Source organism: Prionailurus viverrinus, chromosome B3 (assembly GCF_022837055.1).
Source record: "Prionailurus viverrinus isolate Anna chromosome B3, UM_Priviv_1.0, whole genome shotgun sequence".
Lineage (NCBI taxonomy): Eukaryota > Metazoa > Chordata > Mammalia > Carnivora > Felidae > Prionailurus > Prionailurus viverrinus.
In genome coordinates this window covers 125,067,123-125,310,915 of record NC_062566.1, presented here as the reverse complement: position 1 = coordinate 125,310,915, position 243,793 = coordinate 125,067,123, and the positions used below count along the sequence as shown (strand labels likewise).

Here is a 243,793-nt window from a genome sequence, read left to right as displayed (position 1 = left end):
CCCCAAATTTGGGATCCCTTTCAGTGGCTGTCCATCCTAGTGGCCTGTGCTCCAAACTCTGCCATTTCTCCTTTTTCCAACCATACTTCATTGTCTTTTGTCCCATCCTCTACTGGTAATTGCTATATTTGGGTAAGACACATATGCCCAGCCCCCATCATAATGGCTAGTATACATTCTACATCTTGAAAACCTAGGTAACCTGTACCCATTTGGCGAGGATGCCTGGAATCAGAGGAATGAAGAAACTGGTGGGAATTTCAAACAAAGTGAAGGATGACAGAGCAAAGAGTAAGAGCCACAGGGAATTTAAGCTTTAAAAAAATTTTAATCAAGTTTATGGATTTATTTTGAGAGAGAGAGAGAGTATGCACACTTGCACGTGCGTGAGATGGGCAGGGGCAGAGAGAGAGAGGGAGAGAGAGAATCCCAAGCAGGCTCCATGCAGTTGGCACAGAGCCCGACATGGGGCTTGATCCCACAAACCTTGAGGTCACGACCTGAGCCAAAATGAAGAGTCTGACTGAGCCACCCAGGTTCCCCTAAGTTTTTTGTTTGTTTGTTTTGTTTTCTTTTTTGGCACAGTTACATAGGTACGTATGGTTAACTCTGTTGTTGCTAATGTGGGGAGACTACATCATGAAAAATTTGCAAAAGTGCATGCCCATCAGCTCTCCTACAGACACCCACAGAAGCTCAAAAGGCAATGCCCACATTTTAAAACTTAATTTAAATCAAGCAATACATGAGCATGCCTGGTTGAAATGTGGATGGGTGGATCCACACTCAAAGCTGTGTCACTCCTGGTCGCATGAGATAGTACCTCTCTCTATCTCAGGATCTCATGAAAGAACAGACCGTGGGGTGTCTGTATTCATTACAGGAGCACAAGACAGCATTTTGTTCTATGAGGGGTGATAGAAAAGGAAAGAGGAAATGACAGAAAGAAGTTGGATGGAATTAACATAGCTGAGCGCTCACTAGGTACAAGGTACTGTGCTGGTAACTTTAAATGAATTCTCACGCCAACACAATGATAGGGGTTTTTTTTATTATAGCACTTTAGATATAAGATACCAAATATTAAAGTGGTTAATTATTTGGCTAGGGACACAGCTGGTAAGTCAATGAGCCAGTATTTGAACTCTAAAACCATTGCAATTTCCACCATCATATATGCTGTGGATTCTCAAATAACTTTTAATAAGAGCAGTTCAAATTTCTAGTACTTGAATGGTTAATATTTTTCCCCTAAATGTTTATTTATTTTTGAGAGAGAGACAGAGTGCAAACAGGAGAGGGGCAGACACACACACACACACACACACACACAGAGTCTGAAGTAGGCTTCAGGCTCCAAGCCATCAGCACAGAGCCTGACGCGGGGCTCAAACCCACGAACCGCGAGATCATGACCTGAGCCGAAGTTGGACGCTCAACTGACTGAGCCACCCAGGCGCCCCTGGATGGTTAATATTTTAAACTACTTGTTAATTCTTTTGATAACTTCTTGGTCTCGATGTTTCTTTTTTATTACATTTTCTAAACTAAACCTGATTATCTTGTACCCATGCCACAAATGATTTGTATATGTAAGTGTGCTGATTCATGTACCTACAAAACACATTGTGTGTTTTTCCCTAAAAATGCATTTCACACCCCAATTTATTTGCCCATACTTTAATCACTGCTCTGTAAAACATTTGTGTGTGTGTGTGTGTGTGTGTGTTTCATTTTGGTTTTGATGGGGGCTTTTTGTCCATAAACATGGTAATTTTATGTAAACATTTTCTATCTTTCTTCCCTATGCTGGTTTGTTTGTTGTTTACTTTTCCAGTTGCACTGGCTTGCACTGGCTTTCAGGTTACACTACAATAGACTCACTTTGTACTAATTCTTTCATTAACGAAAGCTTTGTTAAAATAAATTATTTCAAAAACATATCTCTAAGTTTTGAATTTCCTTCACTATGCAAAATTGATTAACAATTACGTACTTTTCCCTCAGATGACTTCATCTTTGATTTACTTGTAAGTTCTTAAACTGCCAGGCAGAATTTTAATGTTTGGAAAAAAATACTATTAAGTAATTTTGTCATATTTGCTTTGATAAATTCCTTTAAAATGCGATTTTGGTCCTTTACAGAGGTAGCATAAGGCTTAACTAACTTTCGAAAATAATTATTGTACTAACTTGGTTGAATTTTACTAAATTCTTTTCATAGAAGTAACAAACTTTTAAAAATTCCATAACAAGGACATAATGAATAAGTGAGCTTGTAAAAAAAGTGAACAGATAATGATACCTCGATCTAAGTCCCAAGGATCACTTTCTAAGTACATAGCTACAAGCTATTTATTTAAAGTATCCATCATTAGATGGTATAAATTATTGGAAAGTCTGCATTATATAAACATCCTTAATAAAGCAATGTTTCATTATTAAATTCAGATGTATGATGTGATCAATTAAAGCTATTGCTTACTGGCTGGATTCTTAGGCAACCACTTTAAGGTAAATATTTTCAAATTAACATCCTTTGCTACCTGGTAAGCCATGGCTTTATAAATGTATTGAAGGCCCTGGAAAGAAGTATTTTCTAATTGTTCTAAAAACTCTTTCTTTATTTTTTAAGACCACAATTGTATATTTTTTCAGGGTTCAAAGATAAGAAGTGGCACAGTCAGTGTTAAAATCTGTTCTATTTCATCAAAAATAAAGTACATTTATCATTCAGCATTTTCCTGGGTATTATCATAATTTCTTTTCTGTTGAATATTTAAAGTTTAATAGCTATTACATAAAAGGCTTACAAAGATAGAAGATGCACTCAGTATTTTAAGAAACAATCTTGTTTTATACAAGTTTTATTGTAGGGAAATCTATCTTTAATAATTTTTTATCGAAATAAAGTATTTTATAAATATGTCTACTTAGTAACAGTTTGAATTTCTCTCTTTTGAGGGAAAGATAATTGAGTTAATAAGAATGAGCTTTGTTTCTACTTGCTTCTCTTTCTATTCATTTGTCATTTTTCAGCCATGATGAGCTTGAATGAATCTGTTACTGCACCGAACACTTGATATAAATTATCTCATTGACTCTTCACAAGTACTGTTACCCTATTTCACATATGAGGAAAATGAGGTTTAGGAACATTAATAACACACAGGTATCAAGTGGGAGCTCTTTGTGATTCCAAGGCTCTTTTCATACTTGTGCATGATGCTTTCCAAACATATTGAGTTTACTGTTGCTGTAACTAATGGGGGACATGCTAGTCTTTGTAATAAAGTCAACAAAATGGAATTTTTGCATGCTCCCTGTTTTCTCTCCCATACATATCTTCCTGAAATTCATGAAAACACATGGCATAAATCAGCCCAATTCACTATAGCTAAGCTTCATGGAAAATTGACAAGAATGAAACAGAATTGAGAGTCCAAAAGAACTTAAGAAATCAACCAAAGTCTTATGCTCTCAACAAGAAGAAATAGGCCAGAGAGATGAATGGTCTGACCCATGATCCAAAGGAGATCCACGGTGTGTAATCCTACTTTGTGGATATTAATTCCCCATATTTTCAGAAAGCGCCTGACATTGATTGAACACTTTAGTGTGTTCCAGGCACCTTGCTGTATTGTGGCTGCTGAGGTAATTATTGTAATTACCTCAAGGACCGATGAGGAAATAGAAGCATAAATACGCTCAAGGCCCATGGAATGGAGCAAGGAAAACTCTGGACAGATTCGAACTCAGAATCAGAGAGGTTCATCATGTTCAGTAAGCCCCATACAATAGGCTGTATAGAAACTGGTGCTTTCTGTCAGAGGTGATTGGCCTCCATTACAAAGCAAATGGTTCCCTCTTATTCAAGATCCACTAGCGGAGCACACTGTATTCCAACTAGTAAGAGTCAATATGTAAAAAGTTAACAACAGAAAAAGCCGGGAGGCAAGCTATCAAAACAGACACCAGCCCAAAGAGAAGAGAAATTGGCTATAGACCAGGGGAATGCCAATATTGACTTCTTTCTCCCTGCCGAATAGCTGCCCCTAAACCAATTAAACTCTGCAGTCAAGGACTAGAAGAGAAAGCATTTTTCCCTTAGCATCTGAATGGCTAACCTTCTGCCTTTATTAAACAAGGAAAGGCAGGATAAAAGGAAAATAACGCTAATATAGAGCCCAAATGAGTGACCTGTTTTGAGCCTGTTTTCACTACCATCAATTACCATGCACCAAAGGAAAAAAGAACATGACCTATTCAAAGAGGACGTATGCCTCTTAATTACAACGAGATTACAAAATGAAGAATGGTATTGATTGCAAAAAGTAACTGGGTGACAGATGGTAGACTGTCACATCTACACTGCAGAACCATTAACATGATCTTCCATTTGGTTGTTACCAGCCCCGCTATCTGCCAGCCAAGTGCCGGTATAGATCCTATGGTTGGTTATAGTAAAACGAAATAAAACCATGTCATTTAACATTATAGATTTTTGAGCAGAAAGTTATTATCTTGCTTTTTTTTTAGTTTTAACTTCCCAATGTCTTCTGAACACTCATTCTCAGAGCACATTTGATACTTCTGTGCTAATTTTTAGCAATAATCACATGTATGTGTATTCTGAAGATCAGAGAGGAAATATGTTAGCTACACTACAAAGAAGTCTATTCTTTTTCCGTTCAACAGTGATACTCAATGGTCCCACCCATCATGAGACAGAGGACCTGGTATTGTTCTGTGCTACCTTATGGCGCCTCACTTTCCCTAACTTTTCCAGTAAAAAAAAAAAAAGAAAAAATGGAAAACTCCCTGTTGGACTGTATTGATAATGGTTGTACACAAGTATGTGAAATTTGGGATGCTAATTACCTTTGAATACATGACTCTTGTATAATGCTGATCTTAATACTCATGAACTTGGGTGTCTTCATATAAAGTGGGCAATATGTCACTCTGTGCTTGTGAAAGAGGTCTGTCTGAAAATATATCGTGTCCAATGCCATTTATTCAATGCTTGCCGAGTCTGACAAACTGTTAACTGCTCTACATACCTGCACTTCTGGCAACCCCCATATGTGTTAGACTTCACTGTCTCCATTTCAGGTAAAGGAAACTGATGACCATAAAGTATAAGTTATTAACAAAGCCAACTGGCAGAGACAGGTTTCCAAAATAAGTCAGCCTGTTTCAAGTTTGAGGTTTTAATAACTACCACCTCCACTGCATCATTCTTTATGGGAATATCATTTCTAGAAGAGAACTATTTATTTGTAGAGAAAATAATTAAGATAATACAATGTGGACCTCTAAATGATACATGCCATATTTTAGGTATAAGATATGACACAGTGAATATCGACTGTCCCTTTTGATATTGCCGATGCAAACAAAAAACTAATCTACTTTTTTATACGTGAAAAGTTCATCATGCCTAGCAAAGTGTCAAAATGTTTTACTTTGACTTTATGTCTATCCATACTTTGTGTACTTCTCATGATGATGGCACCTGGTAAGACAATGCTTTAAGGTATGTCTTCATATGCCTTTTTGCAAGTTGGCTCAGAGTTTTGGGGTTTTCTGTAAAATATAAAAAGGATGTTCTTCAAATCATTTGAATAGTTCTCTCAGCCTTCCTTGTAGGTATAAACATATCCTGATTTCATAATAAAGTTTTCAAATCAGATAAATGTGTGATCAACAAATAATCATGAAAACAAAATTTCTCTAAAAATAGTCATGGGTAAACAAGAGATTTTTTTTAGGAAATGTATGTTTTGTTTCTTGTAAAATTCATATCGTAGCTTCTGAGCAAGTCTAATTCTGCATATCCAGAATTCCACCGATCATTCGGAGGCTTTTAAGAAAGTCATCCAGCCGTAGGAGGTTGACAGGGTAGCTGTTATTTGAGCTGCTGCTGTTTGGGGACACCTGACATCACTTCATTGTCCCATGTGCTCTGTTCACATTTTACCCAAAAGCATGTACGAGACACCTGCCCAGGGCTGGACACTGTACTTACTCATCACTGGATGAGATACAAAAATTGCCAGAGTCTGTCCTCTGTCTCCGGGGGGTTAAAATATAGGCATGAAACATACCCATGAAAACCCACAAAATATAGATGCCATAAAGAAAAGTATTTTAAAGTTATATTAACTGCACAAAGGAGTCAGATAGTTGACAGATGTGATTTGAGAAGCTTCCCAAAGGTGGGGGCCACTTGAGTCATATCTTAAAGAAGGAACAGTTCACCAAGCAAAGGAGAAAGTGAATGTCATAGGATAAAAAACGTCGAGCAAAACTACAGCAGTATGGAGGAGTTGACATTTCTTAGAGATAGACTGTTGGTTGATTTCAAGTATCTATCTAGTCCAGAGAACATAATGAATAAGGAGGACACACTAGTAAGGAATGCCAGAGAGTAATGTATATATGACACATTATGTCATAGAAAGAGCTTGAATTCTCTCTTAAAATCATGGTAATGCCTTGTCACAATCAGGCATTATTTACAGACTATTATACCTTGTCCCACGGTGTGTAGGAAAGATGCAAGTGGACTAGAGAATACAGGAAGGGTCTTAACCATGTCAGAGTTAGGAAATGGAGAGGAGAAAAAACATTTGAGAAAGCATGTAAGTGCTGTAAGTGGAACTGCTGTATGATTACTCAAATGTAAGAGTGCGAGTGCTCAAAGGAGGCAAAGAGACAGGAAAAACCTGGCCCATGTGTTGAGTACCATAACTTTCAGGAAAGATTTCTGATGATGCCAAGTTTGCTGTCCCGGAAAGCAATCTTATTCAGCACCAGAACTTACCAGCCTTCATCAAATAGTTGCTAAATGAAAACAAAACTAAACTAACAAAGACCCATCCTACCCAAACCAGGGAGTTTAGCAGAATCTGAACCAGCATAATTTGATATTTGGTTAGGAATAGATTGACCCAATATGGAAGTTGATTATGTCACAGAAATGACAAGAATCTCCTTAAGGATGTAATGAATTTTTCATTTAGTTTAGACTTCACACCAAGAAAATGGGCAAACGGGTTCATCAATTGGTGTGTGTGTGTGTGTGTGTGTGTGTGTGTGTGTGCTAAAAAGACCTCTGTTTTTAGAGTGTACCATTACAGATGCTTTATCCTTAACTTTCCATATAACTAATAAAAACAAAGCTCCTACAATATCCTCTAAAGCTCACATTTTCTATTTGTGCTATCAAAAAAAAATTGTAAATCCAGGAGCCAGTTTGCTAAGGCCCTAATAGATTCTGACATATGAGCATCTTCAGCAGGATCTACAAAATACTTCGAGCAACCTCTCGAGTAAGAAACAAACTCATTACTAAAAATAACCTCACTCAAGTCCTTTTAATAGTTCTTTCAGCTCACCCCGTGGGTGTAGGCATATCTTGATTCCATCTGAAGCTTTCAAGTCAGATAAATGTGTAGCCACCCAATAATAACAAACACAGAATTTCTCTAAAAAAAAACAGGAATGGGATTTGAAAGACAAATATTTTTAGGTTTTTAGAATGTTTCCTTGATTTGCCACAAACAATAATTAATATATGTGTCCTCAGAGTGATGTTGTGATATGTCGATCATCACAAATTTTAACCGTTGACAAAGAAGTTGTCCTGAAGGCTAGTCCATCTCAAAGCTAGTCAATTTAAGAGGCGAGAAAGTACTTAAGAGTCTAAGAATCATGTTTGGGGTTAAAGCCCGACTCTGCCATTCACAGGTTTTATGATCAGGGACGAATCGCTATACTTCTTGGGAAGTTTTACATGCTGAAAAGCTAAGATGAAACACCTTACATAGTTGAAGACAAAATGTGACCACATGTATCAAAGCATTCTAAATGTGGCATTACATTGGTGCTCAAGAATTGTCAGGTGCCATTATTTATTGTTTTAGATTAATTTATATTCTGGTGCCCAGCGGAAATTTAAAGTTGCATGTCTAGTTACCAAACACAATTCCTAAATGTTCAATTACTTAGTATATGTTTGAAAATTTGATTCAAATTCAATTCTAATTTCATCAACGCACCATCACTTTGCGTCATCTATTAAACACCAAAATCATCTAATATATACAACAAATGCATCATCAAATGTATCAAGAAGTACGTCTATTTCTTTTGTCACCTTAGATACTCTCTTGAGGTTGAGAGAATGTAAAATTATTACATGGTCTCTGAGACTCCGGGATGTGTTCGAAAACAAGCTTCTTGCACAATCTGTGAGCTCCTTAGTGGTAGAGTCATATTTTTCTCTGAATCCCCAAAGAACCTAACATAGAATTCTGTAGAAGGTACATGAAAAATAAATACTTTGGGTGAACAGACAGATTTCTTTAGGAACACAGGGAAGTAGAAGGTGTGCTTGACTTGCCTAAGACTGTATTTTATTCTTCTATAAAACTTCTGAAGTCAGCCAAATGCTGACTTGTAATAAACTTTTTTTTTTAACGAATTTTATTCCTTGACTAAGGGTCTGGTCTTCACAGAATAAGGTCTGCAATTCTTGGTAAAAGTAACTGAAAGTTGCATGGACATTGCTTGACACAAAATCTCCCAAGTGTAATAGAAATCACCAGTGACCACTGTCTTGCATACTTAATTTTCCAACATAGATTCTAAAATAATTAATACTAGTTAACTGAAGTGTCATGATTTTGTTTCCTGATTTAATCTCTGTCAAATACATTATTAAAGAGTTAGAGGAAAGGGGTCTGGCAAAATCGTGAGAATAATCCGAGTTGAACTGGAGCATGTGAATAGATACATTTTCATGAGTGCTCATTAGAAGTATGGGTGCATGAGCTATAAACAAATCTGAAGTAGAAATGTACCATGGGAATTCTTAAGAAAAATTGACATTTTAAAACCAATAGTGTATGTTATGAAATGGGGGGGGGGGCTATTCTGATTGGATAACTACATTCGTATTTATCTCTATCCTAAGCAATACAGATTTCACAAATACAAAACAATATTCTTGATGTATGGTGTATACTGAAAAGATATGCAGACAAACACACAAGTTAGTCGGGAAGTAGAAAAGAACATGAAGATTTCATATAAACCCCTCACACACACAAAAAAGGTTAAATGGCTTTAAAAACAGAAGTTGTCTTCAAGGTAGGAGAAAAGGAAAAATCCTATCACCTCCTTTATTCCTGCCACCCTCATGCATCATCAGGAAGCCTTCCACATTAACAATTTCTCTTTCACATTAACAATGCAAGTGTTGGCTATAACCCAATGAACTTACTCAGATAAACAAAATGTGGTTTTCTTTTAAAATAAGCCTTTACTGAATATATCAACAAGGTACTGTATAGTGTAGAGTGAAGTTTGTAGTTAACAACGTGTGCGGCATGGTAGGTCTCAGAGGACGTGCGATGCAGAATCTTCCAGACCCTTGAAGTCCCTTGTTATGAGAACACACTAAACATAAACCAGAAGGAAATCAACATGTGGTTCAAACAAACCATTGGGATTAACTTTTGGTGAATATATACTGGTCTTAGAGGGACAGACAGTGGTGACTCCTTCACCTTGCCTCAAAAAGCTATAAATCTTATATCCCATGGACATCTTCATAAATGCCTCAGTGTGCATGTTTGTGTGTGTGTGTGCACGTATGTGTGTGTTGCATACTAGTTTAAAAATGCCTGTTACGATGGCCTTGCTTTGTGCTCTTCTGGTGGATGATGTGCCTCTAGAAAAAGAAAAATGAAAACTATAGCAAACGAATCTGATCGGTTTGTTGTAACAACAGTATCATACATGGACAAAACTTTCTCCCCACATTCTGTGACAAGCATCCCCCAGTGGTCAATTGTCTTATGGCCCTGATGTAGAAATCAGAGAAGGATGTAAGCCATGGCTTTCTTCATTAGTATTTTGACTTTTTAAAAAAGAGCATCAGGTCAGTTTTGACAAGAGTAAGAATTAGGAGAGCTGTTTGTTTGTTTGTTTTGTATTTGTATTGCCCTTTGCAGCACAAAGAAATTGCTTTGCACTCCCATGAAGCTGGGAAGGTAAATCATGGGCAAAACTGTTCTTGTTCTAACGTAAAACTCAATGTCTCCTTGTTGTAGGGTAGAGAAAAATGCTGTAAACAAAGAAATTGATGAAAACTAACCAGTTCACTGTCAAAAAGTGATCTGCCTCAGCCGTTCCCTGTAACTTTTGCTTGCATTGGGTGTTCTGCTCACCGCATGCAGAGCTGGTTCTCCACGTGGGGAAGTAAGTTATGATCTTGGGAAGCGACTAAGACCATCATGATCGGCACTGGTAGGAAACGGAGCCTTAAAATTAGCGACTTCATTAATATTTTTTGCCAGACTGGTCACAATACAGCAACACTGTTTGTTTTTTAAGCCTTGGGGAACATATCTTATATATTATCTTATATATTTCCAACAGACATCCAGGTAATTAGAAATCGCATTATTTCTCAGGGGATAGAATGCTTTCCACTTCTCATACAAGGAGACCGGGCAGGGAAACACACTTTTTGTCTCTGCCTGTGGCCATCCGTTGTGATGAACTGCTAATGTATTTGACAGTTTTGAGGGGAGCACAGAGCCTCTCCTGTTCAAACACATCTCCCCACAACAAGCAGGTATTAATGACAACCCTGGAAATGAATAACGATCAATAACATCTGTGTGATCACGGCTACACCTCTCACTCTTAGAATTTCCTCTGCACGGTGACAGTTGCCTAGCTCTGAAAGTGGCCGTGTGTTATCTGAAATCAGCTTGTTTGGTCAAACAGCATCCAATTCTATAAGCCAGGGTGTATGTCTTGTTGGTTCATGGTCCCGGCCTGCATCTTCAACTGTGACTCTTCCTAATCTCAAAGTACATAACAATGGCAGCAAGACAGGCTCCATTAGAGGGTAGATGTTTCAGCAAAACACACTTCCCGCTATTGAAGATGCCAATCAAAGCCTAAGCCAACACTGACAGTTGGTTATTCAGCAGTTTTCCTAAGACACGTAAGACATTACAAATTCCGTGATGGGCTTCCTATTCTGGCGTGAGAGCCCCAGGTATGCTATGACAAACGAGACACTGATCTTATTTTTAGCAGCCTCCATCATACTGTGCGCAAGATCAAAGCAAAGACTGTAACTAGGTTCTATCTCTTCAGGAACGTCTTTTAGCAGAGGCCCCTTCACATGACTAGGACTTCATTGTACCACTCAAGCCCCAAATAATTCTGTGAATCCCACAAGACATCATAGAAACCTTTCCAACATCGGTCCTGGCTCGAAACTAAAATGTTTCAGCAGCCAAATATGATGCTGGGGGTTAGATACACAATATAAATAAACGAGCATGATTATTTTGTGGATAAAAGAGAAAAAAAAAACCCTCAAAAGTCAAAGTACCATAATGTGAACACATAGTTTTATCTACACAGCCAAGGAGAAGACAACAGTGGAAGGGAATTATCCAGTTAAATACACACAACCCCATGTCATTGTCCTGAATGGTAAATGGCTTACTGTTAACACTGATCACCTTCACAGACTGTCTTGTCCCTTTGCTGTGTGGAATTAGCTTTCAACAAGCAACAGCCAGATTTTGCTAGCTAATAAACTCATATGGAAACCTAAGTCACTTTAGAATTAATTCAAATTAATTAACAGCTTATTTCAGTTCAACTGACTGCCGTTTCGATTCTTGCCTCTACAACATTATAACTTCAGTTATATGTTCTGCTTATTCTGAGGGACAAGGGAGATTAAAACATATAAGTTGGGGGGGTACGTTATTAAAGAAAATAAAGCTCTTACTATAAAGAAAAACTTGCATAGCGTTTTATACCTAAACTCTTACAAAGAAGACACATCACAGTTCTATTTTGTTAAAAGTGAGAGACAGAGAAAGAGTGAGAGAGAAAGCCAAAATGAGTGTGACATCAATTTCACAGGTCCCTAAAAAATGGCCAGTGGTAAAGGGAATCCACAACACAGGGCAGAATTTGATTTTAAAAGGAATTTTCCAATGGTGTGTTTTTTTAGTTAATGTAGGTGATCGATAGCCCTTCTACATCTACGGGATGAAAAGGAGTGAGTTATACATACTTTGTGAAAATGGGCATTGCTTTGAAAATATCTAGAATTAAGCACAGACATCCCTCTCTTCTCTATGCCCTCTGCTCTTTGCCCACTCTGCCAAGATTAGGGGAAGGAGCCTGTGCTCTCTGACTTGTTCCATGTGATCCTACTAATGTAAGGTAGATCATCCCTCCACAATTCCGAAAGAAGAGGGACATCCAAGACTGAGAGGGAATAAATGAAATTTCAAAAATGGAATAGGATGAACATCGGTCCAAGGTGGAAACTCAGTATTGCTTTAAAAAAATACATTATTTCAGCCAGCTTTGATATGTCCTTATAGAATTATCAGCAGAGAAAATTAGTATACATTTTAAAGTGTATAAGTATATATGGATATTTTGTGGACCCGAGACTGGGATCTCATTTTCTCTTTCAAAGTTTAAGCAGAGTGGGGGGAAAAAAATCTAGCATAAACGGCTAGTTACGAAAATATAGGTGAGGTGACTGGAAGACAAATTTGCAAGGGGATAAAGGTATTAATTCAAGCTATTTCAACATGATACTAACAAAGTCGTTTGAATGAAGTGTAGGAGAATCACTGATCACTTGCTTTTGTCTAAATGGTACCAATAGTTGTTAAATAACAAGTTTAGTATATTCCAAACACTGATCTCTTGTTGGTCTAAATATCATGTTGACATAGCTGTGGTGAATCTACCCAAATAATTCTCATTATCAAAAATAATTCCATTCAATATAATTCTTCCCGTTATTTTATTAGCCTCTTCTAAAAAAGTATTCTAGAATATATCTCTGTTGAATGTGATTCAACCTGACATATAATTTGAATAGTAACACTTTTAAAGGGAGTTTTCTTGCTGGAACATCCTATCTGTCCCTGAAGATGGCCGGAATCAGACTCAAGTCTCTAACTCTGTTATCACATAGGATCAGGGAGGCGTGAGGGGTGATTTTTAAGCTCCCAGTCAGAAAGCCAACCCCCGGGTTTGAAGTTCTTTTCAAAGCCCACATCATTTTCTGGATTCTGCCGGGTTCGGTTAACTTATCTTACAGGAACGGGCTTCCTCGTGATGCTTTCTAGATTTCCTGCTTTGGGTCAAATCAGGGTAACTACCTCCTTTCTTCTACTTTGAAATTTTTAACTTTCTTTCCACACCAGGAAGTATAGAAATAGCATAAAAATATCTATCTGGGCCATTCCTTGTTTTCCCCATGTTGTGTAGCCTACCCTGATGAGTCCGTTTCCATGTGCCTTTTCATCTGACCACCAACGATAAGAAAGGAATTTATTCTGACAGCTTCAACAGTAAAATGGTGAATGTGCATCATGAGGAAGAATCACTCCTTAGCCTTGGCATTGGGTTCTCATGGTACAACCCTGTACAGTACTTCAGCAACTATTTTTTTTTTTAAGATTTAAAAAGCAAAGAGTTACAAAACTGTTTGTCATTAACTTGAAATAGAAAAGATAGCACTTTTTTCTTTAAATCCCATTATATAGTACACCGTATAAATTACAGAGTATGCAAATGCACAAATGCATCTGGGCAACATTTATCAAATGTAATTCGTGTGTCTTTCGGTGCACACACGTGTGTGTGTTCTCCAGAGTCTTATTGTCCGCCTTTATAACGCTGGACCTCTGGCTGTCACGTGTGGCAGTGCTCCAGGTCTGGCACACTGCTGTTACAGTATCGCATGTTGTTGGGGATATGGCAGTCCGTGTAATTAATGCCCCCGTTTGGGGTATAAAGGGGCTGCAGTCTGAAATCTCCTTTAAGGAGCTGATCGTTATTTAAGGAGACGATCTGAAAGCTGGTTTCTGTCATCTCCAGGATGGAATTGTCTTTCTTGGTGCCCGCCTCGCAGTAGTCGTCTTTCCGCCGCCCTCGGTTGTATTTCCACTTCTGGGAGGTGTAGCGCCCCTTTTTGTGCATGTGCCAGCAAAAGACGCTGAGCAAGACCACGAGCACAAATATCACCGCGCCCCCGATCAGGCCCGCCAGCAGAAAAGGGGAGCCCATGCTGCGGGAAGTCGTCTGCTCGTGGCTGGAAGCCGTGTTGCTGCCATTGTTCAAATATGAGGCATGGGTGGTGGCCTCGGAACAAATGGTATCTTCCACAGCTCGGTAGTTAAAAGCATCCAGTGGCACTAAACAAATCCGATAGGTGGATCTGGGCTCTAAATTAACCAGGCTCAAGTGCTGTTTCTCACCGCTGACTATGCGTTCCTGAACAATGCCCCCTACTAAACTGTGGCCCATTTTCACCCACGTGAGTTTGTATGCCATCACGGTAAAGAGAGAGAGCCAGCTGACTTGGATGGACGTGTCATTCACAAAATGGATAGAGAGTTGGATCCGTTCAGAAATAGGTGGGGTCACTCTTTCTCTGCCATCCCAGTCAGGGATCGTGGGAAGTTTGGCTGTGGTGGGAGTCAGAGGCATGTAGCTTCTGCTAGGGGTTGGGACAGAGAGCGTGGAAGGCTGGGTCGTTGGCGAGGCTGTACTTGGAGCTGGGGTAAAGACGGGCAGTCCAGGGGTCGTGGTGGGGCATGACAAAAGATTCATATTCAGCTCCCTGACAGCCATCCCCCGGACTTGCTCGGGCCCTTGGCACATGAAACCTCGCACGTTGAGAGATGAAGGGATGTATTTGAGCCATTCTGTGACCCATTTAATACTGCAGTCACAAAACCAGGGGTTATTCCGAGCAGTGAGCTGCTTCAGGTTGGAGAGATTATCAAAGACCCCTTGAGTCAACACGCGCAGTTGATTGTTGGATATGTCCAGGCGTTCCAGCTTGCGAAGATTTGAGAAGGCTGTCAAAGGGATGTGGTTGATCTGGTTGTCCTGCAGGTAGAGCCTGATCAGATGTGTACCTGGGAGATCAGGAGGGGGGTGGGAGAGTGAATTCCGAACAATGGAAAATTCCTTGAGCTTGGTGAGATGACTGAAGGTACCCTCGGCAATGCCCTTGTTAGTCAGGAGGTTCCCATCCACGATCAGACGCTCTAAGCTCGTGAGGTTCTGAAAGGCCATGTCTGATATGACAGCGATACGATTTTCATCCACTCTCAGCTCTTGCAAATCCACAGGAAGCCCAACGGGCACGCTGCTCAGGTGATTCTTGGATAGGAACAACAGTTTGAGGCTCACAGCCTCCCGGAAGGCCCCATCTTCCACCCCCACCGTGGATATAGAGTTGTCATCCAGGTGAAGCTCTTCGAGCTTCAAGAGCTGGGCGAGAGCAGCCCGCGAAATGGTCTGAATGTTGTTTTCCTGCAAATGGAGGACTCTGACGTTCTTGGGAAGGTTCATGGGGAATTCATCCAGTTGGTTGCCATAAAGGTAGACCGTGTGCACCGACCGTACATTGTGCAGTTCTGCGGGAAATCCAGCATTATTAATTTGGTTGTTGTGGAGGTAGAGTACGGTTACGCCCTCCGGGATCCCAAGAGGCACTGAGGTCAAGCTTCGCTCATTACAGTAGACAAAGTTCCTGTCGCAGCGGCACACGCTAGGGCACGCCAAGGTTTTTGACATTTGTGAGTAGAGCCCCAGGGAAATGAGAAGCCAAGACTTCAGGAAAAAAGCCCCACGGCTGGGCCACTGTGTGGTCTGTAGGCCCATTTCTGAAGTACGGAAACAAAATACAAGGTGGTGGGAAAGTAACAAGAAACAAAACCAAAATGACGGGAAAGGGCTCTGTTAAAGTCCAGAACTCCAACTAGAGGAAAAGTCCCAAGGGCCTGTAAGAAAAGAATTCTCCTGTGATCTCTGCTCTTATCAGCCTGTGTTGCCGTCTTTGTTACTGTCCTCCATGTGCAAAAACAAAAAAACAAAAAAACAAAAAAACACAAAAAATCAATAGGGAGAATTTTCCACACAGGCAATGAGTGAAGCCGAGTTATCTGCAGTCAACAGAGGCCCAACTGGGCAGGCAGAACTCCCTTCTGATGTTGTAGATCAGGTCAGTGTTGATCAGACTATGAACTTCTTGGTTAAGCTCAATCTGCACTCTGTTAGAGGAAAGTAGAGAGAAAAAAGTCAGTTTAGGATAGTGATGGATGAAGTTCTGGTTACTAGAAGCCTTTTAAGAACACTATGGCCAGAACCAAATAGCCAGGGCCACAGAGTTGGCGTTAAATGATGTTTTAAGCAACAATAATTTAGTTGAAAAGGTATCCAACAAAGGAACACGATTCAATTACCTTATCTTCAACAACCCAATCAGTACCGTCTCTTAAATATCTGTTTGAATATCCAAATAGAAAGGGCACAAAAGGCACACTGCTGAATCCACTGAATCAATAATGATGGTTACCTACAAATTCAACTGGTCACATCTTCTTTCAAGATGAAACAAATGACTGAGTACCTAACACCACTTGAGAGAAGAAACGTGAAGCCTTTTCTAAATGCAAAATAGGCACTGCTGAGGTCATTTAAAAAGATGTGTCCTTTTGATCTAATGCCGTAAGGAAGAGGAATAAACACAATGCACAGAAGCACGCGTGAAGGCAGAGAGATTTTTTTTCTTCCCCATTTTTCGTCTCTCCTCACCTTTGTCTTCCATCAAAACAGCTTACCCTCAAGGTACTAAGGAGAAGGACCAAACTCCAGTTCATGATTCATGTGTATTTATTCCCTCTTTCGGGACCTCCAGGTACAGATTTGAGAGTTGTCACACTCATGATTGGGAATAAGGTATTTTTCAACACCACCCCCTTCCTCCCATCTGTGTTTATTTCTACCTTTTTTTTTTTTTTTTTTTTTTTTGTAGGTTCCACGTCCAGAGTGGAGAGCAGTACCGGGCTTGAACTCATGACTCTGAGATGAAGACCTGAGCTGACATCAGGAGTTAGATGCTTAATCAATTTAGCCACCCGGGCACCCCTTTTTTCCTGCTTTAAAGAAAGACCTTTAGCACACTTTGAAACGATAGAAGACCCAGTTGGGGAAGTCAAGGCAATACACAGATAGTAATCATGCCTCCCTGCTCTACCATGTGTTCCATCTGTTTTTAGATCAGAGAGGTAAAGCAGATAATTGAAAGGTGCCAGATTTTATTTCCTTACAAAATAAGCCAACATGACAGGACATGGCAAGCTATGAGTTTCTTCATTCTCACCAAAAGACAGAAATTGAAACAACTCATATCTGGAAGCACAGAGGAACTCTTTGAAATTGTTCCCTTAGCTATCTTTAGAAACATAATTAAAAAAGAAAAAAAAAAACACCGCAAATGCTGTTTAACTGTCAAGGATATTGTAAATTTGTTCTACAACTTAAAAAAAAATTGTGAACCACCTAAAAAAATGCCACTGATGACCTGAAACAGTAAAATTCATGTTTTGTTGTTCAAAAACCTTAAAAAGGGAAGGGGAGATACAGGGAGTTTTCTCCACGCCAAAACAGATTGAGATATGATACTTTATTAAAAATCAAACATTATTGACTTTGTTAAAACGTACAAATAAATATATGTTTTGCCACTAGACAGGAGCCATCCCTCCAACCCAGCAAAAATCTCCCTATATAACTTAAAGAATAATTTATAATACAGCCAAGGATAGTATAGGGAAAATTAGTTTAATGCCATCAGCCTGACATCATCCTTAAGCTCAGATTTCAAATTTTTTTTTTAATTTTTTTTTCAACGTTTATTTATTTTTGGGACAGAGAGAGAGCATGAACGGGGGAGGGGCAGAGAGAGAGGGAGACACAGAATCGGAAACAGGCTCCAGGCTCTGAGCCACCAGCCCAGAGCCTGACGCGGGCTCGAACTCACGGACCCCGAGATCGTGACCTGGCTGAAGTCGCACACTTAACCAACTGCGCCACCCAGGCGCCCCACAGATTTCAAATTTTTAAGCCATCTCAATGCCTCCTAATAGCTAGCTATTCAAGTGTGATCTTGGTCCAGGAGCATGAGCTTGAGCTGGGAAATTGTTTGAAAGGCAGAATCTGCACGTTAGCAAGAACCTGGGTGTGCACGTTAAAATTTGAGAGGCATTGCCCTAAACACAGTAACATTTAATCATTTGAATATTTTAATTTATTAAATATAAAATAAATGGAAGAAGATGCCCAATGACTCTTCAAGAAGAGTGAAAGCATAAGGCATACTCATCACTTTTGTCCCCCGGAGACAGTCTCAAATGACATCTTATGTATAAATGACATCTTGGAGGTGGAGTAGTGCAATGGTTATACCATATGTGTTACTTGGCCCCAACAGACCCTTGAAAATGCATGTCTGCATGACAGGCACTAATGCCCTGTAGGAGCTTGCAAAGTTACTTGTGATCAGGGGAGCCCACTTTTACAAAACAAGATTTATTTAAGAAGAAATATTTGTTTGGTGTTATTAGCATCTGATCTTCACAGGAGGCAAGAAAGTGAGACCAAAGGATAGAACCTAACACATCTTTTAGCATTCCACAAGTATCTTCAACATGTGATAGTAGCACACAATAATTTCCTAAGATAGAAAACCAGCTACCCCAGGGTTCTAAGTTCCTAAATAAAGAGAATAGATGTTTCTTAACTGAGTTTACAGTTTAAGTTTTAAGGCCCTGGAAACAATTAGCCAATACTTGAGGATGACAGAATTTATTTGGAAAGTTCCTCAGCTAACAGCCTCAAAGTTAATAATCACTGGGAGCTTAGCAAAGTACTCAGTACAGACCGGGACACTATCATGCTTTCAAATTGTAGATTTTCCACTTGCCTGAACTGTGTCTTCCGTAAGAACAGTAAAAGCCCCATCAGCCAATCCTTTGCCCCAGGCTTTGCTCTCTGGCCTCTGAACTCTCCTTAGGAGTGGTTCTTTTATAATTACGTAAGAAGAGGATGTGGTCCTGAAGAAATCTCCTAATAGGATTACATGGGGCAAACTGTCACTGCTTATCCACCTTAAGAGGAGAAAAGTCCCATCGAGATCACCATGTGTTGATCAGCTATGACAAGTTCAATTCTAAATGAAAACAAACTCTCAGGGTTTTCTTTGAGCTTCTTCGGAATCCCACAAAATTACATCAAATAGATTTGTTGTAATCCTTGGATCAACGACAGCCTATATTATGTCAGCCAGTATACTGTATCTTTGTTCAAATTAGTGCAAGTGTAAAATTACAAACATGTAGGCAATGATGACATTTTTTTTTCATTAAATAGGCTAAAATTTCCTCCATATTTTCAGTGTGAATTCCTACCGAATACTGAGGGCAGAAATCCTTTTAGACCTTAAGCTGGAGACTCCATCCATAGAGAAGGCAGTACAGTATAATGGTCAAAAGCATAGCCCCTGACTTTTCATCCCACCTCTGATACAGAGTAGCTGCAGGATCTTAAACTCTATGCCTTCCTTTCCTCGCCTGAAAAATGACAGTAATAATAGTTCTTATCTCATAGTATTCTTGAGAGAATTAAATAGGATAGTATTTGTGAAAAGCTTTTATGTTGCCTGATGCCCACAAGAACATAATAAATATAAACTATTATTCTCTGTGTAATTATTAATATTTAGGTTGTCCAAAGAGGTGAACTCCAACGTGTAGAGCAAAATAAAATCGCTTTGAACCTTTCAAGTTCGATGCATTTTTGTATACTACAGGATTTCTCAACCTCAGCACTACTGATATTTTGGGCCAGATGATTCTGTGGTGGAGCTTCCGTGAACATCCAAAAATGTCTCCAGGCCTTGTCAAATATATGTCTCCTGGGGTGACTAAATCACCCCCAATTGAGAATCACTGACCTACACCATCTTACAAGTACCTTAGAAGGTTAGCATTATTATTCTAATTTTATAGAAGAAGTCAAACATAGGTTTCTAATAAACAGAACCTAAAAATTCTTCTTGCCATGGACACCAAAAAAAAAAAAAAAACATGAAAATGCAGCATGGTTTTCATTCATTTATTCAACCAATATTTATTGGCCTGGGCATTAGAATGAAGATACACTCTTAGGCGGAAGTGATGTGGGTTTTGACTTCATGAGCTTGATTAAGTCAGGGGAGAGAAATGAACAAGCAGGGAATTACAGTACTGTATAAGGAGTTCTAAACTTAGGGTACTGTGTAAGGAGCTCTCACCTAGTCCTTGGGGTATCAGGAAAAACGTTGCAGGACAAAGACTGTCTATGTAATGATCTGAAGGATTAAAAGTTACAAGAAAGGGAAGAGATTCAAAAAGTGCTGCACAAGGAACCAAGCAGGTTGTAAGGTAGATCAAGAGGTAAAACTCAGCCCAGCTAAGAGAAGGAACAAAACTTGGATGGCAACGCACCTTCCCCAACTCTGCCTACTTCTCCCTGAGATAGTCCAGTTTCCGGAAGGTAAGAAACAAGCCCATGTTTCCAGGTCTTTAGCCTATTCCATCTATAAGTCTCTAAATATTAGGAATAAAAGGTTTTGCTTTTACAAGAGGCGTTTCAAATACTGGGGGCAATGTTTTCCCCCTTTCCTATTTATTTGAATAACGCACTGAGTATGCTTCCTTTCCAGGAAACTAGCGATTATGAAGAACGGTTTAGTGGAAGGTGCTAAGGAAAAAGAAGAATTTTCACTGAAAGTAGCAAACACAGTTTCAAAAGACTGAGTGTAAATCAACACGCAACAAATGCTCTTTGGAGACATCAAGACCCTGGCCCTGCCAGTCTGGTAAAGCTGACAGTAAGAGCAGCAGTTATTCTAGGCTACTTTACCTTAATTCAACTCTTTTCATAGGAACTGAGACTCAAAGCACATAAATCATGTTAAAGCTTTCAGCAAAGTGTTTCTCTCCCAGTGCTGCCTAGGAAGATTTTTTTTAATTAATTCCAGGAGCCTGTATTCCAGGAGCGCTTAATAAACTCAGACTATAAAAATCATAGTACAGAAAATAAGAGTTGTCAATAGGCACTGCCGATTGCATAATATAGTGACACCAGGACAAACCTAATAAAATCTTAATGGTCTCAGCATTGGCTGGATTGTGACAAGACAGTGCAGTAAAGGAACTGGTGTGAATGAGAAAGCTGACCTGAAGAGAGATTCTCTGCAAAATTTCCCGGGGTACCGGGGACTTAGCACTTCTGGAATTAGGCAATTCGTGCTTGAAATCAGACACACAGGTGCAGAATCGATAGGCCTAACTATACTACAAATGTCTCTGTTACAATCTGGAAACACTAAAGCCATTTATAGATCTTGTGCACATTTCCACATTCCTGAAGATAGGTTATAAATACTGCTCTCACAACAGTCAGGAGAATGCTATAGTTAGCTGGGCAAGATGTGGGGATTAGCAGAGGAATTTGGGGGAAAATAAAACAATAGCCACCCCTAACTTGAAACAATTTTTCCATCTCCTTCACTGATCCTCAACCAAGCTCCTTGAAGATTCTCAATAGACAAATATTTTTCTTTGCTAAAACAAAGAGAAAGAAAGAAAGGAAGAGGGAGAGACAGAGGAGAAGAGAGAAGGAAGGAAAGAAAGGAAACACTTTAGGTAAACAGTAGACAATTTCCTGGCTCCAGTCAGTCTAGGATTGAAAACATTAAAATTGGAGACCCCCCTCCAAAAAAAAAGAGCTATTCTCCCAGCAAGCATAAAATTCTCTAATGCATCTGAAGAGTTGTCCCCATGTGGTTTCCAATGCAGTTGGTTCAAATAATAAGTTGAGAACACACAACCAATGTTAAAAACCCAAATACATAAACTTTGAGGGCAAATTCATTACTGCCATTCTCTGTTCCTCATCCACTGGGGAGCTTCCGCTGACCATTCCTTGGGTCCATTAAAATCTGCATGTCTGGATGCAAGACTGGCCTCCATGTTTTTTTGTCTGCTTGTTTGTTTGGTTTTTGTTTTAATGGTTATTTTTGAGAGAGAGAGAGAGAGAGAGAGACAGAGACAGAGACAGAGACAGAGTGTGAGTGGGGAAGGGGCAGAGAGAGGGAGACACAGAATCCAAAGCAACTCCAGGCTCCGAGCTGTCAACACAAAGCCTGACGTGGGTCCCAACTCATGAGCCATGAGATCATGACCTGAGCTGAAGTCAGACGCTCAACTGACTGAGCCACCCAGGTGCCCCTAGCCTTCATGGTTTTTAAACTCAGTGGTGAACAGACACTAATAGAGAAGAATTTTATTGAGACAGTACCAATAAAGATAGAAGTAGGGTCCATAAAGGATGGAGCCCTCTAAAACCCACATCTATATATTTTTCAATCCATTTCCAAAAGAGGTGTTCATTCATTCATACATCCACTCATTTGGTCAAACAAATATATACTGAGTACCTCATGTTTCAGGCCTAGAAAATAGCTGGTTTCATGTTTTTATCTCTGACATGGATTTTCCCCATCATTTGCTCCAGATTTTCCCATCAAAAACACTACGGGAAGATGATGAAAAAAGAGGGTTTCCCGGTACCACCCTGCAGATGTGGGGTTTAATAGGCCTTCAAAGAAGGATGTTCATTGTCTTTTGTCAATATTCCCCAGGTGGATCTGATGATCATTTACTTTTGAGTTCAACCACCCAGATACCACTACTGGGAATTGTTTTCAAGGCATGGAGACAACTGATTTTTCTCTTTTTTGGATCAAATTGGCTTGTAAGAGGTGGAACTGTAGGTGTGGTGGCATGACAAGAACAAAGGGTTTGGGATAAGTCAGAATTTGGCTTTGACCTCAGCTCAGCCACACTTCAAAAGCATGATGATGGAGACCTGACTTGAACTCTCTCAATCTCACTCTGTACATCTCAAGAGAGGATATTAAGCCATGCTCACAATGTTGTCGGGAAGACTAGAGATAATGAATATAAAGCAACTAAGAGTCCCAAGTAGGCACTCAACGAACTGTGTTGGGCTCTGGGGATATGTGACCTGGATAGCTTTCTTCCTTGCCAGCTGTGCTAACTCAGGCACAACATTTCACCTCCCTTGGCCCCAGTTAACTCACTTGTCAAATGGAGAAAATGGCAGTTTTACTCTCTCATACTTTTTGTAGAGCTGTAAATCATTTCAAGTGTTATCTAATATCTAATATAAACACACACTCATTATGCTTTGGCTATTCCCATTTTTAGCTTTAAAAAACAGCAATAGAGGTGCCGGGGTGGCTCATTCAGTTAAGTGTCAGACTCTTGGTTTTGGCTTGGGTCATGACCTCACAGTTCATGGGTTTAAGTCCCACGTTGGGCTCCATGCTGATGGTGCAGAACCTGCCTGGGATTCTTTCTCCCCCTACTCTCTGCCCCTCTCCTGCACCCTCTCTCTCAAAAATAAATAAACTTAAGAAAATAAAATAACATGAAAACAGCAACCATAACACACAGCCTCCTGAACTGGGAATTTCTGTCCCTAATTGAGTAAAGAGTTGGTTCTTTGGAATCCATGACATTTCACTTTCCTTTTTCATTCATTGATCATAGTTCTTTCCTTTGGAGATACACACATACATCTTCCCATGTATCAATACTGCAAATATGCGGAGACATTTACTGGGTCTCTCAGATCTTTCCTATGTCAATGTTTCATTTCTTTCATTTGCTTCACAATCTTAGCAATGCTGATGCCTCCATTTCTTGGTATGTGCTGCCCATAAAGGAAGACAAGACTCATTGTGGTCTGATCAGCACCAAGTACAGCCCAGCAAACACGTGGGGAGCGCCTCACTCCCTGCCAGGCAGAGAACTAGTTACTAGAAATATATCTATGACAGAGCCCGTGTTTGAGTATCAGTTTATGTCAGATCAAATAACTCTTTGCATGAAGCTCTTTACAATTCCAAAAGCATTTTAATATGTTTCATTTCATGTAATCCCACAACAACCCTTAGGAGATATGTATATGAACCTCAAATGAAGTCTACAGAGATGAAGTCATTTGGTTGAAGCCATATTGATGGTATGAACAGAGGATGGTATTATAAAATTTCCATAAGAAAATACTAGATACTGGTATGATTTGATGACTGGTGTTAGTTACGATGGTATTAAAGCCAACGTGCAAAAACTAAAGCCTCTCCCACTGCTTAAAAATACAAAGCTATCAGTAGCCTGGCATCTGAAGTGAGTGAAACCTCTAAGCTGGACTGGTGCATAAATACAGAGTAATTATGCCAGGGAACGCAGTGTCTGTTCTCCCCATGTGACTCCAGGACTCCAGGAGTAGGAAACCAAGCTGCAGCTCAGCTGATGAGCAGCATCAAGTTGCCAAGGACTGGAGGTGTCTAAAGGACTTGATGACTACTGATAGGATGGTAGCAAAACAGACAGCAAAGCTTCCGTGCCTACTTTATCTCAAAGAATCTCAAGTTGGCTGTCACCACATTCTACAGCTTGAGCTCAAAAGGTCTTCATGTGGGGCCACAGTGGGAAAAGCTGTTGAAGGAATAAAGCTAGTCCCTAACTACCCAACACATGGCCACCTTATGTATACTAATCACTCGGGATGATACGTGTCAAGAATTCCTTCAATTCTAAGGGAAAAAATCTGTAGAAAGTGAGATCAGTAATCTAACATAGAGTAATTTTACGAAAGATCTTGCTAGATCAGCATTTTTTGTTTTTTGTTTTTTGTTTTTCCTGCAACAGATTGTTCCTAAGCAATCCCATTGGAACACCTGACTCCAGAAATTCTGAAAGTTTTCTGGGGCACCTGGGTGGCTCAGTTGGTTAAGCATCCAACTTGGACTCATGAGTTCGAGCCCTGTGTTGGGCTCTGCGCTGACAGCTCAGAGCCTGAAGCCTGTTTCAGATTCCGTCGCTGTCTCTCTCTGCCCCTCCCCTGCTCATGCACTATCTCTCTATTTCTCTCTCTCAGATATAAATAAACACTTAAAATATATTAAAAAAATAAAGTTTGAAATATTTCTTGTATCTTCTGCCCTATGATCCAAACATGCAGGGCTCACTCTGAATACTTATGTCCCTTTCCAAGCTGTCTTCCAGCCAGTCATATCCCCAAAGGCACTCTGCCAGCATTCATCTGGAGTGGGGGGAGGGGGAGGAAATGAGAAGTCATCTTCTTTTCTTCCCTCCTCCCCTCCCCCCCCCTTTTTTTTTTGAGAGGCAAGCTATGTTGGGATAGAACAAGAGATTTGAGCTTGTTTTTATACAGTCCTTGGTAATTCAACAGAAGAAATAAGCAAATAACTATAATCACTTTATGTAGTCTTAGGCTTTGGTGCATTTCCAACTTGAGTTTAAATTCAGCTAACTATTCAAATACCCACTGAGTGTTAACCACTGCTAGTAGTGTGAAATACAGAGCGGTGAGAAATAAGTCATAATTATCCTGAATTTACAAATGAGGAAACAAGGTTGGAGAAATCTGTGGCTTACTCAAGTTCAAATAGTAGCAAATCCTAGCCATAGAATCCCAGCTCAGTTTCTGTGATAAAGAAAGAAAGAAAGAAAGAAAGAAAGAGAAGAACAGAAAAAAATTTGTGCTCTTCCCACTATATTCTCCTCCTTATTGGCTTAGGGTGTACAATCTGCACTTCAAAAATCTTTCTGCCAACACCCAGAGTTCTCTTTCCCTCTGTTCTTTCATTGCACCAATCAAGCAAACAAAGCCACCCAATCACAAGCCCAATCTCCCCTGTGCCTGCCCGAGTTTCAGGTTCTCGCCAGAGAAAGTCACCTAATAGCACAGATGAGGTCTACCTTAAATAAGAAATCACCAGCCTACAGTGAGACTGCACCAAATCGAGGAACACTGTTAAACTTTTCTGGAAAACTTGTCTCTCATTCTTCTCAAAGAAGTCTTCAGTCTTCACCTCTCCTTTAGATTCCCTAACTTCTCTCCCTTTCAGTAGACAACCTGACTTTCATCTGAAGATGAGCAGAAGACATCAGACAGGATCTCCCATGTCTTTCTGTTGCCAAACATCTGAGCTGATCTGTGTCTGCACCCACTTTCTTTTCCTTAGTGGTTGACGACTCTGTCTCTCCTGTGGAGCCCTTGCCCTGCAGGCTTCTCTAGAATGTAACTCTATGTGCTCCTTCCCTGTGTATGCAACCTCTCTGTCTCAGACTGGATCTGCTGTCAATCATATTTCTGATATTTTCCACCAAAAACATCCCTTTGACTCCAAATCCTCCCTCCAGCTGTTGCCCTATTTCTCTCCTGACTTTGATCCAAACCTCTAGAAAGAATAGCCCATAATTGATATCTCTGTTTTCTCACCTCCTACCCATCTTCACATTCCACACTGTTTCCTGCTCCTACCTTCACACAAGCGTGTCTCACTGATGTCAACAATCAGCCCTGGGGTTGTAAATCGAAAAGACTAGTCTAAAACCTTCTGTCTTCTTAGCTCCTGACCTGTACAAGCAAACACCCACCCGATTTACCTATTAAGTGTTTTAAGAGCATTTCTAACTTAGCATTTGCAATTTCAGACTTTTTAAGAAACTTACATTCCCTGACTCATAATAAAGCAATACTTTGGTACTGTTACTACTCCCACAGAGGGAACAGGGCTCCAAGTTATGGAGCTTCTCCAAGACCCATCAGCAGATAGAAGACAAGGACAGAGTTTGAACTCAGTCATGAGTTGCAAAGCCTTGCTAGAAGCAACCCATGCCTTGCCTCCCTGTAAGCTTCACACAGGCAGAGTTCAGACATCTTTTGTTTACTCTTGTTTCCCCAGGACCTACAACAGCACATGGCAGATATTCAAGAAGGGTCTATAGAATAAATGATGAATCAAAGAACGACCTTCAGATGATCACTTTGTTTGAAGAGGCAGGCTGTAAAACCTCGTTGACATCTTCAGGCTGAGGTCTCATAAGAAATCGCCAAGATAGTATTTCAGAAACGGCTTCAAAGTTTTTAAGTAATACTAACCTACCCAGAGAGATTGAGGGACAGAGAGACAGATGAATAGTCTTCAAATACGAAGAAACTAGACGACCTTAATAAAAGGCATAAATCATGCAACTAGAAAGTAACTGTAATTATCATAGCACTATACTTGTTTTGTAACATAATATCAAATTCTGTGCTCTTATCAACTGAAATGGGGTCAGTCTGGCCCATTATTACAAACTTGGTTTGATGAAAGGCATGATGATTACCTTAGATACCTAATACTTCAAGTTCTATGATTCTGACCCGAATTCAGGGAAGTCCTTATGGTCTACTGCAAAAAAAAATAAATAAATAAAATAAAATAAAATAAAAAAATACATGTTTGTGCTCAAATAATGCCAACAGCTTATAAATGTTTACACAAATTTCAGTGTGACAGTTCAACTGTGCTTTAATTGCTTACCCCTTTACCATTCCTCATAGTTACAATCCATACAAAATAGGCCGGGAACTTTGAGAGCTATAAAAAAGCTCATGAAAAAAATAAACTGAATCCAAAAATGTAAACATGACCCATTTTCCCACCGAAATATTGCACCACATATGTAATATGCATAATGAAACAGAAAACCTTGTCTCCTTCACAAGGAGAATACAGATTTCCGTCAGTGATATTGATTAGGCACATGAAATGAAATTACATAGTGTGTATTTGCAGGTGAGTTATCTGGTTTTGAGTTTAAAAAATGAAAAATTCATTGCACAAGCCTATTTCGGTATCATAGGGATGGCTCTGAATGTAAATGGTGCAAAACTTCCTCACTGAATAAATAGTTTTTACGTTGCACCTTCTCATCTTCAGAACACCTGTCACGCTGAAGTGTCAGGCTATGTTCAGGGGGGTATTTCTCGATTTGAGCGATGAGAGGGGAAAAGCAACAAAAGAAGAATGATTATTTCCTTTCCTTGACCGTCTCCTTTTCTCAAGGGCATCCTCCCCGACCCCTGCAGCATGATCAGATATGGGATAAAATCAAGTGATTTCCAAGACTTAAAATTAAACCCCAGATGAGAACCATTGGTACTGTGTCCAGTGTGAGTTTCACACTGCAGAAAAGGAATAATTCAAAGGAAAATATTAAAAATGCACAGCAGATTTTAAAAGCTATCTTTAAAAAATCGACACTGGCAGCTTTTCTCATTTGAATGAATCTTAAGATATGTTTTCCAAACAAAGGGGAATTAAAACATATGAGCAGATCTTTTACAGGTTTATTATACACAGTCAGAGCACTGCTTTCATTTGTGAGCACTGCAGACTTCAAACTTTATCCAAAGTGCAGAAAAGTTTGTCTTTTCTTAATCACATGCTGTCAATCATTTTCAATCACTTAATTCTGTTTAAAAACAGTGCCTTCCCCACCGCAAACACACACACACACACACACACACACACACACAGACACCAGGAGAACATGATGATTTCTTCCTTTCCTTTCCTTTCCTTTCCTTTCCTTTCCTTTCCTTTCCTTTCCTTTTCCTTCCTTCCTCCCTTCCTTCCTTCCTTCCTTCCTTCCTTCCTTCCTTCCTTTAGGAAAAGCAAACTACAGTCTGACTCAGTGCTTGCCCACCAAGCCCATGTACACAAAGCTGCCACCAGAGGGAAGCAACACAGCTAAACGATGGTCCCAGTAACTCTAACCCACACATCACGTGAGAAGACAGTTTGGGCTGTTTTTTCATCTTTGTCTCAGTTACTTGATAGTTGTACAAGAAAGAGTTCCAATCTTCACTTCTAAGTAAAATTACAAACTCAAGTATTAGAGAGTAACAGGATGTTTGGGATGATAAAGCAAATTTAAAACATTGAGACTGATGAGTCTCAACACATCATATGTATGGAATTAGATCAGATTACTCATTGCTTCCTTAGTTACACTCTCATTCTTGACTAAAATATGCCCCCTCAGACCCTTGGGAATACTATGATTGTTCTAACAAGGCTTATCTTCTAAAGTATTACATCTTAAATGGCAGGTCTGCTCTCTGAGACAAAACATTCAAGAAATAGGTCAAAGAAAAACACACTTTGAGTGGGCAGCCACTTAACATGATGTGGTTTCCTCAAAAACCTTTCCTCACCAGGTCCCTAATGCTTAAAATCTTGTAACTATAAACCAATTCCTTTGGATTAGAATCTACTCTCTCTAGAAATCCAAACATTCTTGGCAAACATTCTAAATCAAGTAAAGGATATCTGACCTTTTCCTAGAGCTAGTGTTTGTCACTCATTCATTCATCAAACGATTGTTGAGCGGTTACGTACTATGTGCCTGGCACAGTGTGGGATCTTTGTGATACAAAGATGAAAAATACAGTCAAGAAGAAGAAAAGAAAAAAATACTATAAACATGAGACTATAAATGCTAAGATAGTGAGCAATGTCATGAAGGAAAGAAAGAAGGGTGACAGAGAATATCAGTGTGGGTGATAGGTGTAGGTTTAGATATGGAGGTCATGGATGACATTTTGCAGAATGGGATTCCCAAAGAATGAGGAGTTGTAATGAATGGGGCATCTGGGAAAATGGAGGACAGTCCATGAGAAGAGAGAGGCTAACAACACTCTGGGCATAGTAAGGGCAGGAGCAAAGATCAATGGAGGAAGAGCCTGACCTCTTCCCAGAACTACAAGACCAATGTGGCTGGCATTTGGTGAGGAGTGGAGTGAACAGAGGGCCACTGATGATCCTGGTCACACAAAGTCTCATGGCTTTAGCAAGCCTTTTGGATTTTATTCTCAGGGCAATGGGAAGCCTACAATTAAAGAGACTAAAACAGAGAGGGTACAGTGAGAGAAGGTAAGGATCAAAAGAGACAACCTGAATCTCTACAGCAAAAAGCTGAAAGAAGTTTGGGGGGAAGGGATAAAGTAGAACAGAAAATGCGATGGAGAAGAGGGGCTCGGTGAGGCAAAGTAAGCTCCGTACTTCTTCTGTCAGAATTTTCTCTTTAAATGCCCTGCTTCAGGACAAATCCACCACCCCCCCTTCACCATTTTTCAGTTGTCTCAAATTCTCTTTGGAAATAGATGAAGTATAAATAATAAATAAATAAAAGAAATACAGCTTTGACTAAACAAGAACTTAAAAGACAAAGTGAGGTACCCATGCTGGGGAAAGACAGCCACATAATTAATTAGAAGGGTCTCTCCCCTTCTCTCCTCAGCACTGAAGCCAGCCACCCTGCTTAGCATAATGTCCCCTTCACTGGGAAAGGCACAGACTACCTGCTGTTCCCTAGCAAGTAAATTGGTCCCTACTATAAATTATTCTGTGTGGTGAGGAAAAACACTGGCTTTTTATTTATTTATTTATTTGGTTTTCTGAAGCTAGGAGCACAGCCAGGCAAATAACCCTAGATAATTTGAAAAAGTGGCTTTTAGTGACCCTAGTGACAAAAAAGTTGCCAGTGCTGTCCAGGGTGAGGCGGGGCTGCATCATTCCATGGAGGCTGTTCTGTCTCACCTGAAGGGGGTGCTGGGGTTGCTGCTTTGCTCCCCTCAGGCAAGGGTGGACCCCACTCAGGGTGAGGGTGCAGGAACCCAGGCATTGTCAGCTTCCACTGGAAATCTGCTCACACTTTCTAGACCCAAATCTCTTTACAAAGAATGAGTCCGTCTTTCGTGGGACTTGTGAGGCCAGAAGCTGGAGATTTATGATCAGGACTTAATGGAGGGATTGATTCTCAGGTGCAACAACCCCCCTCCATTAGCCTCCTTTGGATGTGGCTAAGCCCTGACCTTAATGTTTCCTCAGACTGTTTTGTCCCCTCTCTTGCTCCCTCTTCAGGGAAGTCAGAGCATGGCAATAATTTCAAAACCAAGGCGAGTTCCTCAAAGAACTGAGACTGACCACTGACCACAGCATCACCCTCAAGACGTGCACCCTGCACCCTCCCACTAGGGGCACGGTGTGCACAGGGCTACAGGCCATGACCATCCAGAGCCTATATAGCCCTTTCTAGGCTATGCTCTGAGTACCCAGGTTGCAGAAACCTTCTCCCAGAACCTTGATGGGCTTCTCAGCTGCATCTGTCTTCCCAGGGTTATGGCACCTCCAGGCCGATTTGTCTTGGTGGGGGAAATGCAGAGCTGGTGTGTGTGCCCAAGGCCCCTTGGGGCTCAGGATACAGCCCCTGAGGGAAGAGAAAAGGGTTGCTACCAGTTTTCTCTGCACCTCCATTTTCCATGCAGAATGTGGTGGAGTGTGAGAATTCTAAAGTCAAACCTGGCTGGCCTTCCAGGCCACTCTAAAAGACAGACCAGTCACCTAGGAGAACTGTATACACTTTTTAAACAATTTGTTAATAATATTTATAACTTTCAAGGGATTAAAACTGAGGTGGGCCTCCCTCTCCAACTCTTGCACAGGGCCCCACAAATGTCTAGGGCAGTGCTGCTGGTGACAGTGGCCCTTCAGGTGACAAGAGGAAATGTCACCATGGAGAGAGCAACTATGCACAGCTACTGAAAAAACAGAAACACCGCCGTGGAATTTTATCTCTTTCAGGGTGGAAGAGATAAAAATATAAACATTTTAAGAAACTTACTAATAACTCACAAGAACAGACAGAATTGCTAATTCAAACATGGCCAAAAATAAAATAAAAATTCATTCATTAACTCATTCATTCATTCATCCATCCGTTCATTCATTAATTCACTGCTGAATGTCCACATACGACAGGTAGTGGATTATCATGAACTCAGTTGTGTCCCACAAAACTCATGTGTTAAAGTCATAGCCCCATGAACCACAGAATGTGACCACCTCTGGAAACAGAGACTCCAAAGATATACCTACGTTAAAATTAGGTCATTAGCGTGGCCCTAATCCCTTATGACTGGTGTCCTTATAAGAAGAGGCGATCAGGACACAGATACACACAGAAGAACCATGTGAGAACACAGAGAGAAAATGACCACCTACAAGCTGAAGAGAGGGGCTTTAGAATCCTGCTGACATCTTGATTTCAGACCTCCAGCCTCCAGGATTGTGAGAAAAGAAATTTCTATGGTTTCAGCCACCCAGTGTGTGGAACTTTGTTATGGCAGCTCCAGTAGACTAACAGAGAGATACCTTACAACAGTAGTTCACCACACAGCAGAAAAGAAAGATATGCCAGAGTCTATTGTAAACTGAGGTGATTAAGAAACAGCTCACTAGGGGTGCCTGGGTGGCTCAGTCAGTTAAGCGTCCAACTTCTGCTCAGGTCATGATCTCGCGGTCCGTGAGTTTGAGCCTTGAGTCGGCCTCTGTTATGAAAGCTTGGAGCCTGGAGCCTGCTTTGGATTCTTTGTTTCCCTCTCTGTCTCTCCGCACCCCGCCCCCACACTCTGTCTCTCTCTGTCTTTCAAAAATAAATAAATGTTTAAAAAAGAAAAGAAAGAAAGAAGAAAGAAAGAAAGAAAGAAAGAGCTCACTTACGTCTCACTTTCAGAGCAGGACTGCAAAGCGATTTGAGTTTGCGTACCACTGGAAAGTCTTCCTTCTGGACCTCCACTCTGGACCTCCTTCTGAACCTAATCTCAGCTTCTAGGCCTTAAGCATTTCTCACTGTTGGAGCTGAAAACCTTTTCTCAAGTGCCATGGTCATAGCCCCAGCAGTTTCAAGAATCCATCCACCCCCCTACTTTTCAGGCAAATGAATAACAACTTCATACTTTTGATGATAATACATTAATAAAAAAAATGAAAGCTACTAAGAGGTCATTAAGAAAAGTATATTGTCTAACTATAATTGCTCTCTCAGACTCTAAAAATCATTGATGTGCTTCAATTCCTTACAGGGTTGTCTGTATCAACAGTTCCCAAATCTAAGTGTCTGTCTCAGGGAGGGGAACATCCAGCGGGGAAGTGAGCATGACTCTCAGGTCAACTTGCTCAGCCATGTCCTGAGCCATGCCCACTCTAACAGAGCGCCCCACTGCCTTGGGTAGAGGGGGAGTACAATCACCTGAAACACAATAGGTCATGCGTTCTTGACAAGGGGGACAGCATCCCCAAGGCAAGTACACACTGGTTCTCAGAAAAAAGGAGAAGAAATCCTTAGATATTATGATAGTTTATGGGCTTTCCAGTGGCCACACTACACGAACAGACATACTGAATGTCTGCAGTATTAAAATGTCAGGGGGGAAGGGGGTCTTCAGGAAAAGAAAAAATCTAGGCAACTTTTCAGGGGAGGGCAATAAAAAAAAAAGTTTGAGAAATACTTCCATAGATTGGAAGTAAGAATACCAAGCATGGAAATAAGAATAATAATAGCTAGCATGTGCTGAGAGCCTTGTAAAACTGTGAAGTGCATACTGTGAGATCCGTCAACTCATTTAATTCTCGCGGCAACCCTATGTGATAACTATTATTATTATATTGCCATTCTAGCGATGTAGGTATTGAGACGTTAAACGTTTAATTTTCCGAGTGTTACGCATCTTAGATATATAGTAGCTGGGATACGTGTAGCAGAAAGTTCCTTACCAATATGAGATTTTATCAACATACCCGAAGATGATTTGTACCCTCACTGACTGCGACAGTGGCACAGGGGATGTTAGTGGCGGCTCAGTGTTCGTCTAGCATCTATACACACACTCTTGACTCTCGAGCTCTATGCCTACCAAGAGTTCCCAACCATGTTATGCTACGGGTGCTTTTGTACTGTAGTTACACGAGAATAAAGATTCTATAAAGCAATAAAACAGAAGTACAAAAAGGGAGTTACTCATATGAAAACATGGTTGAATATGAAAACAGGCTTTTTTTTTTAATTCAATAGCAAGTCAGTTAAAGTTGCTGGCACATTAGGGAAGACAAATATGGAGAGAGCAGAATCTTAAAATTCTGTGATGATTTTGCACTCCGATTACTCTCCTCGTGCCTGAATGTTTTAAGTGCACTATAAGAAAGCAAACTGGAAATCAGAGTTGCTGCATTTGGGGAAGAAAACAGGAATCCAGTAAGTTCCATAAGCAGATGGAACCCTGGGCCCTACATGAAAAGACTGGCAAATTATTGTTCATTTAAATGTTTGTGTGTGTGTGTGTGTGTGTGTGTGTGTGTCTATAAGTTATTATTAAATATTTTAATGCTTTCTTAATTAAACTTAATTAAACTTCCCCTAGTGTACTTGATAGAGACAACTTGTATACTATGTCCATTTTCAAATGTGTCTCGCAGTTCTATCGGCCCTAATACCTAGAAACCCGTAACCTATTTTACTGAGGCAAAAACTTAAGCAAAACTGAGGAGCACCATCCAACGGAGACAGCTACCATTACCGAAAGAAATAATGCTCCCTATTTCCACCTATAGCTAAGAGAAAAGAAACCACTAGGCTCCCTAAATGACATTTCTTGACATAAAAAGAGAGAGAGAGAGAGAGAGAGAGAGAGATATGGGGGGGGAGAGAAAGGAAGGAAGGAAGGAAGGATGAAAGAAAAGAAGGAAGAAAGGGAAAGAAGGAGGGAGGGAGGGAGGTGAAAGGAAGAATGAAAGAAAGAAAGAAAGAAAGAAAGAGAGAGAGAGAGAAAGAAAGAAAGAGGAGGGAGGGAGGAAGGGAGATGAGAGAAAGAGGGAGTGAAAATTTAATCAAATAGATGGAAAGTCTTGGATGTTATTAAAGAAGATGAAAAAGCACACTTAGAGTCTTCCGCACCCAGGCACTTCTGACTCCCTGAATTATTTATCAGGTGCACTGCAGTTAGGCTCCAAAAGGGTTATGAATTCTTAGTGGTGTCTTTGTGACCTGTGATGATTCTGAACCCTCCGTGTCAAAGCGTCCCGTCTTCACTAATGGGCCCTGACAGCCAGATGAGGCTGGGAGGGCCACTGTGGTCTTCCCATTTTCTTTCCTAATCCCCGTGGGCCGCCCCTCTGCGCACACAGGCAGCAGGAAAGACTAATTTCTTTCCCATTTTCTAAGCCCTCTTTGAAGGTATTTCTCTAGCAGTGTGCTGAACTGCAGCAGTTTAGAACGATTTAGTTTATCTGCATCTTTTTATTTCCTCTGCCATTAGTCCACTTTAAAAAAACAATAAGAACAAAAAAGAAATGGTCCTCGGTTTTAAAGACAATCCGTAGGCTTATTTACCTTGCTGCTGATTTTTTTTTCCTTTGGTGGAGGTTTCCAACTCTCAATTTCTTCATCCACAGCAATTTGTACAAACAAATACTGCCCACAGCCATCATTAATCCTTGAAGTGTGACCTCATGTGAATAATAATGTTCAAAAGTGCAGGCTTGGTTGTGCAAGGTGAAAAGAAGTCAAAGATGTGACCCAAGTCCTTGAAAAGTTTAAAATTTAGCTGGGTAAATAAATATTCACATTACAGAAGATTACCAGGCCACAGAGGAACAGGGTGGAAAACGTGAAATAAAGTATAACTGAAGGAAGACTTGGGTAAGATTTTTGAGATCCTGATTTTACTCCCGAATGTTCTGCTAATACAGGCATGTCAGTTGGGCGCCTAGCTGGCTCCGTCGATCAAGCATCCAACTTAGGCTCAGGTCATGATGTCCCAGTTCATGAGTCCGGGCCCGCGTCAGGCTCTGTGCTGACAGCTCAGAGCCTGGAGCCTCCTTCTTTGGAATCTGTGTTTTCCTCTGTCTCTGCCCCTCCCCTGCTCTCTCTCTCACACACAAATAAATAAACATTAAAAAAAAATATGGGCATGCCAATTAACTTTTCTAGGCCTGGTGTCACACATATCTTTACAGAAGGAGCTGGAATCACTTCTATCAGAACTTCTTCCTTTCCAATGTTAAGGTAAGTGACAGTTTTTCATCCCATGTCATCCCCCCAAATTAACAATGATAAAACAAAAACTCCCCATTAATGTTTTTAAAATCCAGTAAAACTGGGTAGTATTAATTTAGGTAAGAGAACTGTTGAAATTCCTGAGTTCACAGAAATAATATTAAAGAAAGCAATGATGTGAGCGTGAACAAAAGCGGTGTATTTTAACACAGCCAACACGTCCCCATCAAAAGCAGTGGAGTCACTTTTTTCGTTACCCAGAAATCTGTACAATGTTCATCTCTGACCTTTTCTCCATTCTTAATCCAGGTCTCAATTACCTGCCAAGATCTGACAAAAAGAAAAGAGAAGAAAAAATAAAGAGAGAACCCCTTCATCTTCTATCAGAAGGTATTTATCTGCCCTTATCTTGTCCTCAAGCAGAAGTCACTCATCAATGAACAATAAGACAGGGTCATTCTTCATATGCTGGTTTTGAGCTTATCAGTTATTCAGTCAATGCGATTATTCTAGAAAGCATTAATGACAGAAGCCTTTTTTTTTCTGTTAATAATCGATGCCCAGAACCTCAACTTTCGTCTTCCCTACAGACACAAGCAAAGAGGTCTCTATCTCCTGTTCTCTGGGGTTTACCTCATTGGAATAGCTTCAGCAGCTACCAAGTGAGCGAGCTAAGTGAAGAGCTCTGTACTGAGTGCCTTCAGGGAATTCAGAAATAAATCAGCTCAAGTCCTTGCCTGCACGTTACTTAGGAGAAAAGAAGGCAAAGAAGATGGATAAATGAATAATTGAAGGCAGAAAGTCATAAATGCCATAAATAGAGGTATCAACAAAATTATATCCAGGCTGAAAAGAAAGAGGGGGGATATTTGGGAATATCTGAAGGACTTGGAAGGGAAGTGGCGTTTGAGACTAACTTCATTTCCAACTCCTCATCCAGTAGTAAAGAAGAAAATCACCTCAAGACCCCCCTGCCTGACTCCCCAAAATAAATCCAAGAAGAGAGATGACCACTCATCTGGGGTTATGGCATATTTTTCTCTACAATATATCTTCCAAATGGTTATTAGTTTCATTTTCAGCAGGAATGAAGGGTCCCCACGCAGAATTCTCACACATCAAAGGATATGCCATCCATTTATGACATTGTAGCAACTCGTTTCCTGATAAATAAGTTGCCAGATCCATTCCCCCACAGGGTGAATGAAGGCATTGGTGTTAAGGTAGGGTTCTTAAAGCAAAATTACACTCACTCTTCCCATTTCACTTTTCATAATAACTGGAGCTTTTTTTTTTTTTTTTACCAAATCAGTTTTCTGTACTGAATGTAGAGCCCCCTTAAGCTACGCTCACTTTGAAAACTCTAACTTGGCTTTGAACAGATCCTGATGAAGACAAAGAGAGCACAGAATGTAATCAATCCTGATTTCTCCAATTTGTTCTCTGAGCTACAGGGTGCTTTAATGAAATCGGAAGCGTCACGTTGCCTTCCAGTAGAGGAGCTGGGCCCAGAGAAGAGCCAAGAGCATAGCAGGAATGATTCTGCAGTGGTAACTCTAAATCTGAGCACAGGGACCACTGCAAGGTTGTTATAGCAAGACGGTTACTTTGAGAAACTGGAATAAATGTATCATCATTTGAAAAGACAGCTTTATAGGCTAGAGCAAAGAAAATAAAGTGGCTGTATATGTAATTTTGTGTAAACATGCATGTAAAATTTTACATGCATTTACAGAATATGTGTGTGTGTGTGTATATATATATATATATATATATGCAAATATATACCCACAAAATACACTTCTCTACTCTTTACTATGAATACGTATTTAATGGTAAATTTTAGATATGGTTAAGAAACTCATGAATCTATTTTGAAAAGAGCCTTTCCTCCATACAGACCAAGAAGCAGTATTATTTGTCAAAGTCTTCTACTTGACTTCTAGGAGCAACCACCTGTACAGGGTATTCAGAACCTTTCATGGTGGACTCCTGGACAAGTGCATTTCCGAGTATTGTACTCCAGGTATAGGACTCAGATACAGGGTAATCTTTCTGCTAGTACTGTTTCTTAGCCATCCACATCTTTGCAGCTTTACCAACAATAATGAAAACCATTAAAGAGATAATATTTGCATAGAATTTGCCATTTACAAAGCACTCTCCCATGCATGTCATCTGATCGTCCCACGTCTAATGAGGCAAGTCTTGTCACTGGGCCATTTTATAAATGGCAAAACTGAGGCTCAGGCAGTTCCAGGGATCTGTTCACCCTTATCGAAGTAGTGGGTAGCAGAGCTGGGGGTGAAACCCAATTGCTCTGATGCTAACGCTATGCTGTTTCCTTTGGGGTGGAAAGATCTTTAGGGCTTTTCTCCCCAGGCCACCCATCCACTGCAGCTTGCCATTAACCAGCTGCGAGGACAGCCTGCTGTCCTCTATTATCCAGGGGCCTGCAGTCTCTCTGGGGGAATTGGTGATGTTGGGCATAATTTTCGTCTTGGCAGCCTGGCTGTGCTCCAGGACCTCTTTATTAGGATCACGCTGTGTCATTTAAAGTTCAAAGGGGCTTGTAAGCAATGCTGACAAAATGGCTCGACAATGGCCTGTGGGTCCATGGTGAGTTCAACCTTCCCCTGATGGGTTTGGACTGCCAGTTTACTGCCTGCCCTGGGTACATTCTGCAGGTGGTCTCTTTCACATTTTGCGTCCTTTAAATCTCATCCTATGCTCCCTTCAGCGCACCAGTCTCTGTATCTGCATCTTCACTGCCTTCGGGAGCTGTAGCCCCTGCCTGGCCATGAGTGAACCTTCGTCTTTCTGAACTTAACCCTGTGCTCTCCATCCAACTTCCTCCGCTCCCTCCTGCCAACTAGAGGTCATGGCTTCCATTTGTTCATTTGATTTCATCATGTTCTTAATAAATAAAATGAGGGGACTATCCATCTTTCTGGCTTTATAAAAAGCTAAGTGACAATATTCCACAAACATATACTAAGTACCTGGAGTGGATGATACTATGCAGCTAGATGTTAAGATGAAGGTTTCACCTCCAACCAGATCTTCTCTGCTAACAAAGCTGATCAGGTCTTCACTATTCAAAACCTCTTTCCCAATACTCAATCCCAAAGCTCTCGCTTTGCCTTTCTCTTTGCATTTACATAAATCATGTCATCTCTATATCCTACCCTCTGGTTCCTTATGATCCAGCTTATATGACTTGAAACTTCTCTCTAAAAAGTCCACACTAGGGGGGGTGCCTGGGTGGCTCAGTTAGTTAAGCGTTGGACTCTTGGTTTCAGCTCAGGTCACCATCTCCCGGATCATGGGATGGAGCCTGACATCGGGCTCTGTGCTGACAGCGTGGGGCCTGCTTGGGATTCTGTCACTCCTCTCTCTCTGCTCCTCCCCGGCTCTCTGTCTCTCTCAAAATAAATACATAAACATTTTTCTTAAAGTCCACAGTACGATTTCCAAATATAAAATCTACTGCTCTCCTTCAGTTGTCCTTTACTTGACTTCTCCACGAGGCTTGCTACTCCTGATCATGTTTCCTTTCCCTAAACTCTCCATTTCTATCAGTTTCTCTGATATCCTGCTAGTTAGTCTTCCTCTTACTTTTCTGACCACATCCGTTTGATTCCCAGCCTCTAAATGTGGACCATCCTTGGGGCGCCTGGGTGGCTCAGGCCCTCGGTTGAGCCAGGTCTTTGGCTCAGATCATGATCTCGCGGTTCCTGGGTTCGAGCCCTGCATCGGGCTCTGTGCTGACAGCTCGAGCCTGTTTCCGATTCTGTGTCTCCCTCTCTCTCTGCCCCTCCCCCGCTCATGCTCTGTCTCTCTCTGTCAAAAATAAATAAACATTTAAAAAAAATTTAAATAGGTGGACCATCCTTATAATTCAATCCTCATGCACCTTCTCTTCAACACACAATTAAGTGCTCCTGCTTTAATAGTATAAAGCTGGATTCCAAATCTTCAACCCAGTTCCAACATTGATCCATCTGATCTGATTTCCAGACCTATGGACGTTAACAGCCATACATCCAGCCAGAATTTCAAACCGATCTCTCAAAGCTCTTCTTCTGACTTCTCCAATTTAACCGGTGACAGTGACATTCCCTCAGTGACTCCACAGTAGTGGCCACCACTCGTCCTCCTTCTTCCAAACTTACCACCCAAATGAGGCACTGGTGAGGCCAGATCTTCCTTTATAAGTGCTTCTTCATATGATGGCTGCTTCCCCCATAATGAGCTAAATAAAACTACACTTTGTCCCACATCTCCTTGTCCCCAGCATCTCCTTTCTAGCCGCTCTCAATTACTTACATGAGTTTCCTGGGGGTATCATTGTGTGACGCCACTCAAAAATCTGTATCTACTGCTTGTGACGATATTGTCACTTAAATTTTTTCATAGCCAGTTACAGCCTATCTTTTTATCTGGGTCTTGAATTGAAATCCCAGATTTGCTACTTTCTGGCTGTGTGACCTTGGGGAAATGACTTAATCTTGCCATGACCTGGTTTCCTCACTTGTAAAATACACAGGCAGGTGTTAACTCACCGATGAAATAAAGAAAGGATAGATGAATGAATGCGTTAACTGAGTGTCGAAGGCACAATTTAGGAAGGAGGAATTGATTTTGTTGTGAGTGGCATTGTTAGATGTGCTTGATAATTCTTCAACGTTAATTGGCTTCAATTTTGTTAGGCCAATGTGGTACAGAGGGAAACGTGTAAACTTCATAGCTAGAGAAACCAGTGTTCAAGTTCTGAATATTCTAACGACTAGCTATATGACATGGTGACAATCATTTAACTTCAGTGAATCATGGTTTTCTCCCAGTAAACAGGGATAGTGATACCTACCTTACAGAGTTACTTTAAAAATTAGGAATAGCAACGTGTTGTACCAGTGTAGCCAGCAACTTGAGGCTGTTTATTAGTACGATTCTTGAGCATGTTCTAGGGATGAAACAGCCAGAACATAGCCATCTCTGACATTGGAAGATATTTTTAGCTTATTGAGTCAAGAGTGTTTCATGCAGCCAAAATCTGGTCGCATTTGCCATCTGAATTTAAAACAAACAAAAAATCATTTCCCTTCTTTCATCTTAATTCATAACTGTATAAAATATGTTGTAGATGATTAAATTTGTTAGTCGACACTACTCTTTATTTCCATTTTTTTAATGTTTATTTATTTTTGAGAGTGATAGAGACAGAGTGCAAGCTGGGGATGGGCAGAAAGAGAGGAAGACACCGAATCTGAAACAGGCTCCAGGCTGTGAGCTGTCAGCATGGAGCCCCAACACGGGGCTCGAACTCACGAACCATGAGATCATGACCTCTGTTGAGGTCAGACACTTAACCTACTGAGCCACCTAGGCGCCCCTCAACATTAGTTTTCAAGAAAGCCTGTCTGAATAGCAGACAGAGGTATAGCCATAGACTGTAGCGACCTGGCTCTTTGTCTCAGTGTTGTTACTAACTACATATGTGGCCTTGAGGAAAGTTATTTCATTTCTCTTCTTGAGTATTAAAACCATAACAGGAAGAAGGTTTTTACAATGCCTCAGGTCTCTTTCAGCTTGAACATCCCATGAGTCCCAGGGATGGAGTGCCACCTGTTGGGTCCAACTGAAAATTAGCTTTGAGATTTAAAGAATTTCTCAGAGTATCTGAATGTTACCATCAGAAGCAGAGCCTTACAATAAATAGAATGAATATAGTGTGATGATGAGAGTGACAGAGAAGACGGGTTCCCGAATCTGCTTCTGGTACCTGGCTTCTGATAAGTATCGTTTATACACTGCCATCTAAAATCACTTGAAAATCTAAGGAAATTTAGAATTCCAACAGAATGATTTAACTAATTTAGGAAACATGTTTAGTTCAAAGATGAATAAATACAGCCAGACAGACTTGTGTCTCCAGACACCTTCTCTGCCATTAATGAGCAGAGCTCAGAGCTGAGAAGCAAACCATTTAACTCCTCTAATCCAAAAATTCCTTACAACGTGGGTGTCAAGATTAAATGAGGGGATCCATGCAAAGTCTTTACCGAGCAAGTGGCCTGAATGGACCAAGGACTCAATAAATGGGAATCATTATTTTCATCGTTGGATATAAATTGTTCTATACGAAGTAACGAGAGTAACAGTTTCAAGTGAAACCACTACAGTGAAATACTAGCAATACAAAGCTACTAATGTGAGTCTAAACCAGAGGAGATCAAAGGGTTATGTCCCAACTGCAGAAATTATATTTGTGGCTGTAAATAAGTCACTTCTGTTTGTGTCAAAAAAACACCACCAGAGTATATCATCTCTGAGATCCCGCTCGGCTGTAACATCCTATTCGTATATAATTTTAAGCCACACGTCTGCTGTAGATTCACCAATATCTTTAGCTTTCTGCAGAAGTAGAAATGAATGAACTATAAAGAAACATGCTGCCTCTGTGAGCAGACGGGACTTCTCAGAAGTTGCTTAAAGCCCCCCCCCCCCACCAAATCTTAAAAACCGACTGCATTTTATTGCCAGTATTAACATAGAGCAGGTTAAGGGGAAAAAAAAAATAACCTCACAGACTTTTGTTATTTAGCTGGGAATGGCTGACAGTAAAATCTAGTAGAACAAATAAAGAAAACTAACTTCGTAATGACACTGTGATGTTTTTCCTGACGAAGAAAAAAAATATCTCCAAGTGGCTCATCTAGTTTACTCACATATTTCTATCAGCTAGTAAGAGAATATGTACTGAGCACTTACATATATACAAAAGTAGTTCATGCCTAAATAGCTAATATTTCTCTTCATTTTTCTTTCACACCCTGACACATCTTCTCTCATTTTCCAGCTCCTTGAACTACATTTTTCCTTATTATATTTTAATTGACTTTTCATATTAAATTTTCTTGAAAGGGTGATTGGAGTTCAAAAGCACCAAAGGAGTCATACCTTTTGAGCAAAGCCTTATGTCATATTTAATTTGATCTAAACTTCGATAGCAAATTCTGATTTTCCTCTTTATTTTTCATATTAACACAATAAAATACAGGCGCGGCTGAAAATAATAGAGAGGGAAGAAATAATTTCTGTCATTCAAACACTCAGATTTCACCTTGACTTTCGCTATCATGAAACTCTATCATTTTTTAAATGTTTGCTTGCTTTCTTAGAATCAAATCGTTAAAGCCATATGCTATCTCCCAGCTCAGCATTCTCATTACCATTTAAAGTGTGCTTAAAATCAATTGAAAGTCAACACATCACATAACCAGCAAGGCACAGTTAGCGTGTTCTGATCTGTGCAGTCGCATGGTAACTGCAGGTCTATGAAACATCCAAATTCTCCCAGGTGCCATAGTGATAGGCAGGAAGAGTTTAAATAGTGAAAACGTTTTTTTTTTAAAAAATGGCTTTCAAAAGATGATGGGTTCAGTTTCTTCAGAAGGTCTAAATCTGTAATTCTGTTATCTAATTTGCACATTGGAAATTTCCAAAAACTAAATTCTCACGTTGAAGTCTTCTTTCCATATTGGGAAAAAAAAAAAAAAAAAAAAGAAAAGAAAAGAAAAGAAAAGAAAAAGAAAAAAAAAGAAAAAGAAGAAGTTACTTTAAAAAAATCCTGTCTTGCATTTGTGTCTAATCTCTTGTTTGGTCCACGATTCTATAAGGCGTAAGCATAACAAATAGCAAATGTGCTAGAGCATCTCAAAAAGAGAAAAAGAAGAACTACATGAAAAGGGCCTGTCCAACTGTTTTCATGTTTACAGAAATGCTTCATTCATTTTAACTCTCTTGTGAAGATGAGGGGGTGGGGGGTGATTCTTTAATGGATCCCACCTAAATCCGTGAGGCCAGGTTCTGTGTCATTCTCGAAGAGATAACACACGAAAACAAACAACTGCATGAGTTCAGAGGAGCCTGTTTCCTGGCCCCTGGGTGAGAAGCCATCTCTCTGACCCGTGCAGGGAGAGACAGTTTGTTTGTTGGACACTGGTATTTTAAAAGGTCCTTCCTGAATAGTCAGAAAAATGAACTGTAATTTCCTGAGAGATTCAGCCCTAAAGCCGGTCCAAAGATCAATGAACATGAGCCCAGCCCCAAGGGAAGAATTCTCAAAGGCCTCCCAACCCGCCCTTAGGAGATTTGTAGAAGTTGACTTTAAGTGACCCACCAAGTAAGGAACGTGCTCACCTCTTGCCAGTCAACTGAAGCCCTCTAAACCTTCTTCATGGCACCGAGAGAATATATATGTGAAGACAGGAAAATGCAGTGAACCAGAAATGGCCTAGTTTTCCCGCTGGGCCTGTTGCTTGGTATTAAGAAGTTATCCCCCTATAGAAATAGCTATGGGTTTCATTTCCAGGCCCTTCTGTATTAGGACTTCAAAGAAAATTCTGAATATTAATCCTATTGGTGCTCTTTGAACATGGTAGGCACTTATACCTTGGATAAAAGAAGGACATTAATTCCTAAGCTCTTTTCATATAGACTTCAAAGGGTTCTTTCTTCCGTATCTTTGAAATCCATGATTTCACATAGCCATGTGCATATACACAAATATAAAATAAATAAGCATACATACATATATTCAAAATGCGTGCCTACCAACTACTGAGCATGTTCTTAATGCCAAGCACCTTGTCAGGCATCTTTTTCTTACATCTTACCACTAATCCTCACAAATCTCTTGTAGGTCATTACTATTAACCCAATTTTGAGATTAAAAAAAAAGAACAACTAAATTTAAGAAAAATGAAATGATGTGCTCAAATTTGCAGAGATTATAACCATCAACTCTTGAACCTAGGATTATATGAGTTCCAAAACCCAGGGTCATTCTATCACACGCATCTCCTATTAATTAAAGTTAATATGGGTGTGTGTGGAACTATTAAGAAAACTTCAGTTCTTTCAGGATTATATGAAATGTAAATAGAAAAAAGACTTACAATTACAAGTACCAAAACTTAAAAGCCTCATGTACGTTCCTCAACTGGAAATGACGGGAGATTGGCACAACTCTGGAAACCAAACTTCTTTCCGTGCTCAGGGAGAACATTCCTGTTTATTGAGCACCTACAGCAGTAAGAGGAGTTTAGGGTGTGTGGCAAAGGACCGAGTGGGTGCATAAACAGGACATCTGAGCTGAGACCTTCAGGCAGGAGGGAACTGGGTACAAGGATACCAGGGGAAACAGTTCAGTGAAGCTCTGCTCAGGCACACATCACCATACTCAAAAGACACACGTGCATACGTTCCATGCAGAAACACAAATGCCCAGACTCCTGAAACTGTAGTAACCATGGCTTACTCCCTTCCCTGAAGCAAACTTCAGATATATGTAGGACCTGAGCAAGACCCTTGCACCCATCAGCAGTCACTCAGTCTTGACCGACATTTCTAATTTCCTCCTAGAGCGTCACTTTCTTTTACAGACTTGTAACTTTCCTTAGGGTCAAGTCTCTGCTTCTTGACATACACACGGTGTGTCTGTGGAATTTCTATTATGTCTTTCTGTCCCTATGGGTCAGATGTTGTTAAAACTGGCCTCTCCTTTCCTGGGTTTACTCTTATTCTAAATTAGAAACCAACTTCATCCCATTTTAAGGGCTCTAGAGTATTAAGAGACCTTTTCTAATCAAGATAATTGTTTAATGTTTATTTATTTATTTTGAGAGAGAGAGAAAGAGAGAGGGCAGAGAGAGGGAGAGAGAGAATCCCAAGCAGGCTCCATGCTAAGTGCACAGCCCGATGTGGGACTCCATCTCATGACAGTGAGATCATGACCTGAGCCCAAATCAAGAGTTGGCGCCCTTAATCAAGACAAATTTATATTTTAAAGTGTATTCTTATCTTCTGGAAATTCAGTGGAAGGAAGCCACGCTAATGGGTATCAGACAGTGGGGCTGATGTTTCAGGTAGGGCTTACAGCTCTGTGTGTCTCTTCCCACCAGTCCAAAGTTCACGTTTTCCGCCACAGGAAGAGGCTCATCTTGGTTATGTCAGGATAGAGTTTAGGCTGTTTCACATGGCTGCTAGATTATCTGGATCTATCAACTGCGATATGAATTTTCTTGACAAAGTAGATTGAGTTGCTTAGGTATAGAGCCAATTCATTAAAATATTCAGAAGACCACAATTTGAGTGGGCTTAAAACCTCATTACTGTTGAAAATACAAATTTTAGCTAATCGTTTTAGGTAAAGAATAAGTATGGCCAACTACTATCAGTTAAAACTTTAACCACTTGTTTGCTTCATATAATGTAAATAATATTTAAATATTATAAGCTTTGTATTAATGAATATTGTTTTTAGATAAATTTCAAACAAATTATTAAGAGATACTTGTGATCTGAGTATTCTAAATAAGCAGAGAAATGATGGGATCCCAAGGACATAAGGTGAATAGAAATTTTTAAAATATAATTTTTAGAAATCAGATACTGAGTACCTGTAATGCTAGAGCCAGGTCTATAATAATCTCAACTCAAGAGGGGGAGAAAAGGTAACTAAGAGACATGTAAATAATGCTAAATAGGGGTGCCCAGGTGGCTCAGTCAATTAAGAGTCTGACTTCAGCTCAGGTCATGATCTTGTGATTCATAAGCTCAAGCCCAGCATTGGGCTCAGTGCTGAAGGTGTGGGGCCTGCTTGGGATTCTCTCTCTCCCTCTCTGTCCTCCCTGACTTGCATGCATGCACATATGCAAGCTCTCTCTCTCTCTCAAAAAAAAAAAGTCATAATGCTAAATGACCAAAAGAAATAGTTAAAGTTTTGCAATGGTATAAAGAGTCCAAAATCTATAAAACATTATTAACTGGTTTCCAGATAGACTATAAATATTCAACAATATCCCTTCAATATTTCCAATCTCCAGAAAGTATAGGACATATTTAAAATTCTCCTGGAACCCACTGATTTTGGCTCAACATGTCTCAATCTTATCAAATCAATAGGGTTCCAATTCTATTTCTTAAAAAAATCATATGAAAGATTTGGTAAACCTTGTATTAACCTACTCGCCATGCAGCCAGGTGATGAGGTACAGAAACAGAGTCTGAATATAATAAGGAAGAGGCAGCTGTTAGCTTCATGGAATTACAAAAGCAACACAGAGTAGAACCCACAGGCATCAGAGAAAAACTTAGAAGTTTTAAGAAAAGTCTAAAAAAATCTTTAGTTAACCATTTGAAAGCTATGCCCGAAGAAATGAAAAGTTAATCTTGGTATTTTATGTAGACATCTAATCAAATCATCTTTTTCTCCTTTCTCCAGATGTTAACCTAAATTTTCCTAATGAATCATAGTGTCACCCAGTGGTGACTATATAACATACTGGGGAAAAAATGGTACCCGTATCAGATGTGAATTGAGATGTAGTACATACAGGAGATGAAGATATAGTTTGTGTATTTTCCTTCCACTGATTTGAAAATATTATGCAAAATATTAATGTGATTTTAAAATATTATGGATTGCCTACAAAGAAAGCCCTGAGCTCATGGAACCGGCAATGCAGCATATTCTCCATGTCTGGATTACCCACTGCCCTCGACATGGCATCCTACATGAACAGGCGCAGAAGTCATGTGGTCAGTTTGTGACTGAGAGTAATGCCAATACTTCTTTGCACTTCTTTGCCCATTTATTCTGAGTTGCTACACTTTTATCACCAAAGGAGAAAGTGTGTGCCAGTTTTCTTTCCTGTTAAAGGAGGAAGGGAGGGTGAAGGTCACTATTTGCTGTGTGTCCCACAATTTGTAACCCGACTGCTACCAGAGTGGGAGAAAAGTGGGGATGTGGCCATTGGGATGTAAAAGGCAGAACAAAGGAGGAGCTGCCTCCTTCCTTCTCTAGAGTCATTTCCTTTCTTTTCTATTTTCTCTTCCATCATCACAGAATATATTGATTAACATTAAGAAATAAGAAAGCCATCTTTTTCCTATCACGTGTTTTCTTAAAAAAAAATCTCATAAAAGATTATTGTTTTCTTCCTGTTGCATCTATTTTAATGACCCATCTCAAGCAGGGTGAAATCAACTACTTATGTAGACAAATATTTAATTTGACACTTAAAAAATCAATTTGTAATTTACTTTGTTATTTCAATTTAGTGGAGTGAGTCATTCATTTCTTGACTGCTCTATGTGTTTAAAACAATAAGATGAATGCATATTAAATTTATATAGCATTCTATGTAAGCATAATGCCTCTTTATTCCTCACATCCATAAGAGTCGGGGTTTAGCTCAAGAAATATTTATTAAGCAATAAAACTGCTATATATTTAGGAGACAAAACTGAATCTCATTTATAAGTTAAGCATTCATGTACACCTGTCACTCAGTAAATCAAAAGCAATTAAGAGGAACCATTTAGTTGTCTACTAACCTAGATATATAAAGATTTGTTTAATCCTCAGTTCTTGTCTAGGCTAATTGGCAAGAACAATTTGATGGTGATTTTGCAGGCCGAAGGGGATGCGGTTTCTGATCACCTAAGCATTCACCTAAATTACATTTCAAGTGCTGATGGGAACCTGCTCCATAACTTCCCCAAGCAACGTACAGGACTGTGGTCCTTCCCCTGCGTGTGCATCTTCAGATTTTCAGAGTTCAAATGCTTCCCACTGCAGACTTTCCACAGAAAATGAATTCCCATAGGACAATGCACTTCAAACACACTTAGACTGGAAGAAGGTCAGATATGTCCTCAGCTTCTGGGAAATGGACAGATGACACCAACATGAAGACACCACCAATGGGTGTTTTCATTCCATTCTCCCAAAATGATATTGGTCTGGGGCGCCTGGGTGGCTCAGTTGGTTGAGCATCTGACTTCAGCTCAGGTCATGATCTGGCGATTCATGAGTTTGAGCCCCATGTTGAGCTCTGTGTTGACAGCTCAGAGCCTGGAGCCTGATTCTGATTCTGTGTGTGTCTTTCTCTCTGCCCCTCCCCTACTTGCACTCCCTCTCTCTCTCTCTCTCTCTCTCTCTCTCTCTAAGAGAAATAAACATTGAAAATTTTTAAAAATTCAAAATGATGTTTGTCCAAATCCTCAGTGACTATAAAGTCTGAAAAGGTGACTACTCCTGAGAATACTGAAACCAGGCTGAGGATAGCTTGGGAGAGACTTGTGTTGCTACCTCCTTGCTTTCTTCTACTTTATATAGTGATGACTACGAAATAGATCATATCATCTTAAAAATCAATCCCCCTTAATGATGATTTACTTTTCAACAAATTGGATGTCTCAGGATTCTTTTCAAAGTGTTCAGCAGTTAACATCACACCACTCTCTAAAGTCACAGTAAGAGGCACCACGATACAAGGGTGGTTCTCATTTCATCAAAACCACAAAAAATTAGGAAACGCAAAAGGCCACTCAGCTATTCATAGGACACAGTGATTAGAAGTCAACCCCATGAACACAAGACTACTGCATCACCCAAGCACACACTGAGCAAGGCAAGACAGATGAGCAATTAAAAAAAAAATGCTTACTGTATGTTTCTTCATGCATGCTGCTTCGTGTGCGCTATTCCTTTCCCAATGTGCAGACATCTACGCCATTTTAACTGACTACACCCACAAAGAGAATAGGAGGGTGTTTATCACTGCACTTTTAGCCCATCATTGAGATGAACGAGCAGACATTATTGACCATTGACTATGGGCTAAAACTCTAAGTTCAGAAAAAAGAAAGAGCAGGGGAGAGAAAGAGGCAAGAAGAACTAAGAGCTGTAGCAATTTGCTATATGGACAGAGAAAAGCAATGCAGTGTGGGATCTTAGAGGAAGGGGATTAATCTAAGACATTCCCAAGCTAGGCCCCATAACCAGTGTTCTCAACAAGGGCCATTTTGCCCCCCTCCCCTGGTGGATATTTGGCAATGTTGTAGACATTTCTTTTTAAGTTTATTTATTAATTTTGAGAGAGAGAAAGAGAGAGAGAGAGAGAGAGAGAGAGAGAGAGAGAGAGCACATGACCAGGGGAGGGGCATGAGAGAGGAAAAGAGAGAAAAGCCAAGTAGGCTCCGTACTGTCTGTGTGGAGCCTGATGTGGGGCTTGAACTCACCAACCATGAGACCATGCTGAACTGACATCAAGAGTCAGATGCTTAACTGACTGAGCCACTCAGGTGCCCCTAAACATTTTTAATAGTCATGACTGGAAGTGCTACTGGCATTTAGTGGGTGGAGTCCATGGATGCCCAAAGGACCCCACAACAAAGAGCTATTCAATTCAAACTGTCGCACTGCCGTGAAGAAACTCTGAACCAGTGACATGACGCTGAACAAGTTATTGACCTTTTGGAAGCCCAGGTCTCCTTATCTGCATAATGCTGATAATAATACAACAGAACCTTCCTTGAAAGGTGGATAAGGATATTGTAAGACATAATCCAAGCAAAGCACTTCCTCCAGCTACTGGAATGCTGATTGCCTCATAAGTATTTCTTTAAATAATTTTTATTGGTAACAGTGACTCTGTTTTTCACTTAACACAAGAAGATGGGAAAGGAAAATATAAGAGGCCACGAGAATAATCGCTCATTTTAAGTTGTAATAGTATAAAAAATAAAATTCAGTACTCACAGAGTCAAGTTTGGTTCATTCCAGAATATTTCAATCTAACCACATCACCAAAAATAAAAAAGGAAGCTCAAATAAAAGCAGCATCCCAGAACACTTCCTCATCATTCACCAAGCAAGGGTTCCAGAACTCTTACTATAAGGCTGTTGAAGACAAGACAGCCTTGTGGGTAGTGTTTAATCAGGGAAATTTTAGACTAAAAGGAGAATATAAAAACTTATTATCATTTTAATATCATCTTTGGAATATGAGCTCTCATTCCAAGGATGAGTTTTTATTTCAAGTCGTGAAGTGTTGTAATTTTGTTCTTTCGAACTGTCAAGGGTGACCACATCTGAAGAGATAGTTTTCATTTGCCTGTTGAACCTGTGGTAGGGTCTGAGCAACAGCAAACTGTTCACTTAAAAAGGAAAAAAAAAATTCCACAATCAAGTCCTTCCATTTGTTGAAACAGTTAGAAATTGAAGAGCAAGTTCCAGTTAAAAGAGCCTGAGAATCGAATATGTTTTTCTGCTTTAGATGGTGAAGGGGGCCAGAAACCACAAGATTGCACATCAAATGAGCAAACAAAACAAATCAGGGAAGTCTTGGACAGCAGGAGTAGCTCTTCCACAAGAATTCTTTGGAAATGGTGTCTGTTGTCAGTATCAATTAGAGTGACCGAGATGAGCTCTGCTTTTTTTTTTTTTCCATTCCTTAGCCATCTACAAACTGGATTACCAAGCAGTTTTTAAAATCTACTTCTGCCCATATTCTGAAATGCTGGAAGAATATAATTTTTTTTTAAATATCATTTTGAAAACAGTGTAAAAGTGAGTTTTCCCACTTGATGGTAAAGCTGGAAATTATAACACCTTACCTAAGACATAACCAAAGGCCAAATATCAAGTCAGTTATTAGTAATATAAAATAGTGAGATTCCCTGATAGCTAAACTGGATAATACTGATTTATAAAGGGAAGGCAACTCCAAAAATTACAAAAAAAAATCTCTACTATTTTTAACATTTACAAGCTATGTGGGAATTACTTTGATTCACCTAAATTCCATGAGAACCAGCTTACCTTCCTGTGTTGACATTTTGGATGTGAACTTCTTCCTTCTGACTTTGAGAAATATCATGGCCCCATTATACAAATGACAAGATCATTCCTCAATTGATTCTGTGTCTACTATGCCCAGGAGAATTTGCCTGGCTGGCGTTTTAACTTCAATTGCTTAAAAAAATTAAACCAGGATCCCTTTTTATATTTCACTTTTTATGTTGAAAAAAAAACAAAACACCATATTTTCAACTCCTAAACTGTGGAAGAATTGACACCTCAGTAGAGGGGGAATTTATCAGGACTATGAAACACCAGTCTGAGTCATTGTTTCTTTTCTTTTCTTTTTTAATTTCATTTTATTGTGGTAAGAACAATGAATGAGATCTACTCTCCTAACAAAATGTTAAGTATACAATACTGTACTATAACTATAGGCGCAATGTTACACAGCAGATCTCTAGAACTTATTCACCTTGCAGTAAGGAAACTTTATGCCCATTAAACGAGCATGATTTCTTACACCAGCATTGTCAATGAAGTCAGTGAAACTGCTAGAAGCTCAAGTCACACAGCCCCCTGTGATTGAAGCCTGGCTCCACTGGCTGTGTGACTTGTGGGCAAGTTACTTAACCTCTCTGTGCCTCATTTACCTCTTCTATAAAAAGAATTACATAAGTCATATATTTTGTATGTTTGTGCATGTATATGTGTGTATATATGTGTGTATATATGTATTTTATATATGCATGTGTGCTTACATATATATATGGCAAATAGAACCAATGCCAAGGAGATAAATGATATAAGTATTTGCTATCATTATTGCTGACTAACAGCAAAGTTGAAGCAATGGCACTCTTGAAGAACATTAAAAAAGGAAAATGTGGAGTGCCTGGATGGCTCAGTTGGTTAAGCATCCAACTCTTGATTTCAGTTCTGGTCATGATCTCAAGGTCGTAAGATCGAGCCTCAGGTCCAGCTCCACGGAGCCTGCTTGAATAAAGATACAAGAGGGCTGAGATTCTTACAACTTGAGATTCTCTAACTTTCTCTCTCTCTCTTTCTCTCTGCCTAAGAGAAATAAAAATAGAAAAAATAAAGGAAAATGTATATACAATTCTATTTGTCAATTATTCCTCAATAAGCTAGGAGACAAAAAGAAAAGAAAATGCAACACCTCATCTTTGTTTCCCAGCTCTTCACCTAAACCCTGTCACAGAGTCCAAGGCCAGATGGCATTGTCCAATCTCTTATGATTTAGATATATATAATATGAAGAAAATAAAATTCACCCATCCTTAATCTCCACAAACTTTATTCTGAAGAATCTAGAACTCTAAATAACACATTAGGTAAAATAATACCTAATAAAATGCCCAACACATATACGTATACTCTCCTGTATAACACACACATACACACACACACACACACATACACACACACACACACACACACACACGGATTCTTTATACTGAGATTACTATTTTTGGTTACTTTACTCTTTAACTTCAGGTTTATTTATTTGCAAATAAGTTCTGCCTTATATTTGTGACCAGAAATAAGTTTCGTGGTTTTTAAAATAAGGATAAGTTTAGTACTTTTCTTATAACTGAACATTACCGAGCCCCCTTTGAGTGGGGAAGGCAGTATTAACCAACAATGTAAAATACTGTCCAGAAAAATGATAGTTTGGGATGAACCAAATCTGAAAAAGACTAGTTATGGGGAATAAAACATTTGAGCAAGCAATCTTGCTCTTTCAACCCAGAGGGGAGATACTCAACTCAAACCTGCAGACGGACGGCTTTGAAAGGCTTAGGGACTGGAGACACTTATTGAGTGCTGATGACAGATGACGCCACAAGCATTATATCTCCCTTAATCTCACCTCCACCTTGCAGGTAGCTGCAAGATTAGACCACCATCTTCCAAATAAAGAAACCAGGGTTCAAGGTCACACGGCCAGTCAGCAGCTGTGGTAGAAGGCCAACCACATTTCCTGGTTCTAAGTTAAATATTCTTTCACCATGCCACAGAAGCCCTCCCCTGTCTCTTGCCTTTCCTCAGCCCTCTTGTATTTTTATTCATTGCCTCTCCCAGGCACCCCCTGCCAACCCCCCCTTGCATGCTTTTTGGATGATGCCCCGTTTGCAATGAAAAGTAAGTGGGGGTACAAAAGCCTCATATAGCTCCCACACAGAAGGCCTGACGAAGGTAGGGCCAGCGATGCCCGAACACGCCAGTATTGTCACAGACACGCAGCTGCAGACATGCACACCGCCTCTGCAGGGCTCATAAAGCAGCTCTCAGTGCCACTCAGCACCCTGTGTCGGCAGGCACCTGCGGTCAGCCACCGCACAGGAAGTCATTCTCTGCGGAGGCCAGGCAGGCCTGCCATGTGAGTGGAGAAGTGGCCACAGGAGCCCAGAGGAGGACGTCTGTCCTCTGTGGCTCTGGAGGGCATATTGTCATGTCCTGAAAGACAGGAAGGGAAGAAAGAGCTGCAGAAGTGGCTAAGGAAGAACCTCCAAGCCTGACTGAGTCCAGTCACCCAAACTAGGCCCTCCGTGTCTACTCCCGCACACGAATACAGAACGAACGCACGATTCACAAGGCCTTTCGTGGCTTTAATTGGCCTCCACATTTTTCTCTTTAAACGCTTCAGCACTTTCTTTCTTTTTTTTTTTTTTCCATGTAACGTCTTCTGCTAACTATTTAAACAAGGATATAAGTGCAGTGCTCCCAGTCAATACTGTACAGCCTGGTACGTGCACATCCCATTCATAAAAGACATTTCCTAGTCCTGTGCAAATACTAATCAGCTCTTCCGTTTGGCGAGGCAAGTAGCTACGGAGCCCTAGTTCACTGTTGCTTAAATAGAGATTAAGACGAGAGCAGTTGAGTTGTGGAGCCTTCCCTAGACTGAAAGCTCCCAGGTTCCGGAGAATGGGGGAGCCCATATTCTCTGAGGGATAAATAAATAAATCCTATCACAGGGATAAAGACAGTCCAGTGCATCGCAGGAGCCAATCAATAACAAAACACCTCGGCCAATCACCGCCTATTCTTAAAACATCCTTCTAGCCATTGTCAGATTCTGATTAGCTTAAGAAAGGCCCCCTCCTCCTTTTTCTCCTTGATTTTCAGGAGGTTCCTGCATTCACTCTCTCCAGAGCACTGCAATCAGCGTGCAGTGCTCCCGCCTGGTAAAGGAAGTTAGATTTTCATCTTTGCACAAAGCCTGGAAGCAATACCCTTTAAGTGGACCGGCAGTCTGATCTTGACTTCATCCCGTAGGCGCTCTGGAGTGTGCTCGCAGCTTCTCCCTATGGCATCCACTGCCTTATTCTGGGTATATCTGGAGCTCCTCAATTGCAAGTTTTCCGCTCCCAAAATTCATTGCTTTAACCCACATTTGACTTCTGCTCATGGTAAAGAGTGCCCCTCAGTCACTCAATGGATTAATTCCTTGAAGCTACTATTTGGGAAATCTGCTCATTCCACTTGAGCCAACAGCAAGATTTTGAATGGGTCAAAAGTGTTTCCTTAATTTCTGATTTAACAAAACGGGTGCACTTTATATATATATATATATATATATATATATATATTTTTTTTTTTTCTCATTACCTCTACTACTTTAAGTATTATAGCACAGTACAAAAATCGTATAAATTAAAATTAATTTATCTTACAGAAACAAATTTTCCGGAAGTATTTATTTTTGGGAATGTTAGGAGAGGCAATCTCACTGTCAGGATTGGATCCCCCTACCTCCCTCCCATAATTTTCAGCATCTTACAGAGATTATTTCTCAATGAGTTTCTGCATACAAGTCTTAGAGCCCTAACCCTTCACAAGGACAATCTCACTCCTCACACAGGAATTTTCTCTAGGTTCTTTCCTCTCAGATGGCTTTCTAATTTTCGATAAGTGCAGGGGGCGGGGGTGGGCAGGAAGCTTAGCTTTAACCCACAACGTTGTTCGGTGAAACAATTAGCAATTTTTATTCTGAAAAAAATTATACAGAATATAGGAATACAGTAGAAATATACAACAAAAATTAACGTACGTCTAACATATATGGAACCCTATGAAATGATGTCCTTTTCCACAGTCACTACTTAACATCTCTCAACATTAGGTGCTTTCATCCTGAGTTGGTAATAAAAACGGCTAGACATACTGAGCACTTTCTTAGAGGACAAATCCATGCACGAGTATCTCCTGTAATCCACACAACGACTGCATATGATCGAACTATTATCCCCTTTGTACACATCATGGTAAGTAGCTATGTTGTATCTATTGGGTGCCTAACTATGTGCCAGACATCTTATTCCAGATGTCTTCATTTAATCCGTACAGTAGCCTTATGAAGTCGGTTCTCTAGTTACTCCGATTATACCAATGAAGAAACTGAGCCCACAGCGGGTAAGTAACTTACCGAAGAGGAACACCAATAAATGTCAAAACCGCGACCCAGACTGGCCTGATTCTACACTTCGTAGCCACTTGGCTCTACTGTCTCAAAAAAACAAAACAAAACAAAACAAAAAAACAAACAAACAAAAAAAAACCCTAAGTACAAATGAAAATCAATGAGTGGGGCTGAAAATGATCTCCCAGAGTAACTGGACAAATAATTTCTACTTCTTTCTTAGTTTCCCCAACTCAAGCTTTCTATCACTTTCATAGAGGCTCCTGAATTCAAACAAACCATGATTACCAACCCGCTCCCCCTCCCTCCACACACACATCATGTAATTGTAAGAATAGATTACATCAAACTAATGCTCATCTGGCTGCTGAACAGAATCATATCAAAACTCCATTCATTTTGCCTTACCACCAGCCTGCATATATAATAGGACCGGAGCATATCTTGCGCCTGGTATATCATACAGGGTATGGGGTGACAGCTGTTAGTAAGTAAATATCTTCCACTGTTAGAGGTACTGCTCACTATAAATATCCTCTCATTTAAACTTCCTAAGAACGTTCCAGAAAGACTTCTTATGTGCAGCTTTTAGAGACATGAAAACAGAGACTCAGAAAAAATTAATAGTCAAGTAAATATTTAAAATTAGCTCTTCCTCCAAAGCCTTTAATTTTTCCACTGACAAACTGCACTGATGATGCTCTCCATTTGCGAACCTCCAACAAAAGAACAGCCAGGGTAAAGTAGGAATACCACAAAAAGAGAACCGTGCCCCTCACTGTAGGGAAACGCATAAATTAATGCCAGATTGCATCCACGTTTGCAGGTACAGCTGTCATCCACAGCCCGGGCTTCATCCCTTCAAAGGCTATGACCCAAGCTGAAATGCGATGACAGAATCATTGTTGTCACACGTCCTAATTGTGGGTAGAATAATATTCAGAAATAACACTGCAAAATAACCCCAAATATTAGATCTCTTTTTCATTCCGGTGAAATATGGCAAAGCAACTTGGGGCACTATCTTCATAGCCCTGATAAATACACACACTTTTTTCCTGAATAAAAATAAATAACTTTATTATTAAAATCTATTTCTATAAATTTAAAAATAATTGATACCATATAGCAAACTTTATGACTATTGCACAGGGAGAATTTAACCTCTTATTCCAGAAGAAAATGGAAATCGTCCAGTGCTAACGTGCTGCACTCATCACTATAGACGTCCATGAGGACTGGGGCTTTGAACCAAAAGAAGGGAACAACCATCAATTTGTTCCGAGAAGTGGAGACGTGGTAGAATTTTCTAAACTGTTTAAATTAGGGCTGAATGGTACAGTCAAACTATTGTTTTCCTTTCTTTGACCACTAAATATAGAGGCCAGTCTTCTCTGGGGTAGGTGGCATCCTGTAATGAGCCACGTGAAGCCTCGGGCTTGTCATTCAGAGCACTGCTTGCTCTGTTCTAGAATCCTGGAATACTCCATGACTGCCACAGCAGCCTCCGGACTGTCTCCAAACAAATGGGAAGCTCATTTGCATAAACCTCATTTCCATTTTATTCATCCTCTGCCCAAATCTAGATCAGGATATTTAATATCATCGCGCCGTGGGAGGTCACAGGAATTTAAAGGGCATCGTGGCCAACGATTAGAAAGCATACATTCCAGAGTCGAGTGTCTATCTGAAATCCAAAGCTGAAACAAGAAGAAGCCTGATGCCAGACACAGAGTAAGAAAAAAGGACCAACTAAAACATCAACAGGGAAGAAACTAGAACCATCTCTGTGTTCTTCTCTCTCTACAGATGAGCTAGAAAGCCACCGCTGAGGAAGTAGCTATGAGGCACACCAACCACTTCACTTGCATTTCCATATTTAGTCTTTTTCTACTCCCTGATACCTAAGTAAAGACCCAGAGGAAAAGAAAGTGAAAAGGCAGGTGGTGTTTTCAATGTTAAACATCCTCTAAACAGCAGAAGATTGGAGCACAGTAGTCCCTGGCTTGTGACTCCATTCCCTTCCCCCAGGGGATCTCCCTTCCGCTGACCTGTTGTTTTCTGACATTGTTCTTCATACAACAGGAATGTGTCCTAGGATGTGTAAACCAAAACCTCAGCGATTTACTCAGCGTTTGCGTGTTTTCTTCTCCTTGACCACTAAAAAGACCGAGACAAACGGTTACCTTCAACTCAACTCTCCTGAGGTTTATGAGCCAGATTTTGAGGTCTGTGTGTCAAGGTTATTTTCCAAGAATGAGTCGGCTCGATGTCACGGTAAACGTATGCACACACACCACACGCGCACAAGGGCGCGTACGTGAACCCGAATTTCTTCAGCACGCGTGATCGCATTAGGAGGAGAAAACAAAATGACTTCTGGAAACTCTGCAGAAATCCTGCAACACCAACAGCACCTTCTCTGGCTCATTAATTCTGGCCTAAATTTGCTACTGTCAGGCAAATCAGGCACGCTGACCAGCAGACACCCACCTGCTATTAAGCTGAATGTGCCTGGCATCTTGACATTCTATTGACTCCATTCCAAGGCTTATGTAAAAAAGGCAGCTCAGAGTCCAAAAGGAATTTTAGCCACAAATACTTTGGGAGAAATCCAAACAACTAAAAACAGAAAGAAAGACAAGATGCACATCTGAGTGACACAATTGAGACAACCAAAGCAGACTACTGAGTGTTCAAGGACAAATCTACAAATGACCCAAGCACCCCCTTTTGAGAACTACTCATGTTAAGAAATTCCAATAGCCTAGGCATCGAATGACCACCCCCCCTCATCTGGATTATTGGCATATATCCTCCCAAGAGTATTCGTTATTATTCCAAAGGTGTTGCTTTTAAGGAGACCCTGTCAGTTCTTGCCCTCTAGATCTCTATACAGATTCAGTAAAAACTCGTTGCACTGTAAACATGGTCCTGATAATGACAAGGGATTCAGGTTCTTAAGTAGTTACGATAAACCAGAAACTATCCAAAGGGCTTTAAAAGACTGTGTCCTTTAATCTTCCAAACAGCCCTATGAGCCAAAAGTTTGATTTCTATTTTACAGATACGGAATATTGAGGTTCTGAGAGGTAAAGTAGTTTTCTCCAGGTAGCTGGAAAATGAGATACTAGGGAAGAGAGAGCATCAGAACGCAGTTATAAATTTCCTGAAACGTCCCAACCCTTAGCCACCCCCTACCCCCAATAATTCAAGCATAAATAAAATGAGTATACACCCAATTTCCTAATCCTGGCACTGATGGCTTTGGTGGCAGCTGCTTGTCACCATCAACTATGCATAAACAGGATGGCCCTGGGGGTGTTCTTTAAAACCAGACCAACTCTCTCTTACTTTCGTCCAGAGAAGGCAAACATTTCAAAATCAAAATCATATATACATTAGAAAAGAGAGAGGGAAGGAGAAACCTGTAAGCCCACCAGGCAGCATGAATTTCAGCTGGCTCCCACTCCTCCCCTCTGGCTTCTCACTCCCACCAACCACTGCACTTCAAAGAAGGCTCTGAGAGGAAGGGGGACATGAGACCCATTGGGGCCATCTGGAAGAAAGCTCTTCTGCTAAGGGGAGACTAGAATATGAGTGGAGACTCACTGCAGATGCCAGTCAACTCAAATAAAGAATTCAAAATGCTTTCCAAAAGCTGATTCCTATCAGAGCTGCTGGGAGGACCAGAAGATGGAAGGTTTTTCAACCGGAAGCGATGTGTTTCTGCTGCACAGATATTTCCCAGGTTTATAAGATGGTTCCAGGTTTTGAAGTGCCCGTGTGGGTTGAAGGAGCATAGACAGCCATCTAGATTTCAGTTAGACTCAGCTTACCCCTTTTACCACCTGACAGGGGTGTTTCACCCTCCAACAGAGCTATCTGTGACTTTGTATGAGTCTACAATTGGAAGGAATACTCTTCTTATAAAAGTGCTCCTACATTGAGCTACATAAAGCCAATACATGAAATAACCAAAAACCAAGGTTTGTTAGCATTCCCCACCCTCAACTTCTCTACTCTGCTGTGGCCTCTATTTTCTTGGCCAGCGTCAGCCCTACGTAGGAGGCCAATGCATCCTTCCCACCACTTGGCCTCTGATTTGCAAGGTGACTTCTTAGAGACAGCCACTTGGCCATGGATTCTTGGTTTATCATCCATCAGTTAGCATTGCTACTGCTGCCATTATTATTCAAAATGGTTATATAAAGATGTTCTCATCTGATAATGATGTTTGCAATATGCTTTTACACCACCTAGTCAACAAAGTGCCCCTGTGATTTTTGTGTTGGCACAAGTCAGCAAAAGGGCCGCCCTGGAATGTTTAGCAACTTTCTTAATGGTTATACGTAGAAATAGAGAAAAAAAGGGGGGGTCTATGTATTAAAAACAACAACAGACTGGATGTCCTTTTGTGCATGGTTGACAATAAAAAGAGCAGCACCCAGGCAATATTAAAAATATCTGGCTCTTTCCTCCTCAACTCAGAGCTTGACAAACTCTGTAAAGGCAGTGATTGTTGTTTGCTGAATAAAGTCCCAAGTCTGTCCTTGACCTTCTGGCTCAAGTCCTATCGACAGTAGAGGAAGCAGAACACACATATCGAAGGCAGGGCATGGTCCTCGGAGGCTAAGAAGATGACTAACAATGAGCATAGTGCCTAGAAAGCAGAATATCCAAGGGGGTCACGGATGCAGGGAATTAATAAAAATCCATGCACCTCCTTTTAATGATAGCAGCACTAGACTAGTTAGTTAGTAGAATTCTCCTCCTCATGATGCACTCAACTCTCCTTAATGTCAACAGGAGTTCTGTAACAGCACTGCAGGAGAAAATGGATTCATACGTCATTTAAAATGAATCATTTCCCTTCCTATCCTCCATTTTTATACATACTGACAAAATACAAAAATAAATTTTAAAAAATCGATTCAGCTTTGTAGTTTTCTAGTCCAACAGCAAACGCAAGCATCAGAATGATACGATTTGAAAGCCTTTGAATAATTATTTAAATGGGGTCACCCACAATGGAATCCCACGAGCCTCAGATTTGCCAACCCAAAATGAAAAATACAAGTGGCAATCCGTTACAAGGTGAGTCAATTTGGAGGCTCCCATCTTCTCTTCCTTGTTTATTGTGAGATTTGAATTTCCATTTTGTTTTTAACAAGGGTGGCAGAGTTCGCTGACCAATGGCCAGAGCTATAGTTAGAGAAGTAATCATATTTAAGATCATGGGCAGAACTGGCTTTTCACTTTTTCTAAACAGAAATACAAACCATGTGCTCATCATGACTTTCATGTCAAGGACTTGGGCTGGCCATCAGAATGTTTGCTCCCTTCTTAGCACAGTAGATGAATGCTCTTGGGGATCTGGAATGCCTCCAAGGTGTATCTATAATGCCCTTTCTCCAATGTAATGGAATATATCTACCATCAAGCAAGTAATTGGTTTTAATATGAAGAGCTGTAAATCTGAATGAGTTTGTTAACAAAAAAAGACAACGTATTGTCAAGTTACCCCCAAAAGGTACAAGCGGTTTGTACTGCCATTGCTATAAAAATTATATGCTCAAAAATCAGAAAACACAATCTTTGGCTTTCCTCAAAAGAATGCTAGAGGCAATATGTTGATTATTTTTCAAAGGAGGGAAAGAAGGTGTTGAAAGCTCTTCCCAACATGTAAAGTTCTGAGTTTGCAAGCACCAAACACAAAATAATGATAATGTTTTAGCACTTTATAAATTTAAGTTACTCTGTCTACTCTTTGGAGACAGTAAATACTTTTAGACAAAGTACAACGTCCCTGCCTCTATGCCCAAATAGAGGAAAACAGGCAAATACTTTAAAGCATCAGAAGATAACCATGGTGATGAAAATACGTAGCTCTTGTCCTGAAAGGAAAATAGGAAAACACATGTAATTAGAAAAAATAGCAGTGAATCTGAAGGAAACCCAAATAACTGCGGGCTTGGTCATGAGTTTCTGAGACTGCTTCTGATGACCTGAATTTCAAATACGACACAAATTGTGAGGAGAGAAAGATCATTTTATCTCCGTTGGTCACTGGTGAACTCAATAGTAGGTTATTAATCAGAGAGAGTGCAGACAATAAATAAGCAAGGTTGTGAATAATCTCTTAAAGAGTTAACGCAATAAGTATCCTAGAATATACCCTCCCAAATGGAGTTTTACAGGCAGGAGGGAATTAAGGTTTACTGAACTCCTTAAAAGCCATGTCTCTCCCAGACATTGTGCTAAGCACTTAACATATATTACTTGCTTTAATCTTCTGGATAGCCCAGCCAAGAAGGTAGTATTATCACTTCTTTACAGATCAACAATTTGACACTCAGAAGCCAAGGCACTGAATGGGGGATCTACGACTGGAAGGGGGCTGAGGTAGAACAAAGGCAGGCCCCCATTCTGTCTCCCCTCGTGCACACACTCACTGTCTGCACCTCCCAGAGGGGCTGGACATTGCTGCCTTTGGCCTCTTCATTAATGCTTTGCCCCACAGGGAGAAGGACAGTCGGAGGCATGGTTTTCAACACTTGCTGTAAGCAATGTTGGTTGGGGGACTTGGGAATCCAAACTGCTCCTCTCTCGTTACTACCGTTAGCTGCCCTTTGCATGAGAGTGCCACTGGGGAGGCCGATGTGCCTGTCCCAAAGCAGAGAACTATCTCATTTCTCTAGTTCCAACCTAACTTAAAAAAAAAAAAAGTGAGTCAATTTGGAGGCATTCATCTTCTCTTCCTTGAGCTGCAGGACCCCTTAATCCATTCTAAAACAATGTTTTGAGGGGGAGAGAGGGGTACTGATAGGTATTTTTTGAGTTTGAAGAAATATTTATGTAAGACCTAACCAAATTATCAACAGCCCCAGAAAATGAGAAATAGGGTTGCAGGTCACAAAGTCCCGTGTCCCACCCACCTACACTCCATTCAAAGGCATCCGGAAGTATCAGATATACACATTCAACATTTACCTGCAATATAACATCGGGCCCTTTTCACACACAAGGACTTGGGGGGGGGGGTGATTTGGGTTCAGGTTTCGAGATCTCAGTGACATGGGAAAAGCTCAGGAGCAACGCTTGGGAATAAACAACCTTCAGGGTGATAATCAGGTTGGGTCCGAGCAGCTGAACCATTTCCTTGGTAATCACAACCACCTAGTACAGACTCTGTGCGAGTATCTGTCATCTTCACAAGACAAGTGTGTCCATTAAGTGCATGGAAAACCACGCCCGATAATTTATTAAATAAAAACCAAAATGAAAATATTTGCTTACCCAATGACTACAGGCCTTTCCCACTGAGTCAGTCTATAATAAGGGTGGGCGGTACATAGAGATCAATTTCAACCCAAATGAATCCTAGTGGTGTTGGCAATGACCCAGTCTCCTCTCGAATGATGGCCGATGCCTTTGTTGCCTATCGTAAACAGCATGTCCTGGGTAAATTTTTTTCCAAAAGAGACTAAAGAGATGCAACTCAGTGACAGAGGAAAATATTCCATTTGGAAGAATAACTATTTGGGAAGACAACAAATTAGTCAACAGGGAACTCTTAGGTTCCTCATAAGCCTCACATCAAAATAGAGCTCCGTGATTTAGGGAGAAGGTGGTTGGTACCCACATGAGAAGCACTGGAACAAATTTCCACATGAAGTGATGGCTTAATAGGAGCCATGTGGCTAAATTCCCCTGCACTCTAAAAAAAACCCCTCCAATTTATTTAAGAAATAAAAGTGAATTCAACAATGGCAAAATGCAGCATAAAGGCAAAGAAAGGAATAAAAGATAAAAAAGGCATCTTCAAATTTCTTTCTAATATAATGGTCTCAAAAGGATCAAGATACAAGTTAACAGACAATACCAAAGTCTCCACATAGCCTTTTTGTGTCAGGATCCTTTCTGACTTCCTAGTATTAACACTGTGAAACACCCAAGTGTTAGGTTTCTGTCACATGAAAGGCTGCCAGGTAAAATAAAATAAGATACAAACAGAGCATAGGACACATGTATGCAATTATATATATGCATATATTTATACATATACATTCACTGTTTATCAAAACTTTGAATTTAATTGGGCAGGCTGTATTTTTATGTATCGAATCTATTAGGCTTATGATCAGTCATGAGCTAATTTTGAATGAACTATTTTTGAACCGGTGAATGGTGCAAATCATTACCATGCTTTGTGATTTCCTAAGAAGGCCTTCGAAAATGCTGACTCCTGAGACTCCCTTACAGATTATTTCCCCTATGGGACAAACAGCACTGTGTTTACCTGCTTGTGGGAGAGTCTGGATACACACATATTTGAGAAAGACTGTTTTAACCCAGACTAATAAAAGGAAATGAGGAAGACACAATAAGTTTGATTTCTCTGATGGCTCAAATCACTCCATTAAGCCATTAGAGGGGGGTCAGATGTCTGAAATCTTAAGTGTTAATGTGAGAATGTCCAAAGGAGATCATGTATACCCAAATACTAGTTAATGAAATATTATCATGGACCACTTCTTCACTACTCAGAGGAAGATGCTGAGGGAAAAATCACTCACTCAAAATTCGCAATCCAGAATCACGACCGAGAATAGCATCTCTGACACCTAATGCCAGAACTCACCCCATGCTGTCATTTCTAAACAATTCTTCCTTACATCCTGGCTTGAACAGCTGAAGGAGTTGGCACACCCAACAGAAGGAGCTGAGACATTTTTCTATCCTTAGCTAATGTGTAAACTCCTTAGCTACAAAGTAAGTGTCCAATCACAATATAGCGTAAAGAAATCCACATTTGAATCAGGAATTATCTCAACAGATGTAAGCTGTTTCTTCATTGTATCGGTAAATGTTAACATAGCATTAAAAGTGAGTAAAGAAAAATCTAATTGCACTTTACTGAATATAAAACTCAATTACTTTTTGCTTCCAAGGATATGGGGTGTGTGTGTGTGCGTGCATGCATGCGTGCATGCGTGTATATTGCATCTGTGGTAGAAATGATGGAGGAGAAAGTGTTTCCTTCTCTTGCTATCAGCAGACTTTCTTCTCTGTGATATTCTAACCATTTAATATAACTCCTCCATTTACAATTTAGCCCTCCATTTAAAATCGATGAGAATTTGCCTCCCATGGACTATATCTGACAATTCTAGGTTGCTAACTATGAACTTCAAATATCCAAAGGCACGGCTCAGCCATGAAAAGATTTTAACATAGAAAGTATGTCTAATCAGTTGTAAGAGTGGCCAAGAACTGGAGAGTTAAAACTGAAGCATGGTCTATAGTTAATAGAACTTCAGTAGAGTGGAAAGTAGCGATAAAGACTCTCTTGAGAGTTGCTTAGACCTCTTTTTAAATCCAAGTTCTACCTTGACTGTCCATGAGATCTGGGGCAGGTTATTCAAACACTCTGAGCCCCTTAGTCATTGGCAAAATGTAAATACCAGCATGTAATTACAAAAACTACCATGAGGATGAAATAAATCAGTATGTGTGAAGTACCTACCACATGGAAGGCCACACGGCTCACTAAATGGTAAGAATGAGAAGCAAGAGAGTGTGTTCCTCTGGACCCATTGGGTTGCCATGTATTTGCTAGTACAGTAAAAGCTTTGCAAGCATAATTCATTCTGGAAACACGCTTGTAATCCAAAGCACTTGTATATCAAAGCGAATTTCCCCAAAAGAAATAATGGAAACTCAGATGATTCGTTCCACAACCCAAAAATATTCATATAAAAATAATTACAATACTGCAGTATAGTACAAAATAATAAAGAAAATACAAAATATAAAGAAAAATCAACAAATTAATCTGCATTTATCTTTGAAAGCCTTCATGGCTGGTGTGAGGGTGACAAGAGAGGAGTGTTATTGTGTAGGACGACTTTCACTATCACTAGTGGAATCATTGCTATCTATTGGCTCAATGGAATCTTTTTCTGCATGGGGGTCATTTTATACACTGGCATGGATGTTGACTACAGTACAGTATTAATAAACTTGTCAAGTACTGTATTTAATGTAACTGGCAATAAGGCAGCAGAGGAGAGGGTCTATATCTGCAGGTAGCCTGACCTAGAATGAAGCTAAGCATTCCTAAGCTTACTCTTGAATGGAAAAGCAAAGGACTGTCCGTAGGTACTTTGAAGTGACATAAAGTACACTAGTGCCAGTTGGGGGCACCTTCCCATGTTCTGAAAAGTCACTGGTTTCTGCCAAACACTGTGGCCTGAGACCGAGCATCCAAGTATGGGAGACAATCAACCACAATCCCGCAGTGAGAGAGAGAGGAAAAACATTGGCTCAGTTGTGATCATGTGATGTTCGGCATCATGTACTACTCATATTGCAAGACATTGCTCATTTATCAAGTTAAAATTTATTAGAAATGTTTGCTCGCCTTGCAGAATATTCCCAGAACAAGTTACTCACAATCCAAGGTTTTACTGTTCTTAGTTTTGAACTAACTCTGTACCTAGCTAAGTGGAGGACAAATGAGCAGGAAAAGAATATCAAGGCCTACTTACTGTCTGCATAAAATTGTCTTATAATCAATTAGCCAATAAATGCTTGATAACCCCTGCCATGAATATTGGACCTGATTAATTAATGATAATACAAAAAATTCTAAGACATATTGCCCTGCTCTTGATGTCTTGGTTAAGGAGATAACTGTACCTGCTTGAGAAGTTAATGAAAATAACAGCAAAATAACTACAACAAAAGGACAACATAAAAGTAAAAATGGCAGTTGATGGATAGCTGATGAATTATGACAGAAGTTGTATAACTGATAACACCGATGAGCTCCAAGGAAAAGGGAACCACCATGAGTTGAAGAAACTCCAGGAATTCATCATGAAGATAAGCCACTTGAGATTCACTCTGAAGCAACGTGGGACTTAGATAAGCAGAGAAGAGAAAATCCTAGGTTTCTGATACAAGTAAAGCTGCAAAAATGAGAAAACACAGGGCCCAGTGATGACTTCTAGAAAGACAGTACATTACCCATGTCATTATAGCACTGAATGCTTGGCACAAAAGACGAACCATTGCTATTGCTATTTATTTTTGAAAGAGACACAGTGCAAGCAGGGGAGGGGCAGGGAGAGGGAGAGAGAGAATCCCAAGCAGACCCCACACTGTCAGTGCAAAGCTCCATGCTGGGCTCGAATTCAAGAACCATTAGATCATGACCTGAGCCAAAACCAAGGTCAGCCGCTTAATCGACTGAGCCACCCAGGCACCCTATGACCATGGTTATTTAGGCCCATGGTTCTCAAGATTTTATTGTTTGGCTCACTACCATACCACCGTCAGATAATAACAGAGATCATTTTCAAGATGCCACCCAAAAATGTCTGGGGTTGCTTAGACAAGATTGATTGTAGAGTATATATAATCTTAGTAAGTTGGCACTAATGCCTCCCTCCCCAACACACACACACACACACACACACACACACACACACACACATTTTCATTTCACTGACTATAAAACAAGGGTGTCTCTTGAGAAATGGTTTATACCATGGGAAACAGGGGCCATTAACAGCTTTGGCAAGCCCAATCAAGACACATTTGATAAAGAAAGAAGGTGCTAACTGTATTCTTCAGACGTGAAATGCAGAGTCAGAGAAGGAGAGTCCCACTATAGTTCTGTCTCAGTGGACTTGCCTCAGCCCACCTTGCTACTCCACTATCTTATTACTCATGTCCCATTCCACCATGGTAAGAAAGTTACGGAAGTACCAGACAAATAATGGTTATCTTTGATTCCCTTCTTTGGAATCAATCTTTAGACAGGCTTTGGACATGCCAGTGGAAGGGAAGAGCTCAGAGTTTAGACAAACTATTTTCCTTTGTTATACTCGCATTAACCAGCCCACCCATTGGATTATACTCTTAAACTGCCAGTTAGGCACCATTAAATGAAAATGTCACAATATGCACTCTCTGCTCACCTAATAATGTAATATTCTCCCTATCCCATAACATTCTTTATGTTTCTAGTTTGCTAACGTTTCTGAAACTGATACACAAGAGTGTGATAATTTCCATATAAAGAGATTTTAGAATATTAAAAAATATTACAGCAGATCCAAATATAAAAACGTTATGGCCAACCCTAAGCCAACACCATGGTAGACTCTTAAAATGATGTACTCTTTTGGAGAAAAACATTAGCAGATAGCGTCCCATACTGAAATAAAGTATATCCTTTTAAACCACTCAAGCTTGAGCAAAACAGATGAAGAAAACCTCTGGGTTCCAAATCCTTAGGAATGTCACCAGGCCCCATTACTGCCTCACAACCACACAAAGACAATACCACTGAGAAACCTAAACGAACGCTTTCTCTAGAGACAGGTCTTACACACTTGGGGAAACAATGCTTTAAAATCTAAACTCTTAATTCAATATAGAGTGTAGTGAAGAAAAAAAAGTAAAACGGGATATATTAAGTTACCAGAGTTGTTCTCAAAGAAATAACGAGAATTTAAGGGAAAACACAAACAGAAAGAATTCATTAAAACCATACACTCCACTCTTTGGTCCTTCATTAAGTGTACAAGTTAAGGCCCATCTATGCAGTGTTTTAAAAAATAATTGACCTCTAAATGTGAATTCATTTAGCTGCCTCCAATACTGTGGTCAGGTTGAGGTAAGAAAGTACAACTGTGAATCCTAATGCCTAAAACAAAAAAAAGGAGTTGAATTATTGTATGTTCAATGTTCATATCTACTGAGTTATTTAGAATATCCTCACATAGATTCTAATCTAGAGTTGAAACTTGAAACCCATGAAAACCAAGGTCTTTCACCTTTAATGGTCAATGCAAACTTGGCAAAAGAACATCTTTAAAGGAGCCAAGGTCTAATTTACGTGTCCAAGTGGCAACTTCCCCCTCTTGGGTGATGGCTGTCAATACCAGAAGCCAGAGAAGGGGGATGGTAGAGACAAAGAGTGCTATTTTGTGTAAAGGCAGCTTGTCAGTTTCTGTTCTTGGATGTTTTTCTTACGCTGAAATATGATAAGCCCATTCGGAGAAAGCCTGTTTAGAGAATACTGTGGCAGATGAAATGGACATACCAACATCTTATAAAAGCCGCTAAGATTCACTGTCACATTTAATGAGCATGATCCCAAAATTGAACCGACCAAAACTTTTAGGAGAAAACATCTTGGTAATGGCAGCATTTGTGATCATTTTTATTGCTAATGTAAAATCCCTCCAAAAGCACCGAAAGAGAATGCTTTAATACCATTACTTCAGGATTGGTATTCTGCCATTGGCTCATCAGTGTTTAGCAAGCTAAATGTATTTTTCAGTAGCTCTGATAAAAAAACAAAACAAGCCATGGTAACCAGAGGGCTTGGGGACAAAATAAGCCTCGTCTGAAATCCTTAAAATACATTTCTTACTGTGAGTGTCTGCAGACTTTTATTAGAACTCTAAAGGACTCACAGGGTCCTGGCTCCCAATGTTCCCTTGTCTCTAATGTTCATCCCTACGGGCCAAGTTGAATGCATCCCAGTGTGGTGTTTGGTGCAAGAAATGATCTCTTGCCCAAACCGTCCTTGCCCTGCCCTGGTTCCATGGTCCCAGCCCAGAGAACTCCACACTGGGTTCCACACTCCCACTTGGAGAAAGTATCCTGCTATCATGTTCTGGTCAGCCCAGGGAACCAGAGGAGCTCAAATTTCCCCTTTATTCCATCCCAGACTGGAAGAAGGAAACCTGTATCGACACTGGTAGCCTTAACAATACATGGTCAGCTGCCAAGAATCTGTGGCAATGACAGAGCTGCTTTGAGCAGACAGGGTTCTTTTCTTTCTAGAAATCCTAAGAAAGTGCTCAAAAGCAAAATGGTAATCACCAGTAGAGGCTAAAGTGCCCTCTTTTTGCCCCAAAGAGTCTTCGCTACTTTGCTACAGTGCCCCAAAAGTCCATCATCATGCAGTCCTTCTTTTTCAGGGAAGACGTGTAGTTGCCAGGAAATTACTGTTAAAATGTTAACTATTGGGGCGCCTGGGTGGCTCAGTCAATTAAGTGTCCGACTTCAGCTCGGGTCATGATCTCTCGCTTTCCATGTGTTCAAGCCCCGCATCAGGCTCTGTGCTGACAGCTCGTAGCCTGGAACCTGCTTCAGATTCTGTGTCTCCCTCTCTCTCTGGCCCTCCCTTTCTCACACTCTGTCTCTCTCTCTCTCAAAAATGAATAAATGCTAAAAAATATTTAAATGTTAACTATTTATCATGAAAGGGTTAACTGATCAGTTAGTATGATAGTTGGAATTTCTGAGATAAAAGATAGACTGACCTACAAATCTTTTTTTTTTTAATTTTTTTTTTAACATTTATTTATTTTTGAGACAGAGAGAGAGACAGAGCATGAACGGGGGAGGAGCAGAGAGAGAGGGAGACACAGAATCGGAAGCAGGCTCCAGGCTCTGAGCCATCAGCGCAGAGCCAGACGCGGGGCTCGAACTCACGGACCGCGAGATCGTGACCTGAGCTGAAGTCGGACGCTTAACCGACTGAGCCACCCAGGCGCCCCCAAATCTTTAAGAGAATGAGAGGCAGAGAGAAGTGGTTAATATATGCCAGGCATATACATACCATGTCCATTAACCTCCGAAGTCAGTAAAGCCTGCACCATTTTACAGATCAGGAAACTGAGTTTCAAAAGATTCGTAACTGACAAGAGAAAGGTAAAGATCGCAAGAAAAGGAGGAGACAGTAGGCAAGGTGGGGTTCCACAGTGAGGTGTCCTCATTATGGCGAGGTGCGGGAGGCAGGATTGGGACACCTGGTTCCCAGATGAGGTTCATGGAAATAAAGAAAAGACAAAAACCAAAACAAAACAAAAAAACGCAAAAAACAAACAAGAACAAAACAAAACAAAACAAAATCAACAGCTGGTTAACCGACTGTGATGCTCAATCACCATTTTTGTACCCCTCTGGTCCAGACATGCTCCAAGCTTCCCAAATATGAGCACATTTCTTAAGGAAAATCCCCCTTTACATTATATAACACAAAGTTAAATTCGTTTGGAGATATACCTAGCAATGACCATTATCTTGGTGTATTAGTGCCTCACACATGGTCATTAAGGTTTTCCAATCATCTTTTAATTTCAGTGTCCATTATTACAATAATTCTTTTGATTGCCCAAGCAGGGCAGAGACACTCCTACTGAGTGAGAAACTGAGTGACTGGCCTACGACAGAACTAGAACAAAGCCACGTGTCTTACCTCAAAGGTCCGTGTTCTTACCCTGGGACTTCCTTCCCCCAACTCATCATGGTTCTGCTTTTACTATCTCCTCTTCATTTGTCCCATTATGAAACAAGAAAGAGGCCAAATTCTCAAGAGATCAACCACAAGGAGAACAGGGGTAATTTCGAAATAAGTCGTAAGACTCCTCACTTAGTGGCTCTGTACAAGCCTTCTGTGACTCACCTGCTGGGAGAAGGGTAACCCATGCTCTTCATAGAAGTTAAGCAAGATAAACATTCCTCTGATCTCTACAGGAAAGTAAAATTCACTTATCAAGTTATTTACTCTGTTCTAGGCTCCATTTTAGGCCCTGTGCAGATATTAACTCATTCAATCCTTACAACCTCACAACAGGAGTACATATGTAATTATGTGCGTTGTACCCGAGAGACTGAGGCAGAGTGGTAAAGGAACTTGTCCAGTCTCCTACATAAGAAAATGGCAGAGTTGAGGTCTGAGTCCAGACTATCTGGCTCCAGAATTCACGCTCTTAATCCATACAATATAGCAATAGGGCAAGCACACACAATGTATAAAGACAGTCCCCATTTTCCTAGAAAGCACCATTTGGACTAATGGGAAAAGTCTGGAAGGAAGCTTAGAGGTTCTAAATACTTTTGGAGTTTCTATTATGTGCAGACACCAAGCTAGTATTGGGAATACTGTGTTCACAACAGTGCCCGGGTGCCTACAGAGTTCTGCGTGGACATGTCAATGTGGCAGCTGAACCGGATGGTTATAACCACTTCTGTAAAGCTCAAATCCACAGTCCTGCTCCCAATTTAGGGCTGTGTTAGCACACACACCTTTCCTGGCCCAGCTGCCTTGGGGGAAGAAAGAAAAAAGACTCCTGAGCACAGGTCTCATCACATTTTTCATTTAAATATGTTCCAATCGATGTATCCTTCCTCCAACTCTCAATGACACTGGTTGAATCACAAGAAATTCTGTGTAACCGGAGGAAACTATTTTCATTACTTTTTAGTCACAACACAAATATTATACTGTTTGAAAGTTTTCCACTTATTACCCTTCATCTGGCAGAAACAGACTGTTTTCTTCATCATGACTAATTCACAAATGACCAAACTGAAAAGTAGTTATGCTGGCTTCATTCCTTAGAAGCTGATACCAGGGAGGAATATGTTTCTTTTTATTCATGCCAAATATTTGATAGGACCCAACACTGAGATTATTTTTCAGCCACCAGATGACATTTTCTTTCCCTTCAACTAGGCCAGGAATATAAATCCTGTGTATTCTACCAAAAGTATTTGGATCAACTACTGAGTAATACCAAACACTGCATTTTCCAAAATGCTGTCACCTAAATAGAAGCCGAGATTCCCATCCTTCTTAAGCACGTGCACACACTCACACACACACACACATACTCTTTGAATGGTAAGAATGGCTCCTTTAGGATTAGCCTTGAAAATTTACCAAGTGTTATCTTGCAGGTTGAAAAAATCAAGATGATCCCCTGGATTCCTTGACAAAGCCATCTTATTCTTAGAGGGCAAAGTCTGATTCCAGTCTTGAATGCAATAATAATCTGTTACTTTGATCTCTCAATGAAAGTTTCCCTTGTAAATTTCTACAATTAGACCCAGCCATCATCCAGTGAATACCATCTGCCTTGACCCATGAACGCGTGGCTCACCATGGTACTTCAGTCCACAACACTGACCTTTCCCCCACGTTAACACATCTAGAAACTATTGTTGGCTCATGTGCTCTCTTTAAGGCCTTCAACCAGAAAGAATTAGGCAAGTGCCAATATGAAAGAGAATCTATCCAGTTAGACCATACCTTGTCCTCCAGTCCCCATTGTATGAATAATCAGGATAATTCATCAGAAAACTACTGGCATAGTAGCATTTGTAAATGTCTCTCCTTTTGTGGTTTTCCTACACTAGGTCACCTGTCAGCATGGCCTAGATTTGCCAGAGGGCCAAGACCCATTTTTCTTATTCTAATGGTTGGAGGTTGGGGACAATCTTATAAAAATTGGTGCATTTTGCGTATTCTCATCCTCTATTAAAAGCACTCCACAAGCAGTGACTTTTTCCCCCCTAAGATCTGGCCTGTTGCTTGGCATTTTGTAATAAATTCCATTACAGGTTCTAAACCTTCCCAAGGACCCATGAATTCAATAGGTACGCATACATCAGAGTGATGTCAAGCACATTTTCCCTCATGACTTGCAACAGTTCTTTCAATGCAGGAGTCTTTTTTATGCCATTTCCAAGTGTCTTTTAAGCATGACAACCTAAAATAGCAACTCTTTTTAAAAGCTAACAACCTGTATTTTGAAACCAAAAACCTGACCACAGGAACTCTCAAGCATATACCTCTTAATAAATCCCCATGGATTTGGTTCCTCAAATATTTGAACATTTAGAAAAATAAATAAACTTGGTCATTAGTCATGCAGGTACTGGAGAGCTGGTAATATTCCTACTAATAAGATTAAGAAACTAGTGGGGTTCCAGATGCTACAAAATACTCTGGATATCTTCATAAATGTCATCATTTTTACACCCAGCCCATTAAAACAACTACAGTATCTAGTTGCTTCATATCCACATCGTAACTTAAAATGAATGTGACAGATTTCTTATGAGAAAAGTAACAGCACACAAGAGATATCATGACAAAAGCTATTTTTATGACTCCATACATACCGAAGATATTAATATCACTCTTTCTATGCAAAAACAATATATGACACCCCAGACTGCATGTCATTTGGACAAGGAAGATTGTCATTATCCTTATCCTGCCTACCCCCCCAAAAAATAAAACCCAGAAACAAACCAAAAAGGAAATTCTTAATGTAAGATATTTCATTCACATTTTCCTAAGATCCTTTAAAGGAATAGAAATGACAGACACGTAAGACTCATTTAAAATAAAACTCTAAGCCTGCTTTGGATTCTGTGTCTCCCTCTCTCTCTCTGCCCCTCCCCCACTCACATTCTCTCTCTCTCTCTCTCTCTCTCTCTCTCTCTCTCTCTCTCTCAAAAATAAATAAACATAAACAAATAAAAAAAAACAATAAAATTCTAAAGTGACACCTGTCTGGCTCAGTCAGTAGATCGTGCAATTTTTTATCGGGATAGTGAGTTTGAGCCCCATGTTGGGGGTAGAGTTTTTAAAAACAAACAAACAAACAAACAAACAAACAAACAAAAAACTCTAGGATTTCTATGGCTTTGTACCTGGACTTTTGTATATAGTATCCTATCAATTCTGTTTCTACAATCGGTATAGTTCGTAACTCTACTACTCTTTTCTTGCTGTCATAGAAACAGGAGGGCAGACACAAGATAAAACCAGTGATTGCATGATGAATTTCCTATCTCTTTCTTACTATGAAATGACCAGTACAGATTCAACAGCTTTCCTTTTAATATTATATAAATTAGGTGGAACTCCATCAATTCAGGAGTTTGAAAATTCTCCTTAATATTGAGGAAGCAATACTTGAAAATCTTCAAGGCTTGATTGAATTATAAAATTAATTGTTTGCTTTTGGCAAGGCCAGGATTACATATGCGAAATAACTCACGGTTATACAGGAAATATGAGACAGTAAATTAGTGAACCAAAGGAAATAGGTTTAAATTGGGTATTACTATACAAACCTCTTATGACAAGACAGGCCACATGAAACATGGCTTAATGCATGAACTATCCAGTAGAATCAGAATAATAATCACCACTAGGACTCGCACATGAATAGTACTCTTCAACTTACAAATCACTTTTAGATACAGTCTCACATCTGATCACTACAAAAAAACAAGTCCTTTGAAATCAGCACTATTATAATCCTCACCATACAGATGAAGAAGCGGGTCTGCAGGATGATGCAGAGCTGAAGGGTTTAAGAGCCATTATATTAAATTACATATCTTTTGTTTCAATCATGATAGGTAGAGTCATATTTTTCTGTAATAATGTTACCTATGTCTACAAAAGACATAGAAAATGGTTTTCTACGGTCTACAAAATACATACAAAAGTGACAGAACCTTACTTCCAAATACTTTATTTCTGTATTATCTGTGAGTCCAATGGCACACTCAGAAAATCAGCTCTTTTTGCCAAAGACAAAATATCTTCACATAGATCCTCCATGAATGCATTCGGAGTGGTCTTGGTTGACCCAGTGGAGATGTGACGATTTAGGCTTTTCATTACCTAAATATGTTTATAGTTCAGGTTGTTAGTGATGGATATTGTTGGTTCCATTTTTGATTATCTTCTATTTTTCTAAGATAACCCATTTGTATTAAATGAGGGAAACCAGTGTTACTTTTAACATTTCCAAATTGCTACTCACTATAAGACTGTAAAAAATTCAATGAAGTTTCTAAACCTATCCATCCAACTCAAGTTATGCATAGTCATTGGCCAAATCTATTCAATGAGTGAGACATGGGGGAAAAAATGCCAGTTGGCTACAATATTCTCCATGTATGGGCAGAGAAGAGTAGGTGTAGCCATGTGTCACTTTGGTTTTCTGCCATGTAAATATTGAAAACAGATCCACTGAACAGCAGACCCTCCCGCCTATCCTTTACTTGCTTTGATAAAGATCCTCTTCTGGAAGAAGCCCTGACTTCTGGATGTCTATTCAAGTACCACGTGTTGCACTACTTTGTTTTGAGGGCTGTTTTATGCTAAGATTCTTACATGTGTCAACCCATCTCCTTTTCAACTCCAGTATCTTCACTGAGATTTAGAGTCAAGAGTCATCTAGTAAGTAAGTTACTTACAAATACCAGACACATCCATACTCTCCACCTAGGATGTTTGACATTTCATGTTGTTTTGCAAGAGAAGTCCTGTTTTTGTGTTTCTTTTCTAAAGTCATGTTAAGTACTGAGGTCTGGATATTACAGAAGATCTGAACCAAGTCAGTCACAAAAGGCGGGAGCTGGGGGGTGGGGGTCATTCAGTGTATTTGTTTAAATACCATACACTTTGGAGTCAGATGAAACTGGAGCCATCCCAGTGTCATCACTTCCTGGTTGTGTGGCCCTGGTGACAGAAGTAACTGCTGGGATGTTATTTGGGCATAACCATGACAATTCATCTTTATCAGACTTCTGTAATGATTGAATTCCGTAGGGCAGCACAGAGTCTACAAAACTGTAATTCGCAAAAAATGACGTGTCTCTTTCCTTTTAAGGAGTGCATGTGCTTTAGATGCTTCTGCGCGTCTGATTTTATGTAAGAAAATATAGATTTAAAGTATATTGATTTATGATGTATCTTTATATTGAACAGTGTTATAATAGTCTTGGAAAAGTAAAACAAGAGTCCCAGGCTCTAGGCTTTTCAATTGCCTCTAGGTCTCCGGGATTCAAGAGCTTTGTCTCCTCACTCAGGGTTCTGTTACAACCCATTGATTTTTCCTCACAGTATAAAATTTCCTTTGTTTAATTTCATTGGGTTGTTTCCCCTGGGTCATTCTGACCAATTATGTTCCTTGTTGTTTATACCGTTCAACCATCAATAGACTTCATTTTGAAGAATATGATGCAATCATGTGATGGCATTTTCTCCTGTTAGTGAACTGCTGTTGCCTGAAGAATGTTCTAAAGAACAGGAAAATAACCGATGCCCATTGAGCATCATCGTCTTCATGACATGAAACAAATTAGAGATCATGTATCTAGATTAAAAAAGAAAAGACTAGAGCAGTGGGTCAAGCTGGAACCAGCTATAGGTACCTGTGTTTCACGCCTGTCTACTCTCCCCCTCTCTCCGCTACATTATACCATCTCACGTGATCTTCAGAACAAGTCTATGAGTGGCTGTTATGAACCTCAGTTAACAGAGCTGGGGACTGCACTTCTAGAAAGTCAAACAACCTGCGTTAGGTCCTCAAACCCAAGGGGTGATAGAGACTGCACTCAAACTTGGTCTTCTCAGTACACGCTGCCAGACATCCTCCCTGCCAAATACAGGAATCATGAAAAAACTTAACTTTTTTTTTAATATAACATTCCAATTACTTTGGGTTTGAATTTGAGAAGTGTCTAAGTCTATGTGACACAAAATATTCTTTTGAAAGCCTGAGTGAGTCAGATGGGTTATTCAGAAGCCAACCAGGTGTATAGTGAACTTCCAGAAGAAAATGGCATCCTTCCTCCCATGAACACTCTTCCCCATTAGTTGTCCCAGGGCTGCCAAACATTCCATTTTAGAAACTGCTTGCATTTAGCCCAAGGCTTTACTCACAGTTTGAAAATGCAGCAACTTCTTACTAGACATGTCTCCGGAGGCAAAGGAAACAAAAGCAAAAATGTAAATACTTTCAAAAGAGTAACCTTTAGCACTGATGGCAGTTATATTCACTGTGGTCAGAATGAGTTTCCAGCTCATCTTGAGACTAGTTTTATCGGTAGGAGCTTGAGGACAGAAAAAAAAAAATATGGTGAGTAAAATGTCCCATAGAAGTCAGGATGGGGAGCTCTGGAAGTTTCTGGGCACTAAAAGAGGACAACAAGAAAATGCAAAGGCAATCATAATAATGACCAAACTGATTTCTTAATTTTACCAAAGGCCCGGACTGTCTAAAGAACTAATGATTCTCAGGGCTACATTATCCCACATCTTAAAATAAGGGAGATTTACTGTTCCCCTTGGAAAGGCTTCTGGTATGATTCTATTTTGTCTCACCCTTACATTTTCATTATAAACCAGTCATTCTGCGACTTGATCGGACATCAGCAATATCATCTGCTGTAATAATGGAGGGAGGATTTGCACGTGGGCAAGACTCATGCCTTAGGATGCCTTGATGTCTACCTGCCAGGGTTCTGGGAGCATTCTAGTAGAATCCCAGCACTCACGCTGCACAGTTCACAATCGAACAGATGGCACCATCAAGCAAGTGTCCCTGGTTGTCAGTGTCTTTGAAAATGAGGGCAAAGAAATGCAGACTATTTTAAGTTGGCTGGAAGAACGCATGTCCTTATTCCTTACTGTATGTTGGCGATGGCTGACAAATTTCTAGCAGATATAATCTCACAGAACATTCAGGGTAGCATTTTACAGCAACATAAACTGAGACTGTAAGATACCTTGATAAATAGCTCCTTCCCCTCGCCCCCCCCCCCCCCCCCGCCAGGCTGGGATCTCCCTTCTCCAGATACGTGCCCAGCTCTCTGTCACCATCAAGCAGCCAGGGGACAATGACAGACTGCTCCGCAGATAGTTTTGGAAGCTGCGAGGAGGTGTTTAAAAGTTGTGTTCGTATCATGGGGTGGTGGAACACAAACATGTTCTATAGCATGCAACGTCATTTTCAGAGGCAAAAAAGAGAGACAGAGAGAGAAAGAGAGAGAGAAGAAAATAGATACCCTGCTGCTGAAAGGTAATGGGAACATTTTTAGTGCTCCGCGCACTGACAGTGAGCCGTTAACAAGGTAAAATTAACAAATATTGGTGCAATTTGGAGCCTGCATTTTCTGTTTGGGGAATTATGATAATGTGACAAGGTTATCGTTATAATTAGGAGAGTAATTAAAGTAACGGAGTAATTGCTCTTCTGCATTTTTTTCTTAGTCAAAAAGATCTTAATTGTAGGGAAAAAAGAAAAGAATACTCTTCATTTTTTTTTTTTTTTTAAGAAAGGCAGACTGCCACATGCAGCGCCACATTTGGATGTGTCTGGAGTCTTGGAAGCTTGACTACCCTACGTTCTCCTACAAACGGACCTTGAGAGCTTGTTTGGAGGTTCTAGCAGGGGAGCGCAGCTACTCGTATACCCTTGACCGAAGAATGGTCCTCCTCTATCGGGGAAGGTCGTCCTCTTCGACCGAGCGCGCAGCTTTGGGAGGGACGCACAAGGAGTGGTGAGGGAGGAAGGGGACACCCGCCTAGCCAGCCAGATCAGCCGAATCATCCCTGGCGATCAATGGGTGACAGATGTCGCAGCCAGATCGCCCTCACATCGTCTTCATTTTTTTTCTTTTATTTCTCACAAGCATCGCAGAATCCAAAATCAAGCAGCCTAGTCACATTGGTACATATAGCATCTTTCAACTTTCTGCTTATGAGCAACACTTTCTTTTTTAGCGGTTACAAATTCCTTGTTGCATAGAATGGATGCTACATGGGAAGACTGTCTTTAGGAGGAGGCGGTCCTTTGCTGTATGACATCACTTCTAATTTTTATAGGTTAAGGGGTTTTTCTGCTCATTACTTCCTGATTCTGGACCCAGTTTCAATTAGTTATATGGTCACACTGTCGCTCCTGTACAAATGAGGAAAATCAAAACTGCTCCTCCCAGGTGGGTATACGCCTCCCAGGTAGTAAATAAGTAATAATTTATAAACAAACAAACAAACAAGCCAACAAACAAACAAACCTACCCACCCCTGAAGAGTCAGAGGTAGAACAGGCAAGGTCTGTCTGGCAGAAATACTTCGAAGTACGGAAATGAGCCTACAGCAGTAAGAGATTTGTTTGAGTTCCTGGCAGGAGAAGGGAAGCCGACCTGGCAGAACTGTGACAAAGTCAACATTTTTGCTCAAATCCTATGGGCTTCCTGAAACAGATAAAAAGTCTTGCCAGTTTCACATGAAGTCATAGTGACCAAGCAGGTGCACTGACTACCACTAACTACTTGTGCATCATCAGTGACTAATGATTAAGGAAAGCCACCGACTAAATGCTGTTGACGTGGGGGATCCTGGGTACTGGAACCCTGGAATCGAACCCAGAACCCACCATCCACCCTCAGGATGGGAAGGGCAGTGCAGACTCGGTTCCAGGGGTGAGTCCAGGAACGTCGCCGGAGGGAAACTGAACCATGTGACCTTTTGCAAGGGACACCATTTCTGAAAAGCCTCCCTTTCCTTACCTGAAAAAATAATGATCCTAGTCATCTATCTTGCTGAACTGCTACAAGTTAAAAATGAAATAAAATATAAACGAGCTTTATAAAGGGCCTTATGTATCCCATATACATGTATATATACACATATCGCCTATCACATACAGTCCTTACTACAAGCAACTGTGGTTTGGCTCCGTGACTCCCTTCCCTCTGGACAGAGAGAACAATGCATTCAGAGAACATCTAAACTATTTGGTAACAAAAGAATTCATACTCATTTTGATGTCCATTTAGCCCCAAATTGATCACCTACTGCTCCTGATAGACCTTTCACTGCTTATCTGCTTAGCTAATTCCTTCCTCAAAGACCAGCGCAAAGGTCACTTCCTTCTGGAGCCTTCTCAGGATCCCACAGGGGAAATGAGGCTTATTTTTACTTGGCTGTCAAGCCGCTGCATACACCCTGCTAACCACCACAATGATATTTCCTCACGTATCTTTCCACCCCCAGGCCACGAGGAATTTGAGAGACAGAGGCTCAGTCTTCTGCCCCTCGGCACCCCTAAGCTGAGCAAGTGTTCAAAGAGTATGTATCGACTAGGCTGAGTAACAAATTCTTCAGCATGAGTAACAATGACAGTTATAAATGTATGTATATACACATGCATACATGTGTAGAGATATAGATCTATGTATATGCTTATATGTTCCATATCTAGATCTAGGACTGTATTTTAAATACAGGTTTCTTTGATTAGGATACTAAACACTTCGGAAGCCACTAGCCACCCACACTGCCAAAACTGGAGAAGACCATGGAGCTAGCCAGCTCCTTTATTTCGGGAAACGTTATTTCCTGGAAGTTATTATCTGCTCTGGCAATAGCAATATCATAGCAATTACTCTAAAGACACATTGTGTCCTACACGCATGATACAAAAGCATTCCCAAAACAACATGTTGATCTCTGAAGGAATCACATAGGGGGAAGACCCCGGTTAATAAACATCTCGATGCTGATGTTACGGCTGCTGTTCGTCTGAGCAACTGTGTCTTCCCCTCTCCTCTGCGATGTGATTTTAAACTGAAAGCATTAGGTAGCGAGAAGCACTGTAATTAAAGCTTCAAACAGAAAATGATTGAAGAAACACTGAAAGAGACGTCTCCTTTGAAAGTGCATTTCAATTCTCCCCATGTCTCCAGAAGAAAAATGCTTCTGACAGTCTATATTTTACCACTGTTTCACTTAATAATGCATATCGACATTTATCCAGGAACATTGGCCATTGCTTTGCTTCTCATTAAAATCAGCTAAGCACCTCCCTGTGACTCTGATTCTCCCCCACAACCTATCCACTTTGTTTTCTCGGTTTGTTTTCATTTACTTGTTTTTTTTTTAAATTAATGTTGAAGCAAGGATAAATGTTGCAGGGTGGAAATGCAAATCCCCTGGTAAAGCAGACCAAAACTCTGGGGGCAAATGAGAGCCCTCTGCCTCTGGTTTTGTTTACCAAATGACAATTTCATAACCAGATGAAAACACATACGTGCGCAGGACGTAAGTATTCCAAGAGCAAACAGACCACACAGAGGGTTCCTTATTCTTATGACCTATGCTTAGAACATCATAAGAAACACTTTTTAGAGATGCCCGTTACCTGCTTTACATCCTAAAAAGGGTCGCAGATTAACTATCGGTGCAATCACCATTTTCTTTCTAATATGACATGATCCTTTACAAAAAGCAGTTGTGAGAAGTGTCTTTTTTTGTTTGCTTTTGTTTTTATAATCTCTGGGCCTGTGTGGGTACCTCACGTGGTCTGTCTCCTTTAGAAAAATCTGGGTATTCCATTCACAAACTTTAATATTCACACTATAAATGTAGGGAAAAAGCAGTTCAAGCAGATTTGTTCATCACTTCATTCAACACTTGGTTAGGAGCCGTGGAGGTTTTACAAAACGAATATGATATGCACTCTGGTCTCAAGGTATCTGCAAACTAATAATGTAGCTATCTAATTTTTAAAAAAAGCTTTAAAAGAGAACACTATAAATTAGTCATGACTTTAGCTTCCAGTTGAGTAACGGGGCCTATGTTTTTTTAGGTTTATCACTCAGAAAGCAAGGAACGTTCACAAAGTCGTTTACTAGTTGATGACAAACGGCACAGAAATTGTGCTAGAAAAGCACTCTTTATAGTTAATAGAAATAGCTAATACATGACGTGCACAGACTACCTGCCACGCTGGTTCTGAGCAGATTGCACCATCAACTCATTAAATCTTCTCAACAACTTTATAAGGTAGATATTATCTCTGTGCTGTAGATAAGAAAACTCAGGTGCAGAGACACGATAACTTGTCTAGAGCAACTGAGCACCAAGGAAGAGATGGGATCTGAACCCAAGGAGTCTGGCTCTAGGACCAGCTTACCCATTTTCTACAACTCTTTCCAGGTACAGCTGTACCCCTGCAGGGAAAAGCGTGTGCAGAATCACTGGGTTGAAACTAGGTTCCTTCCAAGGAATGTGTGGTTCTCAGGCCAAGCTCAGGCTACAATTCCATTTTCCAAGTTAAAACGTTTTCCCAAATGAATGTTATCACCTGTTTGTTTTTGTTGTTGTTGTTGTTTTGTTTTGTTTTGTTTTGTGTTTTATGAATAAAGTCCCACTGGGTGTTGGGAGGATAGAACTTGTCAAAAGGTAAGGTGAATATCTTAAATAAAGCTCCTACCAATGAGATGACGGTGCCCTGCACATACTCCCATGTGCTTAATTTTCAACAGCCCAGTGGGCATTCTCTCAAACTGGTAAATATTGCAGATAAAATTTATACAATTATCTCTATCAAGACATTTTAAATGTCCAGACTGCACAGCCTGGTACTCATGCTTTGATTTAATTTTAAGAGAATCATCTGGATATTCCAGTTAAAACCATCTTAAGATCTTAAAAGTATAAAATATCTACATTCATAAGACTGAATTTATCAACTTCACAGCAAATTTCTTACTTACATCCCTCCTACCCATATTGTATTACCATCTCACTGCTAGAAAATAGAAACATGTATACATTGTAATGCTCATTTTCTTCCTCTAATCATTAAAAGTTATAACAGTTATTTGTTTTCTAGTTTTCACTATTTGGTTTTATTCCCATTTTCTTTTCTCATTGCCAGATTCATTTTAAGATTTTTACATAGAGGCAAAATACTTCCATGGCCGATCTGTGCATAATCTTACAGGAATCTGGGCATATTCTGACACAGTGACTAGTTCCTCTCTGAAGGCACAGCAAGATTATGAGGGCTTCCAGCCTCCTTCAGCCCCTCTTATATCAGGATCTGAATCGACTGTAAAATTTGATGTGAAAAGCCTTCAGTACCTTACCACCTGTAAATTTCCTATTTCTACCTTTCAATAAAGACAGCTTTTGCATGAAGAATGATATCAAATTTCTAAGTTGCAAGTGTCTAAGGACCAAAATTACATTACCAGAATGATACCTCTCTCCATTAGGCAGGCATTATTAGATGATGTCATAGGTTTTTAATTCATATCAGTGCCTTCTGCGGGGTGTGATGTATACCCAGGGGGTGAGGGCGTGTGAGGCTGGCTCATGACAGAGTGCCATCTCTGACTCTCATTCAGCAAGCCGCCTTTAGGGGAAAAGAACCTTAGAATCACCTTATCAGCATCCTGTCGTGATACCGTTCTGTTCTAACCAGGCCAAATTTACTGAAATTCACAGCAGCAGCTCTCTGTTTTTACATTCAGAAAGAAATGGCTACAAAAACATAACCCCAACACTCCGTAACACTACACTCCTATTGACAACGCTAACTACTTTGGTCAAAGTCAATGAATTAAATTTTACAAACAATGGATCAAGAAGAAATATCCCAATATAAAGAGGGAGGGATTCTCAGCTCTATTAAGTGAGTTGAAGTCATTATCAGCTTTAATTGGAATGTCAGCTTTCAGTTAAGGGTGGGGGATGGAGCATCAAAATAAGCATTCAAGAGGCAAAGATGTGGTCTGATAGGACCTAGAGTTATATGTATGCCACTGGGCAGCTTCGAAAAAAAAAAAATGAACATGTTGTACATCCTGGACCGTATTTCTTTTTTTTTAATTGTTAAGTTTCTTTATTTTGAGAAAGAGAGAGAGAGAGAACACATGGGCGGGGGAGGGGCAGAGAGAGAGAGAGAGAGAGAGAGAGAGAGAGAGAATCCCAAGCGGCTGCATACTCACGACATGGGGCTTTAACCCACAAACCATGAGATCATGGCCTGAGCCTAAATCAAGAGTCGGACCTTTAACCGACTGAGCCACTCAGGTGCCTCCTGGACTGTATTTCTTTTCTTTTTTATACTTTTTTTTAAATGTTTATTTATTTTTGACAGAGAGAGAGAGACAGAGCATGAGTGGGGGAGGGGCAGAGAGAGAGGGAGACACAGAATCCCGGAACAGGCTCCAGGCTCCAGGCTCTGAGCTGTCAGCACAGAACCTGACACGGGGCTCGAACTCACAAGCTGCGAGATCATGACCTGAGCCGAAGTCAGACGCTCAACCGACTGAGCCACCCAGGCGCCCCACCTGGACTGTGTTTCTTAGCTCGACTAATATTTCAGGGAATGAAGCACATAATACTTCCATTCTGTAGAAAGAGTATTTACAGCCTGTGACCACTCACTGACAAATGCTTGTCTTCTGCAGTAATTTTTAAAAATTTTTTTTGTAAGATGACAGTTTACTAAATCCCTCAAGACCACTAAACTGGTACTTGGAACTTTCTGGTATTTGGGACTTTTATAAATAGTTGCTGATTGCTGGCCCAGTCATGCATCCTTTTTAAACTTACATATACGTAGTGTCTTGCAGAGCATAATGAAGTCCTTTAATAACTAAGTGCTTTGAAAAATAAAATAAAATGTGTTCCCCTTTCTTCTACCTGAGAATGGAAAGAGAAGTGAAGCTTGACTTTCTGCCCCAGATGAGATTTTCTTTCCAATTTAAACTTCAAACTCATGTTAAAAAGTATATGCCTTATCCTATAAGCTAATGAACATAAAGCTGAATCTATTGTTTGTACAGTAATTTGGATAACTGTGTCAAGCACACAGAGCTGAGTTTCACTGTACTCCAGAAGTCATTTGTTATGCTATTTCTTCAATAAGACAAAAAGGCTCTGTCATTTTCCAAAATCACAGTGCAGAAACACCACCACCAACAAAAGTATTTATGATCGCCTGTTGGAGGGAACTTGAAATCTTCCCCTTTTTCCCCCCTCTTTATCCTTCCTTCTCTCCTCCTCTGATTCCTTCTTTTCCTTCCACAAATATGTGTTGAATCGCTAACTTTTTTACCTGATCAGTGCTGGAACTGGGGATAAAATATGACGTAGACAGCTGTCGTTCCAAGGAGTTCAACAAAGAAAAAGAACCCATACATGATCCCAGTGGTATCACCGAGAGAAGGAGAAAGAAAAAGAGGGGGGGAGCATGTGGAATATTGAGGCAAGCATTTAAAAGTTGGCCACTACTAAATACTCTGCATTCTAAGAAAATTTGATCATCACATTCTGTCCTGATTGCATGTTTCTTGGCCAATAAACTTTTATACCGCATTATCCATTGCATCCTTTTCCTCTGTCTGAAGGCTGCGAAGGAGAGCAGGTGTGCATTTCATAACAATGACTAAGGCAGACACTCGTACGACCTTACTTGAAGCAAAAGAAAAGAGCCAACAGGTGGAAGGTGGCTGCTCTCTAAGTATTCTCAGCCTTATTTGCGGTGTGTGTTGAGCCTGAAAGTCTTTAATTTGCAAAACTCCCATAGTTAAAAATAAACGTGAGAGTCACATCTTGAACCTGGCATCAAAAAATGCCATTACCTCTGCAGTCTTCTGAAACTAGATCCGGGAGGTGAGGCTGGTAAATTTCCAGAGACTTAATGCATGGCAGAAACGTCAGATACAAGAGAGACCTGACTTGTTAGTTACAGCAGTTTAGGCCTCTTTCTGGAAGGATTACTGGAATAGCTCCCTCACACCAAAGGTTCCATAATCAGCCTTCCAAATCCTGCCTTAAGCCAAAAGGTCCCCGTGTCTTACCTGTCTGCACCAGGAAACTCCATGCTCTGACAATCATCAGCATTAGCATTGTCAAACATTTACTGAGCTCCTAGAGGGAGCTAGAGGGACTCTATCTCTCTTTGAAGAAGCCTGTGAGATGTTCTTCTGTGATCATCTGCCCTTGGTAGCTTTGAAGGGCATGACCTAAGCTGCTGGGTGCGTAATGAGGGGACACATTAACGTCTGCTGCTCTTTCAAAACATCAGAGAAACTTACCATATCATTTTTTTTAATAAGCCATGCTGGAAAACTTATTAATATTTATAGAGCACATAACTGCACCAGGTACTATGCTAAACACTCTCCACGTATGACCTCGTTTCATCCTAAGGCAACTCTTTAAGGAGGTTTTGATTTAAAGGCTCTTGCCACTGCACTGATGAGAAAAGTGAGGCTTATTTGGATTACGTACCTTGCCAAGGTGCCAAATCTGTGAAGTAGGGAAGGCAGCTACAAGCCCAAGCAGACAAAATCCAGAGCCAAGCTCCAAATCTCTAATGCTAGCTCCCCAGATCCCGATAATTACACAATTACTGGAACTTGCCAGTGGAGAACAGATGAAGAAACTGAGGTCCAAGAAGGTTGAGCAATCTGACAGACATCAAAGATTTTTTTAGGGGCAGAACTAAAACTCAGACCTTCTGCCCACCAACTGAACGATTTTCTGGGTATCTCACACTGCCCATCCAATTCAATCCACGGCATCAACTGTTGATAAGATGACTATAAGTACACAAAACACAGGGACATGCCCTTCAGCATTTCATTTTTTCTTTGGGATTCTCTGAGAAAGGGATAATTACATATGCCCTACCTACTGCAGGAGACCAGAAAGCAAAACCAAAATGGAAGCTTAATTTAAGGAATAAAAGAAACTTGAGTTACAAAAATGAAAAGATTATGAAGAATGAGTCCCGTATTCAAGTTTCTCACTTCATACCATAATTTCCCTCCAGCAACAATTAAATTAAATCTTCAGGTATACCAGTAAGGCCCACCGCGATCTTAACTAAAATGAATCTTTTAGACATTTCAGGGAAGAACCTCTCTACATATTCATCCATCCCATGCATCTATCCATCCATCTTAGGATACAGTGGTGATTAGCCCAACACATAAAACTAACAGCAATATACTAAGATCCCATTATGTATAATACTTTTCATCTCTTACATCATTTAATAATAACTCTAAAAAAATATTAATGTGTGCAGTTTACAGAAGAGACTTGGATAAAATGTATACTTTGCCCCAAAGGTCACAGTTAGTTAATAGTAGAGCTGGGATTCAAACTCAGGCCCACCTAATTCCAACAATGAATGACCACACTGTACCTGAGGTTCCCTCTATGTGGGGTCATTCTTGGATATGCCCGTGACCACAGGGAACTGCCCCTCCCATCCATTCCCATTAAACAAGACCAGTGGAGGTGACACCGGAACCACTGCTGCCGTCACTTGGGCTCTACAGAGTTAAATGATGGAACAACATGAAAAAAACAAACATTTCACATTTTTATCCACTCCCAATAACCATCCCTTGGGGAAGGGTAAGAGCTACTGCACACAGAAAAAGAAATTCTTGGAGGTTATCCCTACCAGTGACTTGCTGGGGTGTTTCTTAAGCTTCTCTCTCTCTCTGACCCCATTTCCTAACTTTTCCAAATAATCCTATTCTTTTTTTTTAATTTTCTGTTAGTTTTTTTAATGTTTTTTTTATTGATTAATTGATTGATTGATTGATTGATTTAGAGTGCAGCTGTGCATGTGAGTGGGGAGGGGCAGAAAGAGGGAGAGAGAGAGAGAATCCCAAGCAAGCTCCACACAGTCAGTGCAGAGCCCCACGGGGGGCTAGATCCCCCTACCATGAGATCATGACCTGAGCTGAAATCAAGAGTCGGACGCTTAACAGACTGAGCTGCCCAGGCGCCCCACCCCATCCTATTCTTTATATCACTTCAACTGCGGTCTGAGGGTCATATTCACACATTTCACAGATACCAACTCCCACTTCTCCATCTGCAACGTGCTTTTAATTTTTGTTTTCATTTTAAAGTTGTACTTAAATTTTAGCGAGTTAACCTACAGGTCAATATGAGTTTCAGGAGTAGAATTCAGTGATTCATCACTTATATCCATACAGCACCCAGTGCTCATCACAACAAGTACCCTCCTTCGTACCCAGCACCCATCCAGCCCATCCCCTACTCCCCCTCATTCCGTCAACCCTGTTTGTTCTCTATCATTAACAGTTTCTTATGGTTTGTGTCCATCTCTTCTGTTCCTTCCCTGCCCCCTCCCCCTATGTTCATCTGTTTTGTTCTTAAATTCTACATATGAGTGAAATCATATGGTATTTGTCTTTCTCTGGTTGACTTATTTCACTTAGCACAATACGTTCTAGCCCCATCCACGTCATTGCAAATGGCAAGATTTCATTCTTCTTGAATGCCGAGTAACATGCTCTTAATTTTGAAGAGAGAAGTTCTGGGAAAAGGGTGGAGTCAGATTCAAACTCAAACTACCAATTAAATGAAATTAGAGATTTCCTCTGGATCTCATTATTTACTAATCTCTCCACCACTTAAAGACAAAGAATTATCTGAATACTTGTTTTGTTTTTTTCAGGAATATATTTGCTATCCATTTTCATAGAAATTATGCGAATGACTGAGAAATACAGAAACACGGAACAGGAGGGGCAATGGCAATTCAGCTTCTTTCCATGCTTATCATGAAAAGACCAAACTTAAGCTAAAACCATCAAGATAATTATTCTTGTTGGGGCGCCTGGATGGCGCAGTCGGTTAAGCGTCCGACTTCAGCCAGGTCACGATCTCGCGGTCCGTGAGTTCGAGCCCCGCGTCAGGCTCTGGGCTGATGGCTCAGAGCCTGGAGCCTGTTTCCGATTCTGTGTCTCCCTCTCTCTCTGCCCCTCCCCCGTTCATGCTCTGTCTCTCTCTGTCCCAAAAATAAATAAACGTTGAAAAAAAAATTTAAAAAAGATAATTATTCTTGTTATTTTCATCACTAACAAAGGGAATGCTATAGATAGTTTTCCCATAAACCCCTTCCAGATTTACAGAGTATTTTACATAAGGAGATCAATATCTCCATACAAAGAAAAGCATAATCAAGGGTAAGTTCCAGTATCTGTTTGTTAAAAGTAAAAACAAACAAACAAACAAAAAAACAAAAACCAAAACAAAAACATTCATGATGTATAGTGTAGATCTTTCTTTATCTTCTAACACTGTGTTTCCAGACTATGGATAAGCCTTTGACCTGAAATCTAAGTAAAGGCTAACATGACCCTGATTTTTCCCCAAAAAGGAGTCAATAAATATAATTTTGCATAGCTGTGATGTGTTCATATGAAAAGCACCTTCATAATGGCAGTGTGACACTAATATTATGCAGAGAAAGAAAAAACTATTCATTATTCAGTTACAATTACATTGGTCATTCAGGCTAAATGAACTGTGTCTCTATCACATCGTATTTTCCACAGTGTGGTCTGCAATGAAATTATTTACTTAATTTGCCTTGTTTGCTTCTCTCTTTGTCATGGCTTCCATTTTGTTGTTTACCTGTTTCCTAATAGACATTCCCTAGGGTTCTCGAATGGTTCATGTTCATTCTTAGAAGCTCTTACTTGAGAATTTCACCTAGTGGTGAACATTCACAGCACTGTCCCCAAAGAATATATTATGACTGTTGCTATTTTCATGTTTGTAGTGACAAGCTGAAATTTAATAGAAAAATTCCTTTTTTGCCTGTTGATAAGCCAGACTCCTCTGCAGGCAGTTGTTTTTAAGAGCACTTTCTTTGGATAATTCCTTTCTAATAATCCAGGGTACCCACTGCTTTTGAGGCGATGAGACTGCTGGAAAGATTTTTCCCCATAAAAATAAGTGATTTTAAGAGTTTTTCAGCAGTGAGTATCCTAACTGAGACAGAGTAATGGCTATTTCTGGGGTATCGTATCCTCTTCTGGACCCTAGAAATAAATAGTGATATGGAGAAACTGAGTAGGAGGAACTGTGTCCCTACAGAGATCCTTTGGGGAAAAGTGACACAGGATTGAAGAATTGTCTTGTCCATGTAGGACAAAAAATTGCCATTTATAAGCCACAGAATTCATATTATTTCAAGTCAGAGGGCAAAGGGGAAGAGCGCTAATGCTGACTAGTACTTGATATGTATCAAGCATCACGAATCGATTTGCCATGGTGATCCTATGAGATGCATATTATTTTTCCTCTATTTAAACACTGAGAAAGTAGACCCAAAAGATGAAAGAAAGAAAGAAAGAAAGAAAGAAAGAAAGAAGAAAGAAAGAAAGAAAGAAAGAAAGAAAGAAAGAAGAAAGGAAGGAAGAAAGGAAGGAAGGAAGAACGGAAGGAAGGAAGGAAGGAAGGAAGGAAGGAAGGAAGAAAAAGAAAGAACGTACAAGCTCTAGTTACCCTAGTTGGCTGAGGCAGGACCAGGATTCAAATCTGAATCCAAATGTCATGGCCTTGCATTACCCCCAACCCTATGTCTTTATGCAGCTCCCTTGTAAAAAGAACACAATTATAGAGATAATAAAAAGCATGTGATTGCTGTATTTTTTCAAAACATCCAGATGCCGTCAAAGATTCCAGCAAGCTGAAGTCTATGGTTTTGCAATAACGCAAACATCTCTTTCAGTATAAACTACCACACCACTAATTTTGGCTATCAAGCCTCAGTTATAAGAATCCAATTCAACATAATCAAGTTCTAATGCCTCTGATTATGTCTATTTGCTCTTGCCTCAAGGCCTGGAAAGACTACAGGTTTCGCAAATATAAACAGAGGGTTCATGATGTTGTTGGAATGTTCTACCTTCCTGTTTTCAAAGCAAGAGTACACTGCTTTGACAAAAAATTCCACTAAGGGAACAAAGGGAGCTTATTCCATTATATAACTTTAAAACTCAAAAATGTAAGAATTATCTGTGCAAACTTTGTCACTATTAATTTTTTCCATATTTAAAATCTGATGGGAAGCAGTATAGAGGGAGACACGGACTTGTGCCGTGTGCAAATTTCACAGCGGTGGTTGGGGTCAGTTACCTGAGTTCAGTTTAGCTCCTCAAACATTTATTGGGCATGATCTTTGCACTAGATGAGCTCACAGATAGTGGAGACAAAGCACTTGGTAAAATGTACACCACAGTAAGACTACCATAAAGATAAAAGTAAGGCCATACTCTAAATTTAGTTCAGAAGAGAAGATAAACTTTCTTTGGGAAGATTAGGGAGAGCTACAGAAGGAACAGCCTTGAGTATCAAGCTAAGAAGTTTAGGCTTGACCTTGTAAATAATGAAAAGTAATGTCGTCAGCCCTGGAATGAGGAAGACTAAGGTAACTATGGTGGGAAGGTCAGGGTAGGAAAGACATACGGGGGCCACAAGGGAACCAAAGTGAAAGGGGAAGATGGACAGCATTTTTAAAAGATGCATAAAACTAGAGATAGAAGAGTTGAAAATGAAATAAAAGGAGTAATCAAATATGGCTCAAAATCATGGCTCTAGACAGCATAACTTGCTTAACAAAGAAACATGAATTAAGTTCTCTGTTGGGACTCAGTTGCAAACAACGAGCTCATGCTAACACATACCCACCCTGAAGTCCAGGAGAAAACCAATCAGGTCAGCACTCAGAGTGGAGAGGGAAGAGTGACACGGGGTCACAGGCTGATCTGTTCCAGAAGCATACAGTCCAGACAAACCAGGCAGTCACTACTGGCAGGGGCAACGCTAGTATGTTTAGGTTTCTTTCACGTGACCTGATCATCTCTCGGTGGCAAAGTGTAGATAGCAAATATTTTGGCTCCACCCAATTCAGCCAAATTCAGACTGTTGCAGAAAGAAACACCACAGAATTCCCCGAAGGGCCAAACAGAACTGGTGTTTTCATGTGGTATGGAGCTTGGCTGGCCATGGGGCCATTCACTAAACTGCTCCCGTGCCTGGGCAGATCCTGCTTTCATAACTCTATCAATGAGCTCATCTAGATTAACTCAGGTCACTGACAACACGGCCTTGCTAATAGTGTGATTCAAGAATACTGACTCAAGTATGCCACTCATCCAGAGCTGCCTCATGACGGATAGTAGGCATACGGTGACAGAAGAACCCAGAAACACCAGTAGACAGGGTCTAGCTGTCTAAAGGGGAACGAAGGAATTAAGGAGTGGAAATTAAAGAATTAAGGCAGCATGGATAATATTTACATGGACCTGGGAAGGACAGTAATTTGGAAGGTCTTCACTACGATCCCTGAATTCAGAAAACACAATTTTGCTATAGGCAGAGGTAAGTGCATCAGTACAAAATGCACAAAGGGAGAGATGGCCAAATATCATTCAACAGGGTGAAGACTTTCAAGTGCATCCTGCGCTTATTTTCAAATCATCAGTGTAGAGCAGCCTTTTCCAGCCCATCTCTGTCTCGTTTTTTCACCCAATATAGTCTACGGGCTGAGCAATTACATAGATCTAGAAAAGGAGAGAATCTGACCTATTTATAACACAGTCAATTCTCCACTATTTCCAGGCTCTCTCAGGGGCCACTGACTTTACGCTATCATCTGCCCTCTGGTCATTCTAGTGTCCATTATCACCTCCACAGGGAAAAGGAGGTGACTCTCAAATCAATTCATTTAACTATTTATTATTAGTGCTGGCAAAGAAAAGAATGGAAAGTGTTCTCTGTAAAACATGTACCCCACAATCAGGCATTTATCTATAGACTTTCATTAATACAGAAAATGGGATGAGAGTTGCCATACTTTATTTTCAAACTAGTGAGTCTTCTCTCTTCCCATTTTACAGAAATACCTTGAGAAACTCAACAACCATTTTCACTCAAAAAACAGGCAAAGAGCAAAGAATGATTTCTTAAATAGTTACCCATTAAAAAAAATCATATACAGAAAGTTACATCACAGATTCCCTACTGGACAATGAGCCATCACCTCTGAATTTGATTTTTAAGGCATGGAAAAAACCAAATTTAATGTTGATTTTGGAAATTACCCAGTGCTCACCTATCCTATAAAGATAATAGCTACGAAATAAGATAAACAACCTAAGGCAATTTTCTCTACTCTAGTTTCTCGTGGTGTCAAATTGGGTTATTAGCAGTATTACTCAACAGAATGTATTTATTGGGTTTCATGAAGATTTCAGTGTGATAATATACATGAACTTCATAAGCATACTCTAAATAAACCTCGTCTATGATCCATACTTTTATATATTGCTGTTGTTTATTATTATTATTATGGTGATGTCTAATCCCCTGATGACAATATGGCCTTGCTAATGCTAAGTGTGATTCAAGAATGAGAAGAGCATATTGTTTCTAAACAGTCCCATAAGTTAACATTATAAGATCTTCTAGGATGGTGTTCGAAGCCTCTAGTATTAAAGCATAGTGGCTTATCAAAAATCAACTCAGGTGTCATTCTGTGTATTTCCTATTGGCACTGAAAGCACTGCCAACATACAGACAGCCCTGAGGGAACCAAGGGTCAAGTTTAAGGTGGGAGCATATCAAACTATGCTCCACCATCTTCCACCTATTTAGGCATCAGAAATGTTGCTGAAACTTTGCACACACCGAGCCCACATGCATGAGAGTCACCTCTGTCCATCAGTTGATAATTCACCTTGAAAAGTAGCAAGGTATTGTTAGAATTATCTTTTGCCTAAGCAGAAGGACTGAGAGTCCAACGTCTGTCACCATTATGACCACATTAAATCTGGAAAGTTTAGAATTTATCGTAACCTTCAAATGTTCTTCATGTGCACGTCATGAACACTAAGGTAGATCCTGCTTTGTGGAGACAGAGTGATTAAGGAGTTATGATTTCAGGTCTTCTTTTCTCCTCTCTGGAGAGCCCTGGCTCCTCAGATATCTCCATCAGGAAATCATGTGCCTGAGATAAAATCAACAAAATAAAAGCAAAGGGCAAAAAAATGAGAGTACAAATGCACAAAATTTTCACAAGTTCTTTGCTTCGCTCTCTTTAATTAAGCCAAGAAAGATACACAAAGCTAATGGTATGAGTTAAGTTCTCATTCTATGGTTAACCACATCTGCGTGCACATCTACTTAACTGATGGTTTTACTCAGTGCCAAGAAAGATAGATCATCAAGTGGAATTATTTCTTCTTTAAACAGATCTTCCAGTGTGGCATCTGAATTGCCTCATGTGTGGTTTGGAGTGCTTGATGCTGATCAGGGTTGGGTTAACCAGCAGGCATTTGCCTGACAAACCTGCTTAGAGTGAGGTAGAAAGGTGGGCATTGTATTTTGTCCCCATTGGGCAACCAGTCTATGGGAATGAAAATGCACTTCTGAGGAAGCCATCCCTATCATTAGATTATGAATCTTCTTGTCTTCCAGGATTGGCCAGCACAATCATGCATTTATTCATTCAATTACATTTCTGCAGAACCTGGTGCTTTGGGCATGATTGTTAACACTAGGGAGATGGAATGAATGAGCCAAGGTTCTTGGAATCTAATGGGAAAGACTGACATTAGAACAGACACACTACAACACAACATGAACAGGGAAATAATAAAGGTACAAACAAAATGCTGTAGTAGCTCAGAGGAAGGAGTGAGTAATTTTGACTGGGAGGGAAGGTGACATTTGTGTGGGTCTTAAAGGAAATGAGTTTGCCAAATGGAGAGCGAGGAGGTAATATTCCACATAAAGGATAAACAGTTAAGGGAAAGGCTCAAGAGGCCATTCCTAATCATAAAGGTGGGTGCAGGAGATGGGCGCTTGAGAATGAGGCCTGAATGATGGTTTGAGACGCAGATTTCATGGATCTCACATGTTATAATAACAAGCTTAGATGGGCTTTATCCAGAGGGACAGGGAATCCAAGTGGTAGATGACCAAAGTAATGTCATTTGGTTTTTAGGAGGGTAATTGCAGGGATACCAAAAACAGCACAGTGTAATAGTTGAGGCAACATGGATGGAAGCTGGAGGCATCATATGGAGACTATGGCCACCAAGAGAGAAGCCAGTCCGGGCGTCTGGCCCTCTGAAGGTTCTTTCCTAGAATAGTTGGGTTAAATCAAGCAGTATTTTCTTTGTGACAAAATACACAGAAAAATTACTGATAGAAATTCACAAATGACTATAAACCAGATGATTCTAAAACTACTGAATCTTGGGTCAGGAAAAAAATCCTAAAAAAAATTATGTATGTCAGTAAACTCCAATTCCATGAGTCTTTGGGCATCCATATCCCCAGGCTTCTCACAGGCTTAACAAATCAGAATCTCCAGGCCTAAGGCCCAGGAACCTGGATTTTCAACCAACTTCTCCAGTTAATTAAGACGGATGAGTCAAGTTTGGCAAAGGGCATCTCTAGGCCAACCCATCATATTTCTTGTTGAGCAAGGATGGAGTCTTCTTTGCAAGAATATCCCAAATGCCAAAACAGCATGGTGGTTGGCACACGGTAAGGATTCAACCTTTGTCAAATCCCCAGTTACAAGCCCGTGACTAGAACGGATGTCTGCCTTGCATTCCTTCGGGACTCAGAGATTATTAGACTTGAGTTTTAAATTCCACTGCTGTCAGCACTATAGGACTGGTTCCTTACCTATTTGAGTCAAAGAAAAATTTTAAACTATTTTCCAAAGAATGTTAATCTCTCTTACATGTTCTAAAGTAGCAAAACAAGGTCTTATTGTTTTACGCCGGGTAGAACGTTTGGTTCAGAAGCTACTTACCAAGATGTGGACACCTTACAAAATATGCTCTAGTGCCTGCTTCTCTCTTCTCCAATTTGATTAATTATATGTATATATACCACATTATATATTATGTGATCTTCCCAGGAAAAGCTTCTGCACTTCAGGACTTGGAGGTCTGGGACATGCTTAACAGCTTGTTAACTATAATTTCCTACAGCAATAAATTTATAGATTTATACTGGGGGGAAACACCTAAATTTTAATGGTTGAGTAGAAAGCAAAACTTATACTATACATACATTCAATTACGGTGATAAATGAAAAATAACCCCAGCATTGTGTATTTTGACCAGTGACCTTGAGCACTATATTTGTTCAGAATATCTCCCATAGAAGCAGTTAGAAGCCCCTTTGCTTAATTTCACTGGAAATTACTTTCTGGAAGAAATAGTTCCACATTAAACTGATAATCCACTAGCATCATTCGGATTCAGGCATCTGTCATTATACCAGCAAGGTGCAATCATTCTATAAGTACAAACTAAGCATTATATAAACCTAACAATAATTTGCGTGTTAATCTTCTACGATAAAATATTCTCAGGACTCTGCCAAGAGTCATGTGTGAGATGAATTGTGTGAAGCAAGCATTTAAAATTCATCTGGATAAAAATCTCTGTACATTGGCAAAGACCTACTAACCGTAGCTCACTAAGCCCAGTGTCACAGTCTGGACGCAGGACTTTGTTGCAAGCTGCAGGCATTGGCCACCCCGGAAGGGTGCATGGAGGTGAAGGGGGCTGCATGGAGAAGCACTCTTCGAGTGCCAAAGCCTGTGCTTTGAATGAACAACAATAACAACAACAACATCCACAACCATAACAGCAAAACCACAAGTTCGACAAGCCCCCGTTGACACCACTTTCTGATTCCCCAGAACTCAGACGAAAGTGTCCTCGTTTCTGTTCCCCTCCCTTCTCCGACCCCTATGACACCAGCCGACTGTGAGATACACCACTAGCTATGAGCTCATTCTGCCACCGTGTGAAGTGCTTATTTCCTTTGCTGTCCTTTTCATGCTCTGTTACACGCATACTACTGAGATTTTATTTTGCAGAAGAAGCTGTATCTTGTTGGTGAATCGGTTCAAGGGGTCAAACGCCTTTTTTGGGATTCCAGAGAAATGGCAAAGATATTTGTAGAAGGGGAAAAGTAACATAGGGGAATCATCATCATTTTGGAGAGAAAAGGATCCGCAGTCAGCATCTATTAAGCCTCTACTGTGTGCCACACAGGGGGACATTTTATATAATTATCTCAACCCTCTCAGAAGAACAGCTCGGTGAGTAGAAAATGTTTTCTCCCATTTTATACTAGACATAAAGATTAAAAGACATTGAAGGGGCTCCTGGGTGGCTCAGTCGGTTAAGCATCTGACTTCAGCTCAGGTCATGATCTTGTGGCTCATGAGTTCAAGCCCCACGTTGGGGTCTGTGCTGACAGCCCAGAGCCTAGAGCCTGCTTCGGATTCTGTGTCTCCCTCTGTCTCTGCCGCTCTCCTGCTCACACTTTGTCTCTCTCTCTCTCTCAAAAACAAATAAACATTAAAAACAATTTAAAGATGTTGAAAAATCTGTCCATGGTTTTCATTAATACTGTGTATTCCTGGCACATTTCTTAGGGTTGACTAATCCTCGGCCATGGAGAAGTATAATGCAATTAGGTTTTGTGTCTCCCTCTCTCCTCCCCAGCCTAGGCAACCTCAAGGACAGGGATCCTCCTGCATCATTGTTGCCTCTCCAGTCCTACTCTATGGCTGGCATACAGTAAGTGCTAAAAGTCACCTCCTGGATGAATGGAAAAGCTTTATCATCTGGTGCATACCTTCTGTCTCTAAAAGAATCATATCTCCTTCATGAGTATCAAGCCATTCACACAAAAATATATCCCCTCATTGCATTTTGTGCTTCTCTTTATTTAGAGTTTCCTTAGGACCTATTTGGAAAAGAAAATGTCCAATTAAAAATAACTTGGGCTATCTCATTATTCCATCCTGTTGGGGACATATGGGCTAGATTAGCACCACCAAGCTTAAGAATGTAATAGTACACCCTCCCCGTGGTATCTAAGACTTAGATTTGTTTGTGCATTTCTAACTTCCCACACATATACCTCCAGATTCTTCTTGTTTTATTAGCAGAACTCTTCAGAGTAGTTGCAAACATTTTCCTTCTTCAAATGTTATTATTGTGTCACTCAGCACTGCCAGAACAGAAAGCACTCAGATTAATTTTGCCAAACTACAAAGGTAATTTGTCATGTAAAAATATAGTTATATGGCCAGGTACTTTACAACATACTGCTAAAATACTCATCAATTAAAAAAAAAAAAGAAAGAAAGAAAGAAAAAGAAAAAGGAAGGCAGTGTCAGAACTTTGGCAAACTGTAAGTCAGAAACTGAAAAGAACATTATTAAATACAGATTGTCATAAGTCCAAATGACTGATAAAAACATTCTTCTGATCAAGAATCACAACCTAACCATACATTTTATAAATACACTTCCCATATGCATGTGTTTTCTGCAAGCTTCAATTAAGCAACCATAAAATGATTACAAATTCACCTTTACAAGGTCCTACATGTATACAAATCAGGAAAGTAAAATAAACACGGTAACTCTTGAAACATTTAAAATTAAAATGTCTCAGATGTGACAGTTATAAAAACACAACTGAAAAACACTATGGAAAAATAAGTTGCAAAAAACTGCCCCACAAGGGTTTTGTGATACTAACAATGTCAAAATAAGGCCAACCTTTGGAGAGTAATTTGGTATCTTAATAAATCAAGTCTTTCCACTCATTGGTAATGAGCTCACTAGGTTTGCTCTACCAAAAAGGCAGGCTTTTCACCAGCCTGCCTCATGTTGCAAAACCAAAGTTTTAAACACCATCATATATATATATATATATATATATATATATATATATATACATATACACACACACACATATATATACATATATATATTTTAATTTTTAAATGTTTACTCATTTTTGAGAGACAGAGAAAGACAGAGCGTGAGCAGGGGAAGGGCAGAGAGAGAGAGACAGACAGACAGAATCTGAAGCAGGCTCCAGGCTCTAAGCTGTCAGCACAGAGCCTGACACGGGGCTCGAACTCAAGAACCACAAGACCATGACCTGAGCCCAAAGTCAGGTACTTAACCAACTAAGGCGCCCAGGTGCCCCAACACCATCATATATTCTACTAATGACTTGTGTTTTGCAAAAGGTAACTTGGATGACTGAAGCATAAATGCACCCAAGAAGAGAAACAGCCTTACTGCAGGGAATGTTAATGGTTTCTTCCCAAAAGATCCTCAGTGGAATCCATTTGTGATAAATTCAGTTTCTAACATTAAGCCAACCTGTCAAGGATGGGAAGCTTGGCCCTTACACAGATCTCACCATAATTACCCTTGATTCTTGAAAAGAATACTTGCATCAAAACAGAGAAAACTCACAAAAGAAGAAAATGCACCATTAAATGAAAGGAAAAAATGATGTGGACACTTTACTGACACTTTACTGCTTGGGTGATAGATATCTCATGGCATTCACAAAAAAACAAAGCTCCTGGAAGGCAGGACACTGTCTTAATATAAGACCTAGAACTATCCTGGCATATGACAGTCTTGCATAGGTAAATGTTATCAATTTGAATAATGCGCCTTTATGGAACTATAACACTGTATGATTATCATGGTATTTTCCCACACATTAATCTCATCTGACCCTGCACCAACCCTGTGGAACTCTGCAGAAAGGAAATTAAGTCTCCAGCAGATTAAGTAATTTGTCCAAAGTCATAATGTAGAAAGGAGTGTGCTGATATGAGAATACAGGTTTTCTTTATATAGACATATATTTTCTTTCCTCCACAACAATCTCCCTACCGCTCACTCCCCAACACAGTTAAGGTCCCAAATCACAAGGCCTACATCATAAAATTAAAGCCATCCATAACAGGAAAACTTGTATTTAATATAATGGTGGGGAGACAAGAAATGCTATTTTTTTACATCTAAATATTTATGTGATTGAAATAATTGTTAATATTTTTATAAAAAAATCCAACTCTAATCTTTTCGGTTAGGTTGGTAAAGGAAGAAACTTATAAACTGTATCTGGAGAATTCAACATCTATGGGATAAAATGTAACGTTCATCATTTTGTGCAAAGCCAAAGGATCTCAAGGGGAACCCTATGCAGACTTACGTAGCCTTCTACTTGTTTCTGGTTCTCATCATCCAGTGAGACACTAGACTAATAGGGCTCTCTCAGACCAACTCAAAGAGGCAGTTGTGAGCAATAAAATCCCGCATGTGATAATTGGAAAAGGTACAAGAAGAGGGGGAAAGGCTAGGTATGAATCAATTTCATCCCTCGGAGCCTAGACAGAATTTTCTGGAACCTCTATGTCAAATGCTTCTCCAACCTACTTCTGTAACATTCACCTCCCTCTATCTATGAGGAGTATTAGAATTCCCTGCATTATTTCCTTCTTCAAAATACTTGAGTCCAAGTTCTGGAGCAAAGTGGGAAAGGAAACTATCACAAAGGCTATTTTGACACTGGATTTTCATGAAAGTGACGCCCCTAGGCAGCTGGGGATAAGAGTGACACCAGCACATGGACCTATTTCGGGACTGATATGAGTCTAATGTTTTCCATTCAGCTCATGACCTCTGTTGACTTCAGTGGGCACTATATTTGTGAACAGACTTTAGGAGCCACTGTGCTTGTACTCTTTGTTGAAGGGGGTTTCGATATTCCAAGGGCCTAATAGCTTCTATGAACTTTGAGACCTGATATTTTTTGGTGGGTTTAAATCCAAAAGCCCTCAGGTTCTTAAAAGGTTCAGATAGAAGATTCTTTTATCTGTGTCTTGAAAGCTCTAATAAAGAGAACTGAAATATAACACATGACCTGTGAACTGAAGGGGACAGAGGAACTTTTGCCAAGTTTCCTGCACATTCCCTTAAAAGCAACCAGGGAAGAAAGTGAGAAAAACTGCTCAGCTCTAATGAGCACCTAACGGGTAGGAGGACCAGAGATTTACTCTGTGAATGCTTAAAAAAAAATGGCTGAGGTCTTTAACCACTAAACTGCCGGAAAACGTGTGGCCTTATTAAGCATCAACAGAATAACTGACCAGTGTTTGAGAATCGTGAATGTGGCCTTTCGCCTTCCCAAAGTATACAAGGATATTTTCTTTGACTTTCCCTTATTACAGATCCATAAAAACGACACTGCTTTGTTCAGGAGACTCTAGACACATGGTGCTGCATGCTTCTGCAGAAACACATCCCACATTAAATTAAGTTAGAGGTGGTATTTGAAAAATAAATAAATAACGGAGTTCCAATTCACTGCAAATGGTACAGGAGGCCAGTAAGTGGGAAGCCCACAAGAGAAGGACTTCTTTTAGAAAGATGTTTTACAGGACTTTTTCTGCATCATTAACTCTTCTGGAATCCTGAATATACCATGATGAATTTCCCTAAAAAAAAGTAGCTACTGTTTAATTTTGAATCACTTCAAAGAGCCTCAGTAGAAGGAATCAAAGAAAACCAAAAAAGACCAGTAGATGTGAAATTCGCCAAGAAAGAAAGAAAAAAAAAACCATGAAGGTTCTAACAGATTTTGACCATGTACTGAAAATACCACTGATTATTTTGCTAATACAGTGTTTTACTGTTCCATGCTACTGAAATAAGTCTCTGTATTCATCGGAACACAGGATATTTTTATTACAATATTTGTGTCATAGCTCTTTAAAAAGAAACATATTTAAAACCTTGAAAAGAATCTCTGTCTTAAAAGGGTTCTTGATGTGTAGGTGAGTGTGTGTGTGTGTGTGTGTGTGTTTTACTATAAACAGATACTTAATTGGAGTTCACGTTGCTGAAAAGAGTAAAAAGACACTGGGAGTCATATTCCTATCCCCAACATGTAGTTCTAGAAAAAAAAATACGTAACTTTTAAAAAGCAAAGCATTTGGAAGGCAGGGAAAAGAAAGAAAGTTGGCTAGGGTATTATAATGGTTGAATAATAATAATAATAATAATAATAATGTCTTTAAAAATGTCTTTAACGTAAAACCTGCCCAAGGGAAAAGAAAGAAAACCTCCTAAAAATTCCATATCCCTGAATACCACTCCATCAAAAACCATCTGGAAAATGTCAGATAATGGTATCCACCCACCTAAGAAATTCAGTAAACTTTGTCTTCAATTACCATTTAGGATAATCAACTCAAATTGAAATTTCAATTTCAAAACCCTCAGAAGACAAAGCTGGGATTAGGAATCAGATTTTAAAAGTCTCCTTAAAAGACCATCTGTTTATAGACACCCTTCTCACATCCCACCTCGCCTGTCCTTGATCTGTCCCATAAGTTCACAGCAGAAGCACAGCTGAATTTAAAGACATACACACACTGCTACCACGAAGTCTAGTTATCACATATATGTTCTGAGCCTGTCTCAAGCTTCCCTTGTTATGTAAGCACTTAGGGGCAATAAAATTTCACTTACATCCAGCAGCATTGTGAGTCTCAAAACATTAGTCTACCTGACTGTACAATCTTTTCACTGGCAGTGGATAGCACTGGTATTTTATTTATATTGATCATACTGTCGATGCTATATGGAATAACCATTTAGTAGCCTATTAGCCTGTAACATTTTATTACTGTTGTTAAGTATCATTACCCATACTGAACTCCGTATTAGAAAAATCAGGCTCGGAAATCTAAATATTCCGAAAGAACTACAGAGCCTTTGGGTTTTTTCCCCCCTACATAATCTGCAGACTGATGAGAAGAAAGAAAAACAATGAGTATTCACTTCTCACAGATAGAGGTCACTAATGGACTGAATTTGAATCACCATGGCAGAAACCACAAAGTTATTAAAGTAATCTAGTGAAAAATGAACTTGAATTGAAATTAAAGTAAAAATACCAAAAGGTGATTATCCAGAAAGGTCTGACCTGAATAGAAATAAAACTGCATCACCTTGACCTTTTTTGAATCTTCTAAATAGTGAGCAAAACCGAGACCCCCTCCCCCCCCCCCCCACACCCTTTGCTATTTTTTAACTTCAGACATTGCTCATTGCAGAAGGGGGAATTCTTCCTTGTAGGCTACAAGACCAAAGAGTCAAACTAGATCAGATGTTCACACTGAGTCTCTACAGAATAAAGCTTCTGGACGTACATACTTGAGCCTTTCTTGAAACCACAGCTTCAAACTGGGAAGATATAAGGTTGCTTCAGGGAGATATGTCTAAATCCTAAATCAAACTCTCCAGCAGGCCAGAATATAAATGTAACAGGCATCAGAGGAGGTTCAAATTAGATCCAGCCGGTCAAAGTCAAACTCGGATAAGATCACATCATCTGAAACCTAGCATAGGGGGGAGAAAAACCATGACTGCCTAGGGAACCTCAAGGCAGCCCAGCATGGTGTCATTTGGGAATCTACTTTCTTCTGTTAAAGAAGAAATTCCCCCCGGAATTTCTAAAACTGCGATGAAACTACTGAAGTGTTCAGACATGGGCATTAAGACAAACAAACAAACAAACAAACAAAACCCAGCATTCTTTCCATGCTAGGTTTGTATTTGTAATAGGTTCTGCTACACAGCTAGCCCAATTCTTTTTACGATTTCTTGTACCTACTGGCAGAGACATTGAATAATGCTTGAAATTTCGTCTTCCAACCTCCTCCACTCACATACTGGCAATTCAACATGACAGTATGGTGTTGCACTGCCATAGATGATCATTAAAAAGTCTTAAATGGTTTAACCCTATCCTGTTTGGGGCTTTTGAGGAGGAGAGGAAGAAAAGTTATATTTGGAAGAACAATAGCATCATGGGGAACGGGCAACTTTTCATGGCATGTGTATTCCCCAAAGGTTTATTCTCTTCTAATATGGTGGCCTGTCGATCTTATGAATCTGCTGCATATTGCTTAGTGATAAAAAAGAAAAGAAGTCCAGTTCTCACACTTTAAATACTGACCTAAAATTTTACGTTTATACTGCAACAACTAAATACATCCCCAGACAAACGCCAACCTGCATTCTATTACCTCAAAATGGTTGGGGGATCCTTTCACTGGAGACTTAAGAAGGTCATATCACTTAAGTCCACAGACAATATGGGTTCCTATATGGAAGCTAGCCTACATACTAGCTTTTGGCTAGGAGAAGTTAGACATAATACATTTAGCAATCAGCCTGTGAGCAAGGGGACATGCCCCAAAGCTCCCTGAGATGCTGTGTGATTTAAGAGCCTCCCAGCTGAGTGGGAAGCAATAGCTCCCATTTAGATGGGGCTTTGCATAGCAAATGCAGCATGTGAAGAAACCTAATCAGCACCTTGCACTCCCGCGTGAGCATTTACACGGATTTGCGCCTTGCACTTGATTAGCTTACTGTAAGCTTTACAAGAGATTCCTTCCACTAAAATTAATCAAAAGGTCTTGGAGACTGATTTCCATTTACAAGAGGAGTCAAGATGAGCTTCCAGGTGAATAAATAATGATCCTAATAGTGATGGTGGCAGCAGCAAAGGAGGAGCTGCTTTGAAACTCAAAACTCAACAGGGGGGAAAGGGGAGGTTGGAGAGTTGGGGCTGTAATCTTTCTGTAGCTCTCTGAGGGAAAAGCAGGAGCTCTTTTCTTAGTTAGCTTAAGTAAGGCTGCTGTTCTGGGAAACGTGACCATATTCTCTCCGCTGCACACCCCCCACCCCCGCCCCAAGTGCACACACTCTAACACTCACCCCCACCATGGCGCATCAGGCCACCACGGAAAAACCGGCCTCTCCGCAACACCACTACCCCCCCCCAACACACACACACACACACACACACACACTACAAACACTGCAAACTCACGTCGTCAATGGTTAATGCTTTTCTTATCAGCCTGCAATAAAAATGTGACTTCTAAAGTTTTTATTTTATGACGCCAGAAGGTGAATGGAAGGAGGGAGGAAGGGAAAGATCCAAGGATGTCAAAGGGGGGAAAGGTAAAATTTTTCCCTTTCCTTGAATTTCTCTCCTCCTCCCTCCCGCGCTCTCTCTCTCTCTTTCCCCCTCTCTCTGTCTCTCTCTCTCTCTGTCTCTCTCTCTCTCTCTCTCTCTCTCTCTCACACACACACACACACACACACACACACACACACACGCCCAGATTTGCTTTCCTGCACCAGCTAAACGGAGTGGGCGAATGGGAGTGGGCTCCTATCATCTTTAAAAGACGCTAAATAAGGCTGAGAGAGCGAGAGGGTGAAGGTGAGGGTGGGAATTAGTGCAATCCATGCATCATTCCCCCGGATTGAAGAATACTAAAAGCCCCCCAATCCACATTCTCAATTTCCAACGAGCTACGAAAAGAGGCCCCAGCTGGGGCCGAGGGTTCTCCTCCATCCCCAGGGGGAGCTTCGCCTCCCCGCACAGCTGCCCACCGGGGGCAGAGAAGCGCCGCGGGCCCCTCTAACCTGACTGTAGATCTCCCCGCGCTTGGTGCCCATCCCCGGGATCTCCAACTTCGCTTCCCTCTTACTTTCAGTCAGATCTGTCTGGCCAGCGTCAGCAAAGGCGCTGGGAAGGAGCAGAAGCCCAGCGGCCGGGCACGGAAGCAGAGGGTTGGGGGTGCGCATTACCTGCGAAGGTTCTCGAGGTCTCCTTCCAGCCCCGGTGGTAATCTCGCTCAGCGCCGCGTCCTCCCCCAGATCCAAACTTTTGCTCAGTCCTCCGGGCGGCGGAGGCGGCGACGGTGGCGGCTGCCGAAGCCCAGCCCTGTCGCCCGCAGCGTCGGGGCTCGGGGGTGCGGAGGCCGGAGCCTCAGAGCGGCGCGCGCCTCCCCGCAGCCGGCCGGAGCCCGGGCGCCCCGCTCGCCTCGATCGCCTCGCTCGCTCTCGCCTTTCTCCCCTACGGAGCCGCGGCATCGTCTTCCCCCTTCCTCCGCCACCTCCGCCTCCAGGGTTCGGGCATGCCACTTTCTCTCGGCTCCAGCCGCCGCGGCCCCCGCCTCCGGTCCTCCTCCGCCTCCCCCTCTCCGCCTCGACCGCGCCACGAGTCCCGAAAGAAGAGGGCGAGCGGGGAAGGCAGCGGAAAGAGGCCCCGCAGCGCCGGAGCTCCGCGGAAGCGGAGGACCTCGGGGGGCGGCCCGAGAGCCGGGCGTGCGCGCCCTGGGCGCCCCGGAGCTGACCGCTCAGAGCCCCGGACCCGGGCGCAGCGCTGGCTGCGCGGGGGCGGGCGCGGGGCTCGCTCCAAGTGCGGCGCCGGCCCCGGTGTGGGTCCCGAGGCTGCTCCGACCTCACTGCTGCCACGCTCGGACGCGGCCGGGCTAATGTAGACGCCGCGGCCCCCACCCCCACCCCACCTGACACCCCCGGGAGATGTTTACAGTAATGAATTCGCGGGATCGCCTCCGCCGCTCCCGCGCTCCTCCTCTCCCTCCGTCCCCCTCGCTCTGGAGCGCTCCCCTCCTCGAGTCCTCTTTCTCTGCCCCCCTCCTTTACTCCCTCCCTTTCGGAGTCCCTCCCACATTTCTGGTTTAAAGAATGCTTGGGAGGCGCGGCTGCAACCCTAAGCTTTCCAAGAGGCAAAGTCGCACTCGGCTTTTAACCCTCTCCTCCCTGAAGAGAGTTGCAGGGCGTCTGGGCCAACACCATGGATGCCACCCGGACCGAGCACGCCTTCTCCTCTCTCCCTAGCCTGCACCCCCTCCCACCCCCCAACTCTCAGGGATAATGCCAACGTCTGAGCGCTGAAAGTCGATTCCCACCCCCCCACACCCTGCCCGCCTGCGATGTACTTGCAAGGCAGAGGATCTATTACTTAGACTCGGAGAAATGATCGAAACGTGAGATTAGAGGGTAAAAATATAACAAGTCTCACAACCAAGATGGCGTTATTTCAAATGAAGGCAACCCTGGTGATTTGCGCCCCCACCCCCATCCCATCCCCCGTTAATTCCAAGATCCCGGACCTTATCAAATAACTTTAATTGGAAAAATAATCCGAAGTTTAACATGATCATTTTGAACACCTATTTTCTCCCTTCACTCTGGCTGCTGGGAAAAAGGGGTGTTCACTTTCCCCGTAGATTACCACGGACAACTAAATTCAGCGTCAAAGGTTCAGAAAAAAGACTTGACAGCAAAAAGAGCCTGATTTGTATACAGGCGACGTTTCCACTTAGCAATCTCTCTGCAAAGGTTAAAGAGTAATGTAAGAAAACCAGGTGCACGTCTCTTTCTTGGAAAACATATTTTAAAAGGTTCTGGTTTTCTGCTCTCGTTTCATCGTCGCTCCTCCTGGCTCCAGTAAGTTGCTGTCATGTTTTAACAAGTCTGTAGAGAGGCTGAATGCGAACAGAAGAGGGAGAGCGAGCTCGCGCCAAGCGTGGGGTTGCGCGGAGAGGCGCCGTCGGTGGGGCCACGCGAGAAGCAAACAGCAAGCTTGAAACTAGCGCAGGACCAACTCCCTGGGGATCCAAGGGCTGTCGCGGACCGCGAGTGGGGCAGGGGCGGTGGCCGCGACGGGCTCGGGAGGATTTCCCCGCCCTCAGTTCAAAGCCTGAGTCACTTGGCACCACTTTCCCAATTGTTTCCATTTCCTTCTCATCCCTGTTGTGTCTACCGCCTTCACGTATCTGAGTGCCTTAGCCGTGTTAAGACGACTTAGAGAAACGCCCCATTTGCCTCCTAAGCACAAGCCACGCACGGATCCACCCAGACGCACGCCCGAGACGCACGCTGGCACACGCGCTCACACGCGCGCACACACACACGCACACACGACCTGGGTTTGTGCCCGCGGGTCGCTGCTCCTGTTGCATTATGCAAAGTGGTCAGGAAAATACTTTGATTCACATCTACATAACCGCTCCTCTCCCCAGACTCAGTGTGTGACTAACAAATATCCACGGGAGGAGGGGGCACGGCTGGGAGAGTTAACTGGACTAGGACAGAGTGCCATCTTGCTGGGAGGTTCCAGGACCAAGGCGCCAGCGAGGACAGCCGTGGTGGCCTCCACCTCCACCAGCAGCTGCCGCTGGCTGGAGCCCCATGTGATCCAGGAGTTTCCCGGGCATCTAGTAGGAGTCCAGTCGGCCCCAATCACCCTGCTCCCCGATTCTTAATGTCCCCGGTTAATGCCCCGACCTCAACTGGCAACCTTGATCTTGGGCCTGATTAGAAATGAGAAGTGACCGCGCCGGCGCTGAAGGCACGGAGCCGAGCCCGACACTGGTCAGCGCGGCGGAGGGATCTTCCCAGGCTGCGCAGGACCCGCGCGGGGACACGGTGGCAGCTGGCGAGGCTCTGCTCCCGCCCTCTTCGCCGCCGCCTGGCCCCCGCGCTTAGCGCCAGGGGGTGCGGGGTGGCGTGTTCCGCCGGCTCTCCGCGTCCCACGCTCGCGGCTCAGAGAACGCAACCCGGGTTCAGCCTGGTGTGCTCCCTGAGCCTTCACCGCCCCCACTGGCGCGCCAGGAAGACGCGCTGGCCGAGCTCAGAGCTGGGCCACCGAAGAGCAGCAGAGCTAGAGAAAGACTTGGTTTTGGAAGAAAGTAACCTTTTCCCCAAGTCGAAGGGAAATGCACCTCGAAGGGAAAGTCACCTCCTCCGCGTCCGTTTAGCCAGGAATCAGTCCCGGGTTTCGGGCAGGAGGCGGGCTACCGGCTTTGTATGCAGCCGCTCGATAACAGCGGTGACATTATCAGCAGATGGAGCGGGCGCGGGGGTGGCGGAGTAGGGGGTGTTACTCCTAGAAGTTAGCGTATTCATTCGGGGGAAGTGAGAAGCTGGATTCCAGCAAGCTTAATGGCTGGAGAACCCCCAATTGAGGATGGATCCTCCTAGCAAACTAGCAAATTTGCGTTTGACCCAGAGCTCAGTTACAAAACTCTTTGAAGGAGGTGAATTCTACCTGCAAATAGACCTCCCTAAAGTCGGGGGAGAGTTAAGCAGCCTGTGCTCTCTCTGGAGGGAAAAAAAAAAAAAAACACCCCAAACATCCCATCCCGATGACCACCCCTGCGTTGGTTCAAAAAATACACGTATCGCCCCCCCCCCACCCCCCCCCCCCCCAGCCGCTTAGCAGCAGCCCTGGAAGTTGCTGGAAACTCCACCTGGCACCTCTGTCCCTTTACCTGGCCTCCGTGTCTCCTCGCAGAGGGCTCATCCGAATCCGACAGGGTCGGGGAGGTGGAAAGGGAAGAAGCTGGCGCGGCAGCAGCGGGGCTCCCGGGGCATGGTATTGTTTTAGGGGTCACCGCCAAGGTCCCTCCTGCCCATCGTTGAGAACGGCCAACCTGATCCCTGCTCGGGGTGGACACCGCGGCGGGCGCGGTGCGGCCGCCTCGCAGCTGCTTCGCACCCGGAACCGAGGGCTCGAGACGCACCCCGGGCGGAAGCAGCGCAGCGCCTTGGCGCGGGGATTGCGGCTGCCGCCGATACCTCCAGGCGCTGGTTCTTCTGCGGCGACAATGGAAGATGCCCAACTCACAAGTGACAGCGACAGGTTTCGTCCGTACAACTAACTACAAGGTACCCAGCCTGAGACCGGAGGCTGCGTCCCCCCCTCCCCCTCCTCTCCCTCCTACTGGGGAGGGAACTAATTTAACCCTGTGTGCGCCCTGCACTCCCTGGAGAAGCTGGAATCGACTCGGAAACCGCAGGCGGCGGCTCGCGGGGCCAGAGCTTTGTTCACGTGCGTTTCCAGCGGGCACTCGCGTGGCAAGACGCCAGTGGCAGGCTTCCAGCGCCCGGCCCCGGCATGGGAAGGAGCCCTAGCGTTTCATCCGGACCAGACCCAGCCCTCGGAATCTATTTTTTGCCTCCAGTTACCAGATGTATTGAAGTTGCCAGCAAAGTTGGGTTTTATTCCTCTGTTTCTTCCTCCCTCCCTCCCGCGCCCCCGCCCCCCGCCGCATTATTTCCTTTCCTAGCGGTGCTTTGAAGATGTGGAACTCGCCGCTCATTCTAATTCTAGCTTATAACTGTTCTTGCGTGTGCGAGACGAATGGTGGAGGGTCCCCACCCACCCACGCGAAATCCAAATGAAAACGCAGGGAGAGCTGTCTCCCACCCACTCACCCAGTGTCAGCCACAGCAGACGACCACATATTCAAATAACACCAAGACACGGGAGGATGGGGTAGGGGGCGGGTTTGAGGGAGTTTAAGATGTGAATGGGCTGATGGAAGGGAGAGCGCGCGCCTTAGGACGGAATAAACAAGGGAAACACAGACAAGAAAGATGATGCAGAAAATATATCTGCGTACCAACATTGAAAACAGTAGGTCAGCTTTAAGTGCCTAGATTTGGATTGACAATATTTCCCGGGCTCCTGTGGAAGCAGAATGAATGAATGAATGAATGAATGAATGAATTCTTAAAAAATTAGGGGGAGAGAGAGAGAGAGAGAATACAGGAGGCTCAGCCTTGGCCACCCAGATGCGTTGCGTTTTGTAAGCATCTTTGTCTAAGTGTTCCGGACTCCCAAGAAGTTAACTGGAGTTGGAAGTAAGTCATCTCCTGGAGGGGGAATGGAAGTCTAGACAAGAGAAACTGACAGCCAGCCGCCTCCGCTGTCACCGTCACACCCAAATGAGCCAGAACGTCACCCACGGCGCAAACTCAGACAATTTTCAACAGATTCCCTTTTTCTGCATCTCCATTCTGGACGAAAGAAAGAAAGAAAGAAAGAAAGAAAGAAAGAAAGAAAGAAAAAGTTCTTTAAAAATCACTTAGAGGGTAACACGTGGGTCTTGCGAAAACGGAGTTATTTTTAAAAGAAAAAAAAAAGTGTCTCTCCACAGGATGGATGTTCTAAGTTTTCTCTGCACCCTCCCCAAGCCAATGGGAATCTGTAATAGCCATTCCAAACGCCTCCGGACAGAGGCCGACCCAGGGAGGAAATGGGAACAGTTTCCAGCCGGCTTGGTGCAGAATTTCGCTGTAAATCCTCTCAGTTTGCCAAGGGGGCAGCAAAGCCTAGGGAGAGCTTGTCAAGCGGCAGAATCCACAGGGAAGACCACATTTTAGCACAAATAACTCATCTACCTGCTTTCAAATACTCATCTTGGTGTGCATAAGTGTACAGGAGTATCCACATAAGGTTCTGTCTTTGAAACATTAACCTGAGATAACAGTATAATTATTTCACCTTTAAGAATACATTTTGGTTTAAAGGAAGAGGGAACTCTGCACAGGTTTTACCTTGTCATTTGTGCTACCAGAAAATGAGGAAGACTGAAAATGTGAGACAAGGTAGCTGCAGATGTACAGAATTTGTATTATAGATTATCGCTGTTTATAAGTTATAAGGAAATAGGGATGCCTGGGTGGTTCAGTCAGTTAAGCACCCGACTCAAGGGTTTGAGAGGTCAAGCCCTGCACCCAGCTCTGTGCTGACAGCTGGGAGCCTGTAGCCTCTTTAGGATTCTGTGTCCCCCCCCCCTCTCTGCCCCTCACCCACTAGCAGTGTCCCTCTCTCTCTCATAAATAAACCCTAAAAAATAAAAACTAAATAAATGATAAGGAAACAATATCATCTGGATGTGCTCCTTACTAAAGACTATTGATGTGACGATTGTAATCGGGGCGAGGAAAATTAAGTACAAAAAAAAATCACATCTAATGTCTGAACAGAATAAGTGCAAAGAGTTTCTTAACCACGTGACCCCTACATCAGCTTTAGAAATATGTGCTGCTGGAGCCAGAGGAAGGAAAAAAGTAGTCAAAGTGGTTCGGGGGCTCCAGAGTATAATAAGTTAGCAGCCTCGGAAAACCGGGATTTTGAGGTCACTTTATTTTTATTAAGAAACTATCACTAATATAAAAGGGCACAAGAGTAGAGAAAGAAAAAGCACATCTGTGAAAGTGAAAAAAAAATCAGCTCATTCCTTATTGTTTGGACTTTGATCCTCAGTGGGGTTTTTACCTCAATTGAAATTTGACTGCCATTTCAAATCTTTTAGGTCGCCCTCCATTTATTTGTACGCACCCCCATCTACACAGGCACATGTACTTTGGCCTGTGTTTCTAATACTTTGAGGAAGTAAAGCTAACACAGGATTTGGATTTATAACATCATGGTTTAAGCCCAAGGCACTGAAAATTTTGATATCGGGTAAGCTCGGCTCTGAGCCACTGTTTACTCGTTAATAAAATGGCCATAAAAATACCTGTTCTACCAGACTCGCTGTATGGTCACAGTATGAGTCGGTGCATGTGAAAATGCTTTAGAAAGTTCAGCTGTTATTCAGTTGTTGCCAACAATATTATCATTACATCACACAGTCCCAGCCTTCAAAACATTGGAAAGTTACATCAACCTGAACAGTTTCCTCTAATGTTATCATCTTACATTACCCTGGAATGGTTATCAAAACAAAGGAGGTAACAGATCCCATCTAGGATACCACATAGCCTTAGTCATCGTATCTCCTGTTCTGTGTGACAATTCCTCCATTTTTCCTTGTTTTTGATGACCCTGGGAGTTTTGAAGAATAATGGCAGGGTATTTTGTCTCTCAGTTCAGGTTTGTCTGATTTAACTCTAGTTCTGGGTTCAGGGAAAGAAAAATACCAGGGAGGTGGACTCTTGTTCTCATCTCATCGTAGCAGGTGGTGCATGATATCAGCATGACGTCACTCATGATAACATCATCACTCTCTAATGTATTGTGTGCAAGGTTTCTCCACTATACAAACTATTTGTCCTTTTCTGTACTCTGTGCTTTGGAAGTGAGTCACAAGTCCTGCTGACCTTCATGAATTTAGAATTTTTAAAAGCACAAAATAAGCATTTAGTGCAATTCACAAACACCCGAGATATTGAGTTCACCCAGGAATAATCTCTCAGGAAATTCCTCCTGTATTATCTACATCCTCGGGAAAGTGTTCAACTATCTCTTCTTGGCTATGTATTTTAAACCCATCTTCAACTATTCCAGGGTTTATAGTCCCCCAAACCCAGTCCCCAAATCCTGTTCTTTTCTGAAATGTCTCCTACCTTCTTGCTTCTCATTGCCACAGCCTGTTGGTGAATTCCAACTTTCCTACAAAATGATGGCATCCGTGACCTCTTATCCCTCCTTTCCATTCATGGTTTTCTGACAGTATGATGTTCATTTCATTGTCCCTCCAAGGGACAATAGCAAACAACAAGTTTGTCTATACATTAGTCTAAATGTCTAGTTTAATTAGTCTAATTACACAAAGAATTTAGTTGCTGTTACATTTCTATTATTCTGGTAAACACTTGAAACATGCTTGCTGACATCATGAATAAGCTTCTGTAGCAGGTAGAGCAAAAGCCGATCTTTTTTTGCTAAGATGAGAGCCACTGTAAAGAAATCCATGGTTAACACACTGTGGATAGGTAACTTTTCATTTCTCTCACAGGTATAAAACACACGGAAGCATTTTTTGTGGGTTTGGCTTGATTCATGTGAATCTGTGACACTAAAACGCATACTCTTCTGGTTATGAAACAGCACAATACAGTTCACGGTTCACCCATTTATCCAACAAACATTTGTAGAAAACCCAAAACATGTAGCAAAACTTTGATGAATAGATTTAGTCTCTATTCTGTCAAAACTTCAGTGCATTGGAGATACACTGACAAATAATTACACACTCATTAGGTAAATAAAACAACTCAGGTATATGCAAAGTACTTCAGTGCACTGAAACAGAGTCTCTGTAGAGGGAAGGCCTTTTGATAATGTACTGATTTTATATGAACTTTGCATCATTATTTTCACTTCCAGCCTTCTGCATACCGCAACCCCAGGTACCAGCTGGAGTCTCCTGTCTCCTGGACATCCCTTTGGGCCAAGAACTAAAAAATCAGTGTAGAAGTAATTGCTTGAGTATCCATTTCCCCTAAGCCTTGGTTTCTTTGCCTCTCCATGGAGGTTACAAGACGATTATGCATGAAAACAAACAGAAGGTACATACTGACAGGAAACAAAAGCACGTTAAACCATGGAGATTTCCTTGTACATAAACCTGCCATTTGTTAAGTGGTTGCTCCTCGAATCCGAAGGGAAGCTGGCAAAAACTCGAAGCAAACCTTCTCCAACAGCACTGGGGAAGAATAAGTGAGGGAAATGCCTTTTTAAAAAGGGTATACAGTTGGTATAAAGATGTAAGCCATTTCAAGAAGAGATGGAAAATCTACCCAGAGATTTATTCAAACCTGGACACTACAACTGTAGACAATGTTACCGAGCCTTCTGTATCTGACTACAGTTCTGATGAAGAAGAAAGCACCGTTTTATTTTTTTTTTAATTTTTTAATGTTTATTTATTATTGACAGAGACAGAACATGAGCAGGGGAGGGGCAGAGAGAGAGGGAGACACAGAATCCGAAGAAGGCTCTAGGCTCCAAGCTGTCATCACAGAGCCCGACACAGGGCTTGAATTCACAAACCTCGAGATCATGACCTGAGCTGAAGTCGGACGCTTCACCGACTGAGCTGCCCAGGCACCCCAGAAAGCACCATTTTAATCTGAGAAAACATACTTAAATCAATGAGTATAAAATATTCTGAATTAGAATATATATAATATATATAATAAATATATATAACTTCCCACTGTGTGCACAAGTATTCACACACACACACACACACACACAAGTATTCACACACACACACACACACACACACACACTTCCCACTGTCTACTGGTATATTAGAAAACTAAAATTACATTCTTTAGAAGGTCAGAGATAGTTTTGAAGCCTGACTCTTATTGTTATAAGAGCAAACACTACATCAGTTAAGCTATGTGTAGTGGCGGGAGGTCTGAACTTGGACTTGGATGATGGTACTTCAAGTATCTACTGCTTTATCAGGGAAACCACTTAACTGCCCAAAGTCTCAGTTTCTCTTTTCTCCAATAAGGAAAAGCAAAACTGTCTTCTAGGGTCAATTAATAAACAGTAAGTGAAGTGGGTTACCTAGAAGCTGAAAATAAGAAGCTCAAAATAAACTGTTATTGGGGCACCTGGGTGGCTCAGTCGGCTAAGCATGCAACTCTTGGTTCGGCTCAGGTCACGATCACATGGTTTGTGACTTGGAGCCCCACGCTGTGGATGCTGCTTGGGATTCTCTCTCGCTCTCTCTTCCCCTCCCCCACTCATGCTGGCTCTCTCTCTCTCTCTCTCAAAATAAACTTAAAGAAATAAGCTATTATAATATATGTAATTACTTTGTTTTACATAACATTATTTAATGGGAGAACTATTTTACTTTGTATAATCTTAAGATATGGGTTTCACTTGTATTGCCATTTCTGGCTTTTCTGGTAACCTGTTTTACACAAAGTTTCAGAGCTTCAAAGATACAGAGTTGCTTGATCCCTGTAAAGTTGCTCCAAACAATACTTTCAGGTACCAGTCCTTCAACCAACTTTTGAATGACTTAAACAATAAAGTCCCACAACATAGGGAACTCTTAGTTGTCTTCTCACTGTATCATTGAAAATTCCACAAAAATTGCTGTTGGCCAATTTCCTTTCGTGCTTCTCCCACTTAGCTGATAGAAATAACTACAGTTTTCCAAGTGACTCTTTATTTTTTTTTATTTTATTGTTATGTTATTTTCATGCTTGATTTGGTCATCTCATTTGCTTCCTTAGTTGGCATAATTTGGATTTCATGTTTCCCCTTGAAACATTTTTGAAAAATTAACTTCTTACTAAAACTTGATAATAAAAATATTAAACAGGAAGTTGCTCACAGAGAGTGTCTCTTTCTCTGTCACTCTGCCTTGCCTTTGAAAGTTTCCATTTGTACCATATTTTGTTGACACACCTGAAAGTCATATACTATGAATACGAACTTATTAGCATTTGAATTTTACTCTTTCATCAAGGGCAGGAATTAAATTATTCTTCCTAAACACTGAGGGGCCATTGTGGATCAAAGTCTGGTTTATAGGTCGGTAAAGGCCATGATGTTCTTTTCCCTGAAGAAGGCATTAAAAACTTGATTTTGAAAGGCTTTCCCATTTTACTTGGTGTTCTGAAGAGATATCTAAGGAGTTTCAAACATAATATGAAACTGTGGAAATATCTGAATCATTCTGTTCTTGGATTCTGTGTTTATTTTTATTTCTAGGAATTCTGCTGCATTTCCACATTTATATAGTATAGTTTCCTGTTCTTTTCACTTCAGTGCTTTGTAAATGGAATCATGTTCGATTATTAATGGCAGCAGATACAAGAATATGGGTTACAGATCAAAGTTAGTAGAGAAACAAGATGAACGTTATTTATCATTATCGTTTATTATATTTTTGTTTTATTTATTTTATTTTATTTTAGAGACAGAGGGAGAGAGAGAGAGAGAGAATGCACAGGTGGGGAGAGGAGCAGAAGGAGAGAGAGAGAAAGAGAGAATCTCAAGCAAGTTCCATGCGGGGCTCCATCCCACAACCCTGGGATCATGACCTGAGCCAAAATCAAGAGTCTGATGCTCAACCAACTAAGCCACCCAGGTGACCCAAGAAGGCATCCTTTAAAATACCTCCATTTGTAGAGCCTTTATCCCTTACAGCCTCCTCAAATGGATGACTGTGTCTGATATCTCCCTGCCCTCCACCCACATGTCAGAGGTCACAGAAGGAGTAAAGCAACAGGTAGGAGACAATAGATCTCCAGAAACCTGTCCATAGTTTAGCTACGTCTGCTGTACATTTAATTCTCTCATCAGCAGGTGATATTTTTTTTATCATTTTGGATAAAACCAGTGTTATTTAAATTTATTTCTAAACGTCTATAAATTAAAAGACAGTTTGCTTAAATTTAAATTTATTTCTAAACGTCTATAAATTAAAAGACAGTTTGCTTAAAAGACGCTGTGTATTTCTCCCATGTCTGTCCTAAGCAGGCAGACTTAAATATTATAGAAGCAAGGCTGTGAAAGCTAAGGAAGCCTCAACATCATTAGGGAAACAAAATCACAGTGAGATATCATTTAACTCCTAGTAGAATGGTTATACTAGAAAAAAAAACCCAGTGTTGGTAAGAAAGTAGAGAAATTGGAGTCCACATGCATTAATGATGAAATTGTAAAATAGTACAGCCAGTTTGGTGTGAATGCTTCTTAAAAAGTTAAACATCAACTTATCACATAACCCAGAAGTTCTAATCTTAGGTATACCTACCCAAGAAAATGAAAACATACATCCACACAAACACTTCTATATGAATGCTCTTAGCAGCATTATTCATCATAGCCCCGAACTGGAAACAATCTAAATGTCTACCAGCTGGTGAATGTATAGCAAAAATGTGGTATATCCATGTAACGGACTACTATTTGAACAAAGCAGGGATCCATGCTAAAGCATGGATGAACCTCAAAATAATTTTGATCTATAAAAGAAGCTATGCTCAAGAGACTACATATTGTGTGACTTAATTTATAGAAATTATAGAAGTAGCAAAGTTTTTGAAGATTGCAAATTAGTAACTGCCAGGGGAAGAGGGAACAGAGATTTACAGTAAATGTGCATAAAAGCTCATAATGCAGTGATTAAAATGTTTTAAAATTGATTCATGGTGATGTATGCATAGCTTGGTAAATTTACTAAAAGTAAGAATTGAATTGTACACTCTAAAGGAGTGAATTATATGATATGCAAAACGTCTAAATAAAATTATTTTTTAAAAGCTACAAGGATTGATGTCAACATCTATGAATATTTCATCTTGGTAATATTCTTCCTAGATCCCCTTACATCACCAATAAAAATGACTTGAAGTATCTTAGGAGTAATGAATAAGGAATATGCCCAGTAGCAGAAATAATAAACTAATATGTGAGTCTAAACATTCTTCTTATTACCTACTTTTTCAAAAAAACAGGTCACTTGCAGTGTGATTAAATCCACTCAGGAGATCTGTAAAATTTAGAAACAAAATAAACAAAATACAGGTTGACATGGCATTTCCACTCCATTCTTTGGAGGAAAAAAGTAACATTTAAAAAATGTCTATGAATCAATAAGGGAAAACAAATTCTTTGCTTTTGTATTAAGTTCTCTGCTCACCAGACTCCTCTGCCAAATGATTCTTCTATTTTTATAACACATAGTACATTTGTTTACTATGACTCAAGGAAGGATAATGTTTTATTAATAAAAATCTATTTTTGATAATAGAATTATCAATAATTTTAACATAGCCTTTGAACAGCTTAGTTCTTTAGATATTCATCAATCAGGAATCTTTTTTCTTTATGTCCAGTTAGGGCAATATAAATATCATTTTGTGAGGATGTCACATTTTTCTTTCTTTCTGGCTAAATAAGAAAGCATAAGACAGATGGGTGAAGAAGAAAGTCAGACACAGTATCAGTTACCAAAGGGAAAAAAAAATAATAATAAAGGCAACATCTTGTCCATCAAGGAGCTCAGATCAAGAGTTTTTTTTTTTTTTTTCTCAAATGATGACAGCCCGAGAGCTATGAGCAACCAGAAAATAAATAAAGCAAAACCACCAAAGGTGTTTCTCCATGGTTTCTACCACCATTCCTGGAGTGGATAAACATGTCATTTTACTAGGAGGATTACTTGAAAAAAAAAAAATTAGCTAAAGCAGACAAGAAAAAGGAAGAAAATAGAATAAGGGCATGTCATGTCTATTTACCATGGGATGAACGGCATCATGCTTCTCTGGGTACTGCTGATGAAAATGTCTGTGGAGAATAATCTACATCTGCCTTCAACAGTATCAAAGGATCCAGGCTACAGATTTATAATCCTCACATGAGGAGCTTCAGGACAAGTCACATAGTTGTGCTCGGTTGAAAGTCGGCCCTGGTTGGTATTCGGCACTCATTTTTTCTCGAACAGGAGTTTGCCCACTAGATGTGTGGTGAAATCGAGTTTATGCGCTCTTTAATAACCTTTCTACAGTCAGGAAGACCTTGTTTTTAAGGCCTCCGGAAATTGTTGCTAGAAGAAAGGAGGTCGGAAGCGGGGCTCTATCTACTGTGAGCCGTCCATCACTCATTCCCAGCAGTGTCCCAGATGGAAGAGGGATGAGCGTGAGAACATTTAATGAGGTGTGAACTCCAAATGGACAGGAAAACAAAATTTGGAAAGTTTTGAGAACAACGTCTTGAGCTGACACAATGAAAAATCTTGGATCATAGAGGGAAAATCACATTTTTTTTTTGCATTTTTTTTTTAAATTTTTTTTTTCAACGTTTATTTCTTTTTGGGACAGAGAGAGACAGAGCATGAACGGGGGAGGGGCAGAGAGAGAGGGAGACACAGAATCGGAAACAGGCTCCAGGCTCTGAGCCATCAGCCCAGAGCCCGACGCGGGGCTCGAACTCACGGACCTGCGAGATGGTGACCTGGCTGAAGTCGGACGCTTAACCGACTGCGCCACCCAGGCGCCCCTTTTTTGCATTTTTAACATGACTCTCAGGCTTTAGGGAAGAAGTAGAGACCAGGTTTGAAGATATTAAGAAAAATTGCTAATTAGCCAGGTTCTTTGCCAATTCCTTATAGGGTGTGTTTAAGTATAAGAGCACGTTGCTGTCTATTTGGAATAAAAGCAGGCCTAGCTGAAGATGTAGGGAAGCCACTCAATTTTCTTAGGCCCCAGATGTCTCATCTCAGAGGTGATAATAATTTCTGGCAAACTTGCTTTACATCTTTTTGTAAGCATAGGATAAAATGGTTAATGTAGAAATATCTAGGAGAAAAGCATTTCCCTAAGGAAAAGTGCCATTCTTATTAAAAAATGTGAATGTCTCCTATATTTAACCCCTTAGCTTACTTGAGGATGAAAACCAGGGTAACTCCTCTAGGCAATGATCGGGTTCTGTTTTACATTTCTTCTGTTATGAGGGTGATAAAGGGCTGATCTTCAGATATGACAAGTACAAAGTCCCGTGCTTGGGCGGGAGTTCGGAGAACCTCATTAATCACGTTCCATTGTGTTAGAGGTTCTGTAAACATTGCAAAAGCATAAAGTGCAGCCCTTCTATGAGTGACATCTTTCCAGCCTAACTCCAGGATGCCTTTGAGATTTTCTTAACTGACTGGATTTCATTTCAGTCATTAGTTAACCCTGCTTAGTGGGTGACTCTGGATCCCACCAGGCAGGAGTAAGGGGATATGTATTCAAACGGTACAAACATGGCTTGTCCCAGTCACATAACCATTAAGAACAGTAGGGGGGATTTCCTTTCTCAGGATAAGTCAAATCATTTATGTGAATCCCATAATATTCCACTTTTTTTTTTTTTTTTGCCTTTGGAAACTAATGCCATGAAGTTGTAGTTAGAAAAAGATTGTTGACAATCCTTCCTATGGATACTTTGGGTGAGATGAAAAGGCAAGTGTTATTGCTTACAGATTTATATGTCCCATTGGCAAAGTCTTTTTTATGTATGAATGGGCCACTCGAGACAGCTAAGAAGCCAGGCCACCTTTGGGATATGGATCAGAGTACATTTGGTATTCACTAGAACTTTTGATATTTTGGTAACACGTCGCTTCCAAAGTCTGTAAAACCCTCTCATTTGTAAATATTTTATTATTTATTTGTTAATATTTCATTAATGCTTTCTTTCATGGAAATGTTTTAAAGCATATCTATCAGTTGGGACGTAGTTCTTTTTAGCAACAATAGCACAGATCCCAGCAGAATTAATGCAAACATGACCATTTAAATAGCTGTAGGGTGAAATTTGCACAGAAACATATAGATGTATATTTTGATATTATTAATGTTACAATTTAGTTGAAGAGGTAATTTTAATTCCCAGTTTCAAAGGTGTTTTTGGGGGGGGCAGTTCTAGACACAGTAAATTGAGTAAAAACATTAATTTCTTGTCTGCTTTTTCCTTGCCTTTGCCCCCCTCCATTCATTTACACCTAGGGAAAGCCATGACTCTGATGGCTAGACATTGGTCTAATAAAGGCAAATGTTGGTGTTTACATAAAAGCAAGCTATCTTCCTTCTGCATAGATAGAATGGAAAACTTTATGAGTCTCACAGCAGGATGACATTTATACACAGAGGAAGAGAATATGGATGGGTCAGAGATAATCCAAAACCGCCTGTAGATAAACAACCCAAGCTATTGAACATACTTATGATGGATCATAATTAATATAATGTTTATGGGTAATAAAGCATTTCTTATACCTATAACCGTAATTTTCCTCAGATTCGTCATTGATCCTACTGTCTCTCCTTTTATCTTCTTAAGGTTTTCTCCCCTCACACTAATATTTTCCACATATTTCAAACTAGTAAGATTCAAACTAAGCAATTACCAAGAATAATAATAATCAAAATGCATATCTAAATAATTGCAGACAGTAAGTTCGAATCATTAATGACATGATAATATGGATATGATGATGATGTCAATATATTTATAATAATGGACAAAGCAGTGGAAAGTATAGCTATGGAAATGTTTCCTGGTCCCAGCATATCGTAGTCTAGTAAATATGTGTGGTTATTGCATCATGCTTTCTCATAGCTATACCATATAACCTTCTCAAATTTAGCTAATTTCCCAACAAATCCATATTCTTTCTACCACCTTGGGGTCTTGTCTACCTCTGTCTAAATTTGGTTGTTCTCTTTGTACTTTTACAAATTACACTTAGTACTTTTTTTCCCCTCACTATACAAATGGCATCTATGTTTTACTGTTTACATAATTAACTATTCATGAAACTCTATGATATATTACATATGTCAGACATTGTAATTGATGCTAGTAAATATGTCAGCAAGAAGTAGATTATTGTAGAGGATTCAGCCAAGTGAGTGAAACTACTGTGTGATTGTAGCAAGTGCTAGGTTAGGAGACACAGAAAATTGTATTCAGAAGCATAGAAGAGGCCGTTAACTTTTGGAATCAAAAGTCCTTTCTGGTAGGGTACAGAATATTACAGAAACCTTTAAAGATGTCCGCCTTGCCTGGAGTATCTATTGTCGAGGAGGGGGGAAAGAGAAGGGACATAGGCAGTAATAGGGCTTGAAAGTTGTAGTTAGAAAGTTGAGCTTTATACGGAAAGAAAGGAGTCTTTGAAGGTTTTTTAAATGGGGGCATGGTTAACATCTAATTTGTGCTTTCGCTACTTTACTCTGCCATAGACAATACGTAAACCCATGAGTGTGGGTGTGTTCCAATAAAACTCTACTGAGAAAACAAGGCAACTGTCAGGAATTGACCCCCAGGCCACAGTTTTCAAAACTATAAAGTTGCTGATGAGGTAAAATTGCAAAGGTTTAGTCACTGCCTAGAAGGAAGGGAGAGGGAAGTTTCTGGCTCAATCAATGTGAGAGAGATAACTACAGTGGATGACCCTAAGCCTGGTCAAAGGTGTACGTATTTATGTATCATGCAGAACATTGTAGAAGAAGGCAATGACGCAGTAAGAGGAGAGATTATAACCTGGAGGATATCTTTAAATGGCCGTACAAACTCAAGTTAGATTAAGCAGCGTAGAATCAAGGTGAGCTAGTCGTTCTATCTTTATTACAAATTATGACACAGCTTTATACCTGTAAAATGAATAATCACTTTTTAAAACATAGTAATCAGGAAGACAGCATTTGTTTGAACACTGCAGAGTTCTAAGAATAAAAGGTGCTAGATACAGGCAATGTATTACGATGCAGTAACGTGTAATATTTTGAAATGCTTAACAAAGAGTCACACATAAGCTGCCGAGAGAGAGGGTAAATATGGAAGCATTTAAAGAAAGGATGTGACTCACAGGAAGAGAGCCAATCTGAACATTCAGAGAAACATAGGGAGGAGACCAAGGAGAAATCCAGAGTGAAATGAAATAACTGTTTGGGGAGCAGATGGTGAAATATCTCATTCTTAAGAGATAAGACGAGTGAAGAATCTGCCTTTTCTCCTCAACAAGTTACATTCGTTATATTTTGTATCCCACTTCTTTCCTTGTGGGAGTGGTTTCATCCATAATTTATCTTCATTCAAGATGGGAATTTTACCAATTTCCCATATAATGTCACTTCTGTTATCTTCAAGATCTAGGGCTCTCATGCCTTTTTTTCTTACTGTCTCCAACCCCATCTTTGCTCCCATCCTTCATATTCTGCAGATGAACACGAAGTCAGGGAAGTTTCACCACGATGTGATGTGAAAATATTTTGGCAACTCCTAATTATTGGTTTCTGCAAGACATTTGGGAGATATTATATGCTATGAGTAAAGGAAATCCCTCCACCCCTCCTTTTTGGCATGCTTCTCTTGGGCTATCACAGTGAGACCCTCAATGGGAGAAGATGTAACTTTTAAATTCTTGGCAAATATAGCTTGGAACTTCAACCTTTCATTGGTTTTAGCATCTAAAATCCAGATATCCTGCCCATGCCCCTCCCTCGTGCCACTTCACCAACCCCCATTCTCGGAAAACATGGTGTCAGTGTCTTCAGCGTCTGGAAACTTTTGGCATGGAAACCACCATAACACTATGAAACATTTCCTTTTCATGTACATTGAGTCACGTCAACGTGCTTTAGATCTCAAGAACCCCTCCCCGAACTGTCTAAACGCCCCATTTTAAAAGAGGGCATTGATACAAATGTCAAAAACCAATGACAGCAAGGTTGATGCCATCCCAAGTTCTTAATCCCAACATGACAAGCCCTGAGTACGTCCATATGTATGTGGATAAGGTTTTGTTTAACTTGCTTAGAAAAAGAACTGGGGAGAATACAATTGCAAGCTGTTTATTTAGAATATATATATATATATATATATATATATGTATATATATATATGTGTATATATATTATATATATATATATATATATAATATTTAGTGTTTTACATTTCCAGAGGAAATAAAATCCATTGTGCAGAAAGTAAAGTAAAATGCATGGATTTTTTATGTTCCAAAAATCAGATCCTAAGGCTTACTATTTTTAAAACTTTCATCAACTTCAAAAGATCCCCCTGGTTATACTGTCACATGGAAATAAGTACACACGTCTAACGACAAATCCTTCAACAGTTCTCTTTAAATATATGGTTTATTTTAATGAAAGAGGGCCTAGGTTAAAAATAAAAATGAAAGAAAAGGTGCCAGCTTTCTACCAAGCATATTGTTAGCCTGAGGCAAAGTCTATCCAGAGTACCCCTCTAAGTGCCCCTGAAGGTGGTTCACCGTTGTCAAAGTGTAAGGAAAACTTCCATTCTATCACATGTCGAATATAGCTAAAAAAGAATCTCATATATGTTTTTTTGAAAGTTTCAGAAGATTCATATATGACAATGTTTTATTGTCTTAAGTTATATTAATATATCCATTACTCTGACTAAGTAATGAGGGTTAATATGGCTTAATCCTAATTTAATTTTCTCACAGCTAAGTGCCTACAGAGAGCAGGCAAATTACCATATCTCTTTATTAGGTTCATTAAAACCACTGAAAGGTGATATTTACAATTAGTTGTAAAAACTTATTACTTTGGCTGAAACAAATCCAGAGTAGGTGAGCAAGACTGTAACTCGTCAACATTTCATAGCCATAGTGCACGAAATACATTTTAGATAGTTCAAAACACAAAGCTCAAAAAAATATAACACGTCAAAGTCCTATGTCAGGAAGTATCTGCCCAAGTCATTGGGGGCATTTTCAGAGATTAACTGCTTAAGATATGCTTATTAATATGTTTCTAACCTATACATTGCGATTTCTAATGTAGCCCAATGACCCTACCCATGTCAACTTTGCTACGTGTACCAGTGTACTGAGGGAAACACATTCCTAGCAGCTGGTGGCCGCATTGCTGAGAAAAGTGGCAGAAAGCATAGTTTGCATGCGCCCCAGACTATGCATCTACTTGAACATACCTCTTATGCCCCCCAGAGATATTTACAAGGCCTCCAAAAAGAAGACTGAAGTTTTTCAGCCTCTTTTTGTTCAAGTCTCTCACAAGTCACATGCCTGTTGCCACTGCACATAATCTAGATACTCAGAGAGCCGTGCCTTTCGCTCGGCAAATAACTGGGAACTTCGTACGCATGTATCACACGTCCATGTTAGGTTCTGGGGATGCAAAGCTGAATAGGAAGCTCTCCTAGCTGTGATCCTTCAGAGTTTATTTGACAGAAACTGGAAGAGAGAGAACACTAAGTTGCTTTAGTTGTCAAGAATGGTATGTATGTGTCAGATAAAACCCATCAATTAATGTCCAACTAGAGTATTGGTTTGCTTTTGTTCTAGATCTAATATTTTTTAAAGAGGTATCTGGTAATTTCATTGGCTATCTGAAGCTTGTCAAAGTGACAAATTATTCTTGCCGTACTCCTCTGTTGATTCCAAGACAAAATATCATTTTAAAATATGTTTCCTTGCTCTGCACTTTGCTGCGAGTTTACAGGACAAAACCATTAAGTTAACAACTGGAGCTGCAAAGAAATCATTCCCCAGTAATTAAATAAATCTCAAACCTCTAAGGTTCAGCAAGGGTAATTGCCAGGGAGAGGAGTTTGCAGATTCTGTCTGACACAGAGACATCTTTCTCTTAGGTTTTCTCCACTTTCCGCTACCGCTGCCAGTGAACTCCCCAACAGCCATCGGGTCCCTCAGCTGTAAACTCTAACTTCTTCCCTTAACGTTTACGTGTGAACTGAAAAGCCCTCCATTTGATTTACCAGTTTAGTGGTAAAACTGAATTAATGTGGAAGTTCTCAAATTGTTTCCAGAATATTAATAAAGAACAAAATAGGAACTAAATCAGAAAATAAAATAAAACACGGGTCCCTGCACGGCTCAGTCAGTTGAGGGTCCGACTCTTGGTTTCCGCTCAAGTCGTGATCCCAGGGTCCTGAGACCGAGTCCCATGTCTGGCTCCACAAGAGCATGGAACCTGCTTGGGATTCTCTCTCTCTCACTCTCTCCCCTGCTCGTTCTCTCTCTCTCAAATAAAAATAAATAAATAAGAATCGAAAAGAAAACGAGAAGTATTTTCCCTCAGAAGGTAGAAGTGTTTTACTGAAGATAGCCTCCCTTAGCATCTGTGACCTTATCTATTCAACCAGTTAATTAGCTCTAGAAGCTATCACGGTTAGTTACGTCACTGGGGAGGGAGACCCAGAGGGAGAATATGGAGTTGCTATACCTTACTTAGACAGTGTTGTTTTTATCTGTTCTGTTTATTTACGTTTTAGAAGAGGTTCCCTTTGAAGAACATTGCATGAACTAAGAATATTTAAAGCCATCACATAAACCATGCTGAACTAGTTGCTTTCGGGTGCATGTGTGACAAACATATGACATGAGTACTGCTTATGTTCCTTGCTTCCGTGGAAGGCATCACTATACTCTTGCAATCCCTCACTGATTCCCAATGGAGCCTCAGAATCCTTCTCAACCCAGCAGTTCAGAAAGCTACAATGACTGGTCAGGAATTGGCACACTAGTTTAATCCAATGCACCATCATCTCTTTTTTAGCCCTTTCTTAGAATGTCTTCCTTCCAGCTCCAGGTCTGTCATGATCTGTGTGCAAGAATGGGCTCTTCCCTAACAGTCTTCCTTAGGATATCACTCTCTGCCCAATGTGTTAAACTGGAAGTCGAAAGTCATTTTCACTATCTCAATAGTTCTTATATTAACCCACTCTCACTAAATTTGTTTCTGAATATTACCTTACATTTCTTATCAAGTGTTCTTTGGAACACGATTCCTATTGTATATGCCATGAAAAATATTCCTGGGGCAAATATACTTGGAAAATGCTATCTACTATAGCCAACTTGTGAAGAGTTACAATGTGTAACAGCTAAGGAAAGAATCCAAGAAGTGCTGTATTAAACGGTCTGATTTCGTTTAACCAAGAATTTCCCAAACGAATTTGACCACAGAAAACTTTTATTTAATGACACTGTTTTACCAAGTCCAGGAACACATTTTGGGAAATGCTCTCATAACTTGACCAATTTCTTCTCCCTTCAACCCATCTTATTCTACCACCGGACTTATCTTTCTGTAATTATATGGGTGATCACATCATCCCCCCAAATTCTTAATGGCTTCACATTAGTTATAGAATAAGCCCAAACTTTGACTATCATACTCAAAACTCAAGGTGTCTTCTGCAATTCATCTTCATCAGCTGTAAGGCAAGGTAGGCAACCGTTCTTTGCACATTGTAGGTGCTTTGTGCATGAATCTGTCTCTCCTCAGCCCCAGGTCTTCCTGATTGCCATTCAACATGCCCACTCATTTTTACATCTTTCTGCTTTGGATCAGCCTGGAATGTCCATTTTCTTTACCTCTGTCAACCAAAATTCTTCAATGTGCAGCTTCAGGAACACTCTAAGTGTGAAGTATCTCCTTTTCTTTCTCCAGATCCCTAAAGAAACTAATCACAACCTTAGATATGTTCTCACTACACTCCGAATACCTTTCTCCACCTGTTGCACTCCCTGGACATAGATGGAAACACCTGCAAAGGACTGGTCCAGGGCTTCTCGGTCTTCTCACTCTTGGCATGTTGCACTGGATGACTCTTTGTTGTGTAGACATGTTCTGAGAATTGTGGTATATGTAGCACCATCCCTGGCCTCTACCCACCAGATGCTAGTACCATCCCTCTCCCTAGATGTTGCCAAGTGCCTCTGGGGGGGGGGGGGAGGAGGGTGCCAAATTGTTACAATCAAGAACCGCTGTCTTAGACCAAACTTTCACATCCCCCTAGCCTTGGTCCTGTGCCCACCAAACAGCCACTGAATTCAACATAATTGAATGTTCCTATTTGCCCCTTGAGGGTTTAACTGCAGTTGACGAGAAGAAAAGAGAAAAAAAAAAAGACAAGGAAAGAAGATATTCCCCAAATGCTCTCATTTGGGAATCTTGTGAGCATCGTTATTTTCTCATTTTGAATTTATCAAAAATCAAAGCTGAGAGGTTGCAGGACCCATTCTCCCCATTCAAAGAATACCTAGACTTTCGAAGTCTGCTTCTCATTTCTAGGATTTTGCTATTCCCAATTCGTCTTTTGTTTCGTGCTCTCTCCAGTGTTCAGTTTGGGCGAAGTGAATACACAATCGAGCCATTAGGACTCGTTAACTGGATTGCTTTGTCTTTCTCTTTCTGTGTCTCTTTCATTAATGATACATAGCGATTTGTCTCCAGAGACTTTTTTTGTCCTTTAGGAAAAACTCTCATATTTTATTTCTCACAAAGAGTTGTCTTGTGGCATGCAGCCTCATCGAAGTCATAATTACGTTTCATTTGTCGGCATTGAACTGTCTGTCATCTGCAAGCATTTGAGCCTGGCACACATCTTTCTGCATTTGTACCACATTTTTCCGAGTTACTTACCAAGCTGAGATGATTTGTTGGTGAGTCTAAGATACTTCTGGCACTCTCTGCCTTTAATTTTTCCTGGCTACATAACAAGGTTGTTTATCATCTTCTAGCTGTCTCCAGGCCAAAATAATAATGATGCTATTTGTAATTTTATTTATAAAAATTGCTAAAAGATATTGTTCGTCATTAACCTTGATGGGTGTCTGCATACTCTATCTGCAGCAGCAATTTTTATGCTTTTTTCACAAATACCCAACTCCCACTTGAGGTGGAAAGGATGAATTTAAAAAGCTCAAATCCACCCATATGTTAGGATCTTTATCTGAACCTTATCTGAACGATCTGAACTTTCTGAAACCCTCAAATTCTGAGCTGGAAATTAGAGAGTAACCTCTCTCACTAGGCTTCCTACATTCAAAAAACGGGCAAATTCAGAGGGAATTGGTACACGCACAGAACTTCTGTATATCAGCCCTGGTATTTGATTAAAATCGCAATAGACACTCTATCACTTGGCTGTGTTTAGCATGACATATCGTTTTGGACCCAGAAAGAATCTTAATTGAGGATCCATTTGAGAGTCGGCAATCTGCAAATGAAGAAACCCTGGTCAGGAGTCATTAAATAGTTTGCACTTTTAAAAGAAAGATAAAATCCAAGTTAAAAAGAAGAAAAAAAAAGGTGCAAAAATATTTTCTACCCTTCTAACTCAACTCTCCACTTTAAGGGTGAAATTTGACAATCCACGGCAGACACTATTCATTTTATCTGATTTTGCCTCAGCAGATGTACAGATGTAACTTTAACCTAAACACAAAACAATGGCAAAAGAACGGGCCAAGGGTCAGTTTCTCCCCTCCCCTGTCTTGTTTCTGCTTTTAACTCAATTTTATACTGTCCATTAATTCCATTTATAAAGATGATTAAATATATTTTCATAAGTCTCCTCAGTCCTCTTGGCTCTTACTCTCACCGGAAGAAGAAAGCATGGCTTGTAATCACTCCGTGGTTGTCCCTGTGTATTTTTTCTCTGTCTTAGAATTAAAATGTAATATTTGCCTCAAGATTTCCATTGGCTTTTTCTAGTCTAATTGCATTTCTTCCAAGAACACTAAATTTTTTAAAAAAATGTTCACCTTTCTAGATCAGTGTTTCTTGAAGGATGGCTGGGTAGACCATCTGTGCCAGAATCATTTAACATGCGTGACAAAAATGTAAAAATCTGAGAAGGCTCATCCCGAGTGTGATGAGTGAAAATCTCTGAACATAGATATCAGGTCTCTGCATTTTAACCGAGTTCCTTGAGGGAGCGCCCTGTAAAAGTCTGAGGTGACTGCCTCAGAAAGGGCCTTCTAGATACCAACTGTTGGACTAGATGGCTTGTGTGCGCTATTCTCACCCAAATGCACCACCATTTACTATTATGGACATCTTACTTATTTTTGTTGTTGTTGTCCCTCCCCCAACCGTAATGCATAAGGGCTAGACATTTTTTTTTAACTGATTTTGTTCAATGCTATAGTACAGACCCTAGAACAATAGACACAGACTCAATAAATATTTATTGAATGAAATGCAGAAACCATCTCAACTTAACAACACTGGGGGTGCCTGGGTGGCTCGGTCGGTTAAGCGTACAACCCGGTTTCGGCTGAGGTCATGATCTCACGGTTTTATGAGTTTGAGCCCCACATTCAGCTCTGTGCTGACAGCGCAGAGCCTGCTTGGGATTCTCTCACTTCTACCTTTCTCTCTGCCCCTCCCCTACTCGTGCTGTCTCTGTCTCTCTCTAAATGAATAGACAAACTTAAAAAAAAATCGTTAAATAACAACAAAAAAAGACAACTCTGTAAAGCAGGTGCTATTATTGTTGCTGACAGACAAGAACAAGGAGGCTTATAAAAGAGAAATAAATGACTCGCCCAAAGTCATGCAGCCTGTGCATAGCTGGGCAGAACGTTACGCCAAAGCTTCCATTCTTTCCATGAATCCTCAAAGTTTCTCAAGGATCCTCTTGTTCAATTTCCTTGTTCTTCAAATAAAAGAGTGCTTTCAGCCCAAATATTACATTTTTAGAATGAAGGAGAGAACCAGACAGCACATGGTTCCAATGTGTAGGATAGACAAAGTGTTTCCCTGCTTTCTGCTCCCTTCTTATGTTCCTTATTGTGTGAATCCAGGCAAATCTAGCTGGATCTAAAGCATATTTTGTCTTGTTTTATTTTATTTTAATTATTTTATTTTATTTTTTGGCTCTTGTTTTTCAGGGCCTGAAATTAGAGTTAATTATACTTATCATTTGTACCAAATTATCATCATGAATTCAAGCAAAATATCTGTCTTCCTTCACTCATCTTTAATTTTCCCCTTTTCATCCGTGACCTCTGCCCCCATTCCTTTCACCCTGTAGACATTTACCATAGTGTTTGATGTATGTCTTTAAATACATATCTATCCTTGTAAGAAAAATGAATATGATGCTGTTGTTGTTGTTCTTATGTTAAATTTTGTTGTTCATATGTTAAATTTACACAAAATGTATTATGCTATAAATATCATTCCTCATATTTTTACTAAGTTTTATGTTTTTGAGATCTTTGTATTGTTTCTAATATATAGTATCTCATAGCATGCATCCTTGACATTTTGTCATCCATTTTCCCAGTTCTTTCTCTCAATGCCATGAAAAATATTTATATATCTGAACCCTTACCCACCTCTAGGAACAAGGTGCCTGCAGATCATAGGGTATGTGCTCAATTTATTTCACTAAGTATTAACAGACTGCTTTCCATATGGACTGTTCTGGTTTACCTACTCACCAGTGTATCTCTAAACATCCTCCTCAATACTTACTAAGTTTTGTGATTTAAATGAATATAAAATAGCATCATTAAAGTCTGAATGTATCTGATTACTTACAAATGAGCTGAAACCCCTCTTCATAGAATTAGTGCTTGAACTTTCTCTTTTGCAAATTGCCTGTTTTAATATTTCTGACCACTTAAAATTTTGTATTTATGTCTTTTTTTAAAATGTGAAATTCTTTGTGTATAACAGATAGTCACACTGTGTTTATCTCAGATATTTCAAATATCTTTCTTCAGTCTCTGATCTGTTAACTTCGTTTATATTGTACTTCATTAGACTGAAATTCTTCTTAAGTTTTTTCTTATCTTTGCTAAATCGAGAGATATTTACAAAGATATTATTCAGCATTTTATTTTGTTAGCTTAGTGGCATTGCTTCAATCAGTTTTTAAATATTTATGGGGTATGCTTTTGCATTTGTGTAAGGTAGCGAACTGGTCTAATTATTCTCTGTAGAATGAGCCTGTTTTCCCAACACCGTATATTGAGCAATCCACCTTATCCTTTTTGTTTTGATGCATCATTTTTATCCCACATTTTTTTTTTTTGAGTAACATCAGTTTCTTTGTATACATAGGTCTGTTTACAAACTATATATTCTGCTTCATTAACATTTTTGTTCCTGCACATGTGCTATACTGCTTATTAAAGAATATATTTTAAAGAAAATTTTTTTTTCAACGTTTATTTATTTTTGGGACAGAGAGAGACAGAGCATGAACGGGGGAGGGGCAGAGAGAGAGGGAGACACAGAATCGGAAACAGGCTCCAGGCTCTGAGCCATCAGCCCAGAGCCCGACGCGGGGCTCGAACTCCCAGACCGCGAGATCGTGACCTGGCTGAAGTCGAACGCTTAACCGACTACACCACCCAGGCGCCCCTAAAGAATATATTTTAATATGTGGTGAAGTAATTCCACCTAAGCCAACCTCGGTTCTTTCATTACAAAACTGAAAAAAAAATATTTGCGGGCTTTTATTATTCTGTATCAATTAGAGAAGGAGTTTTATCAATTTTCTATAAACATCTGCTGAGTTTTTTTATTGTGATTGTTCTCAACTTGTAGGACAATTTGGGAAGAATTGACATAATCATGCTATATCGCCTTATCCGTATAAATGGTTTACCATTGTTCACTCAAAGTTTCTCCTATGATTTTGTAAATGCCTTCTTCTCTGTATAGTTAGTAGCTAAAAGTTTCGGTGTCATTAAGAGAGCGTTTATCTTCCAGTTGGTTACTACTAGGAATACCTTGTTCTTTTTTTTTTTTTTTAATTTTTTCTTTTCAACGTTTATTTATTTTTGAGACAGAGAATGAACGGGGGAGGGGCAGAGAGAGAGGGAGACACAGAATCGGAAACGGGCTCCAGGCTCTGAGCCATCAGCCCAGAGCCTGACGCGGGGCTCGAACTCACGGACCGCGAGATCGTGACCTGAGCTGAAGTCGGACGCTTAACCGACTGCGCCACCCAGGCGCCCCTAGGAATACCTTGTTCTTGAAGGCTGAGCAGGACTTGGAATGGTAGAGATAGGCGAAAAGCATTCCCGTCAGAGGGCAGGCTTTAGTGAAAAGCCACAGCCTGCAAAGATGAGAATACATATGAGAAACGGAAAGGAGTTGTTTGTCTGGAGCCACAAATATCTGGAGAGAGCTTTTGAAGAATAAGAATAAAGTAAGTGGTCCAAGGATATAAATGGCGCGATGGGATTCAGGTTTCAAAGGGAGTATAGCATGGTGGCTGAAAGCACGGATTCTGGAGTCCTACTGCCAGTACTCTGGCTCTGTCACTGATTCACTGGGTGACCTTGGGTCTCTCTGTGCTTTAGTTTCCTCACTAGTAAATGAGCATTAATGATAGTGCCGACCTCATTAGAACATAGCAAAGATTAAGACATGTAGTACCTGGCATGGAATAAGTTGAACTGTTTACATTTTGTTGTTATTGCTATTATCCGTATAAAATGGAAAACTATTAAAATTGCTTATGTGATTAGCCTGAGGTTAGAAAACAGGTGGGAGTGGTATAGCTGAGGGTAGAGGCTTCGGTCTCCGGATTTGAGACAAGGGGCACCTGGGTGGCTCAGTCAGTGAAGCGTCCTACTCTTAATCTCAGGTTGGTGAGATCAAACCCCACATCAGGCTCCACGCTGACAGTGTGGAACCTGCTTGGGATTCTTTTTCTCCTTTTCACTCTACCCCTCTGCCACTTGCTCTCTCTCTCTCTCTCTCTCTCTCTCAAAATAAATAAACACTTTTGAAAAATCCTTTAAAATCTGCGACAAGTTAAAACCAGAAATGAGACTGCTTTTAAAGTTTGTGGAAACAATTAACTACTTGCGTTTTTTTTAAATGGCTATTTTGTGCAATATTTTAAAGAGCCCACTAATATCAAAAGCATGAACACTGTAGTTCTTTCTATGAATGAGCTGGCATAGTATACCCAACACTGTTTACATACATTTTAAAACAGAAACGATGTTTATGTACTCAAGGACTGATTTACATAAAACCCCATAAAAATAATTCAGAACTTCCTTGTTCTGACAAGCAAATATGATGCAGATACACTTTTAAAAATCTATTCAAAGGTGCCACCGTGTATTGTATTTGGAAGAACAAAAATCTTGATCAAATATTTACTTTAAACTTTAGTAAAGATTTCAGTGTCATCTTTCGGAGCTGATGGCCTCTTGGAAACTGAGAAAACAGCAAAAAAGAAGGCTACAACATGAGGCTAACTCACCCTCAGCAGAATGACCATGTCACTGAAATAAACTCAAATTAGAGACCTTTGTAGAAGGTGATATATCAAGAAAACCCAGCTCACACTGGCTAGCTGTGGAACAGATGTTAGTTTCTTTTGCAAATGTAAAAAAATATATATAAATTATTTTAGCTTTTCTAATGAGTACTATAAACATGAATAATATTAGCTTATATGTCACTATCATAACACCCCATATCCACTTACATATGAATTATTTCACTTACATTTGAATTATTTCAAAATTGAGGAATGAATAATTTCTTTTGCTATTTTAATATATTGCTATTTAATATTATTTATTAAATTTATTTAACATTATTATCACTATTATTGTTACTGGGTTTTTTGTTTTTGTTTTTGTTTTTTGTTTGTTTTTTTTTGTTTGTTTGTTTTTTAGGGAGAGAGAGAGCAAATCTTAAGCAGCTCCACTCTTGGTGCAGAGCTCAAGGCGAGACTTGATCCTATGACACCGTGATCATGACCTGAGCCGAAATCATGAGTCTGATGCTCAAGGACTAAGCCACCCAGCTGCCCCTTCTTTTGATATTTAGGTCAGCATTACAGTTTGCTCCCCGCCCTCTTTCTTTCTCTCTCTCCTTTATACACACACACACACACACACACACACACACACACAGCTATTTCTTGTGTGTAGGGTCTGCATCCCTTGTAGCCTATAGAAGACAGGCCTCTTTGAAGACAGGAAGCATGCCTTACAGACCTTGGATCTTCCAAAAGACACTGCAGGAGATAGTCACATAATAAATCCTCAATAAAAGCATAGTGACTTGTGCCAGAGAGGGCTGAGATGATTTGTGCTCAGTGAGAAATGACTAACGAGTTTTGACTGAAGAGGCTTTAATTTAGTTCAAGATGCAGAAAGCTTGGCGACCCAAGGAGTAGTACTTCCTACTGGGGGGTCACAGAAAATGTGTGGGTCAGTGTAGGGGGTGGTTAGTGGAAGTTGATTTGCAGATCTACCAGACAAGATTTGGAGTTGTATAAATTAGGTGATACGACATCCCACTAGGTCTAACATTTCCCAAGAAACCACTCAATGTGAATTCCACCAACATATCTTTCTGTTTTGTCTTCAGACCACTAAAATTCCATTTACCCTCCCCCCACTGTCCCTCATGCACATACAATCTTAATCCTTTTTCTTCTTGTTTTTGGGGGTGTTCTCTCTAAAACATTGATAACATAAAGTGTTGAAAGGCTGAAAGATTTGCTTTGAATAGAACAGCACAAATACATACACAAAAGCTATTTCCCCTGAATTCCCTCTGGGCCTGATTCTAGGACCTCTATTCTTTGGGTAATAACTCTAATTTGGTTAATAACTAGGAAAGAAAGTAAGAAAGAAAGAAAGAAAGAAAGAAAGAAAGAAAGAAAGAAAGAAAAGAAAGAAGGGAAAGAAGAAAAGAAAGAAAGAAAGAAAAACAATTCAGATAAAGCAACTACCTATTTACAACTATCTTTTAAACTTATCTTTTAATGGATTTGAAACCTGAAGTCCAAGGACAACTTTTTTATTCCATTTTTTAAAAATTGTTTCTTTTGGTACTCTCAACAGGAAAATGTAAACCACACATACACAAAAATATGTCTCAGTTTGGCCTTTAGGGAAAACTTTTTCTCTTGGTCCAATACTTATGTAGATTTTAACTCAAGGTAACAACTAATATTTCCAGTTTTCCAAACACACCATACTCTTTCGAGTATACATAAAATGAAAACTATTGATCACATTTAAAAGTTTTTCAACTAGCAAATTTATACCCAAACCTTTAGAAGATTCTAATTACCAGAATTTTCAAAATGATTCATGTCAACTAACACCCAAACTGACAAAAAAATACAAAAAGCAATTTTAAAGAAATAAGGATAGTCTGTTGATAAAGGCCTTTGTTGCAAGTGGAGAAAATAGACCCTTAGTCTGCTTTGGCTCCAGTATTTAACAGTTGGCATCTAATTAATTAGTTATCAAGGGTGGAATCACACAGCGGAGCAATTCCCTTTTCTCCTGATTATGGATTGCATTTTGATGGTAAAATTGTTGGTTGTGTCCCTCTTTAGTGACAGATTTTGTGTGATTAATGCCTCTAGTGTCTATTTTTCTTTGTTTCCCTCACACAAAAGATGCTAGGAAATCAGCATTGCCAATGAAAATGTAGTCTCTATCCTCTTAAAAAAAATCACCTTCCACCTTCTCTTGTTATGGTTGATCTTTAGCTTAGTGTGTTTGAAAATGAAGAGCAAAATGAAAGACCACCAAGTTGCTATAGCTATTACTGTCAGTTCCATATAAATTATGGCTACCCAGGTCTGAACTTCAACAGACGTTTTTTACACAGATGAGGTCATTTGTAAAGAGTAGTTCCTTAAATGCACTTGTTTTAACAGAATGCCATTCAACAAAGCATTGTTTTCTGAAATTGACCTGACCTTAACATTTGGTCATTTAACTGTGGTTCTGTGCATTGTTGTTTGTTGACACACACCCTCAGGAAAGTACACCTGATTTAACAAGCATGTGCTCCAAGGCACGAGTAAGATATTTTTTATGTAGTTAATATACTTATACTTTTATATAAATATTTTATGTAATATATTTATAGAAAATATAATATCATATTTTAAATTTATTTAAATTCACATATTTAAATATGATATATGCATATTATAAAAATATATATAATATTCAGATAAATATTTTATGTAATATATTTATATAAAATATAATATCATATTTTATATTTATTTATATATTTAAAATTTAATTTTACATATTTAAATATTTATATATGGTATATGTACATTATAAAAATATATATAATATTTAGATAAATATTTTTATGTATAATATAAATATCTTAACTATACATAACAATATCTTAAATATTTTTATATATAGTTAGTATAAATATATTAACTATGTAAAAAAAAATCTTACTCGTGCCTCGGAGCACATGCTTGTTAAATCAGGTGTACTTTCCTGAGGGTGTCAACAAACAGCAACGCACAGAGCCATGGTTAAGTGACTAAATGTTGCACCCCGATGTTTATAGCAGCACTTCCAACAATAGCCAAATTATGGAAAAAACCTAAATGTCCATCAAGTGACGAATGGATAAGAGGATGTGATTTATATATACAATGGAATACTACTTGGCAATGAGAAATAATGAAATCTGGCTGTTTGTAGCAACGTGGATGGAACTGGAGAGTGTTATGCTAAGTGAAATAAGTCAGGCAGAGAAAGACAGATGCCATATGTTTTCATTCTTATGTGGATCCTGAGAAACTTCACAGAAGACCATGGGGGAGGGGAAGGGGAAAAAATAAAGTTACAGAGAGAGAAGGAGGCAAACCATAAGACACTGTTAAAAACAGAATAAACTGAGGGTTGATGGGGGGGTGGGAGGGAGGGGAAAGTGGGTGATGGGCATCGAGGAGGGCACCCGTTGGGATGAGCACTGGGTGTTGTATGGAAACCAATTTGATGATAAATTATATAAAAAAATAAAATATAAAAATAAATAAACATAGCCTCATTGTGCATTTAGCTGATGAGTTTGTTATACTCACTTGTTTGCAAGGCAAAGAGGCCTATTCAAGTTACCTTGAAAACAGTGATTTATGGACAGATTGGTATGTTTAGGAAACAAGACTTCTCCAGGGACCTTGTTTTATTATCACAGCTTCTGTGCTTTTCTCTTGCTTCCGTTTCATCTCCCTGTGAATTAATTTCCTGTGTACATTGTGCTCTACCCCTTCCTATCTTTGCTGTCTCTATGGATCTTCACTGTCATCTCTGAGTCATTCTCTGCCTTAACTCTATCAGGTGGCCCAAACTCTCAGCTTCCCAAAAACAAATCCTCAGGAGAGGACTCCTCCTGGCTCATCTCACTTGCTTAAATGAGGTTCCAGTGATGAGAGAGGTCAGTTGACATGACTGTGGATTTCACTGCCCTGGAGTTGTGGCTCATTCCTGGTTTTAATCAGGCCCGGAAGGAGCATTATCATAAGGATAAAATATTGCTTCTGTAGTCAACTCCTTAAAGTTGTGTGGGTAAGAGATGTTCCCTTAGACATCTCAGAAGAAGAGGGGTCCTATATGAATGATGCTATCTACTAACTATTTGTGTTTCCCACCACTGCGAATGCATATATGGAAGCCTAATCCCAATGTGATGATATTTGGAAGTGAAACTTTTGGTTGTGATTAGATCAACAGAACAGAGACCTCATGAGTGGTATTGGTGCCTTATGAGAACAGACACATGAACACTTGCTTCCTATCTCTGTCTCTCTGCTTTCTGTCATGTGAAGATACAATGAGAAATGGCCATCGGTAAACCAGAAAGGGGGCCTCACTGAGCAGTTACAGAACCAACAGCTTTGTTGGTAAACAGGATCTGGGATGTGAGTAAAGTACAATTATTTTGGCTTCAGCAGAATTGAGTTTTTATTGACTGAGACAGGAAAACTGCAGGAGGCATAGTTTAGTTGAGGAGCTGTGGTTTATTAGAAGGATAGTTTGGAATATGTTAAATTTGAGTTGCCTGTTAAACATTCAAGTGCAAATATCTTGCAGGAAGTTGGATATATATTTTAGGTCTGGAGGTCAGGAGAGAGGTACAGGTTAGGGTGGTGATATAAACTTGGTAGTCATCAGCCTATAGGTGGTCTCTAAAGCCAGGAGAACAGATAAGATGACCTAAGGACCGAGTTACTTAGTAAAGAGAATGGGTTCCTTGATGTGGATGACATCAACATGTAGAAGTAGAGAAATAAGTGAGAAATAGACACTGACAAAGAGTTGGTAGAAAGATAAAACCTTAAAAAAAAGAAAGGTAAAATATTGTTGATGCGGTATCCCAAGAGACACAATTTAAGAGAATGTTAAACTGTATAAAATACTCCTGGTAGATAAAGTAAGATGCCAACAAAGAAAACAAAAACGATCATTGGATTTAGTAATGTGGAGGTGACATCAGTCAGCTTGGGCCACCATAACAAAATGCCACAAACTGGGTGAATTAAACAGATTTTTTTCTTTTTTTCTCACAGTTCTGGATTCTGGAAGTCCTCCATCATGCTGCTGGCAAAGTTGGTTCTATTGAGTCCTCCTCCCTTGCCTTGGAGATGGTGACTTTTTTCTGTATCATCATACGGCCTTTCTTCTGTGCTCACATACTCCGGGTGTCCCTTCCCTTTCTTATAGGGACACCAGTCATGTTGGATTGGGGCTCTGCCCTTACGACCTCATTTAAACTAACTTACTTGTTTAAAGTTTTATCACCAAATACAATCACATTGGGGGTTAGGGCTTCAAAATATGCTTTATTTGGTTGTGTGTGTGTGTGGGCGGGGGTGGTTAGGGTTACTGTTCAGTTCCTAAGAGAGGTCATCGATGAATTGATAACTATAGTTTTGGTGCTATGGGGTTGTGTTAGATAGAACCTGACTTGAGTGGCTTCGAAAGCGAATGGAAGGAGAGAATTACAGGCAGTGGTTACAGACAACAACTACAAGGAATTTTGTCGTTAAGGGAGGGCAAGAAGTGGTGATGGACTTGAGGAGAGAAGGCAAAGGATATATTAATTAATTAATTAATTAGTTAATTAATAATTAAACAAATATATATTTTTAAATTTTTAATGTTTCTTTACCTTTGAGAGAGGGAAACACACACAGAGTTTGAGTGGGGATGGGGCATAGAGAAAGGGAGACGCAGAATACGAAGCAGGCTCTAGGCTGTAAGCTGTCAGCACAGAGCCCAATGCGGGGCTCGAACCCACAATACATGAGATCATGAACTGAGCCGAAGTCGGACACTTAACTGACTGAGCCACTCAGGTGACCCAATATATATTTTTCCTAGATGGAAAAATATACAGTTTGATGTTTGATTGTTTCAAGAGTGAGCTGCCTTTTGCATTGGGGAATTTTCTGCATTTACTTTGTATTGGCAGTGGAGTAACTGGCAGATCTGCTGGGGGCCACAGACCTGAGATGGGGCTTGGGAAACAGTTGGAGGAAAATTGATGGGTTTCATAATTCTTTGGAATGTTTCAAATTTTAGTTATTTATAAGACATTTTAAGATATAAAATTCTTTTATATGGTTTGTATAAGTATAATGTAGCATTTATTGATATAAGCATAATCTTTTGTTTTCTTTTTTTAACATTTATTTATTTATTTTGAGAGGGAGAGAGAACATGCCCATGTGTGTGCATGGGGGAGGGGCATAGAGAGAGGGAACGAGAAAGAGAATCTCAAGTAGGTTCCATGCCCAGTGCAGAGCCCGACTGATTTTGACCTAAGCCAAAATCAAGTGTTGGACGCTTTCCCAACTGAGCCACTCAGGTGCCCCTGGTCTTTTTGTTTTCTTACTGAAGATTCCAAAGCATGGACATTTTGAAATGCTTGTATACTTTGTTCCCTCTACAAACTTCAACTCAAATGTAAATAATTGTTATATGTTTCGGTGCTTAAATTGCATTCTTGTATGACTGGTAGTGAGTATATCAATACTCGATCAACTACATATCGTCAGAGAATTCTGAAATAAGAATACTATGTGTTCCCTTTTATATTCAGAGGAGAAGGGAAGCATCTGTTTACCTGGTGTTAGATACTCACTGTTCTCAATTAGTGTTTCCATCCAGGGGTAAAATGCTTTTGCAACATGGTTTATTAAAAAGGCCATGGAATTTGGAGTCAGCAAACCCAGATCTGTGTTTTACTGCCCTTATAACCTAGCCTACCTTATTTTATTTCCCCTCTTCAGGTTCTGTATGTGCACAATGGAGATAGTATTACGTGTTACTATACATACTATTTGAAACTATGCTTGTCTGACCCACACTTAGACCAACTTTTTCCCGAATTGAAACCACAGTTAACCATTTGTTAATAATATGGTCTGGGATTTCCTATGAATTACTGGTCATCTCAGGAATGTGAACCAAGGTCCTCAAGACAGATGTTGCCATTGAAAGGAAAAAGGGATAGCAAAATTTCAGGAACAGGAAGTACTGTTTGCTTTAGGAACAGGTATCTAATGGGGATCGGAGATTTTAGCTGTGACGTGCCAAGGAAGAGACATAGAAAGGCCAGTCCTAAAATTTATGGTATACCTACAAAGACAAAGTGAACTAGAGACTTCTGCTAATTCTACCACTGTAGGATAGCAAATCTGGATGTTTTTGTCCTTGGCTTTCCCATTTTATAAAACTACAGTAGCAGATTTAGAAGAAATTGAATGAAATCAATTTCATTCTTTGCTTTTATAGACAAAGGGATGCTTGGCCAGCAGTGGTGGGCGGGGAGGGCGAACCCTGGGAAAATGCTCTATAACAAAGAAAACTCCTGTATTGTGATTTATCCTTCCTTTAGTTTTTGGATATACAAAAAGGTCACTATAGAGAAAAAGCAGAACCTAAAGTTCTTTCAGAGAATAAAATTATTCAGGTTTTCTCTTATTCCATCATTATTTTTAGCTACTTGCTGTGCATCAAGTTTCTTAATTATTCAGGTAGTGCAAATATGTTCTATTCTCATATGCAGAATAAACTTCTCTCTACAAACAGTAGGCAAAGCTAATTAGCAACTTATCACTCTTATTTAGGCCGGAAGCCACTTCTATTGAACTCTCTACCCTGGGAATATAACCTAGCTCTAGGAGCGTTAATTAATCTGTTCTTTCAATAGCCATACACTTTTAAAAGGTAAGGTTAGTTTATTGTCACAGAGCCTAAGGCTTCTTGTTCCTTTTCTCAAAAGGATTGGAAGCATTGTATTGCATTTCTTTGTAGCGTTTTGTTAAAGAACAACTGTGACTTTGAAAGCTGAGAAATTTGAAATGTTTTAAACAACTGAGAAATCTAGAGATTTCTGGCTTATATGTGAATGACAGGGAAAGAAAATGCCATATGTCGATGAAAATTAGAATCTTACGAATCTTATAACTAGATAAGAATTCATCTACATTCTATTTATGGAACACAATTGCACACATGTTGTGCCAGCCATGTGGAGACACAGTAAATATAGTGAATACAATTAATATAGTCACATCCATTAGAGAAGTGGTCTTCAAACAAGTTTCCATGTACCTTGGAGACTTGCAGGCTTTCAGTGTAGACAAGACAGGCCAGAAAGTTCTACAGATATCCGTGTAAACAGTCTACTTCATCCACACACTTTCCTAAAATTAATCTGCCTGAGATAGAATTCCCCTCCCCACCCCCTGTAGCCCTTCTTCTTACAAAATTGTCTCTGAGGTTCTGCCTGGAAGGTTAAGTCCTCCCTGGCCAAACAACGAAAATAAGAAAATGAATCTAAGGACCACGTAACAAATTTCCTTGCAAGTCTGGTGGTTTTTAATTACTTGCTTAAAATAAATGGGAATCTCAGGGTGCCTGGGTGTCTCAGTCGGTTGAGAGTCTGACTCTTGATTTTGGCTCAGGTCACGATCTCAGGGTTCATCAGATCGAGCCCTGCATAGGGCTCTGCACTGACAGCATGGAGCCTGCTTGGGATTCTCTCTCTCTCTCTCTCTCTCTCTCTCTCTGCAACTTTCCCACAAACGTGTGTGCGTGCACGCTCTCTCTCTTTCTCTCAAAAGAAATAAACATTTAAGAAAATGCAAATCTGATTGAGTTGCAGACTGATGGATTGTAAATATTTTTAGATGGTGGTAGATTATGTAATTTTTGCTGTACAACTCAAAAGATGAGTCCATAAATTAGGTCTCCCAAATCTCTCTCATTTCCAACTACTTATTTATGGTAATAAAGTTGCTCAGCATCACGTCTAAAATCAAAGATAATAATGAAAAACAAGGGGGAAAGCTTGACGCTGAGCCCCGTGTTGTTCCATCAATAATCAGCATTTATTTATAACATGTGAGTTTAGGGAAATAATGGATAAAAATATCCCAGTCCATCTCATTATGGAACTTTTTATAATAAAGTTTTTCTTTTTATTTAAAAAAATGATGTTCACAAATATTTATTTATAAAAAAATGTATCAGGATAAATTTATGCTGAGCAATGCAGCAATAAATACAGTTGAAGAAAACAGAGCAACTCTGCATTTACACATTGGCACAAACAGGCAAGTACATGCAAATGCATCACCCAGACCTAAATGTCTGCAGCCGATTTTTGTACAAGCTCCTTTAGAAACACCACTCTGAGGACACCTGGGTGGCTCAGTAGGTTAAGTGTCCGACTTTGGCTCCGGTCGGTCATGATCTCACGACTGGTGGTTTCAAGCCCCGAGTCTGGCTCTGTGCTGACAGCTCAGAGCCTGGAGCCTGCTTGGGATTCTGTGTCTCACTCTCTGTCTGCCCCTCTCCCACTTGCACTCTGTCTCTGTCTCTCTCTCTTTCTCCCAAGAATAAGTACACATTAAAAAAATTTAAGAAACAAAAAGTTAGCAAACAATACCATAGAGACATGGATATGTAAATTTCTAAAATGCTGCATCTTAAATTTAGTTGGCAAAGACCACTTAGCTATAAGTATATAAGCATGAGTTTAGTCTTCCATGTAGAAACCAGATACTAAACTGTAAAAACAAAACAAACCAAAAAAAGCATCTTATTGTTTGAAAATCCCAGTGTAAGTAGTAGTAAGAATGCCTAGGTCTTTAATCAGAGAATTGGCTGGAGAAGAATACTTCCCTTTCACAGTATTTCTTTTTGTTTCATATCTGAGTTATTGTTTGTGCTGTAGGATTTAACTGTGACAGCACTAAAAGGCAAGTATTTAGGGAAGAGGCAGAAAAAGGAAAAGGGAATAAAAAGTTTAATAAAATAATGATAAATTAGTCACTTGATGATTAATAGTAATTGTAGTAATACCTCAATCCAGAAGAAAAAAATGTAATGTTTGTAGATTTACAATCATTGGAATTTTAAAATTTAAAACTTAAATACACTTCAATTCATCCACGTATTTTTGTTGTAGGTTAGTATTATTGGGCAGTGAATACAAGACGTGTATTTATAAAAGATACTACGTTAGGATCAAATTCTGCAGGACAAGAGAAATGGAACTATGAAGTTAAGGATGAAAAATTAAATGATTTAAAATGAATGATGGGGGTTTCCCATTTGCTATTATTTAGTGTCAGTGGATATACTTAAAACATATACTATCACACACACGACACACTTTACCACTATTTAAATTCACGATTAACAATTTTAGAGGCCATGAAAACATTGTGTGAGGTTTATATGGCTTTGCAAATTCTTTGATGGGGTTCAAGAGTGAAAGATTAGAAGAACAGGAAAGAGAACACGTCCCAATAAACAATCAACTTTCCATGTGTGCCGTGGGGTTGAGGAGGAAGGAGTTAGGCGCAGTGAATATGAGGATGTTTTGGCATGAACGCCAGTTTACAGGGTAAGAGACACTCTCCTGAAAGGGGTGATTAGCAGGATTTACCTGATAAGAGGGTGAGTATAGAGTGGGGAGGGGGAAGTGCTTCAGGGAGGCAACGATATGACTAGAAAGTCAAAGTAGAGGGACGTTAGGTTCTAGGTTCCAAAAATAACTGAGTGTAATCAAGATTGAGAATGATAGCTGCTAAGGAAGAAACAAGGATACGGGAGTAGAAATGGGAGGATTTTCTTCCATCAGTTTGAAAGCCAAAGCTTACTCATTTAGCACTAGTGCCCACGTTTCAGGAGTTATTAATGATTGGCTTGAATTATGATTTTCTATTTTTTGTTGAAAGCAAGGGTTACGAACATTTTCTGTAAAAGGCAGAAGAGTAAATATTTTCGACGTTGAAGTCTCTGCCGCAACTATTTCACTCTGCTGTTGTAGCATGAGGGCAGACACAGACAATATATAAATGAGTGAACATAGCACGGTTCCAATAAAACTTTATTTAGAGACATTGAATTTTGAATTTCATACAGTATTTGCATGAAACAAAATATTATTTTTGTGTGTGCTTGTTCTTATCCCAGCCATTTAGAGATGTAAAAAACAAACAAACAAACAAACAAAAAACCATTCTTAGGTCATAGATTTTGCGGGGCGGTGGGGGGGGGGGGGAGGGAGGCAGTGGACTGGATTTGGTCCATGGGCTTTGTTTGGCCACCCCTGACTTACAGTATTTCAAGGATTTTTGTCATCCTCTATCTCTGCTTTTGAGATCAAACCACCATGGAATCCATCTGTTTTCTTCCTTCTTGACACCAGAATTGCATAAACACCAAGATTCCTTGGCATATAAGTTTGTTTGGCATTTTAAGAGTTGAATCTTATTTATCTATTGATGTTTCTGTATGTGAAAGCCTTAGCTATACTGACGTCCTTCATTTGAGCAAAAACCTACTGGAAGGGTCTATTCTCCTTAAACATTTGCATTCTGAATTTAATAGCTATTAGTCCTATGTAGCAGCATCTAAAATTTTGAGTGAGGGTTAAAAAATGCATCGAACAATATCATATAGTGGAAAGACCACTGTCTTCAAAGTTGATGACCTAAATTTGATTCTTCTTTCTACTGTCTCACCCTTGGGCAAATCAGATCACACCACCGGGCCTCTGTTTCCTTCTGTGTAATAATAGATGTGATTATTTAGGCTTTTGTGTTTGTTGTTGGGTTTTGTGAGAGTTGAGATAATAAATGTAAAATGTACAGCATATGGCACATATGTTAATTATATTCCAATTATTAATATTAATAGCATTTGTATGAATATTTTTACTTTTTACTTGTAATCAACAGAGAGCTCTGGCTAGATAACAACAGATCTTCGATAAGTTCTCTATGCTGTATTATTATTGATTCACAGGTATTTTTGATTCACAGTTTAGAAGACCGAATAATCTAGCCATTTGAAACTTGTTGGTGACCTCCATCTTGATCACTGTATTCTGGGACGAGGAAAGCTGGTCTCCTGGGTAGCAGATCTTCTCCCCTTACTTGATCGAATCAAATAGCCAAGGAATTCCTGAACACAGTGCTAGCTGATTTCAAGTTCCGCCCGATTCTCTAGTCTCTGCACCCTTTCGTTCCTCACAACTGGGCCTTCTTCATCTGTCCTCTCCTGACTTCCAGGAGCAATTGGAAGCTGACGGACGCAGTCCCAAGCTACTTCCTGGTTTTTGGCCTAGAGTATCCCAAGCAATTCTTTTTCAGTATCTCCAGAGCCTTTTCCCAGAGGACCCCATCCACTTCATCATATTTACACTGCATGCCCACTGTGGGCCTCTTATTTCCCCTTCTAGGAACTTCTCTAAGTGCCCCCTTTCCCTCTTGGAACTGAGGTTTTGATACTTGGAGGCTTCCTGCCCAGAGTATTTGTATCTTGCTCATGAATCCCAGCCATGTGGTGAGAGTCCTACCGGTTACTAACAGAATTCCTATCTCTTTGTACAGCCTATGAAGCCTCCGCTCCTGGAAAGTAGTGACTTGCCCCAATTTCTTCGGGGCTGTGCTTCGACTGTGGGCACTGACACACTGCTCTGGGTATGTGTGGCGGACATGTTTGCCAGAGCTGATACTTGAGGTAATGTCACACTAACTTTGCTCATCTGCAAAATGAAACCGATAGCAGTACTTACCTCATGGGGCTGATGCAAGATTGAGAAGAATTAAAGCCCGGAAATACTTAGTGGAACGCCTGTACCATCACTGCTCGATAGTGCTCAATAAATAATAGCTGTTTGCATTGTCCTTAACGCTCTTGGATCAGTGTTTCCAAACTCGTCCTCTGAGTGATGTAATTAGTTTGCCTCAGTGGCATACTACCTGCTCCACTCTTTCTGAAAATATTCTTCATAGCCTTTTAAAACATTAAATAGATATAGCCTTCTCCCGAGCTGTTATTAGATCCAGGTTGCCTTGATATACCATCTTATTTCATTGGAGCTAAGATGTCACTAATTATAAAACACCGTTATTTTGGGAAACATATAAAAATAAAAGCCCTGCTGTTTAATCTTGGATCTTCCATTAATTTTAAGAGGCACTCGGTTATCAGAGATGTTAAAAAACCAATATATATCTTTGGAATCATGGACTTTCCTTGGAATCATGCCCTGGTAATTTTTTTTTTTTTCAGCACTACACACATTGTCTCTCGGAGTTCTTAATAACTCCTGCAAGTTAATAACCACTTGCACACTGATGACTCCCAGCTCCACATATCTGGGACCACCTCTGTCTTCAACTTCAGACAAGTTCTGTTTATCATCTGCTTAACATCTCTGTATGGATCCCACAAAGACACACCAGACTCAGTATGTGCAAAATGAACCCCTTCTCTTTTCCCTCACCTGTTTCTTTATCTCTGTTCCTCATCTGATGAAAAGCGGCACCAGCAAATAACTGCTCAAACCTGAAAACCGGGGCTCCTCTCTGACTCCGTCTCATCGGTCAGTTTCACTCCCCCTCTTCCCTTTCCGATATTTCTGCCAGAGCACCCTGCCTCCGATGTAACTACCCTCTCCCATCATGGGCTCCACACTGCTACCTTCCCTTCCCAAGTTGCAAATGTGCTCAGTTATTTTTACAGAGGTTCCGTGGCTCCCCATTACCTTCAGCATAAGGCAGGACACCCTCAGCGTGTCATTCAAGTCCTGTTATGGTCTTACTTAGGTCTCCCGTAGCCCAGCCTCCCTCTCCTGCTCCCCGCACATATACCCACCACACTCGTTTCTTACCCAATCCAACCTCCACTTCCTTCCTCCACTTGTTCCAGAACAAGCCATCCCCTCTCTTGCACTCCTTGGCAATAGTGTTTCTTCTCTCCTTCCTTCCTGCCCCTCCCTTTAGCTCTCATCACCTCCCTGCCACCTACTTCCTTTTTCCTACTCCTTCCTTCTTTCTACTTCCTCCTTCTTCCCCTTTATCTTTCTCTGCTGCTGGCACTTCTAAGGATCCTTGCCACGCCCAAGAGCGAGGTAGGTGTGGCTCCTTTTGCTTCCAGAATCTCTTTGGTTTCTTATAACTTCTACTGTATTTCTAGGTTATATCTGACTGCTACTTGACTATCTCCCAACAGAGCTGGTTGCAGGTGGATAGTTTAGTTTTATATGGCTATATAACAAATCACTCCAAGCTTAGCGGTTTAAAACAACCAAGCATTTATTATCATTTCTCATGGTTCTGTGGGTTGACTGGGCTCAGCTGGGACATTTGCACTTGGTGTCTCATTTGGGTGAGTTATATGACAGCTGTGTCTGGAGTCCTCTGAAGGCTGTACTGGGCTCATTCTCACCTCTGGTAGTTGATGCTGGCTATTTGGCCGTGAGCTCAGCTGGGTTTGCCTACCAGAGAACCTACGTGTATTCTGCCTATGCGGCTTGGGCTTCCCTTAGTATGACAGCAGGTTCCTAGAAGGCTCTAAGAGTGAGGTTTCAAGAGGCCAAGGCAAAAGCTTCTGGCTCTCCTAATGCCTGGACTCAGAAGTTCCAGGACTTCTGCTATACTCTATCAGTCAAGGCAATTACAGAGCCTACCCAAGTCCCGGGAGAAAGTATAGACTCCAACCATTGATGGGAGTGGCAAGACCACATTGCAACCAAACACATAGTATGGGAGGTGTTGCAGTGACCATCTTTGGAAACACCATCTACCACAGTGGGACATTAACTTGGAGCTCTGTCTTCTCTGAGTCAAGCACTGCGCCTGGAACTAAGTAAATGCTAACAGTCCCCTAAACAGAATAACATACTGGTGAAAGGCATGGCTTCTGGAACCGGATGTGCCTGGGTTGGTATCTTGGTCGTTCTGTTTTCTCTGTCCTGAGATCTTTGATGAGGTGCATTTCAGTGGTAAAATGAAGGTAGACTCTACCTCATAGTGCAGTTGTGAGGTATGGCCAGGTTAGTATAGAGACCTTAAGACAGTGCATGGCACATAGACTCCAAAACTAGTTGCTGTGACAAGGAGGAGGGAGAGGAATTGTTTTCCTTTCATCAACTCTTCTTCCATACCTTCCACAGGCCAGCGGTAAATCCTGGGCTGAACCCCCAAATTTCTACCATAATTAAGTCCCTATATGACACTAGATTTTTAGGAATCTGAAGCATACTGAATATTCCTCCTGTGACATAGACAATAGTTCCAGATATCTCAAGATTTGTTTGGTATTCTCATTAGCTATGTTCTTGTGTCAAAGTTTATTTAGCGTTCTCCAATAGTTTTGACTTATTAAAGGACTAAGACTGCCTTATGGAACCTGGATATGACTACTGTAGAGTCTAGTACAGTGCCAGAGATATGCCAGGCGTGGAGTAAATATTTGTCATTAGTATGTTATTAACATGCTGATTATTAAAGGACTTTTATAAAGAAAATTCTACTTACCACAGTTTCATGAAGAGATAGTTTGGGGGATTTTCAAAGAGAAAAAGAGGTCATGGGCTATCACCCCCGCATCACGTATCCAGCTCTATTTTCGTGATTTTCAAGAGTGTGATGTCTTGTTGCTGGTACACCTGCTTACAACTGGGATCTTGTACTGGCTCTTAACCAAGGGAGTCACTAAGTAGAAACACACAGCATTTGGCAAGAAGAAGGCATTGCCACCTGGAATGACATTCCACCTTAGCTGGAAATCTTTTAAATAATTAGTGTGTGAGTCTTTCTTTCTTTCTTTCTTCCTTTCTTTCTTTCTTTCTTCTTTCTTTCTCTTTAGAGAATAAGAGAGTGCTAGAGGGAGAGAAGCAGACGGAGAGGGAGAGTATCTTAAGCAGGCTCCACCACTAACACAGAGCCAGACGTGAGGCTGGATCTCAGGACTGTGGGATCATGACCTGAAACAATGTGAAGAGTTGGAGGCTTAACAGACTGAGCCACCCAGATGCCCCATGTGTGAGGCTTTTCTTAAACTCAGTTTCTTCAGAAGTTCTGAGCACCCTGAAATTATATGCCATATTTTATGTGCATGTGTAAAAACATATTTCTTCAGAGAAAACCTATGTTTTCCATGAGGTTCTCTGAGTGATCCCTAAGAAAGAAAAAGTTAAGAACCACTGGTTATGACAATTTTGGCAGAATTCACTGATCCTTGACACATCCTGGAAGTTGTTTACTTCTGACCAAAACTTTAATGGCGTATTTACTTAATACTTCCCTCACTTTTAGCAAAAATTGGAGGGTAGCATTTACAAAAATCCCATAAAATCCATTAGTGGTATTTCCCCATCCTAGTGGTCTGGACTGTGGTAAACAGGAATTTATTGCAGTGTAATATTGGTTTAAAATTTGGACCATGGGAATTTATGGGCAGAGTGTATGTCTCTCATTATACTCTTCTCTTCAAAAGAATTTGAGGACATAAAAAATATCAAGAAAGACAACTCCTTGGGGCGCCTGGGTGGCGCAGTCGGTTAAGCGTCCGACTTCAGCCAGGTCATGATCTCACGGTCCGTGAGTTTGAGCCCCGCGTCGGGCTCTGGGCTGATGGCTCAGAGCCTGGAGCCTGTTTCCGGTTCTGTGTCTCCCTCTCTCTCTGCCCCTCCCCCGTTCATGCTCTGTCTCTCTCTGTCACAAAAATAAATAAAAAACGTTGAAAAAAAAAAATTTAAAAAAAAAAAAATAAAAAAAAAAAAAAAAAAAAAGAAAGACAACTCCAGCCCATATCAATTAAAAAAAAAAACTTTCTCTTTTTTCAATACCAACACAAATACAGGCACATACTCCCTTGTTCCCAAAATATATATTCTCTCATAAAAATGCCACAGAATTATCCATTATATTTTAAAGGGTTCTCAGTCTGTGTGATTTATAGAAAGACAGAATTATTTAAAAATGATCATAGGTTCATAAGTTCTGCTAACTCACAGAAAATCTTATAACTACATACTAGAAAACCCTGTCTATATTATCTTCAGAGGCATAATTCCTGGGGATTTTAATCCTTAGTTAGCTTCTCTTGCTCACAAACCACATATGATTGCAAGTTGGTTCCTGAAAGTTTCCTTTTATTTAAGGCCTAATATTTATAATAATAGCATTGATAATTATATTAGTAGCTTTTTATTGAATGCCTATCATGCACCAGGTTAATGCTAAGCATTTCACGTGTATAACATCTAGTCCTTTATATATGCCATGATAGCCTTCAGAAATTGCTTCCCCAGATTTAGGTAAGAATGGCATTCCATTGCCTGCCTTTTAGGAGAAGTTGACTGCTATTTCAATAACATGCTGATGTACACACACACACACTTATACGGTGATGTCTCCTGTGAGTAGATGAAAACTCCAGTGATTTCCTCCATGGCCCTTATTTTCTTAACTTTTGTTATTTACTATCTTCTAGACACTGAGCTGGGCTCTAGATTATAAAAGTGAGCAAAATAGTCATTGTCCCTGCTCTCGAGTACCTTATACTCTAATTGGGGTAGAATGCAGTATGTAATTTGAGCATGAATTTATGTGAGGCTGGGTCAGATTTATTTGCACCCTGCTCTTCAATGGACAATACCAAAGGGGGTTATTTTTCTTTGAACTCCATGACTTTTGGGAGGTATGATGTTGTCATTTTTTTTTTCATTAAGTATGTCAGAAACACATTCAAATTAGTACAGGTGTGGTTATAGCTGTGGTCATGGTAGACTAGAGTCACTTTTGTTCAGTAAATAAAAAGGTTTGAAGACATCATTGTTCCTTGGCCATTTATAAATATTCTCACTCAACACAAAACATATCTGTGGGAGTGAGACCTAGCAAAGTAGGAAATAGCAAGAGAGATCGATGGTAAGAGGAGATCTGGGGTTCTGAGACTACCTCCTTCAAACTACTCTGGGTCCTTGCTAAAAATGTAGCTTTCGATGCCCAACCTAAAATCTACTCAATATAATCATTGGGTTTCATGATTGAAAATATGCATTTTACTTATATGGGTGGCTTCCTAGATTAGGGAAAATGTCAGATTCAGCATGGCGACATGGAAACCTCATCTTACTAAGCGTCAAGAGAGCTAAATTTTTGGCATCACATATGCGGCTACTATCAGGATGTCTTTGGGCCAGATCATTTTAAGTATTTGGCTTCAATTTCTTAGTACTCTTCCTCCAACTATTCCCATTAAGTTGTCTCAAAACATGACACTCTGATAAAGACGTATGAGCAATTATGCAGCATTATCCTCAAACACAGGGTCAGACGAGGACAGATCCTTCAGTCAATCAATTAGCATCCAGCAAACACATAATGTGGGAGATTTTAGACATTTATAAGACAAGGTCAGTGTCCTCAAGAGCTTACCGTCTGCTTTTTTAAAATAAAATTCATCTAAGCCAGGACAAATAAGATAAGGCTGAAGCGGTTAATACAGACACGCAATATATGAGATCAGAGTCAGTCCTGAGCTAGGATTGTCAGAGAAGATGTCATCAGAATAGACTTCAAACGACCCTTTGGGGCAAACAAATTAACAATGTTTGGAATTACTAATTTAATATTCCATGCAAAAGTCCAGAAAGCAGTCAGTCAGCTTTCAAAGGAGAAAAAAACTGTAGCGGAGAAAGAACATCCCTAAGTCAGTAGACCACAGTGTTAACTGAATACCAGCTGTAGACACTTTGAAAGACTATTACTCTAACTTGCCTGGTCATTATGTCTGTTAATGGCAAACTATACCTATGACTTTTTAACTGGAAGAATCTGTCCTTGGATGCCGGCTGTGAGAGAGTCAATATTTACTGGTAGGCAAGGAGCAGCAAAAAAAGAATTGAAAGGTGTATCTATAGGCTACTCAGGGCACAGATGGAGGGTGGAGAGGAAAGTACCTACCATTGTCTACTCAGAAAGGCTGGGAGTGACAAAATGTCGCCCCAAAGCACTCATTCCTTCTTCTGGATTATCCTGTGGAGCTTGGATTGCCACATGACTTGCTTGAATGAGTCCTTTTGAGGATATTGTTATAGTCTGAGAAGCCCACATGGGAACACACGTTCCAGCAAAAGAGGGATAAATCCTGATGTAAGCCATCCGTTGTCCAGGGAGCTAAGGGTTTTCAGCCACCAGGCAACCACTTCTACAAAAGAGACCAGAAGGCTAGAAGAAGGTAGAATTTTCACAGATTGATAGGAAAGCTATGAACTCCTAAGCAAAGTTAGATTTGGGGGCGTCTCTCTGAGGGGAGCCTCCTGTGAGATGCTTACTTCCTAGGATCTCTACCATCTGTTTTTGTAGATTCACCTCTTCCTCACTTCTGTGGCTTCTCATGAAGGAAGCTTTTCCCTAAACATTGCTGGCCTTTTGCCCCACTCACTCACTCTTCCCCCCAGAGAAGGGAAGGAGTGGTCAGAATGCTGAGTTTGGGGGCACCTGGGTGGCTCAGTTGGTTAAGCACCTGACTCTATTTCAACTCAGGTCATGATCTCGCGGTGCGTGGGTTCAAGCCCTGCATCGGACTCTATGCTGTCCATGCAGAGCCTGCTTCAGACTCTCTCTCTCCCTTCTTTCTGCCCCTCCCCTGCTTGTGCTTTCTCTGTCTCTCTTAAAATAATTAAATCAACTTAAAAAAAAAGGTTAAATTAGGAAGCCCAAAAACCCAGGGTTGCCCTTCTCCCTCTGCTCTCCTGGAGAACTAATCTGCTCACTCAAAGGGTGCATTCCAGTCTGGGCCTCACACTCCACATTTAACAGGAATGGACCCTGATGTGAGGAACCCCGGGGTTGTTCAGTGCTACCTGGGGCTGTGGGCATAAGGCCCATTCTAAGATTCACTGGTGGAAAGTGCACTGTAATCAATTACATAAGCCACAATTCTCCAATCCAATTTTTACCAGTACAGAATAGCTCTTTTTGTCTCCACTTGCTCGACTTCATTGTTTATCTCTCAATTGTTTCAGAATTGGGCAGGAAAAAATGTTATTTACTGAGCCACGGCCAACTTGGACTGTAGGAAAAGTATGTCTCACACACAGTTTTATATTATTTTACTCATTTTTATTGTAATTCACCGAGGTCACATGCATTGACAATAAACATGTCAAATTGTTTTGGGTGTGGCCTCACATTTACCTGCCTGCTGGAACCTATATGGAGAGCAGCTTCCTACAGAAGCTAGTGGTGATCTTCTGCCGAGCTGAGAGAGTCAAATAAAGAAGCTGTATTCTGTGAGTGATAGTTCAGGAAGGTTTTAGGATAATACTTCTCCACATGTTCCAGAAAAAGGTAAACTTGGGGGAGGGAGAAGTTAGGCATTTCGGTTTCAGTAATGTCTGAATGGTTTCAGAATGTCTACTTTGGAAGGTTTTGAATAAGTTTTGAGAAAACATCAACACTGCGTAGGTTTATACTGACATCTCCAGAAGTTCAGGAATAAACTTAGTTCTGGGTTTTCAGGAATGGCAAGCACCACAGGGCATTTCCAACTTTGCTTGTTGGGTTTCCCAGTTTCCAAGACAATTTGGAAGGGCATTGCTACCTCTAAGAGGACTTTGATAGAGATCTGGTTTGGATGCAGGGCTTTGAAGGCTGAGAGGGCTGGTCTACTGATCTGAGTGGTGCAGGCCACAGGCACTTCCAGAAGTGTTTAAGGAAAAAGAGGCCCAAAGACAAAATTCTGACCATTTTTGAGAGACTTAAGGTAGCTTCACTGTGATAAACTGGGTCGTGGGTTTGGAAATATTCCCCAATGATGTGAAATCTCAACTCAGCTACTCAGTGAGTATATGACCTTAAACAGCCCCTTTAGCTAACCTTTAACTAACTTGTTTAAATCTATAAAACGGGGATAATAGTATCTTTTATAGGGAGAAATCTGTGTGAAAGTGAACTGCATATATAAATGTTCAATGTATATTAGTTAAGTAAGACATGAACAAGGACAGAACCTCAGACCAGGAAGTCTTTAGTGACCACCCCGTCCCTCATTTCAAGGGAAAAAGGGATGATAAGAGTGAGGGGGTCTGAGCATTATAGAGAATCAGTGCTTGAAGGTACTTGAGAATATTTACTGCAGTGCTCTATTTTGAGAATCTTAGGTCTATAGATATTGAGCAGTATCTGGTACTCACACAAATCAGAAAGTGTGGAACTGAGCCAAGAAGCCACAATATCCATCCCAATTTAATGCCTTTCTATGATTTTGTGCTTAAACCTTTATTCTCTAGTTAAAGTAGCAGTAGAGGCACAGAAATGTGACAACCCTGATGAGTGAGGAAGAATCCCAGAATTCTCTTCCAAAATTTTGTTACTGCCAAAGCCAAAGTAAACACTTTGTAGAAACTAATTGTGATGGACTGATGAAAAATCCCCCTGGTTAGCACACTCCAATTTCCAGGTCAAACACATGAAAATCAAACTATTGAATTTACAAACAAGTTTATTCCCAAGAGGTGGATTATTCTATTCCACGGGATTATACTAGGGATAATTATGTAATAATGTAAAACCATTGGCCTCCACTTAATAACTAGAAAAACCAAAACCAAGTTCATGGGGCATAATTCAATGGAGGTCTTGCCATTTCTCAGACCACAGAAGCTGATATATTTTCAATATAATATTTTAGATGAGTAGCAGCGAGACTTGTATATAACCTTTGATGCAAAATTCCTACTACACTGACCATAAGGTGCATTATTTATATTACCTTCATGTCTCTGGGAACTGTCCATAACTGGAAGGCAGGGAAAAGATCCTCATTTATCTGTGGGCGCCAAAAGATTTATGAAGTTCCAAGAAGTAAAGACGCTGAATTCAGGGTGTTTTCCATCATTGGACATGGAAGGGATGATAAATGAGTGACAGCATCTACCTCCCACCAGATGCTGCACAGTGCTGACCTAATTGTCAGACTCCTCTCGTGGCATCTCTTGGGACATGAAGCCATCACGTTCTAAATTTCATCTATAAGCTTCTTCTGTCTTTTCCACAATCTTTCTAGAAAAGTCCACAAGCTAGCAGGAAGGGGAAAGAAGCCACACACCTAAGCAAAGTACTACAAACGTTTTGGCTGTTTGGCTGACTGCAAAGGAATATGCCACCTTTGGACCTGTCAGTGTCTCTCATTCAACCCCCTGCATTTGCTTATACTCATAATAACGAGACTTACATTTCTTCCAGGCTTTGTTCATTTCTACATGATTATGAATTGTGACAGGAATACCAGGCAATCAGATTTTAAACCTGTCAGCTCACAACATTTATTTCCAATCTCCAACCCTTTTACCAGCTCTTCCCACACTTCTGGGTGCCAGGTCGGTGATGCTATTGACTCATCTATCGACTGAGTATGAGTTTCCTGGAAGCACTTTTTAGTTCTTTGTTAAAGCATGGCTCTTTTCTCTTTTGGGTTTGTGAACCACTCTCTGACTGTGTCAGTATGTTTGTTTTTGTGAAGCTGGAAAAATAACAGGGCTAAGAGAGCCTCTTCAAGAAAGAACATCTGCCAAATCATCCTTGGAGAAAAGGAGATCTCAGGAGAAAATCGTCCTTGGATTCAGTGGTCATTGGGGGCATCTCAAATTTTCAAAGCTTCAGAAGGTCAAAATGTCACAGCATGATTCCATGCTTGTACATACACGGATAATGATTTCTGCCTCCCCAAACACATGTTGGGCACTATGATCTAAATGTACTTGCTACATTTTCATCCCGAATGCATGTGTAATAAAGCACATTTCCTTGTGAATTAAGCATTCTAAATGATAGTAAGTGCCACTAGTATGTATCGGGAGGTTTTTGATATTTTAATTTCAAAAAAGAACTAACATATAGCTAGCTTCACATTGTACGCATTACAGATACTAGGAGAGAACACAAGGAACGTTCACCATCACCAACATTTCCTGAACATGGGACATTTTTATACCAAAAAAGGTAGGAAATACATAGTGATAATTCTTTAAATCAAATATACTGGCTTTCTCAACATTGTTTTAATTTTTTCTCATTTTTGCCATGGACAGCTTAAAATGTAGCATGGGCCATAAGCACACTGTCAACCTATACTTAGGAAATGCTACACATTGTCTCCATTCACAACATAACTAAATTTCAGCCATCTAAATTGAAGCAGGAACAGCATTTAGAGAGTGGCCATTTTCATCTCTGCTGATCCAAGTGAGACAAAAAATGCAATGGCATTTGTGATCACTTTAATTAGCTAGTAAAAGACATACTTGACTCTAAAGGTGTCATTAAAAATTCCCCTTTGCAGTCTAATCTTTTCCAGAGCCTGCGCTTGCTTTTCTGAGTTATCTTTCTCCTCATATATATGGCTTTTTGAAAAATGAATTTGCTTGGATTAGAAACATAAGAGAACCACCTGCCCAGTTCCTACTCTTTCTACTTAAAAGCAGGTTGATTTTCTAGGGACCGGGGACCCTTGTGCTGCAAATTTGTGTTTCTCTCCTCTAGGGGAATATAAAGTTGGTGTCTAAACAACATGACCAGGCTAATGGGAAGTCTTGCAGCCAAAATTTAGCTGAGTGCTTTGAAAGTTCCCTTCTCCTTTGTTTCCTCAGTGGGTTACCACTTCCCCTGTACCAGCCAACGTTTTTAGGGACAGAGCACCTGATCTTTCAGGAATTATAAGTCCCAAAGGACTGCAGGTAATTTCTTTTGACTAGTAGAACCTCTTTATAGTCTCTTGACTGGGACCTGTTCTTTAAAAAGAAAAAAAAAGTCATCTCTTACAGTATTTCATTTGGCAGAAAATTGCTATTCCAGATTTGTTACAAATTACCCATGGAGATCAACACATTGAGAGCATTTTATTTGAAATGCTGACTTTCAAGTTTCTCTACCTAAGTTGGTGCTTGTAGGAGATGATGTTTGAGAAAGGGATGGATAGACCAACCCCATAAGATGTTTGAACATTAAAAAAAAATGTTTTTATTACTCTCATATCCAGTGCATTTAAAACATTACCTTTAGATCTCAACATTTTTGGTGAATTCTCTTCAAAGTGCATTAACTCACGTAAAATTTCATATTTTTCATTTAAAATAAAACAAAAGCTAAAATAAGAAGTGGTAAGGTACATTCTCATGTACTAACATTATCACTTTTGTATCACATTTGCTCTTTATTGCAAAGCAAACTGCCTTATCTGGTAAAATATTTCATGGTTATCCCCAGTATCTGTTTGTTTTTTGAGCAATATTTTAAGTGATCTTTGAGGATCTTGAGTTCAGACTCTTATATCCTCTCACCGGTTCTCAGATAATCAAAAAATAGTCACCTATCAAGTGCCTAAATAGAACTTTGTGTTCTCATCATAACTTAACATTATCATTGTAACCCAGGGTAAAGGTGGACAGTGGGTAAAATAAGGAATTTCAGTCCCCAGGTATCACACCACAAATTACAAAAACATCTTTTTGCTGTAAATGCTTTATCCATCCTTTTCATTCACTCCATTCATGATGTAGATAGTTACAGGTAAAATCCTACAAAACATTGTGTAGGCTGCTCAAGGCATCTTTATTCATGGGAATAAGCTCCAAGATTACAATACTTTCAGTGGGTATGGACTAGCACTTTTTGGGTTCCAAGCACTTGACTCAATTTTTGTACACATTAAATAACTCAATCCTCACAATTCCATTATTGTCTCCATTTCACAGATGAGGAAACTGAAGTTCAGAGACGTGACTATCATGTGATAGTCTCCACCCAGGTGATAGACTAGAAGCAACTTTATTTAAAAAAAAAAATAATGTTTATTTAATTTGGAGACAGAGACAGAGGGTGAGCAAGGGAGGGGCAGAGAGAGAAAGGGAGACACAGAATCTGAAACAGGCTCCAGGCTCTGAGCTGTCAGCACAGAGCCGGACATGGTGCTTGAACCCACAAACTGTGAGATCATGACCTGAGTTGAAGGCAGATGCTTAACCGACGGAGCCACCCAGGCGCCCCTAGAAGCAACTTTAATTTTTTTTTCAACATTTATTTATTTTTTTGGGAGAGAGAGAGACAGAGCATGAATGGGGGAGGGACACAGAGAGAGGGAGACACAGATATCGGAAACAGGCTCCAGGCTCTGAGCCATCAACCCAGAGCCTGACGCGGGGCTCGAACTCACGGACCGCGAGACCGTGACCTGGCTGAAGTCGGACGCTTAACCGACTGCGCCACCCAGGCGCCCCTAGAAGCAACTTTAAAATGCATACTTTTGACTTTTGTGCTCGAGTTGAGGGTGTGAAGAAGTTGCATGGATAAATATGAATCTACACATATAGCACTTGGTTCCGGGTATCTTCCTGAAAGCTGCTCAAAGTATGGGAAATGAGGAGGGGGGGTGGAGGGAAATACAGCGTTCTGGCCTCAGTGTCCTTAGCACTCTACACCACTGCCCAGATGACTCTGTCTGCAGTGTCCCCCAACCCCTCCCAGCTACCCAGCTCATTCTCCACACTTTCTTCTAGACTAGTCCCAGCCTCTCACATCCTCCAGGAGATGTCCCTGTCTCACAAACTCAACCATCTCCCTACTTTGCACCTTCCTTGTCTGTAGCATTGCCACAATCTGCACTTGGAATGTGGCTTCAGAAATGGGTTATTTAGATTATGTAATTTCTTGTTTCACAGTCAGCAAATAATGCTCCTTAAAAACAGAGTTGAGATGTTTCATTTTTATCCCCTTCTCCTCTCCTCCAACCATCCTCTCCAATGTTTAGCTCTGGGTTTAAGAGCAGTGATCCTGAAACATGGTTTTTTTTGTTTGTTTGTTTATTTTTGTTTTTGTTTTTTTGTCCATGTGATTATTTTAAGTGTCAGCCAAAGGGAATGATGTTGAGTTTTAGTAAAATGGATGTAAGTTATATCTTCTTGCTTGGAAGTGTAAGGAAATAAATGTTCTTAGAATGAATACCTTTTAGAAAAAGCAGACACCATTCTGGGCTATTTTGGAAAATTCTACCAATAAGCAGAATACTCTCCACCCAACAAAGAATGAAGGGGCACCACCTTTCTTCCATAAAGTTTTCTTATTCTGAAACTTTTTGAGAATAACTGTTACAAAGTTATTATATCAACACAAATGGAAAGTTTTAGAAACTTCTACACTTAGGCCTATCCCTTTGTGAATTAAAACAAAATACATTACTGTTTTTAATCTTGTGGTTTCATGTTAAAAATCCAGGCAAATTTCATCAAAAGGAGAATCAACATTCTCCTTTTATCTTTCCCCTGGCACACTACTAAAAAAAAAAAAAATTAAAAAAATTAAAAGAAGAAGGAAAAACTCTTTGCTATCACTTTCTGAGCCAACGGAAAAACACTGCAACAAGGAATATCAGCGTCATGAAATACTGAAAGAGGGATTTTACATTTTAGGATGAGTGTTAAATCTTAAGCTTTACTTCTAAATAAAGTTGAGCCAGGGCTCATGTGATTAATCTGCTGAGTTTCCTGAAGATATGTTCTAATATCTGGGGAGAAAAAAAGTATTTCCTGTACCAAAAGCATTTTTAATAGCTCTTCTAGTGAACAAAGGATGGTCACTCTTTTTTTCCCAGATCAATGTGCCAAAATTTCTGGGAAAGTTGTTTTTCATTGTTTCGGCATTCAGTCAACATTTGAAAAATTGAGACTTTTTTTTTATCAAAGTATTAATATCCAGGTCATGGGTAATAGAAATCTCACCAGCTTTGGTGCGCTGGGCTTATGAAATTGAAATAAGTGAGTCTGTTCATTATTAATAAAAATATATGGTTGTGTTTAAACTAAATATCAAAGTCTTGGTTGAGTCTTAGCGACCAAGTGACTCCATGATATAAGGCCCCCTCGCTGCCCTTTTATGATTTTCTGCAGAGCTCTTCATGCAATTTACAGCCTTGTAATCAGTAGGGGCCTATAGATCAAGGTGTAAGCAGGGTAAAATATGTTTTGTTAAACAAAAATTGTGAAACACTCCATTGTGGTTTATAAATTACTATTTCTCCTCTACTTTTCTGCTTTCAGATTTATAGCATTTATCTGACAGAGTTTTTTATATAGAAGAAAATCCAATTACTTACGTTTATTTAAAAGAGATCTCCGGTTTAAAAATATCATTGCTGAGATGTTAAATCCATAAACCCAATACTGAAGTTGTCCTTGAGCAATGTGGTGTCTATTGGTTATTAATACACTAAAAAGTAGTTTTTCTACAATGTATTTGTATAGAAATTGGCAAGGTAGTGGGTATCTTTTAGTTAAATGCATTGCAGAACTAAATAGTTAACTTCTTTTTATTGCAAAGAGAACAAGACACTACAAGCAACACACTTGCCAACCTATTATTCTAAAATAAATAAAACGATTTATCCAGATCAGATAGATAGAAAGAGAAAGAAAAAATGGAAGAAAGAAAGAAAGAAAGAAAGAAAGAAAGAAAGAAAGAAAGATTGACACCAGGTGTAGACAAATTCTTGGTCTACTCTTTCTCATATTTGTCAAACTCGATTTGGAATCATTGAAAATCTGGTAAATTACTTGCCCAATGCCCTACATTATTGGATCCAAATGTTTGGAGATGTGATTTATTTTAGGCTTTGCCTATATAAATTATAACAAAATTATGAAAGGAGTATTTCCTTGTTAATTCAGTGTTCTGGATCTCATCCTAACATGAGTTGCTCTATTGACATTAACCTGAATGGGCGTCACTGGTTGGAGAATTAGGCAGGGAACAAGAAAGGGGAAATTGGCAAAGACTTGCAACATGAATTAATATTTAAGAGATGATTGTGAAGAGGTTTAAATCTGTGAGAGAGTGAGAACCCTAAAACTCTATAAAGAATCAAGGTATTCTCAATTGCTTTCAAATCATTTCACATTATTAATTCATATGAATCCTACATACATTAAAGTAGTATCTGTTGAGTTTATCTTCTCTGCTAGGCTAAGTTCTTTACTCACATTACATCATTTAATCCTAGTATATTCCTGTGAAACAAATATTATTATCCCATTTTACAGATGAAGGAAACAGGTCTTGAGTTTCTATAAATTGGCTGCTGAATGAAGAATCCCAGAATGGCTTCTCCTCAGAACCTGAGTTAATTTTTATCCTGTAACATCCTTGGCCTCTGAGTTTCATCCCCACACGATCCTGTTGTTTGGCATCTTCCCCTAAATTTTCTTTCTTTTTTTTTTTCAACTCTTTTAATGTTTATTTATTTTTGAGAGAGAGAGAGAGAGAGAGAGAGAGAGAACATGAATGGGGAAGGGGTATAGAGAAAGAGAGACACAGTATCTGAAGCAGCTTTCAGGCTCTGAGTTGTCAGCACAGAGCCCAACGCGGGGCTTGAGCTCATGGACCGCGAGATCCTGACCTGAGCCCAAGTTGGACACCCAACCCACTGAGCTGCCCAGGCGCCCCTGAATTTTTTAATAAACAAAAGAGATCTCACTTTTGGTTCTGCTTGTAGAAATGTTCACCTTGTATCTTTATATCTTTCAATGGGACAATGCTTGTTAATGCTTAACATTAGTCTTTCTTTTAAGATGACAGGCTATCTCACTATGGGGTCAAGCTTTCCAAAATTTGAGTAAGCTCAGTTAAATTATTCTCTAAGTGGCTTGAAGGTAAATTCGACTAAAGTGGCATCTCCAGCAGTTTTACAAGAAAGGGCAGGAAGGGACTTGGGATCCATCAGGGATCTGCTCTTTTTCAATGGCAGTGCTGAGGACTTCACATCATTTAAACTTCAAGAGAAGCTGGTCATTTAAGAGAAAAGTGAGATTCAGAAAAAAGCAAAGCACAACAAAACAGGGGCGTCTGGGTGGCTCAGTCGGTTGAGCGTCCGACTTCCACTCAGGTCATGGTCTCGAGGTTGACAAGTTCAAGCCCCGCATTGGGCTCTATGTTGACGGCTGGGAGCCTGGAGCCTGCTTTGGATTCTGTGTCTCCCTCTCGCCCTGCCCCTCCCCCACTCATGCTCTGTCTCTCTCTCTCTCTCTCTCTCTCTCTGTGTCAAAAATAAATAAACATTAAAAAAAATTTTGTTTAAATCCTCGAAGCTGTCTAGATGAGGCTAACCCTAGATCATCTGGCAATGAGGGCCCCTTCTGTGTCATGTTCTCCTTCATTGAAAACTCACAGACAAGCATAACTTTAATGATTTATCTGTTATTCCCTCAGGCATTTTCAATATCTTGTCAATCCACTCAATATTTTAAGCATTGCAATCTTGCTTTCTTAATGGAGAGAGGAAAATATCAGAACTTTATTATGTGGGAAGGATAATAATGATTGATAGCATTAGTGTCCAGGAATTAGTTTTACAAAACAAATATGCTTTTCTTTTGGTTGAAAAGTTATTAAGGGTCTACAGACATGGCTGAACAAAGTGTTGGAAAGATAGAGCAATTTTATAATTAAGCTATGATGCTTTGATTCTATGTTAAATGGTTTAGTGAAAGCCGAAATGCAGTATAGACCCAAATGGATCTATTTTTCCCAATGCGATGGCCTCTAATATTTCATGTCTATTTAAGATTGAGATATTTAGAGAAAATGAAGAGAAATGCCAATATACTCCATGACGAGTATGTTTTTCTTTTTCTCTGTATTATTTTCTGCCTCTCTGTAAAGACAACATAATTTCGTTAATTAACACAAATGGTCATAAAAACCACCACTTGCCATTGTGTTATTCCCATTTAATGTTTCTATAATGTGGCATAATGTGAAATTCTCGCACAGAGATACTCAGCCCGGAGTGTCAGCAGCTAAATTACCAAGTGTTGGCAGAGTATCTGCTAAAACTTGATGAGTGTAAGTTCTGAGAATAAGACGTGTGAAGCATGCAATAAAAGAAAGATGACCTATCTAAGATAAAATATATTTGTTTCTCACTTCTGCAGTTAGTAATAGTACTTAGCCTGTCTTTTAGTAATTTCAATCAGTGCCCTAAGGCACAGAATAATTAGATATTTCCTTACATTATTACAAATGGCCCCGGAATATTTTTTGTTGTTGTTCATTCCGTGGCTTTTGATATTTTATCATTTTTTGTTAAAGAAAAACATACCTTAAAAGGGGGTAAAATGGAATGGATTGGTTCATATGAAGCCCATGGAAGTCATTTAAGGTATCTCAGATTTCTGAAATTAACTGTTCCCAGAGTTAGCATGAATCCTATTTACCTCAAATATCACTATCCTCTTTGCCAGGAACTCTGACAAGCTGAATAAATATATGAAGGGGGAATCTTGGAAGTGGGTAGACAGACTGGTGACTCATGACGGGGTCAGAGCCTTTGCTATTTGCTTAGAAACAGATCTCTTTCCCTGGCCGCCATGGGGAGGAAGTGATGATGGAGAACGGTTAGTTCCAGAGCAACGTGCTCTTGGCAGCTGGAAGGTCAGGGGTTAAACATGTGCTATCTCAGCTACGCTGGGTGCAATAACAACATCAGACATCAGGAGAATGATCTATCAGGGCAATTAGTCAGACAGGCCTTGTGGTAGCTCAGATAGGCCTGGCTCTGTTTGCATCTGTTTATCGCTTTGAGATAAGAATCCTTGTGAACCTTTTTGTTACCTTGAGAAAGTAGACACCTGGAAGGCAAACATAAGACAACGATGTCTCTGAAAATTGATTTTGAAAACTGACCACAGCCCACAGATGGGATTCAATAATCTTAATTCTGGCTTTTAAAAAAGAAGATGAAGAAGACGAATTTCTTTATTTTTTTTCCCCTCCTACTTCTTAGTCTATTCTCCCATGAGCAGAAATTACAGAATTGGGCTTCTTTTGATCAAATATGAAACTTGGCCCAGATGCCCTAGGAAGTGGGAAAGATAAGTGAAATTATTGTGGTTTTCATTTTTTTCCTGAGACTTTCCTATAAATGCCATGTTTTGCTGTGGTCCACAAACTGACCTAGATGTTCAAAACATTTGTTTTTGTTTTTCTTGGTTCATGTTGGCCTGATTCAATATTTCTTTCTCCTCTTCTGACTGCGGACTCCTGAAGGGTACTGATACAACCTTTCTTTTGTCCTGATGCTATCAGACCAGGTCACAGAGTCAAAAACTCATGAAAGGGATTTTCCATAGAACTATCTGTGACTAATTTTAATTGTAGTAAAAACTCAGAAGTTTTCAAGATGATAGTTAATGATATATTTTGAACAACAATTTGCTATGCCCTGCCTATGCATAATCACACCTTGGCTAATGTGTTTCTCTGTGCCCAGGTTCTTTCTACTCACACTGGCATAAAACTGCATTTGCCCTAAATCATATCCAAGAGAGGAGCATACTGGCCTTCAACATCAGTAAGAATGATGCATGCATTCTTGGGCCTCTTTCCCAACCCAATTTGAGCTTAATCATGATTGAATGATCCCATCTGGCATTAGCATTTTTGGTTATCTTTAAATCGAGTTTTATAACCTGTACCTACCTTTTTTTTTTTTCCAGGAGAGCAAAGCATTTTGGGGTAAGAAGGGATTCTTTCTTCCCACCGTCTCATATCCACTCCTAACCCAAAGCCAAGCTTAAGAGTTAGCTACCCAGATGTGTGTAAGAATCATTTTTATCCCTCTGACAGAAGCTATCTGTGTGACCTTGGGGAATTTAATTAACTTCTCTGAGTCTCATTTTTTTTTTTTTCCATCTGAAGTTGGGAATAAAAGCGGGAGCTATTTCACATGGCTCTTGTGCAGAGTCAATGAAAAGCAGGCAAAGGTGCCTCACCTGGTGCTTAGAACACAGGAAGCACTGTGTAAATGACCCAGCTACGGCCATCACATAGTACCTGATACTAGATACATTAAGCTACAGGTAGATGAACTGCCGCCTTATGCTGCTGATATTGTAAATTCAAGCTTACACTGTAACAAAAAAAAAAAAAATCATGTTTTCCGTAACAGTTAAGACTATTAGCCTGTATTTATTAGAGCAGTTTTAGATCACAGCAAAATTGAGTGGCAGATCCAGAGATTTCCCAGGTACCTCCTGCCCCCTCAACATGCACAGCCACCTCCATGGTCAACAACCCCCATGTGAGTGGCTCATTTGTGACAATCGATGAACCTGTATCGAAACATCATTATACCCCAAGTGCATAATTTACACTGCAATTCACTACAGATTAAGTGTTCAGGGTGTTGAAGGTACGTTCAGTGGTATCCATTCATTCATTCGACCCTTCATTATTGTCCTTACTTAGTACGTTTACTTCTTCCCCAGCTGTGACATTTATTGTGCTAATAAGATATGATCTAGCCCGAAAAGGCCTTATAATCTAGTGTTTATAATTTTTATCTAAAACTATTGTGTTTAGGTTATTTTTGTAAAGGGCCTGTTTTTCTACCACCCATGTGGAGCATAGTTCTACCAGCCCCATGGCCTCTGATCGCACACTCCCAAGGATTATAACATCCAAGTTTCTGCCAAAATATAAATGAATGTGTTTTCTGAACCTTACTCTTCATCCCCACAGTCAGAATGAAAGGAGACAATTTAAAATCACAGCTCTGGTCATTTGCCTTTGCAAAACATTGCAGATAAGACCCTTTAAAAGTTCTTCTGGATAGATGTTTGTCTTCATTTTTGAGTTATTCTTAGATTCTAAGAACACATGAAGGACCAGCCACAATACAATCTGCTTTAGCATAGAACTTGGAATGATCAGAACTGTTTTGGCCCTCAGATTGCCATTCAGAGTTATCTTTCCAGAACAGGCTCTGATATGAAATCCTGTGCTGTCAGCTCCTCTCTGTATGTAATAAAGACCCAAAGATATTGAGGAAGTGAGCCTGGGTGAAGACAGGGTACCAGCTTGGATGGACAGCTGTTTTCATGCCTGAATTTTGATGGACCAGTCCAGATTGCCAGAGATCCGGTGCAAACATGCGCTTTACAGGAGATATCTGGTACCTGTCTTTTCAGAATGAACAGCCTTTTTTAGGGAGTGGGGTAGGAGGCTGGTAGATGGCCCAGAGGGTTGGGCAATACAGAATGAATGCAATGACAACACTGCCTCCCTCACCTTCTTTGTTCGAGCCACTCTGGCTTTCCCAATGTTCCTCAGTGTGACATGCTTCCCTCCACCGTGGAAACGTAGACGTGCTCCTCTCTGTCCACAATGCAAAACTTCCCTTTAACCTGTTCACTTAGACAGTTCTCCTTTTCAGTTCTCAAATGCCAGTTGGTTTAGGAAGACACTTCTGATCTTCGGACTAAACCTGGTATTCCTCTCCTGTTTCATAGCTTGTAATAACGTATTAATGCGATTATTCAGTCAATTTTTGTTTCATGCGGTAGAGTTCTCATGGCTCAGATCTTGAATCTCCAAGGCTTTGCATCACCAATGCAAAGAGATTTTATTTTATTTTATTTTATTTTTTATTGGAGATTTTCAATAAATGATTTTGGAATTAATGGAAGGATATATGTTGTAGGAGCACTAACAGAAAAAAAAAAGGAATTACAAGTCATTCATTACTTATACTGACTTTTCTAAGTATATAAAATTTTATGTGAATTAACTAGAGCTTAAACATTTCAGGAGTTTTGAAGACAATACAAAATGAAATGAAAAAGTGGAAAAGTGGCTTTATTTGTGATTACAAAGCCATATTCCAATTTTGGTAAATTTCCAAGGTTAAAATCAATTTAAACAGTGCTACTTATTCTTTTCATCATAACAATTTAATTATCTGGCTCTTACGATTAATAAGCAGGTTTCCTTTTCCTTCTATTTATCTTCTTAGGAGATAAATAAAGGAGCCAAGTAAAATCCAAATTTTAATGGAAACTGAATTTTAAAGAATAACAAATAAAAAGTCACCAATACTCTAAATATTTTAACATTTACCTACAAACTGGGCAAAGTACAGGTACATTAATTCTTTCTCATGGTTTATGCTGTACAGTTTTTGAGTCAATAATCTATTTATCAAACATGACATGACTTCTGTAAATATTTTATGTTCCCAAAGTGACAATGGAGTAAAAGATAAATAGAAGTTTGCAAACCATAACTGTTGGTTACTTCTGGATTATTTTGCTCAGGTTAGTGAACTGATTCATTGAAATGATATGGAAAAAAAATGAGGACAATCAGATTCCATGCTGTTAGGTGAAAGGTGTGTCACTAAAGATTTAGAATCAATCAAATTATTCAGGAGAGAGAAGAGAAGTTAAAGAAATTCTCATCAAAAAATCCTGACTCTGAAATGATTTAACATCAGAAGAATCTAAGATATTTTGTGATCTTCATTTTATAGCAGCTGTAGAGTGTACCATATTTTTAGATGAGTTATCATGATTTAACATTTAATTGGCAAGCATTGCCATGCATGGGATGAGTAATGGCAGAGAATATTGACTCAAAGAAGCATGAACTATTGGTATAGTAAGATAGGAGGAGAACAGCAGGTGATGGATGAAGCCCGGAGAAGTAAAGGGTAAAGGAAGAAACCAATGACAACATGGATGAGTCAGCTAGTGATCAGATAGGTCATGAAAAACCTGGCAGATGTCATGAGTCAATCCACCAAGGCCAGGAGATGATTCAGTAGGGGAAGGGTCAATATGGCCACAAACTTGCAAAACAGTGGGCCCAGAGGCTTTGAGAAACAAGTTGCTGACGCTTCAACTCATTATCACCTTTTGGCATCTATTTGCCCTTTCAGAAGATTAATAAACCATGTTAGTTTCAAATTTCCATTATATATACATACATACATGTATGTATGCACACACACACAAACACACACACATACAGTATTTTAGGTTAAAAGACAGAGGATTTTAGTCAAGAGCATGTCTTTCAGGGTGCCTAGGTGGCTCAGTTGGTTAAGTGTCCAACTTCGGATTTTGGCTCAGGTCACGATCTCACGGTTCCTGAGATCAAGCCCCACATCCGGCTCTGTGCTGACAGCAGGGAGCCTGCTTGGGATTCTCTGTCTCCCTCTCTCTCTGTCCCTACCCTGCTTATGCATATGCTCTCTCTCTCTCAGGATAAAACATTAAAAAAAGAACATGTCTTTCATTTTTGCTCCAAAGCTAAAATGGTAGATCCTCTTGTGATAGACAATCTCAACTCCAATGTATTTCCATGATCTGTAGATTTGGGGATCATTTTAGTTTTAATCTTCCAATTCTCTCAATACCGTTCACGTGTTATGTAACCTATGTTCTGTAAATAGTTGGCCTTAGTAATCCAATATTTTTTGTGAAAATGAACTCCCCAAAATATTACCTTTAACTGACAAATAGAGTATAATATAATATAATTTTTTAATATAACAGACCTTCCCATAATGTTTTGATTTCTCAGTTTTCAAGGGCGCATGCTACTCATAACACACAGATATCTATACCTTCGTACATCAAAGTATCTAGGTTATGATAAGAGGCTTATGGTCTCAATAAGATTCTAGGGTTAGAAATTTGCATAAATTCATATCTAGCTGATCTCATGAGTTTCAGTGAAATCTCCAAGGATTGAAACTTAAAATGAATGTACTTTTTTTTCTAGGCCAGTTGAGTCTTAATTATTTCAAGCCTGTATAATACTGTACAGTGTAATTAACTCTGATGTGTGTTTCACACCCAATTAGGAGCTATTTGAGCACCAAGATAATTGGACCCAGCAGCACCTGGGAAGTGTAATCAAACAAGTTTATCACCACATATTATTGTCCTCTGATCTTCTGCACTTTATGGTATGCATAAAGCGAATGGTCAAGACATCTGGGAAAATGTTGCTCTTTATTGAATCTTTACTAAGATATGCATCCAGTTCAAGGTATTCCTGTTTATCTAAACGCGTCTAACCTTTTCTAACCTATGTTAGAAGGTCTAACCTCCTAATCATAGGTTAGAAGTCTAACCTATGATATCACAATGCTTGTGTTGCTTTTACATATGATGTCTCCCTTGCTTATCAGGTTGATAATACTCGTTCACTTTCCTCGGTGGTCAATGTTTTGTCATATTTTCTTGGTAATGATAATCTGTTCACATATTTTTCTTTGGATTTGCTGGGGATCGAGTACAAAACTGGAGTAGGGGGTACAACCTTTATTCTGGAATTTTCAGATGCCATCAACCACAGGTTCAAAGGACCCACATTAGAACCTTTGTCTGATAGTGTGATTTGTGGATCTATAGACTAGGAGCTCACTAGAAATGCAGATTTTGGGATTGTGCTCCAGGCCTATCATCTCTTTGTTTTATTTTATTTTATTTTATTTGTTTACTTTTATTTATATATTTTGAGAAAGAGAGCAAGTGCATGTGTTAGCAGGGGAAGTGCAGAGATGGAGGGAAAGAGAGAATCCCAAGCAGGTTCCCTGCTATCAGCACAGAGCTCAACTTGAAGATTGATCTCAGGAACAGTGAGATCATGACATGATCTGAAATCAAGAGTCAGATGCTTGACTGACTGACCACCCAGGCTCTCCCTCTGCACTTTAAAAAGATCCTTGGTGTGCCTGGGTGGCTCAGTCAGTTAAGCATCCAACTCTTGATTTCAGCTCAGGTAGCAATCTCATGGTTCATGGGACTGAGTCCTACATCGGGCCCTGCAATGGTATTGGAGAACCTTCTTGAGATTTCCTGCTTGTGCTCTCTCTCCCAAAAATAAATAAATAAACTTTACAAAATAGTTGAAAAAAATTTAAAAAGATAAAAAAATCCCCAAATTATGCTTAACTATGCACATAAAAGTTTGAAAAATATAGTCTACTTAGTATAAGAAATCCTTTATGATAGGGCCTATGGGTTGATTGTCTTCAAAGTCCTGGTTGTACCCAAACACACAACAATATATATGAAAGGACGCTAAGAAGGAAAGAAGGGAGAAAGGAAGAAATGTAAGCAGGCAGGCTGTGTACCTGGTGGTCATAAGTCGGTTTCTTCAAAATAGACTCTTCAAGTACTATGTGCACACAGTTGGTCTCAAAGTTTACCCCTCTCACCTTGATCCTTTTTCTTTCTAGGTCTGGTGTTTCCAATTTGCTGCTAACTCCAGACTCATCCAACCTGACCCTTTGTTCAGGTCTGCGCTGTCCCTTATGAGTCCTGACTTTCCCTTACCAACCTTATAGTAACATGACTTTCTGGCTTTAGACAAAGGCAAGGACACCACCATCATTTTTTAAAATAGATTTACCAAAAAGAAATGGCAACTCACTTAACCAATCCTGCTTAGATAAAAGCTTTTTAATCTCCTTGGGTTTTGTGGCTGTTGTTGTTCCTGATTTGAGTAACATGTCATGGGGCACCTGGGTGGTTCAGTTGGTTAAGCATCTGATTTCTGCTCAGGTCATGATCTCGTGGTTAGTGAGTTCAAGCCCTGCATCTGGCTCTCTGCTGACAGCTCATAGCCTGGAGCCTGCTTCCAATTCTGTGCCTCCCACTCTCTCTGTCCCTCTCCCTATTGAGCTCTGTCCCTCTGTCCCTCTCTGTCTCTCTCAAAAATAAATAAACATTAAAAAAATGTCATAAGAAAATCCTGATGAAAAAGACATTCTCCATAAGCAAAAAGTATAGTATTGTTTGCTGCCTCATGCAGGAAAATCCAATTTTATGTAGCCAGGGCTTTTACACAGGGAAACACACCATAGTCCTGTAAATCCTGGCTTTGTTCCTGTAGGTAAGTAAGACTTCTTTTTCTTCTCCAACACATTTTTGGGAAGAACCATACAATCACTTATAATTACATTAGGGTATTTTGTTATTTCATTAGAGTACTTTAAATGATTTTTAATAGTACATTTTGACCCAATTTTAAAACATCTAGTGAGCCAACTCATAAAAAATACACTAATGCTAAAATTAAAGTTAGTGGATGCTGAGGAAATGCTTTTTGATAATTTAATGCCTTGGCCTATCCATTTGTGATTTTAAGTTCTTTAAAATTAAAAATATACTGGGTGCTGGATAAAAAAAACATAAATATAAGCAAATATAAAGAAATATAATCACCCATTGACTTTGAAGACTAACAATGTGTTTAGCAAAACAAAATGTGAACATAAACTGTATAAGCAGAAAATGATAAATGTCAAGAGAGGCCTTTGGGCCTCAGAAATATAGGCCCCTGGGGCACTGGGTGACTCAGCTGGTTACATGTCCCACTTTGGCTCAAGTGATGATCTCCCAGTTCATGGGAGTGAGTCTTGAATCGGGCTTTGTGCTGACAGCTCAGAGCCTGGAGCCTGCTTCGGATTCTGTGTCTCCCTCTCTCTCTCTCTCTGTCCTTCCACTGCTCATAAAAAAATACTAGACTACAAGGGAAGACTTAAAGAACTAAGTGATTCAATGAAATGTAATAGTATCTGTATCCTAGGAGTTCCAGAAGAAGAGAGAGAGAGAATGGTGCAGAAGGTTTACTTGAGCAAATTATAGCTGAGAAACTTCTCCAATCGGGAGAAGGAAGCAGACATCAAAATCCAAGAGGCACAGAGAACTCTCTTCAGACATAACAGGAATACATCTTCTCCACAACATATCATACTGAAACTAGCAAAATACAAAGATAAAGAGAGAATTCTGAAAGCAGCTAGGTACAAACCAGCCTTAACTTACAAGGGTAAAAACACAAAGGTAGTAGCAGACCTGTCCACTGAAACTTGACAGGCCACAAGGGAGTGGCAGGAAATAGTCAATGTGCTGAATAGGAAAAACAGGCAGCCAAGAATCCTTTATCCAGCAAGACTGTCATTCAGAATAGAAGGAGAGATAAAGGCTTTATCAGACAAACAAAAACTGAAGGAGTTCATGACCACTAAACCAGCCCTGAAAGAGATCTTAAGGGGGCCTCTGTGAGTGGAATGCTATAAAGACTACAAAGAACCAGAGACATCACCACAAACATGAAACCTACAGATAACACAATGACACTGAATCCATATGTTTCAATAATAACGCTGAATGTAAGTGCTCCAATCAAAAGACATAGGGTATCTGAATGGATAACAAAACAAGATCCATCTATATACCACCTACAAGAGACCCATTTTAGACCTGAGGACACCTTCAGATTGAAATTAAGGGGATGGACAACCATCTATCATGCTACTGGAAGTCAAAAGAAAGCTGGAGTAGCCATACATATTTCAGACAAACTAGATTTTAAACTAAAGGCTGTAGTAAGAGATAAAGAAGGGCATTAAATCATAATTATGGTGTCTATCCATAAAGAAGAGCTGACAATTATAAATGTTTATGCCATAATTTGGAGGCACCCAAATATATAAATCAATTAATCACAAACATAAGCAATCCTATTGATAAGAATATGGTAATTGCAGGTTACTTTAATACCTCATTTACAACAATAGACAGATCATCTAGGCAGAAAAATCAGTAGAGAACAATGGCCCTGAATTATATACTGGACTAGAAGAACTTGACAGATATATTCAGAACTTTTCATACAAAAAGCAGAAGAATACACATTCTTCTCAAGTACACCTGGAACATTCTCCAAGATAGATCACATACTAGGTCACAAAACAGCCCTCAATAAATATAAAGGAATAGAGATCATACCATGCATATTTTTAGATCATAATGCTATGAAACTTGAAATCACCAGAGGAAAAAGTTTGGAAAACCTACAAATACATGGACGTTAAAGAACATCCTACTAAAGAATGAATGGGTCAACCAGGCAATTAAAGAAGAAATTAAAAAGTATGGAAGCAAATGAAAATGAAAACATGACAGTCCAAACCCTTTGGGATGTGGCAAAGGCAGTCCTAAGAGGAAACTACATTGCAAACCAGGGCTATCTCAAGAAACAAGAAAAGTCCCAAATACAAAATCTAACAGCACACCTAAAGGAGCTAGAAGCAGAACAGCAAAGAAACCCCAAGGCCAACAGAAGAAGAGAAATAATAAACATTAGAGCAGAAATAAATAATATAGAATTAAAAAAAAACCAGTAGAACAGATCAATGAATCTAAGAGCTGGTTTTTTGAAAAAATAAACAAAATTGATAAACCCCTAGCCAGACTTCTCAAAAAGAAAAGAGAGAGGACCCAGCAAGATAAAATCACGAATGAAAAAGAACAGATAACAGCCAACACCACAGAAATACAAACAATTATCAGAGAATACTATGAAAAATTATATGTTAACAAGCTGGACAACCTGGAAGAAATGGGCAAATTCCTAGACACTCACACACTACCAAAACTCAAACGGAAGACATAGAAAATTTGAACACAGCCATAACTAGTGAAGAAATTGAATCAGTTATCAAAAATCTCCCAACATATGAGAGTCCTGGGCCAGATAGTTTCCCAGGAGAATTTTACCAGACACTTAAAGCAGAGTTAATACCATCCTTCTGAAGCTGTTTCAAAAAATAGAAATAGAACAAAGACTTCTGGACTCATTTTATGAAGCCAACATTACCTTGATTCCTAAACCAGACAGAAGCCCCACAAAAAAGAATTACAGGCCAATATCACTGATGAACATGGATGCAAATATTCTCACCAAGATACTACAAATCAAATTCAACAATATATTAAAAGAATTATTCCCATAATAAAGTGAAATTCATTCCTGGGCTGCACAGCTGCTTCAATATTCACAAATCAATCAATGTGGAACATCACATTAATAAAAGAAAGGATAAGAACCATATGATCCTGTCAATAGATGCAGAAAAAGCACTTGACAAAATATAGCTTATTTTATTAATAAAAACCCTCAAGAAAGTTGGGATAGAAGGAATATACCTTAACATTATAAAAGCCTTATACAAAAAACCCACAACTAATATCATCCTCAATGGGGAAAAACAGAGCTTTCACCCTGAGATTGGGAACACGACAGGGATGTCCACTCTCACCGCTGTTGTTTAACACAGTGTTGGAAGTCCTAGCCTCAGCAATCAGGTGACAAAATGAAATAAAAGGCATCCAAATTGGCAAAAAAGAAGTCAAACTTTCACTTTTTGCAGATGACATGATACTCTGTATGGAACACCCAAAAGACTCCACCAAAAAGCTACTAGAACTGATCCATGAATTCAGTAAAGTCGCAGGATACAAAATCAATGTATAGAAATCGGTTGCTTTTCTATACACCAATAATGAAGCAACAGAAAGAGAAATCAAGAAATTGATCTCATTTATAATAGCACCAAGAACCATAAAATACCTAGGAATAAGCTTACCCAAAGATATAAAAGATCTGTATGGTGAAAGATACAGAAAACTTGTGAAAGAAATTCAAGAAGACACAAAGAAAAGGAAAAACATTCCATGCTCATGGATTGGAAGAACAAATATTGTTAAAATGTCAATACTACCCAAAGCAATCTACACATCAATGTAACCCAATAAAAATTGCATAGGCATTCTTTTTTTTTAACTTTTATTTATTTTTTTTTATTTATACCCAAGTTAGTTAGGATATAGTGCAACAATGATTTCTGGAGTAGATTCCTTAATGCCCCTTACTCATTTAGCCTGCCCCCACTCCCACAACCCCTCCAGTAGCCCTCTGTTTGCTCTCCATATTTAAGAGTCTCTTATGTTTTTGTCCCCCTCCTTTTTTTTAAATATTATTTTTGCTTCCCTTCCCTTATGTTCAACTGCTTTGTATCTTAACGTCCTCATATGAGTGAGGTCATATGATAATTGTCTTTCTCTGACTGACTAATGTCGCTTAGCATAATACTCTCTAGTTCCATCCATGTAGTTGCAAATGGCAAGATTTCATTCTTTTTGATTGCCAAGTAATACTTCATTGTATATATATACGACATCTTCTTTATCCAGTCATCCATCGATGGACATTTGGGCTCTTTCCATACTTTGGCTATTGTTGATAGTTCTGCTATAAACATTAGAGTGCATGTGTCCCTTTGAAACAGCACAACTGTATCCCTTGGATAAATACCTAGTAGTGCAATTGCTGGGCCATAGGGTAGTTCTATTTTTAATTTTTTGCGGAACCTCCATACTGTTTTCCAGAGTGGCTGCACCAGTTTGCATTCCCATTAACAGTGCAAAAGAGATCCTCCTTCTCTGCATCCTCGCCATCATCTGTTGTTGCCTGAGTTGTTAATGTTAGCTATTCTGACAGATGTGATGTGGTATCTCATTGTGGTTTTGATTTGTATTTCCCTGATGATGAGTGATGTTGAGCATTTTTTCATGTTTTGATTGGCCATTTGTATATCTTCTTTTGAGAAGTGTCTATTCACGTCTTTTGCACCAGCATTCTTCTTAAAGCTAGGACAAACAATCCTAAAATTTGTATGGAACCACAAAAGACCCCGAATAGCCAAAGTAATGTTGAAAAAGAAAACTGCAGTGGGAGACATCACAATCCCAGACTTTACCCTCCACTACAAAGCTATAATCATCAGGACAGTATGGTATTGGCATAAAAACAGACATATAGACCAATGGAATAGAGTAGAAAATCCAAAATTGGACCCACAAGTATATAGCCAACTAATCTTTGACAAAACAAGAAAGAGTATCCAATGCAAAGAGACAGTCTCTTTAGCAAATGGTGCTGGGAGGACTGGACAGCAACATGCAGAATAATGGAACTGGACACTCTTATACACCATGCATAAAAATAAACGCAAAATGGATGAAAGACTTAAATGTAATACAGGAAACCATCCAAACCCTAGAGGCAAAAAGAGGCAATAACCTCTTGGACCTCAACCACAGCAATTTCTTGCTTGACATGTCTCCAAAGGCAAGGGAAGTAAAAGCAAAAATGAACTATTGGGACCTCATCAAGATAAAAAGCTTCTGCACTGAAAAGGAAACAACAAAACTAAAAGGCAACTGACAGAATAGGAAAAGATATTTATAAATGACATATCAGATAAAGTGTTAGTATCCAAAATATATAAAGAACTTACCAAACTCAGCACCAGAAAACAAATAATCCAGTGAAGAAATGGGCAAAAGACATGAATAGACACTTTTCCAAAGAATATATCCAGGTGGCAAACAGACACATGAAAAGATGCTCAACATCACTAATCATCAGGGAAATACAAATCTAAACCACAATGAGATGTCACCTCATACAACTCAGATTGGCTAAAATTAACAACTCGGGAAGCAACAGACACTGGAAAGAATGTGGAGAAACAGAAATCTTCTTGCACTCTTGGTGGGAATGCAAACAGGTACAGCCAGTCTGGAAAACAGTGTGGAGGTTCCTCAAGAAATTAAAAATAGAACTACCCTAGGACCCAGCAATAGCACTACTAGGAATTTATCCAAAGTTACAGGAGTGCTACTTCATAGGAGTACATGTACCTTAATGTTTATAGCAGTGTTTCAACAGTAGCCAAGTTATGGAAAGAGCCCAAATGTCCATCAACTGATGAATGGATAAACGCAATGACATTTGCAGCAACATGGATAGAACTGGATGGTATTATGCTAAGTGAAATAAGTCAGAGAAAGACAGATATAGTATATTTTCACTCATATATGGAACTTGAGAAACTTAACAGAAGACCATGGGGGAAGGGAAGGGGAAAAATAGTAGTTACAAACAGAGAGGGAGGGAGGTAAACCATAAGAGACTCTTAAATACAGAGAACAAACTGAGAGTGGATGGGGGCAGGGGAAGAGGAGAAAATGCACGATGGGCATTGAGGAGGGCACTTGTTGGGATGAGCTCCGGGTATTGTATGTCAGCATGAATCCTGATAATCTACACCCAAAACCAAGAGCACACTGTATACACTATATGTTGGCCAACTTGATAATAAGTTATACATTAAAAAAATACCATCACTTCTTACTTGGAAATTAGGGGAAGGACTTGCTGTGGCCATTTCAGACTAGAAAAATTATTGAGTAAAACATTAGAATACAGTGATTTCTAAATAGTACAGCCAAACTACCTCTTTAAAAATCACCATATTGCATCCGTGCACATTTAAGACAGACTTATGTGTAAGAGATAGGGAAAAAAAAGAAGAAGACGAAAAGAAAATCTTCCACATCCTTCAATATATGCAGATAGCTATGTGGTCATGGTGACCAGAAAACAAGTCAGCAGAAAATATATTTAAACCTATATTATTTCAACAAAGTAGCAAAATCTACTTATAAGAAAAAGTTTTGTTCCATATGACAATCAGGAATTGTGTGGGTGCTCATGAGTGTTCATATTTCATATAAAACTCAAATATCTCTTCTTATTGAGATGTTTACTTTTCCATGCGTTTGGGCTCTTATAGATAAATGTTTAGTGTATTTTTCATTCCCTATTCAGTAGCCATATGTTTAGTGTTTGGCAAATTTCCATAGATGATGCATGGGGAGAAGATTCATGATCAAGTTGTCCATTATTTGCTTCCTGTTGCTAACTGTACTGGAAGCCAAATGGGGTGGGGGGGTTGACCAGTTAAGCCAAATGGGGGGTTTGTTTTAAACAGCACATTACATTTCTGAGAAGGAGGAGGAGGAGGAGGAGGAGGAGGAGGAGGAGGAGAAGAACAAGAACAAGAACAAGAAGAAGAACAAGAATGAGAACAAGAAGAAGAAGACGAACAAGAATGAGAACAAGAAGGAGGAGGAGAAGAAGAAGAAGAAGAAGAAGAAGAAGAAGAAGAAGAAGGGGAAGGAGAAGAAGGGGAAGGAGAAGAAGAAGGAGGAGGAGGAGGAGAAGGAGGAGAAGGGGAAGGAGAAAGGAAGAAGAAAAGATGAGGAAGAAGGGAAAGGAGGAGGAGGAGGACTAGCAGGAGGAAGAGGACAAAGAGAAGAAGGGAGAGAAGGAGGAGGATGAAAAGTAGGAGAATGAGGAGGAGTGGGGGGCAAGGAGGAGGAGGAGGAAGCAGGGGAGGAGAGTTGACGGAGGGGAAGAAGAAGGAGGGAAGACGAAGGGGCAAGGGGAGGAAAAGGAGGAAAAGGAGAGAAAAAGGAGGAGGTGAAGGAGGAGTAGGAAAAATGAGGAGGGAGGGGAAAGGAAGAAAAACAAAAGGATATTCAAGGTTTGGGGCTTTGGCCTCGGAAATTTCCACAAGGAGAAATCAAAACTTCTAAATTTCGATCCTAAGAGTAGAACTTTTAACTATTAATCTCAATTTCCCTGTTGAGAGCTTGCAATTATGCCATGCTAGGCATATCTTGGACAGAAAGATTTCATATTAAATCATCTCTTTGATATAGAAAGTGTTAAAAGCTTATTAAATATCTCCCCGTTTCTTCTGTCTTTCTGCATTTGTTTTCCTCTACAACTATAGAGATCTTTGCTGTTGGATTTGCAAAGCATTTGGAAGTCTTTTTTCTTTGACTCTTTTGTCTTTAGTGTTCTAGCTCACCATCTCTTGAGTTTACAGATTTGCAAGCAGCCAGAAAAGATGTTTAAAACCCAACAGTGACTGGCCAACATAAACTACTTTTCATGGACTATCAATGGCCTATAGTTTCTCTGGGTCTGGCATCTTCACTCTCCTTATGTGCGTGACTCAAGGCATAGAGTTAATGCTTTGGGACTCCTGGGATGCCATTCTGAGAAGCAGATGAGCTAAAATATGTACAAAGTAGCTAAGAATCCAAACAGAGAAACAGGTTTAAATTTAGAACCCACTCCCCATCACAGTATAAAATTTTAAAGCATGACTCAGTGAAAGGCTCTTTAGAACTTTAATCCTTGAAATATTTCAGTGTATGCATGCTTTGGGAGAAGGTATTACTCAGAATATTCTAGAATAAAACATTCATAGTAGGGAAAGTGTGGGGATCTCAAGCAGTATTTATCTGAGTGATTAAGGTTGTTTAACACAACGGAGAACAACAGAGAAAAATTTCCAATCACTGGAAGATGGGTAACTTCTCCCATTTTTTTTTAAACTGGTGTATAGATGAAGTATGAAATGTTATGACATTTGGGGCTTGCTCTTAAGAAGGGGCAGTGCTAACAAGGCAAGAATCTTGGTGCTTCTAGTGTTTGATATACAGCTGTTTAAATAGAGTAGGCATAGACGAGTGACCTGAAGGAACATTTGCACTGGAGCTTGCTTCCTCAAAGGTTAAAATAAAAGTTTTACTTTCACAGTGGTGGAAAAGGGCACTGGGAATTTTTCCTCACCAGAGGGAATTGAGGAGAAAAGATAATGATGTTGAACAGATTCAAGCATAGGCTTCCAGAATATATTTGTGCTCTTCTTCTGGGCGGCTGTCCTCTCATAGGCCCACCCGATCCAGCAGGTGTTCTGCTTGCAAAGGTAGAAAATATTTCCTCAAATCCTCACAAAAATAACCTCTCTCTATCACACGACCACTGGCTTCCTTAGATCCTTAGATATTTTCCTCCAAGAAAGACATCAGCACCTTACTCTGGACCGACCCCCGGAGCTAGTTTACATGTGTGCTTTTGTACAGATAGTTTGCTTCAACTACAGCGTTGCTGTGTAAAAACTTTCAGAATGGAGAATGAACAAGTGTAGTCAAATGTAAACAGGAGTCAGCACTGTGCGGAGGGGCTTCTTCATCTGTGGGTGTCGGTGTCCACAGACTATGAAGATTCTGTGAGGGTTGCAATCCTTTTTTGTTTTTCAGTTTTAGGGGCCCAATAGACCCTTAGATGATACCTGTAGGAGGTAGGCTACCAGTGGTTCTCCTTGCTAGGCAGTATCGAAATCTCCAGGCTTTTCCCATCTGCCAAAGTCTTCCTTCAATTAATCCTTTCCTTGCCTGTGCTCTTTCCTTTGCCTGGAAATTTCCATAGTTCTCTACGCCGCCACCAATAATGGGGCTTTTATTCACACAATGTGTATTTACACAATACAAAAATGTGCATTTAGCTGTGTGTTACTGATTTGATCACTAGTCTTGTTTCTTCATGCATCAGGGAATGCCGACCTATTCCTTCAAATAAAATATTTGTCTTCAGAAAATGGAAGTTTTAGTAACTCTAAAATAGATTTTGGAATATCCCAGGAGGCCGGCAGGGAGGAAATCTGGGGCAGTTGCTAGAAATCACAAGGATGGTTGAAATACAGTGAGATAGGCTGCTTCATTTACTGTTGGTAGGAAGGTACATTGTGTGATCATTTCCAAAAGCAAATGCAAGTTAAAAGCCTTCAAAAGTTTCATTAAGTTTGGTCCAGTTATTCCACTTCCAACAGCTTATCTTCAGTAAAGGATCAAAAGTTCACATAATTATTAATTTGGTAATGATGAAGAAAGAATAATATTTTTAGTAACACTGAAAACTACTTTTGTTGAGTGCTTACTGTTTATTGAGTGTAGACTGGAGTGTGGAAAGTACTTGGCATGTCTTATCTAATTTAGTCTTTGCAGCAAGACTCTAAGCTAAGTATTATTTCTATACTAACATTAACAGTGGGGGAAAAGGAGGCTTAGGAAGGTTAAATGTCAGATTTAAATGATCACAGCAGAGAAGCTAAAGGGGTAGGTTGTCTCAACTAGGTTTGGAGTTCTTGTACAGTGCACAAACTACACACTGGTACCTGGAAGCCATGGTCTGACCCCAGTGGCCACATCCTTCATCTCTGTAGTCAAACTGCTTTTGCAAGAATATGGTTTTTTCACAACCATATTTATTCAAGAGCTCTTCTGCATTGCCCTGGCTAGATACTGCTTTCAGTCCCTCAGAATCAATTGAGGTCTGTATGACAGGAGGTACTGGGAGAAGCAGAGGACTAGGATAAGAGACATCAATGTATTATCTCTTAGACACATGGTACTAACAGATTTCCTGGTCCCCTGTGTTTGATTGAACTCCTGAACAGAGGTTGAGCCTCTGATTTCTTGTCTGTAAAATGTGGCTACTGAGACCTTCTTATCTTGTAGGTTTGTTGCTACGATAAAATTAGATCAAGTTCTACATTGAAGGTATTACTGTATGAGATGCTTTGGTCCTTTGTAATTTCTGGAATTACATCGCACATTTATCAAAGCTAGTGATAACTCAGGGTAGTTTTGCAGTTGTTTAAGACTGAAGATCAGTTTAAGGCCTGCAAATACTTTTTATACTTTTTAGCATTGAACACGATAACAAGAAAGAAAAGTATGAAAGAAAAGTATCTTTCATAAATGATCTTTTCTTGAGCTGAAGTAAATTGGAAGAGGAGATTGAGTATCTAGACTAGAAGTTCAAAAGGTGATGGGCTATTGTGAACCATGGATGGCTTCATAAACATTTGACTATTGCCTGAAATAACAGCTCAATACCAGTCAAACACATCAAGATTAAAATTATTATAATCTGAAGATACCATATTTTAAAAAAGATAAACAAATTTAGAACTGTATTCAGAATATTAACTGAGGGTAGATTTTGAATTTTAGCTGCATTAGTGGGCATATCAAGAAGTTATCCCATTTAGAACTGTGAAGGAGTTGAGCTTTTTTTTAAAAAAAAATTCAGTCCAAGATGGTTTTTCCATTCTGTGATTTTGCAGATGGTTAAAGAAATTAATAGTTACTTCATATATATATATTCATAATATATATTTTGTATATATTAATTATATATATTCATAATATATATTTCATATATATTCATTATATATGTATTCATAATATATATTCATATATATTCATTATATATATATATATGTATATAGTGAGAGAGAGACTCAATTCAATAAATGCCTTTTAAATGTCTAGCATGAGTTATACTCTTTGTTAGGTACCAGAAATTAAAAGTAGAAAAAAAAGACAAACTCTCTGCCTTCAGGGATACTATAGTTTATAAGAGAAAATGGACATTAAACATTTTATTGCAAATGATACAAATGTGGAAAGGGCTATATTTTGCCTGTTATAAGGTTTGGTGTTTCCCCTCCAAGTGGCCATAGGGAAGACTTTATACAATTGAGAATATTGATTCTTTATTGAGATATAATTGACAGTAACATTGTATAAATTTAAGGTGTATAACATGGTTTTATAAATGTATATATTGCAAAATGAATACCACAGTAAGGTTAGTTAACACACCCATAACCTCACATATGTGAATGTAGGAAGAACTTTTTACTCTCTTAGCAACTTCAAGTATAAAGTACAGTATTGTTAACTATAGTCATTATATTGCATATCCCCAGAACTTATTCATGTTATAACTAGAAATTCTTACCCTTTGGCTACATTTACCCATTTCCCACACCCCAACCCTCCTCATGGCAGCAACCAATCGGTCCTCTGTTTCTTTGAGTTTGGTGTTTTCAAATTCCACATTTTAGTGAGATGTTATTTGCCATCCTCTGTCTGATTTGTTTCACTTGGCATAATAACCTCTAGTTTCATCCATGTAGCTTCAAATGGCAGGATTTCCTTCTTTGTACTTCCAAATAATGTTCTAATGGACACACACACACACACCCACACGCATACCCCACAGTTTTGTATCCATTCATCTGTCAGTGGACACAGGTTGTTTCCATGTCTTGGCTATTGTGAATGATGCTTCAATGAACATAGGGGTGCAAATATCTCTGAGATAGTAATTTCATTTCCTTCAGAAAAATACCCAGAAGTGGGATTGCTGGATTGTATGGTAGATCTATTTTTAATCTTTTGAGGACACTGCATATTGTTTTCCATAGTGGCTGCACCAATTTACAAAGAATACTTGTCTTGCTTCTCAAATTTCAAAACAAATGTTTAACTCTGTCTGCTCACGTGGTACCTAAAATTTGGGCTAATAGGTGATGGGTATTAAGGAAAGCACTTGCAATGGGCACTGGATGTTGTATACAAGTGATGAATGACTGAATTCTACACCTGACACTAATATTACACTGTATCTTAACTAACTGGAATTAAAATAAAAAATGTGGAACTAAATGTGTGCACACATACTCACACACGCAAATAAAATAAAACTTATGGATACTTCCTTAAGTAACAACTGAAAAACATATCCTTGCGTTGTATAAGACATTTCGACATTAGAAATTATATCTATTATAGATGATCTTGGGATCATTCTATTTATTTAGCCTTTTGGGTATTCTAATTATATCATTGCATGAAATTAGATAAATAGAAAATTATACACATGGACTTTATTTGCAGAGGCGTCAATTCACTTATTTGTGCTTCAACATAATGGCATTGGCATTATCAATACACATGTGTAGTTTGGATATACATTAGTTTTTTATACATTGTGACCAAGATGCATACTCAGGTTGAGCTTCTGTTTCAGAATACCAACAGTAGAAAATATTTTTTTATAAATGTTATATTAACTCCTATAGGATAAAAAATGTGCATAATTTATTACATTTCCTCCTTTTTATCCTCAGCTGCCAGGGATCTCCAACATAAAATTCAAATGTATGATAATATTTCTTCAGTCTTTCCTAGTGATTGAACTATTTGCATTGCTTTTTAATTCATGGCTTTAATTTGCTGTTCTTATTCTAATGAGAACTGTCTTGTTGAGTACGCTTTTTATTGCATATCATCTCTAAACTATTTTTTATTGAGAAAAATGGTAAGGAAATCAGTGAAATACTTGCAGTAAGTATCTCAGACCCTTCATTTTGCCATATAATGATGTTCAGTTTGGTTGTTAACATCTGTCTCAGTGTTTGGAACATTTTAACCCACCGTGTGGTTTCACATGGTAAACTTCAAGGCATCTTAACATCCAATTAATAACCTCTCATTGTGGAAATAAGGAAATTCACAGCTAAGCAGCTCAAACAGAGGTATAGCCAGAGACGAAAGTAATTCCTAAAATGGTACTTTCTCTTTCAATGAGAGAAAAGGGAAGTGCCACTGATTTATTAGTAATTGATTTAAAATGACCCAGGGTCGGTTCTGTTGAAGCGGTACATTTCACAAGCAGAAAAGATGAAAGAAATCCTCGCAGATTAGGATTTATAGCTCAGCTTTTGTAATTCAAAGAAAAAGCATCACAAACTGAGTGGCCAGCTGTTTTGTAACTCAAGTGGCAATCAATAATTCAGGTAAATATTAACTCAGAGTAAATCCAGTGTCCTGGTACCTTCGTGTCTGCAGGTCTGAAGAGGCCAATCTTCTTCTAAAGAAGACAAGATCTGTGTTTATCAGTGCTCTTAATAAAGCGAAAGCAGCCACCTGAATGGCCTGGTGCACTCCCAGTGGAATGTCATCTGTGTCCCCTCCTGTTGTGAGCAGACCCCTGGGTTGACCCTGTCCTGCCCCTGAGATCTCTGGGAGCCCAGGCACTTCGGATCAACTTCCAAATCTTTTGAAATACAAATCTCCAACCCTGGAGAGTGTCACGCAGTGTATTTCTTGATTGGATGTCACTAGTGTGGCAATTTACAGGAAGTGACATGGATTGATATTTTATCATTCGATAAAATAAAATCTCAAAGATGAGGGTAAAAACATGAATGGATTCAACTGGCTTCTTAAAACACACCCTAAATCTCTTTCTTTTGATATTCTTAAAACAAAATGACAACCGCAAAGCTTCTCTGTAGTTACTGCATAAACAGAGTCAGATACACTGCTATTATTTTCATAATTCAAATTTCATTCTTTCTGCCACCCGCTCTGCCAGGGCAGGTTTCAGGATAGAGAATCAGCTATCTTTTGAATGAATCAGGAATTTGCCAAACTGCCAAGCAGAAACACCGAACACCAAGAGGATTTGCTGAAATATTTCCTTGAGATTGGTGTTTCAAGTAAACCTCTTGGCACAGTTAAACCTGGAAGCTTATTATTACTCTGATTACTCACTTGCTATGTGATGCCATTTGTATTTCCTCCTCCTCATTTTTTTCTTCTTCTATGTTTTCTTTCCTATGGATCATCTCCATTTGGATAGGAGTAAATTCTGCTATTCAAAGAGGTTAAGGTTTCTGCTAAAATCAACTTTGCTTCCAGTAATAAGTTTCCTTTATTAAGGCTCTTTTCATTGAATGAAACTCAGAGCAGTTAGAGGATTACCTAAGATCCAAGTCTATCTTGTCATTATAAAGCAAAAGACCTTCCACTTCTTTTGACACACCTACAGCTTTCTCTTGGCAAGTTCCAGATTTCTCAAAACAACCCCCAAGTTCCCTCCCTACTCACCCTGCTCTTCAGTCTGGGAAATATCCTGGTATGGATTTCAGAAGTACTGCCTGATTTCTTAAGTCCTAGATGTTTGGTAGCCAAGGAATGTGTTACTATTTCTAAAGTAAATAACTGAGCCATCCAAAAAAAAAAAAAAAAGAACAAAACTCTGAAAGAATTAGAGTGATGTAGTACTTGTTTTCATTCCATTTCCATAGTGGCTCTTTATCCTTTAAGGCCTCTTCTCCCCTAAAGGACAAAATGAGGATTTTTTTTAAACAATCATGATTATTTTTTTCTTTTTCCAACTTCCTTGAAGTATAATTTACATACCACAAAATTCACACCGTGGGAGAACAGAATGCAATGATTTTTTAATAAATTGGAAGAGTGCAAATCCATCAGCGCAACCCACTTTTAGAACATTTCCAGCATCTTCCAAAATTCCCTAGAGGCTATTTGTCATCAACTAACCGCATGCACCAGGGGGCTGAGAGACAAAAGAAGGTGCTTCTGGTAAGTCAGTCAGTGCCATTTTGAGGGCTGTATAATGGCAGGATAAATGGTTAGATGCTGGGTTTATAATAAACTGGGAACAATGGAAGGTATTACGATGGAGAATTATTTTGAATTCATAATAAGTAATTATGCAGACTGAAACTTCATGGGACACACAGAAGATGATGAAAGCAGATATTTACCTAGCGCTGCTGCTAGACCAGGTACTGTTCCAAGCACTGTTCCAAGCATAGATTTACATATGTAATGGATACAACAGCCCTATGAGAAGGTACTGCTTCACCGCTACCGTTCCCATTTCTCAGGTAAGGAAACCAAGGCCCATACAGATAAAGAAAATAAACACATAAGGGATGGAACCTGGATTCAAACCTAGCAAGACTCGCTCTAAAATCCACGTGGTCGCTGACCAGTCTGTTCTACTCGTCGGCGTAACTCAAGTCATAAAATCCCGACTAAGCAAAAGGAAAACATGGGGTAAGTTGGAGCCACCTGATTAGCAGTAGTTGAGGTCCTGGGGCCCAGAAGCAGCAGGCCAGGAAAGAGGTGTCCCTGTGCGGTGCTGAGGGTATCTCAACCCGGCTGCACTGCCGGTAACACAACCAGACATGTTGGTGTCAAGATAAGGGTTTTGGTGGAGTGAGAGGGAAGCAGGAAATGGGCAGGAACCAGCCAAGCACACTTGCAAAGGCTGGGTCTTGGAACGAGTCTTCTCTGGCATGAGCCTGTGTGGCTCCATTTCTGCACACAAAGCAGTATCCGCTAAGGACTTTGTGTCCATGTGCAGCTCGATACTTTTCTATTCCCCTTTTTGTCTTAATCTGCTCAATGAATAGTTTTGGTTTCTTGGGCTCCCCCTCCCTATCCGAGCCCACCCTGTACTCCTTTTCCAGATGTGGGCCCCAACCACTTTTGGTCTCTAAACAGATTTCAGACTAATTTGTTTAATGGCTATGTGTTCCCCATTTTGCTGATACTGGAGGATTTTAGAAGTCTAAGGAGACTTCTATGGAAGCTGCTCCATGGTAACTCGAGTTCCAAGTTTGTGAATATATGTCCTGGCAGCTTCGCAGACCCAAGTACTTCCTGGAGCCCAGGGCCAAAATGGGAAATGCAGCTGGGGCAGATGTTTTGGACTGAGAGTTGCCTTCTTGGTTTTAAAAGCTGAGAGATTCAGATCGTTTAAGGGTCTCGGCAAAGCTAAGCCAGGTGAAACAATGGGAGCCGCACCAATAAATGCATTTCCATGTACTCACTGCTCTGGGCTGTTAGGATTATTTTAGCAGCAGCTTGTGAAATGGCCAGCATGTCTGATACCTGGTAAAGGTATCAATGAAGATACAGTGTTATAGACAACAACAAATGTACATTAAAATTATTATCCCTTTGGGATGATATGCAGGATTGGAAGATCTAGCTAAGGGGAACAGATTTACCTATAATTAACGGTCTAAAGACACCACGGGAAAGGTGTGCTTTTCAAGAACACACGGGAAAGAGTATCCATTCCAATAGCGTTTCTTTCCAAAGAAGTAATTGTTATTTCTTGTCAATTTTCATTGACACCTTTATTAAATGCTGTGTTTCCGAGACCCCATATAGAAGAAAAAAGATTAGACTCTTGCCCATTTAATATCCATACAGTTCTCTTTTCGGCACGTTGCTTAATTTTAGCTCTTATTTTCTAACATGAAATATATTTTATCATTTCTGAAAAACAAAGGGTATAGAAAGAGTTTCCCAGGTTTTGTTTTTTTCTTAGCTTTCTAGCCACAGCCGCAAACTTCCTTAAATCTTGTTTGAATACTTGCACCGTCCCATGCAAGAGTATGTGCATCAATAACCAGTTTAAAATTATGGCCCTGAAGAAAGCATGCTTAAAAATATATATAATAAGACACACAAAGTAGCCAGTTAAACTAATGTTTATTGAGTATCTTCAGTATGTGCAGTTACAAATCTGTCTAGACTGGGAGCTAGACTAGATCCAGTCTCGGGTTCTCATTCTTTTTCTAGTGGCAAGTTATATGATTTCCAGGTCTTTGGTTGCTTCATCTGCGAAGTTAATTTCGTTTATTAGGATGCATCTAGATTTAAGAAGAAACATCTCTGGCTAACGTAAGCAGAAAAGAAATGCATTAAAGGATTCAGGTTAAAGGTGGTTCATAGATCCTTCGGGATGACCACAGACCTGGTCTTGGGAGTTAAGGAAGAAGAAACAACATTGGTAACGCTGGGAAGGACAGATTGGGGGACTGGCCCTTTGAAGACCGCATTCCCCCATCTTTGGGCCTGGGACTTTCCTACCTTGTACCACTGAACCAATCAGAGCTCACTGCTAAAATTACTATCATTGCTCCTCTGGACACTGAGTGTAACTATTACAACAGCCACCAAACTTGTCTACAAGGATACAGAGCAACGTCTGCTTCCTGCATTCCTGGTCTAGATGAAGAATGTCTGACTAACAAGACCTAGTTGCCATGCCTATACCTTAACTGCTGTGGGGTGGGGGCAAGAAAGACTCAACACAGAGATCGTACTTTGCTCCCTTCAAAAGATGATAAATGCCCCCAAATTTAAAAAGAGGGTTGCAGTAGTGCATAGACAAAAATGGATACCAACAAAAGAAGCATTTCAAATTCTGGCAGCTTTGAGAATACTCATTATAATTTGGGGAATGATGTTCCTGAAAAAGTCCTGATGATTCCCTGTCGATGATTGCCTGTTGTCCTGTGTTTCTTAACAGTACCTTACTTCACTCTCATTTATGTCCTGGTTTATAAAATAAATTATAGAGTGAACCTACTTACAATGGATAACATCATTTCACATACTAGATGCATATACTTGCCATTCATTACTATGTTTGTATAGAATTTTATCTCAGATTGAGTTTGTCTATAACAGATTATATTATCCTGGCAATATCCCATGGTATAGCCTGGGCAGGTCTTAACAGCTCATTTTTATTAGGAAAAAAAATTGTTACTTGGCAAGGGTATGTCAGTGCTCATCTCTGCATAGCAGACAGGGCACTAGATCCTGTACCTTCTGATTGTTCCAACCAATGGTACCAAACATGCCATCTTCACAGTTATTAATGCAGAATATCACCTTTAATTCATGAGGGCTTCCTAAGAAAGACAGAGTGAAAATGGCTGGAAAAGCAGAAGGAGGAGTTGTCATATTCTGTTCTCTGAGCCAGAGTTTCTTTCTTTCTTTTTTTTTTTTTTTTTTGTGGGGAAGGGGGAGGGTGAAGATGTCTGTCCATGCTTGGGTGTGGTGAATGGACTCCTTCAGTTGTCCAGGCTGGTTGGGACCTGTGCTGTTAGCCTCAAGCAGAAAAACTGCCCACTTTTTTCTATGGGACTCTATGCCCTGATTTGAAAATTCTTAGGAGGTACTGTTCTGAGCAACTGAGATACTCTACTCCACTTGAAAGATATCTCTCACCTGTTTATTCATTCAACACCTATTTATTAAGCGTTCTGATGTTCCCAATATGGTGGCAGATATGACAACTAAAAGGATGAAAAGACTCAGCTCCTGCCTCTGGCTAGTTTGTTGTCTGTCCACTGGATGAGGCAAGCAAGCATAGGGCAGACTCAGATCAATAAGTACGATCACAGGGTAGGTGCAGGGTCTGTAGGAGTACTTAGAGGGGCTCTTAGTCAGATATGGCTGCAAGCAGTACATGGGAGGCTTTTCAGAGAAGACGATTTTTAATCCTAAATTTGTGAGAGGAGTTTTCCAGGCAAAGGGGCAGCAAGTGAAGAGGAGAGTGCATTCTGTATAGAATGAGCAACTGTGCAAAGGCCGGGCACCCCTGGAGGCATCCTTTTTTATAAGACTTGCAGAACCTTCAACACAGCAGAAGAACAGGTTTAAGGTGGGTGGGACTCAGATCGTGCATGGCCTTTTGGACCACGAATGGTCTTCCATGCTAAAGCCACAATTTCTAACCCTATAGTAATATGCAGAAAAATAGAATTGTTAGGAGCACCTGAGTGGCTCAGTTGGTTAAGCTTCTTACTCTTGATTTTGGCTCACAAACTGTGAGGTCAAGCCCTGCATCATGCTCCATGCTGACAGTACAGAGCCTGCTTGGGATTCACTCTCCCCCTGCTCTCTATCCTTCCCCAGCTCATGCTCTCTCTCTCTCTCTCTCTCTCTCTCTCTCTCTAAATAAATAAACCTTTAAGAAAAGAAAAATAGAATTTTTCTGTTCTGTTTTTAGTAACATTGATGATAATTGTCTGTTGACTCAAATAGCTCCAATGAGGATACAAATCATATCTATTAAGCATTGGCTCTGTGGTAACCAAGGCCCTAAGTACTTGATAGGTAGTCAATCACTGAACCCTCCAACAACCATGTGCAACCCATAATGCAAGTGAGGGAATTAAAATATATACATCTTGCCATAGGTTATGTAGAGCTGGGATTTGAAGCCATGTAGCCTACTTTCCAAATCTTTGCTCTTAGAGACAACATTACACCTAGGTTACAAAATTACATTGAAGACATCTCCATAATGAGAACTTGTTTATGAGTTCATGTGAATGTTATTTTAAATTATTTAGAATCACAGCAGTGGAGAAACATTACTCACACTTCAGAGTCATCAGATTTGCTATTATTACAATAAACGCATCTGATTAGAAAGCATATGTCCTTGTCCCTAAAAGGATTATTTCCCTTAAAGCACCTAAACACTCTGAGCTTTAGTTTTTCATCTAAAAAATCAGAGACAATAATATATTGTTGTCAAATGAAACAATTTGGAGGCAAGTAACAGGGACATAGATTAGAATGTGATACCACATAGTAAAGACATTTGCAACAATCTGATGAGGTAAGAAGATGGGACTTCTCCTGAGGTTTGTTTCTAAAACAATGGAGAATATGTTACCTTCTCAACCATTGTACCATTTAGTTTCAAGTTCATTTATTCATTTTTTTTGTTTTTTTTTAATTTATTTAATAAACTTGCTTTGAGCTAGCTACTTTGTGTCTGTCTCTGTCCTGAGTATTACAGACACAATGTTGAACATGGACCGCTTTCTCAGAGGTCTTTCAGTCTTGCAGGAGAGTCAAACACAGTTGTACTTATGAATTAAAATGAAATATGCCAGATATATTCATAGTGCCATGTATGAGTTAAGGGGGGGCCCACATAAGGGAACCTAGGTAACCTAACCCAATCCAACCTAGAACTTCCAGGGAAGAATTCACAGTAAAGGTAAAGCCTCCAGATATTGCCAGAATAAGTATCAGGAAAATGTTAGTTAAAGCAGGATAGAATTGATTACTAGAAAACCAAGATGTAGTCTTTTCCCTCTGCTATAACACTCCACTTACTAGGAAAATTCAGAGAGCCAATTCGATTTGTTATGTATATATTTTTCTCCCACTGGCCATGTTCTCCAGATCCATTCTCACAATATCAAAAAGCTTGATCAGGTTTCGTCTGGAATCGCAGAAGACCCTGTGTACTTTCTACAAGGCTGTCTTTCTGCTGATCATTATCCCAAGTATATGGCTCTTCATTGGTTCCCAAAAGTCAATGCAAAGACATTCAGGACTATGGATGCATATGCAGAGTCCAACACAAACGCTCTCCGAGTTTCCCAAAATCATCATCCTTTGAAAGCCATTGCTGGACACATGTTGGAATAGATGACTTTTCTTAAGCTAGCATTTTCCCATTCAAATGTTCCTCCAGAGGGTTTATAGCCCAATGAGGGCTCCTAAGACAGCACATGTGTTTGGTTTATCAAAAAACACTATCTTAGAAACACATGCAAACAATTAGAAAAGAGACTGTAATAATTTCTTCTCATCCAGAGGGTTGTAGAGGTCCTGGCATTGTATGGTATTTCCAAGAATGATATTATGGTCATAAAAATGAACAGTTATCTATAAATGGGCCATTTTACATTGAGAAGAGATATTTTGAGTAAGTTCCCATTTCGCTATTTCCACTCTGTAGCTCATTATTTCTCAAGTTCCAATTGCTTTCTGACACCTTGAATTCTTTGGGAAGATTCTTTGTGGTTCTCCAAAACTGCCAAGCGAATTCAGTCTCCACACTTGGTTTATGCTTGGAATTCCAATTGCCCTTCTTAAGTTCATTTTTCCTTTCTTTGAGGCCCAATTCTCTTCTTCATTCCATCACGAGGCTTTATCTCTGTTCCTTGTGACTTGGTTTTGTGATGATATCCCTGGTTTATGGGTTCCTTTATGGAGAAGGCTTTGTGCTCTTCATCCATCAGCATAGGTGAAGCTGGGTTTTGGAAACCGACAGACCCCAAATCCCAGAAGTTATAAATAAAAAAAGGCCTTTTGTTCCAGTGCTGCTCTGTAGATTAGCTGGGGATTCTCTGGGCCTCTGGCTGATGGAAGCCACTAGCTGGAACCTTGCCGGTTGCACAGGCCAAGAGAAAGAGAGCTCTGGAGAGTCTTGCACCAGTACTCATAAGCTTTATTCAGAAGAGTCATGTGTCTTCGTGCTTGAAGCTGATTGACTACTACTAGCCCCATGATCCCTTCCAACCACAAAGAAACAAGGAAGTGCAACTCTACCATGTGCCCAGAAGGTGAAGAGCAATAAATATTTGGTAAACTGCACTAATGACAACCACAGAGCCCATCAGACTTAGATTCGATTGGGGGCTTTGCCACTCACTGATGATATATCTTAGTCTGGCGAGTGGCTTAGTTACTAAGCTGTTCCATGTCTCAGCTTCCTTTCCTGCAGAAGAGGAGAATCTTTTGTTCCCCAATGGCTTCTGGTAAGCAGCCGTTGACTACAAAACTCATCTCATTTGCTGTTATCCTTCGGTCTAAAGAGTAACATGAGATTATCTTATTTTCCCTTTGAAAATATAAGCTTGCTCTCTTGAATTAAGCTCCTCTAACATTAAATGAAATTAGGTGGAAATAGTTTACTGTCCAAATTGTCAACAGAAGTGGAAAATGAAACCTCACTCCACGATCTTTGTTCATTAAGGGAAGAAAGAAAAATTAGAAGGGGCATGGCTTGAATATTCAGGGATATTAGGAACTCATCTTTTTGTCTCAGAAAAAAAAATTGTCTCACAGATATCTCCTAAAATGTCCCTTGCAATTCAACTTTTTGAAAGAGTATTTTATTTAGTTCATTATTCTCAATGAAGTATTTGTGTATGAGTCAGTGAATGGTGTTGGGTACTATGGATATGGTAATCATGTTCCAGTCTCTGCTTGGTCATTTCTAATCGACACCTTAGTTGAGTCTGTTGCTAAAGAACAGATTTATGCACTGTTTGTTTCAGATCGATGAGCATTACAAGCAATCAGGGTGAAGACCTACAAAGCCCAGTGTTTTTCTTCCTTAGGCATAAAACAGTCAGTCAGCTTCAAGTCAGAACAGGGTAAATTATTCATTTTAATATTGTTGATTTAGGCCCACCTAAAGATATGGCTTTGCCGACCTACAACTGGCATGATTAAATATTTCTCTTATCCAAATTTTTTCTGTAGTTATTCAGGCTTTTGTGTGCCACAAGCTCAATAATTTTGTATGCATCAAAAGAACAGGCTGGGTCATAAATAGCCGTCATTAGTTGAAGCTGCTTTCACACTTAGTTTGCAATTTCCCATCTCCATAATTTAGACAATGTGTACTCTGTAACCAGATGTGAAATTTTATTATATTTCATGGGACTACTTAATATTGAGCTTTAATTTTAAATATATTATGGTGCTCTCTGGGCTAACACTTGTCTAGCCATCTCCGAGCTGCATATTAAACTATTTTCAACTGCAGGTGAGATTAGTGCACTCTGAAATTAGTGTACACTGGATCATGTCCAATTAATCGTATTCTTTAGACCAAGAAGATTTTGACCTGGTTATTTATTACACTGTTGACCCAATTTGGACAAAGAGGCAAGGGTATTATGCAATTTTTTCTTCCCCACTTGTAGTCAGAATTGAATTAATGGTCCTCAATGAAAGGGACCATCATGGTGCTGTAGAAAATTCAAAATTGGGAGAAGTTATGGGATCAGCCTTTAATTCTCAGCTTGATTTCCTCATGGTCCCTTTATGTATGCTTCATAAGCTATTCACAGCTCCCTTTTGTTTCCCAAACTCCTCAGGCCATTATGTCTTTGCTGTGGTGTTTCCTCTGCTAAGAATGGCACTCTTCATATTCTCTTCTAACTAAATAAGTCATCAAAGTTGCAGAACTGAACTCCAGCAATACCCCTTCCAGAAAGCCCTTCCCAGAAGCTGCAATGTCTCACGTCCATGTTCTAATAGATAGCTCGGTAGACAGCACCTATCAACAATTTTTCAGTTTCGACTCTAATGCTAGATCCTAAGAGACAATGTGTCTTTGGATTATTCAACTCTACAGCCAGAGTTGGACTTAATAAACATTTGTTGAACTTATGAATATTTGTTGAATTAATAGCTGAATATCATAGAATCATGACTTAATTTAAGCACTGTATTTATAGGAAATATTAATTGCAAGCACATATGGAATATTTCCTATATGCTAGGCAGTCTCCTTTGCAGTATATGTTGCAACTCATTTAAAATGTGTAAAATTCCTATGAAATAGATACTGTTACTACCCCATTTCACAGGTGAGGAAACTGAGGAACTGAAAGGAGAAATAACTTGCCCAATGTCACATAGCCAGTAAGTGGTGGGTCCAGCACTCACAGCCAGTCTAGCTCCAGGGCTAGTAAATAAAACCACAACCTGGTTACTTCTCATATTGTACATTTCTTTTTTTCTTTTCTTTTTTTAATGTTTATTCGTTTATTTTGAGAGAGACAGAGAGCATGCAAATGGGGGAAGGGCAGAGAGAGGGAGAGAGAGAAATGCAAGCAGGCTCTGCACCATCAGCATGGAGCGACTCAGGGCTTGAACCCACAAATCTCAAGATCCTGAACTGAGCCAAAATCAAGAGTCAGACACTCAACCAACTGAGCCATCCAGGTGCCCCCATACTGTACATTTCTAATGGTCAATGAAAAAACAAACTGAAAACAAAGTTCTTCCTACTTTACTTGCTTATTCCTAATGGCTGCTCTTTTCAGCTCATGTAGAAAATAAAGCAGTAACATGTTTCTGTATTTATTGTAGCTTTAGTAATTTCAGCTTGTAAATTTGCTTTGAAAGCCCTAGTGTTTAAATATTAATCAAAGCTTTGGAACCTTCCAAGCAAGTGCTGTCAGAGAAAGATCAACATTAGTTAGATTTTTACTTGCTGACAAGTTAAAAATAAGCTTAGAGTAGCTTTCTTACCTCCTGGAAAGATGTTGGCTTCTAAGCCCATTGTGAGACATTTCAAAAGAAAATTTGGGCATTCAATTTTAAAGCCAATATATAAAAATCATGATTGTTTTCAAATACAAGCAATTTCCCCCATGTTTAGATAAATGTACTTAATGCATACAACTCAGTACATCTCTAGAGTGATTTTCCTAGTAATATCCTTTTATCTCCTGCTTTTGAGATTCCCAATACGTTATGAAATTTATGACCGAAAAGCTTTATCAAATTGTGGAAAATTAAAATTTTTCACATTTGTTAAAGAAATACCTTTAAACACACAAATACACAGTGATGATACACTTGTGCTTTTCCCCCAGATAATAACAAGACTTATAAACATGTTATTCCCATAAACAGCACTTATCCCATGTTATTCTGTAGCTCACTTTACTGGTTACAACATTTAGAGTATGTCATTTGACTTACTTATACTGTCTTTTATTCCTTTTCTTATCTGTAAAGCAAGTAATAAGATGAATTGCTTCATGAAATTAACATGCATAGAACAGTGTCCAATAAGAGAAAAAGTTTAATAGATTCTTCTATTGTTATTATTGGCTTCAGGCAAAGTGGTTTTATAAATGGACAAGCATTGGAAGAATGACAAACATCTTCGAATATGTCAGATTATCTTTTGTGATTATAGATATGTATTAGTCTGCCTGGGCTGCCATAACAGAACAGTAGAAGGTGACTTAAACAACAGAAATGTATTTTCTCACGGTTCTGGAGGCTGGAAGTCCAAGATCAATCAAGATGCTATCAGCGCTGATTTCTGGTGTGACTTCTTTTCCTGGTTTGCAGATGGCTACCTTTTTGCTGTGTCCTCACATGGTCTTTCCCCTGTGTGGACATACTCCTGGTGTTAATGTTCTTATAAGGACATCAGATCCATGGGACTGGGACCCCATGGGTCCCAATAACTTAACTTTAATTACCTCCTTAAAGTCCTTATCTTTACATACAGTGACATTACAGGGTTAGAACTTCAGTATATTAATTTGGGGGGAGATACAGTTCAATTCATAACAAGGTAGAACAGCATTTGGAGATAATAATACAAGTTTAAGAAGTCTAGGCCTGAAACCCTTTATATGATGCCTTGGCTAAATTACCCTCTGCTCACCCCACAGGAGCTTTTTAAGAGGTCATCACCTTGCCATTAAAAAAAAATATTTGAGAGAAAGAGATAGAGAGAGAGAAAGGGGGGGGGGATGGGGTAGAGGGAGAAAGAGAGAATCTTAAGCAAACTCCTTTAGCACGGAGCCTGTGGGGCTTAATGTCACTACCCTGAGATCATGATCTGAGCCGAATGAAGAGTGGAACACTTAACTGACTGAGCCACCCAGGCATCCCTCATTGACATTTTAAAAAATTATTTCACCTCCACTTCAGAGAGCCACTCATTAATATGCCTTCCTGTAGCCAGCACTGCGTCAACCAGAAGCTTCCATGGTATTTTCTGTAGATTTTCTTTTATTATCTTATTTTATCTTATCTTCTGCAGGGTGGTGGGGAGCTCCATTAATACTTAACACCAGAAACTGAAGGGAATGGGGAACAGTGGGACATTTGTCTGGGAGCCATCAGCTTCAAGCATGTTAAGAATGCTGTTGGAATGGTTTTGCCATCACTGGAATGGTTGTAGGGCCACATATCAGTTCTTCATTTGGGTAAGTGTGAAACAACTAAGGTTTCAAAAATAACAGAATGATATAATAGGCTCTCCTTGTAAAAAATTTAATCTCACCCACAATTATAATAAATAAGATTTGTGTAATGAAGGCATTTATAATTGAGAATGAAGAGTCGCTGATCGAAAAGCAGTGTTGACTAATTTCACATTGTGCAGAATAATCCATTTGTCAGTAAAAACCTAACTCCCATACTTACATTCCCATCATTCTGTTTATGATAACCTTCCAGAGTTTCTGTTTAGTTATGATGCCAATTTGTTATTTCATGTAATATTAACAACTCATCACATAAAATGAACAGTGAGCTACTCTTTCTGAAAGTCTGCAAGTAAATACTGAATTATGGCTAACACCCTATAGTAATTCACTTAAAAGAATTCCATTTCCCTTCTCAAGTCTGCCAATATTCAAAATAACTTCCATCATCTCCATGTGTTTGTGTAAACCTCACATGAAACTGTCATTTCATTTTCTTTAATATGGCTAGAGATTCTACTTAAAAACAAACAAACAAACACTACTGTTTTTAGGTAGATAAGCAAAGTATTCTATCGGCCTTAATAGGATCTTACCACTAGTTCTGCAGGTAAGTTAGACTAAAGATTAATTATTTGTTATTTATAGAAAGTCCCTGGTGGGTCACATTTTCATAAACACTGAAAAAGAATTCTATTGAAATAACATTTTTTTGGTCAATATTGTAAAAATAAAGTAAAGATAGGCAAAATGAAACTATAGTTAATAGTGGACAAATGTTACTGCATAGAAATCTAATTACTACTACTTCAGTGCTTGAGCGTTATTATTAGTTGCTGGTTTTTAATAGAGCTTGTCGCCAGGCTTTTCACAACATAGGCACTCTGTTCTTCCTTCCTTTCCCAAATTTGAAAGACCCAAGTAAGTAGCAGAGAAGTAGCTCCAGAAAGACCATCAGCCAGCACATTTCTGGCAGCTGGATTTTCTGGCTGAGCCCTGGGGAGACTGAGCCTACATTTATCTCCAAGAAAAGATGAGTAGGGCCATGGGGAAGGAATTGGGTATAAGGAAAATTCAAGCAAGCCCTAGCATGAATCTGGGCAAGTGCAGTTTGGTCTCTCATTGTGGAGTTCTTTTGTTGTTCTCTTTCACTCACATTTAAATAATGACAATAAACCCAGAAGGAACTGTGAACTTCTTTGATTATTGGTAGTGTGTTTCCTGGTCTAGATGCCTTTCAGCACCTCTACGCATAATTGGGTCTTTGTTTCAGCTTCTGCCTTATAGTTTCCTTTTCCAAGAAATCACTCACCTTCCCAGCATTTGGAATCACTGTTTTATGACACAATGGATGGAAAATAATGGATATGCTTTATGATCCTTGAGGGGAAAAAAAGAGAGGGAGAAATGACCATGAAGGAGGATTGTCTGGCTTTGGAAAGTCATCGCCAGTTGGCAATTGTTAGAGAATGACTCAGCTGTCTGGCTCTACCATTCAGACAGGTTTAGGTAAACTGGAGACGAATCAACACTGAGGCTTTTTCACATATAGGCGTGCCCGGATCAGCCAAGCAACATCAGTACACAGGAAAGGCAAAGATCTATGGCTGCGCCAGGCAAATCCTACCTTTTACCGTTTGAAATACCATGATTTTAAACGTCCCATGGAAACCTAGACTGTCCGATTATATTCAAGTATATAAGAATGAATAACTAAAATGCACTTCCTTTAACTCCGTATTTCTTAACATATTCATTATGTGTTTATTTATTACTAAGTTCCTGAAATGTGACAGGTGGGAAGTGAGGCATTTAATGATGATTTAAGAACATTTATATTCATTTGGGAGATGAGCAAGTAGAGTTCTAGGAACGTTACGTGGCTTTCTTTTTGATGCTGGAGGTGATACTAATCTTAGAATCTGTTGTTATTTGACCTTTTTTTCTTCATTTTGACTGTAGATGATTCAGTAATATTCAAAAACATTGGTTTCCTTGCATGTTTTGGATACCATTCTTACACCTCTAGTGTCTGAGATTGAGAGTAACACATGCGGTGGATAATAAGAAAGAGGAATGGAAGCTGGTTGGATCCTGGACAACAGCGCTGAGCCTTGAGCCAACCCTGGAAAAACCGATCTCCAGTTTCCTATCACGCATGACAATTACATGTTCTTATTGCTTACTAAAATCAATAGTTTGGCCTTTTCTTACTTGTAACCAAAAGCTTCTAACTGCCAGACTAAAATAGTAAAGATAGGACAATGATAAGAGAAGGCGACACAAACAAATAAGAAAGGCTTCCAAAAATAAACCCAAGCATACCGAACGTATTCCAGTGGATGGGACCCAGGTGTGAGGAGGCTCCATCTTGGATTTATGCAATAAATTTATACCAACCATGCTAGGGAACTCATTATGAAATTGTTCACTTTATAGCATCGTGTCAGGTATAGGCACTGTAAAACAGTGTGGTAGAGGCTCCATGCAGAGGTGCTAACGGACTGCGGGTTCTGTCAATGAGAATGTATAACTCAAGTTGTGCCTAGGAGGGTGTCACATGATCTGACTGCCTTGAGTTTCTACCTTGCTGCCAGGCAAGGAGTGTGCAAGACTAACTTCCACTGCATTTTCTGTACCAGGAACAGTTTGTAGACATCTGTTTCCAAGGATTTTGGCGTCGACTCATAAATATTAGATTTGTCCCATAAAGAACTTTCAGAGGATACAAAATAAGATGTGACACCGTGTGTAAATCCATTGAACGCCACTAACAAAAGCTAAAATTTGTTAAGCACTTACTATTTTCCAAGCACTGTGCTAAGTGCTTTTTATGTATTATGCTATTAGAGCCTGACATCCTTGTGAGATAGGACTCTTATTATCTTGTGCCTGTATGTGTGTGTGGCTTGCAGTGGTGAAATCACTGGCCTAACACCATGGAACTAGTAAGTAGAATTCAGCCAGGATTTAAGTATGGAAGGGATGACTTCACCGTTAGGCTCTCCTGTCAATTATAACTAGTGTATCACTCATAAGCATTTTTATATCGCTTGTGCATCAAACCAATAGTTTTTGTGCTGATTGGTAGTTGTATATTTTTGTGCAGTATTGCTAGAACTTGAAGATCTAGGATATCTTATCATTGAAAGAAGATAGACAATGCCTTAGTTGTAACTGATGTGGGAGACAGGATGGAATTAGAGTTAGGGACCTGGCATGAGACAGGTGAGTTTTTGCCCCATTCTCTTCTTCATATGCTACCATGAGTACCTGTGCAAGGTTGGGTGAAAGGGAAAAGGAATTAAGAAGAGAAACCAAGTTGGTTCTTCTCCTTGGCATCTGGCATGTTACCTCTGAACATTTGGTCATGGGGGAGGTAGAACAAATGAAATATTTAGAATTCAATAAAGCAGAGTTTAAATTCCATTCTACCATCTTCTAGCTCTTGGCTTCCTTATCTACAAAACAATGAAAGCAGTGACTATTTCATAGTGTCACTGAGGAGAGTTACATATATTTGTGTATTTATTTGTCAACCAAACTGCTTGGCACAGAGATGATAGTAAACACTAGTTATAGCTATTATGTATAGATATAGATATGATATATGTTAATAGTACATATATAAACTATTATATATCTAAATAACATATATGCTATAATAATACAATGGCTTTATATTAGATGTTAGTAGTAATTATTACCTTGCTAACCACTAGTTTTATTGCCTCACTTTCACTTTCAAATCTCACTTGTATGTTCTGACTCTTAATGACTCCTCTAGGAGTTGATTATTTTTCTTCCTTCATTTTCAGCTAAGAGAATTTATCAACTGTATCGTCATTGTCTGAATTGAAAAATAAATATATTTTAATCAAAGTGCTTCTAAGCTCAACCAATTCATGTCTCTAGTATGCTACTATTTCCTCTTAAATATTACTATTTTTTTCTCACATTATGACTAAGAGAAAAGGCTATGATATTTATATACAGCTGCGGCTTATAGTTCCAATGAAAGAATTATTCAAACACTTCTAACTTGCCTGGTTGCTATGGGTAACTTAGAGTAACACTAGTTAGCTGAGTTTGCTTTTAAGATACTGTGCTTATACTACTGGGTTTTTACCCAAAGAATACAAAAATACTAATTTGAAGAGATATATGCACCATTATGTTAATTACAACGCTGTTTACAATAGCCAAAAAATAGAAGCAGCCCAAATGTCCATTGAGAGCTGAGTGGATAAAGACGATATGGTGTGTGTATATATACAGCCATAAAAAAAAGAATGAAATTTTGTCACTTGTAACAACATGGATGGAGCTAGAGAGTATAATGCTAAGAGAAATAAGTCAGTCAAAGAAAGCAAAATACCATGTCATTTCACTCCTAGGTGGAATTTAAGAAACAAAACAAACAAAGGGGAAGAAAAGAGAGACAAACCAAGAAACAGACTCTTAACTACAGAGAACAAACAGATGGTTACCAGAGGGGAGGTGAGTAGGGGATGAGTGAGATAGGTGGAGGAGATTAAAAGTACCCTTATCTTGATGAGTACTGAGTAATGTACAGAATTGTTGAATCACAATATTGTACACCTGAAACTAACATAATATTGTATGTTAACTATACTGGATTCAAAATAAATAAAATAAAATAACATAACATAAAATAAAATAAAATAAAATAAAATAAAATAGTATTCAAAGACCTGATATCTAGAGTAACCAATAAATTCAACTCTTTCTTTGACAAAAAAACTTTCACCTACAATCTATATCTATATCTATATCTATATCTATATCTGTATCTATATCTATATCTATATCTATATCTATATCATCTACACAAATAACAAGAGCATATATATATATATATATATATATATATATAGAGAGAGAGAGAGAGAGAGAGAGAGAGAGAGAGAGAGAAAGGGCTGGACCAAATGCAAATGATAGCTTAAGGGAACTTCTGTCTTGAAATCCACAATTTTAATCAGTTTAAATAAGTGTTCACGGTTCATGACGATCCCTGTCTCATTAGATGTCTGGACAATTAAATAAGACAGCACATAGGTATCAGGTAGCATAGAACCTAGTATACAGTAGATGCTATTACAGGCTAGCAATTACTAATATTGTTTTCTCTGTTCTAGAACTACACATATAGCTTTATAAACCCTAATGATACGTTTTCTTTCTGTAGCAGTTAAGCGGCTGTCTTTCTCAGCTTCAAATCCATCCCTCTATATTTTGTTTTGTGATTCCAGGAACAACTAATTCCACTTCTCCATTGCCAGCTGGCCTTTGTTAGGCTTTGCCAACAGGGGGCCCGAGACAGAAGCTGGAAAGTAAGAGGAGGAAAAAGGGGCACGTTCATAATCTGTGGTTCTTACCAGGGCCACCCTTGAAGTTCCTCTTTCCACTGGCATTGACAGTGGGTTTCAATAGCTATTTTACAGTTGTTTTTTTTTTTTTCACATCCTAAAAACAATCTCTTAGTGCCTTTCAGCTCTATCAGAACCAGTTAAACTAGGTTCTGACTTCAGGAGGTCCCTCCTCCTAATTTCTGATGTGCCAGCATCAGCCAACCAAGGTCCTTCTGCAGAGCTCTGTGTCCAAACTCCATCGCACCCTCTTCTAAGCTTCCAGATTTTAATAATACCATCCTCTTCCATTTGTTCCCTGAGCCCTAGGGATGGCAGTTGCTTCTCCCAGTAATTTGTGTGTGTGTGTGTGTGTGTGTGTGTGTGTGTGTGTGTGTAGTTTTATACCTTTATTTGATAATCAGCAATTCGTTCTTACTCACAGTAACAGTCTGTAGATTTTTGAAAAGTGTGACAGGTATACAGGTAACCAACATATAGAGCTTGTTGGGTGAATCTTCATCCTCATTATGTTTTTTGGAGAACTGCACATGGATACGGTAGGGAACATTCCTTTCTCCTTTGGCCCAGACAGATTTGTGGAGCCTGGTGTCAATGCACACATCTGGAGTTCCCATTTCCTTCATAGCAACTATCCAGATCTCTTTGAGTGCCCGAGGGGCAACGCTTCTTGAAACCCACTCATGGGTGCGCTTGTGAACGATGATGGCGTGTTCTCTGGTCACTACCTCATTGATGGTAGAACTGCCCTTCTCGCGACCCTTCTTGCGGGAGCCATTCTGCCGGCCCGGGTTGGAAAGGAAGAGTAAGTGCTTTTATAAATCCATAATGTCTTCCTTTTGTGTTTCATTGCTGTAATGTCTGGTTGACAATTATGTATAACAAACAAATCCTTGTGTTAAGATAACTAGTGGTCTTGTTTGTTTTTTCTCTTGACAGGGACCTGTCTGATAAACTATCCCCCGTCCTGCCCAGAGCATGATGCCCTGATAGAAAATATTGTGCGGGCTGGTGAAGTCTTTTACTATGTGCAAACCAATTCTACGTGGTGCTCTATAAGGTTCCAGAACGTTAGAGTATTTTTTTAAATTTTTTAACGTTTATTTGTTATTGAGAGACAGAGAGAGACAGAGCATGAGCAGGGGAAGGGCAGAGAGAGGAGGAGACACAGAATCCGAAGCAGGTTCCAGGCTCTGAGCTGTCAGCACAGCTCGAACAGCAGGGCCTGAACTCACAAACCGCGAGATCATGACCCAAGCTGAAGTTGGACACTCAACCGACTGAGCCACCCAGGCGCCCCAGAAATCAGAGTATTTAAAAATTACATCTGTTTTTCTAGTAATTTTAAAGTTCTCATCTTAGGATCTGATAAATTCTCTACCAGTTAGAACCTTTCAATATAAAGAAAAGTTATTTTGGGTTTATATTATCCAAGAATACTTTGGGTAGAGGAAAACCATGTATCCAGCTTAAAATTTGTCAAGAAAATAAAAGTGGTGGATTTTTTTTTTTAGAAAGCAAAAATTCATCTGAAGTTTAATATGGAATTTCTAAATGAATTTGTGGACTGTTAGTGATGTGGGATCATTTCTGTTTTATTTGGAACTTATCTTTCTTTCTCACTCCACACTCTTCCCCATTCAATCTGTAGTCACAATCTTTTCTCTTCTTTTTTTTAATGTTTATTTATTTTTGAGACAGAGAGAGACAGAGCATGAAGGTGGGGGGGGGGGAGGGGGGGCGGGGGTGGTGGTCAGACAGAGGGAGACACAGAATCTGAAGCAGGCTCCAGGCTCTGAACTGTCAGCACAGAGCCCAACGCAGGGCTCGAACTCACGGAGTGTGAGATCATGACCTGAGCCAAAGTCGGATGCCTAACTGACTGAGCCACCCAGGCGCCCCATAATCTTTTTTCTTCTTAAACACATACCTGCACTGGGGCTTTGTGTTGTTAGAAACTAAAGACTTAATGCTAGTTGGGCAAGTATAAGAAAAGTAATGATTTCAGCATTGCAGGTAAAAGCATAGAAAATGTTGGAAGACATTAGGGAGGGGAAAATGGGGCAAAATTGACCCATTTTGAGAATGGTCTCAACACAATCAAATAAGCTTCTCTTCTCATAAAAGTGAAATAAAAACTTAAAACATAAGGGTTTAAGACTACCCTATGTGGTACACTAATTAGTTCATATTTGAATAGCTTTTGTACAGAATTAGTCTAAAATTCTCAAATAAATCTCACAAGCTGTGTCACCTATAAGATGGAAACGGGCTCTTCATGTTTCTTGACTAAAAGTAAATTAGGGATAGGCTGGAGATTTCCACTTTACTTGATCAGTTTGAGATGCGAACCTAATGTGACAAATATTTGAAAAACATTTAAAACTGAATCTAATGGAAAATACCACTGTTTTAAAGGGAAATGAGAGCTGTAATACCAATTACTTTGGTTAAAAAAAAGATTTGCACTTAGGTGGAAACCAACTAAAGTACGCTTGTAATGGGAACCAGAAATTCTTTCTTGTGTTATATCCCAGTTTTAATTTAGAGTCAAACTAATTAGTCAAACAACTACATGGCAGAGTATGTAAAGTCACATTCTGCACTTTCTATAGATACTAAATTACTATTTCTTGGGTCACTTTTGAATACCTTCACGGAGTGCTTGAGTTTACTACTTAGATTAATGATTTGGCCTTCCAAATCATTTACCCATTTACTAAACTGATTAGTATACTTATATGTTTCCTAGTATGGAGTAGATATTTACAGAGGTTCTTACAATTACCCTATTTTTTACTGATTAGATTTTGTAAGATAAACAGCACAGTCCAGTAAAAGTACAGAGCTTCTGGATTACAATCTGGGTTCAAGTCATGTTTCCCTCAAAAGAAAGTATATGGCAGACGTATTGGAGGTCTCAAGTGAGATAATTCTCTAGAATATAATCTTCTTGAGCACAGAGATCTTTGCCCACAGTCTAACGCAAGAGCCTAGAACAATGCCTGGCACATAGCAGGTGCTGGGCAAATAGTTAAAAGTGAATGAATACATAATGGCTGTAAAACTACATTTAAAATCTAAAAAAATCTATTAAAATGTTATTGTCTCCTAATATACTATGATGGAGAATCTGTTATTGAGTGCTACTGAAGCAAGACAGATAATTCCCACCCTTTCTGACAAAATAAATCCTACCTTGGTTTTGCATCCTGAGAGGGTACAAGGAAGAAAGTGTTGAGGTGCAAACACTGCTTTCTCTAAGCCAGAATAAAGTACAGAAAGGTAACACGTGTGTGTGTTTGTGTTTGTCCATGTCTCCATGTTCAGACACGTGTGTTGCGAGTGTTTGTAAGTATGTGTTGCTTACTCTTTCGGTCTTAAGTCTCTCAGACAAAAGTGCGGCACTGTTTTGTGAGACTGTTAGTACTTATAGGACCAGCCAGATATATAGGACTTGATTTCGCTAAGTCTTAATTCAGCACTTTCCAAGACCACCTATCATTGAAAGTTTAAAACAGAGGGGGAAAAAAAATGGAAGGGAACAAAACTAAAAAAGATTTGTGCAATAGGTAGAACTGCTTCCTATAAATCCTGCGATAATAAAACAAATTACAAAATGAATTCACTTTGCCTTCTGTTTTTATGGCTTTGCCTTAACTGGGTCTTCTATCTTCTCAAGTTCTTACATGAGACACTGTATTTTGGGAACACCAAACTGCTCATCAGTCTATGAATCCTCCTTTGTACATTTTGCAAAAGGCTATATATTTTGTAAGTCTATGAGTGGGAGGTACTTCTTTCTTTATTTGATCTCCCTCTCTCTCTCATAACTCTATCTAGAAGCCTAATATGCTACTTTTCATCAAGTAGGCAGGCCGTGGTGAGGGATGACCTCTTCAGAGTCAGGCAGAACCTTCTGAAAACAGGTTTAACTCTTTCCTCTCAGGAGGTCTTATTTTAGGAGAAAGAATCAGGAATCAGCTGGAAAGACCTAGGATCTGAGTATGTCCAAGGATAGGGATCTAAGATGTGATCTAATCAGTAACCTATATAACCCTACATATTATTCTTGGATCTAGCCACCAGATTCAGGGAGCTTACTGGATGGAATTATAAAGGTTTACCTTAATCCTCATGAGTTTCCAGGTTTCATATTATGACCTTCCCTGCTAGCCCTGAGGCAAAATAGTCATCAAGGTCCAAAGTTTGCATTAAATTTGTTACTCCATTGTCCTATTCTCAAGAGTGCCTAGTAGCCTCTGAAAGGGTCTAACATACCTCATGAAATGTATTCCATGTCTGAAAACATGAGGTTAATAGTTGCAAGAAAATGTACCAAAGTTCTAACTGATGGTAGGAAGTAAGGCAGTAAAATAATACAATTTGGGGGAACCTGATAGAAAGGAGTGTGGCCCAGGACATTGCTAGTTTGATATCTCAGGTATTGTTAACACTCTAATCAATTGGTTATGTTCTTGCAATGGTCCCATGCAGCTCTAAAGGTAGGACGTTTTACACAAGACATTCAACACAAAGCCTAGCTAATTAAAAAATCACCACCAACGCCACCACAACCAACACAAGAGCCAACCCTCACCTTTTCCATCCCATCTACTCTTATACTCTGTCGTTTAATTTCTGAATGTCTAAAGTTATGCAGGATTCAGAGGCAGATGGGATTGAGAAGTGGGGGACCACTGTTAGAGTCTTGGGAACATGGCACTCTAAGCATTACAGATCAAATTAGAGCTTTTTTTATCTTCAATATGTATTTAAAGAACCCCTTGCATTGGTATTGTCTTAATCTGTTTGGACTGTTATAACAAAATACCAGAGACTGGGTAGTTTAGAAATGGCAGAAATCTCTTTCTCGCATTTCTGAAGGCTGGAAAGTCCAAGATCCAGATGTCAGCCTGATCACTTTTTAGTGCAGCTGAAGTTCCTCCCAAGTGCCCCACCTCCCACTGCTGCCATCTTTGGGGGGTAGGATTTCAACAGGTGAATTTTGGAGGGCCAAAATCATTCAGATCACCTGGTGGTTTAAGTATCATCTGGGGTCTTGACTAAGAATTCAGATGCCTGGCTGACAACAGATATTGATGGGATTTTAATTGGGGGGAGTTGGACTTTGTAACCTCCATTTTTAGTAAGTGCTCTGGTAATATGTTCACTAACATTAGGGGACCACTAATGAACGATTCACTGCCCTTAAGACCATGTCAGTAAATGAAGAAAGATCATTTGCTTCCTCGGCTCCCAGACCTTCTGCCACTTTGGATATAACAGCTGTATATTATCTTTCTCCTTTTTCATTTGTACTACCTGCCCCTTGGGATTTGCATAGGCACCCTTAGCCACGCCCTTCCAACAAGCTCATGACATCATGTGGTCAGTGTTTATGTGAGGCTTAAAGAATGTAATGATGAGAAAGTATGCTACTCACCTGAAATAAAGAAAAGAGGTCTGTAAGCTGACTAGGCTCACTCCCCACACCTGTTATCACCAGGGTTCATTTGGATACAAGGAAAAGCAACACATTCAAATGAGCTCAAGTCAAGAAAATGGAGCTGGTAGAAAGAAAAAGGGAGATAGAGTAGTTAGTAGATATCAGTCAGGGGCACCTGGGTGGCTTAGTCTGTTAAGCCTCTGACTCTTGATTTTGGCTCAGGTCATGATCTCAGGATCATGAGATCAAGCCCCACACGCTGGGTGTGGACACTACTTACGATTCTTTCTCTTCTTCTCTCTCTGCCCCTCTCCTGCTCTCTCTCTCTCTCTTAAAAAAAATATCAGTTGCAGTCTGTCACCTCCACTTTTCTGTCATAATTTTTGTGACTCTTACCATTTGTTTTCCCTTGTTCTAGGTCTTTGTTTTTGTCTCTCTATCCCCTCCTCTTAACTTCCACTGTGTCCATGTGTTTTTCTTCATGCAAGCCTTGGGACTATTTGGTCCACATGACCTTAATAACTCAAGTGTCCATCGATAAATGCAGATTAACTTTGGTGTCTCATGGTACACATCACTAGGAAGCTCTGACAGCTTCATTTGGACTCTGTCTAGACAAAACCCTTTGTACATTGACATCGGTCCATAAAAGTCTATTCAGCCAATGGATGGATTCTCTTGGCTACATATCTTTACTTCATCGTGTAGATTTATCCACAGAATCTTGGAGGACCTCTGTAGAGGGGACTGTACTTTGTATATATATTCTCTTTTTGTTCTGTGTGGAATTTATTGTTTTGGAGAAATGGATTAAAGATAATGACACAGTTCTCTGTTTCTTGGAGGAGAGCCGGACAAGTAAGCAAGAATCACATATTATTTTTGATAGGCAAATATTTATAGGGGGAAAGAAACATAGAATTGATAGCATTTGAAATATTAGCATATGATATTTCCCTGAAATTTCCTGATACACTTTCATTTAGGGTATATATGTTTAGCAGAAATACCAAAAAAATGAACAAGATCAAAACTCGTTTTTTATAATCAAAATAGACTTTAAAAAAATACTGTAGAGATAATAGGGGAAACAATTTTTTTATGTTTATTTATTTTTGTGTGAGAGAGAGACAGAACGTGAGCAAGGGAGGTGCAGACAGAGAGAAAGACACAGAATTCAGAGGAACCTCCAGACTCTGTGAGCTGTCGGCACAGAGCTGGATGCTGGGCTCGAACTCAACAACTGCTAGATCATGACCTGAGCCGAAGTCGGATGCTTAACCGACTTGAGCCACCCAAGTTCCCCAACAAGTTTTGTTTTTTATTGCAAGTTTCAAGTTTTTTAATATTATAAACCATGAGCGCAATCGACTGGGGTTTTAAGTAATTCGATTGGAGGTAGACATTCTCTCCTCTGTTTTTTTGTGATCACAAAGGAGACAAAATCTATGTGTGTAGGGAGTGAGGAAAGAAGTGAAATGAGATGGTTGTATGGATATCTGAGGAACGGCTCTAAATCCAGCTACATCGTCCCTCTCTGGACCACATCCCAGATTGCTGGTAAGGACCTAGAGCCAACAGACCATCCACAGACCAGTGCCTTCCTTTGTTGGGTGGAATGTGGGAGGCAGAAGCATGTTAGACATCATTTCCCCCATCTCCTGCCATGCCAGAGTGAGAAGGCATCAGCAGAGTAGAAAATGCAGCCTGCTCAATCTAGGCAGAGTTCTGGAATGGCCCCCAAGTTTCTGTTTACCACAAGACGGACAGAAAGCATCTAGAGGTTTCTTGTGGTATCCCAGTGTGCTGAGGGATATGAACATAACTGAGAAATGGCCAAAGGAGCTGTATATACTTCATGGTAATGATCCCAGGGACACCAAATAGTTCCTGAAATGACAACCAGTGATACAATGGTAAATCGAATGCCTTACTAGGAAGAGACAAGAGGGGCTCAGACTGGAAACCAGATGGAGTGATGCATACCTTAGTAGATACTGGATTTTGTAGGTGGGACTGGGAAAAAGACCTGGAAACTGAGTAAAACCCATGAAATTTGGATCAACACAGAGAAGTAAAAGCAAAAGCAAAATCTGGGCTGAAGTGGGTTTACCAGAAACTGACTTAAGATTGGGATCCTGATAACAGGAGAAGCAAAGATTCCAGACAGAAACTAATAGAAAAGATTTTAAACAGTTACATTCTTGGAACACCTGAACTTGTGGCTTGGGAGGTTCATGTCCAACACGCATGTCTCATCCTAAACCAGCTTCCCTTTAAACAGAGAGCATTTGCTCTCTTTTATCAGGGGTGACTCATCACATTTCTCTGACAAATGGTACATATTTGATAATCTCCTGCACATGGCCCCACGGTAACTAAAATCATGGTAATTGGAGAGAACCTACGTTTCTTTCCAGCTTGGTTATTTAAGAGGATTATAAATTTTTTTTATATAATAATTCTGATTGCACATCACAAGTTATTGTAAACAGCTGTTTTAATATCTTAGCCTCTGAGCCTTCAGTGCTGACTCCCACATTACCTTCGATCCACACGTCTACAATTTAGTCTGATGGGATCAGCAGTGATTAAAAGAAAAAAAAATGCTTGCCCTTTCTTCCTTTGATGGCCATCTCTTCTCATTTGGATTAATTTTAGCCACAACTAGAATACACCTGCCAGATCAGATTCATGTGCTAGCTACTTCACCTCAACATTGTACAATGCTGCATCAATGTTGAAACTCTATAACAAGACTTCAAACATCTCACCCTCACCCCATTCCACCAAACTCACAAAAGCGGGGAGGAGAATGCCACACCCTATTCTTGGTAATCATGTCCAGACCGGACCTTGCAGGGCCAGGAGGATACGATGAGAATGGAAAACAAATGGAGTCCAAATTTCTAAAGCGTAGTGTACAAAGCATGGAGAGGGAAAGAAAGCGTGTGCTCCATACCATTCTTTCTCCCTGTTAGCCCTGCCAGACATTCCCTTTGTTCTCCTTTCTATCTCACTGAGATTAAAGTGCTGATCTCCCCTTTTTGAAAATGATGTCACTTTTTTTTTTTCTTGCCTTGGCAGAGAGCAAGTTCATTACAAATCTGCTGTGTGACTGATGGCTTTGAAGAGATAAGGCAGAGGGGGGAAACACATTTGGGAAAGGTATGAAGCTCCAGAGACAGGTTGACAATTATACTGGCAGGAAGAGAGATGACGAAGGATAAGGAGAAACAGAGGCTGGGTGTAAATATCTCCCATATTCTCATTTACAGCCACTGACAAATGGTTTTTATTTCCCTCATAGTTTTATCCCCAAACAAGGCCATGGGCTAAAATTCATCGTGTGCTTTTCCTGACGAGATGCCTACCCTTTTTGACGACATTATTTCAGTCAAGCCCTCATGGACGTATTTGATGTTCAGAGTGGGGAAGACATTTCCTCCTGCCATCAAAAAAGGGAAAATATTTGGTACTGAATCTGATTCGCTATAATTGCTCCTCATTGGACTGCGTGGCAGCTTATATAAGAAGCACATTAGATGTAAAACCAGGTTGAAAGCATAATACACATTCTAATGCCATTTACGTGGTTCAAAATTATTAGTGACGGATGCAGAGCTTGGGAATTTAAAGGTATTTCATCCCCCAGGTCCAATCACAGTGGAGGCATTGGTTTTACAAGTGGTTGCAAAGGCCAAGTTTTGAAGTGTAAACATCTGGTAAACGTGCGCGCACCCGGCCCCTAATGCTGACAGCATCTTGTGAAAACAACGCTGTCATCTTTATGTCTCTGATTGGATTTCAGCTCTCCGAGAGTCCTCATTGGGGCACCTGGGTGGCTCAGTCTGTTGAGCGTCCAACTCTTGATTTCTGGTCAGGTCACAATCCCAGGGTTATGGGACAGAGCTCTGAGCTCAGCATGGAGCCTGCTTTAGATTCTCTCTCTCTCTCTCTCTCTCTCTCTCTCACTCCACTCCTCCCCCCACTCCTGCTCTCTCTGTGTCTGAAATGAAATGAGATGAAATGAAATGAGATGAAATGAAATGAAATGAAATGAGATGAAATGAAATGAAATGAAATGAAATGAAATGAAAACATTCTTTTAAAAAGTCCTCACCTTTCTCATGGATGGATATTTTTGTACAGATCAAAAGACTTTTTTTTTACTGTATTTCTGAGTGGGGGTTGGAGGTGGGACATTGTAGAGAAGTAAGTGGTGGCAAATGAGCTGGACAGGGGGCTACTGAGACCAATGTTGGCCAGGCCAGAGCACATATGACAAGGCAGGATTTATTTTTTCACTCTTCTGTGGATTTTCTGTTCCCTGTTGTCGCTGTCACTCACCACCAGCTTTTGCTTCACATGTCTAAGTACTAATAGAAATACGTGTGATTACACTTTGCATGTTTACGGAGGCTGGAAGGTATGTGACAGGTGTGATTTCCATTCTCCACCCCTCATGCCTGCAACATATTCCATATCAAACGCACATTTTTTTTAAGTTTATTTATTTATTTTGAAGCCTGGAACCTGCTTTAGATTCTGTGTCTCTCTCCCTCCTTCTCTGTCCCTTCCCTGCTCGTGCTCTCTCTCTCTCTCTCTCAAAAATAAACATTAATTTTTTAAATTATTTATTTATTTTGAAAGAGAGATCACAAGTGGGGAAGGGCAAAGAAAGGGAGAGAATCCCAAGTAGGCTCTGCACTGTCAGTGCAGAACCCAATGCCCGATAAAGGGCTCGAACTCACCAAACTTGAGATCGTGATCTGAGCCAAAATTAAGACTTGGACGCTTAACTGACTAAACCACATAGGTGCCCCTCAAACACACATTAAAAAATATATGTATATACATTATATATATACATATATAATGTATATATATTTTTATATACATATATAAAATGTATATATATTTATATACATTTTATAATGTATATATATTTATATACACGTTATAATGTATATATATTTATATATACATATATGTACATAAACACACATATATGTATATATATGTTGTATATACATATATATGTACAGACACACATATATATGTATATACATCATACATATACATATACATATATACATGAGCATATATATATGTATACATACATACGTGTGTGTGTGTGTATATATATATATATATATATATATATATATATAGTTTCCCCCTTGGTTTTGAAGAAACCCTTCCCGAAAGTAGATGCTATGTTGTGATTCCACTGTTCCTACCCCATCCCCAATATCTTCACTGGCTCCCCATTAACTACAAGATAAAATCCCAGACACATAGGATTCTACCCCCTGGTTTTTTCCAATCCAAACATTTCCATTTGATGTTCATTTGATTCTTAATGAATATCTGTTCCTGAATACGCTTGTTTGTTTCACCTCTTTGCTCATACTTTTTCCTCTGACTGGGATGCCCTCCTGACTCTTCCGCATCTAATGAATATCTCCATTTGCCTCCAGTCTGAGCACAACTATGACCTCTTCCATGAAGCCCATTATTATTCAGGAAAATTGATCCCTCTTTCCTTCTGGCCACACTTTACCTTCCACTTGTACTTTGAACTTAACATATTTATTCTATTAAAAGAATTTTCCATGTCATAATCCAGGTGGTAGGGTATACCCAGAAAATATAAACATGGCTAGTCAAAAGTTAGTGCTCACTTTATTAATGTTTAGTGAATAAATGAATGTATAGAACATGGTGTTTAAATGCCAGTGAAAAATTTCAGGGCTGTATATCTGCTCTTTTAGTTTCTTACTTAAGGATGGATCCCTGTCCTTAGAAAATAAAAAAACCAAGAAGGCTTGGAATTAATAAAAATCAATACAAGATAAATAAAAACTATTTTAAAAGGGCTCAGATAGGAAAGTGGTGTGAAATGCAATGGCTTGTGATAACAGCAGTATTTTTCTGTGTCAATAATTTCTTTTTATTTATTGTTCATGAATATTATGACTCATGGTGTGTGAGGAAAGTGTCCTTCAGAACGTTTTACCCAGTTTTCTGATTCTGTTTGTAAACAAAGATAAAATAAGTTAAAGCAAAGTAAAAATGGTAATGAAAACGTCTTCGATGTAACCGAATGCGTGCATCACTCCAGATTTGGAAAAGACTACCTGTCTGATATTTTAGAAAATCTTATCTAACTTGGGAATCTCTTTGTGTTGTTGGTGTTTGATGTTGTTGTCTTGGCTTTGTTATTGTTGTTGCTGGTTTTTTGTTTTGTTTTGTTTTGTTTTTTTGCCAGTGGTTGGTGGTACTGCTAGTTCAGGTTTGATTCTCAGGCTGATTGTAGTTGAAAGTGAGTGCTTCCATGAAGCTGATGTCTTGCACTTGGCAGGTGCATTATTATCTCCACGGGAATGAGGTGAATGCCAGGAGGGTGCATGCTGTAGAATATGTTAGCATACATATATTTTTACATTTCACATTTTTCTCATTCACTCAAGTACTTAGCCTATCCACATGTTTTAGGACTTTCTGACTCTCTGAGCTCATCTTATAATAGTGCCAGAATCAGCAGACCCATGGCTAGGGTTACATGTGGAATAGCAGAAATCAAGGGCTCCCTAAAGTCTTGGAAAATTAAAGAATTAATGGAAATTCTCAGAATAGTGCTGGAGCAATGATAATTATTTGGTGATCCCAGTGCCAGAATAACTTAAGGATTTAATATAGGCTATATATTTTAATAGATAGTATGTCCTTTAACACCATCCCTTCTGAGCGGTAGAAGGAATCAAAATTCTCATTTGAGGTCTATTAAATGGTTTCAGAGTATAGAAGCAAGGTGGAAAAATATTTAGGGCTAGGGAGTACAGACTCTAATTTAAACAATGATCCTGCATGTTACTGCATTTCATCACACAATCTTTAATCAATGGCTGTCATAAAGTTTAAACAAGATTAATAATGGCAAAGACTCTGTTTTTTTCTTTTTTATATTAGCACAGCATTTGCTAACAGCAAGATGGTTGGCGGGAGTTGGGTACTTTATAAATGGGAGAACCAAGTTACAAAACAGATCCAGAAACAAAGGATTCAAACGCAAGTTGTTTATTTGGAACGTGGTCCTGGAAATACTGCATATTGACATGAGCAAGTAGAACAAGCAAAAGAAGGTCGGGGAAAACCAAGAAAACGTGTGTTATAAAGAAAACTCCCAACAGGGTGGATGGCAATTTAGCCCTGACAGGATTCCCTAGGAGTCAATGCATCATGTGACGCTCAGAGTCGTCCCAATCGAGGGTCGAGGCGGCCATTGCTACCTAGCACCTACTCCTGTCAGTCACTGGATGAAAGCTGATCTGGGGACTTTCCTCTCCTGGTACCGCCATAGACAGAATGGGTACCTGTGGCGGGACAAGAGACAAAGACGCTGGAAGTTGGGAGTTCGCTTTGTGGGTTCTGACATGTGAGACCCAAGGGCATGTGGGTCTGGTTTTGTCAACCTTGCTTCTATCTGCTGACAACATTCATTCGATCAGAAATGGGTCTGTAAATACCAATTTCTACTGTAATAATGGGTGAAACCCCCTCTAAGAAGGCACGTTCCCAACAGGGCTTCTAGCAACATCCATAACAATGTCATCATTATCACTTCTTAAGCAATTCATGGATGGCTCAAGAGTTATAATAACAAGACCATGGTGAAATACTGTGGAAGACACCATAATCATGGCCAACACCCAACAAAGAGAAATAGCATTCACATAGCCCTCCTAAAAATCCATCAATTGTAATGTAATTATTGTAAGTCTTATGATTCATGTTGATGAAAATATAATAGGTATTGAATAATACATATTTGTGGAGTAAATTATTAATATTTTTGTTGTTATTTACTATTCCGATTTTGCTTACAAAATCACATGATGCAGCTTTTATTCTAGAAAGAGTACGTACACTTCCTAGGCCACGCTGGGATTTCTTTATCTGAATTTACCTGGAGATTGACCAGCAAGTATATATTTGGACTCTGTGATATTGGTAAAGATGTTTATAGGTATGCTATATCATCACTTATATCATAATGGGCTCTTTAAATTTCAGTGATGTTCTGATGAAATTTCTTGGCCAGAGCCTTTTTCTAAGATCATTTTCTACATCAACTTGTAGTCAGTTAGGAGGTGGTATTTAAGACTGCTATGAATGTCACAGAGCAAACAAGACAATGCATTTGCCAAGTAATTCTGTGAAAATCAGTATGAAGAGAGGAGTCCTGGCTCATTAGTGCAAGCAGGAACTTCCCCATGAAGTTGCTGATTTTACCGGAAAATTTTAATCTAACCACTCGCAGACCAAATTGATGTTAGATGCTTATCAATACGTTGCACAATTTTCGTTTCTCTTGGTCTTGCTTTTCATCTCTTTCATATTTATATTGTTATATATGCACTTTTGTGACTCATATCAGAACATTGTTTCGAAGGAAATAATTGATCCCAGAGCTTATCATGGCAAATTTAGATATTCAAAGATGCTCATGAGAGAGCAAGTCTCTTCCTCTGTGAACTGTATTTTCTTATCTTTTAAAGATAAATACCCAGCCAATAAATTCAAAAAAGGGATTACCCTTTTTACGGTGAGGGAAAGTGCTTGTCCTAATCACACAATCCATTTATTTTTAAAACACAGGCTATGGTGGCTCAGTCAGTTGAGCATCTGACTCTTGATTTAGGTCGTTGTGGCAGCTTGTGGGTTCGAGCCTGGAGTCAGGCTTCTCACTGACAGTGCAGAGCCTGCTTGGGGTTCTCTCTCTCTCTCTCTCTCTCTTCCCCTTCCCCATTCGTGTGCATGTGCTCTTTCTATCTTTCTCTCAAAATAAATGAATAAATAAATAAATAAATAAATAAATGATAAAATAAAATAAACCACAATCTACACATACGGTTTCACACTGGTTTTTTGAGCAGCTCTCCCTTCCTGTTCTTGTATAGATTTGTTACAAAATGATGTTCGCTTCCTCATCCAATGAGAGATGGTTGTTTTTACTTGATTGCTTTTGTAACAGGAGAGTAAAGGAAAAGATGAAGTCCAGTCCGCTCAGAGGTTTCTTTGGTTTTGTATTGTTGTTGTTGTTGTTCTGAAATTCCTCTGGTGTCACGAAAGGAAATGTTTGATATGTGTCTATGATTGTAGTCTGGAGACTAGGTTCCCAAGGGAGCTGTGCATTCAATTGGCCCATTTCTATCTCCGAGTGGCAAAGAGAAATGACTCAGGTGAGGGCGCGGGTATCAGTTCTCGACTCTTTTAAGTCTCCACCGACAACAAACACGCATGGGAACAATCAAGCAAACATCAGCACCATTCTGAACGTCAAGATTGGATAGAAACCAAATTCATTGTACTTCCATGAAGCAGTCACTTGACAAATCCATCTTTCTGATTGGGAAGTTTTACTGAATTGAAGGGAAAAATTAACTTCCTATGTCCACTATATCAAGGACCTGGATGCCCAATGAAATCTTAAAAGCAAACAAACAGACACACAAAACCATTTGTTTATTTATCCATTTGTTCTCTGCATAAACGGATGGATTGGGGCGTTCAGATTTTGAACATGAATTTAAGAAGTTCCATCTGTAGAATCATGTATTTCAGAGAGAAGCCTTCATTTCTCTTCGATTCATATTCCCAAAATCTGTCACATATGGAAAGTTTCATTTTTCAGTGGAATTCTTATTATCAAAGACAGCTTTTCTGAGGAAAGCAACACTTTTTTTTTAGACAAAGCCAATTTGTTTGCATATAAAATATGATGTGAAAATTAATATTGTACTGTGTTTGCAACACTGTGAAAATACTGGAATTTTATTTTGACTAATTATACATCTTAACTTACATGTAATGAAACGTTTAGCTGAGACATATTCTTGCTGTGCACTTTCTTTTAAAGTAGAGGTGTGAGTTTTTCTATCTTGGCTGTGTTCCAATTTGTGCAATAAAATTACATTTTCTTTTTAAAAAGTCCTCTGCTTTAAACTACTTTCATTTTCTTATCTAGAGTTAGTATTTATTGAAGAGATGGTTGCAGATCACAATAAGATGATATGGGCCACATGGGCTGTAGAATTCTTTGAAATTAAAAAAAAATGGTTATTTTATATATTTTGAAAGTTACAAACTTACAGCCTTGTAGGCTAATATGTCCTGAGGACTCTTTCTGTATGGACCTCTAGCTAAGAATAGTTTCTACAATTTAGATGATTGATAATAAAAGAATATTTCATGACATAAAAATTCCATGAAATTCTATTTTCACTGTCCGTAAGTAAGATTTTATGGGAACACAGTTGTGCTCATTTATGTACACATTGTTTACAACTTTTGTGCTATAACACAAAACGATTGAATAATTACAACAGAGGCCATGTGGCCAGTAAAACCTAAAATGTGAACTTTTTGGCTCTTCACAGAAAAAAAATGGTCAATCCTGATCTCTCTCTCTCTCCTATACATATATAGGTATACATGGATCATATACGTATAGATCTATCATAGGTTTATCAACGTTTTTATTTATTTTTGGGACAGAGAGAGACAGAGCATGAACGGGGGAGGGGCAGAGAGAGAGGGAGACACAGAATCGGAAACAGGCTCCAGGCTCCGAGCCATCAGCCCAGAGCCTGATGCGGGGCTCGAACTCGCGGACCGCGAGATCATGACCTGGCTAAAGTCGAACGCTTAACCGACTGCGCCACCCAGGCACCCTATCATAGATTTATCTATCACTTATCTATGATCTGTCATGGATCTATGATCTATCCTAGATTATCTAAATCTATCTATGATCTCTCTATCACAGTTCTAATAACTGTGGTCTATGTATCTACATTCTATCTGCAGACATCTAGCTATCTATACCTACATATCTATGATCTATTATAGATCAATCTATACCTATACATCCATGACTTATCTATGATGCATTTATATCTCTGTCTATAATGCATCTATTTACATCTATATCTCTGTATCTATAGAAGAAAACCAGAGAGAGAAGGATTAACCATTTAATAAAAAATTTGTAACTGCCCTTTAATATAAAATGTGTTTGGACATGTTTATATTAGTATGGAGAACGAAACTTATAGCAATTACTATTCTTGATGTAATTTACACTTGGTGTAAATTACACGCTAAATATTTATTTAGCAGACAGGAGGCTCCATTGTGTTTCCTCATGAACACATCACTAGCCCATCCTCGTTTAGGTAGATCTATGCTTCCAGGCAAAGACGTGGTTTACACCGTCAGCCAGACTCTGAAGTTTAAATGAACTCCTTTTCCACATGCCGTTTTTCTAGCTCTCACACAGCCTCACACAGCCTCATAAAAAGCTTTAAATTTACTACATTTCTAGAAGGATACAGTTTGTGCAGTAGGTAACTGTCACATTCTATATAGACATTGGTGAAATATATTCACACAGCAAATCAGCTATTCCTCTCCTTTGACCAGAAATGGAAAATTATTTGATCACATAAAAACCTTCTGATTTTATTTTATATTTTCATCGCTGAAAATATAAAGTGGACTGGAGACCTGGGTATTTGTTTCTTTTAAAATGACCTTCCACTAATTCTAATGGCAAAATAGCAAATATTTATGCAGAGAGGACGATTCTTGTTTGTTTCATGGTGATAGCCTCTTTCTGAACTAGGAAAACCACACAGAATGGATGTTTTGGGTTCTTATCCTATGTGCCTAGGAAGTGCTATTTGGGGAATAATCTTAGAAACGTATTTCACACTTTATTTTGTGTGTGGTATGGACTAATATTAAATTGGCCAGAGGCAGATATTTTGGATATTATTTTTTCTAAATAACTGTCACTCAAGACTTGTACTTAAGAATACTTGATATAAGTGGATGGTATTTTACAACTGTAATGAATAAGCAAACACACTTAGTTTTCAAAAATAATTCTTACTAGATAATTCAGGCTAATATCAAGATGATCTGGTTAGTGAAGACATTAACTATCTTTAATGATTTAAAATTTTTAATATTTATTTATTTCTGAGAGAGAGATTGACCGAGTGTGAGTGGAGGTGGGGCAGAGAGAGGGAGACATCAAATCCGAAGCAGGCTCCAGGTCCTGACCTGTCAGCATAGAGCCTGATGTGGGGCTTGAACTCAGAAACTGTGAGATCACGACCTGAGCCAAAGTCAGACACTCAACAGACTGAACCAGCCAGGAACCCCTCCTCTAATGATTTTAAATACAATGGTGTTACAGACTTTTAAAAGTCTGCTAAAATAAATAGCTTTCGTTTCTTATTCTGAGATCGCCTTGCAGGTAGGCTAATATGATAATAAGGACCCTGAAATCGTTATTTGCTCTGTGTGCTCTTAATTATCATTTTCCTGTGTTGAATGAACCGAAGATAAAGATCAACCTTTTAGATCTGAAGGTGAAGTGTAATCTTTGGGAACGTTGGGAAGAGGCATAAAAGGAAATGGGGGGATTTACATTTCAGAACATTGCCCGATCCTGGGGACACAGAAGCTAAAGCCAAGGCCAGGAAGACACAGTGGACCTTGCTGCCATCCTGCTAGAATCATCCTTCCCCTGCAGATGGTCTGTTCAGCTAATCCCATTTGGGGCCCAGCTATTTCCTGTCTGTACCCACAAACACTTCAGAACCATCTTTATTTGAACACGGCAACATTGAGGCTTGTCTGCAGGCTACCTAGTTCTCTACTGGGGAGGGAATTTGTCCAAAGTTGGACAGGCTTGTGGCACCTGGGTGTCTCCGTCGGTTGAGTGTCTGACTTTGACCCAGGTCATGATCTCATGGTTCGTGAGTTCGAGCCCTGCCTCGGGCTCTGTGCTGACAGCTCAGAGCCTGAAACCTGCTTTGGATTCTGTGTCTCCCTCTCTCTCTGCCCCCCCACCTGCTCACGCTGTCTCTCTCTGTCTTTCAAAAATAAATAAATGTAAAAAAATAAATACAATAAATAGAATTAATCTTAAAAAAGTGTGTTTTTAGGAGAAAAAGTATTATTTGATTTCTCACAGTATGTGATATCTTGAACGTCCTGTTAAACTTAAAAGGTATTTGCTTTTGTCTTTCAAAAACACCTGCTTAAGAAAAGAGTAACTGCAAAAAGAGGTAAAAATGTTGATTTAAATATATGTGACAAAGATTGCCTCTTTCAACCCCTTGGATGCATATACATGTGAACAGTAGATTTGTTTTTCTTACCAGATTCTATGCATAGATTAAAAAAAAAGAGCCCCTAAACATTGTTCTCATTAAGTTTTAGACACACATAAGTTATACCTACATTTTCTGTTGTAAACTGTGAGAATGAATCCATCATGTGACCATATATACAACAGCTAGGTTCTTATCCAAAAATGCTTTGGGATTATAAAGCAGTTTTCAATCCCAACTTGTGTTTGACTAACAAAATCCTTGGGTTGGTTAGGGCTCAAACCACCACTGACTTCTAAGATAAATTAGTTTCATTTTTATTTTTATTACTGTATTGCCAGCTTCTCTTCCAAATTACATTTTTAATAAACTTGATCTATAGCCATTTTGAAGGGTGAAAGCCCATAAACACATCTTTCTGTTTTAATTGCCCTTATAAAGCATTTACTCAAAAGAGCAGTTTTTCTTCCCAATTGTGTTACCAGTTTTTACAAGTGAATCTGCCAGCCTCTCAAGATTAACTGAGTTCAGCGGTGAAAATGACTCATATGTTGTGGGACATTAAGATATTCACACTTAAATTTGGACTAAAAAAAAAAAGATTGCTTTTTCAGGGAGGCTGTGGGATAACCACAGTAACGTTAATATTCTTATTTCTTTATAGTAACATGTATATTATATTCTACCAATCATGACCCCATTGTCAGATTGATGCTGTCTATAACTTTCAGGTAAAGAATCACACCTTTTGTCATAGAGCAACAGGCCTGAGCAAGTTTTCTACTCTTATTAATGCATATACTCCTCCCCAGGTGATCTCATCCGGAGTCATGAACTTACACTGATCTCAGTGCTCACGACTCCCATGTGTTGATCCCCACCCTGATTGGCCCATGGGTGCTGGTATATGTAGCCCCCTGCCTCTTCTCCTTGAATGTCTAACTGGCACTTGAACTCAGCATGTCCAGCTTGGAACTCCTGAGCCCAATGGCATCCTTTCTTCCCCATCTTAGTCCACAGACCCAACATTTAATATTCAGACCCCAAACCTTGGAGGAATCTTTGACTCCTTTTTATCTCTCCCTTCTTCTTCATGTAATCCATTAATGATTCTGGTGGATGCTATTTTCACTGTACAAGCAGGTACACACAGAATCTGACCATGTCAGAGTATCTATTCTGTTAACACTTGGACTGAGCCACAGACTTCTTTCACCTGGACTGAAATACACTACCAACAGATTTCCCTGCCTCCAGTCAGTTCCCCAAATACCATTTGGGGTGACATTTGATAATGTACATTAGACAATTTCACTCTCTTACTCAAAAGTTGTCAATGGTCTCCATCATGCTCAAAATGAAATTGAAGCACCGTGTGCTATCAATGCCTACATGAACAAATAGCTATTTCTTGTTCCTCACCTTCTTCCTTCCTCCTCCTTATTACATTGCTCTGTGCACGATGACCGTCATGCCTTTTGAAAGTAACCCAAACCCATTGCTGTCTTGGGCTGGCTGCGTACAGTATGGGGTCCCCCAGTAGGCAAACAGGACACAGCTGGAAGCCACAGCATTCCTTTTGTGGATTTTGGGTGTGTGGGGTGCAAGGGGGGGGGTAAGTGCGGGTCCAGATGGAGGGGCAGGAAGAGGATGGACTGGAATTCCTTGAGCATCATGGGAAGCTCAGAGGATGGCAGCATCCTCTGCTGCCTGGACCACTCCTCCCACATGCAGCCTGGTCTCTCAGGATCTTGGGATTTCTACGGAACTGGTAAGGGGGTTTGGGGATGAAAAAGTCCTGAGTGCTCCAGGTACAGAAGTCTCCTTATCCCAGGAGTCTGGCTCATGCCAACTATCAAGCAAACCCCAATCCTCACGGATGCCCTTCTCCCTCTCAGCTTCTGTTCTTTTCTGTCTGGAACACTCTTCCCAAGGTTTTTGGTTCATGTAATTTCTTACTTCATGTTTCAACTCCAATATCAACTTCCTGTGGAGGACTCTTTTCTTTAATATAGCACTTTTATTGCATCTTAGCATTTTACAATCTTACCCTTCTAAATTTTTTCTACGCAGTTCTTATCACTCTGACCTCTTATCATATTCATTTATTTTTCCATTTTTTTATTTATTTTTTGCCTGTATCAATAGAATGTCAGCTCCATGGAAGAGGGGAGGTAGTCTTTTTTCCCCAATGTACTTGTTGATCTTTTGAAAGAAGAAATTAATCCCCTTCATGTTCAAATACTTGATTCCACTACCATGAAGATGGCCGCTAAATACCAGGTGTGGAAATATAAATTAAACCTAAGCACTTTAATACAAGGCCCAAGATGGCAAATGTACTTCCTGCCATGGTCACCATTCCCTCATGAATTGCAGAGATACAGAAGGGGAGGTAGGGAAAAAGTAGGAAGAGAAATGTGAATACATTGGTATTCCGGGACAGACATCAGATATTGACAAGACGTGGAGTCAAAACTAAAAGTCAAACATGAACATCTCCCTTCTGGTGGCACATAGAAAGGCAATTGGGTTACACTGCAAAGAGAAGATATGGACCCCGTTGACTTTTTATTTTTGATCTGCTATACAAACTCAGGAGTTACAGTGGAAGGAATGTCTGGGTCCCCCCAAAATTCTTAGGTTGAAATTCTATACCCCTAACGTGATCTGTATTAGGAAGTGGAAGCTTTGGGAGAGAGGTCATGATGGTGGAGTCCTCAAGATGGGAGAATTGCCCTTATAAGAGGTCAGAGAGGTAGCTAGCTCTCTTTGCCCCTAAGTGTGCATCCGGGAAGTCAGCTGCCTGCAACCTAGAAAGGGGTCCTCACCAGGTCTCTACCAGGCTGGCACCTTGATCTCAGACTTCTAGCCTCCAGAACTGTGAGAAGTGAATTTCTGTTGTTGATAAGCCACTGGTTTATGGAATGTAGTCATAGCAACCTGAACTGAGACAACAGGCATATCTCAGAAGTTGCAAAAGTTCCTTAGAAATATTTTAACAATGTTTGCTCCTCATTCCACCTCTGGAATTTTGCGACCTTAGCTCCAGAAGTCTCTGATCAGGTTAACATATTTTGTAGCATGGTGACTGGGAGCGATGAGCTCTCTGTTTCAAAAGTGAGAGGAGAAATATTGACTTGCCTCAGATGCACAGTAAAAAAATTATTTTCAAGATCATCAGGATTGCTGATGAATGAACAATAGGGTTTAGGAGACATCAGTCTTGCCTAATTTATTTCAATGTGCTTACAAGGCATTGCTTTAAGAACTTATTGTTAATTTACCTGGATGTTATCAAAACATTTAGTGTTGCTTAAGCCTCTTGGTCAGAGAAACTTGAACGACACAGCATCTACATCACATCATCTTCAAAAAGTTAAGTGATATAAGACACTTTAGAAAACTGTCCGGTATATGGCAAACTGGGTAAACATTGGTGATTATGATTATTAATGCATTAATATAATTATAAATATTAATATAATAATTTATTGTAATAGCAATGTTTAATACTTTAGACAATTTTAGCTCTGGTTCATATAACTATTTACATTCTTAATGTGTTTACAATAGTCTTTTCTTGAGGTATTAACTGATGTCTAAATTGCCATAGATTCTGAAAGTTCCAAAGTTCCAAAAACTTTCTATGTTATAAAAATCACTTAAAGTCAACTTCAATTAGTCTAATTTCTGCCTGTAAAAGTGATTTGACATTAGTATTTACTTTTGATCCATGCTGTCAAGTTAATATAAATATATTAACAGATTTATAAATATATATATATACACATATATATGTGTGTATATATATGTATGTTTATACGTATATATATATATATATATATATATATATTTCTTGCATTTTTACCATAGAAAAATCAGGAAACCCACAAAGAAAAAACATTGCTTTATAATATTTTCATGCAACTCACTACTGTGTTCCTGCAAAATTTTATTTTATTGTAGGCATAAAAATGTTACAAAAGTACAACTTTGCAAAAGTAGCATCATGTCTACAGTATCTGTTAATTTATTTGCTAAAATATATTTTAAAATTAATTCTATGTAAGCTTCATTTTATTATTTTTGCCATTCAATTACATCACCCTGGCACTTAAAATGATAGTATGCCTTTACCATCAAAGTACAGGCACCATTTTTTCAAGGGAAAGGAAAAGGATTGTCCCCTCAGGCAAATCCTCTAATGTGACCTTCCAGGATCCCTCAAGGAATGACAACATTCCAGGTATACCATTCCCAGGGTGATCTTTGTGGCAGGACGGTGCTCAATGTCATAGTTTAAGGATATCAGATTCTTTAATTATATAGAGTGGCTATGATATACTTGAATAGCAGCAAGAGAAAAGTCAAGTAACACTTAATCTATTTTAATTATGTATTATTCAGAAATAACTCTTTCCCTAACAAGAATTCAGGCCCCAAGTCGCAGCTCTGTGCCATTGGCATGGGTGTTTGACCCACAGCTCAGCTCCCGAGGATTCAGGTGCTCAGACACACCTTTGTGTGATATTGCACAGGATTCTCTTTAAATGATGAGTGGAAATCATGCCAACAGGTTTTTTTTCTTTTCCTTTTTTTATTTGTTGCAGCCTCCTGCTCTACAGACAATACACCCATCCTTCAACTATACAGCTTCAATGTAATTGTATTTCCCTTTATTTCTCACTTTTATGTCTTTGTTTTGAAAGGCAATGGTGTGTAGATAAAAGCTTAGGAGTAAGACAGACAGTGAATTGAATTTTAGCTCTACATTTGCTTGCTGTGTGACCTTGGACGAGTTATTTAACCTACCTAATTCTTGGGTTTCCAACTTGTAAACTGAGAGGATGATATTGTTTATAATTTAGTTGTGAAATTTGAATAATAGAAGGCACCCAGATCGTCTGTCACCCTATGCAGCCTCAATAAAACTTTCTTCTCTCTCCTTTTATTGTGCTGCCCTGTCTCCATATTTTGCTGTGATCTTGCCACATATTTTACATTTCCTTATCTCTTTTCCTTTCATTATTTCCCGAATGATCTCAGCTGCATAAGATATGACAAGGCCCATCCAGCTTAGCATTTCATCTTTACATGTATTTTCTCTAAAATTCGACGTTTCCCACCCCCCCCCCCACCCCGGGAAAAATTCTGAAGATTTCACATAGAAGTACATAAAAACCAGCTTCACTTCAGTCCCTTATCAATTTAATTTATGTTCCATCTTTCCATGGTGAAAGGGACCTGATATATAACCTATTCCCCCGCATTCCAAACTTAACTGACATGCCATCTTCCTGCAAGATTTCCTTGACCTGAGCGGTGTGAAATAACGTTAGCGATGCTCGCCTTTGTCGTGACACCAGATACCTTGTGACCCAGAACGGCATGGGCTTTATCATATCTTTTGTTACACTAGCATCTTTTCCAGGGAAACCATTTTCATCAGCCACACTGACGTTTGCCAGTTCCGGTTTCTGATATCTTCCCAAGCAGCCTTCAAAAATATCATCAGAAGACTCTTCTTTTGGTGTATTAGCTGTTTCATTTTTGCTCAAAGCATTTCTTTAACTGAACTAAGGTGTTCAGTGTAAGGTCAGACCACAGAGCCTGGGGACACGTCTCTTTTTCAGCTCACGGGTTGCCCGGTTTCCAGGTGTGAGGTCTCGCGGCGAATCCATGAGTTCTTCGTGCTTGGCTTTCCTGGTGGGAATCCACACGCATTTCTTTAAAAATCTCTCTTTACATGTGAAGAAGCTTAATTATTCAACGTCTTCGTCTACGTCTTTTTGCCCCATCCACCGTACTCTCTGAACGCAGCACACTCTCTTTATGAACACAGTAGGAAGTTTGTGAAGGGCGCCTGTATTTTCGACTCAACGTTCTTTCCTTCATTTCTTCTCTTTGAGCTTATCCACACAGATGATCATTTCGCTCTTGGATTTGTGCTCCGGTCTCAACCTTGTTTTCTCCCTGCTGCTCTCATTAAATGCACTTGAAACTGGAAATGGCTTGGTTGCTATTAATTCTTCTGCCTTCTCTCCTTCTTGAGCAGTTCCTCTGGAATTGTCTTTATCACTCCACTGGACTCTGATGTCCTGACAAAGGAAGGAAGTTTTTCCTCACTGTGATATTTCCTCCGGTAGTGGAAGCATCGTCCTGCTCTGCAGGAGTGTCTTTGCCTTTCAAGTACCTTTTCCAGTTTATCCAGCTTTTAGGGAAGCTATTGGCGTGATGATTTGACAGGGCAAACTTTTCTGTTTTCTCTAATACATCAGCCCTAAACATCGTGGACTCCCACTTTGTTAAGTATTTTTCCAGTCTTTATGCAGGTGTGTACATGTAAATATCTTAAATTCTGTATCTGCTTCAGACTAATTTGATATATTTTCATCTTCTGTTTAGTTTTAGTTATTTCTAGCCCTGTCATTTCCCCCCTCCATGAATCTTACATGCTGTCCAAATGAGAACATTGTTCTTCTTTAAGGAAAGGAGATATATCCTTAAGTAACCTACCCATTTGTGTTTCTTGGTGCCATTGGCAAGGGACAAGCAGGAGCCTGCAGCATGTATATTCAGCTGAACCTCCCTTTTCCCACAACTTACCTCCATAATCATGTGACTGACGCTTGGTGCGCCTCTCAGAGGCTCCCCGTGCCCTGTCCAGCTAATGCGATGGCTCCAAATCCTGTCATTCTTTTGCTTTGTTGTTACTTCATTGTTACCTCTATTTCTTAGACTCACAATATTGTTACACTTTTGTTTCATTGTTACTTCATTGTTACCTCTATTTCTTAGACTCACAATATTGTTACACTTTTGTTTCATTGTTACTTCATTGTTACCTCTATTTCTTAGACTCTGAATAAAACAAGTTTATTGACATTGGACTCCAAAAGCTCTAACTCAGGCTTCTGTTTCAAATACCTGCTTTTGTGGTTCTCTTTTTAGCTGATAAGCTCACATGTCCTATTTGTCCTCCAGCATTTTATACCAAACATCCTCTCCCCTAGCCAAGCAACCTCAGGAACCACAGATCCCTCAGATTCATGACGCATAATGTTTCTCCCTAATCTCCTCTTTTGTTGTTGTTGTTGTTGTTGTTCAGACTTGAGTTTCACTTAGCATGGACTTTTTTGTGTGTTTTTGGTCATCATTCCTTTTACTTATTTAGCCATGGATTTGTTACCTCTCTTATGCCCTGTCTTTCCTTCCTCTGTAATCTTCAGCACATTTAAGTCTCTAATGTGTGTGTTCTCCTTCCTTCTAAGGAAGCTCTGCCTTTTCTTTCTTTTCTTTCTATACCTCTGAATCATCACTTGATATTTCATTTGCTTTTGTTTTTCTTTCTTCTTTCACTACTACAACCCACAATTCTTCTATTTTAATATTTCCTTCATCTTGCTGACGCTAATTTTTTACTGGCTTCTGTCTCAAAGTGCCCCTGAAAAATTTTCCATATCCAGTAAGTTCTGGGACCTCCCTCTTATTATGGCATGCTTTTAAGAATTTGCATACACATGCCACTTTTCACTGAAAAGATTATAGAAAGCACAGTAACAGCAGCCACTAATATTTATTGAGGGCTCGCCAACATTTATTGAGAGCTTACTATATATAGGCCAGTCCCTCTGCAAAGTGTTTTACCTGGCAGAATTCTCTGGAAGGTACCATTAGCCCTTCATCTCACAAATGAGAAAAGTGAGTTTTGCTGATGACATTGTGCAAGTCAGGTGTAGGTTGCGAGCAAAAGGCTGACCTGGGATTCCAACCAGTCTAACCTCAGAGCCCACCCCCCCAAGAGTGACCCTTTCCCTGAGTTGAAGCTTTGTCTAAACAGCATTATGATATGGGGCAAAATGTGAAATTAAAGGCTGACAGAGGCATTCAGCTAATGTGCTAGAGGTAGGGAGAGAATGTAGAAGCTTGGAAAACACACTTATCAAAATGGTACAGCCGCCCCCAAAGTCCAGCTGAGAGCTAGCTGCTATGTGCTTCTGGAGAGAGTCTTGGTATTTGCCAGAATTACTGGTTGGCCAAGAGAGCTAGAAATCCAAATATTTTGTGTGTCGATTTTCCCATTAGAAAAGTTGCTTCTAAATGAAATCAAACAAACAACAAAATGTGAGGCCAGCAAACTAAAGATCATCTGCATGCATGATGTGATCCATAGGCTTCTCATTGGAAGCTTCTCCTGTACAAGGATTTGCACTCACCTTCTGGGGGAGTGCAGTGTAACCAGGAAATTTAGAGTGCATTCACCACCCTCCCCTTTCATTGTATCACATTGCATATTTGATGAAAGTAATCAAGTTGTTCAAAAATACATCAAGTGAAAAGTAACACTTCTCTTTCAATCTGTTCCTCTCTCTGCTGTTCTTTCCCAGTTCAGGTCGTTTCTTCCTAACCTTTTGTTACATTTCTTTTACTATGAGATACATATATAAAGTAATGTAGGCAATGTATAAGTAAGATATGAAGCAGAGTAATTAGATATACAATGATAAGCTCACATCCTAATATAAGTGATAGAACTTTCCAGAAAACATTTAAGCTACCCATGCAGTCTGATTTCACTTCATGCTTCCCTCAACATCCACCAAATATACTGTGTACCATGTATAGTAAATACAGTAAAATAAAAATAGTGAATACATTTCATTTGCTAACCCTAAAAAATATAAATAAATATAATAAATAAAAATAAATAAAAGTATAAAATATAATGTAACTATAAAATATATTAAAATAAATTTAAAATGTATAAAATACATATAAATAAATAAAATATACATAATATATAAAATTTATGTAAATAAATATAGTAAGTAAATATTTTTATAGTAAGTAAATATAGTAAATAATATAGTTAGTAAAACCAGTTTTATTATCTATTTATGTCTTTAATACAATGAACTGTCTATTTTTATTACTACAGGTGTTTTATAATACTTTTATTCTTTAAACAAACTTCTGTGTTGTTTTATTTTACTCTATGCTCTGTTTCTAAAGTGCATTTATGTTGTTATCAACATAGCATTAATTATTACTTCTGAATATTCTTCCACTGTGTGAATACACCAAAAAATTTATTAGTCTATTATTGTGGTAATTTACATTTGTTTTATTTTCTCATTTTATATGCCCAATGGTGCTAGAATATTTATATGTTCAATGGTGCTAGGAATATTTGTGTACCCAGTCTCCTGCTGTCCATGTGCAAAAGTTTTTCTCAGGTATTTTCTTCGCAATGAAAATGCTGATACTCAGCGAATGCGCACAGGTCAACAACATCCTTGTCACCTGGATACTTCTATAAATGCAATAGGTACATTCCATTGGAATCAACATCTACATTTTACCAGATCCAGGATGCCAGGACAGGACAGGTTTCTTCAGGCAATCTAAGTTTTATTTTATTTTATTTTATTTTATTTTATTTTATTTTATTTTATTCAACATAACAGTTCCAGGAAGAACATTACCTACAAAAGGCTTATTTACTAAGAAAATTCACTCTGTGATTACTTGGTAAGTTTTACCATCAAAGTGTAAAAGAGGTCATCTGTGTTTTTACTATTATTGTGTCTTTTAGCTGATAGCTCTGGATACTATTATATAAATATAAAACAGTTTTCCCAACTGGCCATTATATTTAGACGATATCTTGATTCATGTTTCCAGCAAAACCTGGGCTGTCCTTCATATTCGCCCAAATGAAAAGCATACAAAAGAGATTAGCTTCATTTTCCTTTTGACACATTTTTGTGTTTTTTCCCAGAAAACATCTCTTGGTTATAGATAAAGCTAACTTCCTTTAAAAAAAATTTAACAATAAAAATAAAAAAGAAAAAAAATACTTTGAGGAAGTTAGATCAGTGTCACTCCTAATGTACCCATGGGAAAACTGAGGCATTTTTCATATTGATCCAGGGTCACAAAAGTTGCTACTGACTGGTCAGAGGTGAGAACTTAAATCTTACAACTTGTAGTCTGTTCTTTTATTAAAATACTGTGTTTTCCATTTGTTAGATCATGCTGATACTTTCTACCCCATGATCACTATTACAACATAAGCTATGCGTGGTCTTGATCTAGTTGTCCCACATATTAAACACTAAATAATTAGGCATGATCAGCTGATTCCGCAACTAATATAATCTGCTAACTTGTGAACTGCAACACATTTGTAATGATATATTTGCATTGCAGATAGTAAGACAAATTAAAAAAAAAATGCCCTGAGGATATTAATGTAAACTCTATCTGCCAATATAGAAGTTTACTGTAGGGAGAAAAAAGAGAAGAAAAGTGATCTTTTATTATTGATTAATTCTGTTATTTCTTTCATCAAAGTTATTAACTATAAAGAGTAGAACGCGGGGGTAACCTGGGTGGCTGAGTCAGTTGAGCAGCAGACTCTTGATTTGGCTCAAGATTCTCCCTCCCTTTGCCTCTGCCTCTCTCCCCTGCTCATTTTCTCTTTCTCAAAAAAATAAAAACTTAAAAAATAGTAGAATGCATATTAGTATGCAAGTATATTAACCTGACGTATTGAACTACCATGATTTTTGAGGTTTGATCAAAATGCAATTGTATATTTGTTTCACTTTGTCTCATTAAAATGTATTTCAATACAGGTTGCTTATACATCGAACAAAAATCAGGAGATGAGCTTATTCTTCTGACAGTCACTCTTCGAAATCATTAACGCCGTGATTACTTTAAAGTAAAAATAAAACGAAAGACCAAAATGAAACACAGCCACCAAACTAACAGTTAAGTACCTTAAAATGTCCAATGAATAATTTCTTCAATTTTCATCCTAAAGGAAATCATCTTTCCTCCTCCAAGTAGTTGTCGCTGCCTTTGTTTTTCTATCACTTGCTCCCCTACTTTCAGGCTCAGAGGGAGGGGAGGGGAGAGTAATAAGGGGAACAAAGAATGTATTGCTTTCAAAGGAGGTCTTTTTTAAAAAAGTATATTTATTTATTTATTTTGAGACACACACACGCGCGCGCACACACACACACACACACGCACGCAAGTGAAGGAGGGGCGGAGAGAGAGAGAGAATCCCAAACAGGCACCTTCAGCACCCTCAACCCAGGGCTCGGACCCAGGAACCATGAGATTATGACTTGAGCTGAGATTAAGAGTCAGACGCTTAACTGACTGAACCACCCAGGCACCCATCAAAAAGGTCTTATTATGACAGCCCTCTGAGATATATTAAAATCGACTCTTATTTTTTTCATTGCGAAGTTCTTCCAACAATCAATTCATGGATATTTGTGATTTCTCATGTTAGCCTCTGGTTTCTCAGAGCTCCACTTACAGACCTCTCCCTGATAGAGACCTATTAAGCTGAAGATTCTTCTAAGGCAGAAATAAAAACAGCCTATGAAGCTCTCTCTCCCACATCTGGTTCAAGGGCAGTACTCACACATCCATTACTTTGACAAACTCTTGGAATATAGGTTCATCCTTTCTTCCTGCAGCCACTTCTCCTCTGGCTGTTTCCTTTCTTCCTTTGACTTCTAGGATGAGGGCCAGACCCCCGTCCACTGTATCCCCCACTCTACAAAGTCTGTAACTCTCCAAGGGGTGTGTCAGACTCTTCTCTTCCTAAGATGAGCAGAAGAGGGAAGAACCCCTCCAGGGAGGCAAGTAAACTTTCAATAAAGCAGTGTCCCTCTGTCTTCAAAATAAATAAACAAACAAACAAATGAATGAATAAATAAATAAACAAATGAACAAAACTCTTTCATATGTCCTCTGCTTGTCCAAACTCTGCCCCTTTTATATCCTCCTTGGGTGTTAGGATCTCAAGAGATCTGAGGCATGTTACTAGGAGAATATATTGGAAACCTGAATTTTGCTCTTGCCTTTTATTTTGGTGACCAATATCTATCCTACCTTTATTTTGGTGACCAAAATCTATCCTACCACTTGGCATGCTAAGTGGTCAGAGACATCAACTCTTGAATTTCATGTTCTTATCCTATACATACAGTCTCCATTTTGTGAGCTTTATTAACTTTATTAAACTCCATTTAATCTTTAGAGGGAGAAATGAGGGAAGAGATTAATGGATAGAGAAATTAGCATTGACTAAATGCTTGCCATGTCTCAGGTGTTAAGTACGTTCCCATGTATTCTTTAGCTGTTCCAGCCATCCAGTGAAAAACACTTTATCATCCCTATTATCTTCTGCTAGTGAGCAAACCAAGACTCAAAGAGGGTGTTATTTACACAGAGCGACTCTGCCAATGAGCACAGAAGCAAAGATTGGACACCTTCATCTGAGTGAACCCTAAGCCTGAGATACATGATATCTCAGTTATATCATTTTTTTATATAGAGTAAACTAAAAATTTTAAATATTTATTTATTTATTTTGGCAGAGTGCAAGTGCACATGTGTTAGCAGGGGAGGGGCAGAAAGAGGGAGAGCCCCATGTCAGTGCGGAGCCGCATGTGGGACTCGATCTCATGATCCCAAGATCATGACTTGAACAGAAATCAAGAGCCAGATGCTTAACCAGCTGAGTCATCCAGACACTCCCAGAATAACATAATTTAAAATATATTTCCCATCATCCTCCCCTCCCACCCCAAGGATATGCTCTGGAACCAATAAACCTGGCTCAAATCCAAGCTTTTACACTTGACCTTGGGTGAGTTAGTTAGCTTTTGTGTGCCTCAGTTCCTCATTTGTAAAAATAGGAATAACAATAATGATACCAACAATATAGAGTTTTAAATGATTACTTTAAAAAATAATTTTCACCAGCTTCACTAGGGAGCAGGTCAGTGGAGCTGTCGTGCTGCCACGATGGAATCTGATCCTATCATAGGGTTTTTATGAGGATTAAATAGGTTGATATTTGCATATTTCATGAAATAGTGGAAGAAAAGATCAAGAAAAGATCACTAGACTTTGAATCAAGATCCATGACATTTGAATTGAAGTCCTTTATTCATTAGTTAATGGATGGCTTTGGGAGAACCACCTAAACGACCTTGGTGTCTTAACTATGAAAATATTTACTTCTGGGCGCCTGGGTGGCCCAGCTGGTTGAGCGTCCAACTCTTGACTTCAGCCCAGGTCATGAACTCACAGTTCATGGGTTTGAGACCTGCTTCAGGCTCTGAGCTGACAGCACAGAACCTGCTTGGAATTCTCCCTCTCTCACTTTCTCTCTGCCCCTCTACCACTCACTCTTGTCTCTCACTCTATCTCTCAAAATAAATACATAAAATAAAAAATTAATATATATATTTTCCATTTTATTTTTAAAATATATTTATTTTAAAATAATATTTAAATATCTGATATTTAAATAAATTCTTAATATTCTATTTTAATATTTTATTGAGTATTTACTTATGTAATATTTCAATAAACAATTTTTAATGATATTAAATAAATAATATTTAAGTAAGTAATTTATTTTTTAAAAATATACATATTTTTCTGTTTTATCAGGACAAAGTCAACTCCTGAATATGTGCTGTACAGAGTAAAAGGGTGAGCATCCTACATGCAACCAAAAGGCAAGATCAAGTTATAGGACCCCGCCCCATGGCTGCCACTCCCTGTGAGCCCAGTTCTGTACTGTCTTTTCAGTTCATGTCTTCCCAGATGGGGTCTCAGTAAAGAATACAAAGTCATGAAGGAGATGAGCTTCTGGAAAGTCTTCATACCTGAGTCTTCATACATGAGTTCTCTAAGTGATGTGGCTAGAAAAGAAGACTAAAGTGGTCCTGACTGAATATTAATTTAGCTACAACCATATACAGTGCAGTTTACAGTATAGGAAGAAAAAGGTATCTATTGTCACCCGTGAGTGGGTTACAATCTCTTGCATCAATGAAGGGATACATGGTAGGTTTAAAGAGCAAGCTTTAGAAGATTGCTCCTGAAATTAAAAATCTGGAAAAAAATAAATATTGCAACACATTTACCCTAGAGAATGGTGATACTGTTCCATAGGATAGTCCTTGATATTGTTTCAAAGTTGACTTTAGAACAGCTTCCAGTTTTATTGGTCAGGAGCTAGAGCTGCTCCTTAAACTGTGCTAACAGGGTAAAAGTTTGCAGAATCAGAGAAATCTTGCAGGTTTAAGTTCCTCAAGTTACTAAGGAATATCTCAGCAGGGCAGAAACCTGATACAGAACTAGGCTTTGTTAGAAAAACCTTCCTTTGTCACTCACCAACCTTATAACTTTAAGAGTCCTTCTTCCCTTTGTCATTTTTTTTTTTTGCTTCATATTACAATTAGTGATATATCTGTTATCAGACTGTGAGTTATTTCTAGCCAGACACTCTTCTCCCTCTGAGTTTCTCAGCACCAGCAAACACTATGTCTTTCGTGTGGGATAAAATATAAATGTTTATTGAATAAGTAAAAGTACGTGTATCTTTCTATGTATATATGTATATACTCATTCTAAGATACTACCCTCCTGGGGCGCCTGGGTGGCTCAGTTGGTTGAGCGTCCGACTTTGGCTCAGGTCATGATCTCACAGCGCATGAGTTCGTGCCCCGTGTTAGGCTCTGTGCTGACCGCTCAGAGCCTGGAGCCTGCTTCGGATTCTGTATCTCCCTCTCACTCTACCCCAACCCACTTGCATTCTGTCTCTGTCTCTCTCAAAAATAAATAAACATTTAAAAAAAAAGATACTACCTTCCTACCTATTTTCCACTGACCCTCATATATGTTTTAGTTCATATTATTCTAGGTTTTTTTATAGACTAGATTGAGCTCTATTTAGAATACACACACACACACACACACACTCTTTTCTCTATCTCTCTCTGTAATGCACACCTTTTCCCCAAGGAATTAATCAAAGCAAATAAATCAAAGTCCACAGAAACCAGAAAAAAATATTATAAACTTAGTCCCTAATTAATATTCATAGATCTATTGTTATATTTGATTACAAAGTCCTTTAAAATGTGTTAATTGTAACAAGTAAAGTTTTATGATCAGTAGCCTTGACTGGTTAAATGTACATTATGATCATTAAATCATACAAATTCCCAGAAACTTGATGGTGTACCTATTGGAGAAGTAACGTTGAACTAAAACCAAGGTTTCCAAGTTGATTATTTTAACCAAATTGTCCATATCAAGCACATCTCCCTTCGATAGATTTGCTGTTCATGACGGTAGAACATATATGCAAGAGACTACAATAAAAATTTACAGGAAAGTAACAATGAGTAAATTCTTCTAAAATAATCCTGTTTACAATTCTATTGTGACTAATTCTCGCTGATAATTGATTTTGTGCTTAAATCTCAGAGGAATGTACAGTGTTTCGCAATTCTTGAAATTCTTAGTTGTTTTCAAGGAAGCAATTGTAATCAGTGGATGGGAGCTGACTGAATCTAAGGAATGATTATTCTTTACAATAGGAAAGCCCAGCAGAGTTGATACTATTTGAATGCTTCCTAAACCCTATTTGAACATTTCTCAGATTGAACTCACTATTTTCCTCCAGAAATGTGCTCTTCCTTTTATGTTTCTTGTCTCCATCAATATATTACTTTCCTTCTAATCAACAAAGCTTGACAGTCCTGAATTAGCCTTGATTCCTTCTTTCTTGTCACCAGCCACACGTAATGGATCAATTATACTAGAAAATGCTTCCATGCCTTGCTTTTCTCCCTGCCACTGGCTCAGGCCTTTTTCTTCTTTTTCCTCCTGCAATAATCTTCTAACTGGCCATCCCCTCTCAACTACATTTTCTGTAATACCACTGGATTTATCTTTCTAAAACGCTAACGTGCTTACATTGCTTTCCAGAGAAAAACATTTTTTTTTTAATAAACTGTTTTTGAAAGCACAGGTGTCTGTCTACCACTGACTGCATCTGGCCAATAGGCCTGTTATGTTTGGTCCATCGTGTGAAAAAACAAAAACCAGTGCTATGGGTCAACATTTAATAATTTGGAGAATTAATATCTGACGCTCACCGCTTTTCCTGAGAAAGAGAAACTGGCAACATCGGGGTAACCTTTTCCTGCCAGGCTGATTTGCTGTCCCCGCGTCATCTTCCAAATGTGAAGCTTCTCCATTTCCCTACAGTCCCCACTACTCCTTATTATCTCCACGTGTCCTTAGCAATGACAGCATTTGCTCAGGCGCCACTTGTCATGGCTGTTTTACTGTAGTTTATCTTATACCCAAACTCATTTCCTCGAATGTATCCTCATGCCCATCTTCTTTAGCACAGTATCCAGGGCCCCCATAAACTGGCTTCACCTTATTCTCATTTTTACCTTCCTCTGTTTCCCACCTTAGGCTTTACCCATTATCAAACTGCACCCTAGTCCTAGAACAGGTCTAAGCCAGGGATACAGCATACAGGATAAGCCCAGAATGTCTGCAGGCAAACTTATTTTTATTAGTTCTGTTACTTTGGACAAATACCGAAACTTTCTGTGCCTTGGGTATTTCATTTGTAAACTAGAGACGGCAGTGACTTCCTCATATGATCGCGGTGAGGATTGAAAAGTTAATACACGTGAATACTGTCTTGTTAATACCTCATATGTACTCAGCAAATGTTTGTGAGTGTTGGTTTTCCACCAGAAGTCTTACTCGTTATCTATATTATCATCTGAATATCAAGCTGAGCGCTCTACAAATATTCACTCGTCAGAAAAAGTTTGTCACTGAAACAAAAATGAAATCCATGGGTTTTTCTTTGCTGTACCTAGGAATTATGAGATAAATTAAAATCTTAAAAAGCATCACGTGCAATCCATTTACTGGACAAGTTAAAAAAAATTAAGGTGGAAATGAAATATTTTTTCCAAGAACAGTTCATGTGGCAGAACAAGCACCAGCCTGTCAACATGGTGACCCTGAACTTGTGCCTCCTTCTTCCTTTGCCATATCCATGAGGGACAGCTACATTCAAATGCAGTGGGGTCCCATAGGCAGGGCTCTTAGAAAGTAAATACCTGCCTGTGCGATCACACCGCGACTAGTACTAAAGGACTCATGAGGGAGAAGACGGCAGCATCTGTAGGGCTAGGGACAATAATTTATAAAATTCAGCACTTCTTTTGTGTGGAAGATTCAGAACGCCATCATGTTTCTCTTATCCCATATCCCCTCCTTATCACTAGACCATCACTGAGAACTGCCACGTAGTATGCTCAAAACAAATACTTGCAGAATGAATAATTAAGCACAAGTAATATGCCTCATGTTAAATAGCCACAGGGAACCATTATTTCAGCCTAGAATATTTTGAGTTCAATTCTTGGCATCCTTCATTTCATTCTTTTTTTTTTTTTTAATGTTTATTTACTTTTGAGAGAGAGAGAACAGTGTGACTAGGGGAGGGGCAGAGAGAGGGGGACGCTGAATCCGAAGCAGGCTCCAGGCTCTGAGCTGTCAGCACAGAGCCTGATGTGGGGCTCAAACCCAGGAACCGTGAGATCATGACCTCAGCCAAAGTCAAGCACCTAATCAACTGAGCCACCCAGGTGCCCTCTTTTTTTTTCATTTTTCTTTTTTCTTTTGTTAATGTTTTATTTATTTTTGAGAGAGTGAGAACACGAGTTGGGGAAAGGCAGAGAGGGAGACAGAATCCCAGGCCGACTCCACACTATGAGTACAGGGCCTGAGGCGGGGCTCGAACTCACCAACCCTGAGATCATGACCTGAGCCGAAACCAAGAGTTTGACGCTGAAGTAGCTAAGACACCCAGGCACCCCACCATCCTTCATTTCAACACATCTCATGATGGGTAGCTTCTCATTACTAATCCAGGCAGGTTTATTCCAATTCTACTGAACCACTTATATTTCATTCAGCATTTCTTACAATTCTGACCTTACATGATCTTCCTTCATACCTAGAAGTGTTTTCTTTGATTTCTATTCTTTCTTTCTTAAACAGAACTGAATTTTCTCATCCCCCCTGCCCCCTCTTTTAGGTTGAGGGCCTTAAGTCTTTGGTACCAGAGCCAACCCCATCTGCATAGCTTTCGTATATTACCCCTTATAGTCTGCTCATATCTCCATTCACAGAACATGGTCTCCTTGGAGGCTCGGAAGTTGTGGCACCGTATTTTGTGGCCCCAGTACCTAGCACAGTTATCAGTAAGTTATAAACACTCAGTGGATATTTGTGGCATAAATGGGTGGAATGAAAGACACAAAAGTTCTAATGAGTGAAACTTGGAACTACAGAGATACTCAGAATATAGAATCAACAAATTGCCAGACGCACGTAACAACTCCTTGTCCAGGACCCATTGTTGCCCACTCCTAACACTTACCCTCTTGCCTTTAAACTCCACGCTGGCCACAGTAGACAGAAATGATTAATTCCCCGTAGATCTTTCTACCTGTGCCCTAGGCTATTTCTTCCACTTTCTATTATAAAGTTAGTTTGCCACTGCTCCCGATTTTCATTTTTCTAGCTCTGGGCATTGTTTCAAGACGAAAAACTTTCAATTTAGGCAGAGGTTTGTAGTTTCTCCCCAAACTAAGAGCCAGCATATGACAACAAGAGAAGGAATTTCAACAGTAGTTGGTCACGAAATAGATGTAATCTTGAGACCACATCAATATTGTCAAGCGCTCTTGTAGGCAAAGGTTGAAAAATGCATCCATGTGGGAGGTTTGGATTCAGAAGCCTAGAAGGTACAAGTTTAAAGGATCTGTGAGGAATGAAAAATTTAAAAGAAATTGGAACATCAGGGTTTGAGTACAAAATCTATTTCTTTGAAGAAGGGAGGGGAGTATGCTTTTTATTTCCAGCCTCAGACTATCTCATAAGAAAGCAAACTCAAGACTAGGTGAGAATTGTGTAGCTTCCTTCTGTCAAAACATATTGCTACTTATAGGCTTAGGATGCTGCCAATAAAACATTTCTTCAACCCTCGAGGTTCTACAAGAATAGACTCTTGGATAAGATTATTGTTAACAGCACAAGTGTTGATATAGCCACAAGTTAATAGCTACTGGCAAACAGCAGCCCTTTTTGTTCTGTATGAATAGTTCTTCCTCCACTGGTCTGCCAAACTAAGCACATTTGGTGTGTTTTCAAAGTGGCACACAGGAGGTCAATTCATTAATCATTCTCAAATAGTGGGAAACAGAGACTCCTGTCTTGGAAACCACTGGAAATGTAGCTCTTTCTGTTTTCAGTTTTAAGCTAGTAGGTGATTTTTTTCTCCTGTAAAAATTCCTTCCTTCCTTTTCTTGCTTCCTTGAGAGCTTCTACATGTCTCCCTTCTTTATGTGAGAATTCAAACTGCATCACTTTTAAGTAAACAATTGGGTGGGATTGGGAGAAAAGAGGGCATTTTTTAAAAATCATAACTGACTCTATTCACATATAGTGTGTGAAATACTTGATTAAAATTTATCTTTCCAAATTTTCGCCTGTTACGAAAGCCACTTCTGAAAGAAAGAGAAAGAAAGAAAGAAAGAAAGAAAGAAAGAAAAAGAAAGGAGGAAAGAAAGAAAGAAAGAAAGAAAGAAGAAAAAAAGAAAGCCACCTCTCTGGGTACACTAGTATGCTCAATGTTTACCCCTACTTACCTATCTTAGGAGGCCGGAGCATAAATGGAGATAGCTTGAAACTTCTCCCTGGTCTTTGAGTTCATCTTGCAAGCATGGGCTTGGGTGGCCGGTTGACTTGGTTGGAGGTCTGGCTCTACCTCTTGGTATGAGATGATGGATAACTTATATAACTTCTTGAAGCCTTGCCTTTCTCTTCTTTAAAATGCATATAATTATAGGAACCTACCCTCAGGGCAGTTGTGAGGCTATTTTTGATAATACATGTAAAATATTTTAGCACGGGAAGGAACGTTCTTTGTAATCTCTCTCTTCTCCACCCACGTTCCTTCCCTCCCCCCATGATTCTTTTTCTTCCTCTTCTTTCTCTTTTTCCTCTTCTCCTCACCTCCTCTTCCATTGTTCTCATTCCCCACACCTGAAACTTATCCCTTGACTCTACTTCCTTATATGAATGACACTAGGAAGCAATACTTATTTACTTTATTAGGGGCTCTAAACAGTGAAAGGCCAGGGGCTTTTTCTCCTAGCTTGAGTTCTATTTTCATTGAAAATAAACAATGCATTTTTTTTTACCCCTGAGGCATCTAACTGGAAAGGTCTCTGATTTTGGATGACACTGATGCAGCTGGCTCTTTTGTTTGATAGCGGACATCATATAGCTGAGCCTCTCGCATAACATCGGATGGAACACAAGAGGCTTTCCCTCTGCTCTCCAGATCTCTGGAAATGCACTATTTGTTTTGAAGGTCAGAGAGACTTGTGGGCAGTGATTGAATGCAGAGCGTCTAATGCTTGGCCACTTAGATTTGAGGCTTCCAAAGCTGATCAGGCAACAGAACTCTGACATTTTGTTTGTTTGCATGTGAATAGAAAACTCAAACATTGAAGTGATTTTGAGGCACTGCCCTATGTGGTCTCATCTTCCCTTATAAGCATCTCCCTCTGCAACCCTATCTTTGCTTTGAGTGTCCAGTTTGCCGGCTGTCCACAGTCTTATTCATTCCTTTACCTGAACCCACTGCAGCCCCAGCCTAATTCTTAGCACACTCACTGTTTCAAACAAAAACACAGACCAAACCAGTTGAAGAAAATAGTTTTCTTTCATTTTAGTCTATCTCATTCCAGTGCTCTCACTCCCTTCTGTAAATATCTGCTTCCCTTGTCCCCTCTCTCCTTGTATACTTGATGCATTGGCACACTTCTCAAAGTGTAATGCTTTCAGTAGATTTTTGATAGGCGTCTTTTAATAGATTTTTTTCCCAAGAAGAAACTGATTTTTTTTTCTTGGTTATATTACAACTAGTTGCTGGACTAAATGACCCAGGTCTAGCCTGGCCCAGGTACTAAGGATATCACCTGGTCCCATATCTGTAGGGGCCATTAGGACTACCAGGTGTGGCTTATCTTCTAAGCAGGAACTGGGCACCAATGTAAATACATGTCCCCACAGAGACATGATAGGTCCATATGTGACCCTAATGTCCTTTCTTATTCTTCACCTGACTTCATATTTCTCCAAACATTTCTTATATTTGCAATTAGTTATTTTCCGTACATAATGACTTTCTTTCCTTTTCTTGCCATTGCTCTCTAATGCTCATGTCTTCCCAAATCTATCACATTCTTTTTTCTCATGAATATTTGTGGCTTAGGTTTCTCACGGAGTCAGGTGATGAGAAAACCATTTAAGATCCATGAAAAAAATAAGCACAAAAAGAGTGGCAAGAAATGAGTACAGCTCATTCTAGAACTGAAAATGGATGATTTGATGATGCCACACACACTTGGGTCTGTCCTCTATCAATTGACCATCTCTCTGCCTAACCTTTACCACAATACCAGGCACATAGTGGGAGCCGCATATCTGATCAATGGATGACTGGATGCGTTCCTTTTCTTTCCTTAAAATCAGACCCAGACACAGGCACAGAAAAACGTTTGGCATGCATGTGATGATTTCACACTGGAGCAAGATTGGTTGACTTGGGCTAAGGATGTTAAGGGATGTTTCTATACTTGTGAATTGAATTATATACAACTTTATATATAATAGTAGTCAGGTACTTTCATACATTAAGACTAACACTTTAATGAATAGGTAAAAACAAAAAAAAAAAACAAAAAACAAAAAACAACCAAAAACAAACAAACAAAAATGTGTGTCCACACAAAGTTGCAGAATTTCAGATTCAGCTCCCATGAGAACAGGGAGGTGAAGCGCTATGTTCAACCCTGGAAGCATCATCCCACAGAATTCTTTTGAATCCAGTGATGCTGGTTCAGATACCCTGGAGTTTTGGCTTTCACACTTACTAGCTGCAGGGTCTTGAGGAAGAACCTGAACCACATAGGGCCTTGGTTTGGCCATCCATATAATGGATAAGTATTAAAAACTACCTAAACTAGGTGATTGATTTGAAAAGTCCTTTGTATACTAGTGATTGATTTACTGAGCTGTTGGTTAGAATATGTAAAGCACTTAGAAAAATGCCTGGTAAATAGTAAACTCGTATTCTCTTTTGTCATTATTGGTAGCAGTGTTAACATTACTGAGCTTCATGTGTATGTTGCTCACACAGGCAGAAGTATGCTTTGTAAATAGTTGCTGATCAATAATTAAGAAGAGCTCCAATTCATGAAATAAGTACATGACTTTATTCTTCCGGTTCACAGTAAAGTTTTTGCATCAAATTGTTG

The 243,793-nt window shown here is 39.6% G+C and overlaps 2 protein-coding genes across 3 annotated transcripts; both read right to left on the bottom strand.

Moving 5' to 3' along the window:
* Positions 1 to 2,603: 2,603 nt before the first annotated feature.
* FLRT2 (fibronectin leucine rich transmembrane protein 2) lies at positions 2,604 to 109,627 on the bottom strand. Of its 2 annotated transcripts, none has more exons than XM_047863682.1 (2): positions 109,168 to 109,627; positions 2,604 to 16,142 (listed from the first exon to the last, which is right to left on the bottom strand). In XM_047863682.1, the coding sequence occupies exon 2, from the start codon at positions 15,751 to 15,753 to the stop codon at positions 13,771 to 13,773; it is 1,983 nt and encodes a 660-aa protein (XP_047719638.1). In that variant the 5' UTR covers positions 15,754 to 16,142; positions 109,168 to 109,627; the 3' UTR covers positions 2,604 to 13,770. The 2 variants fall into 2 exon arrangements, with proteins under 2 accessions (XP_047719638.1, XP_047719637.1); XM_047863681.1 differs by lacking the exon at positions 109,168 to 109,627 and adding an exon at positions 105,674 to 106,374.
* Positions 109,628 to 203,275: 93,648 nt separating this feature from the next.
* LOC125168142 (60S ribosomal protein L31-like) lies at positions 203,276 to 211,844 on the bottom strand. The gene is made up of 2 exons (XM_047863062.1): positions 211,710 to 211,844; positions 203,276 to 203,698 (listed from the first exon to the last, which is right to left on the bottom strand). The coding sequence occupies exons 1-2, from the start codon at positions 211,842 to 211,844 to the stop codon at positions 203,276 to 203,278; spliced, it is 558 nt and encodes a 185-aa protein (XP_047719018.1).
* Positions 211,845 to 243,793: the final 31,949 nt, after the last annotated feature.

Excerpts from the sequence above, each read along its gene's own strand:
- FLRT2 (XM_047863682.1), bottom strand. The coding sequence starts at position 15,753 with ATGGGCCTACAGACCACACAGTGGCCCAGCCGTGGGGCTTTTTTCCTG.
- LOC125168142 (XM_047863062.1), bottom strand. The coding sequence starts at position 211,844 with ATGAGGAGCAATTATAGCGAATCAGATTCAGTACCAAATATTTTCCCT. Across the intron at positions 203,699-211,709 it reads AAATAATGTCGTCAAAAAGG|CACTTACTCTTCCTTTCCAA; the intron begins GTAGGCATCTCG and ends GATTTATAAAAG.